Source organism: Myxocyprinus asiaticus, chromosome 25, assembly GCF_019703515.2.
Source record: "Myxocyprinus asiaticus isolate MX2 ecotype Aquarium Trade chromosome 25, UBuf_Myxa_2, whole genome shotgun sequence".
Classification (NCBI taxonomy): Eukaryota; Metazoa; Chordata; class Actinopteri; order Cypriniformes; family Catostomidae; genus Myxocyprinus; species Myxocyprinus asiaticus.
Window position 1 is genome coordinate 17,279,382 of NC_059368.1, and position 288,358 is coordinate 17,567,739.

General features: G+C 39.1%; 5 protein-coding genes, 4 non-coding genes and 1 pseudogene across 23 annotated transcripts; 6 read left to right on the forward strand and 4 right to left on the reverse strand.

Annotated features, from left to right (window-relative positions):
• Window positions 1-1,387: 1,387 nt before the first annotated feature.
• On the reverse strand, window positions 1,388-6,875 carry LOC127415762 (C-C chemokine receptor type 6-like). Of its 2 annotated transcripts, none has more exons than XM_051654649.1 (3): window positions 6,683-6,875; window positions 6,482-6,561; window positions 1,388-4,734 (listed from the first exon to the last, which is right to left on the reverse strand). In XM_051654649.1, the coding sequence occupies exon 3, from the start codon at window positions 4,725-4,727 to the stop codon at window positions 3,603-3,605; it is 1,125 nt and encodes a 374-aa protein (XP_051510609.1). In that variant the 5' UTR covers window positions 4,728-4,734; window positions 6,482-6,561; window positions 6,683-6,875; the 3' UTR covers window positions 1,388-3,602. The 2 variants fall into 2 exon arrangements, with proteins under 2 accessions (XP_051510609.1, XP_051510608.1); XM_051654648.1 differs by having other exon boundaries at window positions 6,482-6,564.
• A 141-nt stretch (window positions 6,876-7,016) lies between these two features.
• Window positions 7,017-38,743, reverse strand: LOC127415761 (centrosomal protein 43-like). Of its 8 annotated transcripts, none has more exons than XM_051654647.1 (21): window positions 38,635-38,743; window positions 28,387-28,440; window positions 28,192-28,246; window positions 28,006-28,094; window positions 24,817-24,954; window positions 24,694-24,720; window positions 23,995-24,051; window positions 23,664-23,734; window positions 22,902-22,963; window positions 22,638-22,699; window positions 22,455-22,535; window positions 20,994-21,056; window positions 19,406-19,617; window positions 14,724-14,792; window positions 14,422-14,496; window positions 13,503-13,592; window positions 13,263-13,381; window positions 8,410-8,484; window positions 8,212-8,245; window positions 8,022-8,109; window positions 7,017-7,178 (listed from the first exon to the last, which is right to left on the reverse strand). In XM_051654647.1, exons 1-21 carry the CDS (start codon window positions 38,716-38,718, stop codon window positions 7,104-7,106), a joined length of 1,680 nt encoding a protein of 559 aa, XP_051510607.1. In that variant the 5' UTR covers window positions 38,719-38,743; the 3' UTR covers window positions 7,017-7,103. The 8 variants fall into 8 exon arrangements, 7 of the variants coding, with proteins under 7 accessions (XP_051510607.1, XP_051510600.1, XP_051510601.1 ...); XR_007892990.1 differs by having other exon boundaries at window positions 7,160-7,178; window positions 8,410-8,474; XM_051654640.1 differs by lacking the exon at window positions 8,410-8,484.
• A 13,519-nt stretch (window positions 38,744-52,262) lies between these two features.
• LOC127415759 (myelin transcription factor 1-like protein) lies at window positions 52,263-134,108 on the reverse strand. Of its 4 annotated transcripts, none has more exons than XM_051654637.1 (23): window positions 133,951-134,108; window positions 111,564-111,683; window positions 108,077-108,122; window positions 107,761-107,791; window positions 103,974-104,036; window positions 88,715-89,148; window positions 85,680-86,702; window positions 83,139-83,270; window positions 82,613-82,703; window positions 80,511-80,618; window positions 79,670-79,890; window positions 77,479-77,756; window positions 71,607-71,831; window positions 70,171-70,289; window positions 69,307-69,375; window positions 69,140-69,202; window positions 68,912-68,995; window positions 67,717-67,938; window positions 60,138-60,229; window positions 59,872-59,975; window positions 59,647-59,790; window positions 55,919-55,981; window positions 52,263-55,126 (listed from the first exon to the last, which is right to left on the reverse strand). In XM_051654637.1, exons 3-23 carry the CDS (start codon window positions 108,120-108,122, stop codon window positions 54,986-54,988), a joined length of 3,753 nt encoding a protein of 1,250 aa, XP_051510597.1. In that variant the 5' UTR covers window positions 111,564-111,683; window positions 133,951-134,108; the 3' UTR covers window positions 52,263-54,985. The 4 variants fall into 4 exon arrangements, with proteins under 4 accessions (XP_051510597.1, XP_051510596.1, XP_051510599.1 ...); XM_051654636.1 differs by having other exon boundaries at window positions 108,068-108,122; XM_051654639.1 differs by lacking the exon at window positions 55,919-55,981 and having other exon boundaries at window positions 108,068-108,122.
• A 61,285-nt stretch (window positions 134,109-195,393) lies between these two features.
• On the reverse strand, window positions 195,394-202,638 carry LOC127415763 (ribonuclease H1-like). Of its 4 annotated transcripts, none has more exons than XM_051654653.1 (9): window positions 202,503-202,633; window positions 202,292-202,384; window positions 202,078-202,202; window positions 197,764-197,949; window positions 197,471-197,570; window positions 197,231-197,309; window positions 196,693-196,777; window positions 196,462-196,586; window positions 195,394-195,935 (listed from the first exon to the last, which is right to left on the reverse strand). In XM_051654653.1, the coding sequence occupies exons 2-9, from the start codon at window positions 202,357-202,359 to the stop codon at window positions 195,849-195,851; spliced, it is 855 nt and encodes a 284-aa protein (XP_051510613.1). In that variant the 5' UTR covers window positions 202,360-202,384; window positions 202,503-202,633; the 3' UTR covers window positions 195,394-195,848. The 4 variants fall into 4 exon arrangements, with proteins under 4 accessions (XP_051510613.1, XP_051510614.1, XP_051510610.1 ...); XM_051654654.1 differs by adding an exon at window positions 196,114-196,151 and having other exon boundaries at window positions 202,292-202,633; XM_051654650.1 differs by having other exon boundaries at window positions 202,292-202,638.
• Window positions 202,639-203,015: 377 nt separating this feature from the next.
• On the forward strand, window positions 203,016-207,793 carry LOC127415764 (40S ribosomal protein S7-like). The gene is made up of 7 exons (XM_051654655.1): window positions 203,016-203,077; window positions 203,725-203,808; window positions 203,922-203,993; window positions 204,426-204,569; window positions 205,064-205,128; window positions 205,837-205,987; window positions 207,682-207,793. Exons 2-7 carry the CDS (start codon window positions 203,734-203,736, stop codon window positions 207,757-207,759), a joined length of 585 nt encoding a protein of 194 aa, XP_051510615.1. The 5' UTR covers window positions 203,016-203,077; window positions 203,725-203,733; the 3' UTR covers window positions 207,760-207,793.
• On the forward strand, window positions 204,083-204,303 carry LOC127416551 (small nucleolar RNA SNORA73 family). Its single transcript, XR_007893137.1, has one exon. It is a non-coding gene; the product is annotated as a small nucleolar RNA SNORA73 family (small nucleolar RNA).
• On the forward strand, window positions 204,788-204,997 carry LOC127416554 (small nucleolar RNA SNORA73 family). Its single transcript, XR_007893140.1, has one exon. It is a non-coding gene; the product is annotated as a small nucleolar RNA SNORA73 family (small nucleolar RNA).
• Window positions 205,270-205,490, forward strand: LOC127416552 (small nucleolar RNA SNORA73 family). Its single transcript, XR_007893138.1, has one exon. It is a non-coding gene; the product is annotated as a small nucleolar RNA SNORA73 family (small nucleolar RNA).
• Window positions 206,018-206,237, forward strand: LOC127416553 (small nucleolar RNA SNORA73 family). Its single transcript, XR_007893139.1, has one exon. It is a non-coding gene; the product is annotated as a small nucleolar RNA SNORA73 family (small nucleolar RNA).
• A 1,011-nt stretch (window positions 207,794-208,804) lies between the features above and the next one.
• LOC127415612 (allantoicase-like) lies at window positions 208,805-215,129 on the forward strand (annotated as a pseudogene).
• The last annotated feature ends 73,229 nt before the right edge of the window (window positions 215,130-288,358 follow it).

Sequence of the window (288,358 nt, forward strand, 5' to 3'; positions counted from 1 at the left end):
TTCATTAAGTTTTCAGCAGATTTTATATCTGAAATCTGCATGTACGTCCCTACAACACAAACGTCCTACACATGTATGTATTTAAAGTCGGGAGTTTTTCCTGTTTCTTGAAAGCCCGAGCCAGTTATGTAGATCTATATCAAACAGTATCCATCTCTAACAAACGTAATCAGCGAACAGATGAGCGAGAAGTTCACTGAAACTGAGATAAGATACAAACATTTTCAGACTTATTTAATGTGAACATCAAAGTGTTTTTTCAGAGTTACCTGTTTTATATTTTCATAAAAAAGTGCCTTGTTCTCCCAGTCACTTGAATAAGAGCATGCGCTGCGGGCACGCAGAGAGGGAGACACACAAAGCAAAGTTGGTTCAAATTAAACTGATACGCTAGATATAAATGGGAAACGAACACGTATTTATGACACGTATCCAAGTATGACTACAAAGAGCACTTCAATATAAATTATTTTTATTTTATTATTTTTAAATGACAATAAATCAAGAATTCAACAGATGTTTTGTCTACACTCTGCCCCCCTCTACCAGCTGTGCCGTGTCACGCCCAGAAATAAGTCACTCTGGGGGGCACTGCAGGGAAATTTAGACCCTACTCATGAAATGTTAAAGTCCCTTTCAGGGGTAAGGACGTATCGTCACCCTAAATAAGCAGATATTACAGCTTTTCCTACTTACATTACTACTTGTGGACAGTTCTGCCACTTCCTTTGGTGATTGTTGTGCTGCATTAATGGCAGGTGAAGGCATGTCGGAGACAGTGAAACGGTGGTGTTTTCGCCTGTCAGTCACTCATGCTCTATGAAAGTTTGGGCATACTAAGATGGCCGCTCGAACACTTCCGGTTTTGCTAGCAGTTTACTGTTGCATCAGCGATATTAGCACCAGGTGACAGCAACTGTTGAATTGGCAAGCTCTATACAGTGAAGCAATTGAACTGAATGTTTATTGAGGTAAGTTTTTAGTATCATTATCATCAGGTGTAAATAAGATGCAAACCATGGCTGAAGCGGTGTATAGACGGCGATGTCACTTCGCATCTGATATTTTCACAGCACTGTTCAGTTTGGGACTATCACAAATTATTATTATTAGATGAGGATTTAAAAATATATATTTTATAGATCCTGCTGTGGCGTATTTCCATTCACAAGTACAAATCTTTGCAACAATCAGTTTTAATTAAAAATTATTGCTCCAGAGTAAAAATGTCTTAAATGATATATGTAAAACGTCTGAGGTTTGAATGTAGATCATTGGAGGGTTCTGTTTCTGTTTCATTGAAAGAAAGCTTTGTGTCTCACAGAAAACAGGTAGTGTCTGACAACATTTGCAGTTTTGGGCAGTTCCTCACATAAAGCTGTTGTATGACTTTAGAAAATAAAGAACACAGCTCAAGTCACATGAACTACTTTTTATTGTTCCAATTATTCACTTTTGTTGGAAAGCAAAATGCATTTTAAGGCTGCACACTTATGAGTTGTTGTAATAAGTGGTATTTTATAAAAATAATAAATAAATATAATATGTATTTTTTATTTAAAATGAACAAATGAAGAATTGGTTTGATGAATTAAATCTCTTGCCTTGAAAACAAATAAAAATGTGCTTGAAAAGTTCTTGAATTTCACTGTGAATCATCTGTACGAACCCTGTAAAAGAGGGCTGGCCAGTGTGAACCACTCAAACAGACCCCAAAAAAGTGCACTAAATGGTGGAAGTGTTCACATGATCATGTCACTGTACTTTTGTCTTCTGTAACCTGTAGCATTTATAATCTATTTAAAGTCACAGAATAAACAGTATTATTTTTTAAATCATTTATGGCTTCATTTAAAGCTTTAGTAATAAATATCAGCCATTTCACTAAGCCTATTTATTTGAGTGCAAAAGGTAATCAGATTCTAGAATTACAGAGAATTACATTAAAGACTAAGTGCAGAAGAACTGAGGTATGGCATTGTTCCATGACTACACATCAGTACTGTTCTGTGTTCTGTCTAACCCGATAGAGAAGTTATCAAAGACCCTTTCAAAGCTAGTCAGTCTCTGGCGCCGGCAGCTATCTTGGGAATGCTTCCGTGTAGCTAATTTCTCTGTTTACAAGTGGCACAAAAGTACAGCTCATATCTATCTGAATGGGGAAATTCCAAAATCTCCAAAATGGTTGGTCAAGATTACAATCAAAAAACACATTTCTAATCAGCAGTAAAATCTGACAATTGTCTTTCTTTAGCTCAGATCACGCTAAAAATAGTATTTTTCAATTTGATCCAGCATTCCAATTTTTCCTATTCATTTTAATACAAGGGCGCTGTCTCTGGCTAAATTGTCTCTGGAAGTTATACTGAAGCAAGCAGTAGCTATTTTAGGTCATTTATGTAAAAGAGTATATGAAATCTTTTTTTATTTTTTTTTGCATTTTAAAAATTGTTAAATAGTTGTACACACCCTGTACCCCCCCAAAAATGATAATTTTTGTAGAGGACTGGACTGTTATAGAAACCAATGTCTCAAAAAAATGTCTCATAGGCAATTAAATGCTGTGCAAGATTGTTGGACTTCAAGTAGTAACAACAACACTGAAAACCATTGTGTGGAGTTTCAAAATTGTGGCATGTTAGCCAGGTCAGAAATAAAATGAGTCATGTATTATTGCAGCGCAGGCTTAAAGTTTCAGAGTGTTAAAAAAGTTGTTGGTATGACATAATGGTCTCAGCAGACTACACTGATCAAATTGAGCTGTTGCAGAGATTGGCTTGGGGAATTACATAAGAAGCACTAGTTTTAATTTCTGGATGAGAACATTACGTCACCTTTCTATTATTTGATTATTTCGAAATATTCAGCCGTATTTATTAGATAAAAAATACAACATGAAGATTCTATGTACAACAGTTAAAACGTACATATAGAAAATGAGATTCTGCATTAGTACTACATACTGTGCACTTCCATAGCTAAATAAATTCACTTATAGAGACTTTATTCAGCCTACTTTATACATAGTTTTACACATTGCAAACAAATAATGATCATACAGATCTCAGCTGAAACTAGTCAGTATACTGTTTGAACTCCTGTGTTTGCACACTTTGAATTAGTTTTGAACGTAATTGGTTTCATTTCTCTGAACACTGAACTCAAACGCAGAAACAAAGGCTGTGTCCGAAACAAGAAAAATGCCTCATTTGTAGGCAATATGCAGAGGTAGAAAGGCATCAAGGCACATCCAAACATCATGTCTGTTAAGATGCCTCCATGTGGTCGAATTCTGAAGGCAGCTTAAATGTGTCCTTTGCTCCCTAAGATATCTCACAATCCTGTGCATGCAGTTTGGTAGCTGGAAGTAATATATATATATTTTTTCACATTATATGACTAGAGATCACTTGAATTTGTTCAATAGGTTATTGGACATAATGCTTTGGTGCCTTAGAAGCCCGTCTAAAACCATTTAGGGGGTACCTTTATACAAAAACACTGTCTGATAAGTAATTGACTTACTGGGCAGCAAGGCATCTAGCTGTCTAAGGTTTCGGACACAGCCAAAATGTGATGCTCATGCCTTATATAGCGGCCAATCACATTGTAAATGAAGTGCCATTGTCATTATTTGAGCCATCGACAGACCTCCGTGAAGAAAGGTATAATTCAGTGGTAACACGTGAGGACCGCCGTGCTGACATGTAGTTCTTTCCCAAGCACCAGATGTCCTGTAAGATCTTACGGAAATGGTTTCTGAAGTTCACCCCGATGAAGGCATACAGCAAGGGGTTCAGACAAGAGTGCAGGTAAGCCAGACTTTTTGTGATGATCATGGCCAACTCTACGGCTTCCTCATGGCTGCATTCCTGCTCACTGAACATGTTGATGGTATAATATAACAGTGCTATATTGTAAGGCATATGGCAGGCCACAAACACAAGCACCACAGTGAGGACCACACGCACTGCTTTGTGTCTTTGAAAGTTCTTGGCTTGAAGGAGGGTGACAATGACACTGGAGTAACAGAAACCCATGATCAGCAATGGTAAGCAGAAACCCACTGCTACCTGAGAGCTTGGCACCACGGTTTTCATAGTGCGCGCCGTTTCGTTCGAATGAAATCTGAAAAAGCACACAAATGGTGTATCGTTGCCCTGGGTGCTGTTATATAGGCTGGATTCAACAGGGACGGGCTGATACCGTTCATAAAACATGAAGGTGGGAAGGGACAGGGCAAAGGCCAGTAACCAGACAGCTGCACATATGAGGCGGCTGTAAAGCAGGGTACTAGACCGCAGCCGGAATGACCTGCGGGCCTGCACGATGGCGAGGTAGCGGTCTCCACTTATGCAAGCTAGAAGCAACATGCCGCTATACAAGTTGATGCTGTAGACACCACGCAGCAACTTGCAGGACCAGTTCCCCATGGCCCAGTCATGCTGTTCACTATAGATGATCAAAGGCAGAGCCACCACAAACAGGATGTCAGCGATGGCCACGTTCAGGAGGTAAACATCCGTCATAGACTTGGTTTGCTTGTAAAGGGCATACGTCAAAATCACCAGGGTGTTGCCGATAAAACCAACAATGCAAATGATGGGGTGAATGAATAACTGGAGGAAGTTGTCAATGTTTTGTCTGTGCTCCACTGAACATGGCTCCTCAATTTCTTCATACGCAGCTAGTAGATCTTCTTCACTGTAGCTATAATCATAATTCATTTTTCCTCTGTAAAGAGAGAGAAAAGAACTGCATTTGTAACAGCGGTAAAATAATACAACTTTAAATCAGAGCTCACATAAAGATGCCATCTGAAATCTTAAGTACAAGTTAAAATGTAAAATTTTTATTTTCAACCTGAATTAGTCAATCACTTGATCGTATGGCTTTGGAATATATCAAAATGACATGACATCAATGTAACACACAATAAAACTATAACAGTAACCAGTGTTTGGTGTAATAAGATTACAAAGTAATAAGTAACTGTAATCTAATTACTTTCAATTAAAGTAATTATTTTAAGTGCATTACTTGGGTTACACATATTTCAAAAATAATATTTGATATATAATACATTTAAATTATGAATTAATCCGTTTGTGTTTTTGTGACAATTGAAGGGTGTACGACAGGGAACAAGGAGGAACATTATTTTGAATTCGAACAGCAACAAATCAAAAACTTTTCTATGACAAGTTTTAAAAAGGAACTTAAAATTAGTAATTTGTAGTGGATTACTTTTTAAAATAATTTACATGACACTGACAGTAACACGCAATAAGAATAATTGCTTTAATTTGTCCAAATAATTTAAAGGATGTAATTCCTGTAATCAGAATCAGTTCATGTCATAATTTTTTAACTACTTTATAATATTCAGTGTCATATTTTGTACTATATAATGTAGTACAAATGCTCAAAGCAGAATTTCTGGGTGTGAATAACTGGATAGATTAGGTGTCAATACTTCACTCCACACCAGGAGAAAAAAAATATATACATTTTCAGTGTCGCTTTGTACTTTGTAGACATTTAACCTTTGCAAAAAGAGGAAATCTGCAAAAAAATCAGGTCACATACATGCTGTATAAGCCACTAAAATATTCAATGCAAATGACCTATTTATTGGGCCTTTAGTCTTGAAGAGGATGTTTGCGGAGTGTAAAAGTATGCAGCCACTCTTATCCATCCAAATCACCTAAGCTTGGGATTTTGTGCATTCACTCAGCTACTAGTTTTCTTTCAAGCCACACGCATTAAAAATTAGACATGTGGTAACATGTCATGCCTCATAGGTTCAAGAAACATCTCCTATGATATACCTGGTAAAATAAACTGCAATAGAATGACAATTAGAAAAGCATAGGATCTAAAAATGACACCAAAAATACTCCAAAGTAATGATGCAATTTAAGTAGCATGAATCTTTATCATGCATTTCAGTTTTGTTAATTCATTGAGTTAGACAAAGCTGTGCTACATGTACAGTGAAAACATGTACTTTTGTGACAAAGGACAGTTTAAGGAAATGAGGAATAAAAATACTGTGTTCAAGATTTTTTTTTTCTACAGAATTATTACTAGCCAAAGAATTACACATATCTGAAATAAACAATATTGAATTATTTTAAACATCCTTTGTCTTTTGATATTTGATGTTTTTTTTAATAATATTTAATATAATTACTTTATTTTTGGACAGCAAAGTACACCTAATCTTTCCACTAAATTGCATTGAGCCAACATATTTATTTCATTATACGGTTTTACTTAAAGTACGGATACTGCACAGTAAAACTTTCCAATTAAAATGGATTCAAGCTTGTTTCATTCAACAAAAAGCTAATCCAAGTAATATATATTTTTTAAACATAACTATGTATTAAAAAAGGGGCACTCACATTTTATTTTGCCGTTTCCAACTAAAAATTAAATACTGCATGTGACTTGCGGAAAAGCAAAAGTGACTTACCGGTCTCGACAAACAAGTCTTCTGGAATGCAGTGTGAGAATTCAGAGCTTCAGATGAGGAAAGACTGCTTGAACAGGGCACTGCTACACAATAAAAATGATAAATATCTGACCTGCATAGCAGAAGGAAGTTTCCACTGGTGCTTAAAGAGTATTGTATAAAAGCATTGTGTAGGTGTGTATGAGAGACCAGCAAAGTTACCTGACACGTCTTCAGTAGCTGCTTTCATATAAAAGGTTGATGTTACGCCTCAAATAGAGCCAGCCAATAGAAAATTGATTTTAGCTCTGTTGTTTATACATGGTTCAAAGAGTCCTCATTGCAGTTCACAAGACTAATTTCTGTGTCATGCCTAAAACACTTTCACTGACACTAAATCTATTGCTCTATGTATTCAATGCACATTTTTTAATTTTTTTTATTCAACATTCTTTTCACTTACGACGCAGATTTTAGTAGTTCATAACTTTATCCTTCAGCTTCTGTACTTCCGTTTTTCATTAGTTAGGATAAAAACAGGAAGAGTAGTCAATAATCACATGGTTGTTCATTTTTTATTGTCAACACAATTAAATCCATAAATACATAAAGTACCAAATAAGGGGCTGACAGGGGTTAGAGGTCACGCAACATCTTCCATGTAGTCGGCACCCAAGCTTATCTGCGAGACACTCACATCCTGAGTGGTTTCATCAAACTAGGAAAGAGAAAAAGAACACCATTGAAATCATACAAATTTGCAACTCTCACTTTCGTTTTTCACAAAACAGCCCTATCCATGGGGCTACTCTTTTGGCATTTGGCCTTTTTCAAACAGAAGAAAATTACTGGGACACTATAAACATAAATACATTTTAATGAAGTATTGCAAGGATAATTATGAAAGTAATTATTATTACACAATAGACCTTTTTCACACTCCGGGTTTTGGAACACGGAAGTAAACGTTTGCAAGGTAAACTTCAACAGCGGTGAATGGGAGACCACAGCAAATATTATTTTCACTTACCCATTTGCTCCAAGACCAAAAGAAAAAATCCACTATTACGCTTGAATGACTTTCCAGAAGAGTTAAAAAATAGAGAGCGGTGGATTAAGACAGTCAGATGGGAGAAGATGTCAAATTTACTGTCACTCTCTCAGCAGCTGTAATCGAAACCTCCTCACAGCTGTGGTAATTTGTTTTTTTACAGTTAATTCCAGGATAATGTAACAAAAGCATAATGTCATTATTTAAAAAATGTATAATATAAAACTAATTCCGAGATTTACGCTGATAAATAAGGCAGAAACGCGTCATCACAATCTGTGAAAAAGGTCTATAAAAGTGTATTCACTGATGTCAGTAAAAATGATCTAGGACCCCAGTCATTTAAATTCTTTTTTAACACTTCCTTTGGTCTTGTGGGACATTTAGAATCATTTTAAAATTGGGTCAAAATGAGTCAGAAAGTTCTGCATGACTCAAGTATGGTTAAATAAGTTTAACTTGTAACATCAGCATGTATAGGCACATTTTTAAGGAAGGAGACAGCAATACCTTTTCACTAATGTCAGGCCCCTCTATTGAGACCTCCTCAATTTCCTCATCGATGCTCACTTCACTCTTAGAGTTTTCAGAGCGATGACTGAAGAGAAATGACAGATAACACAAAGAAACACTTCATCAGGATTCAGACTGAGTGGAATAACACAGAACAAATGAAACATCAGAATGGCTTGTTCTTTACCTGTTGAAGTCATCGTCATAGTCAACATCTTCATCTGTGCACACAGCATTGTTTGAAAAAGACAAATAAGACATGCAATAGTAAGAAAGTTTGTTTAATTACATGGTTCAGGTTTTTGGAAAAAGACAATAATGAAGATTGATGAGGGACAGACAAATCTTCAAGATTTTGACAGGATGTCGAGGAAAGAGTTCCTACCTAGCAAAGGGGATCCGGATTTCTCATTTTGTGCTTGAAAATCTTTGACCCTTTTATCTTTAGAACTAGAGGTACCTCAGACAATAATAAAAGAGCAAAGATAATCAAACATATTATGGGTTCCTAGTACATCTCTTGATAAATGAATTTTCATGACTTCTTTATTCAGGGTTCCCAAACTATTTGATGAATGAATTTCCATGATTTTTCTGTGACCTTTCCAGTCATTTGTGATTACTAGATGTTTACTTTATTCAGGCCATTTTGCGAAAGAATCATTGGTTCACATCACCAATTTGTGAACCGGGACTCGTTTCACAATAGCAACTGATCTTAGCGGTTAAACGTGTTTTCTAAGAGCGATTTTACGAACATTCGTTATTTTTTATGTGCGTTTCCCAAAACTGCACTTGACATGAACGAGTGAGGACGTGCTTTAAGTGCTACATAAGAGAGTCACTGTCTGTATACAAGAAGTGCTGAAATGTGACCGCTGTTAGTGCTGTTCATCATTGTATTCATTATATTTGTGCATAACTTTATAAACGTTTGTAATTTACCTCGCTAAAAACATTTAAAGACATTTTCTTAAATGTACAACCTAATTTACGACATAACTACATTTTTTTGCGTGACATTTTATTTCCTTTACGCAATCACTGCTTCGTTCATCAGGTGTGCATTTGCAATATTTCGTCTTCACAAATTGCTCTGTGGGTCTAAATTTAATCTTCCAGGATCAATGAAGACAGAGGAGGCCCTGTGTATGATACTTCCAATGACAATCATTAATTGAATATAACGTTCACAGTTATTGCGGTGCACAAAATAAGGAGATATGTGGAAGATATGCTTTAGCGACATTCACCACTCAAAGGGAGGTCTGCTCTTTACTTCCAAAAGAGATAATGGTAAAAGCAATGCTACAAAACGTGTGGATCTACACAATCTGTGGTGTGGGTGAAAGCACCCTTGGGTGTCAGAGAATGAAGGCTTCGCTATACTTCCTACGAAATCGAAGAATGAACAGGTGTGACGTCATTCAGAACAAAATATCAAGTAGGTATAGCTGCAGGCTGGAGACCTCCAAATGGGGGCGGAATCTCCAAAAGAGGGCAGGGTTACTCAAAGTGGGTTGTGCCAAGCCCCAAAGGGGGCATCACTTCCACTCATGGTTAAGGTTAGGGAAAGGGTTAGGTAAGGTGCTCCCTATATCTTCAATGGCAGTTTGGAGCGACCGGCCCGTTTCGGAGCAATGCCTGTTACTATACCCTTCTCCAAAATCTGGCCAAAAAGAAGGTGTTTTTGTGTTCGTTTCAGTGGTTCGTAACAGCTCACTGGAGCGAACTTTTAGGAAGAATTCTAACCGGCTGCAAAGCACCTTCTTACTGTCATTGGTCCACATCATTGGTAGGTGTGACCTGGAGCTCCACCTATCTTGAGGCCGACAGCACATTCTGTTTATGTTGTTCAGTCAGTCAAAATCAGTCAACAGGTACACATCGGCGTGTAGAGTTATTTGCGAGCTGGTACAAATTTACCTACATCTGTAAGATTGTTTGCTTAGAGACATTTTCCAAGACCATGCCATGAGATTTTTTTTGTTTTGTTTAATTAGTCTACTAAAGGAATCAAATCTTCTCAAATACTCTCAAGTGCCCATTCACTCATGTGCCATCTGCAGCGAAAGCCATTCATACATCTGTCTCAAGTAAGATATGCCTCTATCATCATTCTTTTGTCTTTATTCTGCACATTAACACTTTTATACACTCATATTTGCAGTTGTATCAGTGTCATCATAAATCACAAGTACAGAGTTTAACCGGTGCATATTATGGCCGCGTATAGCATGTTAGTGCATTAGCGTCATGAATTCATAATGTAAACAAGACAAATGAAACATTTTCTTCTGCATATATACAGTGCATCCGGAAAGTATTCACAGCGCTTCACTTTTTCCACATTTTGTTACGTTACAGCCTTATTCCAAAATGGATTAAAGTCATTATTTTCCTCAAAATTCTACAAACAATACCCCATAATGATAACGTGAAAGAAGTTTGTTTGAAATCTTTGCAAATTTATAAAAAAAAAAAAAAACGAAAAACGAAAAAAAAAAATCACATGTACATAAGTATTCACAGCCTTTGCCATGACACTCAAAATTGAGCTCAGGTGCATCCTGTTTCCACTGATCATCCTTGAGATGTTTCTACAACTTGACTGGAGTCCACCTGTGGTAATATCAGTTGATTGGACATGATTTGGAAAGGCACACACCTGTCTATATAAGGTCCCACAGTTAACGGTGCATGTCAGAGCACAAACCAAGCCATGAAGTACAAGGAATTGTCTGTAGACCTCCGAGACAGGATTGTATCGAGGCACAGATCTGGGGAAGGGTACAGAAAAATTTCTGCAGCATTGAAGGTCCCAATGAGCACAGTGGCCTCCATCATCCATAAATGGAAGAAGTTTGGAACCACCAGGACTCTTCCTAGAGCTGGCCGCCCGGCCAAACTGAGCGATCAGGGGAGAAGGGCCTTAGTCAGGGAGGTGACCAAGAACCCGATGGTCACTCTGACAGAGCTCCAGCGTTTCTCTGTGGAGAGAGGAGAACCTTCCAGAAGAACAACCATCTCTGCAGCACTCCACCAATCAGGCCTGTATGGTAGAGTGGCCAGACGGAAGCCACTCCTCAGTAAAAGGCACATGACAGCCCACCTGGAGTTTGCCAAAAGGCACCTGAAGGACTCTCAGACCATGAGAAACAAAGATTGAACTCTTTGGCCTGAATGGCAAGCATCATGTCTGGAGGAAACCAGGCACCGCTCATCATCTGGCCAATACCATCCCTACAGTGAAGCATGGTGGTGGCAGCATCATGCTGTGGGGATATTTTTCAGTGGCAGGAACTGGGAGACTAGTCAGGATCGAGGGAAAGATAAATGCAGCAATGTACAGAGACATCCTTGATGAAAACCTGCTCCAGAGCGCTCTGGACCTCAGACTGCGGCGAAGGTTCATCTTCCAACAGGACAACGACCCTAAGCACACAGTCAAGATAACAAAGGAGTGGCTACAGGACAACTCTGTGAATGTCCTTGAGTGGCCCAGCCAGAGCCCAGACTTGAACCCGACTGACCATCTCTGAGAGATCTGAAAATGGCTGTGCACTGACGCTCCCCATCCAACCCGATGGAGCTTGAGAGGTCCTGCAAAGAAGAATGGGAGAAACTACCCAAAAATAGGTGTGCCAAGCTTGTAGCATCATACTCAAAAAGACTTGAGGCTGTAATTGGTGCCAAAGGTGCTTCAACAAAAGTATTGAGCATAGGCTGTAAATACGTATGTACATGTGATTTTTTTCGTTTTTTATTTTTAATAAATTTGCAAAGATTTCAAACAAACTTCTTTCACGTTGTCATTATGGGGTATTGTTTGTAGAATTTTGAGGAAAATAATGAATTTAATCCATTTTGGAATAAGGCTGTAACATAACAAAATGTGGAAAAAGTAAAGCGCTGTGAATACTTTCTGGATGCACTGTATTAAATCATCGAGTGGATAAAACAACTTATTTACTGACCTCATGTGAATTCTACTCATAGAATGAGGCATAAATTCATTGATAACACATTTTAATGTCACATTAGTTAGGTTTTACTGAGCATCCTCATATTTAAATGTACTTCTAAACGCCTCCCACAGTGGTGTGGCGTGTTTCTGAATGTTCGGAAACAGTATACCATTGCTCGGCCATTTAGAACATCTTTTTACTCCTGAACGAAAAAGAAAAAGAACTTCTCTAGAAATATATCAGGGCCTTAAGAGGAGATGAGGATGAGGAGCCAATATACGGACGATATTCATGCACGGCAGCAAGTCATTGACTTTTTTCCCTTCTCTCTCTAATTTGAATTTTTACAGTTCTCTGCCACAGTCACTCCACCACTTCGTTGTTACCAACTAGTCCACAAATAACTTTGTTTACTAATTAAATTATCTCTTCATCCAATATTGACTAACCATTTAATGCATATATATTTATTATTAGCCATGTCAGTTAAAATAAAAATAAAACATGTATCCTGATATTAAAGTCTCAGCATAAAGTTTATTTACAAGTATTTATTTGTATTAGGTGTAATTTATCAATTGTCCTGCAGGTGTCTGTATTATTCTATGTCCTTACGACACTCTTAGCTCTGTACAATTACTCCAGAGCAATCGTAAATCCACCAGTATTTTCAAGTTCTACTTGAGTTACAATGGCTTTGGGAGATAAATTCTATAATCTACTTAGGCTTTCGATGCTTTTGGGAAATGAGGCCCTGACCAATTCATAGACAAGAACTCAAAAGAACAAATCGCTCACCAATCGGACATCACTATGGCTTGCGACCAAGTTTCACTTCACACAAGCTCTACACAAGAGTAATTTCTTAACTAGGAAAACTAATATTTACTATAGAATTTTAACTAATAAGACTTTTAAGATCTTATTAAATTTCTATTTCTTCCCAGACCTGGAAAACATACATTTCCAGGTTTTTCCAAGACTGTGGGAAGGCTGTCTGTTACTTTTCCAGTTGTATGTGATTAGTAGGACTAACCATTACAAAAAAAATAATAATAATAATTCAAGCCTATTCACTATTTTAGGGCAAAGCATATCTTGAAAATGTATGACTACAGATATTTCCATGACTAAGATTTTATTCATTACCAGGTCTGGAAATAACAATTTTAAAATTCTCTGATATGCCCAGGTTTTCCGTGACCTCGGGAACCCTGTATATACAGCACACAAGCAAATCTGCTCAGTGTAGACACAAATGGAGAGGTACCATTCTTGTTGGACACATGATATCTCTGGCTGCTCTCAACAGAGATGGATCCTCCTGTGTTCTTCAAATGTACGTCTGCTGAGAGTGCTTTCCCTGAAATGCTGCCCGAGTGGTCTCTCCTGGAAAAAACAGACAGGATGAGGTTCTCAGCAAGACCGAATGCACTTTATGAAGCCAGTTGATAGCCATATAATAAGCAAAGGAAGAGGGGAATTTAGGACAGGAAAAGGCCCAGCTCACCTGGGTTCAAAGTCAGGGCTGGGCCTGTTATGACAATCAGAAAGCATGTCCTCTGCATCGCCCTCTTTATCACTGCCTATAGCAGACAGGCTGAGGCCAGGCAGAGTAAGAGCATATACACACAAGAAAACACCCAGAAGAAAACAGTCAGCGAGACACATTAAAAGAGAGATACAGTCCAGCTCATAAATTTACAAACCCCCTGATATATATATATATATATAAATATATATATATATAAGAATGAGCATATTTTTTATTAGCTATTACTATGAAGAAGCTGCATAACTGATATTGAAGTATATATATTCCACAAGACAAAATAATACACAATATTACACAAATTATCTAGTTCAAAAGTTTGCATACCCTTGGTTCTTAAGACGTGGAACACAAACAGAGATGTTGGGCAGAATGTTAGGGACTGACAGCCTAAGTCACCATTCACTTTCATTGCATCTTTTTTCCATACAATAAAAGAGAAGTTGACTGAGACTGATCATTGTGTCTATCATCTCTTGTTGTGTTCCTCATATGGGTTGGCAACAACCCATATGTTTTATGATCGCTTTTTTTTTTTTAAAAATGACAAAACATCTTGCAGATTCTGACAGGGTATTTAAACTTATGAGCAAACCTGTACCTACAAAACATGCAGAGAAGAAAAGTAAAAAGTAAATGGCTAAAAAAAAATAAAAATAAAAAAAGGCACAATGTCAAACAATCACTGCACTTCTCCTGTCCTTTCGGTACAAGTTGCTGAATTTAGTACCAGGTTATGGCATTATGGTATGAATTCAGTATCGATGAGTCTACCAACAGCCGTAACGGGCATAACAGCCTGATTTTGTACCCATGTGTTCGATGGCTCCAGTGGGCAGTGGGTAAATGACAGCGTGATCACTCCATGCACACTCACTCAATGAGGCTAGTGCCCCTCTTCATTTGGGATAAGGATCGCCCTGGCAGGCTTCCTTCCCTCTGCCAGTGGTGACTTCTCACGAGGGGTGGGGGTAGGAGTGGGGGGCAAGGGGTCACAGACAATTCACAGACACAGTGACAGAAAGAGAAAAGTAGAGCGGAAGGAACAAAAAGCAAAAGTGCAACATAGAATAGAGCTCCATTTTCACTACCTACTAAGGAAAGATCTGACTCAAACTTATTGAATTATAGTCAAAAAAAAAAAAAATGAATACGCTGAGAAAGCAGAGAGGTACTTACTCTTTCTGACTACTGCTTTTTTCAGAATGCCTCTGCCCTGAATAAGGCTTATCTGCAGAAGGTAAACTACTGTTCTCACATGCCGCATTGAGGGAAAACAATGAAAAAAGAAGATACAAGTCAAAATGGCTGGTGACACAAAAGCATTACTTCTCTATAGCTTATCTGATAAGTTATTCTGGGTCTTTGTAGTGTAGGGTTTGTTATTGTTTGTGACTTAAGGGTGGGGCCCCACATTTAAACAGTAAAACTTTATTTCCAAAAATACAAAGATATGAATCTAGATCACAATGTTTCTGAAATTACAAATCAAAAGTGTGGTGGTTTAGATAATTTCGTTTTTATTTACCTTTTCAGTCTCAGTAGCATATGTGGGCACAGAATCTGTCTTTGTTCATAACTCTGAGTCAAAATCTGCTCCCACAACGAGAGTCAAACCAGAATCCTGACAACTAAAGAGTGATGGGGCATTCACACTGACAGCGATTAAGGGCACCTACACACGAGAGTTTACATTGCATTAGAGAATGCTGTGAATGCACTGATTTTAATGGGGACAGTGTGTCGGAAGGTTGGAAAACGTAAGGGTTTGCAAAAGTGATACTCTATCATGCGACCAAAAGTTGAGAACATTTAACCTTTTGCTGCATCACACTTTGACACTGCCATCCATTGAACAGGACCAGTTGTGCCTTAAGAAATCCAATTTGCTGTATTCCCGCTTAATTTAAAAACTGACATAGCTCTTCCCACACCCTCAAAAAGAAGTTGACGCATTCCTATTCGTCTACAATATCCAACTATATCAGACGGCGGATCATGGGAAATTCAATGTCTGCACTTCCATTGGTAACTGCTGCATTTGCATTTTGTTGAACTCTGCTCAACTTTGTTGCATCCAACTGACTGATATTGTCTCAAAATTGCAAACTCTCACTGAAAATTCATGACTTTTTCCTTAAAAACTGCTTTCAGTGTGGACTAGGGATGTGTACGAGTAATTGTTCTTAACCAGCTACTCGAGTTTTAAAAACACTAATATCGCAAATTCATTTTACTTTATGCATTTGCCTGCCATGAGCAACTCTGAATTACACCGCAATTTCCTTCCGAATCTCTCGCAAAATCTCGCAGTTACAACTGAATCCACTGGGGGGGCGGGGCGCTGTGGATGTGTCGTCAAGATGTTAAAGCCGATGTATGCTTCTGCGTCAAACCTACGGTATAGGTTACAGCGTAGCCTACGCTGTAGCATGATGTGCACCTCTTAAAAAATGTAATTGCATGTCGTGCCGACGTAGACCACAACAGCTGTGATTGGTCCACTTTGTAACCAGACACCACCCCCCCCAGAATGATAACAAGGATATCTGATGTAGCGTTGCATTTTATCCAAATGTATTTTATTATCTATGCATTATATTACATTGTATTTAGGCTCGGGACCATTAAACAATTGTCTCAATCGGGAGCGCCTGCTGTTTTTATATTCTGTTTGTTTCATGAATAGGGATGTAACAGTTTCATGGTTTCACAATATACCTCAGTTTTAAAACGGATGGTTATCATACCACTGAAATCTTCTCACTGACAGTATTGCATGAATATAAAGACAGATTTTTTCAGAACTTTTCTAAAATCCAAATCAGTTTAATTAAGACAGAATCGGTGACATTTACACAGCATCAAATAAACTTGGCAAGATAAAATAATTCTTTAAATAGTGCTGTCCTCATGTTACATTTGACTGTCACTCAATTTTAAAGGTGACATGCAGGTTTCGGAAGCACAGCGCTTCATGAGCACATCAGAAGTGTAGAAAGAGCAGAGCGCAGCAAGAGTGCAGCACGAGCACATCATACAGACATGTCCGAGCCTGAACCTTTATTTCTGCCACCAAAGTGGTTGAAGTCCGCTGTCTGGGATTACTTTGGTTATGTAAAAGACCCACGAGGCACCATCAATGTTGATGGTTACCCAGTCTGTAAAGTTTGTCACAAAAAGGTATCGGCTCAGGCAGGAAACACTTCAAAACTTAAGCACCATCCCAGTGAGCACCATCCCACGGAATTTGCAAAGATGAATGTAAGTGGAAATACAGTATACGGGATAATAAATTATAGCCCGTTTCATAAAAACGCCAGATTCAATGTAGTTTTACATGATTTGTAATGACTAGGTAGGCTAAAGTTCTGTTTATGCTTTCTGCCACATTCACAAATACAGCAAACGGATTTAGGCACTCGTTCAACATTATGATGTACCAACTGTCTGTTCATTTGCCTAAGTGCAGCGCAACAGTGGGTCAACAATGTGTTTGATACTACTAATAATATGTTTTATTTGTAAAACATAGTACTAAATAGCGTTTACAAAGTGCATGGCTTTTGGTATGCAGGAAATTGCCAGTGAAACTGTGGCAGAAAACAGACAGTATTGGACAAAATGCCAATAAAAAAAAAACTGCAAATTAATAATATAATTTTCAGCAGGTATTGTTTAGAATTAAAGTAAATCACAAATGCAACAAATTACTGAATGCATACAAATGCATATCTGAAGTGTTAACCTGCGCAATAATCATTACAAATTATTACAATTTAATTTAATAAATCATAAAATAACAAAAATAGTTATAATCATCTGACTACTGTACATGTAGCAAATTTGTTTTGTTATTATTGTTGTACCGGCTTGTGATTTTTTAATTTATTTTCTTTTCTTTTTTTAACCTTGTCAGATTAAGAGTGTCCTGATGTTCATGATCAAAAGTTAAAGGATTAAAGTTGAAGAAATCCAATACAAAGTTCAAGAATTGGTTATAACGGAAATATTTCTGTGTTTATCAGACATAATTCATAAACAAATATTAAATTGCTAATAATACTATCAATGCACCTCAATACTGTGATACTGTAATACCGTGGCAAATGTCATACCGTTACACCCCTAATCATGACGTTACAAGCGGAATGCGACAAAAGATATCTGCTTACAGCTTATAAACTCTAAAAAGGTTTTTTTTCTCCGGGGTTTAACCTGAAATGTGAATGAAATAACTTGTATTCTACTCGCAAATTTTCCGATCGGCACGATGATTTGACCATATGTTTGACAGTAATGTGTACAGTAAATATTCAGAATTCATAAGTTATGGAAATGGAACAGTTCTAATTTGTCATGATGATAAAGCAAAACAAAGTCAGAAAAGACAAAGAAAGCAGCAAAAAATGGTGTTCTATTTCTCCAAGATGCAGCTGAAATTTAATCTAAGCACAAATGCAACATTTTGAGCAGAATTGTCCATTATTTTAGTGGACTGCCTGTATTAACCTGAGCTGCAGATGTTCATGCTTCTAATAAGTGTCCCTGCATTTTGCTATAAAACACATTAAAGAAGATCCGTGAAGTTCTTATGCTTGTGTGTGTATCTGCTTTTTTACATTTGATCATCTGATCAGATGGTTAATTCCTTTTAAAGCCATTCGTAACCGACAAAATTTAAACTACTGTTTTAGCGCAACGGTTGATTGACAGGTGAGGGGTTGCGCTCCACTGCTGCCGGGATGCATGCAGGACGGATTAGCGTTTACACCTCAAATATGATGCATTCACATGCGTTTTTTACCACATTCGTATGTGGTTTTTGTGAACCGATCACAAAATGATTTAGACCCCGTTTAGGCCTGTATTTAGCACTGACCAAATGTGATCGGATCACCAAAAACGCATTTTAATACCAGGTGGAAACGGGGTCTATATTGCTTATGTTTATTTATGAAATGTATAGATAGCATTTTGGCTGTGTACTCACAGAACGACGCAGACACACCCACGTAGAACTATAAATGCAAACCAACACGTTGGCCGCTATTCGGAGCCTATGCCGTAGGTTCGATGCAGAAGTATAAATCAGCCTTTAGATGAGAGAAGATAACATGGCATCTGTGCTTTTGAAAGCAAAGCCAAGTGTGGCAAATGCTTGTAATAATTTGATTCTAATCGAATTCTATTCCATTTGTATTCGGTTCTTGTTGGAGTCATGCAAACCAACTGATGAGGATCAGCTTTTATTGGTGGAAAGATACGAGGAACTATGAAGCTTATTAGACCAGCATGTGTGTGTGTGTTAAATCTCTGAACAGCGGCAGAGCACATTTTATGAAAAGCAAACATTCACCACTTATTATTTTAAATAACAACATGTGAAATGATAAAAATCTGATGGCCTTCATGTAGACTCAAAGTTTATAAATGTGGGTCATTACCCTAATGCTGTCAGTATTGGTTTTTATTTATGCTCTGGGTGAATGCAAATGTTTTTGCTGTTATTTAAAAAAAAACTATTTCTATTAATGCATATTGTTCATTTCATTTCCCCCAAAAGAAACGTATATTTTGTTGAAGTTATCTTATTTTGAAACTGTTCTTGGTAACGTTTGAGAATAAAACAAAATATAAATTTAATGTACGTGTCATACGTGTGATTTTCAACATACGCTTTAATTTATGAGTAACCGATTACCACTTTTTTTATTTGTGGATTAGTGTACTCCACTACAAAATTAGTTGAAAATGCCTATCACAAGTGTGAATGCCCCCTAAGAGGTCTACTACTTGTCTAGCATTTAATGATTAACGACAGATGCTTGCACGGATTTCTATTTAAAAGGTATACTTACCAGCCATAGGTCTTCTGAGGTTTAGGAAGAGGATCATCAAAGAATGAGTCTCCTTCCTCATCCTCATCCTCCAGTCCAAGATCCAGTGCTCTCCTCAGTGGGGTGGGTGCGCTCCTCCAATCACCCAATCCTTCTTCTGACCCATCAAGCTCTTGAACAGACCCTCTGCTCTTATGACACCCCAGTGTTTCACCATGACTTCTGTCCGCAGTCTATGGGAAGGTCAAAATATAATCAGAGACATACTTTCTAAACATACTACAGATCACAAACTATTGTTTATGTTTATTACGATCAACATATACTGGGTTCATGTTGCATAACTGCTGGTTTTATCCTTTTTACGATTCAGATTGTAACCAACAGTCCTCTGGCCCATTTTAAGCTGAGGATTGTGGGTAAGAGACATGGTATTAAATGAGCATGAAGATAAAAATCTAATAGTAAGCTCCCTTTGACCTGAGTGGTGTTAAAACATGACATTCTCAAGTAAAATTGCCTTTGATTTGGGACTTCCTATGAATAGATCATTAAAAGATAAGAATCTGACGTAAGTTACAAGAACAGTGGGTTGTTATAAAGCCTACTCTGAAACTTGTCCACATGACTTTTACATATGCTGAGAAAAATGTTGTGTCATTCAACCCACTTACCACGAATCATGTACAGGAAAATAGCCTTACTTTTTATCTGACAATTTAAAAGAGAGGTTTTACTTGAGATGAAATGTTTCAGTATTAGTGTACATACCCAAAAGCACATACAAGGTTAAAAGTTGACATGCAATGAAACCGGTTGGCAGTTTTCAGAAAAAGCCACTGATTACAGGTGTTAGTTGCGAGTGGTAATAGATTTATTTGCACAATTGTACTGGGCGATTAGCAGAAGTCTAGCCAGTGCTATTTCCCTGAAAAAACTTTTCTGAATTTTATATTATAGTGTGCTATCTTAAATCTGCTCTGCGGTAGCCAGTCTACTAAATCAAGTGCTAATGGCAAGATAATTCCAATTCAACCATGGGCTGTGTTTAGCACCATTAGACATACAAGGGGCTCCACTAGTTTTGCATGTTCCTCTTGACTACAAAGCTATAATTTTGTCTTTAGCATGGGAGTCATATTCCTCAGTGGACCATCACCAATGCGCTGTCATATTGAATTTTAGGCCAATGGAAAATGAGTGTGATGCACAGAAGTACAGTCAGTTCAATGGGTTGGTGTTGATCGTGAGTCTGATGAAATACTGACAATACACGTCTTCCCAAAATAAAAATAATTAGATGTGACATGGACTGTACTGACTGTATTCAATCCCTCAAAGCCTTGTTTTCATTTGCATCAAATATGGCATCTACACTGATGAAGGTCTTTTCAAGCTAGATAATAATTTCAGTCAAAACTCACTTTCTCACGAGATGACAGTACTGGGGATAAACACAAATCTTAATTTTAGCAAGAAAAGATGTAGTTACTTGTGGTAAGAAGCAAATGTGTGCATACACCACATGTGTAAGAATTATTTATAAGGAAGCCACATGGTTGAGCTGATAAGAAGCTTCTGTATCTGAGCTGAGGCACGTGTGCGTTACCTTTGAGTCAGCCTTCTCTTCCTGCGCTGAACTGTGCTTAACAAATCCTTTATACCTGGGTATCTGAGTACCAGAACACAGCCATCAGCCTCCCTCATTATACAAAACTGACATGCTGCCCTTACTATATCACCATACACAGATATGGATGGAGTGGAAAACACAAAAATGCAAATAAATAAAAGGGTTAAATTGTTGCAAGAATACAAACACACACAAAAAAACAATGACTGCATGCAAAAAAAAAACAAACAAAAAAAAAAACAAAAAAAAAAATTATGGAGATGATGATATGACACATTAAATAACATTCCCCAGAGGATTCTCCAACATTAGCTCCAAGCAATTTTGGTCAAAGTTAAATTTACATTTATTATATGTTTGAACTTAACATAATGGTAACACTTTACAACAAGGTTCTCTATGTTAACATTAAATAATGCATCAGGTTTCATAATCTAACAATGAACAATTTATTTTACAGCTTTAAATAATCTTAGTTCATGTTTATATATATATATATATATATATATATATATATATATATATATATATATATATATATATATATAAAATGTTAATTGTTAATTCATGGTAGTTCATAACGCATTAACTAATTGTAACTTTATACCACTTTTAATGTAAATGCTAAAAAGCATTAGTATATATAAAGATTAACTTGTCTTTAACCAATATTAATATATGCTGTTAAAGTACTGTTTATTGTTAGTTCAAGTTTACTACTGCCTTAACTAATGTCAAATTTTACCGACATGTTATGTATTATTAACATAATCTGTAAAATAAATTATGTAAATAACTGTCATATAGGTGAATATTGGAAAAGGGATCAATTAGGGACTAGAGTTTTTTTCAATTCAATCAAACAGCCAGAAAAAGTCAAAAATCAAATAAGCTGTTCGCCATTAGGTCAAAGGCACATGCCTGCACTCCAGTAAAACCCCTTTTCCCTTTGTAACTCAAACTACAATGACTGCATATATGTACTATATTTTATAGCTTTCATCTGCATCACCAACTATATCGAGATACAAGATATGCAGTTTAATCATACACAGGACACAGTGCTAACTGTTACTAGACCAGACATCTTCTATTCATGTAACAAATGCTGTTCTGAAGTTAAATTTTGATATAAAAATTGTAATAACAAAAAAAAAAAAAAAAAAAAAGGCATTGCAGGTTTTGCATTTGCAAGACATTTGTTCTAGTCCAAGATAAATTCAGGCTAACAAAAGCCAGCAGCATACTGTAGTTTCAAAATTACTTTGTTTGTATTGGGTGCAAGACAAAATATTAAAGTTGACAGAAGTAACTCATATTAACTGATACACACCAAAGATTTTAATCCAGAGTATGTCCGAAAAAAGAGACGAAACTGTGTGAGAGAAAAATAAGCAGAGCGATAATCAAAGAAAGAGGCACAGGAAGTGAGCTTACCTTGCTGGCGGAAGATGATATGATTCTATCTTCAGTAGTTTTACTCGAGGAGTGAAGGGTTTCTCTATAGTCATTAGTGACCTATGCAAGCATAACAAAATTTAATTACATTAATGTGCTACAGAAATCAACAGACAACGGTGCTAAAAATATACAGTAACCTATGTGTTCAAGGTTGCTCACCACACTCCGACACTGTATGAAGAAGCATTTGTACATTCCCAGGAATGCCTGAAAGTCCATAGCTAAAGTTATAAACAACAAAAATGAGAGGGAGATAAGAGTATAAGAGAATCAAGGCATTGTCTAGAAAGGCCTGTGAAATCCATTACAGAAAACAACTGCAATTTATCTTTTCTTTAGCATGTCAGTTTATTGGTCAATTGATAACTGACAAATTTGCATCCTTAAAAATGTGAACAAATAAGCAAGATCAAAGATACTTACTACTATTTGTATCCTTGCCTTTAGCTCCGAGTTCCTCAGTGACATAATTTTCCAGCATGTTTCTTTTTAAGAAAAACAAGTATTTGGTAAGATGTTTGGACTCTTAGAATAACAGCATAAGACATGAAGCATAGAAGGCTAAAACAACATTATACTTTAATTACTATTCATTTGATTAATCTTTTATAACTAATCTTTGCATTGAGTAAAGGTAACACTATAACACAATAAGGATGTTTTCATTAAAATAAGTAAATACAGTACCAAACAAACTAACAATGAATAGTACTTATACAGCACGGTAGTCTTACATATACTAATACATTGATACAATTTTAAGTTGTACATGATAACACTAGTCAATGCATTGTGAACTAACATGAACTCACAATGAACAAAATTGTACTATCATAAATTAAAATTAACAACCAAGGTTGACACATGCTGTAAAATATATTGTTCATTGTTAGTTCATGATGATACCAAATGCATTTATTAATGTTAACAAAGAACCTTGTTGGGAGTTGTAAGCGTTACCAGAGTAATTTATTGTGGTTTGTATGCAGAAATACATGCTGTTCCCTGAGTTATGAGAAAGGCCATGACCACAGTAAGAAGAACCACAGCCATAACTGATTACAGGAGAGCAATGTGGGAGGATTAAAAAATGTTCAGACATTTACATAAATGCAGGTTTCAGTACCAATAACTGTACTTTTCCTAGAGTTTATGGCAGTCAGTGTCAACAGTGCCCATACATACCTGCTGAACTGGGGAAAAAGATCAGCGAAAATGGCAATAACTGCGTCCCTATTTATCTCGTCACTTTTGTCCTGTGAAATCAATCAAAAGAAATAAATCACATATGTTTGATGCTGTTTTATAAAGCAACTTTGAGTTTAGAAATGCACTATATAGATTTGTTTCTTGTAATTTTATACATTTTTATACTTAATTGTTTTTATTTATTTTTTTTATAAAACTTTGATTATTAATGTACTCGCTGAACCAACCAAAAATATTATTTTTAAAATATTATTAATACACAAAAGAAAACAATTGTATATTAAAATTATATAAATATATAAATTACCTTGTCATGAAAGTCAAATTTTTTGCGGGCTTCAGCAATTTGACAGGGCAACAATTCCTAAACAAAATCCACACACATTAATACAATATTCGCAGATTACATTCTGAACAAAATTACCATTATGTCATTTATCGTTTAAAACATGTTGGTTATCATGTCATTTGCATATTTTTGGGGGTAGTCATGCAGAACACTTAAAAACAAACAGGATATAAACAAACTACTGTATAACCATGAAAGAGACTACTGTATTTGAGTTATTCTTTGACATAATGGAACACGTGCAGTGCAGTTGGTGTGATTAAGCAAACGCACGTCAAGTGCCCACAAAAGAAGACAAAAATGTCTACAAGTAGGACAAGCTTGTTTTGCACAAGTATCTTAACAGGAAAACCTTTTTTGCAACACCACTTGAAGATGTTCATTTACATCATCCTTCCCTCATGTGACCTGAATAATTTGTCTGGGTTCATGATGTGTGGGTAAACCAGTGATATGAATCAAACCAAGATGTGCTCTCCAACCACAAATTAACTAAGTGGGTTAGCACTATAACTAGTCTGTGACTGGATCTGCTTCTGAGAGTGCACAAACCCTACCTGTACTTACTGTACGTGTAGGTGCACAAAACATGTTACAGGCAGATCTAGAGAGATAAAATATGGACTGAACCTGAGCCAGCCACCGGAGGTAAAGTACCTTGGGAAAAGTTGCCACTCGGCCTCCCTGAGAAAAGGAAGAGGAGGGAGAGTATGAAAGTCACACAATCAGAATGGCATTGATTTGATCTGATAAGCTGAAATGCAGAGCATCAAAGATCACCTCTGTGAAAATTGAGGTCTTGTCCTTATGACGGCTCCTCTTAACCAGTTCCAGCAGGAGAGGGGTGTTTCTGTTCACCTCCGATTCAGAGATGCCAAGCTCCTCCAAGAGACTTTCACGACTGTCAAGTCCATTCAGCTGAAGAACATATAGTACTGCATTAGTCAGAATGTTGGTTCAGATGAAAGAGACTGCAATATTGTAGGCACTTGTATATGTAAAACATTAGTGTCATCCACAGAGTATATCACATATTCAAATCTCAAAAAAATTCAAACAACACATTTTCTGACTGCAGTGTTTCCCAGTGTGGCCTGCCACAGTCTAATTTGCATTCATGTTGTGATTGCACCGTTGCTTCGGCACAGCATCTCTCACTCCCAGTCACTCAGCCCCCCCTGCTGTACGTGCACATGCTCACACATACACACACGCGTACTGGAACCAATTAGCTAATGTTAACTTTATTATCAGCGGCTCTGACAAGGTAAATATTTTCAGCATCTGAGTAGCAAGTTCAACACAGGTAACCACTTTTGCTTCATTTCTTTGATGGCTCACAGGGCTTGATATTAACACTTGTCTGGGACAAGTGGATGTTTGAAAGGGGCAAATGAAAGATAATTTTACTTGCCTGACCGGACAAGCAGACTGATTAAAACCTCAATAACAAAAAAAATAACCAGCTATATTTGTGATAGCCTAGGCCTGTGTCACTTATTAGAAAGTTCATATTCTTATTCTGCTGCTGAAAGTAATCAAGAGCATGTAACTTTATATTTTGCAAGTGATCTAGTAACAGTTGTGCCCTGTTTGATTGACAGGCGGTGTATGTGTGTGTGCTGAACAAGCGCGTGTGTTCCGAAAATCTCGCGCTAATGTGCACCTGAACGGTCAAACACATTTCAAAATTCCGCCAAAATGCCCATCTTGGTGAGGTATTCATGTAAACACAGTGAGTGATGTCTAAAGTGAACGTAAACAGCAGTGAAAAAAGTGGATTTGTATTAAAATGTCGGACTTGTAAGTATAAATGTCAGCTAATAGACCTGCTGCTCTCTAGTGTGTCATTATAATAATCAATGAACCATAACAAGAAAACAATCACTGCACTTGACTGAATAACTTTAGTAGCTTGTTACGTCCAGGGACGTATTTATTTTTATTGTTGTTATTGTGTATAGTTGTCACTGTCACTAGTTGTGGATATTGTCTAAGAATTGTGATTTGAGTTACTGTGGTGTGCATTTTCCCTGTGTTTTCTCCCTCTTTTGCTCCTCCCACACTCTCTCCAGCAGGTAGCTGATTGTTCCTAGCTGAGCCTGCTCAATAATCAGGAGGGAGGCAGCTTAAAAGCAGAGGGGAAACTCACAGAGAGTGAGAACCTTTCCTTCAAAGAGTACTCCAGAGTGGTGTTCTTAGTCCTGTACCAGCTCAGTATGTTGTACTTTATAGAGTGTTATATTGTACTACGCTGTTGATTGAGTAGCTGGAAAGCTTAGTCGGAGCTTTCACAGTTATTATTACTTTAACTACTGATGATGGTGACTCCAACTTTTAAGCTTGTTGTTGTCTAAACGTGGCTTTTATTGTTTCATTTATTTACTATTTTTTTTCAACGTTTAAACCTGTTGCACAGCTTAAACACTGTTCAGTTGTTCATGTTTAACTTTTCTATGGAAGCTGTAGGGAGACGGGAGCCATTTCTGTTTGTATTACACGGTTTTCTCCTTTTTTTGGCCAGTCAGGGAGTTAGTGTACATTTCTGTTGTCAAGTTGTTTTCCTTTGAACAGTTTAGTTACGGTTTTACTCATGTTAGGCACACCTCTCTTATGTTTGCTGTTTTGGCCTTTCCCCCTCCTGAAGTTGATGCTTCCTATTTAAAATGTTATTTAATACTTCCGTTTTCCAAATCCATATCCAAATCATTTTTCTGTGCCAAATAAATGTTTATTAATAACTCTGTTGTCTGTTGGGCTGGGGCAGGGTATAGATCATGGCTCTTAAAACCACAATCCTGTTAATCCTCTAAAACCCCTAGATATAGTGCGCTGAGGACGTAACAAGCTTTAAAATGTATTAATGTATTATAATCATACAGTGAAGACCAGTAGTAGTTTTACTGTATGTTGCAATTCATTCTGAATGTTTACTTTGATACTGCTGTCAAAAATATTAAAGCCGTTAAAAAAAGCACTGAATTTTCTTAATTTGTATATATTTATTCTATTATTTCTAATTTATTTCTATTCATAGCTGTTTTTCATTGTTATTTTATTACTGACTGTTTACTAGTCTTGAATAATTAAGAACTTGAAACCATTCTCCCATAATTAACATATTAATGTTATTATTTGTTGTGGTATTAAAGCTGGTATTGAGGATCATCAAATTTCACTACCGACTACTGAAATTTTGGTATTGTGAGAATGTATAGCCTTTATTGTAAATGGAAGATCTTGCTGCAATAACATGATGATAAAGTAGATCTCATTCCATAGAAGTGTGAGCACCCCTACTGTTAATGGTGGCGATGGAGGATTTTTTTTTATTTGAATACCATACGTAACATAAAATAATTATCATATGACAATAACCTCCTCCCCTACCCAGTGCAGTTTTCATTTCTGTCGCAGAGAATTGAGGGTACACTATTAGGTTGGCCATCGGTCATAATTTTAGAAAAATATACAACATAAACTTTGACATGTTACCTGAGCACGTAACTTAAATTTCCTTTTTTCCAGACAAGTAAATTTTTTATTCGGACACAAACACATGACAATGCTTAATGTCAAGCCCTGGCTCAAATGTATGCTCTAGCTGATTTTGTGTTTTGACCATTTGTGAACTGCGTTAAACTCTGTCTCGTTTATGCTTTGAGGGTGAGACTTCTTGCCGTGTCATCACCATTCATATCTGTACAACCAATGTGTTTATGATTAAATTACTACTTGAGCACAAAATTGTTTACAAGAGCACAAAGTTCTTCATAGATCTAGCCTCTTAATATTGCTCTCAAAGTACATCAGGTTGATGCATTTATCTTTAAAATTTACAAAATTTACATTTACATTGGTCAGAGTTCAACCCACCACAGTCTCACAAAATCCTGGGGGAAACATTTGACTGTGAATTATTTTTTGAATCACCACTACGATAACACCAATGTGATAACACTTACATACCGTGTTAATTTCAGGTTGAAACACAGCGAGGGTGAAGTCTAAATTGAAGACCTGCAGGAAGTCAGTGATCAGACCTGCTACCAAGCGTCCTGCGCAAAGAGTGAGACATGTGACTTAAAAAACATAATTTGCCCAGGCAAAATTCACAAACACAATCAAAAATTTTTTAATCTTCACACATCTTACCATCCTTTGTATTTAGGGACTTTTTCAGGTTTTCATTCACAAGAGGGGTTTTGTTCTAATGCAAAACAGATGACATCTTAGAATAAACCTTAATGACACAGAATCTCACAGAAGTACAAGAACACTTATGCAATAAAACAAAACAAAATGTAATTTAAAAATAATAGCAGGAAAAATAAAACTACTTATTATTACCTCTACTTTGTCTTGTTCCTCTAGGGCAAGAAAAACAGCAGCACGCAGCTCTGCCTGGAAAACAGAGAAACCTACCTTTATTGCAAAATCATATAAATCAAATCAAATCAAATCACTTTATTGTCACACAACCATATACACAAGTGCAATAGTGTGTGAAATTCTTGGGTGCAGTTCCGAGCAACATAGTAGTCGTGACAGTGATGAGACATACCAATTTACAATAAACTCAGATTAACACAACACAATTTAAAATCTAATATACACATAATTACACATAACACAATATACAAATAATAACATTCAATGTACAGTATACAATACACACAATATAGAATGCACATTATACAATAAAAAAAAAAAGTATATATATAGTATATATAACATGTACAGTAGGTTGTATTGTACTGTATTGACATTCAGGCTGTCAGTTAAGAGAGAATATAATATAATAATAATATAATTTATGACAGTCAAGTGTGAGATATAAGAGTAATAAAGTGCAGTGCTGATGTATTGATCATGGGAGATCAAGAGTTCAAAAGTCTGATTGCTTGGGGGAAGAAGCTGTCATGTCGAGTACATGGCTGGTGCGGGTCCTGATGCTGCGATACCGCCTGCCTGATGGTAGCAGTGAGAATAGCCCATGGCTCGGGTGGCTGGAGTCTCTGATGATCCTCCGAGCTTTTTTCACACACCGCCTGGTATATATGTCCTGGAGGGAGGGAAGCTCACCTCCGATGATGTGTCTGGCAGTTCACACCACCCTTCGCAGGGCTTTGTGGTTGTGGGCAGTGCTATTGCCGTACCAGGCGGAGATGCAGCCAGTCAGGATGCTCTCTACAGTGCTGGTGTAGAACCGTGTGAGGATGTGGCGGTTCATTCCAAACTTCCTCAGCCGTCTCAGGAAGAAGAGGCACTGATGAGCCTTCTTCACAACGGCTTCAGTGTGGATGGACCATGTGAGTTCCTCAGTGATGTGGACACCCAGGAGCTTGAAGCTGCTGACTCTCTCCACTGGTGCTCCATTGATGGTGATGGGACTGTGTTCTCCATCTCTTCTCCTGAAGTCCACCACAAGCTCCTTTGTCTTACTGACATTGAGGGAGAGGTTGTGCTCCTGACACCAGTGTGTCAGAGTGTGCACCTCCTCCCTGTAGGCTGTTTCATCATTGTCAGTGATCAGACCTACCACCGTTGTATCATCAGCAAACTTAATGATGGCATTGGAGCTGTGTGTTGCCACACAATCATGTGTGGGCTGAGAACACAGCGGGGCTCCAGTGTTGAGGGTCAGTGATGAGATGTTGCTGCCCATTCTAACCACCTGGCGTCTGCTTGACAGGAAGTCCAGGTTCCAGCTGCACAGCGAGCTGTTTAAGCCCAGAGCCCGGAGTTTCTCATCAAGCTTGGAGGGCACTATGGTGTTGAATGCTGAGCTGTAGTCTACAAACAGCATTCTCACATAAGTGTTCTTTGTTCACAGGTAGGAGAGAGCAGTGTGTATTGTAGATGCAATGGCATCATCAGTGGAGCGGTTGTTGCAGTAAGCAAACTGCAATGGGTCCAGTGAGGGAGGCAGCACAGAGCAGATGTAATCTCTGATTAGTCTCTCAAAGCATTTGCTGATGATGGGGGTCAGAGCAACAGGATGCCAGTCATTTAAGCAAGTGATTTTGGATTGCTTTGGAACAAGCACAACGGTGGACGTTTTAAAGCATGTGGGGACTATAGACAAACAGAGGGAAAGGTTGAAAATGTCCGTAAAAACACCAGCCAGTTGGTTCGCGCACGCACTGATGACACGGCCCGGAATGCCGTCTGGACCCGCGGCTTTGCTGATATTCACCCGTCGGAAGGATCGTGTTACATCCGCTACAGAGATGGAGAGTGAACTAACCTCTATAGCTTCGGCCGTGAGAGCTCTCTCCACGAGGGCGGTGTTATTTCCCTTGAAACGAGCATAAAAAGTATTTAGCTCATCCGGGAGAGAGGCAGCGGTCCTCACAGCGGAGTTTTTATTCCCTTTAAAGTCCGTGATGATATTAATTCCTTGCCAAATGCTTCTAGTGTTGGTGGTGTTAAACTGTCCTTCAATCTTGTTCCTGTACTGACATTTTGCTGTTCTGTTTTCGGAGGGCTTAACTGGCTTGTTAATGCTCCTTCGCGTTCCCGGAATTAAAAGCGGAGGTCTGCACATTAAGTGCCGCGCGAACATCGCTATTAATCCAAGGTTTCTGGTTTGGATAGATCCGTATTGTTTTGGTCGGAACGATGTCCTCTAAGCACTTTCTGATTAAACACGTTACGCTATCAGCGTAAAGCTCAATGTCGTCATCAGAGGCGGACCGTAACATCTCCCAGTCCACGTGATCAAAACAGTCTTGTTGCGTAGAGTCTGATTGGTCCGACCAGCACTGGATCGTTCTGAGGGTGGGTGCTTCCTGTTTCAGTTTCTGCCTGTAAGTGGGCAGAAGCAAAATGGAAGAGTGGTCCGATTTGCCAAATGGTGGGCGGGGGAGGGATTTGTAGCCATCCCGGAAGGAAGAGTAGCAATGGTCCAAAACCCGGTCCCCTCGTGTTAAAACTAATGTGTTGGTGGTATTTTGGTGCGACTGATTTGAAACTGGCTTTATTAAAGTCCCCGGTCACAATGAATGCGGCCTCAGGGTGCTCGATTTCCTGCTTGCTTATAATCCCATACAGTTCCTTGAATGCCCGGTATGTGTCGGCTTGTGGCGGGATGTACACAGCTGTGATAATGACCACTGTGAATTCCCTCGGTAGCCAGAATGGTCGACACAGAAGCATGAGAAATTCCAGATCAGGAGAGCAGAAAGACTTGATAGAATGTACGTTCCTCTGATCACACCAGGATTTGTTGATCATAAAACATACACCACCACCACCTCTGCTGTTACCTGAGAGGTCTTTCGCTCTGTCCGCTTGGTGCACGGAGAACCCCGTGGGTTCAGATAATGCAGCAGTCCCTCGTCTCTTGTTGGAAAGAGGTCCGCGCTCTCAGCTCGCAGAGTTTGTTGTCCAGAGACTGAACATTTGCCAGTAGAATACTGGGTAGCGGGGGTCGATTTGCACGACATCTTACTCTGATGAGAACGCCGGCTCTGTTTCCCCTTTTCCTTTTGCGTTTCCGCGGCCGGGCTGCCCAGACAAAGGGCTCCGCTGGCGTGTTTGTAAACAGCAGGTCGGCATTGAGGAATTTGAAGTCTGGTTTACAGTGTAAAATTGCAGAACCAATGTCCAAAAGTGTATGTCTGTCATAGACAATAAGGCAGACAACATCCAAGACAAAAAACATGTACTGTAGAACTGTAAACAAAACAAACAAAATATACCGTAATCTTCCATTAAACCATATTCATAATTCACTTCTAAATCAGTGTGCAAATTTGTGTATATTGTATTTCGTGTAAACTGTAATTTATATTCTGTTTTCATTGACCAAAATGTCTACTTTATTTTCAACCTTGTGTTTATGTAATAAATTCTGTGTACCTTGTTTATAATGTAAAGTCCTGTTTTATTGGATTGTATATGTGGTGCTTGTGCTTTCTGCCTACTTTCTGTATGTATGCACAAGTTTCAAACAAACATTTCACAAGATGTTGTTGGTTAGATTTCCAATTAGACAATGACTGTATCACACATTGTATGGCACACTATATAATGCGACATACATTCTCAATTGGAGACAGGTCAGGACCGCAGGCAGGCCAATCTGGCACCTGCACTCTCTGCTTACACAGCCATGCACTTGTATTCCAGGTAGTATGTGGTATTGTGTTGTCCTGCTGGAAAATGCTGGGACATCCATAGAAAAAAACGGTGTCTGGATGGCAGCATATATTGATCCAAAATTTGAGCATATCTTTCTGCATTAATGGTGCCCTCACAGATGTGCATGTCCATGACAGACAATGGCTTTTGGACGTGACGCTGATAATAGCTTGGATGGTCCTTTTCCTCTTTGGCTCTTAGAACACAATGGCTGTTTTTTCCAAAAACTATTTGAAATGTGGACTTGTCGGACCACAAAACACTATTCCACTGTTCTACTTTCCATCTCAGATGAGACCAAGCCCAGAGAAGTCAGTGGCGCTACTGGACAGTGTTGATGTATGGCTTCTGGTTTGCATAGTAAAGCCTTAACTTGCATCTGTGTATGCAGCGGTGAAAGGTGTAGACTGACAAAGGTTTACCAAAGTATTCCCGAGCCCATGGCATGGTATCTATTACAGATGAATGACTGTTTTTTAGGCAGTAATTTCTGAGGGATCGGATTTCAAGCCCATTAAGAAGTGTTTTTCCAGCAGGACAACACCAATCCACATAATGTTCGGATTACAAGTGCATGGCTGCGTAAGCAAAGAGTGCAGGGGCAAGATTGGCCTGCCTGCAGTCCTGACCTGTCTCCAATTGAGAATGTGTGGCACATTATGAAGTGCAAAATACGGCAACAAAGGTCCTCCACAACTGCACAGCTGAAGACCTGTATAATGAATGAATGGGGGAAAATTCGTCTTGCTAAACTTAAAGGGTTAGTTCACCCAAAAATAAATATACTATCATTATTTACTCACCCTCATATCTCAGATATGTATGTCTGTCTTTCTTCACCAGAACACATTTGAAGAAAAATATCTTATCTTATTACAGGGGTTCTCAACGGGGGTGTTCAAAGGATGCCAGGGGGTTACAAATGGGGGGCGTTTATCAGTAATAATAATCGAATCTATCGTCAAGTTCCTCTTTGCATTAAAACGTTTATCTAGACTTGGAGTATATCAGCTGGTTCTCAATTATACGGGTTGGTATGCACGAACCGCGGTACAAATCTGATTTTGAAGTCTAGCAACGCATCTGAAGTATCTGGTTTAGCAGCGTCAAATACACAGGCGGAGGCCAAACCTCAGCTAATGCACCTGTATGGCTCTGTAGATTGATACGGCTCAATGGACAGAGCAGCGCAAGCGTAAAGCTCTTAAAGCTCTAGCTCTTAAACTCACAGCTTTGCGAGAATCAGTGAGAAGCAAGGCACGAGAAGCGGAAACCATTTGAATTCGCCACAGAATTCTACATCACCACACTTGAATTCAATATAGCACTAATTGTACTTTAGACAGAAATAGATTGATAATAAATATTATCATATCACTACTTCAGCTCTATTAATTTTGTCATAGGCTACATTAGGGGAGTGAGGGAATATATAATTTTTGTTACAACTTATAAATATTTATATTTTGCATTTATTGTTTTTACATGTGTTTAGAGAAGATCTACAATTTATAATTACAAAAATGCCACAGTTTGTTTTATAGAAATCACGCTACATCTAACCATGGTAGTGAAGATCCATGCTTCCATGTGTTTACTATGGTCTTGTTACAAATACCACTGTTAAAACTATAAAAATAAATAATGAATACATTAAAATTTTCAAAAAGGCAAATGTAAAATATATTAAAAATTTCACTTTTATTATTAGTTTCGATCTTCACATTTTCATTTTATAGGTTATCTGCTTGAATTCAAGAAACGCAAGGTTTGGTCTCACATTCATGATGCGTAAGCCTTCTGAATTTATTAACAAAACTTTAAAATTATGCAATGCATCGAAGTTGCATTGAGCAAATTAAGCAAACAACACAAATATTGAGTTTTGTGTTTTATGCTTTTTTTTTTGGTACAACTTTTGAAGCTCCAAAAAGAACAGAAAGTCAGCATAAATGTCATCCATACGATCACTTTTGGTGTGAAAAAGACCAATACCTAAGCACTTTTTAAATCATCGCTTCCGGTCAGCAGCAGTATGCACGTGACACAGTCGTGTTGGCATGTTCACGTGAGAACTGACACATGTGCGACACACCCGGAACAGCAGTGCTGTTTACAACGGAGTAAGAAGAATGCTGTACAGAAGCTCTGTTGGTTTTGGTTTAGATCTGTATTTGTATCTGTTTCTTTGCTCAAAATAGTGCATTTGCTTGCATATACTGAATGTCTCATCCGAGAGGAGGATGTGAGATTATGTCCGTAACATGCCCACACGAATACCTCACATGAGAGAACACGTGAACTCAGCACTCTCGTGAAGCTTACCGGAAGCAATGATTTTTAGCTATAAAGTACTTAAATGTTGATCTTTTTCGCACCAAAAGGGATTGTATGGCTTTAGAAGACATTAATTTAACCGCTGGAGTTGTGTCAATGAAGTTTATGCTGACTGTCTGTGATTTTTCGAACTTCAAAAATCTGATCACCATACACTTGTATTTTAAGGATCAACTGAGCTAAGATATTTTTCTGGTGAAGAAAGTCATGCACACCTGTAGAACACAAACGAAGATTTTTAAAAGAACATCTCAGCCCTGTAGCTGATGCAAGTGAATGGTGGCCAGACTTTTGAAGCTCCAATAAGCAGATAAAGGCAGCATTAAAGTAATCCATTCAACTCCACTACATTAATCAAACTCTTCTGATTTGATCCAAAGTGTTTAGTGTGAGAACAGACCAAAATATAACTCCTTTTTCACTGCACATCTTGCCACTGCAGTCTCTAAGAGCGATCATGATTTCAAGCTAAATTACACATCCTAGTACTTGACGCATGCGCAGAGCACTAGATGGCACTATAGGAAGTGTAATCGTGCTTGAAATCATGATCGCCAAGGAGACTGTTGTCAAGATTTATAGTGAAAAGAACTTACAATTTGGTCTGTTCTCACCCAAACCCGAATGAATTGCTTTAGATGGCAATGATTTAACCACGGGAGTCTTATAGATTACTTTAATGCTGCCTTTATCTGCCTTTTGGAGCTTCAAAGGTCTGGCCACCATTCACTGAATTGACCTACAAAGGTGAGATATTCATCTAAAAATCTTTTTTTTGTGTGTTCTGCAGAAGAAAGTTATACACATCTGAGATGGTTTGAGGGAGAGTAAATGATGAGAGAATTTTCAGTTTTGGTTGAACTAACCTTTTAAACTTGTGTCTTCAATTTGTGTCTTTTTGAAGCATGTTGCAATAATCTGATTTGAAATGAGTGTATAAAAAAAACAATTAAATTCACAAGGTAAAATGTCAAATAATGTGCAGTTGTAATGCTTTCAATATACAGTGCATCCGGAAAGTATTCACAGTGCTTCACTTTTTCCACATTTTGTTATGTTACAGCCTTATTCCAAAATGGATTAAATTCATTATTTTCCTCAAAATTCTACAAAAAATATCCCATAATGACAACATGAAAGAAGTTTGTTTGAAACCTATGCAAATGTTTTAAAAAGAAAAAAAAAGAAATCACATGTACATAAGTATTCACAGCCTTTGCTCAATACTTTGTTGAAGCACCTTTGGCACCAATTACAGCCTCAAGTCTTTTTGAGTATGATGCTACAAACTTGGCACACCTATTTTTGGGCAGTTTCTCCCATTCTTCTTTGCAGGACCTCTCAAGCTCCATCAGGTTGGATGGGGAGCGTCGGTGCACAGCCATTTTCAGATCTCTCCAGAGATGTTCAATCGGGTTCAAGTCTGGGCTCTGGCTGGGCCACTCAAGGACATTCACAGAGCTGTCCTGTAGCCACTCCTTTGTTATCTTGGCTGTGTGCTTAGGGTCGTTGTCCTGTTGGAAGATGAACCTTCGCCCCAGTCTGAGGTCCAGAGCGCTCTGGAGCAGGTTTTCATCAAGGATGTCTCTGTACATTGCTGCATTCATCTTTCCCTCGATCATGACTAGTCTCTCAGTTCCTGCCGCTGAAAAAAATCCCCACAGCATGATGCTGCCACCACCATGCTTCACTGTAGGGATGGTTTTGGCCAGGTGATGAGCGGTGCCTGGTTTCCTCCAGACATGACGCTTGCCATTCAGGCCAAAGAGTTCAATCTTTGTTTCATCAGACTAGAGAATTTTGTTTCTCATGGTCTGAGAGTTCTTCAGGTGCCTTTTGGCAAACTCCAGGTGGGCAGTCATGTGCCTTTTACTGAGGAGTGGCTTCCGTCTGGCCACTCTACCATACAGGCCTGATTGGTGGAGTGCTGCAGAGATGGTTGTTCTTCTGGAAGGTTCTCCTCTCTCCACAGAGATATGCTGGAGCTCTGTCAGAGTGACCATTGGGTTCTTGGTCACCTCCCTGACTAAGGCCCTTCTCCCCTGATCACTCAGTTTGGCCGGGCGGCCAGCTCTAGGAAGAGTCCTGGTGGTTCCAAACTTCTTCCATTTACGGATGATGGAGGCCACTGTGCTCATTGGGACCTTCAATGTTGCAGACATTTTTCTGTACCCTTCCCCAGATCTGTGCCTCGATACAATCCTGTCTCGGAGGTCTACAGACAATTCCTTGGACTTCATGGCTTGGTTTGTGCTCTGACATGCACTGTTAACTGTGGGACCTTATATAGACAGGTGTGTGCCTTTCCAAATCATGTCAAATCAACTGAATTTACCACAGGTGGACTCCAATCAAGTTGTAGAAACATCTCAAGGATGATCAGTGGAAACAGGATGCACCTGAGCTCAATTTTGAGTGTCATGGCAAAGGCTGTGAATACTTCTGTACATGTGATTTTTTTTTCGTTTTTTATTTTTAATAAATTTGCAAAGATTTCAAACAAACTACTTTCACATTGTCATTATGGGGTATTGTTTGTAGAATTCTGAGGAAAATAATGAATTTAATCAATTTTGGAATAAGGCTGTAACATAACAAAATGTGGAAAAAGTGAAGCGCTGTGAATACTTTCCGGATGCACTGTAGCACAGGGTGAATTAAGTTTGTACACCTGTGGTTATTCTTTGAAATTCATAAATATTTAAGTGTGACTCAAGTGTCCAAAAACTTATTGGTGCCACTGTATATCCACATGTACACAGGGTTGGGAGGGTTACTTTTTAAATGTATTCCACTACAGATTACATGCTGTAAAATGTAATTTGTAATGTATTCCGTAATATTACTCAAGCTCAGTAACGTATTTTAAATACTTTGGATTACTTCTACAGCACTGGTAGATTTTTTCACTTGTTTTGACTATAAAAACTCTGCCAGTACAGTAAGCCAATCTACACATGTTAAAAATACATTCTCTGAAAAACCTAAATATCTTCTGCAGTGTTGTTTCTAAAACAAGATAAATCAAACAGATCTTGTTTTAAGGATTTTTAGATATTTTTACAGGAAAACAATACAAAAATTATCAAGAATACAATTTTTGCCGTAATATCAAAGGTCTTACTAAAAAAAAAATAAAAAATAAAAATATGATCCAACTTGAATTTTCTTGATAAAAAAAAATATGATCGTGCCTGGTAACATGTGCATGTAAAATGGCTAGAAACTGCATTTTATCTTAGCGTAATGTTGACAATTTACACAAGGTTTATTTCTATTTCTTGTGCTCCAAACTTACTTCAAACTTTCTTCTCTGTCTGCTCGTATGAATGTAACACATCATAAGAAAGTGTTTCACCGCTGTTCAAATGCACTTTCGATCACATCATTTATATGTATAAATGTTTTCCATCTGAAAGGACTAAATATTAAATGAAACTAATGACAATAAAATGCAAAGTAATCTCTTCAGTAATCAAAATACTTTTTGAATGTAACTGTATTCTAAATACCAATTATTTAAATTGTAACTGTAGTGGAATACAGTTACTTATATTTTGTATTTTAAATACGTAATCCCGTTATTCCCCAATGTACATAAAATGGTAATGACATTCATCGTTAATCACAACAAAGCACTAGGCTATATTACAGGTTCACATGCTAGATCAATTAAGGCCTGATCGTTTTAGGTGACTAAACCATAATCTACTCTCAACACCTGTGAGTCACACACACAGCTTGGTAAAAAATAAGATAAATCCAGACTACAGAATTTGGCTGGTTAACTACAACAAAGCCTGCTTCGCTGGTTACCTACATGCGCATAACGTTAGTACAACTGAATTAAACAATTACACTGTAAAAGTCTAAGAGGAAGAAGTCTTACCTTAACTGTTGTGTGGGAAAATAAATTATATAAAGGACACTTTTATAACGTAATGTTGACACAACAGTGGCTGTTGTGCATTTGTTATCCATAACAACATTAGCACCATCATGCTATGCTAACTAACATTCATTTTAGAAAACCAATTAAACACGCTACATGAGAGGGCGGATTACAGACTCATAAAATTTAAAACGCGTTACGAAACAAGCAGACAAAAATACCTTGATTTTATTCAAAACACCACTGTTTTCCAAGTTTTGGATCAGCAGGTCTCTAAGTTCCGTGTCCTCCTCTGTCGCAGACATCTTCAGTTTGTGTCATGTGACCACATGTGGACCACCTGGGTCGTGTCTAGAAGAGATCCATCTTTCTTCAATCTCGTGAGATTCTACAGATTATACACGGCGTTTGAAGTCGTACAGCAACGATGAGCGCTAGTTAAATATTATTTTAAACTGTTTAAACTGTCTGTTTTGATAATCAAATCAAGCTCTAAAATAAATATTTCACATAATACATTTGATAACTTCATCTCTATTGTAGGTTATGCTATACTGTCAGTCAGTGAAGCGTGGTCGCTAGGGCGTTGCTAGGCAGCTGCTAAGGTGTTCTGGGTGGTCGCCAGGGCGTTGCTAGGTTGTTGCTAGATGGTTGCTAGGGTGTTCTGTGTGGTCGCTAAGGTGTTGTTAGGTGGTTGCTAGGGTGTTCTGGGAGATCGCTAAGGTGTTGCTAGGGTATTCTGGGTTGTCTCTAGGGCATTGCTAGGCAGTTGCTAGGGTGTTCTGGGTGGTCGCTGTAGTGTTGCTAGGCAGTTGCTAGGGTGTTCTGGGTGGTTGCTAGGGCGTTGCTAGACGGATGCCAGGGTGTTCTGGGTGGTTGCTATGGCATTGCTAGGTGGTTGCTAGGGTGTTCTGGGTGGTTGCTAATGCGTTACTGGGGTGTTCTGGGTGGTCACTAGGGTGTTGCTAGGCGGTTGCTAGAGTGTTCTGGGTGGTTGCTAAGGTGTTGCTAAGCTGTTGCTAGAGTGTGTTCAGGGTGGTCGCTAGGCGGTTGCTAGGCAGTTGTTAAAGTGTTCTTGGTGGTCGCTATGACATTGCTAGGTGGTTGCTAGGCAGTTGCTAAGGTGTTCTGGTGGTCGTTGGGGCATTGCTAGGCGTTTGCTAGGGTGTTCTGTGTGGTTGCTAGGGCGTTGCTAAGCAGTTGCTTGGGTGTTTGGACGCTAGGGTGTTGCTAGGCGGTTGCTAGGGTGTTCTGGGTGGTTGCTAAGGCATTGCTAAATGGTTGCTAGAGTGTTCTGGGTGGTCACTAAGGCGTTGCTAGGCTGTTACAGTGTGTTTTATGCATATAAAATGAAATAGTCATGCTTTTGCCACCATTGAAGCAAGTTGGGTCAGGATGACCAGCTAGAAGGGAGAAGGTGGTGACGTAACTAGGGGGGCATAAGAGGATTTTATTGGATGAAGAGGCCAACGCCCAAAGAGATAAGGAGAACAGAAACTGTATCAAATATGCATGTTCTAAAGTGTAATTTTTTATGCCTCATGGACCACCTCAGCTTTGTTACTCTGTAATAAAAGTCTATTTTTGGAATCAGAACTTTGCATCTCTGAGAAATCTTTGACTCGACTGCAGTTCGATTGCTGTTTTGGGGAATCTGCCACGACACCGGCAGGGTTGCCCTTTTTCCCCATTATTGTTCTGTCTTGCCCTGGAACCATTAGCAGCCACGATAAGAAAGGAGGATGATTTTCCAGGGGTGGTGGCAGGAGGTGTGGCACATAAGCTTTTGCTTTACGCAGATTATATTTTATTATTCATCTCCGACCCTACTAGATCTATGCCTTGCCTCCACAGAATTATTAATTCCTTTTCTAATTTCTCAGGATACAGAGTTAATTGGTCTAAATCCGAAGCTTTGGCTCTGACAGCGTACTGCCCAGTAACGGCTTTACAGCCGGGCGCCTTCCAGTGGCCCAAACAGGGCATTAAGTATTTGGGCATTTTATTCCCAGCAAATTTGTGTGATTTAGTTAGAGTTAATTTTGACCCTTTAATAAAAAGGTTTTCGAGCGATGTGGGCAGGTGGGTTTCATTGCATTTATCTATGATTGGGAAGGTTAAAGAGCACCTATTATGGTTTTTCAAATATTACCTTTCATATAGTGTGTTATATAGCTGTTTGTGAATGTAAAAAAGTCTGCAAATTTTCAAAAATCAAAGTGCACGACAAATGGAGTTATTGACTCCCAAAAGAAAGAACCGATTCTGAACACCTGAAACGAGTCATTAGTAATTCCAGACTTACGTCCTGTACTAACCTACGTAATTTGGTAACAAAAAACCTGCCTCTGGTCTTCATTGGTTGTTCGCGAACAGCTTTGACCCGCCCTCAAACACTACACTAAGCGGTAGACCAATCACAACAGACTGGGACATCTGACCAATCAGAGCAGAGCAGGCTCTCTGAAAGGAGGAGTTTAGAATGAATCCTTTAGAATGGATCACTGAACAAGTTGTTTTTGACACTGGAAAAAAAAAGGTAATGCTGCAATTTAAATTATGAGCAAATTAATGTGTTTTTTGACCTTGGATGCATGTAAATCTATTGTATGAGACCTTTAATACAAAATTAGGCACATTTAAAAACCATAATAGGTGCTCTTTAATATTATTAAAATTAATTGTATTCCAAAATTCAACTACCTACAACAATCTCTCCCTATAGATGTCCCCCTCTCTTATTTCAAACCATTTGATTGCATAGTAGGTAGTGAAGTCCTTCATTTGGAATGGTAAACATCCTTGGATTACATTTCAGTAAGTTGCATAGGCCGAATGTCAAAGGTGGGCTAGGCCTACCCAAGATTTTGTTTTTTATTATTATACATTCGGTCTCAGACATTTGGATCATTGGTCGCTTCCACCTGAGAGAGCCACTCACTGGTTTTGTATTGAACAGGAAGTTCTTTCCCCTATTTCGCCATTGCAAAGCCTTTCTATCTAACTAACCAGAGAAGTTAAGTTACACCCCGTTATCTTGCATTTTCACGCGGTATGGACAAAAGTGTCCAGAGTGTTTAATTAGGACATTTATTTAAATGTTGCCTTGAGCATATAGCTGAACCCAACATTATGTATTAATAAGTCCCCTTTCTGCTGGACAGAGTGGATTGTGAAAGAGGTTAATACATTCGGTGACCTATATGAGAGTGGAGTGTTAAGATCCTTTGAAAATATGGTTCAACATTTTGGGATTCCCAGGTCTCAATTCTTCAGGTATTTACAGCTGTGCCACCTGCTTTGTACTATTTTTGGGAGTAGCATACACCCCCCTAAAGCGGCAGATACTCTGGGAGTGGTGATTACTGCTTTTGGAAAAGGTCATGAGGCATCAGTGTATTACTCCCTGCTAATTCAGAGTCTGGGGGATGGAGATTCTCTCAAGAGATTACGGGAGAAAGATTTTAACTTGGTATTGGAGGAGGGAGTGTGGGCTAGGATTCTAAAAAACATCAAGTCTACATCTAGAGATGCAATTTAAGATTTTACACCGATTCTATTGGACCCCCTCTAGATTGTATAGGCTTGGTCTTAAAAACACACCCACCTGCTGGCGATGCCAATCAGAAGATGGGGACACAACCCATGTTTTTTGGGGATGTGTTAAGATACAAGAATTTTGGTTGAGGGTTCAGAGATTTGTGTGTGACACAATTTTCATTTTGCCCCAAACTCTTTATTTTAGGCGATGGGGCGGTCATTAATATAGGGGATAAGTACATAAAAAATTGGGTCCTAGCCAGTGTTATGATCAGCAGACAGGTCATCCATAGGGGATGGAAGTCGGCTGGAGAGCCCTCATTTCAGGAGTGGTGCACAGAGATGGGCAGGGTGGCGGCATTTGAGGAGGTGTCGTATAGAAGGCTAGGCAACTGGGAGTTGTTTGAACAAAAGTGGGGCAGCTATTTGGCATTTTTGGAGGGCTTTTGGGAAGGGACAGTGGAGAGGGACTTATTGTTTTAAATGTGTGTGTTTATTATTATTATTTCTTATATATATTTATTTATTTTTTTATCTGAGTGTGTACTTGGGCTTGGCCACAGGGATGTTTGTTGGGGGTCGGGGTGGGGTTGTGGATTGGGAGGGGGGAAGGGAAATAATGGGGTTTAATGGGGATAATGGTTAACTCTGTTCATGAATGTTTTGCTTTTGTTATGTGTCATGCTTGAGGAGCAACCAATAAAAATGTTAATCTGAAAACATTTTGCTAGAAGCTGGCGCGACATGCGTTGACGGTGTTTGTGTAATTGCATATTCCTATATGTTAGCTATTATTCAAAATATTTGTTTGAAATTTCAGCACAATGTTTGAAATCATGTTAGGTGCCGTTCACATGCTGGAATGCATTATTGTTGCACTAAAACTACACGCAGCACCACAAAAGAGCAAAACGTAGGTGTCTTAACTCGACAGTTTAGCTTCTTTTTAACTTGACATGGTGTCTAAAAATGCGAACAAGCCGTCAAAAGACGTCCATCTAGCGCATGTTTACATTGAAATCAATTATAAAACAGCGCGGAAAGACACAAAAACGCGCTCAATGTGAACGGCCCCTCAGTGTAAGACTAGAGTTCTTTAGAAAATTTTGATAGCACTTGCCTGTTATTTATTCATTGCTACTGCACATTTTAGATTTTAGAGTATAACATCATCAAAACTAAGAAGTAACACAAAAGTATGGAAATTATACAGTGACCAAAAAAAATTAAATTAGAAACATCTTATATTTTAACTTCTTCAGTGTAGCCTTTTGTCTATTCCTGCTCTGCACACTCAACTTCAGGTGCATCCTGGAATGCTTTTTAAACAGTATTGAATGATTTCATATGCTGGACAGTTGTTGGCTACTTTTCTTAAAAAAATAATAAATAAAAAAATAAATAAAAAATTTTATATATATATATATATATATATATATATATATATATATATATATATATATATATATATATATATATATATAATTTTTTTTTTTTTTTTTTTTTTTTTTTTTTAAGAAAAGTAGCCAACAACTGTCCAGCATATGAAATCATTCAATACATTCAATATATATATATATATATATATATATATATATATATATATATATATATATATATATATATATATATATATATATATACACTATTAAATAAATAAATAAAAGGTTTATATAGACATCTATAATAATAAGATTATGAGAAACAAACTTGGTCAGTGTCCTTTGGACTTGTAGTAAAGGCTATATTTATTTTATATTTATATGTTCTTGACATTAAGTTTATTTACTAAATTTTACTATTTTTTTATTTGATTTGTATTGTATCTTGCTATGTTTTGCTATTGCTGTAGATAAATCTAGGTTTCAAGTTTTTAGTTTTTTAAGTTTGTAAGCTTAAAGTAACCATTTATTAAATGTTTTTTATTGATTCCATCAACAAGACAAACACAACATAAAATACGGAATCAGTTATATAAATTAAACCCCTCCCCCCGAACCCCCACCCCCCCGCAACCTGACACAAACATGCACTATAGTGGTCACTTACAATTATAACATAAACATTTAATTAAAAATGAAAAAACCTAAAAAAATATATACTTTCAAAAAACAAGAATGCACATACACATCAAACTACAAATTAAAAATCCCTCTCCACTGCCCCTCTCTGAGAACCCTCAAAAAAAGCCAAATATCCACCCCACTTCCTATTGAACAAATCCCATTTTCCCAACCTTCTAAAAATCGCCGCCTCAAATGCTGCCACCTCACCCATCTCCCCGCACCACTCCCGAAACAAGGGTGCCCAGCCATCTTCCACCCCCTAAGAATAATTAGTCTGCCAACTTTTTATGTGGCTATCCCCAAAATGAATGACCGCCCCATCACCTAAGATGCAGAGTCTGGGGCAAAATGAAAATTGTGTGTCCAATACGTCACACATAAATCTCTGAACCCTCAACCAAATTCTGAATTGCATCGCCAGCAGGTGGGTGTGTCTTTAAGACCAAGTCTATACAATCTAGAGGGTGTCCAATATAATCGATGCAAAATCTTAAATTGCATCAGATGCACCCTTGAATCTCTTGACGTTTTTTAGAATCCTAGCCCACACTCCCTCCTCCAATACCAAGTTTAAATCTCTCTCCCATAATCTCTTGAGAGAAGTTGAAGCTCCATCCCCAGACTCTGAAATAACAGGGAGTAATACACTGATGCCTCATGACCTTTTCCAAAAGCAGTAATCACCACTTCTAGAGTATCTGCCCCTTTAGGGGGGTGTATGCTACTCCTAAAAATAGTACAGAGCAGGTGGCGCAGCTGTAAATACCTAAAGAACTAAGATCTGGGAATCCTGAAATGTTGGACCATATTTTCAAACGATCTCAACATAGTTCACCGAGCATATTAACCTCCCTCACAATTCACTCTGACCAGCAGAAAGGGGACTTATTAATACATAATTTTGGGTTTAGCCATATGCTCGAGGCAACATTTAAATAAATGTCTGAATTAAACACTCTGGACACTTTTGACCATACCGCGTGCAAATGCGATTTAACAGGGTGTGACTTAACTTCTCCGGTTAGTTTAATAGAAAGGCTTTGCAATGGCAAAATAGGGGCAAGAACTTCCTGTTGAATACCAAACCAGGGAGGGGCTCTCTCAGGTGGAAGCGACCAATGATCCAAATGTCTGAGACCAAATGCATAATAATAAAACAAAATCTTGGGTAGGCCGAGCCCACCTTTGTCAACCGGCCTATGTAACTTATTGAAATGTAATCTGGGACACTTAACATTCCAAATGAAGGATGTCACTATGCTATCAAATTGTTTGAAATAAGAGAGGGGGACATCTACAGGGAGAGACTGTAGCAGGTAGTTGAATTTTGGAATACAATTCATTTTAATAACATTAACCTTCCCAATCATAGATAAAAGTAATGAAGCCCACCTGCCCACATCACTCGAAAACCTTTTTATTAAGGGGTCAGAATTAACTCTAACTAAATCACACAAATTTGCTGGGAATAAAATGCCCAAATATTTAATGCCCTCTTTGGGCCACTGGAAAGCGCCCAGCTGAAAAGCTGTTACTGGGCAGTATGCTGTCAGAGCCAAAGCTTCGGATTTAGACCAATTGACTCTGTATCCTAAGAACTTAGAAAAGGAATTAATAATTCTGTGGGGGCAAGGCATAGATCTAGTGGGGTCGGAGACGAATAATAAAATATAATCTGCGTAAAGCAAAAGCTTATGTGCCATACCTCCTGCCATCACCCCTGGAAAATCATCTTACCCTCTTATTGTGGCTGCTAATGGTTCCAGGGGAAGACAGAACAATAATGGGGAAAGAGGGCAACCCTGCCGGGTGCCCCTGCCCAGAGTAAAATAATCTGAAATTAATCAATTTGTTAGTACGGCCGCTACCAGGTGTCTATAAAGTAACTTAATCCATCCAATAAAAGTCTTCCTGAACCCATATATTTCCAAAATCTTAAAAAGATAATCCCATTCTACCATATCAAACGCCTTTTCGGCGTCAAGTGATTTGGCAGCGACCGGAGTCTGATTATTCGCCACTGACATCATGATATTGATTAGATACCTGATGTTATCAGAAGAGTTGCGGCCCTGAATGAACCCACCTGATCTGTATGTATAAGAGATGTCATTACTTAATCAGTTAGCCAAAATTTTTGACAAAATTTAAACGTCTAGCTGAATCAAGGAAATTGGACGGTAACTCTTACACTCACTTGGATCTTTCTCCTTTTTAAGAATCAGACTGATCCAGGCTTGTGTCATGGTTGGAGGAAGCTTTCCATTCCTTAATGATTCTGTATCAACGTATAACAAAAGTGGAGCCAATTCTGTAGCATAAGATCTAAAAAACTCAGCGGCAAAGCCATCTGGCCCTGGAGCCTTGCCTGTAGGCAAGACCTTGATTACCTCGCCAAGCTCCTCCAAGGTTATCTCAGAATCAAGAGAAGTTTTGTGCTCAGCCATCAGCTTAGGGAGTTCTAATGGTTCCACAAAGTTTCTAATATCTTCATCGGTGGACAAAGATGTGGAACTATAAAGATCAAGATAGAATTCTTTAAAAGCATTATTAATATCAATGGCAGAGGTAAATGTTTCACCACCAGCAGATTTCACTGAGGGAATGGTAGAAAAAGATTCTCTCTGCTTTATATATCTAGCTAAAAGTGTCCCTGCTTTGTCTGCTGACTCAAAGTATGACTGCCTTGCCTGAATAGCCAAAATTCCACCTTCCATGACAAAATAGCATTATATGTGTATTTCAGTCGGGTCAATTCTCTGAGGCCATCAGACGACAATCGGCGCTTCAGCTCTGCCTTGGCATTTTTTTGTCATTAACAATTTTTATTGATTCCACACTCAAATCAACACAAACAGCACATGAAAACATGGAATTGGATTTAGACCAATTAACTCTGTATCCCAAAAATTTAGGGATTTGATCATTCTGTGGAGGCAAGGCATAGATCTAGTGGGGTTGGAGACGAATAATAAAATATCATCTGCGTAAAGCAAAAGCGTATGTGCCACACCTCCCGCCACTACCCCTGGAAAATCATCCCCCTTTCTTATTGCGGCTGCTAATGGTGCCAGAGAAAGACAGAACAATAATGGGGAAAGAGGGCAGCCCTGCCGGTGTCCCTATTCAGAGTCAAATAATCTGAAATTAATCCATTCGTTTGTACTGCCGCTACAGGATGTCTATAAAGTAACTTAATCCAACCAATAAATGTACTCCTGAACCCATACATTTCCAAAATCTTAAAAAGATAATCCCATTCTACCATATCAAACGCCTTGTCGGCGTCAAGTGAGATGGCAGGGACCGGAGACTGATCATTTGCTACTGATCACATGATATTGATGAAATGCCTAATGTTATCAGAACTACGGCCCCGAATAAACCCCACTTGATCTATATGTATAAGAGATGTCATAACTTTACTTAATCGGTTAGCCAAAATTTTTGACAACATTTTTACATCTTAGCTGGATCAGGGAAATTGGATGGTAACTTTTACACTCGCTTGGATCTTTGTCCGTTTTAAGAATCAGACTGATCCGGGCTTGTGTCATGGTTGGGGGAAGCTTTCCATTCTTTAATGATTCTGTACTTCTACAAAAGTGGAGCCAAGTAGCTGTCTGTAGCATAAGATCTTAAAAATTCTGCGGCAAAGCCGTCTGGCCTGGGAGCCTTGCCTGTAGGTAAGGACTTAATTACCTCGTCAAGCTTCTCCAAGGTTATCTCAGAATTTTGCTCAGTTGTCAATTTAAGGAGTTCTAATGGTTCCATAAAATTTCTAACATCTTCATAAGTAGATGAAGACGTGGAGCTATAAAGATCAATATAGAATTCTTTAAAATAATTATTAATATCAATGGCCGAGGTAAAAATTTCACTGAGGGAATGGTAGAAAAAACTCTCCCTGCTTTATATATCTAGCCAAAAGCTTCCCTGCTTTGTCCCCTGACTCAAAGTATGACTGTCTTGCCCTGAATAACCAATACTCCACTTTCCGTGACAAAATAGTATTATATCTGTATTTCAATCGGGTCAATTCTCTGAGGCCATCAAATGACATTCTGCGCTTCAGCTCTGCTTCGGCACTTTTAATATTCCCTCCCAACTCCACGAGTTCTTGAGCTCTGGATTTTTTGGTGAATGAGGCATACTGTATGATCCGACCCCTAAGAAATGCCTTAAGTGCCTCCCAAGCCATGCCCACAGAGGATACTGAAGACCAGTTGGTCTCCATATAAACATTGATTTCAGTCTTTAACATATGTTGGAAATCAGGATTTTGCAAAACTGATACATTAAAGCGCCAAATATAGGATTTCTTTTTCTCTGTGTGTGGCAACATCTCTAAACACACCAGGTCGTGATCTGAGACTAAGATGTTTCCAATTGAGCAATCAACAACAGATGAAATGAGGGATTTAGATATATAAAAAAAATCTATTCTAGAATAAATCTTATGAACTGATTAAAAAAATGTATAGTCCTTACCAGATGGCTTCAGAAGTTGCCAAATATCTACAAGACCAAGATTTTTATGCATCCTGTGAAGCGTTAATGTTGCTCTAGGGGGCTTACACACTTTTGCTTCACTATGATCGAGGACTGAATCCATCAATAGATTAAAGTCTCCTCCCAATATTATATCATGAGGGGTGCCAGAGGCTTGCAACATCCCTTCAGGATCTATAAAAAATCCCTGATCATCAGCATTAGGTGCATAAATATTAGCCAAAATCAACCTTTGCCCCTGAATGTCTGCTAAAACAATAATGACTCTTCCTATTTTATCTTTAATCTGTTTGAGAAATTTTAATTGTAGATGTTTATTTATCAGTGTAATGACTCCCCAGCTCTTATTGAGCCAGCACTAAAGAAACATGCCCACCCCATATCTTCCCAAATTTTTCAGCTTCCTGCAGGGAAAGATGCGTTTCTTGAAGAAACACTATATCATATTTCTTACGCTTAAGAAAATAAATAACCGTCCTTCTTTTTATGGGGTGCCCAAACCCATTCACATTCCACGTGGAGAGAGACAATCCACTCACATTAACATTGGACATTTTGACATGTTAGAAAAAAATAGATTGTGTGTCAAAAATAAAATTATAAAGACCACATTCCCCATTAGTGCAACAATCAAACCCCAAACTTTCCCCAGAACAAAACAAACCGAAAAAAGAAAAACGTGCGCATTAACCCCGCGCATGACAGCGCCAACCGGCGTCCATCCCTCTAAACTCAAACAGTCCATGTACGCGTATGAGAGCCCCCGCAACAACTTTGCCATCAGATTGCTCAAGTCCGGTGTTTCTATACAAATTTTGTGAGGCATAATTACATAACAGAAAATACTCTGTAAAACAAACTCCAGCTAATAGTCAGAATAAAAACAAAGAACGTGTTGATTCATTCACAGATCTGTCTCGAAGGTGTGTTCCTCCACAAAACAAACTCCAGCCTCTAGCGGAACCAGGACACATACACACACACACACACACACACACACACACACACACATACAAAAGGCCGTTAAGTTTCCTCGGACAGTCAAACGAATGTTCAGTGAGCCGGCTGTTCATAAGTGCAGCAGATGACCTAATCCTTCCAATGACCTGCACAGAATACTTCTCAAAACAAACTCCAGCCAATAGGAGACATAAACACAAAGAACGAGCAGATTCATCCACAACTGTCCCGAAGGAGTGTTATTCCTCAAAACAAACTCCAGCCGCTAGGTGGAACCAGCACAAAAAGAAACAAAACAGGTGCCCAGCTTCCCCGGACAGTCAAGTGTATGTTCAGTGAGACAAGCTCATTTGCAGGCAACATGAGAAACACACCATGACTTCCTCAGTCCATCAATTTTATGAAAAACATCGCTTGCTGTGGGCATGCAAATACCCTGCGGCCATCCTTAGTATCCATTCTCAATTTGGCCAGGAATATCAGTGCAAAAGTGATCCTCTGTGAATGCAAAAGTTTCTTGAAGGAGTGTTATTCCACAAAACAAACTCCAGCCACTAGGCGGAACCAACACAAAAAGAAACAAAAAAGGCGTCCAGCTTCCTCAGACAGTCAAGTGTATGTACAGCGAGACAAGCTCACTCGGGGGCGACATGAAAATCACCAGTTGGCTTACTCACCCCATTGTATCTATGAAAGACAATGCTTGCTGGGGAGCTCATGAAATTTGCAGGTAGGTGTCCTTTTTTAAAGGGGGCAGGAGCTCCAAACTGAGAGAACCAGAGATCTTCTATATTTATGTATGATCTCCGCATTTTTACAATTGGAGAGAGCGTAATGTTTGTGGATACCATGCGAATGAATGGGGAGAGCCGTAAACTGACACCTACCTGTCGCAAATTTGTCTGCGTCTTCTCTTATAAAACAGCAATTTTATCGTAGTAAGCTCCATACATAGTTAATTCCAAAAGGATTGTATAGTGTAAAACATGTTGAAGGTTAGCGTACAGGCGGTCAATTCATTAAGGGTTGAGCTGTTTCCTCACAAAAACTGTTTATTCTGCACAACTGAAGCATCTTCTTCATAGACATCCATTGAAAAAGGGCCTCTTGTCTCCTCGCCTGTGTACGCCCATATAATGCCTATGGGATCGCTGCATTTATGCTATTTTATGCTAAGCTCGTTGGCTACAGAATTAAAATAATTAATATTAAAAAGTACAGGTCACAGGTACGTTGCTTGATGATCTTCCTGCACGTTTGCTAATTAACATTCATGAGCCACTGAAAACTATTGCTAGATTTACGTCGCAAGATGCCAGTATAAATCCAAGGCTGTGTCTCGTTTGGAAGGCTGCGTGATAGGTAGGACACATGTCCTCCTTTAAATAAGTCTCGTTTAAACGAGACGGCCTTCATAGGACAAACGGAAACGGAATGTAACATGGTTGCTATGACAGCATGCCACTCTTTAACAAGCGTGAGCACTTTGAGTGAGAAGGGAACAAAGTCCCTCTGGAAGGGAATGGATGAGGTACATTTAAGGAGAGTTATAATGATGTAAAGAGAAAAGAAAATAGATTTTACAGGTGTACTTTTAGTCTAATATTTATTTTAATTATATATTAATATAATTATACATATATACTCTGCACCCATCTACTGAGGTACTTCAACTTGGGAATTAACATTCCTTGCATTTGAACATCATATTTTTTTTTTTAGACATTTCCGTTGAAGCAAAGACTGTCTCGTTTGGAAGGATGTGTTCTCCTGAGGTTGCATTTGTCGGCTGCATACGTCATGGAGGCTGTGTTTCAGAAAAGCGAGTAGGACACTTCGAATGCAGCCTTCAAATGCGACCTTCTTTCAGGGGAATTTGGAGGATGCAGGAGGTGTATTCTTCGTGGGCACTTACAACCCACAATTCTTTGCTTTAACGGAAATGTCTAAAAAAAAAAAAATGATGCCAATATTCCCGCAAATATGATGTTCAAATGAAAGTAATTTTAATTCTCAAGTTGAAGTACCTCAGTAGAAGGGTGCAGAGTATATATTTATAGTTATATTAATATATAATTAAAATAAAGTATTAGACTAAAAGTACACCTGTAAAATCTATTTTCTTTTCTCTTTACATCATTATAACTCTCCTAAAATGTACCTCATCCATTCCCTTCCAGAGGGACTTTGTTCCCTTCTCACTCAAAGTGCTCCCGCTTGTTAAAGAGTGGCGTGTTGTCATAGCAACCATGTTACATTCCATTTCGTTTGTCCTACGAAGGCCTGCTCGTTTAAACGAGACTTGTTTAAAGGAGGACACTCGCTATACTGCAGCCTTCAAAGGACACGTCCTACCTAGCACGCAGCCTTCAAAACGAGACACAAGCCTAAAGAAATGTGGGTTGTGCGTGCCCACGAAGGAGACACCTCGTGCATCCTCCGAATTCTCGTGAAAGAAGGTCGCATTCGAAGGCTGCATTTGGAGTGTCCTACTCGCTTTTCTGAAATGAGACAGCCTCGATGACGTATGCGGCCGACAAATGCGACCTCCGGACGACGCAGCCTTCCAAACGAGACACAGGCGAAATGGCCAAGTCGGCAAATGCAACATAAAAAAATAAATTTAAAAAAAAGTAAGTGCACCTTTCATATGTACTAGGCAGCTTTCTTAAAGTCTTCTTGTCTAAAACACAGCGTAAAACTGCAATGTTTGTTCCCCTAATCTGAACAATGCACAAACGTTCATGAATAAATGGGACATGTGATGTGGCAACGCAAGTTTTATTGAGGAAGAAATGTCAACACCAGCATGATTAAAAATTGTACAAAGTTCACAATTTAAAAAAGAAATATCACTGCAACTTGTGGTCTTAAACACTTAGAGCAAAAAAAAAAAAAAAAAAAAAGAAAGTAGCATGCCAACGGAAATCATGCCATGTGGTTGAAAAATAAAATAGGAGAGAAAAAGATAGCTAAACAGCTTGATAGAGGAAGAGAGCAAGAGACAATAAGAAAGCTATGTTTCTTTATTTTTAATAGAAAATCCTGGTTTAAAATGGTTAATTAAAATCCATTTGAAATGGAAACTTGTAACCTGATGATTTCACAATTATTAATAAGAAAAGTATTCTGCATTCAAGCATGTGACACCATAGATAGTTTTCTATTTAAATAGTCACAGATAACCTTTTGAAGTAGATAGTACAATATGTGCCAACTGAAAATGAGTTGCGGAATTGTGCTTAAAACCCCTTTTCCTGTCAAATCAATGATGATAATGGATGAGAGGATATTGTATTTTGCTGTTAGTGTATTTAAAAGAATTGCTATCTTGGAAATAAGCTGCATACACAAAGCTTTGGGAGAGAGAAAGGATATTACTTAACTGAAGAGTGACTAGCACCATTTGCATGAGATCTCTGAAAACACAATGCTAGCCTTAATATTAGAAAAGAATACATAAATTAGAAACAAACCCTCATGTAGAGCCAGCATCAACCAGAGTCAGTTCTCTCTCTCTCTCTCTCTCACACACACACAAATCACTGAAGTTTCGAACTTTAAAACCCACCACTAAAAATCAGCCCTGTGTGACTTTGCTTGATGCCCCCGCTTGAAAGGGCTTTGACTATATGGAGATGAATGTGGGGTTACCAGACTATGACTGTACATGTCCTTGAAATATTATGGAGTAATATGAACTGGTCGTGTCAGTACACGACCTCCTAAGCGATGGTAATTGTCTACATATTTCTCTAATCTAGACCCGTACCATGTTGCGTTAATATGGTGTGTCCTCGATTAATTATCAAAAAAAGATTCAGTAATATGGTACTTCAATTTCCATGATTCTTAGAGCTTAAAGTGCTGCTGATATCTCATAAACGTGAAAAATAAAGCAATGAAAGTTGATCGCAGATTACCACATATGGCAAGCCGACCTTTTTAAATACTGTATACAACTGATTGGAATTCACTGTTGTAGCTATTATTGTAATATGAGTTTGCATTGTTGACATAGTTGTATTTGTTGTGCACTCGTGACCAGATGAATCTCTACATTATTGTTTTGACAAAATCTACAAGACGTGCTGCTTTACCATGATACAATGATGTATGGATGGTGACATTAACCCTGTATATCCAGCACACTGATAAACTAACATTCACACACAGATTTACTTTCTTCAAAAAACTTTCCACATTTCAAACTTCTGGGCACCTTCTTGGTCTCCTGCAACAAATAAAAACACCAAAACATGGAAACAAAGGTGTCCCTGTGCAAAATCGAACATGAGGAATGTGAACTCATAATGCATTCATACTTTTGGAGTTGATCACCCATGTTTAAACCCTAAAACATGACTGTATTAAAAGATTTATATAAAACTTAATACTTTACATTTAGTAAAAAGATTAATCAGCTTTCTACTATGGTAAGAATAAGAAATTGCATATACCCAAACTTTTGCATCCCATTTCTAAATAAATGATTGATTAGTTATCATATATTGCTGATATTCTATCATACTACCACTAACATTTTACGATCATTTAATTCATGTTGGATTGTCTCCTTGAAATTTTCTGTAGTTATGAGCCACAACCAGCCAGGCATTACATTTAGAGAATGGACTTGGAAAATATTTGAAAAATTATGAAATATTTCTCTCTCAGTCTTGGGATTTACACCAGTGAGTTTCCGTGTCATGATGTTTGCATTCACAACAATGTTTTATTTTTTCTGTTTTCTAAGCTATTCCGAATTAAAAGGGGCAAAAAATAAATAAATTTAAAAAAATAAATAAAATAAAAAAGGGAGAAACCAACCAAACAAACAAGTAAAAATGAACAGAAACAATACACATACTGCATTAGAGTGCCCACACTGACCACTATAAATATGATTTTGAAACCAAAAGACAACGTTTCTCAATATTGCTACAAAATGTAGCCAAAATTTGAACCACAAAAATGTACCACTGTACATCCATTGAACAACCTCCACAGCACATAATTCCCATTAGTTCCATAAAGAAAAGCTCAGTTCTAAGCTGATTGCCTTTACATTCCCTCAGTGTAACCCCTCTGCACCTTTTTTAGATTTAAAATAATGGATGGTTTTTGTTTACAATTAATAAATACATATACACTAAAATGTGCATACATTAGCAGCTATAAACAGTACATCACATTATGTCAGGTCATATGAAAAATGTACAAAACATGAATGTTCCTCAAAACATTTGCCATTGGTAATTGTCATCGTAAAGCAAGGCAACAAATAAGTTATGTAATTTTTTCAAAAGCATAACAGAATAATAAATAATGCCAAATAAATACAATAAATTACAGCAGCAAAAAAATCATACTAGTTATCCATACTTTTACATTATGGGTTTCTTTTGTTTCTTATCAATTACATTTTCGCTTCTCAGCTCTGATCACATGACACCATTACTTGGCCAATAGCTGAGCTCTAGTTTCTGGCAAGCTACACTTGGATGCCTTGAACTGCTTGCTTTATGTTCTCCAAGAGGGCCTTGTTCTCTGGACTCTGGTACTGGTCTTGGTGAGTATACATATCTGTCAAAGTGCTCACATAAGTGTCGAAGTTTTGCTCGTTCATCGGCTCCTGTGGAATAGATCGGAATCATTGGTGGTCGAAAATAAAAGTATAAAAAATCAAGTATGTATGCAAAACGAACATCTATTTGAACAGACAAATAAGACTTAAGACAGAAAGGAAAGGGTAAAGAGGATGTTTTTAGGGAAGAACAAACCCACAAAGCATACTTTAAAGTTTGTCAGCAAAATTTTCTGAAAGTTAAGCTAGGGTTTTGTGGAAAGCATACTTATGCAAATGCAGGGTAAATTCCATAGTTTGTTAAGAATTTTAACTTGACCAATCATATTAAAATAGTGTTTGGTAAAATCAAACAAAAAACTGCACAAATGTTTTCTAATAATATACAGTATATCAGACGGATAACAAAAAAAGTAATGCACAAACATTATGTATGCATGCATTGGTGTGAGTTTCATGCTCATGAGTATGTAAGTAATACTGGCATTCACAAGTGATATAGAACAGATTTTCATGAATAGCAGACAGATATTGATGCGCACGCTCAACGAGCGTCACTGTGTCTGGTAAATAATGTGTTTTATGATAACATGAGTTTACTACCAAAATAAATATGGCTCATATTGCAACCCCAACTTTCTTAATGCTATTCCCCGAAGTGGACTATGTCAATGTGTGACTGGCACTGGTACACTTTGGAAATTAATTTACTGATAATATGTATGGACTTTTGTGATGCACACACATCATACTGTGTGTTACAAAAAGTGGGAGGACTAGGGGAGGAAAATGATAGTGAGGAGAAGGATAAAGTTAGACTATGGAAAATGAATCTCTTACTCTGTAGGGCATCTGTAAACAGCAGTAATTTTTAACAGGGGCCTCTTTCAGTGGCATCGGTTTCTATAGAAGGGAGAGGTGTAGAGAAAAGACTATTAGCCTGGCAAAACGCCAGAAGTCAATGGTCTCAATGATAGGCCTCTACACACATTACAAAATCGAACATACAGTGGCCCCAAAAAGTATTTGGACACTTTAGCCACACTTAAAAATGCACCAATGTCTTTGCATTTAAGGAATAGTTCACCCAAAACTGAAAATTCTCTCATCGTTTACTCACCCTCATGCCATCCCAGATGTGTATGACTTTCTTTTATTCTGCAGAACTCAAACAAAGATTTTTAGAAGAATATCTCAGCTCTGTAGGTCCATACAATGCAAGTGAATGGAGACCAAAACTTTGAATCTCCGAAAGCACATAAAGGCAGCATAAAAGTACTCCATACGACTCCAGTGGTTTAATCAATGTCATCTAAAGTGATCCAATTGGTTTTGGGTGAGAACAGACCATAACGTTACTCCTATTTCACTATAACTCTTGACATCAGCAGTTTCCTTGTTGATCATAATTTCAATCTCAATTTAAGCACTTCCTTGTAAGGAGACTCCTGATGTCAAGATTTATAGTGTAAAAGAAGTTACAGTTGAAGTCAGAAGTTTACATAAACCTTAGACAAATAAATTTAAACTACATTTTTCACAATTCCTGACATTTAATTGTAGAAAATATTCCCTGTCTTAGGTCAGTTAGGATCACTATTTTAAGAATGTTAAATGTCATAGTAGAGAGAATTATTTATTTCAGCTTTTATTTCTGTCATCACATTCACAGTGGGTCAGAAGTTTACATACAATTTGTTAGTATTTGGTAGCATTGCCTTTAAATTGTTTAACTTGGGTCAAACGTTTTGGGTAGCCTTCCACAAGCTTCTCACAATAAGTTGCTGGAATTTTGGCCCATTCCTCCTGACAGAACTGGTGTAACTGAGTCAGGTTTGTAGGTCTCCTTGCTCGCACACGCTTTTTCAGCTCTGCCCACAAATTTGCTATCAGATTGAGGTCAGGACTTTGTGATGGCCACTCCAATACCTTGAATTTGTTGTCCTTAAGCCATTTTGCCACAACTTTGGAGGTATGCTTGGGGTCATTGTCCATTTGGAAGACCCATTTGCGACCGAGCTTTAACTTCATGGCTGATGTCTTGAGATGTTGCTTCAATATATCCACATAATTTTCCTTCCTCATGATGCCATCTATTTTGTGAAGTGCACCAGTCCCTCCTGCAGCAAAGCACCCCCACAACATGATGCTGTCCCATGCTTCATGGTTGGGATGGTGTTCTTCGCCTGGCAAGCATCACCCTTTTTCCTCCAAACATAACGATGGTCATTATGGCCAAAAAGTTAAATAAGAGGAAATTTCTCCAAAAAGTACGATCTTTGTCCCCATGAACACATGCAAACTGTAGTCTGGCTTTTTTATGGTGGTTTTGGAGCATTGGATTCTTCCTTGCTGAGCAGCCTTTCAGGTTATGTCGATATAGGACTCGTTTTACTGTGGATATAGATACTTGTCTACCTGTTTCCTCCTGCATCTTCACAAGGTCCTTTGCTGTTGTTCTGGGATTGATTTGCACTTTTCACACCAAACTACGTTCATCTCTAGGCTTGACAGAATGCGTCTCCTTCCTGAGCGGTATGATGGCTGCGTGGTCCCATGGTGCTTATACTTGCATAATATTGTTTGTACAGATGAACGTGGTACCTTCAGGTCTTTGGAAATTGCTCCCAAGGATGAACCAGACTTGTGGAAGTCCACAATTTATGGTCTTGGCTTATTTCTTTTGATTTTCCCATGATGTCAAGCAAAGAGGCACTGAGTTTGAAGGTAGGCCTTAAAATACATCAACAGGTACACCTCCAATTCAGTCCACCTCCTATCAGAAGCTAATTGTGTAAAGGCTTGACATAATTTTCTGGAATTTTCCAAGCTGCTTAAAGGACAGTTAACTTAATGTATGTAAACTTCTGACCCACTGGAATTGTGATATAGTCAGTTAAAAGTGAACAATCTGTCTGTAAACAATTGTTGGAAAAATTACTTGTGCCATGCACAAAGTAGATGTCCTAAATGACTTGCCAAAACTATAGTTTGCTTATATTAAATCTGTGGGGTGGTTAAAAAAATGAGTTTTAATGACTTCAACCTAACTGTATGTAAACGTCTGACTTCAACTGTACATTATGGTCTGTTCTCACCCAAAACTGATTGTATCACTTCAGAAGACATGGATTAAACCACTGGAGTCTTATGGATTACCTTTATGCTGCCTATATGTCCTTTATGGATCTTCAAATTATTGGTCACCATTCACTTGCATTGTATGGACCAACAAAGCTGAGATATTCTTCTTCAAATCTTCATTTGATTTCTGCAGAAGAAAGAAAGTCATACACATCTGAGATGGCATGAGTGTAAGTAAATTATAAGATAATTTTCATTTCCGGGTGAACCATTTTATTTAAATAGCAAAATATTTAAACACAATCACACTTTTCTTCATGCAAAACATTAAAAAGAAACAACAGATAGGCTATATAGTTCTAAATTAAAAGAAAAGTATTTGGACAATTTCTGGTTGTCAAACTCAAGAGGAACATGTGACAAACAACAGCTGTGGTTCCTCTGAAAGGACACCTGTGTGAATTGAGGGGAACCGACTTCATAAATCTACTTAAAATGACTTTGGGACCAGCTGGTTAAAAGTTATTGCAAAAACGTCTCAGAAATAGCATTATTTGTTTGCATATGATGCTTGGTTTAATATTTTGTTATCTGATGCAATGTCGTTCATACATTTTAAGTGTGACTTAAGTCTCTAAGTGTCCAAATACTTTTTGGGGCCACTGTAGCAGACTTTACAACGTTAAGAAGTACACCAAGTTTGACCAAGTTTGGATTGAACACTCTATAGTGAACGGTAAAGTATTGAAATGACACATGAATAAGCAACAGTCATCTGATGTTAGTGCAGTTTAAGGCCCCTCTTGTGAGCACTCTAAATAGCATCCTTCAGAGATGGGGGTGAAGAACTCAGGAGCCATATTCAACAAGACATGTTTCAGTTGTTTACTAACATGGCTGCCACAATTGAACAGGGCTTATCCAATCATCCCCTGTGTCAATGTGTATGAAGACACTGTGATTAGATAATGTTGGAGCATCGATCCACAGCAGCCATGTTTTTACTCAACTGAAGAGCAGTTGCTGGAGTGGAGGTTGTTTTTCTAGAATGGTCAGTAAAAGGGGAGTGACCTCAGCACAGAAGCATATGGAACTGCGAGGAACTCAACAACAGACATAAAGAAGCAGATGGGAGAAACAATAGAAGAATTTCATCCCTACTGATAGTATCTGATATGCAGACTCGGTCTAAAGCTGTGCAAATGGCCCATTTAAAAAGCTCTGGATTTCAGCAGATAAAGTCTACATGTTATAAAGTGTATTCTTTGTAGGTAAACATCAACTCTAGGTGAATTCTTCAACTTTAGAAGCTCTTTAAAATGTATTCAAATTTCTGTGCCTGCATAAAGTTCTTTCTGAAAATCTTTGTCAAACATTTGATTCCTGACTTTACTAAACAAAGAACATTCCTATGCTCACTGATCTTTCCTTACCCCTGGTGAGGCAGGTGCTAACCAAGTGCAGGCTCCATAACTGGCACTTACCATGTGAGGGAGCTGTATGTTGGCCAGACTGTTGATGAGAGACTGGCTGAGGTTGGCGAGTTCATGCAGCAGTGAGTCATTCTGCTGCTCTATGGCCTTGTTTTCCTCCTCAATGGATTTCAGGTTGGTCTCCATGGTGGTGATCTGGCAGGAGAGAGAGAAAGGCACGTCTATGATTGAACACATGGCCAAACGCCAGTGTGATAAGAGTGTAACTGTTCTTACTTGAGTCCTCAATTTTATCATGTCTGACTCCACTTGATTGTTTGATTCATTTAGGTCTTTGATTTCCTCATCCAGTTGTTTAATCTCCTCATCATTTTCTATGCCTGGGAGGGAAAACAGAGAAATCGGCTTTGAAAAATACTGTAAACTTGTGCCATTTATCCATTTTTTATAGACCATGAACTTTCTATGTTCACCACTGATGTTGCGTAAATTACTTTCATTTAATAACTAATTATAGAATAATAAGTTGGGAAAATGTGTACCTTTGCTCGCTCGCTGCTTGATTGTGAGCATTTCAACCCCTGACATTCTAGCCTTTTTCATAGCAGATGTGGCACGGGGACAGCCAGACAGACTACAGGTGTACAAATATAAAAAAAACAAATGGATAATGCTTGATTCTCCCATTCAAAAACACTGCTATAAAAACACAAAAAGGGAGTGACTATTGTTGACACTATTGTGGAATGTTTCACATTAGTCTTTTGGCTAATAATTTTTTCTTTGGCAAACAAAGCAATTTTTAATGAGGTTTGTTCTACTTTATTTGTATACAGTATCACATATTAGCTTGGAAACCTGCTTGGAAACACCATTTAAGGATAGTGTCTGCTGTTTTCAAAAATACTAGGTATAGTTCCCCCCAAAAAGAAAATTCTGTCATCATTAACACTCAACCCTCATGTAGTTCCAAACCTGTATTACTTTCTTTCTTCCATGGAACGCTAAAGGAGATGTTAGGCAGAACGTTAGCCTCAGTCACCATTCACTTTCATTGCTTTTTTCTTGCATACAATGAAAGTGAATGGTGACTGAGGCTAACATTCTGCCTAACGTCTCCTTTGGTGTTCCACGGAAGAAAGTGGTTTGGAACAGTAAACGATGAGATGAGAGAATTGTCCTTTTTGGGTGAACAATCCCTTTAAAGGGAAACATGAATGTATATTTACAAACATTCATGTTACATAATGGCCTTGATGAGAAATGCTCACACACTTAATCATACCTCCGTTGGGAGTCACGTGATGCCATGTGAGGATCGGATGTGTGAACGGCGAGCTCTGCGCACCTTGCTAGTTTTGATACCTTTTAATGACATAAACCGGTGAGATTCTATACACTCTGTTCCATAACTGTTCTAGGAGGACAATATGTCAAAGAATTCAAAATCCTCAGGCTCTGGAGACATTAAAAGACACTTACATGCTCAGGCTGACACCCCTGAGCAGCAGGCCATGGGCCCCGGACCCAATTTGGTTGGAGATTTCCGGGAAATTCGGCGAGAGATGCTGAACATGTCGGCAATGCTGACGAAGGTCGTTGCTGACTTGGAGGATCTTGCTGTAATACGTCGATCGATCACTGCCATTGAGGAGAAATTTACTGATGTGGTCACAAGAGTGGGGGATGTCGAGAAACGGATCGATTATCTGGAGTCATCAGAGAGGGAATTATCTGCTAATCCGCTAGCGACCAAGGTGGATTTGGAGCATGTTTAGGAGAAGTTGGAGGACATGGAAAACCGTAGCCGGTGGAATAACGTCCGTATCTGTAACATTTGAAGGAAGAACGAAAGCAGGATCTAGGTGCAGTGTGAGGTTTAATAAGATATAACTGGAACTGGAACAAGGAAATAAAACAAATGTTACATCTATGATAGGAACCGGTACATGAAACTGAGAAAACAGGAGCAAAACACACAACAACTGACAAAGACATAGCAGACATCAGGGGATTATATACACAAGGATAAATGAGGTAATGGAAGACAGGTGAAAACAATTAGGAACAGCTGGTTGTGATGAGGGCAGTGAATTATGGAGAATGTAGTCCGGGGAAACAGATGACAGAGGCAAAACACAAGGCAAAACAACAGTGATCATGACATAGCCCCCCCAATGGGCGGCTCCTGACACCCAAGGAAGGCTGGTAAGGGAAGCAGGGTCAAGATGGAGCCGAAGACCAAAGAGGTCAGAGCAGATCAGGTGAAAGGCCGGGAGACCAAGGAGACCAGAGCAGCTCAGGCACCGGCCGAGAGACCAAGGAGACCAGAGCAGATCAGGCGGATGGCCATGAGACCAAGGAGACCAGAGCAGATCAGGTGGACGGCCAGGAGACCCAGAAGACCAGAGCAGATCAGGTGGATGGCCAGGAGACCCAGAAGACCAGAGCAGATCAGGCAGACGGCCAGGAGACTCAGGAGACCACCTCAGGGTAGGGACTGGATCAGGAGGCCTGGTTGGCAGCCACAGAGCTGAAACAGGGTCAGGAGGCCTGGGTGATGACCACAGGGTCAAGATAGGGTCAGGAGGCCTGGGAGGCGGCCACAGATTAGAGATTGGAGCCATGGAAGACTCTGAAGGTGGAGCCGTGGAAGGCTCGAGGGATGAAGCCATGGCAGGCGGAGCTGTGGGAGGCTTGAGGGGTGAAGCCGTGGTAGGGGGAGCCATGGGAGGCTCGAGGGGTGAAGCCGTGGCAGGCGGAGCCATGGGAAGCTCGAAGGGGGAAGCTGTGGAAGGCGGAGCCGTGGGAGGCTCGAAGGGGGAAGCTGTGGAAGACAGAGCCGTAGGAGGCTCAAGGGGCGAAGCTGTAGATGGCAGAGCCGTGAGAGGCTCAAGGGGCAAAGCCGTGGAAGGCAGAGCCATGGCAGACTCGGGAATGACCTCTGTGGTCACGGGCATGGGCAGAGACTCGGGAATGACCACTGAGGTCGTGAACCTGGACAAAGACTCGGGAAAGACCTCTGTGGTCATGGGCATGGATAGAGACTCGGGAATGACCTCTATGGTCGTGAACACTGGCAGAGACTCGGGAACTACCTCTGTAGTCTTGGGCACGGGCAGAGACTCGGGAATGACCTCTGTGGTCGTGGGCATGGACAGAGACTCGGGAACAACCTCTGTGGTCGTGAACACTGGCAGAGACTCAGGAACGACCTCTATGGTCGAGGGCACGGGCAGAGACTCGGAAACGATCTCTGTGGTCGTGGGCATGGGCAGAGACTCAGGAATGACCTCTGTGGTCATGAACATGGGCAGAGACTCGGGAATGACCTCCGTGGTCGTGAGCATGGGCAGAGACTTGGGAGCAGAAGCCCTTCTTCTCCTCCTCCGCTTCCAGGCGGATGTGTACACTGGCTCTGGGATGGATGAGGCTGGCAACGCTGGCTCTGGGACGGATGAGGCTTCAAGCTTGGTGGCCGTGGCAGGCGTGGGCATTGGTTATGGCTTTGGCAGGCATGGGCGTTGGCTCAGTGGCCGTGGCAGGCGTGGGCATTGGCTCGGTGGCTGTGGCAGGCGTGGAGCAAGGAGCCGTGGGCGGCTTGGCTCTGACATATCGTGGAGCAGACTCAGGCGTGGCTGTGACATGGCGTGGAGCAGATTCAGGCGTGGCTGTGACATGGCATGGTGCAGACTCAGGCGTGGCTTGTGACATGGTGTGGAGCAGACTCAGACGTAGCTGTGACATGGCGTGGAGCAGATTCAGGCATGGAAGCCTTGGAATCCGGGATCAGGGTAGGGAGAGGAGGATCCTCTGAAGCAAGAGTTTCTAATGTTAGCTTCACATATTCCTCCAAATTGTAGTCTCCTGTCTCCAGCAATTCTCTTCAACGGTGAGCTGTGAGTCGAATCCGGTAAATAGATATCAGGTGGGAATCAGCAAAACCTGTGTAGCTGGCAACGGTGCTGAATAGATGGGAGTATTCCCTTATGGGTAAATCCGCCTGGCTCAATTGAATGATATACGCCACTAGATCCATTTGGTCAGTTGTTCTGTAACGTTTGAAGGAAGAACAAAAGCAGGATCTAGGTGCAGCATGATGTTTAATAAGAAATAAATCAAAGTACAAAAACAAGGTAAACACTGGAACAAGGAAATAAAACAAAGTTACATCTATGATAGGAACTGGTACATGAAATGGAAAAGGATAAATAAGGTAATGGAAGACAGGTGAAAACAATTGGGAACAGCTGGTAGTGATGATGTCAGTGAATTATGGGGAATGTAGTCTGGGGAAACAGATGACAGGGGCAAAACACAAGGCAAAACAACAGTGAATCAAGACAGTATCATGGGAGTCCTGGAAGGAGCAGAGGGACAGAATATGGTGGAATTCCTGGACAGGCTCTTTCCGAGTCTGCTCAATATAAAAGGCCATAAGCTGGAAATTGAGCGAGCTCACAAGGTTCCGGCTCGGTGATCCGCTGAGGGAGACAGGCCCAGATCAGTTCTGGCCAAATGTCTGAGATCATCCGATAACGATCTTGTGCTGCGTGAGGCGAGAAGTAAAGGAAGGCTTTCTTGGAAGAACCACAGCATTTTCTTGTCCCCAGACTTTGCAAACTCGACAAGAGAGAAATGTGATTGATTCAAGGAATGCGAGAAACTTTTATATCAATGGAAGGTCGCTTTTGCACTGATATTCCTGGCCAAACTGAGAACAGATGCTAACGGTGGCCGTAAAACATTCACATGCCCACAGCAAGCGATGTCCTTCATAAAGTCAATGGAGTGAATGGGTCGTGTTGTGGTGCCCACGTTGCCGCCGGGTGGGCCGGCTCACTGAACATCCGCTTGACTGTTTGAAGATTCTGCATGCTCTTTTTGTGCTGGTTCCGCCTAGCGGCTGGAGTTTAATTTGTAGAGCAACACACCTTCGGGACGGTTTTGTGAATGTTTCTACAGTACACGCTCTTTGTGCTTATTCCGCCTATCGGCTGGAGTTTATTTTGTGGAGTATTTCTGGCAAAGTCATTGAAGTAAGTAATTTGCTTGTACTCATGTTGCAGCCGAATGGACCGGCTCACTGAACATTCATTTGACTGTCTGAAGAATCTGCGCACTCTTTTTGTGCTGGTTCCGCCTCACGGCTGGAGTTTATTTTGTAGAATAATACACCTTTAGGACAGTTATATGGATGAAGCTACATGCTCTTTGTGTTTATTCTGTCTATTGGCTGGAGTTTGTTTTATAGATTATCTTTTGCTGTGTAATTTGTATAAATTTGTATAGAATCACTAGACTTGAGCAATCCGACGGCAAAGTTGTCACAGGGGCTCTCATAGGTGTACATGGACTGTTTGAGTATGGAGGGATGGACGCCAGCTGGCGCTGTCATGCGCGGGGGTTAATGCGCACGTTTTGTTTTTTTTTCCTGTTTGTTTGGTTCTGGGGAATGTTTGGGGTTTGACTGTTGCACTAATGTTGGAATGTGGTCTTTATAATCCTGTTTTTGACACACAATCTATTTTTTCTTACATGTCAAAATGTCAAATGTTAATATGAGTGGATTGTCTCTCTCCACGTGGAATGTGAATGGGTTGGGCACCCCATAAAAAGAAGGAAGGTTATTTCTCTTCTTAAGCGTAAGAAATACAATATAGTGTTTCTTCAAGAAACACACCTTTCCCCGTAGAAAGCTGAAAAATTTGGAAAGATATGGGGTGGACATTTTTTTTATAGTGCTGGCTCGAGTAAGAGCAGGGGAGTCATTACACTGATAAGTAAACATCTACAATTCAAATGTCTCAAACAGAGTAAAGATAAATTAGGAAGAGTCATTATTGTTTTAGCTGAAATTCAGGGACAAAGTCTTATTTTGGCGAATATTTATGCACCTAACGTTGATGATCAGGGCTTTTTTATAGATCTTGAAGGGATGTTGCAAGCCGCTGGCACCCCTCATGATATAATATTGGAAGGAGATTTTAATCTTTTGATGGACTAAGTCCTTGATCACAGTGAAGCAAAAGTGTGTAAGCCCCCTAGAGCAACACTGACACTTCACAGTCTTACAGAAGGGACTATAATTTTTTTTCTTCAGTCCATAAGATTTACTCTAGGATAGATTTTTTTTTTAATGAATCTAAGTCCCTAATTTAATCTGTTGTTGACTGCTCAATTGGAAACATTTTAGTCTCAGATCACGCCCTGGTGTATTTAGAGGTGTTGCCACATACGGAAAAAAATAAATCATATAGTTGCCGCTTTAATGTATCCCTTTTGCAAAATCCTGAATTCCAACAAATGCTAAAGGCTGAAATCAATGTCTATATGGAGACCAACTGGTCCTCAGTATCCTCTGTGGGCGTGGCTTGGGAGGCACTTAAGGCAGTTCTTAGGGGCCGGATTATACAGTATGCCTCATTCACCAAAAAATCCAAAGCACAAGAACTTGTGGAATTGGAAGGGAATATTAAAAGTGCCGAAGCAGAGCTGAAGCGCCGAATGTCATCTAATGGCCTCAGAGAATTGACCCGATTGAAATACAGATATAATACTACTATTTTGTCACGGAAGGTGGAGTTTTGGCTATTCAGAGCAAGACAGTCATACTTTGAGTCGGGGGACAAAGCAGGGAAGCTTTTGGCTAGATATATAAAACAGAGAGATTCTTTTTCTACCATTCCCTCAGTGTGATCTGCTGTTGGTGAAATATTTACCTCGGCCATTGTTATTAATAAGGCTTTTAAAGAATTCTATCTTGATCTCTATAGTTTTGGCTAACCGATTTGAGTAAAGTTATGACATCTCTATATATATATATATATATATATATATATATATATATATATATATATATATATATATATATATATATATACAGTATATAGATCAGGTGGGGTTTATTCGGGGCCGTAACTCTTCTGATAACATTAGGCGTTTCATTAAAGGAATAATTCACCCAAAAATGAAAATTTGCTGATAATTTACTCACCCTCAGACCATCCAAGATGTATACATCTCTGTGACGTGAGCTCATGAGAGGGATGATGTAAGCTCGTTGGTAAGGTCACACGTCACGTGGAGGAGGAGGCAGGAAGCGCGTCATTGTTTACAATAGAAACTTGCACAGAGCACAGACCAAGCGCCATTCACAAACCAAAACAGTCCAAAACAATTTCAAAACAATATAAAATAAAATAAAAAAAGAATTTCCAAATAATAATTTAAAAAAACTATGTAAACAATGACGCGCTTACTGACTCCTCCTCCACGTGACGCGTGACCTTACCAACGAGCTTACGTCATCACTCTCATGAGCGCACGTCACAGAGATGTACAGAAACAAACATTTCTAGTTAAAAAGTATATAAGTATTGTTTATTCTTATTTTTTTCTTATTTTATTTAATCTGTAACTTAAGTTGTGACCACAGGGATATTTGTTGAGGGTCAGGGTGGGATTGGGAGGGGGGAAAGGGAACAATGGGGGTTATAGTTTATTCTGTGAATATAGAGTACTGTGCAAATGTCTTACTGTGCACATAATATGTTTCACAAAAACATTTATCTGAAGATAGTTATGTATATCTTCAGCTTTAGTGTGTCAATAGGAAATATAAATTTTAGACTCCCAAACATTACTTTTGTAAATAGAATAGATTAGAATAGAAGAACAGGGAGCCCTACAACAGATAGCATGGCCCCTACAGACACCCTACTGAATATCGAGTCAGTCTGGGATTAAATGAAAAGATAGAAGCAATTGAGACAGCCTAAAAAGACAAAAGAACTTTGGCAAATTCTCCAAGAAGCTTGGAACATCCTTTCTGCCAACAACCAAGGAAAACTGTGTCCAGGAGTACCTAGGAGAATTGGTGCTGTTTTGAAGGCAAAAGTGGTCACGTCAAATATTGATTTAGCTTTTTTATGTTTACTGGGCTTTGCATGACATTAACTGATAAATGAAAACTATTTATGGCATTATTTTTGAAGACATCCTTACTATGCAACAATTTTCATCAGTGCCAAAAATGTTGCACAGTACTCTATGTTTGCTTCTCTGTTTCAAATGTGTGAATCAATCAAAATTGTTAATCAGAAGAAAAAAAAATCATACCTCCGGTGGGTTAGAAAGCTACCACTGACGTGGCCTGAGCCGTCACAGCCTGGGGTGGGGCAGGTCATGCCGTCTGTTTTGCCAGACTTCCAGGAGAAGGGCGCTCCATTCACATAACCATCCTTCTGACGCTTGGCAGCCAGCGGGCAACCGGATGCACTGCGGTGGGATGCATATTTCCCTGTCACATGACCCTGGCCATCACAGCCTGGCACAGGACACCTGAAGACATTGAGCACAGCGGGAATAAGATCTCACACATAAGCCTGGGCGAGCAGCCATGCACATACACACACACAGGGGTGAATTCACTAAACAGTTGTGCCACTTTTGTATCTAGTATTTCAGTGCAAAGCTCTGCTTCTTTTTCACTAACCACCCGCAATCTAGATTTAGCAGGCGCAATCAGCGCCGAAATTGTGCTGCGTCTTGAAAATTTAAATGAAGTAATTGGAATTCATTTCCATGCAAATATGCCTTCTTTCTATGTAAATAAGGCTCATTATTGATTGCGCTTCATTCACAAAAATTGCCTGGCACACTTTACATCGCACTATTACTGCCAGATGAAAGCAGGCGGTAAAATTTATTTTATTTAAAAGAGATATTTGTGTAAATTTTCTTTCGATCAACTTAACAGTAATTCGTCAAATAATGATCAAATGACGATGAAAAGCGTTAATAACCTGGCATATACTGTATGCAGATGCGTGGTGCAGTCAAGTGCACTTTCGGCATGTTAAAGAGATGATTCCGATATCTTCATCACAGTATTCAGTGATGCTGTTTAGTACTGCCAAAGTGTGTTGTTTAACACTGGTCTGCTTCATCCTCCGCTAGATCGGAATTGTGCATGCAAATTGTGTTTAGCACAGATTTTGTCGGCGAGTTTTTTGCTGTTGCCTAATCTTCATAATTGCTTTAGTGAATCGGGTGCTAAACAAGCACATACTGCGCGTGCAAATGACCGGTGCTTTTATAACTTGACCAACTGGTTCTGGAAGTAAGAAAGACATATAGGTTTGGAACAACATTAGGGTGAGTAAATGTTGATAGAATTTTCATTTTTGGGTGTGCTATCCCTTTAATTCCTCCTGTAAGTTACTGCAAGCAAGAGGTAATCAGAGAAGTGAGCACATGCTGAATGGTGTTGTTGCCTTTGAAAATGTATTCAAGGAATTTAAGGAAAATGCACCTGATTGGCTCCTGGTCATCCTTGTCCTCCTTACTGTGCATCATTTTAATTCCACTCTTCTTTGCCCGAGGACAACCTGACAGGCTTCAGAGCAAGAAACACATTTACCAAAAAATGCCAAGGAATCTTCATAGCAGTTACTTCTACACTACTTTGAATCCAATGGTTGTTAAAATGGTATGCAAATATTAATTAAGTTTTTTAACGTGTCAGTATATTGGTCTTCACCTTCTGTGTGAGGCATAGTTTCCTGTTATATGCCCAGAGCCATCACAGCCTGGAGTGGGACACCTGAAAGCAGGAAAAAACATGGAAAAAGATCAGTGTAACCTTAGACAGACCTCATTTCGAGGGTCAACTGAGGTGCGTGTAAACACAAGTGTGTGAGGGCTTACTTCAGATCCTGGGAGTTAGGTGTCATCATACCACGCATGCCTTTGTCAGCCAGTTGGCAGCTTGATAACCTTAAGAGAGCATTTAAGTGAAATAAGGCATGGTATACAAATATCACGGTGTTATTAAGGGCACATTTGTCTTTTATTTAAACCTTTTACTTTAAAGTTGCACTGAGTAATTTTTCTCCTCATTAAAAAGTTTTACTGATAAAGAAGTGAATGGTGCTTTTGAAAAATATGTTTAAAATCCTGTACACTCACATGAGATGACTAATTTCAGTACCCAAGCAGTTTTATTTCACATGTTGAGATCACATGACCAGCCAAAAACTACTCACTTTATCTGACACTCCCCTCTAATCTGACACTTTAACTCACAGAATAAATAATCCATGGCTAACTGCCATCAATAAATAGCACATTTCTACTCTGGCGCACTTAAATGAAAACTTTTGCATTTATGTGATGCTGTGTCCATGCCACTAAGTGTCAGTATATGTCTAAGATGACTGCCATGTCGGCAAGCGCAACATAAAAAAATAAAAAAATAAATAAATTACTGAGTGCACTTTTAACATTTAACTTTAAGCCATTTTAACTCCTAAATTGTAATTAAATCAAATGAATATTAAATGTTAAAATTAACAGGAGAGTACACAGGAGAGATCTAAATAAAGTTAAATCTAAATTTGGAACTCATAATATCTCTTTTACAACAGAAGGCCATGTTAGGATGTGCACAATATAAAATGTTCTATGACATGTATTGCAATAACCAGTCTCTGTAATACATCATGCGTATATAATGCAAAATTGTCATTTTTAAATGGCAAGAAATACTCCTTGTTCTGTGCAGGTGCTTACGTGAGAAGCTCCTTCTTGCTCTCCTTGCAAGGGGCAAATTTGTGTTTGGGGCTGGGGAGGGTCACATCTCCAGAATACTGCTGTTCTTCCAATAGATCATGAAAAGGGTCCAGGTCATCCTGGGTGTGAAGACAGTGAAAGAAAATATAGAGATTTCAATATATGTTATGATGCAGATGAATAGTACAATGGTCTGCTAGTAATAGTTTAATATACAGTGCACTTCACACCAGCTTACATATAAGAGGATATCATGTTATTAAAACACTGAGTACAAAATTTGCATTTATAAATTTTCCCAGCAATGTAGTTGAAACATCAATTATTAAATTTTGAAATAATAATAACAACTATATACATTTTGGGGTTAATTAATGAGTAATTAATTTATCACAGATGAAAAATCCATTTTGAAAGGATTATCGCCAATATAGTAAAGCCATGCAATACCAGCAGTGTACACTAGATGGCCTTTCAGTAATTCAAATGGAACAGTCCACCTCACTCAAATCTCTACAAAAGGGGTAAAATCCAGGTTCCCCAAACCTTTTACTCTTGAAGGAGTATACAGGGGTGTAGCATCCCTTATAACTTTAAGACCTTATCTCCACTCACTTTGAGAAACTACTAAATTCGTCCTCTCTCCTTTTAGGGTGATAATTATTATATTAAAAAAGAGGTTTAATTTGGCTGCAGTGCGAGCAACAAAAATAACATTTTTAAAAACAGCTTTAAACCAAGCTGAAGCCAACAGTCAGATAACTGTTTGCTTCACAGTGGGAATAAATGTCCAAATGAACGGTAATCCCACTGTGGCTAGTGCTCACATACCAATGTCCGCCAGATCTGTAAGAGCAAATGTAACAGAACATAATTAATATTCATTACTCAAGAAATCCCTGGCAAAGTTTGAGCGCTGAACCTCTGACAAAAAGTAAACTAAAGAGAGAAGAACTCTCAGGAGAAAAGATGGGCACAAAAGAAGAAATTCTTTTTTTTTTTTTTTTTAAGTAATCTTTGAAAAATATGCACTTTTGTAATCATAGTTATCGCAATAATGTTTTAGGCCTAATTATAAAAACTTCATGAAAAATATGTTCGAGAAACTGGCATTTCTGTAAAGTTTCGTTTTTTCAAATTGTATCGTGTATCCGTGGCAACTAGACATTTTATTGTGTATTTAGAGAGGCTGATGAGATTTATATTCTCCGCCCCCCCCCCCCCCATACCATTCTTACGCCCCTGGGTTTATATTGTTTTAGAACATCGTAACTGGTGCTCAGAAACTCACAGATACAGTTGTCTACTTTTCCAATGCGACAAAGACAATGTGCCAAAAAAAGGTGGTAACAGCCATCTAAATTCACTTTATATCAAGTGACACAACTGCTGCAGTCAGTCTCCAGGCAGACGCAGAAGGTTTTGGTTGGCGGTACCTCCTTGTGGTCCTCGTCCAGGCGTTTAATCTTGGTGTAGTCCACAGGCAGGTCCCAGCAGTCTGCTGTGCTCATCTGGTAGCAGTGGCTGTTGAGCAGGGCCTGCCGATGGGGGGACATGGGCTGCAGGGGGGTCAGCACTGTGCCCCCACTACCCTCCCCCAACCCTCCAGCCCGACTCAGATCCAGGGTTCCATTCTCATCCCCATCTCTATCATCAGGGCTCTGCCATAGGAAAGAGCAGAGGGAGAAGGATAAGGATTAATATGAAAATAAGTAATGAGGGAATAATCAAGAAGTTAAAGGACAAAAAAGAAACTGAGATGATACATCATGATGGCGCCACAGATGGCCGCCTCGGTGTGGAGCGCTTCTATTGTTTTGTTATTTTTGTTTGTTTGTCCTGTGTTTAGTAATCTTTTTTCAGTCAGTTTTACCAGAGACGAACTGCTGAACATTAGACAGCATATACCAGTCAATCTTTTCCCGGATTTTGAATATTCGGACATTTTGTTTGACATTCTGAGGCGCGGCTGTGTTGTTTAAACGCACTATGAGACATAGGTGAGGGAGACGAGCAGCCATGCTGGTCAGGCTCCGTCGGCGTGGCTTTCGAACAACGCTGCCGAGCATTCATCTAGCAAATCTCCGCTCTCTCCCTAACAAAACGGACAAACTACATCTCCTCACCCGCACAAACAAGGACTTTTCAAACTCTGCTGCCTTGTGCTTCACAGAAACCTGGCTGAGTGAAGCCATTCCAGACAGCGCGTTACATCTGCCGGGCTTTCAGCTGTTCAGAGCGGATCGCATCGTGGAGTTAACGGGGAAAACGAGAGGCGGTGGAACATGCTTTTACATCAATGAAAGTTGGTGTACAGATGTAACAAGGTTAAAGAGGATGTGCTGTCCTAATTTGGAAGTGCTCTTTATTAACTGTAAGCCTTTCTACTCGCCGCGGGAGTTTTCCTCGTTTATTCTGGTGAGTGTTTACATCGCGCCAAACGCATGTTTGAACACAGCGCTACAACAGCTGGCTGATCAAATCACAGACACAGAACAACAATACCCGGACTCAGTTATTATTATTCTTGGGGATATTAACAAAGCAAACCTCACACGTGAACTGCCCAGATACAAACAGCACATCACTTGCCCAACCAGAGACAGAAATATACTGGATCATTGCTACACAACAATAAAGGATGCATATCGCTCTCTTCCTAGAGCAGCTTTGGGACTATCTGATCACTGTCTGGTTCATCTTCTTCCAACCTACAGACAGAAATTAAAATCTGCTAAGCCTGTATTAAGGACTGTAAAGAGATGGACCAATGAACCAAAGCTGGAACTACAAGCCTGCTTTGTACTGATTGGAGTGTTTTTGAGGCTGCAGACACCAATCTGGACGAGCTCACAGATACTGTTACATCATATATCAGTTTTTGTGAGGATATGTGCATTCCTACTAGGACTTATTTAACATTTAACAATGACAAACCATGGTTTACAGCAGAACACAGGCAGCTTTGTCAGGCCAAAGAGGATGCATACAGAGTTGGAAATAAAGTATTGTACAATCAGGCCAGGAACACACTGAATAAGGGAATCAGAGTGGCTAAAAAAAGATACTCTGAGAAGCTGAAAAACAAGTTTTCAGCTAATGACCCTGCATCAGTGTGGAGTGGCATGAAACATCTTACGAATTACAGGACTCCTACCCCCATCCCTGTGGTGGATCAACAAGTGGCTGATGACCTGAATGTGTTCTACTGTAGATTTGAAAGGCCCAATCTCACACCCCACACCCACTCTGACCTTCACTTCACACAAACACCAACACCTCCTGCAACACCCCTCCTGCTACTCAACCTGCACTTAAGATCTGTGAAGATGATGTGAGCCACGTCTTTCAACTACAAAGGATAAGTAAAGCACAGGGCCCAGATGGCGTATCACCTGCATGACTTAGATCCTGTGCTAACCAGCTGGCCCCCATCTTCACACAGATCTTCAATAGATCACTGGAGCAGTGTGAAGTCCCATGCTGCTTCAAACGTTCCACTATCATCCCCATCCCAAAGAAACCAAAAATCACAGGACTTAATGACTACAGACCTGTCACCCTGACGTCTGTGGTCATGAAATCATTTGAGAGACTGGTGTTGGCCCACCTGAAGAACATCACTGGACCCTTTCTAGATCCCCTTCAATTTGCTTATCGAGCAAACAGGTCTGTGGATGATGCAGTCAACATGGGATTGCATCATATCCTGCAACATCTGGACAGACCAGGGACATACGCAAGAATCCTTTTTGTGGACTTCAGTTCGGCTTTCAACACCATCATCCCAGCTATACTCCAGAATAAACTACACCAACTCTCTGTTCCCTTGTCTATCTGTCAGTGGATTACCAGCTTTCTGACAGACAGGCAGCAGCTTGTGATACAGGGGAAACTCACTTCCAGCACCTGTACAATCAGTACTGGTGCCCCCCAGGGATGTGTGCTCTCTCCACTACTCTTCTCCCTCTACACCAATGACTGCATCGCCAAGGACCCCTCTGTCAAGCTCCTGAAGTTTGCAGATGACACCACTGTCATAGGCCTCATCCGAGATAACGATGAGTCTGCATACAGAAGGGAGGTTGAACAGCTGGCTGTCTGGTGCAGTCAAAACAACCTTGAGCTGAACACGCTCAAAACGGTGGAGATTATTGTGAACTTTAGGAGGAACACCTCAACACTGACCCCCCTCACCATTCTAAACAGCATCGTGGCAGCAGTGGAGTCATTCAGGTTCCTGGGCACTACCATCTCACAGGACCTGAAGTGGGAGACACACATTGACTCCATTGTGAAAAAGGCCCAGCAGAGGTTGTACTTCCTTCGCCAGTTGAGGAAATTCAACCTGCCACAGGCACTGCTGATACAGTTCTACTCAGCGGTCATTGAGTCTGTCCTCTGCACTTCAATAACTGTCTGGTTTGGTTCAGCTACGAAATCAGATATCAGAAGACTACAAAGGACAGTTCGGACTGCTGAGAGGATTACTGGTTGCCCCCTGCCCCCCCTTCAAAAACTATACACTTCCAGAGTGAGGAAAAAGGCTGGAAAAATCACTCTGGACCCCACTCACCCTGCCCACTACCTTTTTGAACTGTTGCCTTCTGTCCGACGCTTCAGAGCTCTGAGCACCAGAACTGTCAGGCACAGGAACAGTTTTTTCCCTCAGGCTATCCATCTCATGAACAGTTAAATTGCCCCATTGAGCAATAACTATGTGCAATACACAGTTTAGTCTTTCTTATATTTATCCAACACATCCAACCTCCTCTGCCATTTCATTCCTCTGAAAAAAAAAAAACAACAAACATTTGCACTGTACATAACAGATTGTATTAGATTTGCACTACCCATGTGTATGTGTATATGTATGTATGTATGTCTGTACGTATGTGTATAATTATTTTTTATTATTATCTATGTCTTGCTGCTGTTTTTGTATTGTTTTTGTATGGTTGTACACTGGAAGCTCCTGTCACCAAGACAAAATCCTTGTATGTGTAAGCATACTTGGCAATAAAGTTCATTCTGATTCTGATTCTGACATAATACATTGCGACAAGCTCAGTGAAAAAATAAAACCAAGTGGGCGGACGAAGTGAGATAAATGTAGATTACATGTAATTCATTCAAAACTGTAAACTATTCATAAACAACTGTTCAAACTGATTAAAATGAACTCTTTTACCCAATAAATTAATGTCAATCTATTTAAATTAAATGGACTATTTTCCACAATATTTCCATCTATATTCGTGTGGCACATACAGTTTAATGCTCTACAATTTATGTAGAGCATTCCAAATCGGCCACTTCTGAGGTTCCATCTCTGTTAGGATTTTGCCTATGTCAGTAGGCAGTGAAACAGCTCACTAGACTTTGGAACAAACTGAGAGAGATTGATGCAGCGGGAATGATGACAAATGAGGAGGGGTACATTGGAGCATATGGGAAATGATGGGAGGAGAATGGAGGATGGAGTGATAAAAGATAGAAAATGAGAAAAGAGAGAGGGAGCATCTTCTGTGCACTGCCCTACATCTCCATGCACAGCTGCTTATTATTGAAGAGCCATACAGTTCCTCACCTCTGTCCCTCATTCTCTCTCTCTCTCTCTCTCTCTCTCTCTTTCTCTCTTTCATTCTCGCTCCCACTCCCAGCCTGCTGCCTCGCTGTCCTTAAAGAGAGGTCACTGTCTTTCCCATGTACCCAGAGTGATGCTGGGAGAACAGACCAGGCCTGGTCCACAGCTGAAATTAACATTAATTCTACCCATCTCAGTGAAACAGAAAGTAGGGACACCACTACCCCAGTGCAGGGTTATTATAGTTTTGAATTTTAAGTTTTAAAATTTTAAGTTAAGTTTTTTAAAATAATTTTTCCATTTCAATTTAGTTTAGTCAGGAAGATTTCTGTCAAATGAATACTTTTACTTATAGGCAAATTGAAGCAATCTGTTGGTGTTGGTGATGTGGTTCTTTTCTGGACAAACTACAAGCCCATGCGTGGACAGAGCAGGGAGAGCAGAAAATCAAACCTCCCAGGGGTAACAGAACAGATCCAGCAGAACAATATTACAACATGGTACAATTTTTGCACGTTTTCAGACATTGTACAATTGGTCATTTGCATAATATAGATTAAATAGACACTTCATAAAACTTCAAATATTTAACAAGTTTGTAAATTAAGAACATGAACACATTAAATATACGGAGACTTACAATATATTGTGAATCTGGAAGAGCACAGATTACAAGATAGAACTAAAAGCAAAGAGCTGTCAGACAAGAAGTGGAGCTGGGGATGGAGGAGGGTGTAAAGAGCAATTTGCATCCATGCAATGGAAAGGCAGCTTTGGAAAATTTGAAACTCTTTATCACTGATTATTTTTTCAGACTAATCTATCATGCCTCAGCTACTGAAGAAATAACCGCATTAGGAATACTTGGCAGAATCAGTTGTAAGATTGTTAGTTTTAGTTTAGTTTCAGTTTTTTTTTTTCAGTGTTTACTAGCCTCAGTGTAGTTTTTATTTTAGTTTTAGTATTTTTGGGCTTCCGAAATTAATGTTCTAACTCATTTAATGTAACATGTTTTAAAGAGTTATACTTCTCATTGTCATCTAGTGTTATTGCTATCTAGTGGCATTTTCATGTTTAATTGTCCGGTTGTAAAGGTTTAAATATTTTATAATATGCTATGTATTAAAAACTACATTTTATTTGTGGTCATTTTTATTTTAGTTACAGTCATGCAAATTTATTTTTGTTTAGCTGCAGTCAACTAAAATGTTTGAATTTAACTTTAATTTTAATTTTCATAATTAATAACACAGCAACAGCTTTCCTGCAGCTAGCAGCTTCCTATGGAATACTCCAATACTGTGCAGTCATTATCACTGTACATATTATCTCTGAAATAGATGTGTTATAAATGCAGTCAGGGCTTGCTCAGACCTTTAGGCTCATATGATGACCCTGAATCTAGCAGAGAACACCTGCAGGAGCTCTCAGAGGCACCACTGTCATTCACCATGTAGCATATGTGATATCACACCCAGTACAAATGAGCTCAGTGTTACAATAACTGCATACAGAAAATGAAAAGAAGACCAGAGGTTTGCCTTGCATAACACTAAACTGGCATGCCCTCTTTTTGGCACACTACCTTTAGAATCACAAAGCACAGTCGTACTGGGAAAGGTAAGGGTAGAGAAACTGACAATTATCGAAAGTGATAGAAAGAAAGAGATAATATTAGCTTAAACAAGTAAGGAAATGGCGGAAGTGTAGTCGACCCTCACCTGTTCCAGGAGCTCGGGCCCTTTCCCGGTCAGGCTCTGGGGCATCTCTCTGCAGCGTGTGGACAGGTTGAGGATGGCGGTGGCGGCCATGTGGGCGGCTTCCATGTCGTGCGTATAGTCGAAGCTGCTCTTGCTGCAGGTGCTGCTGGCACTGCTTCCTCCCCCCCCACTGCCTCCTCCTCCCCCTCCTCCTCCACAGCTGAGACTGCTGCTGCTGCTGGGAGCGTAGCTGCTCGTAGTGCTGCTGGCCGGGCTTGAGGTCTTACAGTAGCGCTTGGCTGCAGAAACACACGCATATGCCATGGTCACATATGCATAGGCTGCATGCACTAACTAATGTGGTCACAATGGCTGACAGATTTTAAAAAAGAGCAAAAGTCCAGAGACAGACAGAAAGATAGACAGAAAGACACCTACAAATCCGCCTTATTAGTTGATATGATGTTCCATGATGAATGCTGTGAGGAATTGAGTATGAGTAAGGAGAGAGAGAGTGGAGGAGAGCAGAAGAGGGGGGAGAAAATGGTGTGAGCGTATCTAGGATTCACGGTGAGGGCTACACATTATTAACAGAAAATCTAAGACCTGTACTAAAAGCATTTATACAGCATTTCTTTTTTTTATAGCACAAAAAGGAAAATCCACTTTCACAGACAAACCCTGCATCCAGACCAAATATCTGAAGGTAAAAAATCTGTTTACGTTTTTATACCCCAAAATTGGACGGGGATGAATCCAAGTGACTTAACAGGTGCTAAAATAAAGTATATATCACTTATTCAAGATTTATACCATTCTCCTATTTGATCTTATATTTTTCATTTTACATTGAGACAAATAGCAATGCTGTCATTACAACTAAACTGACTGTAACTAAATGATGTTGCCAACTGAGTCTAAATGAAGTGCAGTTAATTCCTAACATTAATTAAATGTTTTTCTCATTCATTTTTTTTTCAATGCTTAATTTTCTTCATTTGTCTCATTTATCAAAAACTACATTTCTTTGATAAACCATACAGCAAAGAACATCACTTGCAAAAATGCTCATTAATTTCAGAGATATGGTATGTGTTCTGATTTCAATAACGCTGTCTATATTATCACTGCAGGGCATGCTGTAATGCTCCTTATGGGCAATCAAGATTGTCCTGATGTAATAACCATGAGTTATAATGAAAATGAGTTATTTTCAGCACCGCTAATGAAACCATACCAAAATATCCCACCGAATTCTGTTGACAGGAAATCTCTACAATTTCTGGCATGGGCGTGAAATCAACTGCTACCATTTGGAACAAAATCATTCCAGTTAATTTAATTCCTTCACAAATGTAAGTGCACTCATTTATCAAGACCAAGACTGCAGTTGGGATCTACAATGCTGCACATTGCCCAAAAGAAAAAGAACAAATCTTCAGATTTGAAGCTTGCACCAAATCGGAGACAAACAAGGACAACAACAATATTCTGGCATCATTTAAACATCTTTGACCCCAGTGTTATGCAATATTTAGCCTCCCATGAAATCCCATTCCCCTAGGACCCCTAAGAGATTTTATGTGCCTGATCAGAAATACAACAATGTCGCTTAAAGATTTATGTAGTTTTAATGACGAAAATACATCAGTTAATGCTGTGTAAGCTACTGTATATGACATATCTCATGATATAACCAACAAATGGTCAAATCAAACACCTAATGCATACACATTTTTTCTTTTTTAAAGTGATGACAGTGTCTTAATAAATTAGCATCATTGTCAGCCAGATTTTATGCTTTTTTTATGCTTTATGCATATCAGAGATCTGCATTTGATGGTCAGAAACAATCATCCAACCATCATTAATTTAAAGGAGCTGCATGCAAATTACGGGTCCCATCACTGGGTCTGTGTACCTAGGTTATTAATCATTTCAGAACCCAATAAGTAGAGTAGGCTTTCCAATAAAGAAGGACTGAACTCTACGACTGGCTGTGAAAAAAACAAAAAAAATCAAACTAAAGCTTTTAATAAAAGATGGCCTTCAATTCAAAAGAGAAAATAATATATTTTTTAATGGACTTTTTTAAAAGACTGTGAGGAGGTCTGGTAGATTTCCATTTGATCTTCTAGCGAAAAAATAGTTTATCAACTCTGACTGTTGCCAACTTCTATATCAGAGGAACAAATAATAAAGACAAGCTAACCATCATATCCTTTGGGTGAGGTGTCTCGCCCATGGTTCTTGGGCATGAGGGACCTCTTGCCGTAGGCATGAGGCTGGTTGTCATAACTGCTGCCATAGTCAAAGCTGGTCTTGGAGTACTTCTCCAGCTCCTTGGCCAGGTTGGATCGCGGAGTACTGGTGGGGACGTTATTTTTGTACCCATACTGTGGAATCTCCAGCTGTTTCACAAAGCACATAGGCCTGGAATGCAAAAAAATTTAATAAAAATAATAATAATAAAAATAAAATAAATAAATTAAAAAAAAATGGACAAATGCAAATGAACCAACACTGGGTATCACTAGACTCTACATACTGTTCATTTGACTAAATACATCATTGCTTGCTTAGAACAATAGAAAGGCCAATAAAGGCAGAAATCAATCCTTTTTGAGCTGCTTCAGAACAATTTGTTTTGTGAAAAGTGCTATACAAATAAATTGTGTAATTTTTTTTTACGTTAAAATATTTTCTACTGTCCCAGCTACAATTATAGGCAAGACATGCATTTGCTGATTCCCAAGAAAAGCGTAAAATGGCTTTGTGGCACTATCAAAACATTGCTCTGTTTGTTTAAGCATCCCCGACCATCCCTGCATTGGCTCAGCCAATGCTGTTTGAGTTTGGGACAGGACAATCTGTTTTTTGACCGATGGCAGATGGGGTGAGTGTTTAGGAAATCCGTTTGAGAACAGTCATTATTTTTGCAATTCCATTCAGTGATGCTAGTGGTGCAGAAATGACACACTTCTCAATTGAACTGAATTAATATAGTGTTCCAACACTAAAAGTTGTAAAAAAGGTCAAGGGTGAAGCAATACCTCAAGACACGATCTGATGCCTGGTTGGACTTGGAGCTTTCGCAGGAGTGATGTTTCTCCTGAACCTTTGCCATCTTCTCAGCTGCAGCTATAGGACATCCCGAGAGACTGTAACAGCAGCAAAGCAATTTATGTAGTGTTAACATTACGTTTCATACAGCATGTAAGGGTACACATGCTCAAACAATGACACTTTACCTAGCAGAAAGCAGAACTTGAAGAACAAAGAAAGATATGAGGGAATTCATAATAATAGCATATGGAGACAAGACTGTCAGAGAGAACAGTCTGCTTTTTATGACATTCTCTCAATACTGACTTCCAAAATGTTTGTAAAATCCTAGTATGCGTATGTGCAGTACATGGGGATGTTTTTGTATTAATTATTCATTTCATGTGGCCTAGTTCTATAGTATGAAGGCAAAGCTTTGCAGATATCTGCTGGGCATTTCTGGCTGGCTGGCTTTAGAAAGCTCCTCACAGTGAGATACCGCAGTCATTTCAGTGAGACACACAAGAACAAACTGAGCTTCAGAGCATCCAGCTACGCTTCCTTGCTCTCCTCTTATTCCTCCTTTCTTTCTCTTCTCCCTTTCTTCCTTTCATTACTCTATCTCACTTTACATTTGTTTATTCTTTACTTTTACCTACTTTCTGTCTAATTTCTTTCTCTCTATGTGTATTTCATTGAATGGTTTGCCTTGGAACACCCTTCTGTTGTTATCGAATGTTCTTATAATTAACGAAAACTTAAAACAAAAACTAAATAAAAACAAATTGTTGACTGAAATTATAATACAACATTACTGGGAAAAACTGAAACTAAAATGCATTTTCATGACTCCAAAATGAACTAAAATTAGATAAAAATGACTAAGAATGAATTTTAGTTTCATTTTTGATACATAGTATATTATAACATTTCAAATCTTTACAACCTGCCTTCATTAAACATGAAAATGCAAAAGATGATTAAATGATATCAGTTAACACATTAACCTTTGCCCAAAAATACTAAAACTAACATAAAAACGATATACAATAAAGAACAAAAATGAAACTGAATCAAAATGAAAAAATAAATAAAAATAATACAAATAGTCATAGAAGGAAACTCAAAATAAAATCAAAACTAAATTGAAAGGACAAACTGAAAATAAAACAGAAATAAAAACTAAATAATTCAAAACTATAACAACCCTGCATATCATTTGCAATTTTTTTATTGTCTTCGGGTAATGTAAAATATATTCAGTCATACTCAGAAAAAAATACAATAAGAAATACAAAAATCACTTACGAACGCACACACACACACACACACACACACACAAAATACATTCTCAATTAAAACACTGTCATTTTAGAAGCACATGAAATGTACAAGCACAGGCACTCGTTCATTTAATGGAATAGAATGTGTGGTGAGAGAAGGACTGCTGTCGCTATGCTGTGTTGCCATGACAACCACGAGATGAGGAATGTGTAGACATACCATATATATATACTGTACAAGTGTGTTACATTGCCCTATTATACATTTTGTTTTGCTCAGCTTAACCCATCAAACAATGTGTATATGTGTGTGTGCTCGTCCCATAGGAGCTGTTCCATATAACATGGCCTGCAGCAACTTTGGGTGGAGTCTGCATCTGTCTGAATGCACACCATATGCACATAGACGCACATCTACACTGCATAACTGTGAATGTATATATATATATATATATTCTAAAATCATTGTCTTACAAATTATGTTTTATTTTGAATGGGTTTTATTCACCTAAGAAAAATTTTAATCTGAGCTACAAGTATCAATGAGCACAAAGCAGCTTGCTCCAGGTGAGAATCGAGTGGAATTTCTGGTCTGAATGCCAAAAGTGGCAATGTGCAAGCAAAATATTTGAACCTGGAACTGTTTCAAAGACCCAGCCAAACAACGTAACAAACAAATCAGTATCTCTTGTCCTTCCTGAAAGCAAGGCTCCATCTAAATCCATGTATTCTTCATATTCCCTGTATAAAGTGTGTACAATGACTTGAACATCAGACCCCACAGTGCCTCCAGTGGCCTTCTTTCCACATCCCTGCCAGCCACTCACCTGCGGTGGGAGTTCCTGTTGCTATTTACATGGCCACGTCCCGAGCAGCCAGGCGTAGGGCACTTTAGAACATTCTCATACATTGCAAGAACTTGGACAAACAGAGAGGAGAGGGTGAGAGAAGGTTAGAAGGATCCAGAGTGAGTATGAAAGCCTTGTGTTCCATTAAGCAGAATGGGCTCAGTGACAACAGCATGCACATGCTTCTTAAGAAATGTTCCAGCTGAAATCAGTTAATCATAAAGTTAATCACGGCCAGACCATATGGTGAAAGAAGAATCTAGGCATGCAATGTGTTAATGGCATGCATGTTGAGTCTAGCCATTAGATTGCCTATGACACATCCTGCAGAGCTATGTCTCGGGGCCTGCAGTAAATTGACTCATCAGAACCAGTCTGTGACATGCTCCTCATCCAGTTAGAGGCGTGGAAAATCATGCCCACAGCACAGGCAGCACATTTAAACACACATATTGGGTTCAAACACATTTTATCAGGTGCAAATGACTGTCCAAATTAGACTTACTTTCTGGTGGAACACGGTCTTTGTGGGGGCAGCCAGACAGGCTTCGATGGTGAGGATACAGCCCAGTGACATGGCCTGTGCCATCACAGCCCGGGGTGGGACATTTGCTTTCTTTTTTCTCTCCCCTCGAGTCTGCAAGCAAAGATGTTTATTAGCATATCCTATTACAGTCGCAGTAAGCGAATCCCATTAATCTGCTTGATTCTTTGAGATATCATTTATGCTCCAGTAACAACTATTTTCAAACACTGTCTGTTTGCTTTGAAATTGGACACAGGATAAGGAATATAACCTCAATGAGACCTGTGTTGTGTACACCTGGCTTATCAACTAAGTTTGGAATGTGTGTCTCTGTTGCTCTCTAAGAGACAATCTGCACAATTCTTGGTTTTTGATGCCGTGCAGTTTAATATTTTAATAAAGGTTTGAAAGGTAAGAGAGAATGCATGTGTTTGTGTCAAAATTAGATACGATCCGTGTTGAATTCTTAAATCAATGGGGGATAAAAAGAATATTCCGGGTTCAATACAGGTTAAGCTCAATCGATAGCATTAGTGACATAATGTTGATTACTACAAAAATAAATTTAGACTTTTAGATTTTCTTAAAACAAAGTAAAAATCTGGTTTACAGTGAGGCACTTACAATGGAAGTGACTGGGACCAATCAGAAAATTTTAAAATACTGTTTCACAAGTATAGCCACAAGATGTAAACAATATGCATATATATGCATGCAATAACATGAATTTAGTGTAATAAAGTCACTTTATATCCAATTTTACAACTTTGTTGCCATGACGACGTAGACCATAAACCCTAAAACCATTGTAAAAATAACAATTCAAACAACTTCAAAGCTCAAATAATACACAAGTTTTAACAGAAGAATCCATGTAAATGCTTTTAGAAAATTAACGCTTCACATTTCTGCCTTTAAACCATTCAAAAATTGGCCCCAATCACTTCCACTGTAAGTGCCTCACTGTAACATCGATTGTTGCTTTTTTAAAGAAAAGGAGGGACAAGTCAAAATTATTTTTGTGGTAATCAATATTGTGCCACAAATGCTGTCAATTTAGCTTAATTTGCATTGAACCTGGAATATTCCTTTAAAGGGTTAGCTCGCCCAACAAGATGAAAATTCTAAATGAAAATGTACTCACCTTTGTGTCATTTGAAACACATATGACTCTCTTTCCTCTCTGGAGCACAAAAGGGGATGTTCTGCAGAATGTTAGGGACTGTCTCAGTCACCATTCACTTTCATTTTATGGAAAAAAGATGAAATGAAAGTAAATAGTGACTGAGATTAACATTCTGCCTTGTCTTTTGTATTCCACGGAAGAAAGAAAGTCATACAGTTTGGAACAATATAAGAGCGAGTCAGAATTTGCATTTTGGGGTAAACTATCCCTTTAAGGAAAACTTGGTATGTCACTACATTTAAGTTTATGCATTTGGCAGATGCTACTAGCCAAAGCGACCTACAATGCATTCAAACTATACAGTTTATCAGTACAAGCGTCTTCTGTAATATTCCTCCCTCCTTTATTAGCCAAAAACAACTGTTGTAGAATTCCAATAAAATGCAATAATAATAATAATGCTCCCTGTCAGTCAGAACATTGAGATTGCTCAGCATGTTTAATAAAGACACTCCAATAATTATTGGCAAGAATATTTTCTAGAGACAAAATGTGAATTCATGGTGTAATTCTATAATTACTTGACCTTTTGAGAGTTCCAGGACTTGCTGTGTTCGTGTATTGAAAATAACATGAAGCTGCTCTACGATTGGCTGCACAGACACACTCTCTCAGATGGAAAATACAGTGCAAATGGAAATTATGGAGCAAATGGAAGGAAATGAAAAAATACAATGCCGTCTGAACAGCGAAAAATTATGACCCATTTAATGTACTAGCCAGAAAGAGTGGTTAGGTTGTATAACTAGAGGTGATCTGAGGATCCTTAGCACCATAACTACTGTTTGTTAAATGCAAAACTGATACGCTCTTGTAGCTCTGATGGGTAATAGCTGTGCAAATTAGAGATGATGGCTCACTCCCAAAGGTAGTGGGTGTGGATTGGAAAGGATTTGAAGAAATAAACCATGTATGGGATCCAAGGGATGAGATTTGCTTTCCTAACGGGCCGTGCAGATTGCCATTACTCATGCCTGACAAGGTAAGTCTCTGATGTTATCCTGCCAGCCTACTTTAGCGACATAAGCTGTTGTCACTATAGAAGTTTACTAGTGTGACCTGAGTGTTTAAAACAAGCCCTCATAATGGTTCTCACCACAGTGACCCATGGTCATCAATGTCATCAGTGCAATTTGTTACCAAATGTTTAAGGGGTACTTTACCCAAAACCCCGAAAATTTTCAGCTATCAGCTATCCCTTTAAAATAAATCTGCAACAGCTTTAAGTGTGGTGGTGGTATGTTAAAAAAATTACATTAATATTGCAAGAATCTATATTCAAGCAGTTATGTCCTTTAAACAACAAAAGGGAATTACATGGGTTTTATTTTTACCTTTAGGGTAATATGCTCTTTTTGAGCCATCATGATGGAGTCGGGCCCTGCGTTCTTCTGCACCACTGCTCTGCCTTGGGCTGTGCTCTCCATGAAGGCGCTGATTGTCCCTCCGAGCCACCATCTGTTCTGATGCCATTCTGTCTCGCATAACCTTGGCACGCTCCGATTCGAGAGCAATGGCCTTTTCCAGCAGGGACAGGTTGCCTTTAGTCATGTCGAAAGCTTCATCTGAACGTTCAGAGGCCACCGACATAGTATCCTCGTCCCCCTCCTGGGCACAACTAGAGGGGTAGCCTCTGGAAGCTGGGCTGAGCTGCTCCTCAAGCTTCATCAGATTGACCATATCAGAATAGTTCCTCTCAAGGGGTCTCTGCTGGTCCATGTGGCAGCTGTCATACCTGGGTATGTGATGCAATGGAGGCTGATGCTGATGCTGATGCTGATGCTGATGCTGATGCTGATGTTGCTGCTGCTCGACCTGGTGCTCCATTGTGTGTCGCTCAGACGGTTGGGTCTTGCTTAGTTTCTGGGCCAGGTCGAAGCACTGGTTGCGTAGACACTCCAGGCTACTGAGGCACACCTCTTCCTCACTCTCCTCTGCCTGTCCACGGTCGTTAGCATGGCCAGCTCCACCAGCATCTCCAGAGTCTGGGTATCCATCGTCGGGCAGCACTGCCCCATGACCCTGAGCCAGAAGCTTCAGGGAGTCCACTGTCTCCCGTACCACGTCACTATCCAGGTCGACACTCAACTCTCCCTTCAGACCTCCATTTTCACTCCCTTCATCATCATCCTCGTCATCATCCTCTCCTGCACTGTTAGAGGAGTTGCTGTTCATCTCCGACTCAGTCATGGCCTGGTAGGCAGCATCCTCTGCAATTTTACCCAGGTTCAGCAGGGACTTGGCCACCAGCTCATCATAATTCTCGTACTCCTCATTGTTCATGCTGTTGTTATTGTTATTGTCCTTCTCAACCATTTGATTGGATTTTGATTGTCCACCACTAGAATAATTGTCCTCTGTAGAGAAAGGAGAAAAAATTATGGAATACATTTCTAGCAAAGAAGTACATGAGAAAAATTAAAGAAGACATCTGCATTAAGGTTTATGGACATTTCCTGAACAAAACCAATACAGCGCAACAGTCTGGTTCCAGAAGTTAAATTCCCATTATAGTTTTTTTCCATAGGGGAATTGATTATTAACGATAACTTTTAACTTTCCATGTGTTACCAACATTTCTCATGTGTTTACCATGGCCTACCATGTGCTCTGAGGTTGTTAATCGATGGTACATGCTTACGTTGAAGCCATCAGTCCACATTATTTCAACTTCATAATTAAAATTTTTTGTTAAATAGGGAAATCCCTGGTGAAGAACTACACTAACTTTGAATTCTGAAGAGAAAGAGAGTTGTGGTCAAGAAAGTCTCCCTAAACTCTAACTATTTATACACAGTATATATTAATTTTTAAATATATTGTTTCTATATTTATAATCAATAACTTAAAATCAATTGTTTTTTTATATTTCCATTGTTTTCAATTTGATTACATCATTCAAAATGCTTCATGTGATTGTAGTTCATTTCCTTATAAAAGACGCTAAGTACACAGTATTGTGCCTTCGTCTTTTTGTCCAATTTTCAAATACTTTGATTCAAGTCAAAGCTTGTAATCTTGTGATTCACCCCAGAGCTGCTTGGTTTGGTTCATGAATTAGAATGCTTTTATAAAGAATTTAATGAAATCCCTTTGGAAAAAAAAAAAAAATGTGAAAAACACTTACAGATCAACTACGACTGAAAAAGTGGATGGGCACTGTTGCGCTCTATAGCTTTAAAATATATCCTTGAATATGTGGTGCACTAGGGCCTTTCATTCTATTTCTAAAGCAAGGGGCTTGTCTCCCAATGCGCCATGATAAATTCACAAACGAAATGTCAGGCCTCTCTGTAATCTGAAGCGGTCTGAACACTATCATTATGAAAATGTAACATCTCATGAATTATAGCACTGATGCAGCAAATCTAAGACAAATGTCATGCCATGGTTTCACTTACAGCTTGATGACACAGGTAAAAAATGTATTCAAATAATCAAATGCAATTTAGTAAGATGGTAACAGCCACTATGTCACTGAAATATTCTTTGAGTACCCTGCAAGAGAAACCAATGAATTTTAGAGAGACTGCAATATGGAAATATGGTAGGCGGCACATGAATCACCAGACGGCATTTTTAAGTTTCACAAGACATATTCATGTTCCTTAACATGTAAGCAGCACTGGCTGCTCTGAATGCCTCTCAACTGTGCTGAAAAGATTTAAGTGTTGCCAGAATTTGGGACAGAGGCGGATAAGACTGCAGGGATAAGCAAAGGATGAGGTACTCTGTTTCTGGTGCCAGAAATATCCTCAGGAGGAGCCCATTTCCACCCAGGAAGGGTTGGGGGGGCTGAGTGTATTTGACACCTCCTGGAACATTAGTGGGCATGTGTGGAGGGGGTCCAAAGTTAATAACTCAGAGAGCCTCTTCTCTCCATTACTCTGGAAGCACTGTCACAAGCGATTGAGGACACCAGAGAATGAGGGTGAGACACATACTAAAGAAGCAGTCACATCTGCTTTCCCTCAATTTCGAACGGGGAGGTAGAACGTTCCTGGCTGTAAAATCCACATTAATTAGAAGGGCTGACCATTCTCTGCAGGCTTTATGCATATTTAATTGCGATTCAGCAAATTACATATATGACTTGAAACTAAAACAGGCAATTTGAGAAATAAAACAGATGTAATAATAGTGACTTTAATGACTGCACATTCCATTCTTGAAATGGATTTCAATTATAATCTGAAATGTCTGTTGACCTACAATAAACTGTCCTTGATTCATTTTTCATGAATTATACTACATTATGTGTCAAAGGAACTCAATGTCTTTGTTCATAAAATTCTCCTGACCTCTCTCTTTGTAAATCGTAATTGTTTCACATTACAAATCAAGTGCCCAGACTGCTCCCATCTCTTACCTTGCTGATGACACTGATTTTCATAGTATTCCTCATCCTCATGCTCATCTTCATCTTCCTCCTCATCTTGCTCTTCTTCCTCTTCCTGCTCTTCATCATCGCCATCCTCCTCCACTACTTCCTCATCTTCTTCTATCTCTTCCTCCATCTGCTCTTCCTCCTCTCTCTCCACCTCCCCATCCTCATTGTCTTCCTCTCCAGCTTCCTCATTGTCATCCGAGCAGTCCTCTTCTTCATCATTTTCCTCTTCTTCCACTTCATCTACTTCTTCCTGTTCCCCCTCTTCTCCTTCCTCCATTATCTCCGGCTCATAGCTTTCGTACACGGAGGGCTCTCCATCAGTCATAGTTAGAAACGGACTCCGTTTGGAAGATGGCTCCTGTGGAGGTTTCTCTTGGGTTTTCCTTTTCTTAGCCAAGGGGCATCCATAAACACTGCAAAAAAAAAAAAAAAAAAAAAAAAATATATATATATATATATATATATATATATATATATATATATATAAATCCATTACACTCAATATTTCTCAATGTGTGTGCTTTAAAATGACCTTGAATGCCTGAGGAGTGTCTGTGCCAGAGCTCGACCCTCAGAGATAAGAAGTATTCAAATTGTTTAAGACATAGCATGGCATTAATAACCACTGGCACATTTATTCATGTAAATGCATGTGCTGCTTGAACTCTAGTCCCACAAGACAGTTCTATTCCTAAACTGCCCAGACTCATTTATGAGACTTATCCTCCAAAATATAAACAAGGCAAAGCCCTAGCCCTCAATTACACAAATCCCATAATAATGATTTGCTTTTGAAAAATTCAATTTTAATTGCACTAAAACAGCACTTGCAATTATATGTGGTTTGAATGTAGCATCCATTGAATCAATTATGAAATTTTCATATAAAAGACTGTGGCATCAGAAAAATGTTGAAGGTTGTTGGAGTGGGGAGTTTTGACCACTTTTGACCAATTCAATGACATGTTGACCTTTGTAATGTGAAATATGTGATAAAGAAGAAAAGTGCAGGAAATATTATGTTTTGAAGATAATCTGGCTGCTGGGGACAATAATTATTGAATTGCTGAAGCAAAAAATCTATAATGCATAAAGCTGTCCATGTTTTTCATTTACAATGACTTCCAGAAACAGTTTAATACAATACTGTAAATGTTAGATATTATAAGGATGAAAGAACATAGTCGGTTTACTTCTGTGTATATTTCTGACGCCGGATTGGTTAATTATTTGATTCATTTAACCAAGCTTCCTTTATGGGTCATAACCTCAAACCTTCAGCTCAGTTTAGTGAAGAGATTTACAGCAAAGCAAAATAGGTTGCCTAGAATCCGGAAAACAAGTCATCACACACATTTTTAATGATACAAGGGCAATAAAGTCCTGGTGGAAAACACAAACGTGTGCTGTGTTTATAACCTCTGCTTACAGCTCTCATGCTTGGTCAAGGCTCAATGGACTGTGAAACATTCTAGATTCAGTTGCTCTATGTTGGTTGTTCTCCTCGTCCTGTTCATCCACGGATTCAGATTTCCTAAGGGGGCGTTCACACCAAAAGCTTTCTTGCATACATCTGTGCTGGTTTTTCAATTGTTTTCCTACGTAAACATGTGCTAGACTGATGTATTTGACCGTTGTGGCTTGTCTCACTGTTTTTTCAGTATCTCATACAGGAGCTCCGTGTTTTTAAGATGCTGTGTCAAGTTTAAATAACTTCAACTGTAAAGGCCTGAGTATACTTCGGTTGTCAGCGTTGCTAATCAATGGCGGTTTGGAGCGACGCCCCATTTTAGAGCAGCTCCAAAAAGTGGCGGGAGCTCCAAATCACCAGCAAAGATACAGGAAGCCCCTTACTTAACCCTTTCCCTAAGCCTAATCCTCTGTGGAGGAGTCGCCCCCTTTTGGAGTCAGTGCAACCCCCTTTTGGAGTAACCACGCCCCTTCAAGATAAATCACGCCCCATTTGGGAGATTCTGCCCCCACCTACTTGGATTTTCTCGACCCGCAGACGCAGTCCTCTTCTGTGCGCATCGTCGGCGCATGCGCCGGCCACTGACTGTACTAAAAGAGTATCACAATGCAGCTGTAGTGGCATGCGTCGAACGCGTTTGTATTCGCTCGCGGTCAGAAATGTATACTTTGTCTTTTATTACTTTTTTGCTGTTTGTCATGCAGTAACACATACAGTGAATGATGTATGTCGTCATGAAATAAGAGACCCTGCCTTCGCTATTCCAACATACAGTGGCGCAAAAACCATATATGCAAGGTATTCAACGCATAGGGGCGCCATGTAAAAGGGGGCGCCAGCGGCTCACTAAAGGTGGTGCAATTGGCCTTCTCGACCCCCTCCCCTCAACACTTGTAATGGATTTACCCCAGAAAGATTCTGAAAGCTTATGACACTATTTGAATGAGATCTAATATGAATTTATTAATATAGTTTTACAGTACTAACAATAACTGTGGTCTTTTGGCAACAGTTTCCTAAAATTGTATGGCATGAAATCGTTTTTAAACATCATAACCCAATAATGCATAAATAGGCCTATTGGTGTGAGATCCCCATTTTTCTTTTCTTTATTTGTCTGAACCAGGTGCTGTTTATAGAGGCTGTGCTTCTATGTGTTTTTTTATATTATCCAACACATCCTACCTCTTCTGCCATTACATTCCCTTGCACTGTACATAACCAATTTGTATGTAGATTTGCACTACATATGTGTATGAGTGTGTGTATGTATGTATGTATATTTACATTTATGCATTTGGCAGACGCTTTTATCCAAAGTGACTTTCAGTGCCCTTATTACAGGGACAATCCCCCTGGAGCAACCTGAAGTTAAGTACTTTGCTCAAGGACACAATGGTGGTGGGGATCGAACCAACAACTTTCTGCTTACCAGTTCAGTCCACTACACCACCACCACTCCATGCATATGTGTGTGTATGTATGTGTGCATATATATATATAGTCTATTGTGTATTCTATATATACTTTTTTCTTTTCAATATTTATCTATTTTTTTATTCAAGTTTAATTATTTTTTTAAAGTCTTGTTGCTGTTTTTGTATTGTTGTGTACTGGAAGCTCCTGTCACCAAGACAAATTCCTTGTATGTGTAAGCATACTTGGCAATAAAGCTCATTCTGATTCTGATTCTGATGTGGTGGTGTGTTGTGCGGGCATGCAGCCAGCATCGACTGTGTGGGTGAGAGTGTTCGCGAACGACTCAGAATGACCTTAGACACCTTTGCGTTTCCCACTGGCAGGCCATGCCAATTAAAATTCCACAGGTAATTAAACCACATTTGAATATGGGAGCGGTGGAGGCAGGCTTTGAGTGGGACTAAGGTAATTATGGCAGAGAGAGAGAGACAGAGAGATCTGCGAGCCTTTCAGAACTGCCAGGAGAAATAATGACTTCAGTCAGACAGCTCCTAGCGGACAAATCCTCTGATGAACTTAACTAATACCAGAAATGGCCAGAACATTAGCCTAGGTCTGCTCTGTTTGATCCAGAGCAACTATCATAATAATGGTGCAAATATTGCCCTCCTAGTGGTAAAATGATGAATGCGAATGGTTTTTACATCTGTTTCAAAATGTGAGATTATTTTTAATTAAAAGTCTTCAAATAGTCATTCTGTTGCAATGAGAGACATCAGATTAAGTAACAAAAATGTTTCCTCTTTGGTTTTAATTGGCCTGAATATCAAGGGCATGTTCAAGCTCTGCTCTATTGTTGTTCCTAGCTGCCTCGGCGTCAGGTACATTCTTACAGAGTGTGACACTATAGGACCGTTGAGGCGAATTCAGAAGCTACAGCTGGCTGTTCATGTTTGAGTTGCCATAGGAGCACACGGCTCCTTTGCGCTCCTACACTGCAGCATCCACAGGCATGCATAGCAAGGCGCTGTCACCATGGTGATCTCCCCCTCAGGAGTGGGATTTGCAATTTGAGCAGACAGACAGAGTGTGTGAGAGAGAGAGAGATCTGTGATTCTCAGCCTGACAGACATCTCCCCAATACCCTCCCTTCATTCCGCGCCCTCCCAAAAAGTAGAACAAAGGAGGTGCTGGTGTGGTGCATTCTGCAGGGCTCTGTCTGCTCTGCAGCTCAGTTCCCTTCTCTGTCACTGCGGTACCCGGTACCCCTCTGCCTCAAAACACAGCATACAATCACACTACCACACGCACACACTGTGAGGTTGTTTGTGGTGATTATGTCCTTGGCGATTCAATTTACTGCAGAGACTCGTGAAGGTTGACCCTAGAATGGGGTTTTAAATCTCAGTAGGGTCTTTGAAGGCATAAGATATGACTGCCATTCACACAGGTTCAGATCTCCATGAGATATCAGATGGCTGAACACGGGAAGCAGCAGAATGAAAGCTTTTTTCTGGTTGTTGCTTTAGGCTGGATTTGTTGTCGCCAAAATGTTTTGCATGTAGGGATGCACCAATATAGACAATTTTGGGCGCTAACACAAGGGTCAATGATGTGACGCTCATTTTTTTTTGTCCAGATCTATTAAATTATACAAAAATATGTTACAAATGTAATTCACATAAAACAATTACTCTTCTATTGTAAACATGCTTTCAATTGTTTAGTTAAAAGTAATTTGATCTTTTTTCTTAAAGTAAAAAATGTCATGCGGTGTAACTGTCCAGAGACAGAAAAAAAATCAAAGATACATTAAAAACTGAAATTCTTGAAAAAGAAATGTTGGCATGAGTAGTGCAGAATAATCTTTTATTATTATTTCTTTAAAAATTAAGCAATGAAATATGTTATTTTTAAAATATGATTAATATTTGAAAAACTATTTGATACAACTCAAAGTCATGTAGTGTAACCAACATCTATATAGCCATTTTGTTGTCATGTGACAATAAATAAATAAATAAAACAAAGAGGACCCTTTTAGATCCTCAAGACTGTTTGTGAAGTAAAAAATAAATAAATACAAATAATATCAATAAATATCAGTATTTTTACATTTTTAGGAAAAGGCATATTTTGTTCAGGTCATTTGGTGCAACCCCGAGAAGACTTGATATACTTGACTTACAAATTCATGATATATGTATTAAAATATATATATATATATATATATATATATATATATATATATATATATATATATATATATATATATATATATTCTTTTGAATAAAGGATTAATTTGTGTACACATTTATTCAAGGTGCAAGGAAAATATTTTAATACCTTTTACTTGATGGTTACACCACATAACATTTTTAAAGTCATTAAATCAAATTTTTAATTAAACAATTTATTTAAAAAAAATAACAAAATCTGTGAAACCAACATGGACTCAAAGATTACATTTTTACAAACTTGACACATTTTAAAATAGATTTGTAAAATATTTCTCATTTTTATTACCTTAGACAACCTTATTTGTCAATGACTCATAAACCTAAAGGGCAATATTTTATCACTCCTTTTTTCAGTCATTTCCACCGAACAGTGAAAATACAACAAGACGTGAAGTAACAGCCAACGACATCTGTGTAACACATACAAGAAAATAATCAGTAATCAGCCAATGTACAGTATATCGGTGGCTGATACACTGGTGCATTTCTAGTTGCATGGAAACAAACACATGGATACAGACACTTAGAAACTTGTATAGGGTTTAATGCTTAGCGCTTTCTGGCTACAGTTTATGAAAGAGGCATCTGGCACAGCCTCACAGTTAAATTAACAGTTTAGGCAAATTACAAACCACCAAGATAACAAACAAGCCCTCAGCATGTATAGCAAAGATAATCTAGAATGACTTGATAAGTGATGAAGCCAACAGACCACATAGACTGCATCCCGAAGACCCACCAAAAAACAGAGAGAGCGAGAAGGGAAGACAGAGAAAAAAATGCATGTGTCGCCCACACAGTTCAGAGCCCAGCTATTTGCATGCTGCTGCTGATTTACCGGCATACAAATATGATTTCTCCCTGTAACATACATCGAAGGTGTAAATTATGCTCTAAAGCTATAAAGGAATGCCGTCTCTAATCGTCCATCATACTAAATTTCAGTAGACTCTTTGAGATGGTATAAAGACAAAGAGATTCCATCAGCAGCTTTGTCTCAACAATGGAATGTCTGTGGCAACAATTCCATTGACTTCCATTCAGCCCAAAATACATTAATGCTGATAAATTCTCCATTAGTATCAACAGCATGTTACAATTCAGTGATTTTTAAGTAACAAGCAGATCCTTGTTATAGATATTTCTGATATTTTCTACCCTCAGAATAGTTTTGTTTACTGCATATTTTGAAAGTGGAACTATTCTATGTGAAGAAAAAAAAATAGAGATCAGTTCTTCATCAACTGAAATTATTCAGAATATGTTCAGAATAGCAGATGTTATCTGGACATTTGGGGTCTTTTGGTTTTTGTGGAGCTGTTGATGTTGAGGTCTCTCTTTAATTTGAACACCTTTTGACATTTAAACATCTTAACAAGGGGGAGTGAACATATTTTTTTATAAATGGCATTTTGAAGCACAACTAAACAGCTGTTTGATAGCAAAGTTAAATGGTTTAACTCATTACGGTTAAATTTTTTTGCAGTAAGAAAACTCTAAACATAATAGTGAACCATTCAGGTTGTTTCTCAATAAAAAGAATCTGTGCATGTTGTTTTAAAGAAATACACTATTAGGCTGTGTGCCCTGGCCAGTGTCCCAATGTAGCTTTGTCAATCCTGGTCTCCATATCGAACCTTATTTTTTAATAGCTAAAAGACATTCATCCTTCTCTCCTCATTACTAACAAAAAGTGAGCTCACTTGTCAAGCGCAATGGATTGTGCTCATTTTTGGAAATATATGCTTCCTTGCAGAAACAAATCAGCTTAAACCAGGGTGGTTTGCTGGTCTATAGCTGGTCTTCCGCCTGGCCAGACTGGTCTTAAGCTGGTCTAGCTGGTCCTACAGTCTGGTGAAACTGGTCTTAAGTTGGCCAAACTGGTTTAAAACTGTTCTAGCTGGTCTTCCAGCCTGGCCAAACTGGTCTTAAGATGGTCCAGCTGGACTTCCAGCCTGGCCAAACCGGTCTTAAGCTGGTCTTCCAACCTGGCAAAACTAGTTTTAGCTGGTCTAGCTGGTCTTCTAGCCTGGACAAACTGGTCTTAAGCTGGTTCAGCTGGACTTCCAGCCTGGCCAAACCGGTCTTAAGCTGGTCTTCCAACCTGGCCAAACTGGTATTAAGCTGGTCAAACTGGTTTAAAACTGGTATAGCTGGTGTTCCAGCCTGGCAAATCTGGTGTTAGGGCAAGCTGTTGTTTAGATGCTGGTCAGCCAGCCTGACTATCAGACAAGGGCCAAAAACTCCTCTAAAACCATCAAAATAGACCAGCTAACCACCATAGACTGGTTTAAGCTATGTATTTTTCAGCAGAGGCATCATTCATTTGCATTTATGAATTGTTGTAGATGTGAATTTTTATGTTGTCCACCACAGACTTTAGTAGAAAATGCTTTTTCCTTCTTTAGCCATGTATTGGCCTTCTCACACTTCACATACTCTAACAAAATATTTGAATTTCAGCATCTACAGTACATTGTTGGAAAAAAATACAATGGCAGATGAAAGAGCCTGGCATTAAACCTGTGCACTTTGGCTATCACAAAGAAGGGGCCACACTTTTGCAGAGCAGAGAAATGAGGCAGGGTGCTATATTGAGGAAAAAAAAGGAGAGAGAAACAGAGAGCAATTAGGAGAGTGTATGCAACTATACCATTCGCTAGCCCCTGCCACCAGCTCTTGGCAGAGCTCCCATTCTTTTAGTGAGTGCTACCTGTCAAGCCCTGAATTATACAGCCCTGGGCTTCAGCCTATGTGAGTCATCCATCAGATAGGGAGGGAAACAGGGAGGAGGAGAAGGGAGACTGGATGGAAGAGAAGAGCGGAATGAGAGAGGGATGGAAAGAGGGCTGCAGGAGGAGTAAGGGAAAGGTAGAGGAACAAAGAGACAGGTTGTGGGGAAGAGAAAAAGGAGGAGGAGCAGTGAGAGGAATAGAAAATAGGAAAGTGGAACAAGAGAGAGAGACAGATGGAGAGGAGGAGAGAAAGAAAGAGAGAGAGAGGGCACTAAACATGATCTGCACAAAGCAATTACTAAACCCTGTTAAAATCATAGCAGTCACACCTGTACTGACACATCCTCTTATTAAAAGCCTCAGCATTTGCTAAAAGGGCTACATTAAAATGGAGAATGAACAGACAACATGTTTTCAGGAAGAGTATTCATCACAGAGGGTGTTGAGGTGGGTATTTTTAGATGAGAAGAAAATGGCACATTAAAGGAAACCTCACACAGTTCTAAAATTGTATGGTACAGATGATGCACAGCTTGCATGAATGCAACACCATTAAACCATTGTGAGTGTATATCTGCTTTCTTTTTATTTAGAAGTGATTAAATTTATTCGATGTTAAAATACTTTCTCCTATCCCAGCGTAAACGTACATTATTTTATAATTAACACACCCTCGTGTTATTCCAAACCCATATTACTTTCTTTCTTATGCAGAACATAAGAGAAGCTCATTTATAGTGGCTCGTGTGTTCACACCACTGTGAACAAGCTTCTCTCATGTACTCATGAATGTGCAGCGGACATCAATATTTCTGCTGAAGGCTTGGAATATGACGCATGAGTAGCATAGACTACTTTTAGTCTATTATATTAGTATATTACACACCAATAATATCACTTTTGAAGACATAGATTTAACAACTGGAGTTTTATGGATTACTTTTATGCTGTTTTTATGTGCATTTTTGATCTTCAAAATGTTGGTACCCATTCACTTGCATTGTAGGGACCTATGCAGCTGAAATATTCTTCTAAAAATCTTTGTTTGTATTCAGCTGAAGAAAGAAAGTCATACACATCTGGGATGGCATGAGGGTGAGTAAATGATGAGAGAATTTTCATTTTTGGGTGAACTATCCATTTAAGTTTTAAAGTGAGTCATTATCAGCTGCCATTGTATTGAAAATATGGACTGGGATATTCATAAAAAAATCTACTTATGCTTTCCGCTTAAGAAAAAAGTCATATGGGTTCAGATAAATGTTCAAAGACAATTTTCAATAAAAAATTCTAGGTTGGTTTTCCCAATAAATGTAAATACCGTGGTTCTGTGGTGATATTAAAACTTGTTTAAAAACAATCATTATTTTTGCAATTCCATTTGGGGACATTAATGGTGCAGAAATTACACACTTCACCTTTAAGCACAACGAATATAACAGAACACAGGTGTTTCTAGGTTATTTTTAAACTGACATGGAATCTAAAAAATGCGGTACTCCTGTGCAAGATGCCAAACAAGTAGAAAGACGCGCCACTGCGGGCAAAGACTTGCGTCTAGCGCAAGTTTACAATGAAAACAGGATTGAAGGACACAAAAAACATGTTCAGTGTGAACGGCCCCTTACAGTGTGTAGATAAGTCTTAATTAAACACTATAAACCCTCTGTTTACTAATGAACTCAAAATGTGTATTTGCTGCTCATTGTGAGGATAGACACACTATATGTATTCTTGGTCATTTGGAATGTTTTTTATGGATCAGTAGAAAAACATCACATCATATAGTTGTCAAACAGTAGTCAAAAAGTCAGTTCACTCTGTAATGTGAGGGCTCACAGGAGGGGACCAAGTGGCTGCAGACCACAGAACAGAACTTGACTCACCTAAGTGTAAAAGTCTCATATACACAGTTTTCAGTAATGTGCTTGCCCTGAGAGCCCATTACAATAGGTATATGCCCCAATGTATACATTACATTAGTTCACACACCCATCAGAATGGCTATACATTAGGGGTGTGAACCTCTGCCGTGATATTACCCAACGGATGCAGCAGGAGACAAGCTCTGTTATTGTTTTGTCATCATTGCTTTTTAATGGAGTGGTAAAGGGCGGCAGATGCTGCATTGCCTGCACAGGTAACACTGCGTCCTCATTATAACCCTGCCATTCCCACAATGTTCCCACAATGCCCCCCAAACGTTAGTGTGCTCTGAAAGCAAAGTTGGAGCACTGTTCTCTCCCCACCCTCTCATTTGGGGGTAATTCATCATTCTCTTTCTCTCTCTCTGCCTTTTCAGTGATAGGTCTGCTGGAGGTACCATTTGTCTGTAGCAGTAATTCAATTCTGGTTAGTGGTTCACAGGGCTTGGTTGATGGAGTGACACAGTAGACATATCCATCAGTCTTTTGTGTTCTGCTTTTCTTGTTTTGTATCTTTCCTCTGAGGTACAGTAAACAGCATCAAGAGGAGAGACTGTTAAACATGTTGTCAGAGTAACAGTCTGAGAGAGTGACTTTGAAAATGTTGTCAAATCAGAGACTATTACCTTAACAGCGATCCAAAGAAATTTGTGTCAATGTAACCAAGACCTAAATATGTAAAACTTTCTAAAACAGATACAGATTGTAAATTCTGATTGGATGCCATGACTTCAAAGCTATTGTAAAATGACAACAAATGCACACCTGTAAGCATATTATGCACATTCTATATTAAAGGGATATTCCGGGTTCAATACAAGTTAAACTCAATCTGCAGTATTTGACGAATGATGTTGATTACCTCAAAAAATAATTTTGATTAGTCTCTCCTTTTCTTTAAAATAAGCAAAATACTAGGCGACAGTGAGGCACTTATAATGGAAGAGAATGGGTCTTATTTTTGAATGGTTTGAAGGCAGAAATGTGAAGCTTATACATTTATAAAATCACTTCCATTTAGTCTTCTGTTAAAACATGTCTTATTTGTATTATATGAGCAGTAAAGTTGTTTACATCTTTGTTTTTTACGGTTGTATTAGGGTTTAGAGTGTTACAACATCATTGCAGTGAAGTTGTAAAATTGGTGTAACTTTATACAAAAAAGGTTAGTAAGTGATTTTATCACACTAAAATCATGTTAACGTGCATATTGTTTATGTCTAGTGGCAATACTTTTGGAGTGAGTATTTTAACATTTACAGAATGGCCCCATTCATTTCCATTGTTAGTGCCTCACTGTAAACCAGATCTTTCATTTTTTAAGAAAAGAAGGCACAATTTGAAATCTCTCAGGAGGCTATTTCCAGTCATGCCAGTGCAGCTCCTATCTACTTGAATGTAGGAACACTGAAATCTTCAAAATGGTTGGTCAAGACTACAATCAAAGAACATATTTCATATCAGCAGTAAAATCTGGAAATGCTTGTATCATAAAAAAACGCAATTTTCCCGGCTAGTATACAGTAGCTAATGCGCATCCTTGAGATGACTGACAGGCGATGTCTGTATCTAAAAGGTGACTGGCTCTTTTACCTGTAAGGCAGGACTTCCTTTCTACATCTGTTGACCGTTGGGCGCTAGAGCTTCTTGGTTGGGCATTCCCCTCCCATTCATTGTAATAGAAGTGACCCGTCTCTGCTAAATAGTCTCTGATAGAGCCCAGAATATTCCTTTAATGTGCAAAGTTGCTACGTTGCTTGGCAACCGCAAACAGCCCAAGAATTGGCAGCTGGTGAATTAATTGTTTATTTTCAATAATTATTCATGAAGTTAATTTAACATTGATGTCATATTACTATCACCACCATTTTCCAAATCACTCAAGTATGTGTGGTACAGTCATTTTCCACGCTTTGCAGTGTGTCTAATAATAACACTCCTTATGTAGTAAAATCACTGTAATGGACAGCTGAAAATAAGTCTCAACTTATATCAGTGTTTAAGTTTAAACATTATCTCATGTTGCCTTTAAGTCAAATGTTGCCATATGTATTCTTTTTCCAATTTGTCCTCAAAAAGGCTTTGTTGTCAAAGAGGTAACAAACAACACTCTTGCTAAGGCGTTCGACAAGCTGATTATAATACTAATGATGCTGAAGCTATCCTCAGATAGCCTCCACAACTTCCTGATGCATGCTAATTAGAGTTGGGTGTCCGAGCATAACATATATTGCAGTGTTTACATCTGTTTTTTTCATCTGTTTTTTTTTCTCCCTAATTTTGGCATGCCCAGTTCCCAATGCGCTTTAAGACAGTCAATCCACGCATCTTATCACATGGCTTGTTGAGTGCATTACCACGGAGACCTAGCGCGTGTGGAGGCTCACGCTATTCTACGCGGCATCCACGCACAACTCACCACACGCCCCACCGAGAGCGAGAACCACATTATAGCGACCACGAGGAGGTTACCCCCAACGTGACTTACCCACCCTAGCAACCGGGCCAATTGGTTGCTTAGGAAGCTTGACTGGAGTCACTCAGCACGCCCTGGATTTGAACTTGCGACTCCAGGTGTGGTAGTCAGCGTCTTTACTTCATATGTTACCCAGGCCCCACTACATCTGTTTTTAAGTCTACAACAGCTACTTTCAAAGGGGTAAATTTGGGTTGCAATCTAACAGGCCACTTGGATGGAGAACGTTTTTAGGGTAAAAATCATAAGATGCTAATGCTAAGGGACAGGTTCCTGCTAATTACTCTAGGATAGCTGTTCTCTTGGTTTAAGTAAGCAGACTTTTTGAGTCTTTTTTTTTTTTCCTTCATTCTAACACTTAAAAAGTGTTCTGTCCTTTAATTGTACTATCCGGAATAAAGTACATGCTTTATTTTAGTAAATGCTAGCTCTGCTTCATTGCAGTTTCACATCTTTTAGCTGCAGTTTCATAACTTTTGGCTGGTAAAGGGATGTACAAAGGAAGAAAGGAGGTCTAATTCAAATTCATTTTACTTAATTTTGGTACTACTCTTCAGCTTTTCTGTAAGCAGCTGAGAGTCTTCAGTCCTGTACTCTGATAGTAGAGATTTGGCAAGACTATAGCCATAAAGGCACCCATAGGAAAGAAAATCAAATAAATGAGATCTGTTGAATATCTCAATTGTATCTTCTAGACAGCAACAAGATTAAAATGGAGGAAAGGAAATGTAGACTTTTGCTTATACTGCTTCTGAGATTATTCTCCTTTAAAATAAACCCTAGTAATGTTCCATCATCTACTTTAGAGTTGCAGAAGAGATCTCAACAGTGTCACAAACTGTGCTCAGATTTGCCAAGATATAAAAGCCTACAGTCAAAAAGTCAGAGTTCAGTTTGAACTCAACATTGACTAATTAATCTAAACATTGCTATCCATATAAATCTACTCTTACTGTGTCACAATTGGTCTAATTTGTGTCTATTGTTATTTCCCCTGAAGCATTTTAGGAGAAACATCTGATACTTATGCTGCATTCTGAAACTCATAAAGTGTGAATTTCCAACTTCCTAGTTCATCGAGCAATGGAACGCTTTTATGGTCGGAGAATCTGTGTATCTTCCTTTCATTCCATTTCCGTTTTGAAATCAAAAAATGGATAACAAAAAAAACAAGTGTTTTCTTTTTTCATTTTTCTGCACAAGTAAAAAACAAATGTACACAAATTGATTAATTCCTTTAAAAGTAGAATGGTCTGTGTACTTTTGCGTCCATTCTTTTTTTCCTTTTTAAACCCAAAAATGAAAAATGAAAAATGCAGTTTCTTCTTTATTGGTTTTAACACTGATGAATAAAATAAGCAGATACAAACTCATTTTCCGTTGAATATTTCATTTTCTACTTAAAAATTAATAAAGAGAAAGGGGCAAATGGCTTAATTTTTCTTTTCTTTCATTGTTTAAAACATTTATTTATGGCTTGAAAATTTTATATGCACATGTAAACAGCACTGAAACACCCCTTTTATCTGATTGCTCAACCCGCCCCATCTTCTGTACTGCCTTAATCCTATCAGCCAGATTTAGAGTTGGGATTGCTCTGCAAATTTGTTTAAATTTTCATTAAATATTGTCCCGTCCCGAACCACCACTAACAGTAACCTATGCATGCCATAATTATTAGAATCTTGCTGCTTGGCACATCATGGTGTTGTTGCCTCTTAATGAATGATGCGTGAGAGATCGCAAGCCACATCACTTGGCCATATGCTGACTGGGAGTTGGTCTTTTACATATAATTTTTATTTTTAATAACATTGTATTAAAATGCGATATCTCATGCATCGTCCATTAGAGGCAACACCTCGCAACAACACCATGATGTGCCAAGCAGCAAGATTCTAATACATATTGCATGCATAGTTTACAGTTAGTGGTGGTTTGGGACAATATTTAATGAAAATTTAGACAAATTTGCAGAGCGATCCCAACTCTAATTCTAGCTGAAGGATACAGAAGACAGGGCAAGTTGACCAATCAGATGAAAGGGGCGTTTCAGTGCCGCTCACATGTGCGTATCAAATTTTCAAGCCTTAAATTATTTTTTAAACACTGAAGGAAAACAAAAATTGAGCAATTTCCCCCAATCACTTTATTCCGTTTTAAATAGAAAATAAAATAGTCAACAGAAAATTAGTTTGTATCTGCTTATTCTATTCATCATTGTTAAAGTCAATAAAGAAGAAACGCATTTTTCATTTTTGGGTTTTAAAAATAAAAAAGTATGGACGCAAATATACACGAACCTAGAATTCTACCATTTTTCTATTTTTTGTTTCTGTTTCTCCCTTCTCAAAACTAAAATTGAATAAAAAAAAACAACAACAACAAAAAAAAAACTCCTTTGATTTACACAACTCTTCTCGTCAACACTTACACAAGTCACCAGCAGGGGGAGGAAAGATAAAAGACCTAATATATATTTGACGTGGGGGTAAGAGGATGTGACTATTCAGATGATAAATAATAGTATAGTAAATATTGCATTTTGTGGAAAAACTATTGTTATCATGGTGCTTTTAAGGGATATACAGTAAAGAGGACTTTTAAGGGGGAAGGAAAGCCCTGTTCGGACAGGATACGTTTACAGGACATATATTTGTATGTTATTACTGCAGATGTCTGTACATTTACCATCGATTTGCATGATGGGAATTAAGTGATGTCTGCAGAAATTATAGAGATGGGTGTGTCTTTGGCAAATAAAAATTTGACGTGCTTGTATAGATACTTTTCTCCCACATCTGACTTTGAATGGAACGCAGCATAATTTAACATATTATTTACTAATTTAACAAAAATTAGAACTCTATTAAGTCTCCTGAGCTATGAAAGAGTAACCCCTGAGCAATACAATTTGGGGCACTTTCACATGGGTGGGTACAGTTTTAAAGTGTATAAGTGAGAGTTCTTACCTCCTGTGTCTAGCGTATTTGCCACTGACATGTCCACTACCATCACACCCTGATGTGGGACAGCTGCAGACAAGAGGAATAATTAATACAAGGCTGACGTCACACAGACGCATGCATGCAGACAGACACACGCGCATAGACACACATATACGCTCTTTCTTGCTGACTATGTTTGAACCTTGCCACATCAGCCTTCATTAGAGATTTAGAGAGCTCCCAATGTCCTCCAGGCCGATGACTCACTAAGCTCCATATTTCATATTTCATATTGCATATCGCTCTCTCTCTGTGTGTGCTCCATTTAGGTCCGCAGCCAGTTAAAAGCTATGAGGGAACACTTCCAAGTTTAGAACTTATGCCCTCCATGAACACAGGGTCAGACCAGCGAACAAATTCTAATAATTAGGATGTAACTAATTTAACTACTAACTGGTGGTTATGCGCTAAAGGGATAGTTCACCACAAAATTTTAATTCTGTCATCATTTACTCACCCTCTTGTTGTTCCAAACCTGTATGACTTTCTTCTGTGAAACAAAATGTGAATTTTAACAAGGTCTTCATAAGGATTTTTCAGAAGACTTGGAATATAGTGCATGACTTGTAATGATTACTTTTACTGTGGTTTTATGGTATATTTTTATGAGTCCTTTATGTGTTTGATAGATCGGAGTCACTATTTTCACTGTCATTAGAAGGCAAATAAACCCTGTAAAGACTTTTTAAAATTCACATTTTGTGTTCCAAAGAAAAAACAAAGTCATACGGGTTTGGAGCAACATTAGGGTAACTAAATAATTACAGAATTAAATTTTTTGGTGAACTATCCATTTCACTCAAACTTAAAAAATGTAGTTGCATACTCACTAACTGCATAAAGAATTTCATAAAGGAACAGTTCATCCCAAATTAAAATTCTGTCATTATTTACTCATCCTAATGTAATTTCCAACCCTTATGAATTTATTTCATCCATGGAACACAAAAAGAGAAATTCTCAGGACTGCTGGTCATTCTTTCTATGCAATTACAATGTATGGGGACTAAAGTTTTCAAGCTTCAAAAAGAATGCAAAAACATCATAATAGTCTGTAAATAACACCTTTTTTAGGACTGTTCATCACACAAAGCTATTGTATGACTTCAGAAGACATGGAATATAGCGCACAAGTAAAACAGACCACATTTATGATATTTTCTGATGCTTTTAGCAGCTTTAGGACTGGACAACCACAGTCCTCATTTACTTTCATTATATGGAAAAGAGTGGCCAGGATATTCTTCACAATTCACCATTGGTGTCCCACAGAATATATAAAGAAATATGGGTTTGGAACAACACGAGAGTGAGTAAATAATGACAGAATTTTCATTTTTGGGGAAAGCACTTTAAGCACTTGATTAACAGTCACATTCTACATCTTGAGATTGGAATAAATGGTGTGTTTTTAAAATAAAACTATATTAAGGTCAAAATTGTAATAAAATAGTACTATTAGTACAACAGTAATAGTATTAAAAGAGCAAGAAACTGAGTGGCAACATGACTAGCCTCGCTCAAAAACTGCATCTCCCCTAGTTGATTTTGGCTGGGGATCAGTGTCTTATCAAGCTAGTAACCCATCAGTGAGTGTAACTGGTGTCAAAGATGCCTGCAGCTACAGGCCTGGACCTGCTGATGAAGCAGATTGCCCTGATGATTGGAAAGGAGAGAGAGAGAATCGAGGGAATCTGACATATCTACTTGGTCTGATACCATAATAAAGACAACATGGTAGAGAGTTGCCTCTGGAAAAGCTGGTCACACCACACTCCCACAGTCACACACCCCAGCGTCCTTGTTACTGTCATTGTAATTGGACACATAGCCACACAATATAAAAAGAGCCTTTTTTAACAGCAGCGTAGGTGTTAAACCATTCTTAATTAGGAAAATGCTGCCATTTATGATGCCTGTAAATTGTGCTTAAGGGAAAGCTGGGCAGAGACGGCTCACCACCCAAGAGGAAAAACAGGCCATTCACTCTCATCATGATGCATGATTTCATTAAGAGCACAGGGATAATCACTAATGCTAATTGATAGAATCTTATGTTCTTACTGAAGGTTTTTTTTTTTTTTAAGTTCTATTTATAGGCTCTGCCTGTAGTACTTGCCATATTGTATAAATCACATCAAATTATAGCAATTAGCAAAATTATACTTTAATGCCACCTTAAGCGAAAATGTGTATTGCGTCATACAGCTGTTTATGTCTTTAAAGGCAGAAATGGAAAGATGATATAGCATCTGTGAGAAAACCACTTTAACCAGGTACAGTTTTTATTATTAGTTAATATTATTATCTCTTTTAGTTTACATGTGCCTTGTTCTGTTAACGACAAGACTTCAATCACAGTCAACTAGATACAGTACTGAGAAACAGACTATTTGTCAACTCATTAGTACAGGAGTTTAAAGTCAACATGAAATCAAAATAAACCCATACTTTCTTAATACACATTTTGTGTACATTTTTGTTGTAAACTATTCATATGCTATACATTACATCTTCAAAATGTAATATGCTTAATCAAAATTTAATAACTTGCTTTGCCTCTGAAACTTCTTTCCTTTTCTGCTGACATCACCAAAAAAAAAAAAAAACTATGGCTGGTTATTGATTTAGATTTCCTGATTCTCTCAATTAAAGTTATTCCGATTTGATTAGATTCTGATTCATTTAGGTATATTTCAGTGATAATGTTCATTTTGTTTATTAAACAAATTCTCTCTGGTACATTATGGAAAATTAATTTTACACATTTTATTTTATTATTAGATTTCCTTCATTTTGGTCACATTTTAGATTTTTAAAGATGTACAAATTCAGTGCAATTTATCAATAAATATGCATCGAAATTGTTAAACTTAAAGTTAAACTTTAATCACAACATTTCGAGCAGAATTATTTGAGTGGATTACCTGTATTAAAGGAGCTTCAGATGTTCATGCTTCTCATAAGTGTCCCTGTATATTGATATCAAACACTGAAGAAGATCCGTGAAGTTTTCATGCTTGTGTATATATCCATTTTTTCACATTTTCGATCAGACGGTTATTTCCTTTTAAAGCCACTCGTAACCAGCTAAATTTAAAGTCTTTTTTTCAGTGCAGTGGTTGACTGACAGGTGAGGAGTAGTGCTTCGCTGCTGTCCAGGACACATTCAGTATGGATTAGCGTTTACACCTCAAATGCGATGTGGTCACATGTGTTTTTGACTTCCTTCAGATGTGGTTTTTGTGATCCGATCACAAAATGTTTTAGACCCTGTTTAAGACTGAATTTAGCGCTGACCACATGTGATCGAATCACCCAAAACGCATCTTAATACCAGGTGTAAACGGGGACAAGGAACAATTTAAACCAAACTTTTACTTTCAAAATACAATGAAAGAATCATGGTGCTGAACTTCTTCGCCAATACATTACTCAATCATTGGTGAGTGGAATCTGAAAATCTACCAGCCAGTGGCTGTTTACTGACATTTTACTTGCAGAGCGCACATTTTGGTTGCATATGCAAGTGATTTACTCACATCGATCTTGGGATTAAAAGAATCTAAATCAGGATCTTTCAAATAAAAATCTATATTTTTATCCACCCTAATCCCCACCCTACATTTTTACTGGTTTAATATCCTGTTTCAGTTGGAAATATGACACATTGCAAAAGTAAAATGTGTTGCAATTGCAATTTAATTTAGACTTTAAAAGTGAATGATTCCTGCACTGCATGCAGACTGACCTGAACATCTCCTGTGCAGCCTCTACGGCAACTGAAAAGAATGAAAGCGAGAATAATGAGAAAGAAAATATCTCAACATCAGCTTCATCACACAGAGGAATCATACTATTACGAACAGATTAATGCTCAAGGCTCATAGATTCTCGCTGGATGCTTCACCTATCCGATCAATAGTCCACGATAATCACAACTCACATCAGTGATCATTCGTGAAAGGCAATAAAAAGTCTCAATTATAGATTGAAAGTGGGAAAATGGATTTGACCATAGATTGAGACTGCAGCTAAAGTGTGTGAGTGGATTGTACCTTGCACACCTTTAGATCTAGTTCGATGACGCTTCTCAGTTGCATCCACCTCCATCTGGAGAAAAGAATCAGAAATTAGTCTGACCTTCGGTCTACTATCTTTGCTACTGTAAAAGCCATGATACGGCAGGTGCTTCTTAAGCAAGTATAAAAGGGCTATAATTTCTGCAGCATGAATGACTATTATTTTTTTTTATTATAAATGTACAAGAAAAGGATCATAAACGTCAAAGAATATGTTTATTGTACAAAATGCAGACTGAGAAAACATGGATAATACTACACATTGGTCATGTCATACATCATGGACATAATGCACCACTAGTTCATACTGTAAGAAGAGGTAGTAGTCTAGTGCTAGAATGAGTTCAGATATATCTCATGGTCTTTTTTTGTACAGGAAACAAAGCAGCACAAAACCTTTACTCAAATGCAAATGCAAATGCAAATAATAATTTTCTTAAAGGGATAGTGAACCCAAAAATAAAAATTCAGTCATTGTTTATTCACCCCTGTGTTTTTATTACCCAATATGATGTTCTTTCTTTTTTCTTAAGACAAAGGGAATCATTTTGAAAAATGTTGTGCTCAGTGATGTCATACAATGGCAGTTTATAGTGACCACCTCTTCAAGCTTCAAAAGGATGCAAAAGTATAATTCAGAAGTCTTATAAATGATTCCATGAGACTCATGATTGTTCTGGAAGCATACGATAATGTTTGGTGAGAAACATACCGAAATCTAATGTATTATTTAGTGAAACTGTTGACCGACCGTTACTCTCCTCTGCGCGTTCATGAGACTGCACAAGACCAGTAGTTCACGCAGCCTCCTCGCGACATGAGGCGTTCAAGAGAAAAAGCGTTTTCTTTATCTAAAAACAGGTTTGCCACAGCGATACTAAAGAACAGAACACAGCTGCACACAAACCAGAGAACTGAACTTACAAAACATATCTGAAGAGTTTGTAGTCCAAGAATAGATGCATTTATATGCCCAGCCTGATTTTTTTTAACCAGAGTGTTCAATCAAGCAGATAGATAGAGTAGGCTGGAATGTCTGTCAACTGTTCTCCATTGTGAACCTCCGTCTGAAGAGAGCGATACCTCAGCGAAACATTCAGTAGTTGTGACATTCCTGGCCAAAGTCAAGTAGTTTGTAACTGTCTCATGATATGCTGGCTTCAATATGCTGTTATGAGAAAGTTTTTGGACCGTTGCCAGTTCACAGCAGGCAGGGTTACCAAGCGCAATGCTGAAAATAGAAGCCAAGCGAACGACAGATTGTACCATCGCTCGTCACAGCTAGTTAGGACAAAAACTCTGAATAACATAGAAAAGATACCTTTTATCGTATGTTGTTTGCCTTCAGGTTAGGAAATGGCTTGACTCTGGCTGCCTTCAGTGTCCTCTGTCTATGGCTGCATCCGAAAACTGGAAAATGCTGCCTTCGGAGGCTGTATAAAGAGGTAGGATGAAAATAAGGTGCTCTACAAACTGTCCTGAGACCAGTTCCCTTAAGAGTTCCATTCATTCATAAACACTGTCGGTTAAGCCATTAACTGATTTCATTTTCGGATGCAGCCTATCTCTCTCAGTTTGATTGAGTACTCTAGCTAAAAACTAAAATAAGGCTGGGCATAGAAATCATGTTTTTCAGACATGTTTTGTAAGTTCGGTTCTCTGGTTTGTGTGCAGCTGTGTTCTGTTCTTAAGTATCACTGTGGCAGACCTGTTTTTAGATAAACAAACACATTTTTGCTTGAAAGAACCATTTTGTCAGTGGGCTGCGTGAACTACTGGTCTCGTGCTGTCTCATGAACGCACAGAGGAGAGCAACGGTCGGTCAACAGTTTCACTAAATAATATGTTCGATTTGTTTCTAACCAAACCTTACCGTATGCTTTCATTACAATCATAAGTCTCATAGAATAATTTGTTAGACTTCTTAATTATACTTTTGCATCCTTTTGAAGCTTGAAGATGTGGTCACCATAAACAGCCATTGTATGACATCACTAAGCACAATTTTTTTTTCACAGTTTCTCCCTTTGTGTTAAGAAAAAATTTCATATTGTGTTATAACAACACAGGGGTGAGTAAACAATGACTGAATTTTTATTTTTGGGTGAACTAATCCTTTAATAGTCTTCTGCCATGCACTGGCAAAACAAATTAACATTTATTTTTTTTGTCAAAAGTGCATTATGACTGAAATTGTGTCTCTAAGGCCTGTGGTTCCCAAACTGGGTGTCACAGCAACTTGGGGAGCCACCAGGACTGACTAGGGGTGCCGTGAAATTTCTGCTCAGTTTAATATTTTAATAGCCACCAGTTAAAAGTACTGGCAATACTGAGTACTGACTCAATTCCGTACCTGCACGCTGTTTGTGTACAGCTAGAAGCTTTTTAAACTTCAAAATAACAGGTCTGCTTTTCAGTCAAACTCTGACTGTATTGAATCTTTATTAATTTACAGTGTATCTAATAATCACACAGTAAATTTAAGTTGTTCTATTTTTCATTTAATCACTTTTTTAAATGTTTTTTTACCACAATTTTTAAATGATTAATTGCTGCTCTTCCTAAAAAAATAAAAAAATAATTTTAAGCACTGTTGACTCTGTTCTCTAGCTCTTGAATAATTACTTTAAAAACTTGAAGCAATGTTTAGGAGAAACACTCGATGGCTACATTATTTTATTTTAATTTATTTAGTTAATATTTATATAAATATTAAACTTTTAAATAAAGGAGTGTTTTCAATCACATATTTGTTTATTTATTTATTTTTTCAGTGGTTGGGGTGCCGGGGGGTGGAAAAAACAATATAAATGGGTGCCGCAGTTTAAAAAATTTGCGAACCACTGTCTTAGACTATAATCCATCCTGTGAAAGATGTGTTTGGCTCTACCATGCTCAGCTTCAGAGAAAACAGAGTGAAATCTGCAGCATCTTCAAACTTCATACTAAAACCAGGTACATTTGAAGCCATTTTCTCAGTGTTGGTGTAGTTACTGTGTTTTGCCTTTTAGGGCAGTCATTTTGTCTTGTTTTCCAATAAAAATATCTAAACATCCTTAATACACCAATAATTTCTTGAGAAGCAAATTTATGTACGGCTTGTTTTTAGAGAATATTTCTTGAATTAAGTTTATTTTTCTTACCCCATTGGCAATTTGTCTTTTCTTGTTTAGTTGCAAGAAAGATTTAGTTAGACTTATGCTAAAACAATAATAAAAAAAATAAAAATAAAAAAAAGAAGAAAAAAAAAGAAAGAAAATGCTAATGGGGTAAGAAAAATAAACCAAATTCAAGATTTTTCTGTTAAAAACAAGTCTTAATATCTTACACAATTTTGCTCAAGTAAATGTCTCTTTTTTTAAGGATGCTGAGATTTATTTTATTTTTTTTAATCAAGACGAAAGTACTAATGAAGAAAATGATTTATTTTTTCAGTGTGTACAGAACAAATAAATCACGTAAAGTGCACTACCTGAGATTTACTGGTTGATGGTGGGACAAATGTGTTTTCTGAGGAGTGCCTCCTGTGTTGTGTGATTAAGCAGAATCTTCTGCAGTGTGTCCCTCAAAACTGCTCCTCAAAACTCATTTTCTGTTAAAAAAAAAAAAAAGAAAAATAGGCTGTTCAACTGCAGACTGAAATACAACACACTTATGCACTTTTACAGATGTCTAAAACTATTTAACACCTCCATTATCAAACTGCAAGCAGAGCAATGAAAAATCAAAATCAAATATCTGTCAATCTCCTTTTGTTTAATAATATAATAAGTGACAGGAGCAGCCTTCAAAGTTTAGATATATGTTCCATTTATAAGGAATAAAATCAGCTATTTCAGCTCATTTTTGAGAGAAATATTAAGGTCTTTATGCCTTACAGCAAACACTGTAAAAAAGGTAAATCACAAGTTTTTTGATTTATGAATTAAGGAAGTCACTTAATCCTTTTCAAAGACACACACACACACATACACACACACATGTTGGTGCAGCTATCATTATGAGGACTCTCCAAAGACATAATGCTTTTTATACTGTATGAACTATAGATTCTATCCCCTAACCCTAACCCTACCCCTAAAACTAACCCTCACCAAAAACTTTCTGCATTTTTACATTTTCAATAAAACATTGTTTAGTATGTTTTTTAAACGATTTGAATTATGGGGACACATTTATAGCATAATACCCTTGTAATGACCAGTTTGTAACCTAAAAAAAAAGTCCTTGTAAACCACTTAAACCTGCCCACACACACACACACACTGCGTGCTCAACTCCTCTATCTTTCAACAAGCTAACACTTCTATCTCATGTTCCTTGCAAATCCTGTTAATGTGTGTGCTGTTGGTGCACTAGTGTGTTTCTCTGTGTGTGTGTGTGTGTGTGTGTGTGTCTATATGTGTCTGAGAGAGAGAGAGAGAGGAACAGATACAGATCTGTGTGTGCATGCACGTATTTGTAAGCACCAAGGCCAGCGACACAAAGGGTGCTCTCCAAATGCTGGAGATGTGTATTGAAAGGCTTTCAGTATCAGAAATGCAGACTTCAACGTATTTTCTTAGAAAGACAGCTCTTGTGCGTAACACCTTTTCATGTCCACATTCAATACAATTATGCACTCACTCTCACGCTGCCCCTCTTTCCATTATCAGATTGCTTTATCGTTTACACTGGGGCAATATGTGAAGCTCTCATCTGAACTTCACTTGGTCAAATCAAAGCATGTGAGCTCCAACTGTCCCCCAGTGGCAGTGAGCTGGCCCAGCTTGTTTACAATTGGGGGAAAACACTGATTAGTATTCAAGCCCAATGCCCTTCTGTCTCACATAAAGTGGGACATACAGCTTTAAAATCTAATTCTCTCTCTCTCTCCCTCTCTTTCTTGTGAGTGGAGATGTACTGGCTCATTTAGAGAGCATCTGCAGTCTAAGTCAGCACGTCCTATCTGAAAGCACTGTTTCCTCTTGTGAATTCTGAATACCTGTGGACTTATCACTCACAAGTTTCAGTTACAGCTGCAGACAGCAAGGTTCCAGATGTTTATTGACATATTTGTGTGATTTAAATTAGGTATGATAGGTGATATTGTCACAAACTGTTCTGTGTTTTCCCCTGTCTTCTAGAGACTCTTATTTTGAATTCACCTTCTGCACTACATTTCCCAAGAAGCCCAGTCATCATCCTCACCTATCCTCCATCATTGTGTTCAGCTGTTTTGCTGTTTACCTACATTTGTGCACCTATTTATACATTCATGTTTAGTTATTCCTGGTCTAGTCTCATTCATAGTGGCACTGAGCTAAGTTGTTCTGTTGTTTATCAAGCCTGGTGCTAGTTCTGTTTGTAGGTTGTCTTCTTCATCATTAAAAACTGCTATTGGGTTCACTAATATCTCTCTCTCTTTGTTCATGCTGACAGAAGACTAGACCAAACATGAACCCTGCAGTAAGACAGTTCCTGCATCTCCGTCAGGGGAATTGTTCATTGGAGGACTATGTGGCTGAGTTCTGTGTGTTGGCTGACTTGGCGGACTTTAGCAATGTGGCTCTCAAGGACTTTTTTTGGTTTGGACTAAACAAGCCCATTAGGTCACTTATGCCTTATGACAAAAGCCCTTCCACTGCTCCTTCCTCCAGGCCTTCCACGGCTCCTTTCTCCAAGCCTTCCACGGCTCCTTCTTCCAAGCCTTCCACGGCTCCTTCCTCCAGGCCTGCCATGGCCAACGAGCCAACGCCCATGCCTGCCATGGTCAATGAGCCAGCGTTGCAAGCCTCATCCATCCCAGAGCCAGCTTTGCAAACCTCGTCCATCCCAGAGCAAGCTTTCATGCCAGCTCCAGCCTTACAGGAATTTTCGGGGTGGTGGGGGCACTATGGCTCCAGTGGCCTCCGAGCTCCCTTCAACGGAGACCACTTTCTCTCCTGTCTTGGTGGTCCTGGAGACTTTCTTCATCGAGCCTCCCATGGCTCTGCCTTCCTTCATCGAGTCTTCTACAGCTGTGCTCACGGCCGTCCGGAAGTGGAAGAGAAGAAGGGCTCCTACTCCCCAGGCACTGCCCATGCTCACGACCATGGAGGTCGTTCCCCTGTCACTGCCTGTGCTCACGACCACGGAGGTCATTCCCCTATCACTGCTCGTGCTCACAACCATGGAGATCGTTCCCCTGGCACTGCCCATGTTCATGGCCACAGAGGCCGTTTCCCAGTTGCTGCCAGTGCTCCTGACCCCAGAGTCTCCTCCTCCAGCGATTCCATCTGCTCTCCCAGAGATGGCTCCTCCAGCAGCTCTGTCCTCTCTCCTAGAGATGGCTCCTCCAGCGGCTCCGTCCACTCTCCCAGAGACTCCTCATCTAGTGGCTCCATCCATTCTCCCAGAGACTCCTCCTCCAGCGGCTCCATCCGCTGTCCCAGAGACTCCTCCTCCAGCGGCTCTGCTCGCTCCTCCTCCAGCAGCTCCTCCTCTCGAGACTCAAATCCCTGCTCTTCCTGCAGCTCTGCCTGCTCCACCTACACTACCGGTCAAAAGTTTTGAAACACTTGACTGAAATGTTTCTCATGATCTTAAAAATGTTTTGATCTGAAGGCATATGCTTAAATGTTTGAAATTAGTTTTGTAGACAAAAATATAATTGTGCCACCATATTAATTTATTTCATTATTAAACTAAAATGTTATTTAAAAAAAAAGTTTTTGAAATTGATGACTTGGACCAAATAATAAAGAAAAGCAACTCAAGAAGTTGGTTGAGAAAATGTCAAGAGTACATGTCTGCAAATTCTAGGCAAAGGGTGACTACTTTGAAGATGCTAAAATATAACACCATTTTGATTTATTTTGGATTTTGTTTAGTCACAACATATTTCCCATAGTTCCATTTATGTTATTCCGTAGTTTTAATGACTTTACTATTATTCTAAAATGTGAAAAAATGTATAATAAAGAATGAGTAAGTGTTTCAAAACTTTTGACCGGTAGTGTATGGCTCCTCCCTCTGAGTCTGAAATCTCTGATCCTCCAGTGGCTCCACCCGCTTTGCCTCCAGTTCCTCCTCCTCGAACTCAAATTCCAGCTCCTCCTGTGGCTCCGCCCACTCCACCTCCAGATCCTCCTCCTGGAACTCAAATCCCTGCTCCTGCGGCTTTGCCCGCTCCACCTTCGGCTCCGCCTCCTGAGACTCAACTCCCCGAACCAACTGTGGCTCCTCCCTCTGATGCTGTCCCTGCCTTGTGGCTGCCTCCCAGGTCTCCTGACCCTGTCCCTGCCCTGTGTCCACCTCCCAGCCCTCCTGACCCTGTCCCTGCCCTGTGGCCACCTCCCAGCCCTCCTGACCCTGTCCCTGCCCTGTGGCTGCCTCCCAGGCCTCCTGACCCTATCCCTGCCCTGTGGTCACCCCCCTGGCCTCCTGATCCTCCACAGGCTCCTCCTTGGCCTCCTGATTGTCTGCAGGCTCCTCCTTGGCCTCCTGATTGTCCTCCCACTTCTCCTTGGCCTCCTGACTGTCCGCCCACTCCTCCATGGTCTCTTGTCCATCTGTCAGACATCCCATGGTGCCCCGGCCATCTGCCTGATATCCCTTCCTCAGTACCATCCTCTTTATTTGGGTGTCGGGAGCCGCCCCATTTGGGGGGGCACTACATCTGCACTACATTTCCCAAGAAGCCCAGTCATCATCCTCACCTGTCCTTCATCTTATCACGTGGCTTGTTGAGCACATTACTGCGGAGGCAGTGTGTGGAGGCTGATGTAGCTTGAAAACAGTAGAAAGTGTTACAGTCAGACATTTTGGCCTTGGTTTTAGGATTTTGAAAAAATAAATAAATAAATAAATAAATAAACCAAGTCTGTAGAATAACAATATGTTGGCTTTTCTTAAACACTCCTCCCATCTAACATGGGTCTGGCTAAATAGGCAGTTCCACCCCAAACTCATGGCTGAGCCAATGTTGCTGTGTTAAGGGCTGTTCAGACAAAAAAAGCTAGGAGCAGCCCAAGAAATATAATGGAATGCATGTGTCTCAAGACGCATTTTTAAAGGCTGAAGTTCTTTCAAACCTGACATGGGGTCTATAAAACACAAGTTTCTGTACGAGACACTGAAAAAACAGGGAGATGCAGCACAATGGTCAAAGATGACCATCTAGTGCATGTTTACATAGAAAAACTATTGAAATACTGAGCAGACCGACACAAAAACACATTCGGTGTGAACTTTTTTCATGGAATGTCTATTTCAGGATTACGCCCAGCCAGTATACAAGAGAGTTTAAAAGAGCACAGCCATACTGCAACAGGACAGTGTTCAAACTGCCGCATACAATAGAGTCTAGCTGAAGATACAGCATCTACACAATCCTCCATCAGGCCAGACTATCCCCCTTGGTGACTATCCCCCCCACCAAAACCCTTTCACAGGCATTCGTTTGGCAGGGCTGTTGTCACATCCCATTCATCTAAAATCTGCTCCAGCTGCACAGCACCACCGTGAGCCTCTCCACCCCCACAAGACTGTGTGTATGTGTGTTTGTTTGAGAGTGCATCACGCCCAGTCATCAGGAACAGAGTGACCCAGTCAGACAGACACGACCCTACAACCCTCAAGGCTCTGCATGCAATCTCTCCAGCTAATTTCCCCTTAACCCTGCCCAACATCACCCTTCTGGACAGTCCAGAGAAAACGTTCAATATACCCATCAGAAATCATATTTATTGTCAATTCACAACACATGTTTGTCTATGTTACATCAGTGCACTGGTGTCAGTGGCCCTGAGATTGGTCTGAATTTATGTGGTGTGACCAGTCAGATTTGCTTTGCTGGTTGTTGCATGGCCTCAATTCAGATGGCATCATGTCTACAAGAGCCCTGAAACAATCACGTCAGGAGACATTATTCATTTCACATTCTCTCTTACATTAAAGGAATAGTTCATAAAAAAATGAAAATTCTGCCATATTTTAATCACCACCTTGTCATTCAAGACCTGTATGCTGTTATTTGCTCTATGGAACACAAAAGGAGAATATTTAATAATCTTTCCTCAGCTTTCTTTCATGCTATAGCAGCTTCCAACTCATAGAAACGTTACTATACCAACATTTTTGCTAAAATATATTTATGTGGCTCATTGTACATATCGCAGCAGTTTCCCGCTACGAGAATAATCACTTTTATTTCCTTTTACACAAATGGCATGTAAAAGGGCAAATTATCAGTTCATAGACACTTACTTGTTCCAAGCACAATGCTATCTTATAACATCAAAACACTTTACCTTATGATTTTAATGTTTGCATTACTTTACCGACTACATTTACAAGTTTGTTTGAGTGCGATTAGCATGGTAGCTCAACTGATAGAGTGCTGCACTTGCAATGCAAAGGACTGGGATAAGAGTCCTGAAGAGCATGCAACATGTTATGTGAGCCGAAAGTGTTATAGAAGCACCACAAAATGACATGGTTGCTTAAGCAATTGTGTTTTTCATCTCATATTTGCTTTTAATGACACTATCTGCTAGCCTAATTTTTAAGGTTTATGGTAGGGAGTTAGGTAGGTTATGTTGATTTTAAACCTCGATACAGAATTAACCCTAAAAACGTGATCTGTTTGGGAGAAAATTAAACTCCATTTTTGTGCTTCTCAGTGGACATTTTACCTCGCAACTGCTGAGATATGTGTAAACAGCCATGTAATGTCATTCTACAAAAATGTTGCCATGGTCAATTTTTTTTTTTCATGAAATCAGGCTTGGCACTTTATAGTGACCACAAGTTTTTAAGCTCCAAAAGAAATAAAGCACCATCCTATATGCCACTTTATTGTTTTCTGAAGCCATACGATAGCTTTTTGTGATGAACAAACCAAAATTAGTCATTATTCACTCTCAAATCAAATCATTCATGCAGCTCAGTATGCAGCTCTCAAATAACTATAGTGCATTTTAGACATCAATAACATCAAATGTCTTTGGTTCTTGGTTCTTGTGACCAAATGAATATCTTCTGAAACCATATAGCTGCTATGGTATGGACTACTTTAATGGTGTTTTTCATGACCTCTTGCTAGCTTGACAGAGTGGTCATTAAGTACTGCCATTGTTAGGAAAACAGTGAGTCAGGAATTAATACAAATTTCTCATTTTGTAAAATGAGAGGGGGAAAAACCACCACACAGATTTTGAATGACATAAGGGTGATGCTAAATAATGGTGAACTTTATCTTTAAAAAATAATTTAATAATGGCCATAGCCACAACAATGCTCCTGTGTTTTTAAGGCATCCAAGTTCTAATATACACTTGGTGGACCTGAGGTCAATGGTGGAGAACATTTGGCCACACAATACTGTGATATAGTCAGTCAAAAGCTTCAAAGAGTCTAGACTTTTGCTCTGCCTTATCAGTTGGCATGACTCACTCAGCGTGATTGCGACGGTAATGCAAATTTTTGTGTGCGTGAGTGTGTGTGCATGTAATGCAGATCCCTGCATAGAGTCTAGCCAGAATTCCAATCACCACACTGAGCTGAGAGTGTGGGCTGCTTGCATTTTCCAGTCCTCATTTAGAATCCGAGCACGCACACTAGAGCTCTTCATTATTAGCTACATGACTAGCCATGAAGCCATAGGTTATAAGCAGCATGCGATCGAGAAAAACTGGATGAGTCTGAAATTACAGCTACATCAGTGGCTTGTAGTTGAGGGTATTTTGAGAGTAACAGTTCCTTCAAAACAAACGTTGGCACATCTCCCATCTTTGAGATGGCACCAGAGCTCTGAGGACATTTCTTGTAAGTTTCCTCATTTAAATACTGTAAATGGTCTTTATCTGCCAGATGCTGCTAATCTACAAATGGCTCTACGTTGAGGGCTTTCAGAGCTCTGCTCTCAACCCACATAGTGCATGGCATAGATGCAATCCATGAAGACAATGAAACAAACTTCTCTTCCACCCTGATGCACTCTATCACATCCTCATCATAGGTAAGGCTGGAGAACAATGCCTCCCTCTCCATCTCATCTCTCTCTCGTTTTATTCCTCTCTGACTCCTGACTCTCTCTCTCTCTCTCTCTCTCTCTCTCTCTCCTGGGGCCTCATTCTTTTCCATCAGGCAGAGAGGAGCTTTAATTGCCCCTGCCATTCTTGAGGCTTGCTTATGGAGAGAGAAACCCATGCCATCAGGTCTTAATGATGCCTGGCAACAGCATGGGATCCAAACAACACGTCGTCAATGGCAACGGAGGCGCCAGAAGTCCTCTCTCCCAGTGATGGGAAAGGCGAAGGCTTCCTGAGACTTCATATCCTCAGAGAGAGAGAGAAGCAGTTCAGTGGAAAATAGCTTTTGGCCCCTCATTTGACAACCTAGGCTGATGCCAGGCCCGGAGGTAACATGGGCATGCAGACTGCCAGAATTGTTGTTACCGATGTTACTCATCAGATTATACCAGCTGAGACTAGCTATAAATGTCTTTTTTAGATATGTGTAATTAAAAATGTTCAGTTTAATATTTTGTGTTTCATAGGGGTTTTTCAAGACCAAATCAAGACCAAGATTATCAACTGTAACTCTTTCTAGAGCTTTCAAGCTACATCCATCCACAGACCTTTGAGCCCCATACACAAATGCAGTGACCTTATAGCTTGAAATCTGTTCTTTAAAGTCACTAGTGGGTGTTCCTACTGCAGTCGCTCTAACATTATTGGTGGACTGCACGTCTGGCCATATTTCTTGAAAATCTGATCACAGACTAGGTATTTTTCAAGTAAAACTAAGATATCATTCTAATTTGACAAGAAAGTAGTTTTCTTGACCCTAAAAATGCACATTCTGCAGGGGAAAATATTTTTATATGAACTGCAGCAGTGCTCAAAGCATCATATCATAAATAAGATGAACACTCTATCAATGTACGAATCAAACTCGCTTAGACTGCTGACAAATTCTTTTCCACACATAATTTTTATTATATCCAGATGTGTGGTTACAGACAAATCATATAGAAATCGCTCACAGAAACTTCTCTGTCTTGCCTGCACTTGACTCCATTATCTCAAAAGAGACTCCACTGACACTTTCTTCACTCCTATTGGTTGTCATTTCCGAAAGTCGCTCCTCATTTGCATAAAGTTAAACTATTCTCAACTTTTCAAGTTGCTGGACATACCCACATCTAGTCGTAAGAGGTTGCTGGTGCTCATGTCACTGAAAATTGCCAGCTCACATTGAAATTTAATGAGAACTAGTCACTTTGTCGCTGGAAGTCGCTGCATGTGCGTACATGTGTGTTGTTTTCAAACAAAAACATTTTAGTGTGGACATTGCCTTACACCCTGTCTACACCAAACGTGAGCAGCGTGACACAACAAAAGCAAATCACTCCCACTATTCAATGACACTGTCTACACTGGATGCGTAAGTCACATTGCTTGCATTGCGATGTCAGTAAACGGCCATTTTGCACTGCACATGCTGGCGCTACTCCTGCCAACAAGAGAAATATATGGTTTAGAACATTCATTTCAAAGTGTACAGTGTAAACAGCCTCAAGCCGATGCAGCATGAAGCGACATCACTTGCATCCAGTCTAGACAGGGTGTTACTATATCTTGCAAAATATCTAACTATACTAAGTATCTAACTACTAAGTATTATGGTTTTTGTACAACTGACAATCAAAAATCCAAAAAGCCAAGGCTGGTTTACAACCAACTGAACCACTAACAAGCTTGATCTACAACCAAACCCATACGACTGTCCAAAACCCTCTTTGTCAACTAATTGGCCTTGCCAGGCTTGGTTCAGTGCACAGTCCAAAAGTGTATGACACATTATGGAGGTGAAAATGTCATGATGAACTTTGCAGCGCTTAGCTTGTTCACAATGCAGGGCACCTTGCAGCTCGATCTGACCACTTTTACACCATACCTGCTAATTACATCTCCTCCTCTACACTACAGAAGCCTGCTGGGCTCACCAAGGCTGGTTTACAACCAACTGAACCACTTACAAGCTTGATCTACAACCAAACCCATACGGCAGTCCAAAACCCTCTTTGTCAACTAACTGGCCTTGCCAGGCTTGGTTCAGTGCACAGTCCAAAAGCGTATGACACATTATGGAGGTGAAAATGTCATGATGAACTTTGCAGCGCTTAGCTTGTTCACAATGCAGGGCACCTTGCAGCTTAATCTGACCGCTTTCACACCATACCAGCTAATTACATCTCCTCCTCTACACTACAGAAGCCTGCTGGGCTCACCACGCCTTACCTTTGCAGCTGGTGTGTTCTAGAGTGTGTTGGGGATAGCTCACAGCTCGTCCAGTTTTACACACAGACAGGTGTATTTCACACACAGACATGTGTACTCGTGCACAGAAAGCTTGGAAATTCATGTTTGCCAAAGAAACATTTCAAAAGACTGTTGATAAGCTGTTAAGGTTTGTGACTGTGAAACGTAAATACACCACTCGGCTCTTCCAGCCACTGACAGTTCCAATGCTTTGATTCTTCCCTGCTAAAAACAGTTTGAACCAGCCTAATCTGGGTTGTGGGTCTTAGATGATCTCCCAAGCTAGTCTGTTGGCTGGTTTCAAGGGGGGTTTGTGCTCTCAGAGGTCAGAGGACGTGCTCATTGTAGAATCTCCCGGTTGCCATCTCGTAATTTCAGTAATTCAGACACAATGTGAACGTAGCAAAAACCAGCATGACTAATTCAGTGACACTAATAAAAGTATATTTCATGGGATAAATCAAGTATAAATAGATCTAGCCAAGCAGCTAAACTATCTGAGCACCAGCATGACTAGGCTGGGAGTTCAGCTAGACCAGTTTGGCCAGGCTGGTTTAACCAATTTAAACCAGCTAAAACCAGTTTATCCCAGCTATGACTGGTAAACCAGCTAAGGCTGGTTTACAACCAACTGAACCACTAACAAGCTTGATCTACAACCAAACCCATATGGCTGTCCAAAACCCTCTTTGTCAACTAACTGGCCTTGCCAGGCTTGGTTCATTGCACAGTCCAAAAGCGTATACGAGTACTAATACCCCCATCTTTACCAGCTCGCTGCAGTGCTGGAATGTGATTAGTTATATGTTGCACTGGGCTCCGTCTCAAGCTTTGTCACAAGCGAATTCTAATCAGTGAGGAAAATATGCGTGGATTGAGCAGAGATGGAGAGGAAATATGTTTTTAATCAGCATGCAGCACCCATGCTCCTGTCTGTCTCATTCACAACGCATTCAGAGATGGAGAATCCATGGAGCAATCAGCTAGACCTCCACTGCATCCTAACGAGAAGGACGTGCTTTAATTACCACCAGCCAAGACTCTTTCTCTCTCTTTCCTTCTCTCTTTCTATTCCTCCCTCCCTATTTCCCTCTTTCTCTCTCATCTCTAAAATGAATAATCACAATAATTGCAATAACGAGCCATTTTCATCTAGCTCTACTTCACCAAAGGATGACAAAAATTACTCATCTTGTTAAAAACGCATATCTACTGCAGTGTATATGTGGGATAAGAGAATATGATGTTGTTCCGTATGCTCTGCGCAGGCTGTGTACTGTAGGCACATTTGGCCCTAATGAATAATTAGCAGTTTGTTTTAGCTGAGTCACTGTGCTGGAGGGCCTGCACTCTAATGGAGGTGTTGCCTCACGTCTTCCATCACAGGACTGTCCCCAGTGAGCCAATTGCATTGCAGCCTGTGTGAGGCACGGCGGAGTGTGTGTGAGTGTGCGTGTGTTAAAAATAACAGCTCTCCCACTTCATGACTCATTCTCTGAGCTCAATGTCCGAGACTCCCAAACAGTGTCTGGAAAGACACCCGAGAGCCAACTCCTTAATTTACTGACTGGTCATTCCTTACTGTCTAAGTGTGTGTGTATTGTAGATTATATATAAAAATCCCTGGAGCTTATTGGTATGGGCAAGTTGTGATGCGCTATGGAATGTTCAAGCCAGCCCTGTTATATGATGTTGTTATGTAACTTTTCACAGGGCTGGTCGACAATGACAAATGAAGGTGAGAATGACAGATGGAACACAGATGCCACCAGTGCGTACATGTTTAGTCAGACTAGAGAACGGACCAACTGTGGCAAACTAGCAATACTGTTAAAATATGTAATTTCAGACCTATTAAAAAAATATAAAAGATAAATAGAAACCGGTGTTATCAATCCTGCATGTCATTTACCGTGTATACGATATGAAGCGTGACTGATTATATACACATTAAAAAGCAATTAGGACAAACAAAAAAAAAAAACTTCACACCAGCTATACCCTTCTGTCATCTTTTGGAAATTCGAGAGCTTGCTTCATCTGATGCCAAAGTAGCTGTAAGAACCTCTTCATCTCTTTAGAATGCTTTGTATTCTATAACACACTCCTGCAACAACAAACCCCTGGCAACCCACGACTATGTCTACAGACGCAAAATAGCCCCTCATCTCCATTTGAGCACTCTAATGTACTCCATCCAGCTTTCTTTTTGGAACAACACATGAAGTAAAAAGAGTATGCAGAAACCAGATGATCTTTTAAGAGCTGAACTCCTGTAATCACCTGAGATTAGTTATTAAGGAAAATGCCCCTGCTGCACAAACACACACAAAAGGAATTCTTTTCACATTCAAAAAGAAAGATGATGAGGCCCCTCCATTTACTTCCCCCCGCTCTTCCCCGGGTCTGCAAATGCAACAGGAAATAGGTCTCCATATGTGGCCCCAACACATGCTGTGAGATGATTTCAACGATAGGAGTGAATCATTGCCATTATTGGATAGCCGTGTGTACATTTGCGTTTTCACCACACAGGCTCAATAGCTTGTCTGTGTCACTGTCACTATGCATATATGGGCAAATTAGGTCAGTCCTGATTTAGAGAATTTGCAGTCTATGTGGATTTGGGTTTATGTACCAATGGTCGTCATTTTCTATGGCTGTTAGCTACTATGTGTACTGATGCCAAGAGTCTTACAATTTCCTGATAAGGTGATTAGATTCACTTGCAGGATTGAATTCAGTGATTCATGGACTCGTGGGTATGGCTGCAGGAGATATGGCTGGGAATGACTGACTTTGTATTTATGAGGGAAACAACTATGTAACCTCCCTCTCTCTCTCTCTCTCTCTCTCTCTCTCTCTCTCTCTATTTGTTTCTCTGTCTTTAAAAGGTATGTTTCGGTAAACAAGTTCCTCTCTACAAGTCTTATTGGTTAGAAAATTAATTAAAACATGAAGCTGAAGCAAGTTTATTATAGTTTTGAATTTTTGATTTAGTTTTCATTTTGTTTAGTTTTCATCCACTCTATAAGTATTATAGTATATTTAGTTTTTATTTTAATTTGAGTATTTTAGGGCTGCCAAAGGTAATACATTAACAATTATTATTTAAATATGCTTAGCGGTATTCAAGTTTGTATTATTATCGCTGTCTTGTGGAATTTACATGTTTAATGAAGGTGGGATGTAAAGGTTGAGCTACACATTTTTTTTATTTTTTTATTATTTCAGTTAATTTTGGAGTGAAGATTAAAGCCATAAGCCATGAGAAGTCTTATGTTACAATGATTTTACCACGGGTATGGGGTATTCTAGGCAGCAGGCATGATGCAAAGTGAGGTGCCTAAAACCCCCTTACTAGGGGTGGGAGATATGACCAAATTCTTATATCATGATAAGAATAATTTTATGCCACGATAGCGATATATATCACATTGTAGTACGTTTTTTTTTTTTTTTTTTTCTGGAAAATCAATAAAAATGGGTTTATATATTGAATAACCATATTTTGAGCCCCGTCTTTCAGATGAGACGTTAAACCGAGGTCCTGACTCTCTGTGGCCATTAAAAATCCCAGGACACTTCTCGTAAAGTTTATGGGTGTAACCCCGGTGTCCTGGCCAGATTCCCCCCATTGGCCCTTCTCAATCATGGCCTCCTAATAATCCCCATCCATTAATTGGCTCTATAACTCTACTCTCTCCTGGCGCACTATGGCTGCCGTCGCATCATCCAGGTGGATGCTGCACACTGGTGGTGGTTGAGGAGATTCCCCCTATACCAGGGGTCGGGAACCTTTTTTCACTGAGGAGCCAATTTTTTAATTTATAGATGATGCGTTTTTTCGAAAGAGCCATAAGTCAAACTAATAATTTACTATTTTCAAAAAACAAAGTTTTTCAATAAAATTAAATGTTTATTATGCCCATAGACTACTCAAAAACACACACACAAAAAAAAAACAAAAACAAATATGCAACAAACATGTGTTTGTGCAGGTCTCCATAAAATTACTTCATTTTACAATTGTTCATGAAAAAGTTCACTTCCCTTTTGGGCTGGGCGATATATAAAACAATATTTGAAAGATATCGCCTTAAAAAATATCGCAATATCCGATTATATCGTTAACCCCCCTGCCAAGGGTCAGTGAATATTTTTGCTTTATTGATTTTGCTTTAAAAATGTAATTAATTTATTGAAACACAAAAAACTTAAACAAAACACGTTTCTAAATTCAAATTGCACTTTAAACTAATTGAAAAAGCAATTAAAATAACAAAGTGATAAAAAAATCTTATATATAACCACCTCCCCGAATCCAGATATTTACGACCCCATTTGCCATCATGCAAGTATCACAACAGGTGAAAAATTACTAATAGCCTACAAATTAAGAACTAAATGCAATTATAAATGTAAAGATAATAATAATAATAATAATAATAATAATAATAATAATAATCATAATAAATAAGCCTAATAAATCCCCATGTGTTACCAAAAAAATGCTGCCAAATGTGTGTTCTTATCGAATGTGTTTGTATTGCGTTTTGGTAGTACAGTTTATGCTGCCTAAAGAAAAGATAATAGAACTCAGTTTTAGGTTCAAGGTGTCTTATATTGTTTTATGATTTAATCACTACCGTCTTTGTTTCTTTAATACAAATACTGTATATATATACTATATGTAACCAGGGTTGGGGAGTAATGGAATACATGTAACGGGAATACGTATTTAAAATACAAAATATAAGTAACTGTATTCCACTACAGTAACAATTTCAATCATTGGTAATTAGAATACAGTTACATTCAAAATGTATTTTGATTACTGAAGAGATCACTTTGCATTTTATTGTCATTTGTTTCATTTAATATTTAGTCCTTTCAGATGGAAAACATTTATACATATAAATGATGTGATCCAAAGTGCATTTGAACAGCAGTGAAACACTTTCTTATGATGTGTTACATTCATACGAGCAGACAGAGAAATAAGTTTGAAGTAAGTTTGGAGCAGAAGAAATAGAAATAAACCTTGAGTAAATTATCAGCTTTACGTTAAGCTAAAATGCTATTTCTAGCCATTTTACATGCACATGTTACCAGGCATGATCATATTTTTTTTATCAAGAAAATTCACATTGGATCATAATTTCTTTTTTCTAGTAAAGTCTTTGATGTTAGGGCAAAAATCGTATTCTTGATAATAATTTTTGTATTGTTTTCTTGTAAAAAATATTTAAAAGAAATCCTTAAAACAACATCAATTTGATTGATCTTGTTTTAGAAACAACACTGCATAAGATATTTAGGTTTTTCAGAGAATGTATTTTTAACATGTGTAGTTTGTCTAACTGTACTGGCAGAGTTTTTATAGTCAAAACAAGTGAAAAAATCTACCAGTGCTGAAGAAGTAATCCAAAGTATTTAGAATACGTTACTGATCTTGAGTAATCTTACGGAATACATTACAAATGACATTTTACAGCATGTATTCTGTAGTGGAATACATTTCAGAAGTAACCCTCCCAACCCTGTATATAATAGAGTTGCGTTCACAATGCTTAAGAGCAAACTGCTCGGTGAAAATAAAGCGAAACTCACAGCACCTTCTGAGATGATCGGAGATCATTTGCAGCATTCTCATAGATGACATTATCCTTACAAAAAGTATTCAGATGAATGATATCAGAGAACAAGGAGTGATAACTCTTTTAAGTTCCATGAGACAGGGTCCCACTGCACTCCTCAGAACAAACAGCGAATCAGACACGAGCAATGACGGCTTTTCTTTTGTCTGTTTTTATATAATAAAAATATAATAGGTTCTTCAAGCGCTTGTCTTTGTGACTAACAGCATTTCTTGTCATGTGTCACTCCGAGATGTCTTACAGGTCACCCTCCTGTTGCGTGTAGATGAGCAAAATTACTTGTGCGTGAAATACCTGCATTTGGACAAAGGAGCTCGCAAACAGGATTGAGCCTCGTTGCATTTGGCGGGTGCTATTTCACACCCTGGGCACTCATAAAAAATAACGAACGTTCGTAAAATCACTCATAGAAAATGCTCTTAACAGCTAAGATCAATAGTTATTGGGAAACAAGGCCCAGAACTCTATGCATGTGTATGTCTTGGAAAAGCGCTTTCATTGCACTCGTGAATAGTAGAGCTCACTGTGCACACATATCAAATCAGACGTGCATCGGCGGCTTTTCTTTTGTCTGTTCTTCAAAATATAATCACACGTTTCGTCAAACACACGTCTTTGTGTCTAATTTCTTGTAGTATCACTCTGAGAAGTCTTACAGGTCACCCTCCAGAGTGGCTGGTACATCAGCAAAATTACCCACTACTGGGCATGAAAAATCCGCATTTTGCAGGTATTAGTTTCAAACCTTGTTCACCAGGAGTAGGCTGTATGACAAATTCGGGAGAAAGGAAATCAAAACAGTGTCTATGACTTCAAGCTTTGCAATCACACCCACACTTTCTGCAGGAAAATTATATCTAGAAAGTTTTAAACGATCATGTGTTGGTGAATGGTGAGACACCCAGCCAGCCACTTCATTTTGAACAAAGAGCCACTTGTGGTGCGTGAGCCATAGGTTCCCGACCCCTGCTCTATACTATGTAAGGCGCTTTGTGTGCCTAGAAAAGCGCTATATAAATGTAAGGAATTATTATTATTATTATTATTATTATTATTATTATTATTAAAATGTCTATTTTTGGATAATCCAGTCAGTGAATTTAATATAATTGAAACTACTTACTCTTTTAGAATTTTCTCTTTATTTAGAAATAAAAAAATAAATAAAATAAAAAAATAAAATAAAATACATATATAAAATTTCACATTATGCCACATTTCAGTCTGATGTTGATGCCTGATGTTGCTGACCAATATTATTATTATTATAAACTTTCTTCAAGAAACTCATCTTCTCAAAGCAATGCAACAAGAAATAATACATAGTGATAGGCTATTGTTTAGTTTAGAACCCCTATGTTTTGGCAACTCACGTGAAACACAGATGCGTCAGATGAGAAGCAAATTTAGAGCTTATGAAACTCCGAATGCAAGATGAATGTAAATGAATTTGCTGAATTTTATTGACATTTTCAATGCTTCAAAAACCTGTCCATGTTTCTTCAATTCTGTCAGTCTCACATGAACACTGTCCTGTTGATAGAGATGCACACGCTGCACACATGGATATTTACATATCATAATATACACGATATGGCAAAATCTCTATCGAATGACACTTTATATTGTCGCCACGATACTGTATATATCGTCATATCGCCCAGCCCTACCCCTTACCCATGGTAAAAATTTCTGTATCACACAAACTTGAATGGCTTTTTGTTTTATAAAACAGCATCAACAGTAATATGATGTTGATATATATATATATATATATATTGTATTAGTTTAGATTAACGATAGCACCATATACAATATTGTGCCATTTAAAAGTGGTACGGTCCTAATTTAGCCTGCCACACTGCTGGGCTGCAGATGTTGACTTGGGTTGAGAGGTAAGGCTGGATTTGTTTACACTGCATGCCTGCTGATCCTGCATCCTGGGATCTAACTTGGGCTGCCCCTGAATGTTTTATTCACTCTCACACAAACCTCTTATATTCTCCCTCTTTTTCATGATTTCACTCTTTCCTTCTTTTCTTTTTTCTCACTCTCCCCCTCTCTCTCCACTCAACTAGGTCACAGCAGACCTAATGTAGATCAGGGCTTCCCATGGAAATGGCAACAGTATTGTCTAAGAGTGTGTAGCCTTCGTATACAATGAGTTCCATTTGTGTAGAGTGACAGTTGTCCAGAGAACCGAGAAATCACTACACTCCCTGAATTGATACTTGTGTCTCTCCTTCAAGGAAATACATTTGGCATTGTTATAAAATATTAGCATTGTTCACACTGAGACAATTTACCAGTAAATATGTGGCTTTGATTTCTAATCACAGAGTAAAAGACATTTCTCAATGCAGAGGCACCATTAAAAATGATTGTTTTCAAGCAGTCAATATAGTGACACTTTGCCATTCACTGCAGCAGTCTGCCAAGGATATGGGGTGATTTCTGTTTTGTTTTTGTCTTTTGTCACTGTGACTGTGAATGCAGGTGCTAAAAATACTCTAAAAATTAAGCCCAGTGTGCTGAATGAACAAGATTTCATCATTATGTTATTATGTCATAATTTTCACAAACAGCACACTACAGAGTGGATACCTTTGCCATGCAGTATACCAACCACAAATTTCCTTGATTCAGCCAAAACAAATTCCAAATAAATATTCATATACTAGGGGAAAAAGGCAATTGAGACATTGTTGTTCTTTCAGTCTTAATGAGCATGGTGTTAGCATTCAGTGGCCCACTGGGTGTATGTGTGTGTGTATGCTCATCAGCCAATAAAGGCCTGTCTATCAGCCTGACAACATTCCGGTAGCCCCACATGATTCAGCAAAATTCAGCACCATTAATACCATCAGAGCTACTTACCATCCATGTAAACTTCTCAAGCAGTCATTTGAGGACTGAGCACACAGTAGATTGTGGTGGTGAAGCTGTCTGCCTCCAACTTATGCTAAATCATGAATATATTAATGCTATATTAACGCTAGCACCAAGAAGACAAGAGTCTCACTCCTACTTGAGGAAACATCTGCTGGAAACAGGAGGGAATAGGGTGGGAATTTGTCAGATTTAAATTAGTTTGATAGGTAGGCTGGAAGGGGAAAATCTCACTCACAACACTAGTTGTGTCTCAAATGATGTGATATACACTATGTACTTACACTATTTACTATGTACTTACTATGTAAGTTTATTAATTTACGTGAGATACTGTAGAATTGTTGTTTTTTTTTTTTTTTTTTTTTTTTTTTTGTCACATGAAAACATTCTGTTTCAATTAAGAGAAATTACATTTCAAATGCATCCTCTTGTTTAGTGTTGCTGTTAGCTTTAGCATGTTAGCAAACCTGAGTCAAAGTTCGACACAAGTGCCCAAAAAAGGCCTTGCACATATTTAAAGGAACCACACAATCTAGTAGTGTGATGGTATAACATTCAGTTCACATTTATAATGTGCTGTTCTCCACAAAATCTATAGTTTCCAGTTTGCCACATCCACTATCTTGACAAATTTTGGTCTGATAAGCCTTCCATTTTCGACTACATAGGGAAAGTTGCGACTGTTGGGTGCATAAAGTGTCCAACATTCCACACTTGTTTTCTTTTCAGTTGAACAATTACATTATCATACTCATAGTACACCATAGTGAACACATTACTCACACTTTTTGTACTACAAAATTATGTAGGAAAATGCAGAAGTTTGCAAAATGGGACCAACCTACTGTCTTAATGCTGTTAGTGGCCTGGTAAAATACAATAGTATAAAAATGTGTAATACATTCTTAGCAGGCAGCATACACAGACTGCTCACAGTCTGTTCACTGCATTTTGCATGCAAAACAAGAAAGCTATTTTTCAATCTGGCAAGCTCTAATCTGATTGGCTGACTTTACAGACAAAGAGGGTTTTTATCAGTCTGCCTAAACAAAGTTGTGTTTAAAAGGTACTGGGTTGATACAATAAGCTCTTTTAAGGAAGACATAGATATAGGCTAGTGGTATCAAAGGTGTTGTTTGACACACTAAGTAGCAAGTAAATTAGATATCCACAAGCAAAACGTATATTCTGCTTTGTTTTCTGAGTTATGTTGGTGAAATACTCAGTACTTCTGAACAGGCAGAAAGAGAGAAAGAGTGTTTTTTGTGCAACCATTCATAGAGAGACTCCTGAATCATTATTTTAATTATTTTGTTCATGACGGCCTATTATCATGGTACAATCTATTTCAGATTAACCCACCTCTAAATGTCATGCAAGTAAAAAAAAAATCAAACAAACTGGTGGGTAGCTTTACATGTCGATCATACGGCCTTGTGTCTAAATGAGTGAGTTCTTGGTCAGAATAAGCTGCAATACAGACCAGACCTCATGTCGTTTTGTCTAAAGTCTGGCTGTGCAAGACCAGCATTGCTATGACATTATTAGCATTATTATAACTAGAATGTCATTCCTGCATGGACATCTCTGCCAATCCTTTAGCAGTACAAGTAGTATTTTAATATCACTAGTATAATCTTTTTTTAAATTTGTTTCTCAAAACATACAGTACTCATAAAAAAGCTACTGACATATGGACGAAACAATACAACAAGGCATAAATAAGTGAGGCCATTGTGTTGTGCATGTACATTGAGTATAATATCCACATAAATGAAATCTATCCAATTTAGTTTTTTCCCCCAAGCTGCCTTCACCATCAATGCTATTTTTATCTGAGCCATTGCCACACATCAGACAGAGTGGTGAGTTTTTGTGTGTGTGTGTGGTGTATGTGGGGTGGGTAAGCAGTGTTGGGGGTTGGCGACTTATTAAACAAGTAAGATTGTGAAATGGGCAAGGTTTCTCTCTCTTTCCCTCTCTTTTTCTCACCGTCTTTCTCTTCCTATGTGTGTTCTCATATAAATGGCTCACTGAGGCAACGAAACCCTCTGGGGCCAGAAAAATCATATCTTCTCTTGAGGACCCATTCTCCTGCTTAAACCCAGGATTATACTCAGCTTGGTCAGGTTCTGATGCTAAAAGCAGTGCTTTGCAGAAAATCACACAAGGCCTTTTCAAACAAGAATTTCTTTAACATTTCATTACTCCTGTATTGCAGTTTAGTGTTCCAAAATCTAGAAGAGGTACATTAGGGTTCTATATAGAAATTTAAATAGTTATATAATTAAATAATTTATTTAAATAATACTTTAGGTTCTTAAAAATAATGTGTTGTGGTCATTTCTTATAGTGATAAAGTTTGTATTGATATGGACCATTTAATTTACATGAAATGTTTTGGCAATGAAACAAAAACCGTTGCCTTTTGGTTCTTGTTACATGATGTCACGATGGTCAACTCAGAGCTTTCATAGAATTCTGAGTATACAGCTTATAGTGATGAGGTCTGCGAAGACTTTACCATATTTTACAAGTCGGAATCCAATAATTACAGTAATTCTGACATGATGTAATTGCACTAATAGAACCCTTGAAGGTTCTATATAGAATCATTTATTCTAAGAAATGTTAGCCAGTTAGTTCCCAAACCAAACCAGCAAGGTAAAGGAAAACTAATAAGAAGTAAAAGACAGTCATAGCCGCAAGTCTACATGACAACACCGTCAACATCACAGAATATTTGCGGTTCACCGAATGTTGCTATGGCAAGATTCAGCTTAACTAACATGCATTGTTACCCATAAGAGTAATGAGATCATATGCAGTATTCATAAGTGTGAGAGTGACAGCCCACACCTGAACTCCTGCTGAGATGTTTCTGAGACACCTCACTGCTGATCCAGGGCCAGTACCTCCTGCCTAAATCCTCCTGAGCTATTATTTTGACTGTTTTCAGATCAACTGCAAAGGGCAACATTAACAACACCGCCAGTCAACAATATCACCCCTCATTGCATAAACATGTGTTCAGACAGTTGTACATATGAATAATACACAAAGTCTTCTCCAAAACTAAAGTCCATCAATGATGCAGACATGCACTGGCTTCTACCATTGTGTGTGAGATCTGCACAGCAGATAATCCATGTGAAAAGTTTTTTTTTAAATTAATTTCATTAATACATTTTATTTTTTACAACTATAATAATAATAATAAAAACAATAATAATTGTTATTATTATTCAAAAATATAGTTAAGAACTTTTTAAATCATAAAAATGATTAAATCTCCATGCTGAAGTTTCAATGCGTACAAAATCACATTGCTCTGTGGTTGACATTATATAACACCTCTGTCCATTATTTTCCCACCTATGGCTGCATTATCAGTGGTGGATTAATGAGCCTCAGTTGTTCAAGCAGCAACTCTTCTCTTTGTTCCACAGGTACATCTGCAAAAGCTCCATCCAGAAAACCCAGCTGCAACTCTAATTCAACTTCAAATCGCTCAACTTTCAGTTACACAGTCATTTTCCTGGAGTGAAAATGACCTGTTAGAGCTGTTAGGTCTGTTCTGTTGCCCCCTAATTGCCCAAATAACCTTAAAAGAAGAACGTTCAAAATAGTGATTCGTTTTAAAGTCCTACCTTAGAATCTACTGTCAGGCTTTGGAGCAAAATCAATGTTATAGTCGCTAATTATAGAGTGTCATGCATATACAGTATGTAGTTGGGAACGACCACTAGTCTGTCAGATAGCTAGCATTGCGGTTGGAAAAGCAAAGAGGAAGCAGAGCTCACTTTGTTAGACAGCTACTCTGCAGCTCTGTGTGTTGGAATGCAAAAGTGATGTCTTCATGGATGCATAATAGTGCCCGAAACATCTTTCTCTCTTACACAGACACACACAGGCAAGCATGCACACTCGTAGTTTGCAAATGAACATAGATTATGAGGCCACATCATTCCAGCATGGCAAAACAAGAAGACCAAGAAGTAAACAAAGTGAAACCTACTGAAATGGCGACACTGTCTTTCTCTCTCCCACTCTCTGTCCCCACACACACTGTGGTCTGATAGTCTGCTGCTGTTTCTCTTTAAAACGCCTTTTCTGTCTCTTAATGCACACTCTTTCACTTCTCTCTCTGTTCTCTTGAGCTTTCTTTGTCTGAGCTCTTCGTATTCCGCCAGCACTTGGAGAGATGGAGGGAGAGAGAGTGGAACTGCAGCCACTCTGAAGAAGCAGTAGAAAGAGCGGGAGAGAGAGAGAGAGAGAGAGAGAGGAAGGGAGGGAGAGACACAGACAGACAGGGAGGAGGGGAGTGAAAGAGATAGAGTGGAGTGAGGAGCTGTGAGCAGCATGTGTGAGGTGGTATGGAGAGAAGTGCGTGAGCCAGTCTCCAGAAGTGGCGCGACACTGCAGCAACAGCAAGTGTGGAACATGCAGAGCCAGACTTACCCACCTCACTTCACCACCGACAGACTGACAGACAGCACGAACCCTCAGTTTAGAAGACACGCAGGGTACTGGGCCAAAAAAAAAGGTTGACAGAATTGCATGACAAAATAAACAGCTCAAAACATATAACTATGCTTAGGTTTTCACTTTGCCTGAAGTCAGTGAACAAAGGGCAGGCTGGGAATTTATAACCTTAATCAGACTCTCATTTTAATTCAGCGGTAGACAGTCTGTTTCTAGTCACTCCCTGCTCTGCACTCCCCATAGACTATAGAGTCTACAAAGCCATATGAGTGCTGTAGCGTGTGCAGCAGCTGTGTGTGTATGTGTGGGTGTCTGTATTTGATATAGAACATGAATTATGTGCCAGTAAAACGTGCCTCATTGAAAATTAAGCAAATACTGAGGTATACAATGGCCATGGCTGCTTTAAATCCCTGCTGGCAATAGCTTGATTTCCAAATCTCAAGCACAATTTCAGTACAATCAAAATGGCTTTAGCTATTTTCTGTTTTTAATCAAACCCCCGACAGGACAATTCAAAATAGTTCAAGCCTAAAAGCCTGTGCTAAACTAGACTTACTGTATATTGAAGTTGCAGTTTACTAGGAAGCATTGATAAAAAATTTGTGTGCCAATACCAATGTCCAATCATTTGAAGAACATCTGTCGATGCTGATTGCGGTGGTTCTGCTTTTTTTATTTAATGGTATCTTGCTTCAATTTCGATTTAATATATTAATATATTATTATTAGTATTATTATTCTTATCATTAACATTATTATTATTGACTTCTAGAATTTAAAAATACAACAGTAATACATTTCAGTTGTGCACCTTTAACTTTAAAACCCTCATGCTTTTATTTTGATGATCCTAACAATCCAGGAAGTCCTGTAAGTGTCTATTTGTAGGTTGCTTCACAGTAATTTAATTCACTTCTTATTCAAATTCTGGTCAAATGCTTATTTGGTGTCGTTCTAAATGCATATTATAAGTGAACCGAACTATTGAGCATCTACATCTAAGATGTTGTTCGTGAGAAGTGCTCACATATGGAAATAGCCGTGACCGCCTCACCAGTCTACACATTACGTTTGTGTGTCAACAGAGCAGCGCCATTCACTAACACGCTGCGCATGCATACTACCTGTGTATGTTTACTTATTAAACACAGCCTTTTGCGATTCATAAAGCTATTGCATGCTTCAAGTGGCTTTGAATAAAATGCATGAGTCATATATACTTCTTTAATAGTGCTTTTATGGTTCGTTTATGTCAGTTTTGGATCTTGACAGTAACGAACATGACTAACACACAGTATCAGATTTGGATCTGGCTCGTCGGACCGATACCTGATACATCTAAAAACATCAATTTCCAAGCCGATACTGATCCAGGTATCGGATTGGTGCATCCCTATTCTTAACTAACATGAACTAAATACTGAATGATGAAGCTTTAACTCGTTTAAGTTGAAGCAGCCTCCGTTTAAGCTTTAACTCGCCAGATTCCATTCTGTGTCAAGCATTTAAGGCAATCAAATTAATTGTGTTAAAAGTTTTATGAGAGTTCAACCTCGTGAAATTCTAGCAGTGCAACTCTGCTGTCATTGTAAAGTTGTAGGCTAACTATCCAACACGTTTTTCTGCCCTCTTTTGCCAGGAAATAATCAACCCTGATCATCAGCTTTATTAAACAACTGTCTGATATCTAATAGTGCTGATAGATTGCTTTTATCTGCTGATACCGATGTTTGGCTGATACATTGGTGCATTGCTACAATTTTCAATTTTCTAAATGTTTCCAATGGTTGCAAATATTTGATAGCATTTAATACCCTTAAAATATTTTATTAAAGGAATAGTTCACCCAAATATGATAATTCTCTCATCTTTTATTCACCTTTATGCCATCTCAAACTCATACTGTATGTCTATCTTCCGACTTTTTTCTTCTACTATTGATCACAACTGAAGATAGTTTGATGGAGATAAGAGGTGTTGATCTGTTTCTCACCCAATACTGATCGTATCACTTCAGAAGAAGCTTGAAAGTGCTGAACCACACTGAATTGCATTGTATAGATATAAATACGTAAAAAAACACATCCATCAGAAAATTAAGAAAACTTAATTTGTGTTCTGCATAAAAAGAAAATCATGCCAGTTTATTATATTACTATTCATATTCTTTAACTTATTTTATTTATTTTGAATTTGGAGCTCACGCTCTGTCACTTTTGCAGCTGCAAATTTTAACAGCAAGAGAGGAAAAGCACATTTTAAACACAAGTGGACAGCTCCGGGTGCTAAGACATCACACTGGACAGCTCCTGGTACTGAAATGGGGAAAATGCTGGAGAGCTCCTGGTGCTGAACTGAGCAGTGTGGACGAAGATTTTATAAGAGAGGGCCAGCCAAATACAGCAATTCAGAACAGACAAATATCTCTGGAATTAGATGCGTTCTCTGCATCTACACAAGCAAACCACACAAAAACAAGACAGCTTGGTTGCCTCTTCACGCGTGGAGCATATAATGGCAGCTGTCTTGGAAATGCCTCCCTAATCACATTAATAGGTTTAATCAGTGAATTAGCAGCAGGAAAATGTCAGAGTGGCCAACAGAAAATTGAGAAGCTAATTAATGAAAAGGGAGAGTGTCTAAAATGCTGGTGCTGGGGACAGGCGTGAAAGGTGCTGTACCTCACGGGATATTGCTCGAGTGGGGTCACTGTGAAACACAACCCTGTGGCAATTACGCACATGAGAGCAGACTCCCATTAGGCGAAATTCATATGTACTTGGCTAATAGCCCAGAACTGATGTCTGTGTGTACGTGCTTTCAGTATCCATGAGCAAGGCTAACCATTGTGAGAATCCAGCGCTGAATGAATGCATTTCACCGGCTTCATCTAAAGTGGGTAACATGCAACATATGTCATTGAGTGTGCACATGCCATCTATAGCAGCTTTCTTTAAATGGCCTATGCCTTGTGTCTGCCTGGATAACAGACCGATCGATAGACTCTGAACGCAGTCGTGAGCATACACACAAACTCTCTCTCACACACACACACATTCGAATCACACCAATAACAAGGCTTTCTCACAGCCGCAGAATCAACGCATGGTGATTGAAGAAGCCTGCGAGCCTGTCTGGACTGATTAGTTAGTCTCACAAAAAAACACTTGTCCCGCAGGAGATAAACAAACGCTATTGTGAGCGGTTCTGGGATTAGCCATCAGCCCAAAATCTTAATTTTAGAGGGATAGTTTACCCATATACATATATATATATATATATATATATATACACACACACACACACACACACACACACACACACACATACACACACACTGGTGCCAAAAGTTTGGAATAATGTACAGATTTTGCCCTTATGGAAAGAAATTGGTACTTCTATTCACCAAAGTGACATTCAACTGATCACAATGTATAGTCAGGACATTAATAATGTGAAAAATTACTATTACAATTAGAAATGTTTTTCCAGAACTTCAACTACTTCAAAGAGTTCTCATCAAAAAAATCCTCCACGTGCAACAATGACAGCTTTGCAGATCCTTGGCATTCCAGCTGTCAGTTTGTCCAGATACTCAGGTGATATTTCACCACACGCTTCCTGTAGCACCTGCCATAGATGTGGCTGTCTTGTTTGGCACTTCTCACGCACCTTACAGTCTAGCTGATCCCACAAAAGCTCAATGGGGTTAAGATCCATAACAGTCTTTCCAATTATCTGTTTTCCAATGTCTGTGTTTTCTTTTTGTTTTTCTGCTTCAAAAGTGTCTTGTTCTTTGCAATTCTTCCCATAAGGCCTGTACCCCTGAGTCTTCTCTTTACTGTTTTTGTACATGAAACTGGTGTTGAGCGGGTAGAATTCAATGAAGCTGTCAGCTGAGGACATGTGAAGCGTCTATTTCTCAAACCAGAGATTCTGATTTACTTATCCTCTTGTTTGGTTGTACATCTGGCCTTCCACATCTCTTTCTGTCCTTGTTAGAGCCAGTTGTCCTTTGTCTTTGAAGACTGTAGTGTACACCTTTGTATGAAATCTTCAGTTTTTTGGCAATTTCAAGCATTGTATAGCCTTCATTCCTCAAAACAATGATTGACTGATTAGTTTCTAGAGAAAGCTGTTTCTTTTTTGCCATTTTTGACCTAAAATTGACCTTAAGACATGCCAGTCTATTGCATAATGTGGCAACAAACACAGACAGTGTTAAGATTCATTAAATTAACCAAATATCTTTCAGCTGTGTTTGATATAATAGCAAGTGATTTTCTAGTACCAAATTAGCAATTTAGCATGATTACTCAAGGATAAGGTGTTGGAGTGATGGCTGCTGGAAATGGGGCCTGTCTAGATTTGATCAAAAATTACTTTTTTCAAATAGTGATGGTGCTGTATTTTACATCAGTAATGTCCTTACTATACTTTGTGATCAGTTGAATGCCACTTTTGTGAATTAAAGTACCAATTTACTTCCGAAACAGCAAAATCTGTACATTATTCCAAACTTTTGGCCACCAGTGTATATGTTTTCATTTTCACAGCCTCAGTAACCATTCACTTTTATTGTATGTGAAAAAGATGCAATGAAAGTGAAAGGTGACTGAGGCTGTCATTCTGTATATTAAAGTTTCAATTTACAAGGAATTTACCCAATTTACCTTGTTACAACTTTTACTTCCTCTAGATAGTCAGGTTTGATCATCTTCTTGGCACTCCACCAAGGCCCGCGAGGAGCCCTGGTGGGGCCAATCTGAGGACCTCACTAAACCATCCAATCGGTAGTAGCGACGGCCGGTGTATACAAAGGGCAGGGACTTAATCAATGCAAGCTTATGACCCACGCTTACTGGGAATTCCTCAATGATGGGAAATAGTTGCAATCCCCAGTCCCGTCATCTCCTTTGCATTCTATAGGGGAAAAAAGTAATGTAGGTTAGGAACGACAAGAGGGTAAGTAAATGATAACAGAATTCACATTTTGGGTAAATTATCCCTTTAACTAGAGTAAATGAAGAAGAAAAAAAAACTGCTGTAGGACCAACAGAAACAGATTTTGTGGTGAGAAGTGAGGAGACAGGCAGAAAGAGGAAGGAAGAATGAGAGCAGCCTCTGCCACGGAGAGCAAGGGAATGGGGGGGGGGGGGGGGGGGTTGGTGTAGTCCAGTGTGGTGGGTGTAGGGAGGAAAGAGCGGTAATTAAAGAAGAAAGGCAGGGGAGGCTGGGAGGAGAGGAGACTGGAGGAGACATGTACACACTCACACACACACACACTTACACGCTAAAGGAAAGAGCTGAGGCAGCGAGGGAGAGGAACAGAGGGGTGCAGACATGTCTTCCCTAGTGGCAGAGACAAATGCAGTGTGATAGGCTGGGAAGCCTCATAGAAGCTGATTTATTTCCACAGACAGTGTGTAAGGCTATGACACACTCACGCACAGACACACACATACACATGCACTCATCACAACATAGGCCTGCTCACAGTAAACATATACATTAGAACATAAAAATATGAATATGGGTAATTGACATATAATATGCCCATGAACTTTTAATTTATTCATGATCAAGATTTCACATTCAAATTGACATATGTTAAAGCGAAAGTGTATTGTAGAACTGGTCCCACTTAATATTAGATGACTTTAACTACTATGCACTAACATAAACATACATGCAATGCAATGTATTTATTGTGTAACTACATGATGTTCTAAAGAATTCTCACAAGATTTACATTTGATGCAACTGAGGTTGAGAAATGGGTAGATTAATGAATAGTACTAGGGTTAGTGTTTAGGTTAATTGTTGGGGTAGGGTTAGGGTTAGGGGTAACGTTAACAGTGTAACTACAGATGTAATTAAATGAGGTACAATGCAACAACACAAAACTACATAATAAATAAACTGTATCAAAAACTTGAGTACATAGTAGTTAAAGACACCTAATTTAAAGTGGGCCATTACAACTGGTGAACATTTTGTCCAAGTTTTAAATCACATTTTTGCCCTTACTACTTCAGTTTAAAGGGCCCTGCAGTATGACAAATTAATTTATCAGTACAAATATTTTTAAGTGCAAATATTTCCTGTAGTATCTTAATTAATATGAGGTCATAAAAACTGCATGACTAATAATTACACAAGAATCAGAAAATATTGTTTAACCCAGAGATGGAAGAATTTAAATTGATGATGTATTTTCTTTTTTCCTCCTTGAAAGTGTATAGGAGGGCATTGATTACACAAATCTTGATTTTTAAGCATGTTTTGTTTTAGGGTGAATTATGTGTGACATTAGTAAACAATGAGAGTCAAATGGGAACATTTTTAAGCATACTTTTTTGGGGTGAATTTTGTGTGAATTTAGCAAACTTTGACATTCAATATGCTATTTATTTCCACCAACACTGTTGTGATACAGTTCAGAGTGTGAGCTACTGTTTTTTGCAGTTTTTACCATTTTTCTATTGTTATATTATAGTATTATTTAATTGTTTTAAACAACGTTGCAATTCTGCTATGCTGGGTTTCTGATGGACAGTTCTCTCAAAAATAATATTCTGACATCATTTAGTAACCCCCATGCTGGTTCAAACCTGTATAACTTTATTTCTTCTGTATAACACAACGGAGTGTCTATTTGCACCCCAGTGTAAATAGCATCTGCCACACAGTACAGCTATTTGCAACCCAATAGTATGGTGGAACCACAGATATATATGAAAAACCATAGTTTTAATGCAATTAACCATGGTGTTACTACAAAAATATGGTGGTAATATAGTAACAAGGTTAATTTTGTGGATTTTGTATATTTACAAAAAATACCATGGTGAAACAATGGTTACTTCAAGGTTATATTTCATAAGGTTAGGTTTAGGGGTAGAGGTTAATGTAGTGTGGACAAACTAGAATGCTAAACATCACTAAACCAACTAAATAACACTTTAACAACACAACGTAACAATACAAGAACTGACAAGGAATGAATAAAACTGGAGGGTATTTATACACACAGGTGCTGATGAGGAAATGGAGGACAGGTGAGGAAGATTGGGAACAGATGGCAGTGATGAGGGCAATGCATTATGGGAAGTGACTGGGTCAGGAGGCCTGGGAGGTGGCCACAGAGCAGGGACTTGAGGTCTCGATGGCGAAGCCAGAGATGGGTCCAGAGATGGAGCCACAGGAGGATGGAGGATTTGGGTCTCAAGGAGAGGAACCGGAGGAGGTGCTGGCAGAGCCACAGAAGGATTGGGTTATTGAGACACAGGTAGTGGAGAGCGTGGTGGAATGGGCAGAGCCATAGGAGGGGTAGATCTAGGGATTGAGGGCGGAGCAGTAGGAGACAGAAGGCGGAGCCAAGGAAGGGTCAATGGAGGCAGGCGGAGCCTGGAGAGGCTTGACGAAGGCAGGCAGATCCGTGGAAGACTCTGGGGGCGGAGCCGTGGAAGGCAGAGCCATGAGAGGCTCGAGGGGTGAGGCCATGGAAGGTTTGAGGAATGAGGCCATGGAAGGCTTGGGGCTGAGAGCCGTGGAAGGCTGGGAAGTGACTCCTATGGTAGGGAGAACTGGAGAATGAACTCTGTGGTCGTGAGCACTGGCAGAGACTGGGGAATGACCTCCGTGGTCGTGAATATGGGCAGAGACTGGAGAGAAAGTGTCCTTTTCCTTCTCCTCCTCTTCTGGCCAGCAGGGAATGTGGTTACAGGGATGGTCGTGGTTACAGATATGGACACTGGCTCGTTAACCGTGGCAGGTGCGGGCACTGGCTCGTTAACCGTGGCAGGTGCGGGCACTGGCTGTGGCCCGGGGTTCCCAACATAATTCACAGTATATAGGGGAAATGCAACCTCCGTGGTCACTACTGCTGACTGCGGCAGGGAATTGACCACTGGAGCTTGGAGAGGATGAGCCCCCCCAAAAAATTATTTAGGGGAATTGTATGGAAAGGAGTTACCTTGGAGACAGGGGCCGTGGAAGTAGTGGAGACAGAGGCTGTGGAAGGCGTGGAAGATGTCCACTGTGGGAGGATATTCAAAGTCCTCATCCTCCACCCTTCACTGTGGGTGTGAGCCACAGAGCTGCAGAGCCACCTCCACGTAGTCAGAGATCATCCAGTGAGGACCCGACGGAGGCATCAACTCCTTCAATGCACTGTTCAGGCCAGCCCTGAAGAAACTCAGAGCGTGGTCATCATAGTGCACCAAATTCGTGAGATGGAGAAACTCACGCACGTGATCCTTAACTGGACGGTCTCCTTGTTCAAGGAGGAGGATTGCTACTGCAGGCAGTAGATCCATTTAGTTCGGTCAGTTCTTCTGTAACGTTGGGTTCTTGGAGAGGAAGAGAGGAGATATAGGAGTCACTTTTCAATCTTTTAATAGTAGTCACTGGAGTGGAACAAAATCAAGGAAACTCGCTGGAGTGGAACAAACGCTGGAGTGGAACAAACTAGAATGCTAAACATCACTAATCCAACTAAATAACATTTTAACAACACAACGTAACAATACAAGAACTGACAAGGAATGAATAAAACTGGAGGGTATTTATACACACAGGTGCTGATGAGGAAATGGAGGACAGGTGAGGAAGATTGGGAACAGATGGCAGTGATGAGGGCAGTACATTATGGGAAGTGTAGTCCATGGGAAACTAAGGATGACACAAAAACCATATCAAAATAAGAGTCCACAGAACAGAATGGTGAATAACTGTGACAATTGCAGTGATGCTCATACTGTATGTTAGTATTTAAATATGGGTGAAAATAGTATCTGACACTATTTGCACCAGGGTGCAATTAGTATCTACCATTATTAGCACCAGGGTTGGGGTGAAAATTATATCTGCCACTATTTGCACTGGGGTGTAAATAGCATCTGGCATAACACAAAAAGAGATGTTAGACAGAATGTTAGCCTCAGTCACCACTGACTCATTTTGTAAAGAAAAAAGATTCAATGGAAGTTAGTGGTAACTGACACTGTGATCCCCTAACATTCTGCCTAACATCATCTTTTGTGTTCCACAGAGAAAATAAGTCTTATAGGTTTGGAACAATATGAGGGTGAGTAAATAATGAGCGCATTATTATTATTATTTTTTAACTTTCCCTTTAAAATAGCTTTAGATTAAATATAGTATGTCATACCACAGGACACTGATGAAACTGCTTGAAATTTCATGTCAACTACCCATATACAGAATATAAAAGAAAAAAATAATACATGCAAAACAAACATAAATGAACTTGCATCACATTTGCTGTATGTAAATAAAAGAACCACTGCGTAACAAAGATATAGATCTTCTATAGAGCCATTTTCAAAGTTTTTTCTTTTCCTCTCTTGGTGTCTCACTCATCATTAATCTCTCTATAGGTTTTTGCCTCTCTTCCTCTCTCTCTCTCTCTCTCTCTCGCTGCCAAAATTTGCCGTTGCAGAAGCGACAGAACGCGACCTTCCGTTCAGGCTGCGCCAAATGAGGAGCACTCATCAGCCATGCAAATGAGTGTGCATTCATTAGCACTGACAGATGGCTTGCTGGAGAGATGATGATGAAGGAGAGAGGAGGGAGCGTTTCTCACTCATTTGCTGCAGAGAGGTGGAGAGAAAAGGGTACGTCGTGTCAGAGGTGTAAGGGGCTGGCTGAGGCACGGTGCCTCTGATCCATTCACCCAACTGCCATCATCAGCTTTGGGTTTAGATAGCATTTGACAGGTGCTGGTCATAGCATTCCATTGTATGTTTATGTGTGTGGGTGTGTGAGTGTCTTTCAATGTCTGTTAGTTCACCATATTGCATTTTTATTATAATTATAAATTGCACTGGCTCTGGAGTACTGTGATTGGTATTGGATGAAGCATATGGTTTGTAAAAAAGGAAGCGAATGTTAGAAGTGACAAATTATTGTCTTTGAGTTGTGTTTGTTAAAATATAGTTTTTCTCTTGGTCTGTGTCTGTTTTGTTCTCTTTTTGTGTGCACGGAATGAACAAAAAATGGTGCACACCCACATACATCATATACAGTATATACACATACATACATATGTATACATACTGACAGAATGGAAGCATGTAGCAAACAAAGGTCTCTTGAGGATAACAGAGCAAATAGTAGGTGGCTAGGTAGACACACACACACACACACACACACACACGTTGGTGCAGCTATCCTTATGAGGACTCTCCATAGACATAATGATTTTTATACTGTACAAACAATAGTTTCTATCCCCTAACCCTACTCCTAAACTTAAACCTCACAGAAAACTTTCTGCATTTTTACATTTTCAAAAAAACATCGTTAAGTATGTTTTTTAAGCGATTTGAATTATGGGGACACTAGAAATGTCCACATAAACCACATTTATGGCATAATACCCTTCTAATTACCAGTTTGTAACCTAAAAAAACGTCCTCGTAAACCACCCAAATCCACACACACACACACACACACACACACACACACACACAGAGAAATCCTCTTCATAATAGTGTTCCTGCAGCCTCCCTGTAGTCAAATTAACCCCCTCTATTTGCAACAAATGGAGATACCACATGCACACACACACACACACACACACACACACATGCACACACACACATACACACACTCATACATGCACTATTGCCCTTGCTTTTGTGCTTTTGAACTTTACACATCAATCAATGGTTTGGTGAGAATTCAGAACAAGGGAGCTGTAGAAGACAGCACCTCTGTGTGAGAGAGAATGTGCCGTGTGTGTGTACGTGTGTGTGTGCACACGCCTCTGCAACCTCCCCGATCCAGGCGTGTTTGAAGGCTATGGCGGTGTGACCTACTTTAACTGCCTGGCTTGAATAATGTATCTCACAGAGACAGAGAAAGAGAGAGAGATAGTGAAGAGTGGGCTAAAGAGGCGAGAGAGAGTGAGAGAGAGAGAGAGAGAGAGTGAAAGAGATAGCGAGAAAGAGGGAGAGAAAAAGAGAGAGTTGTCATTCACATATCTCTGTCGATATGCCTCAGTGTCAACAAACAGTCTCCACTGGTGTGGGGTTAAAAGTAAAGCAGGAAAGAGTGAGAATGAGAGAACGAAGCAGGGAGAGAAAGAAAGGGCATTAGAGCAGGTTTCAGATATGAGAAGAAAGCCGAGGTTTTTAACAGTCTCCATTGCAGCCGCTTGGGGGGGGGGGGGGGGGGGGTATTGAGGGGGTAGACGGCTTGCAAGCATCCACACAGATGTTGCTTTATCCAGCACCTCCTAGTCACCTTTGCGATCATTAGCCCCTATTTAATTTGCCAGAGCATAAGCCTGGTGCACACTCAGGGTTGGGGAGTAATGGAATACATGTAACGGGATTACATATTTAAAATACAAAATATAAGTAACTGTATTCCACTACAGTTACAATTTAAATCATTGGTAATTAGAATACAGTTACATTCAAAAAAGTATTTTGATTACTGAAGAGATCACTTTGCATTTTATTGTCATTTGTTTCATTTAATATTTAGTCCTTTCAGATGGAAAACATTTATACATATAAATGATGCAATCCAAAGTGCATTTGAACAGCTGTGAAACACTTTCTTATGGTGTATATGAAGATACTTATGAAGATATTTAGGTTTTCCAGAGAATGTATTTTTAACGTGTATTTTGTCTTACTGTACTGGCAAAATTAGTTTTTATAGTCAAAACAAGTGAAAAAATTTACCAGTGCTGAAGAAGTAATCCAAAGTATTTAGAATACGTTACTGACCTTGAGTAATCTAATGGAATACGTTACAAATTACATTTAACAGCATGTATTCTATAATCTGTAGTGGAATACATTTCAAAAGTAACCCTCCCAACCCTGTGCACACTACGATTTGGCCGTCTTAGAGAAATTTGGGAAATTGTTAAAGATTTATTTCCTTGTCGAGTAAAATCGGTCATCTTTGATTGTTAAGTGTGACATGCTCACCGATGGGTAGGGATGCGAATTGTAAGGATTTTAATGAATTCAGATTCCTTAATGGTTCCACTGAGGATTCTTTTAGCACTTTTGAGGAAGAAATGTTTGGAAATAAGAAATGCAATTCTTTTTCAATTTACTGCCCTCAGCACCCTGTTTCCATACGATGTACACGATAATTTTATATTTTTAACAGATACTTGCAAATTGTGTGTTTAAACAGACTTCCAACCCTACTGACAGCTGATTAATAATCTTAATGTATGTATATGTAAACTTGGTCACTTCATGTTTTTTAATGATCGGATAGCTATATGATCATAAACATATCAAGTGTAAACGCCTTTCAAGACGTATTCGAGAAGGATAGCAATCCAATCGCTAAAACCTCAGAAGGTGATTTAAGATGCATTCAAGATGCAAATGCATCTGTAAATGCATCTGGATGTTCAGGACACATCCGCAAACGTTTACTCCTCCCAAATGGAACTATATTAGCATACAGACGTTTTGGAGCACAAAAGCTAAAAAGAAAACACAGCACATAACTGTGTCTTTTATAACACAATCGTCTAAGTAATTTTAGCGGCCTCCTATTTTCAGTTTTTATGAACCACGTAAAGCAAGGAAAAATTATGCTGCCTGACGTTAGCGTCATCATGGAAGTTAACTTATAATGTATTTGCATATAGTGCGGAAATAGTAGATCAGATTTACATCTGATTTGCAAAGACACATTTATGTGGCCAAGTGTATTTGGAATAACCCAATTGGATAGCAATCTGATTCTGAATCTGATTCTGAATCCGACGCATTAAGTAACCCTAGAGCCCTTAGCCTCTGACAGTGTCAGAATCTTTTTCCTATGTTGTTCATCTAACGAAGAACCAATAAGAACACAGAAATTAATTAGTGTGTATGTATGTATGTTTGAGAATGTTCAAATGTTTCCTAGCTTGTCTATATGATATGAAACAAATAAGATAATTGGCATTAGTAAGCATTTCCTTCACATATAATTGTACTATCAAAGTTAACTCAGATTGGCTCTGAACTTAAGAGCAGTCCACAAATAATGTTTGCTTTTCCAGTCAAAAAGTTCCAACATTAGTGCAATGGCTTGCTTAGGTTTGTGCATTATCATTTCAATTTTGAATGTCAGTGATGATGCCAGAATGTGAGATGATTGATCTCCAAATCAACACTATCAGTTGTGACCAAAGTTGCTTAAATGATACATATCTTACAATTTGACATAAAACAAAAACAACAATTGTTGATGTCACACAGTCTGCCTTTTTTTTAACGAAGATCTTACTAGGGTCATATTGCACAAACGATCGCAAAGTGTAGGCTACTCCCAGTTTTAGACAGACAATATTGAAGAAACAAGCCATCTTCATATCACTTGTGCTTGTTTGTGATATACTGCAAGAATAAAAATAAGAAAAAGGAAACCGTCACGCATAAAGCCTGGAGCATATATTCATTTAACTGCATTCTACATTCTCTAGCACCCCCCTGTGTCTCTCTGCTATGTGTGAAGAAGGTTTAAGCAGCACCATGGAGGCTCATTCAACAGCCATATGTGCTCAAGAGGAGGATGGGCACACCAACCATTCATAAGTGTGTGTGTGTCTGTGTGTGTAGGTGCACAGTGACTAATACATACGGTGGCTAATTGGATAATTGCAGTAATGCTACTGAGTCAGTCTGTTGATTGTGTGTGAGGCTGTGTGAGATTCGGGCTTGCGGTGTTGAGAGCTGCAAGGCTGAATAACTATAAATGACCCACATCATCATCCAGAATCCATAGTGCTACAGGGTTCTGTAGATTTCTGGTGTGGATAATGATCACGATAACGGTTATTATGATATAGACATACGTTTCAAACATTGCATGTTATATAAATCAAAGGTGAAGTGCACAATTTTTATACTTTTGATACTTTGTTCTTTCCCAGTTTAACGTAACATACATACAGTAGGTTGACTTCCTGAAGAGTGGAAGTCTTCCTGTTTGTTTGAGTGGACAGACCAAGGAAGTCTATACCTGAATTAAGCTATCTGTTAACATTATCTCAATCGCAGTTGCTTGGCTGGCCATGTGACCGGCGATCAACTGCAGGAAAACTCTGAGTCCAGTTCATGCTTGTAACAGTTCAAGGACGGGCAAGGAGGAGGCGGAAACCGGCTGAACAGTCAACATAAAGGTTTAATGATATAAATGAACTTAAAACAACATAAAACATAAGACAAATACAGACACACATGCAGCGTGGCCGCGTGCGTCTCTCTCGCTTGAACTGGCATCTCCGGCTCCCCTTTGTATCGCTCTCCCGCTGATCACCAGATTCAGCACCGGCCATGCGTCCTCACGGGCTGTCCAGCCCTCCTCCCCTGCCCGATTCAGGCCAAGGTGCCACTGGACTGACCTACTCCACCCCCATCTCTGGAGGGGAGACGCTGCCCTTCCGGCCATTCTGTCAGCTGGTGGTCCACCCCACCTCCTGGGAACCTGGGGGAGAGATGAGGGGAGGTGTGGGGAGAGGGAAAGGGTGCGCGAGAGACACAGAGAGAGAGAGAGAGGAAAACTTGCCTACCGGTTACTGGACACGCTATTGCCTGGTCCTCAACCACTCCTCCCCCGGCGGATGGCAGCAAGTCCTCCGGCCCCTGGCGGACGGAACCACTCCTTCCCTTCTTTGGCAGCGGTTCCTCTGGCTCTCGCTGGTCGGCAGAGACCCCTCCGTCCCCAGGCAGACGGCCACGGCTGCTTTCCTGGCGGATGGCAGCAGCGAGGACTCCGCGACAGCACATCTCTCCTCCCTCCTGGGTTTCAGCACCACTGTAACAGTTCAAGGATGGGCAAGGAGGAGGCGGGAACCGGCTGAACAGTCAACATAAAGGCTTAATTATATAAATGAAAAACAACATAAAACACATAAGACAAACACAGACACACATGCAGCGTGGCTGCTTTGGCAGTATCACTGCCAAAGCAATTCAGACAAACCCTAACCCTCAGTTTCAACATGTCAACTTCTGGCTCAACCAATGTCGTGTGATAAAGGTGGGACAACCTGTTTGTCCAAACAGTGGAAACTCAGAGTTTATTCAACTAGCTTTGTGCAACAGGCCAGGGGTGGTGTGTTTGCATTTCTGTTTAATGCTGCTAGTGTTGTAGAAATTAAAGTGCACCTATTATGGTTTTTAAACGTGTAAATCTATTGTATGAGACCTTTGTTTTAAAGGTCTCATACAATAGATTTACATGCATCCAAGGTCAAAAAACACTTTAATTTGCTCATAATTTAAATTGCAGCATTACCTTTTTTTTCCCAGTGTCAAAAAAGACTCCTTCAATGATCCGTTCTAAAGGATTCATTCTAAACTCCTCCTTTCAGAGAGCCTACTCTGATCTGATTGGTCAAATGTCCCAGTCTGTTGTGAATGGTCTACCGCTTACAGCGCGTGTCGGAAAGGAAATGCCCTCTACCATATCCGAGTTTCAGCTCCTTCTGAAAACATTTCTGTTTTACCCTAACAATTTGAACATGAGTCCGACAATGATAGATCGGAAGATAAACCCGAACCACCATCACGACGAGAACAGGACGTTTTTCAGTGGTAAGTTTATATATAGTTTGAGAATAACGTGAGTTAGCCAGTTAGCAGAGGCTAACAGCTAACAGACTAACAGCATGCATTGACTGTACATGTAAACAGACCAGAGGTGGGTTTTTTGTTACCAATTTATGTAGGTTAGTACAGGAAGTAAGTCTGGAGTTACTAACGACTCATTTCAGGTGTTCAGAATCGTTTTTTTTCTTTTGGGTGTCAATAACTCCATATTTCATGCACTTTGATTTTTGAAACTTTGCAGACTTTTTGACATTCACAAACAGCTATATAACACACTACGTGAAAGGTAATATTTGAAAAACCATAATAGGTGCTCTTTAAACACTTTACTGTGGCTTTAGTTGAAGAACCCCGTTCCCTGTGTCCTCCTCCAAGTCTTTACATTGGTGCTGAAACCCGGGAGAATTGGAGGAAGTACACTGTCATAGAGTCCTCACACTTGGCGGAAGTCCTCAAGTCCCTCACCGGTTTATATCACACCCACCATCAGGCCCTGCTTGAGCTACGCCAAGACCAAGATCACCGCTTTCATGAGATCTGCCGAGCTCAAGCATAGGACCGGCATGCAATTCGGAGCCTCCTTGGCCAGGAGAAAGCCCCGGTCGCAACCCCAGACACAGCAGCCCCCATGCCCCCAGCCGCTCTCATGAAGATGGGGGCAGAAGATGATCCAGAGGCCTTCCTGGATCTTTTTGAGTGGACAGCCGAGATCTGGGGGTGGCCGCATGCTCAGTGGGCGGCCAGGCTCATTCCCTTGTTGTCTGGGGAAGCCCAACTCGTGGCACAACAACTGCCAGCGGCAAGTCTACCTGGAGCAGTACCGACAGCTCTTCTGCTTTATGAAGTTGGAGGGGGCCATCTGTCTGTTTGCCTTCACCCAACGGCTCTGGGACGCCTGCCGGAAGTGGCTGCTGGTGAAGGACCACGATGTTGAGGAAACTGTCGACCAGGTGGTGCTGGAGTAGTTGATTCATCGGCTACCAAAAGGAACGGAGGAGTGGGTCCAGTGCCATCACCTGGTGTCACTGGAGGAGGCCGTCCAACTGGCAGAGGACCATCTGTCGGCGTACCAGAGGGCAGAAGAGCCCTCCCACTCTCTCTCCCCTCCCCCTATGTTTTCCCCGATCTCTTCCCCCCCCTCTCCTTTCATTCTTCTCTCTCCCAACAGCCCATCCCAGTACCCCTGAGGTGTGGAATCCCACCGCCAAAACTGGTTCCCCATTCGTGGGGGTTTGTTCCCCCTCATGGGGACTTCATTGCCTCATCACTCTCCCCCTCAGGTGGATGTACCCGCCAACACAGGTGTGGACGTAATGCCTGGGCCAGCCTGCTGGAGTTGTGGGGATCTGGGACACTTCTGGGATCAATGCCCTGTGATGGAGCTGGGAACTGTAGTCCGGATCCCTGACACTACACGGGCTGCCCCCGATCGAGCCAGAGCATACAGAATACCGATAAGTGTCAAGGGGAGTACTCATCAAGCCTTGGTTGAAACGGGCTGTAACCAGACCACTATCCACCAATGTTTGTTTCAATACGAGGCTTTGGGCACAAACAAAAGGGTGAGGGTGAATTGTGTGCATGGGGATATTCACGACTACCATGTATTGACCCTCGTTATCAAATTTCAGGGAAAAAAGCATAGAGTGGAGGTGGCAGTTAGTTCCCGCCTCACCCATCCACTAATTTTGGGAACTAATTGGCCAGAGTTTAAAAATGTGTTAAAGGGAATATGTCCGGATGGGTCCTGCAAGAAAGCTGCTAGATGTGAAATGTGTGATGCTTTGGCAGGGGATGTGGAACCGGGGCCATCTTCGTCAGCACCATGTCAGGGAGGGAGGGGGAGGCTGGAGGCCCCTCCCATCCTTAGAGGATTTTCCGAAAGGGATTTCCCACTAGAGCAGTCGAGAGACGAAACCATTAGGCATGCCCTCGACCAAGTGAAAGTTATTGATGGCCAATGACTCCAGCCAAACATTGCACTTTCATATCCCTATTTTGCTATATTAAAAGAGCGGTTGTATCGAGTGACGCAGGACGCTCAAACAAAAGAGGATACAACCTATCAAGGAATATGCAACGCGGTACACGGAAGCAGTGCCTCTGCGCAACATTTCAGCACGTAGTGTTGTGGAGGCACTCTTCAAAATAATCTCCTGAGTGGGAATTCCAAAAGAAATCCTCACTGATCAAGGCACAACATTTATGTCATGGACACTCCGCGAACTCTACGAATTATTGGGTATTAAATCGATCCACACCAGGGTTTACCATCTGCAAACAGATGGGTTGGTGGAGCGATTTAATAAAACCCTGAAAAATATGATTGCTAGAAGATGCTGGAAACTGGGATAAATGGCTGAGCCCCTGTTATTTGCAGTGCGAGAGGTCCATCAAGCCTCCAAAGGGTTCTCCCCATTCAAGCTGCTGTATGGGCGGCGCCCATGCGGCGTGCTCGACATCATATGGGAAACTTGGGAGGAGGGATCTTCAAACAGTAAAAGCGAAATTCAGTACGTTCTTGATCTTAGAACAAAACTCCACACCCTGGGCCAACTAACACAGGAGAATTTGCTCCAAGCTTAGGATCATCAGGGCCGACTGTATAACAGGGGCACTTGGCTACGGGAATTTGCACCGGGAGATAAAGTGTTCGTATTACTCCCCACATCGAGCTCCAAATTACTTGCCAATGGTCACACGACGAGTGGGGGATCTCGATTATGAGGTGAAATGAACCGATAGAGGGGGCACATGTCAATTATACCATCTCAACCTCCTGAAATTATGGAGGGAGGCAGTCCCTGTGACGTTGGCTATGGTAGTTCCGGAGAGGGTGGAGCTCAGACTGGGGGTGAACACAAAAACCAATCATGTCGCCCCGGTGGAGACCACCTCTCACCGTATCAAGTCACAGATGTTGCTGAGTTGTAGAAAGAATTTGCAGACGTCTTTTCTCCTCTGCCGGGTCGTACAAAGCTCATCCAGCACCACATCGAGACCGAGCCGGGGGTAGTGGTACATAGTCACAAAAAAAAAAAAATTGTTCGGGAAGAATTAGATGCAATACTAGATATGGGAGTAATAGAGGAATCCCACAGCGATTGGTCCAGCCCAGTTGTTCTAGCGCCTAAGAGTGATGGGTCTGTATGGTTCTGTGTAGTTAATAGGAGAGCTAATGTGGTGTCTAAATTTGACGCATACCCAATGCCTTGATTTGATGAGTTGCTCACTTTTATTCGACACTGGATTTGACAAAGGGTTATTGGCAGATCCCCTTAACGCCAATATCCCGCAAATAATCGGCCTTCTCCACACTGTTTGGATTACACCAATTTGTGATGCTTCCATTTGGTTTGTTTGGAGCCCAGGCTACATTTCAGTGCCTCATGGACCGAATCCTCAGACCGCACTCTGCTCACACTGCTGCCTATCTGGATGACATCATTATATACAGAAATGATTGGCAGCGGCACATGCATCATCTGAGAGCGGTTCTGAGGTTGCTGCGACAGGTGGGACTCACGGCAAACCCCAAGAAGTGCGCAATTGGATGGGTGGAGGTACGGTATCTGGGGTTCCACTTGGGCCACGGGCAGGTGCATCCCTAAATTGATCAAACTGCGGCGATTGCGACCTGCCTGAGACCCAAGTCCAAAAAGGAGGTGGGACAGTTCCTGGGGCAGGCTGGCTATTATAGAAGGTTTGTGCCTAATTATTCTGAGACTGATCTCACTAAAAAGGAGCTCCAGACCCGGTCCAGTGGACGGAGCAGTGACAACAGGCGTTTACGCAGGTGAAAGCCGCACTTTGTAGTGGACCGCTTTTAGATTCACCCAATTTCTCTCTCCCTTTTATTCTATAGACGGACACTTCAGACAGAGGGCTGGGGGCCGTGCTCTCAAAGGTGGTGGAGGGGGAGGAATGCCTGTTGCTGTACATTATTCGTAAGTTCTCGCTGAGGGAGAATAAGTACAGCACCATTGAGAAGGAGTGTCTTGCCATCAAGTGGGCGATCCTCACTCTCCGCTACTACCTGCTGAGGCGGGCCTTCACCCTGTGTTCGGATCACGCCCCACTCCAATGGCTCCACCGCATGAAGGATACCAACGTACGGATCACCCGGTGGTATCTGGCTCTTCAGCTGTTTAGGTTCGAGGTGGTCCACAGACTGGGAGCACAGATGGCTGTCGCGGACTTCCTTTCCAGAAATCGGAGGGGGGGGGGGGGTTAGACAGACCAGATGTCTCCCTGGCCTGAGTCGGGCGGTGGGGATATGTGGCGGCGGGGGCGTGGTTGAGCGTTCGTCCGGAGAGAGAGAAAGTGGTAAGGGTGCACACACCTGAGCCTGATAATGTCTAACACCTTTTTCGAATTGCAGTAAGCATTGGGGAGAGCGGTATAAAGGGACCACGCCAGCGACGAGAGAGGGAGAGAGAGCTACCAGTCAGAAAGAGACTGTGTTAAACCGTAAACTATTGAGTGTTATGCTGAAAAGCTATCTTTAATTGTTTAATTAAAAGTCATAACTTTAGTTGAAGAATCCCGTTCCCTGTGTCATCCTTTAACTCCCTACGTCAAGTCTTTATATTTACCTATTTAGTTATATAGCTATTGTAGATTTTACTGTACACCAGTGCACCTCTTTATTTTTTGGGCTATGGATTCAGCATTCTACAACAAAATCTGTGATCTTCAGTAATTTCACAAACTCCCTTTTCTTGCTTTAGGCTTGGAAGAGGATAAAATTACAGTAGAAAGAAATGTGAATCTGCTTACAGAAATAGAATTTTCATTCTCAAGTGAACTATCATAACTTACTCTCATGTTGTTCCAAAACCGTATTACTTTCTTCCGTGAAACACAAAAGGAGATGCCTGGCAGAATGATTAGCCATCATTCATTTTCATTGCATCTTTTTTTCCCCATACAATGAAAGTAAAAGGTGACTGAGGCTGTCATTCTGCCTAATATCTCTTTTTGTGCTCCACCAAAGAAAGTCATAGGGGTTTAGAACAACATGATTGTGAGTAAATGATGACATAATTGTCATGTTTGGTTGAACTACCCTCTTAACCAAAATGCATCATGGACACCCTTTTAGTAGTAAAGCAGCCTGTCAGCTGAAAAGTCAGAACTCAAAACAGCAGGTAATGTAAGTGGATATATATTTCTATATGTGTGTGTATTTGTGTATAGATAGTATATGTGTGTGTGTGTGTGTGTGTGTGTGTTCAGTTGCTTGCACGCAGTGTGTCACTCAGTCTTCAAGTAGCCAAAATGCTCTGGGCCGAGGCAGCATCTCTGAAAACCTCAGTGGAGGTCACTGTTCGCAACAAAGGTAGACCAGAGGACACGCTTAATCACATGACCGTAAACTTCACTCCCTCCCCTGGCAGGAGTACCGGAGGAGGCTGAAGGGGAAGGTTGTTTTAAAGTGAAGAGGATTTTGGTGCATATGCATTCTGCTATGTTGGAGACAAGAGTATGGCCTTTCCTAGCCGGCTTTAGATATAGACAGCGCCCTGCACTCTCACACCCGCTCTGCACTCCTCTGAGAAGAGAAGACAAGAGACTTGCCCTGACTAGCCTGGCTGTGTGTGTGTGTGTGTGTGTGTGTGTGTGTGTGTGTGTGTGTGTGTGTGTGTGTGTTTGTGTGTGTGTGAGTGTGTGTGTACAGTTTGATTATGTATACACAGTATTTTCAAAAATACATATAGACACAAAACCTGCAACACAATGAATGTAACAAACACATGTTGTTGTGCCACCACGGCTCCAATCCTTCATCATGAAGGAGATCACAGGGCTGAAGGTCTCGTCAGTCAACCTTCGATCAAAGCAAAGTCAAGCTCTCTACATGGCACGCTCCCCCTGAATCGATTTCCCTCTTTTTCATCTCGGCTGTGTGATGTTCACTCAAGATAGGGCTGAGGTTTGGGACAGAGCCGCCTGCAGCAATGGATAACACTGCGCTCTACAGAGAAAGAATTCAAGAATGTTTAATAGAAGCAATGTATTGAGTAATTGCTTTGTCTGTCCTCAAGGGGGCGGTAATGTTAGAATTCCTGTCTGTGAGATTTAAATCAACGGAGAGAAAGAGGCTTGAATATTTATATAGGCATGAAAACAGAGGCACAATGCATGTGGAGGTTAAGAACAATGAGAACAGAAAGAGATATTTGATATAGAGATATTTGGGAGCACAAAACAGAGAGAGAGAGAGAGAGAGAGAGAGAGAGAGAGCAGAACTGGTAGAGTGAGTTGATAAATGAGAAGCCAGGCTGAATGAGGGATGTGCATGGCTGGCTGGCTGCTACTGCTGCTGCTGTGTGAGACTCAGCCTACACCGGCAGAATGTAAAGCAGCAGTAGGCACACTAGGGTGCAGCGGCTGTCCCAGCCCCCTACAGGCATGAACACAAACACACACATACACATTTTCCCTCACAGTCTCTGTCCTATTATCTTTTGCTCATTGGCACAGGACTGGGACAAAATTATCAAACAATAGTGCAAGTTGAATCGCTGTGCTAAAATAATACACCATCCGTAGAATTCTTATTCCTGTTCGCTGACACTGAATGATGGGAGCCCATTAAGGAGGGATTTGAGAAATAACAGATAACTCAGAAACCTCTTCCCTCGGCAGACTTCTCACATCTTGGACAGTCAGTTGAGCTGAGAATTGCTAGATGAATGCGGTGGCATATAAACATTGGAAAACTGTTATCAGGGGTCCTAATGTGTGGATGAAAATAAACAAAACACAAGCAACATCACAGAGCTCAGCTAGTTCTGCTCTCATGTGCAGACTGGATTGTCTAAAAACTGTATCTGAAGAAAAATATTAAAGAAATAGAACCATAGAAAGAGCTTTTTATTTAAGGGCAGTGAATTACATATTGAGAAATGCTTGGACAAAGACTTGTAAACAAATGTAAAGTAGTGGTCACCATAGTTAACTAGGCCACCTTCAATTATGGATGAAAATACACACACACACACACACACACACACACACACACACACGTTTTTCTACCATGAAGCGTGTTTACATGCACAATCTTATGCCGATTTTGCTTAAAAAGCTGACAACGTGTGTGTCCATGTAAATGCCTTAAACAGTGTTCCTTTTTTGGGATAATAGTTTCAGCACAAATCGATCAACACATGTAGATTTTTATCCATTACCCTAATTTTGCATTCGTACCAGCTTTTCCAACATGTCCAAGTGTTGTGCACATGACCGTTTACCTTTTGACATCAAAAGCAGAGAATAATGTGATCATTTTAAGTCTCATGTAAATGCGTTGTCAGATGCCAAAACATTTTAAATGCATTTCAAATGCAATGGAAAACCAACACAAATGAACAGCGACCGATCAAAAAAACAAAAACAAACATAATCTGTATTAGATTATATAAAAACACTGATTAACTGTTTCCCAGTGATCAGACATAGTTTGAAAATGTTAACTTCACTGAAGTTGATGAAATTAAATAATTTTTATTACAATAAAACTGCACTTTCCCCTGATGCTGGACCTTCCCTCTGAACGCGATCTACGAAGCAGCCACTTGACGTTGCGTATAATGGAACATACAGTATTTTACTCAATTGGATTTGGACTGATGAAATTTAGGGCAGAGGCTATTTGCACTAAGTACAAATAGTGATAGATGCTACTTTAAGCTCAAATAGCGACAGATGCTATTTATACTAAGTGTAAAAAGCAACAAAATGCATCTGCTTTTTTAGATGCTATTTGCACTCTAGTGCAAATAGTGGCAGATACTATTACACCCCTGTTTAAATACTAACATACAGTATAGGGACATCACTGCAGAGTTTTTATTGTGTTTATTTAGAGTACCACAGACACCCTAAACCAACCCCTACCGCTAAACCTAACCATACATTACAAAAATTAAACATGGTTTTTCCACAGTAACTATAGTATCATCATGGTATTTTTCTAATAAAATCATAGTAACCACAAAATTAAACATGTTTACTATATTAACAACATATTACTGTAGCAACACCATGGTTAATTGCATAAAAACTATAGTTTCCACCAAAAAACATGGTTACAACAATATTACTACAGTAAAATCATGGTTCATTTTATTCAGATCAAACCCTCTCTCAACTCCCATTCCTCTGCGAGGAATCACTTTTATTTATTATTATAAGTAGTACTATAGGAAATATTAAAAATGAAGACATGGGAAAATGTATGATAAAAAGTGGGATTCGGAGCCGGATTATCAACATGAAAAAATACACTCACACTGTCGTTACACCTAGAGCCACTACAGCAGCACCTAGGGGTGCAGATTGTCTTAAACCCCTGAAGTGGTAATTATGAGCATGTTGTGTTCACGTGCTTTTTTGTCAGAAAGAACAGGAAACATGGACGACGCCAGGTTCATTCATTCATATTTCTTGAGGAACTTTTATTTTGACACCATAATACATATTACTCAGTTAGCTCGCTGACGATAATGGTATTTTGCTCAAATACAAGCTATTTTCATGGTGTAAAAATGTACAACATGCATAGAATGGTTGCTGATATTCATACATAAATATGACCAAAACAGCAAGCGCTAACAATTAGCTTTATTAAGAAAAATGAACAAAACCAATCTTTCACTACAGAAACCATACTCTTCTCCGCCATATTGAAAGTTTAGGACTCCTCCCATCTCGGAAACTTGGGTATCAAAATTATCTCAGAGTTTCCCAGTCGTAATTACGACTTGAGGGGTCATTCATGTGCAACTTCTGAGTGGGAAACTTTTATTTATTATAATTCCGATAGCACGTGAAGGCAGCGTTAGTCCTCGGTTCTCTTAACCCACTAAACATCTAACTTGTTAACCAGTTCAACTTCTCTACCCAATCGCGAAAAATTCAAATATGCCCACCTTCATTGACCAGCAGTTGACCCCTAAGAAATTTGCCGTGGCTGTCTTGAACTTGGTCTGAGCAATGGTGGGCATAGATTGTGTAAATAGCCTCTGCCAACAAGATGTGTAAATAGACACTCTGGAAATTAAGACATGTGAATAAAGATTCCTGCCACAGACATTTTTTTTTTTTACATGGAATAATCATTTATTTTTTTATTTTACTGCTCTTAGAGTCCCATTCATTAATAGCATAGAGAATGCTCTGAAGACAGCCTGTGGAAAAACATTTCTACACAGTAAAACAGAAAAATAGAAATTCCAATGAACATGGTGAAACAGATTTGTAGCAAGGTAGATTCTTACTTGTTATGTGTCCGTGAGAGTCTTTTTACTGCCTAATAAAACTAAGTGCTGATAACTGGAATAAAACAAAGGTAAGAACAGATAGAAAGAGAGAAAGAGAGAGGCAAAGAAGGAGGGAAAGACAGAACAATATGAAGGTAAGGCAGTATACTTGAAAAACGCCTTTGGCCACACGCACAAATTCTAGTGTACAGGCATCATTAAAAAAAAATTAATTAATCTTAATTAACTTCTCCTTTGTTTCAAAGTTCTTTATTTCAGGCGGAATGATTTGCCTCACAAGGGGAAGAATTGGGCTCAGCCTAATGCCATAATCAGCGGAATGCAGGAGGCGAGGCACTCAAGCTGCTGATTGCTTTTTGTCAGACTCAAGCTCTGACGTGTTGCTTTTCTCTTCTCTCTCTCTCTCTCGCTCTCATTTTTCTGTTTTAGGAGCAATCTACATCAGGCACAGTATGAAACAGAAGACGACTAATCCAAAGCAGTGAAGAACTTACATTTTTGCAGAATGGGGTATTTTTTGTCAAGCCCGCCACCACTTTGTTCACTGTGCCAACAGTCAGCCGTGTGCATCCATTTAACATGGATAAGTGTGTGTGGACGGGAACGGGTTTGCGTCCATGTGTGTATGACAAAAAGAAAGAAAGAGAAAGAGAGAGAGAGAGAGAGAGAGAGAGAGAGAGAGAGAGAGCGAGTGAGCAAAAGAGACAGAGAGAGAATCTTTCTCTCTTCTCATCCTCTCTTCTCAAAATTGTTTGAGAGCTGACTATGATGAGACGTGCAGTGAATCGCAACTCAGTCTATCACCCACAAACAAACGAGAAAGAGAAGAAGAACAAAGACCTTCTCCACTGTTACACAATGCAGCACAGCTTTATTGTTTATAGGGCCATAAGCGCCAATGCTATTGAAGTCACTTATATTTATTAGAATATCTGCTCTGCCCTGCAAAGGCAAATTGCAGTAGCTACATATTTTGTCAAAATGTAGTAATAACTGGGTTATATCAGGTCTCATTCACTATGATCTGTCATTTGACAGATGGGTTTGGCTCAACAGTACTCAGATTTGGTGACAACAGAGTGAGACTATCCACATTTGGCTGGACAATCAAAAACTTTGAAGCATTTTTCTCAGTTTTAGTGTTGCCGTTGATACTGTGTTTTGGCTTTGTAGGGCAATGCTGAGCATCCCAAAATTTAGGCTCCAATATGTTTCATGGATAATGTACTTTCAGGACACATACTAGATGTCAAGACCCCTGCTGAAAAGACCAGCTAATACCAGCATGAATTTTCATGATGGTCCAGGCTGGTTTATGTTGAATAGTGTTGGTCTAGCTGGTAGACCCGCATAGCTTTGCAAAACTTTGGTTGAAGCTAGTCGACCAGTAAGACTTTTCTGGTGAGGCTGGTTGACCAATTAAGTCTTGCTGCTTAAGCTAAGCACCCTAGGTGAACAAAGCCTGCATTTATACTACACACAGCGTTGTTTTAATATTCATTCCTTAATGATAAATATAAATAAAGAATGTCATGTTCAAACCACACCCACAATTAGTTTTAACCAATCATCAATGCTCTTTGACTAGCTGAGTTCTCCTAGGTTAAGAATTTCAGGGATGTGCCCGTACAGGAGAAATATCACCAAACGGACACCTTAGGAGAACAAAAATATTTATGCATTTCATCATAATTTTTAGGTGAACTAAAAGAAGCCTGTTCCCCCAGTAAGTATAAAGTAGCCTTTATCCTCACCTGCATTTTTAAATCTTTGTTCTCTCAAACCAAAAAGACAAACAAAATATAGTCTTTGCTATGAATTTGTGTTTGTGCTCAAAACCCTCCAGATGGTCTTTGTTTGGTGCTGTGGAGTGAGGTAAATATGGAGGAGGGCAGAGAGCGGCACGCGACACTTGGGCACTGGGGACTGCTGGGAGTGTTTTGCAGCCATCTTGCCTGCGTTATCTCTCTCCCATATGTTCACCCCGGGCTGGTTCATCCTGCTGTAATTGACTTTCTCCCATGGAGCCCAGCCATAGCTGCAGGCTGGAGTGCACTTGTGTGCCTGTGCTCACCCTGATAAAACTATTACACATTCCCCCAATGATTCAGTGTGTGCGCATCACACAATGTGAGTGTGTGACTCTGTGTGTGTTTGCTTCTAAATCTGAAACTGTACTCCAACCGCTGGCTGCAGTATAATTGGAATCCAGAGAGGCAGTGGGCTGTGGTGGCACTGGCACAGATCCTTGACTTTGCCTGAACTCTGGCTCTAACCGGAAAGCATAGTTACATTTATATCCTTTACTGGGGAACCTGATATGTTCCTTGTGGCTGGAGCCACGCAAGTGCACAAACATACATGGCTCCAGACAACACCACCAATGCATTAGAAGAAACAAACAAGGATATCACTGCAAAAAAATATTTGTTTATCAGTATTTTTGTCTGAAACATCCTTAACCATAGAATTCATTTGCAACCTTACCCCCCTATAATGCATATGTGAGTCGAAAAAGACCCAGGTGAAATCTAGATGCTTACGGTATATTTTTTTAAAACTTACTTTTTCAAGGAAAATGATCTATAATATTAACTTTATAAATACAACCCCAGTTCCCAAAAAGTTGGGACACTATGAAAATTCTAATAAAAACAAAAAGTAGTTATTTGTAAATTATATTCACCCTTTGCAATATTGAAAACACTACAATTACACATTATATGTTTTACCTTTTTTTTCCAATGTACAGTAATTTCAAATCAGAAGATTGCAACACACTCCAAAAAAGTTGAGACAGGGGCAATTTAAGACTAATAACAATTTGACGAGTTAAAATAACAAGGCAATATGAAACAGGAGATGTTAAAAAGGTGAGGCAATCGTGTCATAGTATATAAGGAGCCTCCAAAAACAGCCTAGTCCTTCAAGAGCAAAGAACATTAGAGATTTGTCAATATGCCAACAGATGCTTCAGCAAATAATCCAGCACTTTGAGAACAATGTTCCCTAAAGACAATTGGAAGGATTTTGGCCATTTCACCCTCTACAGTGAACAATATAGTTAAAAGATTCAAGGAATCTGGTCAAATCTCGGTGCGTAAAGGACAAGACGAAAACCATTTCTGAATGTGCATGATCTCTAAAACCCTCAGACATCACTGTTTTAAAAAACATCATTCATCTGTAATGGATATCATGAACATGGGCTTGGGATTACTTTAGTAAAGCTTTGCTAGTCCACACCATTCGCCGCTGCATCCACAGATGCAAGTTAAGACTTTACTATGCAAAGCAGAAGCCCTACATCAACACTGTCCAGAAGTGCTGCCGACTTCTCCTAGCTCGGTCTCATCTTAGATGGAAAGTAGAACAGTGGAACCGTGATTTTTTTGGTCCAATGAGTCCACATTTTAAATAGTTTTTGAAAAACAAAGCCGTCGTGTTCTCTGGGCCAAAGAGGAAAAGGACCATCCAAGCTGTTATCAGCGTCAGGTCCAAAAGCCAGTGTTTGTATGGGCCAGGGGTGTGTCAATGTGAGTCATCTGGTCATCTGTGAGGGCACCATAAAATTTTGGAGCAGCATATACTGCCATCCAGCACCGTCTTTTCCAGGGAAGTCCCGGCATTTTTAGCAGGACAACCTCAAACCACATATTGCCCTGAATAAGCAGAGAGAGCGGGTACTAGATTGGCCTGCCTGCAGTCCTGACCATCTCCAATTGAGAATGTGTGGCAAATTATGAAGCGCACAATACAGCAATGAAGACCCTGTAGAATTGTGCAGTTGAAGACCCGCATAATGGATTAATGGGGGAAAATTCCACTTTTTCAACTTAAACGTGTGTCTTCAGTGCCCAAATGCTTAATAAGTGTTGTTAGAAGAAATGGTGATGTTTCACAGTGGTAAACACTCGACTGTCCCAACTTTTTTGGAGTGTGTTGCAATCATCTAATTTGAAATTACTACGCATTAAAACAAAACAAAGAAATTCACAAGGTAAAACATAATATAATGTGTAGTTGTAGAGTTTTCAATTTAGCAAAGGGTGAATTTAAATGACAAATCACTACTTTTTGTTTTTATTAGCATTTTTCATACTGTCTCAACTTTTTTGGAACTGGGGTTGTAATTTACATTTTTATGTGGTTGGTTGATATACATTTTATTAAATTCTGAATAGTTTTACACACAATGAAAATGAAGTAAGACATTTGGGTGAGTGAAAAAGGCTGTTTAAAAGAAACATGGACAATTTACTGCAAGTGCAATAGACTAGGATAAAGTGGTTTTTATTTATTTTTCTTTTACAAAAAATTTGCTATAAACTTGTAAAATGACAACCTATGTACTCTTTTTTGCTGTATGACACTACATTTCTATATTACTCTATGAAGCTAAATTTGTTGTTTGGAATGGTGAGCCGTATAAAGTTCAGGTGCAAACACACTAAAAAGTTGTCCAGGAGCTATTGTGCCCTTGCAGTGAACTAGGCATTTTATGTCAGGTTGCTCCATGGGGACTGTCCTTGTAATGGGTATAATGTCCTGCACTGAGTATAAAAGCAATGACAACTTTCTATACTTGCATACTATGCATAAATATGACAGAGTACATGGTAAAATACAGTATATTTAATTTCATAACTAATTTAAATGGAAAACAATCAATGTATTACAAGATAATACCAGTGTTAAATGCATTGAACACCATAGTAAACATACAGTAAATGAGCCATATAGGACCCATATATGCATTCTAAGGGTAGTGATGGAATTTCTCTTATAAAAATAAAAAATAAAAATATTCAATTAAATGTTAAAAAGTCAGTTCAAATGGTCAAAGACACCTTAATTAGGGAATATCTGAAGTGGCAGATCAATAGACCTCATAATGTTAAAAAAGTAGATTTTTGAGCCACATAAGTTTTCAAGGGTTAAACAAGTTCAGTTTACTTGAGAAGCAAAATTACATAATATATTAAGACTATAGATATACTAGCCATATTGCCAAACCCACTTCTGCCTAGACATAGCGCATGTTTGCTCGAAAATACCAAAACTTCATGGCCATGCCCACTGACTTGGTGCTTATGACATAATGCTGTGCTTAGCGCTAGCGCTCTTAAAATAGGGCCCATAGTGTATGAGTCATATTGAATACTTTTACTCTGGTTTTATGATGCTTTTTGTCCTTTTTAGAGCTTGACAGCCCAGAGTCACTATACACTTTCCTTATGGCAAAAAGCCACACGAAGACATTTTAAATCTTTTCCTTTTGTGTTTCACTTAAGAAAGTAAGTAATATGGGCATGGAGTAAATAATGACCAAATTTAAATTTATGAGTGCATTTTTCCTTTAAAACATTTATTAAATAAATTTTGCTTATCATGTAAGTATATCTTGTTTAAATTATGTCTAGATATTTTTACTGAAAAATAAGAGAAAAAATACTGATTAAAAGAGTTTTTCACAATGATCTCACCCACTAAAGCAGACTACATAATTATCCAGTAGCTGTGCTATAAAGAGTTTGCTCCTCTCTTGCTAGTGTTGTATTGAATAGTAAAAACCCTTTCTGATGTTTGTGTGCCACACAGCCCCACTGAGCTTCCTGTGAGCTGCTCTCAATAAATTCTCACCTGTGGCACTGTTATTTTCTCTCTTTTTTTCCAAGTGATGTGCCTCAGGCTCTTGGATCCAAGCCTCTATCCGGGTCCTTTGAGTGGCAAAGTACTGATTGTCACCGGGGCTTGTTAAATTCGTTAATTGTACTGAAGGCCTGTCACGTTTTTGCGGGAGGGAGAGGAGTTGTAAATTATTCATTATCCCTTGAAATGCAAAAGACAGCCGAGGCGAGGGATTGGTGCTATGTAGGTCACTTCCCTCTATCTCCCATCCCCCCCCCCCAAAACCGACAATCACAGGGGGGGGGGTGGAGACAGACAGAGGGAGTGAGTGCTTAACTGCAGCATAACCATGGAACTGCAGCTAGGAAGCCCCACAGGAGGAATACTGATGACAGGAAGCTCTCCACAACACTGCTGTACTTTCAGTTTGTATATGCTTCAGTTTGGATCTAGGGCTACATCTGAACTGTTAAAGCTTAAAGCAGAGCTGAACTACCACAGTAATGCTGTTACGATAGCAGAGATCAGTGTTCCACTGCTGAACAGACCCACTTAGATCAGCATATATTTCCATATTGGTCCATTATATACTGGTTTGGTGCTGGTCTAGCTAGTGGACTAGCATAGCTACATTGTTTACCAGAAAATAATGCTGGTCAACCAACATGGTCTTTCTGATGAAGCCGACTGACCAGGGGAAGTGTAACGACGCTGGCAGCAATGATGATGTGAAGAACCCAAGTACAGTGTTTATTTACATGAAGCGTGAATTCCAAAACCGTGACGACTTGCCATTTGACTTGACAAAACGTTATATAAACACAATACCTGACAATGGACAATGGCAAACATGAGGCTTAAATACATGGACAAGGGAGGAACATGACAATGATAACCAATGAAAAGACAGAACTGATAACAAGGTAACAAGACAATAAACCAATGAAAACAAGACACATGAACATGGAGGGGAATCATGAAATCACATGACCAAGGAAACAGGAACAAACATGGCATGGAAACAGGAAATAACATGACATGGAAACACTTTTCAAAATAAAAGACATGAACACAAAACATGAACAAAAACACATCTAGACGTGACAGGAAGCTTGCTGGTTAAGTTATTTATAGGGAAAATTCACTCAAAAATGAAAATTCTGTAATCTTTTACTCAAACTCACGTTGTTCCATGTTCTTTCTTTCTTTCATGGAACATTAAAGGAGATGTAAGGCAGAATGTTTGGAGACTAACAGCCTCAGTCACCATTCACTTTCATTGCATAGTTCTTCCATACACTGAAAGTAAATGATGACTGAAACTAACATTCTGCCTAACATCTCTTTTTGTGTTCCACAGAAGAAAGAAAGATTTTTGGGTGAACTGTCCCTTTAAGAAGACAGGTATAGACACAGGCAACCAAAATACAACATTTTGGAGGTTGGATGTAGGCTTTTCAAATGGATCAGGCCTCACCTTTGATACAGCAGTGCAGGTGTTGGAACCCAGCAGCCCTGTATTCCCCAGAATAGCTTCATCAGTGTAAACCTGCAGTTTCATTATGCAAACATTACAGGTGGCTACTACAGAGCTGCATGAAATCACATAAAATCTCCTTCTCTCGATCTCTGAAATGTGAATTTTCTCATATTTCTCTTTCATTATGTTAATAAGTCAATGGGCTTTTTAGCTCGCTGTGGCAGCGGGGGTTGCCTGTACTCACGGTGGGAGCAGGCAGCCATTTTGGCTCCACACAGGGAACCTGATGGCATAAATACGGCTGCCATCAATCATTCCCTGGAGCCCTGCAGCGACACCATCCCTGATCCCTCTCTCACTCTCACCCTTATGCTCTCGCTTACTCTCATTTAAAGACACAGACATCTTTAAGATAACATTGCCACATATGATAATGGGGAAATGGGGGGAAAGTGTCAGTGGAAATATCTTCCTATGAACAATGACTTTAAATAGATTTAGATTACCTTCTTTGCATAATGAAAAATGTGATCTTAAGTTGCAAATTTGCTTTGCAACTTAATTCCCTTCAATGCTCATAAATGACATCTCTTCCATAGCACTGTCAAAATCAGGATAATTGCTTGTGAAATAATCAAGATCTTTCTCAGGAACTAGCTACTGTTACCAAAACCATTACTACTACATGAAAGAATCATTAGTGGAGGTGTTACAGTAGAATAGTGCTGATGGTGATTGGGTGTACACTTACACTGAAATAATTCAGATGTCATTTGGACAAGAATAAAAAAAACTGCATTTGGTAGTGGTTGAAAAAACATCAGGAAATGAAGTTAGTAAGGGAGGGCATAGAGCAGAGCGCCACTGCCACAAAAGCTGTGAATGAAGGTGACGTTCATGATATTTATGCCAAACTGGTTGGTAAGAGAGCTCAAGAATTGAAACCACTCAAACTTCCCTGATGAAAAGACCAACATGGCTGGCCACCAGCATATGTTGGGTTTTGGATCCCTACCAGGCTGCTTCACTAGCATACCCTGTTGAAAACAACAGCTTAAACCAACATAAGTTGGTTTGCTTCCAGCCTGGTCAGACTGGTCTGGTTGCCTACTAGAGTTCAGTGAAGTATACCTACATTCCACAATGGTATAACTGCAATACATTGCAAAACAATAGCAGTTCAGTGAAGTACAATTTCAAATCAATGCAGTACAGCTGTAGTTTGTGTAGTTCACCTGCAGTTCAGTGAAGTTAAACAGCTGTACTGCAGTATGAATGGAGCTTCGATTGCAAATGCAGTTTTCACATTGAACAAAACTGCCATTCTAAAGTGTCTAAACTAGGGCTGTCGAAATTAATGCATGCAATTACATTGTTTATGTTTTTAACGTGATTAACTTCATTACCAGTTTGACATTAGATTCTGGCATTCTTTTCTATTCTGTGTGAGATCTGTCTAAACACTAGTTGCAATAGGGTAGAACCTTGCGATGTAAACGGGGAGACCGGAGACGCACACGCCACGAACAAACACACAGCATCAAAGTGATGGAGAAAGGACCTCTTAATTGTAATTTTTTTTTTTTTTTTTTACAAAACAAATGCAGACACAGCAAACTAAAGAATCATTCACAAGACTCGTTGAAGTGAAGCAGCCTCTGCACCTCGTTGCGCTTCTGTCTTACTGGACTATTCGGATGAAGTATAATTATGATGGCAGTATTAGCGCTAAAAGCAAAATAAAGCCCTATTTGGATGGTCATTGTTCTCAGAGTGATGTCTGTGAAACAAAATTTGCATGGCTCCTCAGTGATAAAACTCATGCGTTCAGATAACAATTCATGGTGGAAAAGTGAGTTTGGCCATCCCTGGAAATGTTCTTCTCACATGGTCAGTTGCATGTAATATTTGTAATATTTATATTAGAGGGTGTACAGTTTAGTTGACTTGTTGGTTAGTTCTCCCAACAGTCAACGCGTTGGGTTGGTGCCTACTAGTCAAGGATCACATTTGAATTCAGTTGAGCTTGTTCCATATGGTGATAGTAAGAGGAATATTCCTTAGTCCACAAACTGCGTTCTGTGTATTTTGTGAAAATAAATTTTCAAATATAGGCTATGCAAATATATTTGGAATAACACTAAAGTGTAAAGAGAGTGAACACGGTGCACTTTGCTCAAGCTTTCGTTTCTCTGGCGCTGAGATGAGAGCGCATCATCAGTTGCACGCAATCTCTCTCTCTCTCTCTCTCCCCCTGGCATGCAATCAAACACACACATTCTCTCTAGGGAGAGAGAGAAAAGCCCCACATATACTACATACAGTGGAGAAAATGTGGAAAATATCGGGAAAAGTTAGATTAGTGCAACCTCTTTTTTCTATTTTTCTTCTATGTAAGAGCTTCCACTCAGTGTGGTGGAGCGGGTACGTAACTTTATTAATGTGAATAATTTCCAACATTTTTACACATGCACATTAGTATACATCTTGACAAATAAGACATACAGTATATATATATATATATAGAGAGAGAGAGAGAGAGAGAGAGAGAGAGTCATATTTCAGCATTTTCAAAATATGTGATTAACTATAAAGAATCATGCAATTAAATATTTTAAACAGCATTGCCAATGATGGGTGTTCTTTACATTAGATTGCTGTAGTATAGAGGTCATATACTGTACTGTGCACTGCATATACTTTATCACATGTTCATGACACTTGCTCTGATAATTTGTGAAAAGGGATGCCTTTAACTTTTTCATGTTTAACTTTTTTCTTAAAAAAATAATTTGTACTACAGTTAAAAAAACTGCAGTTATTTTTTGTAAGGGTAAACAATAGGAGACGAATATAGAAACAACAACAGTGGATGCACGTCAAGAGTGCATGTGTGAGGAGGTCTGGAGATACCTGCATTTGTTTAACTCGAGTCTGAAGTACTATAAAGACATATTTATGGGTCTAAACTCATGAAGAGAAATAGTCCAGTATCTCATAGTAGTCACAGTTAAATAAAGTATACGGTACTTTAAAAGGTGAGCGTTCTACTGTACGCAGACGCTAAGTGCTCGCGTCAAAAGCGAAATATACTTTGGGCTTTAGCCAGAACATCCCATATTTTAGATGAAATTAAGACGTCCTTTACGGGAAATCAGCTGTGCCTTTTTTAGGCAACTAAAGACAAGGGAAGGAAGTGGAAACATCCATGATGCCATCAGGATGGCTTGTAAGAGGTCCCATCCTGATGGCATCATGTCCAGTATTGTCGCAGTGAAATGCTCAAGCCTCCTGTATTCACGTGGTGAAAATTTGGAAACATTAAACATCTAAAACCAGCAAAACATTTTTGGCTTAAACTGTTTTTTTCTCAGCTAGCAAGACTTTCTTTCTCTCCCCTGCTAAAAAAATCCAGGTTAATGCTGGTTAATGCTGGCTAGTACTGGTTTGGTGCTGGTCTAGCTGGTGGACCAGCATAGCCATGCTTTTCACTAGCAAAACCCAGCTGGTAAAGTTGGTTGACCAGCACGGTCTTTCAGGTGAAACTTGTTTAGCTCGTTAAAAAGCCTGGTAGGGTCACCAGCACACCAGCATGCCATGCTGGGCGACCAGCACACAAAACACAACTTCAAATCAAATCAAATCAAATCACTTTATTGTCACACAACCATATACACAAGCGCAACAGTGGGTGAAAGACTTGGGTGCAGTTCTGAGCAACATAGCAGTCACGACAGTGATGAGACATACCAATTTACAATAAACATCAGATTTTACACAACACAATTTACATATCTAATATACACATAATTACACAACACAATATACAAATAATAATATACAATGTACAGTATACAATACACACAATATAGAATACACATACACACAATATAGAATACACATTATACAATAAAAGTAGAATATATAAATATACAGTATGTTGTATTGTGCTGTATTGACATTCAGGCTGTCAGTTGATAGTCAGTTGCCAGTGTGTTGTTAGGAGAGAATATGTTTATAACAGTCCAGTGTGAGATATATGATTATAGGATTAATAAAGTGCAGTGCTGATGTATATTGATCGTGAGTGATCAAGAGTTCAGAAGTCTGATTGCTTGGGGGAAGAAGCTGTCATGGAGTCGGCTGGTGCGGGTCCTGATGCTGTGATACCGCCTGCCTGATGGTAACAGTGAGAGCAGCCCATGGCTCAGGTGGCTGGAGTCTCTGATGATCCTCCGAGCTTTTTTCACACACCACCTGGTATATACAGTGTGTCCTGGAGGGAGGGAAGCTCACCTCCGATGATTAAGCTGGTGTCCAGCAATGCTGGATTTTTTAGCAGGGTCTCTTTGGTCTCTCTGACTCTATTTGGTCAACATTATTACCTGAAAGCCCATCCTGGTGGTTGACCAGCTTTACCAGCTGTGCTTTGCAAATTCCATATAGTATTTGGAAATGCATGCTAGTTAAAATATGTCTGTTCAGTAGCTGGGGTTAGCCAGTCATCAATGCAGTCATGGATGAACATTTCTCATTAGAAATATATTTCTTCATTGATGGTGAATAAGAAGTAGAAAAATGATCAATCTGGCAACAACATAAAAGTATGCTTCTCATGAAGTCCAATGATCTCAAACAGACTGCAAAAAGATGAGCACTTTGTAAAGGAGAGCAAGTCCTCAGCAGACAGTGAGAGGGAGTAAAAACCATGTAGGTTGGGACTGCAGGAGGCTGATTAACATTTAATAAAGATCCATGAGACAGGCTGGATGACACTGGAGCAGTAGGCAGCCTAGACGGCTGGTGTTCAGCTGCAAAGAGGAGATGGCCGCTCAATATAAACGAAAGAGGAAAAGGTCATCATGCAAGGGCACAGCTTTACACTCTTTCCCTTGACAGGCTCGCCTACAGAATCTCTCTCTCTGTTCCCAGAGCAAGACAAGTGTCTGATGATGCATTTTACCAACAGCAATACATTTCTCACATGTTATACTGATGTAAATCAATGGCATTGCGAGAAAAGCTAATGTACATTAACCTTTAACACTCAGTGCTCAACACACTACTCCAAGGACACCCCTGATGCTGACATGTCACATATTGATGTGTACACCCACAAAGCTGGTACCGTCATGTGACCAACCACAACCTTCACTTCTGTACATCTGAATACATCAGCAGGGGTTAGCTCCTATAAAATCAGGGAGTGAAACTAGACAAAGAGCTACAGTTTTCCTTTTTTTTTATGCAAATGTGGTGCTTTTAGGACCTTAATAAAGTGATCACTTTTTATCAGAAATAAAAGTAATGGAGAAGGCAGATCGGAATGGTCCTGTCGAAAAAGAGAGGTGTTGTTTTCGGATATATCCATTTTCGCAATCCACACTACTGCACGAAGACGGCATTTTCAAATTTATCCACTTGGGAGAGTGTTTTCAAAAAGCTCTGTTTTCACTGACAAAAATGCCGTCTCAGTGTGGATGGATGGCCAAAACGTAGAGAAAAAGATGCGTTTTCAAACAAAAACATATTAGTGTGGACATGGCCTGAGAATGTGTTTGAGGTAGGCTATTTACTAACATTAGTATGTAAGTCTAAACCGCAATTATTGACATAACAGAATTTTCATAAACTCCCCCCCCCCATTTTACTTCTATCACATACCACCATTAAAATTATACAGCAAGGGTGTTATAAATGTAACACCGGACATCATATACTTGAATTGCATCTTGTTTAAGTTATACATTTAATTGAGACTGGTGACATGTCAAAGAAGTTTGAGGCAAATTGTCAAAGCTTTAGGCTAAACATTTTCTGATTAAATGAGCAAAAGCTAAAAATGTGTTACAGTTATCTCTGCTCTCCCCTGTTTGTGTGTGAGCACTTCTGCATATCATAAGAGTGTATTCCATTCCATTAGTAGGCAATCTTTCTGATATTGGCCTCCCCCTCTACCTCCCTTAATGTCTCTCCATCTGAAATGCCGCAGTGCCCTCAGTTGGTAATGCCACTTCTTAGTGCTCTCCTGTCTGTCATGTCAGACCTGGAAAGAGTGAATGAAAGAGAACTTTCCTGAGCCTGAATTTCTCCTGCATGGTTTGTTCTTCATTTAATCTGATCCCAAATCAACAATGAGAATCCTCACTTGTGCTGGTAGTATGAAAAGCTAGAAACACAAAAAATGGACATTGTAGTGAACACTGAGGAGAAAGATAAAAAGCGGGAGAGAGAGAAAGAATGAGCAGCTGAACATAGAGTGAGAACAAGCAAAAAATCAATAGCTAGGTTTCATGCAGGGCAGGTTGCTGTGGGCTGTGTTGTCAAGGTGACAGAGGAGCTATGGGGCTTGGTGGTGCAGGCTGATGAATGGGCAGTGGTTGAATAACCTGCTACCCATACTGCTCTGCTTTTCGTCAGCCTGACTGAACCTGCAGCACTCACCTTCTACTACTGTATCAACACCAGCGCTCTGTGTGCCAGCCACTCCTCACCATGCCAGGGCCAGAAGTGGGCACAGATGCTTACACAAGCCTGGCTGTGTCTGGCAGTGATCATCACGTTAATCTAATAATCAATAAAAGAATATGACTGTTCCAGCTACAGAAAGGTGGCAATTTTGTTAAAGGCTGCAAGTAGCTGCATAAATAAGCTTTGCCGTCAAAACATGACATGCAATAAATTTTGTACAAGTCATTACAAGATAATGTTTGTTTCATTTATCAACGTAAATAGATAGTCCCGTCCCAAACTCATGTCATTGGTTGAGCCAGTGTTGGTGTGTGGGGCTAGTTGGGATGAGCAAACAGAGCAATGCCTTGATAGTGCTACAGAGCCACAGTGTTTACACTTTTTGGGGAAATCAACCTACCAGTGGCTTACTTATGGTTCTGTCTGGATATTACACAGCTCTCTGGAATACTTGATTCTGACTGGACAATGGTGCCATCTAGCGGTATGATATTTCTCAGTAATAACCGCACATCCACATATCAGAATGCTCATCCAGGTATTTGCAAGCTTTCGTTCCTGCTTCTCGGATGGCCATCGATCCAATTAAGCTAATAAAATAATTTTAACTAAAATCAATGTTTCATGTAAATTTATTCATTTATTTGGCAAGTAGTCCTGTAATAAAATTCATAATATGCAGTCAAACAGTCAGTCATTACAAAATAAACACCAACAGAACTCCTTCGGATTGATACAAAATAAACCCCAAAATAAACCTCTTCAGGGTGATACAAGACCTGATCACCCTGTCTGGGTTTATTGTGTGATCACAACTGTCTGACTGCACATAATCCCTTACATTCCCTTGCTAGCATAGGAGAAAACATTTCAAAAAGTATTGAAAACATTATACACTGTATAAAGGTAAATTGTTACTATAACATTTAAATTATCTGTAACATAGGTGTGGAGGCTATTAGAGGAAGGCATGCAATATTAAAATATGAAGAAAACAAGGATACTGCTCCACTCCCTAATGCCCTTTATATTGATTATAAAGATAGAGTGAGAATAAGAGAGAGAGAGAGAGAGAGAGAGAGAGAGAGAGAGAGAGAGAGAGAGAGAGAGAGAGAATCGATGCATACTTGAGCACTGAGTTGTGCCATCTGTTCAACTTGGCAGCTTAGCATTATATATTTGTGGAATGCTTCTCCCTCTCTCTCTCACTCTCTCTCTCTCTCTTTCTTTCTCTCTCTTTCTGATGATCAATCAGCAGTGGTTGCGGTCACCACAAAGTTGTCCTTAGGGTCACAACTGGCACATCGGGCACAGCAAACACTGGTAGACCAGCGGGGACAGAGCATTAATTTAAGAAGAGTGTGCAGGATAACAGAATGCTCACAACTGTTTAGTAAAACTATACATAAGGTCAATTAGGGTAATCTAGGCAGAGGTGGGTAGAGTAGCCAAAAACTGTACTCAAGTAAAAGTACAATTACTTTAAAAAAAATAATTACTCAAGTAGAAGTAAAAGTACTAACATTAATAATTACTTGAGTAAGAGTAAGAAAGTATCCAATTAAAAGAGTACTCAAGTAGTGAGTAACTCGTTACTTTCACAAATGACATAATGGACGTTAACTTCCCTATATTACATTACATAATACACATTTAACATTGTAACACAGTTCAATGGAAAGGAGGAGGCGAGAACCAGCTTGATAACATAAATGATAATTTAATGAGAAACTTAACCAAGAAGACAACCACACACACAGGTGTCGGACAGCTGTGCGTAACTCTCTCTGTCGCACTGCCGTCTCCGGTCGGCCTTATCCCTCTAAGGCTTAATCAGCCTAATTAGGGGCCGGGTGTGCGGAATCACGACCCGGCCCCGCCCCGCCCTCCACCCTGCCACAAACATGTATTACAGAATTCTTATTATTATTATTTATGGAAATTCTGTCATCATTCACCATCATGCTGTTCCAAACCCATATGACTTTTTTCTTCCATGCAACACAAGGAGATATTAGACAGAATGTTTGCCTGAGTCACTATTTACAGTACTTTCAGTGAATGTTTTTTTCCTCTATATTTTGAAAGTGAATGGTGACTGAGACTGTCAGTCCCTAACATTCTGTCTAACATCTTTTGTGTTCCACAGAATACAGATGGTCGCATGGGTTTGGAACAACATGAGGGTGAGGAAATTATGACAGAATATTAAATTATGGCTGAGCTATCACTTTAAAGGGATAGTTCACCCAAAAATGAAAATTCTCTCATTATTTACTCACCCTCATGCTATCCTCGATATGTTTGACTTCCTTTCTTCTGCAGAACACAAATTAAGATTTTTAAAAGAATATTTCAGCTCTGTAGGTCAGTACAATGCAAGTAAATGGGTGCCAACATTTTGATGCTCCAAAAAGCACATAAAGGCAGCATTAAAGTAATCCATAAGACTCCAGTAGTTAAATCCATATCTTCAGAAGTGATATGATAGGTGTGGGTAAGAAAAAGATAAATATTTGTAATTGTTTTGCTAGACATTCTTCTCCCTGCCCAGCAGGGGGCGATATGCAGAGAAGAATGTGAATCACCAAAAACAAAAGGAGAAGTATGTGAAAGTGATCTGTTTCTCATCCATACCTATCACATCGCTTCTGAAGATATTGATTTAACCACTAGAGTCATATGGATTACTTTTATGCTGACTTATGTGATGTTGGCACCCATTCACTTGCATTTTATGGACCAAAAGAGCTGAGAATTTCTTCTAAAAATCTTAATTTTTGTTCAGCAGATGAAGGAAAGTCATACACATCTGTGATGGCATGAGGGTGAGTAAATGATGAGAGAATTTTCATTTTTGGGTGAACTATCCCTTTAAGGGCTTTTGTCAGATCTGGATGAATTTGTCAATAAGAACAGAGGTTTGGAAATGTTTCTAGTAATTATTACAGTAAAAACATGAAAATGTCCCACAGGGACATTAAATATAATGCTGAAATATAAACCAAAGCAAGATCATGTTTTATTAATGCCTACTTTCGCTATTTCATAGCTTTTAAAGTCCTGCGTGGATTCTTATTTCAGTGTAGTTACAGTTTTCAGTGTAGAAAGAATTTAGATCATTAGTTCTTTACAGCAGTAACGCTGCTCTCTAAACGCAGAGTACACAGCCTGTGTAAGGCACCAACCCCGGTCGCGGAACATTCACTGTGTCTGAAACCGCCCCCTATCCACTATATAGTGCACTATTTCGGGTGTCCGCCATTTTGTAGGAGCATCTGAATTCTGAGTGAGCCACTCATTGCCTACTTTTGTTCACTCATTCTTACCCACAATGCACTCTAATTTTGAGTGTACATTTGATGTACATTCGGTGACAGTTAATTGCCCATAATCCACCGCAGGAAAGACGTATGAGCTGGGAGTTTACTGCTTCCTTCACTCCTGAAATATTTTATTTCATGCTGAATGTATTAAATTACTTTTTGACAGATCATTACTTGATAAAAAAAAAACATAATAACATATAGAGAGTCAAAACATACAGATACATTTTAAAATGTACTCTTTATTTGTATTTATACAGAATTTTGCCATTAAGCTGAAAAATTTCCAGGGTGATCCAGGGCATGTTGAGTGACTCCAGTCAGGCTTCCTAAGCAACCAATTGGTCTGGTTGCTAGGGTGGGTAGAGTCACATTGGATTAACCTCCTCTTGGTCGCTATAATGTGGTTCTCGCTCTCGTTGGGGCGCTGGTGAGTTGTGCATGGATGCCACGGAGAATAGCGTGAGCCTCCACACGTGCTAGGTCTCCGTGGTAACGCGGTCAACAAGCCACGTGATAAGATGCGCAGATTGACTGTTTGAGGTGAGTCACTACGCCACCATGAGGCATTGGGAATTGGGCATTCCAAATTGGGGAGAAAAAAAAAATGATTTTAGGTGATATTATTTTAACTCAGGAGACTGCACACAGTGGAAATGATAATTCTGTGGATGATTAAAATATTCAGTTATAACATGTGGGTTATGATAATTTGGTCAGATGATGACGCTATGTGCTCAGAAACACTACCCAGCTTGTATTGGAATTTAAAGATACTAAAGTATAACAAATAAATACAATAATGTACATTAGATAAAATGTGTTTACTCTTTATATTAACATATATATTATTTGCCATACGATCGCCTTGCACCCGCACATTTCTCACACGCGCGCCTCGTGCCCCTCGCTGTGCATGCACAGAAATGCTGTCTGTTCATGCTCCAGTTGTCAATCACACGTTCCATAGAGCAAAAGGCATTTTTCACTTAACGTGGATATTTACATGGATTTATACAGTTAATCAGCCATGAATGTAGCTGCGATAGTTTCCTGTGCAAGGGCGTGGGTTAAATGTGTAAATACTGCTCATAACATGCGGGACAAAGCGCACTGATATATTGCTGCACTGATTTAAAAATGTACACTTTAAATATTTACAGAAACACCCTGAAAATAACCATCACTATGTCACAGCAAAGCCCGCATTATCATTAGATCCACAACTCAACTCAGCGTGCTGCCTTAAGTTGGAGCTTCAATTTTAATCTTAAAATATCCATTTGTCTTGGTGTTAAATGAAGGCATTGCATGATGAAACTATTATTTTTTCACTGTGCGGAACGAAGAAAGTATTTGTGTCACTTTGTTTGAAGAGCTTGATGCTGCAGCAGTGATGGACTCGTCTTGAGTTACAGTCTGTGACAGCACGTGCAGCTGTGTGAACATATGCTGTCGTAAATGTCCCATTCAGTAATCTCTCAGTAAATTACGCATTAATTAAAACTAAACCCAGTAATGTAGACAGGAACGCCACCCACTGTAACGAAGTAAAAGTACAAATATTTCATTAGAAATTTACTTAAGTGACCTACTCTAAAAGTAAATTTTTTTTTCCAAAAAGTTACTCAAGTAAATGTAACGAAGTAAATGTAGCGCGATACTACCCACCTCTGAATTTAGGTAATGCGGGACACCAAAGCTCTGATTTATTCATTTCTTACTCCATCACAAGCAAGTATATGCTAACTTTACCATATTCTAATTGGGTTGTCATGTGACAACATTTGTCTGTCTGAAGTGTTGGGGTGATAATTACAGTAAATTGCAGAAATTCTAAGTACAAAAATGTCTGATATTACCCTAATTAATTTTACATGCAATACAGACACATAAATGTTTGTGCCTCCAAAATGGCCATTATTTTGCTACGTATACAGTATGACTTCTGCTCCTCAATCAACATTTTCTGTTGGTCCAGGAACAACATAACGTCAAACAAACATAGTCCTAACCCATCAACGACCCATAAAATCAGATGGAACTGATAAGAATGATGTTGAAGCCCCTCCCTAAGCCTTAAATCTGATTGGTCTACTCCAGGGTTTTCGTCATGTAAATTGACGGATAATTCCCAATGTTTTTTGTCATTTTACATATAAAAAAACAAAAAAGCACACAAGATGTACAAACAATACCACGTCAAGTTTCCTTTTAACCATCCTTGTGGTAGACAGGCCTATGCAGCTTCTCTCTCTCTCTCTCTCTCTCGCTGCCTGCAGAATGTATGTGTGCGAGAGATGGAGCGTGCACTAATATAACTGACGGTGAGAAAAGTGCACTTTTTATAAGCAAAAGTAAAGCAAAATTAAATTATGCACCACTCATTATGCAATACAATAAAAAGGATAATATAATAAGAAAAGATACGAAAACCATACAAAAAATGAAGTGCAAATAAGCTGACAAAAAAGTTTCGGAACCCCTGGTCTACTCTATAGGAATGTTTTTCCAGAACCAAGAAGAATCTGGATCCAGGAACACATCCTACTTGGTAAAATCCCATTCACCTAACCACCACTTGTAAACATCATGAACATGCATGTCCCCAACTGAAAAGACCCTTTCAGACAAAGCATCAATTTATTTTCTGGTCTAGGCTGGTTTATGATCATAAGTGCTAGTCTCTTGGTCTTGTGAGTGGATCAGCACAATGAGCTGTTCAGCATCAAAGCCATCAAAACTCTTACTTTTTGATTGTCTTGTTTGTTAAAGGAAAATTCCGGGTTCACTTCCATTGTAAGTGCCTCAATGCAACTTAGATTTTTGCTTTTTTTTTAAAGAAAAGGAGGGGCAATTCAAAATTACTTTTTGTGGTAATCAATATTATGCCAAAAATGCTGTCGATTGAACTTAACTTGAATTGGACACGGAATATTCTTTTAAGCTAGTTAGGAGACCTGGTAGGGACATCATCAACCCCGACATCTGAAAATTTGGAAATTACAAATACATGCCATAATTGTTTTGTTTTTGTGTGTGTGTGTGTATGTTTTGTATCTGTTTGGTGGTGCTGAACTGTGCAGTGTTTACCCACATGCTCTGTGCAGTTCTGCTGCAGAAGGCCATGCTCCAGCGAGACAGAAAATGAGGCACAACAAACCCTCTGACTCATTTCACAGAAGAGACAGAGAAAATATTCCTTCCATCCCTTTGCATCTCCCCTGCTGCACAACTAGATGTGGGCCAAGATCTGCCACCCTCTCTCATTCTTTTTCTCTCCAACTATCCTTCCATGTCAGGACCGTTCGGAGACCCAGCCTCACAGCAGGGACACATTCCTTCACATTTGATGGACTGATAATAGTGCCCCTTCTCTCTGTTCACTTGACCGGACATGGTCTGCACACTCTGTCGCTCTTTCTGTCTGTCTGTCCCACACACCCACATGCACGCAAATGCACACGTTCATTTGGGCTGATGCCGTCAGAGGAGGATCTCAGGGGAAGCTTATTAAGTTGAAGGAAGGCACTTCTGTCTGCTGATGAGCTGCAGAGACACAGACTAGCCAGCATCTGAGTTCTCATAACCTGTCTGTATTATCTACAGCACTGCTTTCATGCTGGAGCAGTTTGGTTCTGCCTGTCAGGAGATTACTCTCTGCCATTTATGCATAACTGGCTAGGAGTGGAAGATTAGGAAAGGAAACATAGCAGAAAGAAAGAAAGAAAGAGCGAGAGAGAGCGAGAGAGAGAGAGAGAGAGAGAGAGAGAGAGAGAGAGAGAGAGAGAGAGAGAGAGAGAGAGAGAGCAAGAAGATTGATGAAACACTCTGAGGAGATGAATTTGAGAAGTTAAAAGGTAGACAGGGGGCGCTGTTGACCAGTTCACGCATAGTAGGGGTGTGATGCACTTGCAAATTATAGTGGACAACCTGAAGCATCATCTGACTTTAGGGCGTTTTCACACCTAGTTCATTTGAGCACTCCAAGCGCTCTCAAAGCGGTGTAACGTGTATATGTGAACTATGGAGTTATATACGTGCCACAATTCTGCACACGCAAAATTATATTTTGAGCACACATTTTGCATGCTCAAGATGATATTTTGAGTGCAAAAAATGTTATACACACGCAATATGATATTTTGAGTGCACCAAAAATTTCTGTACGCGCAAGATTATATTTTGAGTACACAAAAAATTTTCAGCACGCAGAAGATTACATTTTGAGCGCACAAAATTTATTTTGCACACGCAAGATGATATTTTGAGTGCAAAAAAATGTTAAGCACCCAATATGATATTTTGAGGGCACAAAAAGATTTCTGCACACGCATGATGATATTTTGAGTGCAAAAAATTTATTTAGCATGTGCTTGAACACAGTTTTGTAAAGCAATGTATCTTCTTGCAAAGATAAATTCATTTTGAGCAAACGAAAATCATTTTTTCGCTTGAATAAAGTTTATTTGAATGTGAATTTGCTCAGAATTTTAAAATTTTGCTTTCTCCTCCTACCCACTCAACATTCAAAATACTTTTTTGCGCACTCAAAGTATAATTTTGTGCGCACAGAATTGTGGCACAAATAACTCCATAGCTCAGACCTATGACGGCAATTCAATGGCAATAATCCGCCCGCATTATTGACGCTCACATGCGCGATAGATTAAAGCCACGCGAGGAAACAGTAAGAACCCACATGCTCATTTTAAACCCTCGCGCACATGAAAACTCCTGCGCATGCAATACAACCTTTCGAGTGCAAGGAAACCTGCCGCGCAAACAAGATAATTCTTCTGCCTTTGCTCGTGCAAACACCTTTTAATTTTGTCAGTCATGGGGCAGGCTCTTGCTGTTTTGTTTGTAACCTCAAATATCATTGGTTATTATCTTTTTCCGGAAGTCAGTTGTGATTGGCTCCCTGTTACTACAAAGAACCATAAACTTGCATGTGCTTCGTGAGAGACATGGCTTCATCAAGGGACCCTCTTCATGTTAGTCATTATTACTTTATTTGTTGCTAATTCTTCATATAATAACAGGGCTGATTTAATGTTATATAATGTATGCAAGTACTGTGTATCTTTGGAAGACACTTTATAAACAGGTAGGTTACTAGCTAGCTGTTGCATTCTTGTGATGTTGCTATATAGAACTTTAAGAACTGCCATTTATTTATATATAATCTGACTTTTGTCATTGCAGTTGTAAGACACTTTATAATAAATTGAAAAGTTGTGAGCCCAGGAAAATAAATCATAGCCTTATTAACAGGATGTTGCAAAGACTGGTGACTTTCAACCACTGATTTCAAAGTTGCTATTAGGGGACTATCTTTAATTTGCATAATATATGTCACGTTAGATAAAAAAGTAAATTACTTGTACATATAAATAAGCATGCAATATACACATTTTAGAGAAAGCGTTTTTTTCCTACCTACACGTCACCCACAGCTATGCTTTTAGGCCTGAATTGTGCCTAAACTGTAATTAATAGCTGTAGTATACTGCACCAAAAAATTAAATTTCAAATTTTTTTAATAATGTTTTTATTTTTAATCTTATAGTTTCTTTCATGAAAATAACATGTTGAAAATAACATGTAAAATATATTATTCCAAGGTCTGTGGCCTTCTCACAGTATGCCATGATGCTAGATAAAGATGGTGAAGTAATGCCAGAGCTTTATTCCAAGACACTTGACCTGAGTAATTGCAGATCTCTTTTGAATATTTTTGGAAGATATTTGGCCCACTCAGTGTTTGATGACCGGATCAAGCAGATGATCACACAAAACTAATAATGTTAAAATAAAATGTTAAATAAGCAGCAGTCTATGTTCTCTGCACACACCTCCCCTGTTGATCAGCCATCCTGCTGAATCGACTGCCTCGATTTGCCACTTACTGGAGTCTTACTACTGGAGTACTACAATTTATAAAAGATAAACTGTTCTATGAAGTTCTACCTAACATCAAAAGAATGCAATAGCTAGCTAGTAAACTGTTAGTAAACTTACTGTTTTTAAAGTGTCTGGCAAAGATAAACATTATATAGTATGAAATCAGCCCAATTAAATGAAAAAATAGCAACAAAAAAGTAATAATGACTCACATGCAGAGGGTCCCATGATTAAGCCATGTCTCTCACGAAGAACAGGTGAGTTTGTTATGGTTCTTCATAGTAAAAGAGAACCAATCACAACTAATTTAGGGGAAAGGGGAATAACCAAGGAAATTTGAGGTTACACACAAAACACTAAAAGCCCGACCCACGACTGACAAAATTAAAAGAAGTTCGCACGAGCAAAGGCAGAAGAATGGTCTTGCTCGTGCGGCAGAGGTTTCCTAGCGCGCGAGAGGTTGTATTGCATGCACAGGAGATTTTGTGCGCACAAGGGTGTGCCAGCGTAAAAAATGCACACAGATAATTGGCACTGATTTGCTGCCATAGTATAGGTTCTTCATAGTAAAAGGGAGCCAATCACAACTAATTTAGGGGAAAGGGGAATAACCTGAAATTTGAGGTTACACACAAAACACTAAGAGCCCGCCCCATGACTAACAAAATGAAAAGATGTTCGCAGGAGCAAAGGCAGAAGAATGATCTTGCTCGCGCTGCAGAGGTTTCCTAGCGCGAGAGAGGCTGTATTGCATGCACAGGAGATTTTATGCGCACAAGGGTGTAAAACGAGTTCTACCTGTTTCCTCACGTGGCTTCAAGCTATCGCGGGTGCGAGCGTCAAAAATGCGCACAGATTATTGGCACTTATTTGCTGCCATACTGACCCCCCTAAAAGGCCCCAAATCAAACCGCACTCAGACCACCTGAGTACTTAACTGTCCACATATGGGAATTTTAAGCGAATATAGACATACCATGATTTCCATGACGTGTTTTTGTGTCTCATATTCCGTACTTGTTGTATTATTTGAGCACCTAAAATGAACGGACTGGCCGCACTCAAAGCCGAGCAGCGTGTTAAGATTAACCATTTTAAAGTGCTCTGGTGCGCCAGGGTCCCACGAAAATGCAAGCGAGGATTTTTATAGTTTCACTTTAATTTTATTTGCGCAATGGCAAATGTTCTTGGCTCATACACACAATGTAAATGACACGCAGGAGGAGACGCTTGCTTGCTCCATTACTCTCAAGATAATAGATAAAGAAACATATTTTTAAATGCACATAGAATTTCAAATGTTGCGGAAATAAGGGCTTGTAGGTTTTATCGGAGAGCCCTAACATAACGTGAGAGAGTGAAGAATTTAGGTCAGAAATACAGTTTACATTATTACTGTTGCATGATGTAATATAATTGGCGATGTTGTCTGGGTTTCATAAATGATATAACATATACAATATTACTTTTTATGTAATTCTATCTCTGTTCAAATAAATAAATAAATAAATAAATAAATAAATACATAAAAAAATAATGAAAAATTCAATACTTTTTAAAGCCTTAAAGTAATTATATAGCCCCATTTTATTATATTATTTCAAGTTAAATATTAATAAATTAGCCTACTACTTAAGGTGTAGGCCTATCTGTCATAAGCATACATACACCTTAAGAAGTATGGCAATTTGTATGACAATTGCTTATCATAATAATCACAATTATTTATGAAAAATGATTGTCAGCCAAATTTCATAATCGTGACAGACCTAGCTGCAATGGGGTCTGAGTTCTTAAGGAGTTGTGGTGTGAACAACAAGGGGTCCGAGACCACATTAATGTGAAGAGGACCAAAAAAGAAACTGGGTCCTCTTTTAAGTCCACTTACATTGTGAACACCAAAAGCACTAAGGTCATTTGTGGCTGGTTCCCTTTCTAGTTCACTTTAACTGAACTAGGTTTGGTAAACTTAAAACGTACTATATGTGAAACCACCCTAAGAGTAAACACATCTCATTTTGAAACCCCTTCTCTCTTTAAAGGAGTCAAAGTTTTAGCTTTGGGGTCTGTTGATATTTTTTCAGCAATACCTCAGAGAAGAGAGAAAAAAAAAATCTGGTCTCCCTCTTTCTGTGGTGAGAATGAGAAATAAGAAATTTTGGAGGAAAAAAATGATGATGCCGTGGAAAGGCTCCCTCAGATTTGGTACACAAGAGCACTCTTCCTCATCTCATTTCCTCTCATATCTTGCTGTTTTCAGCTGCACCAGATTGCATGTTGTTTTTCTATAGTTCCGCCAATCAGGCGAACCACACATTTAAAACATTTAGAAGACGTCACTGATCATGTAATCTCAAATTGCTGGCTTTTTAAATTTCCCTTTTAACTACTTGAATGTTGCTCTCAGCCCACTCTTGCAGCTGCTCTTTCCCTCTTTTATCCTTCTATTTCTCATCTATATCATCACCATACTGCAGTATCAGATATTTAATTTTCAGGGGCATTTTACTTTTAAAAGAGCATGTTTTTTAAACTTTATAGCTTGTTGTACATTCATTCAAATATATTAAATCAATAAATTAAAATAAATTCTCAACCATCAAATCAACTGTTTCTAGCCTTTCATCCGTGCGGGTGTACATGGCCCCCTGGGATATTTCTTTTTTTTCCTCTGGCAACATTTTCTACTACTACGTGTAGGGTAGACCAAATACAGTTGTAAAGCTTTTTGCTATACAACACAAAGACTGACAGAAAAAACAAAACAAAGAAAAAACTTGCCATTCTTTTCACGTGAGATGCCTTAAAGGGATAGTTCATCCAAAAATGAAAATTCTCTCATCATTTACTCACCCTCATGCCATCCCAGATGTGTATGACTTTCTGTCTTCAGAGGAATACAAACAAAGATTTTAATTTTTTTTTAATCTCATCTCTGTAGGTCCATTCAATGCAAGTGAATGGTGATCAGATATTTGTAGCTCCGAAAATCAAATAAAGGAAACATAAAAGTAATCCATATGACTCCAGTGTTTAAATCCATATCTTCAGAAGCAATATAATAGGTGTGGGTGAGAAACAGAACAATATTTAAGTCCTTTTTTACTCTTAAAGTGGAAATGTACTTTTACTTTCAGATGTAAAAGTGAAAGTGGAGATTTAGAGTAAAAAATAAAAATAAAAAAAAAGGACTTGCATTTTTATCTGTTTCTCACCCACACCTATTATATTGCTTGGATTTAACGTGGATTTAAACACTGGAGTCTTATGGATTACTTTTTTTTTTTTTTTTTTTTAGCTCCAAAGGCCAGATCACCATTCACTTACATTGTATGGACCTACAGAGCTGAAATATTCTTTTAAAAATCTTTGTGTTCTGCTGAAGAAAGAAAGCGAGGGTGAGTAAATGATGAGAGAATTTTCATTTCTTGGTGAACTATCCCTTTAATCTGTCTACCAACAAAATTGGTTCCTGTTTTTTTACAATTAATGGGAAGACATTAGGCCTAACATAAGTGAATTATCATTTCACAATTTATATTCTGTAATTGTTTTCAAATATTTCTAATGTTTGTATATGTGTCATAGCATGTCCCAAAAAATGTTAATTTTAAAGGTGCTCTATGTAATATTTTTTACTGTACTAAATCATAAAATGAGCATAATATGTCATTAGAGAATTAGGAAACATGCTAAGTTGAAATACTGGATTCTCCGATAACAATGCTACAGCCAGTATATTCTACTTTGAAATTTCCATTCCGGGCTGGAATTTCTGTTTATGTTTTGGCCTCTGTGGTCCCGCCCACTGCCCATTCACCAATAGTATTTCGACACCGCTGGGTTGCCAGATTTGAACAAGTTTGCAGGCAAACAACACTACGTGTTGCAGCCATGGAAGCCAGCAAACGAACTGGATCAGAGATGACAGATTCCACCTGACCTAAAAAGCCTCGCCATCCGTCTAAAAACCACCATAACCAGAGGTGCAGTAAAACAAGGATAAATATTGGAGAATCTTTGGAAGATGGAGACAGCTTAATGCCCAGAAATCCTTTAAAACACATGCTGAGTTAGCTAATTTGCATGTCAACATTCTGGCAACCCGCATGAGCTTCCAGTCTGGGGCGGGGCAGACAACTCTCCAATATTTTGAATTTGGACTGCAGTACCCATTTCAAACACTTGTCGTCAATTTTACATATAGCACCTTTAAAGCCAATAATTACAAGACAAGTTTACTTTCTTTGTAAGACAGGAATAAATATTTATTCACAATGAAATATGAGTCATAAAAAATTACTCCCCAAAACAGACTGTCTCTAATAATTTTGCAGCAGTGTGGACATATCCTTCAAATTTTCCACATAGAGGATGCTAATGTGAATTTGCACATGGAAAATGACAGTTCATATTCACAGTGTTACAACTGTATTCCGTTACAGCTGTACTTAGCATTAATGTAACTGTGGGCTACTAAACATTTCTAAAAGTGATATTATTGAGGTAACATAAAAATAAAAAAATAAAAAAATACTAGTAAAAGTTTCTCAAAATTATCTTTCCCAAAAAAAGTAGACTGCTGTGGCAGTATTGCAGTGCAAGGCTGGTATCAGATGTGCGATACAAATACGAGGTTACTGAATGATTAACATATTGAATAGGTATGTACCTTCAGAAGTTCACAAGCGGCAGGTTTTGTTTCAATGGATTTTAGGTAAATATTCAACTTCATCCAGCACCATCTTTGTCCCGCTTGTGTTTTATGGAGTGAGCAAATTGCTTCAAACTATTCAGTTTGTGAGTGAGCTGTCTGAATGATTCCAACTGAATGGCGAACCGATTCTGACCATTTTGCCAACCTGTTTTTCGAGTTCATTGAAACGAATTGAATCATAATAGTGATTAATTGGCACATCGGCCAATGTTGTGATTCTAAATGGCAGACAAAATAAGAGACACGAGACATAATTGCTAAATTATTGTGAGGGAATAGATTTCTTTGGCCGCTATATGGTAATCTTCCTTCTTATCCAAGGATTTATATGGAAGAGCAAATCTGCAAACAATTGATGCTGGACCTTTTCTCAGAACAAACCATTTTTGCAAATACTTTTAGCTTACTGGTGTCAAGGTAATATTGTTCATTTTAAACAATTTATAATTTAAAACCTAACTTATTTTGGTGTTGTGCTTGGGAAAGTGTGTTATTTATTTATTTATTTTAAATAAACCCACTCAGTGAAAGTTTTTATTTTTTTATATTAAAGACATAAGCCTATATTGTTGAGTGTGGCTTAAGTATCCACACATACTTTTGAGACGACTGTATATCAATTGTTAAATAACAGATAAACAGTAATACAGGAATTCACCACAGGGGAAGTTTTGGTGGCATTTTTACACCCAAGCCATTTTTGCCCCCAATTCCTGAACCTGCTGTTCTGCTTCCTGTCCAATGGAGCTTTTTCCCGTTTCCACATACTGTACACATTTTTTTTTTTTAGACTTCTAACATTTTAAATCTTGCATCCTGCTGCACTCTCTTCCTCTCATCTGTTTTTTCTCTCTCTCTTTTCTGCTCATACCCTTGCACTCAGCAGGGCCCTGCACCCCACAGTGTGTCTGCCTGTGTTTTACGCTCATTAAGATTAAACATGGGACTCTACCAGTGAACAAGCAGAGCTGTAGACATGGAGGTAACTCAGGTTCAGAAGTTGATTGTGGCAATTATGATTTTATTTTCTAAACCCTTCAGGTACCAGGGGAACAACATGAGCGTGATTCAGTGTTTAATACAATCCTGTGTTTCTCATGCAAATTCAGATGTCTCACTCCCAACAAGTGTATGGAAAATTTTGCTATTCTATCTCAGTAAACCCTGCTGAAAAGAGCAGCATAGCTGGACCCTAGCATAATGTGTTTTGGATTCAGCTCCCCAGCATAGGATGCTGGTATGCTGGTGATCTCAGCTAGCATTTAATCAGCAAGATTTTCTCAGTCATCAAACTGGTCAACCAGTTTCATAAATTGAGTTATTTTACTGGTGAACAGCTTGGCTATGCTGGTTCACCAGCTAGACACGCATCAAACCAGCACTAACCAGCATAAACTAGCCTGGACCAGCATGGAAATCACTGGTCTAAGCTGGCCTTTTCAGCAGAGAAGACTTAGTTTGTCTGGATAGCACATGACGTCCCGTGATCCTGTTATGCAAGCCCAAATGCCTTTACACACCCATGCCGGTGAACTTCTGAGCTTGGAAATGGGCCGTTATAATGCAGAGGCATTTCAGTGATCCTCCATTTGGCCATCGGCACAGTCCGCCTCCCTTCACTGCCGATTGTGTATTCATTATGCATCTAGGGAGAGGGGGTTCTCGGCTTGGTTAGAAGGCTGCAGCATAATTAGAGGTGGGGAGTCTGATGGATTGGGGGGAGCAGGGTGGTGTGATGCTGAGCAGCGTGACCCTACTGACCTTGTTATCATTATGGGTGGCAGGGTTGACCAGTCCAGGCCCTGCTTCAGCATGCAGCTGCTGCCTTTAATGGCATAATTTTCTCTTCACCTTGTCACCCCCCCTCTCTCTCTCTCTCTCTCTCTCTCTCTCTCTCTCTCTCTCTCTCTAACTCTCTCTCCATCTCTTCCTCTCTGAGGTATCTCATCTCATGGTCAAGGGCAGTGGAGAGCCTGCCAAATCTGACTGGCAGCCTCATCAAGGTGAATCAGACATTGGTCTGATGGACATCTAGTGATTGTACCACCAAGTAAGTTTGGTTCCTCTTAAAATATTTGCAAAACAATCTATTGCACATTATTTTTCCAAACATTCTAGCAATGTATACATCCAGCTGTGCAGCTATCCTTCACACATGACAATGTAAAACAAAATGTAGATACAGTGGACCCAAAAAGTACACTTTGGATTCACATGCACAGTTTGTTAAAGCTGCATTATGTAAGATTTTTTTGGTTAAAAATGAACAAATTGCCATTACTGATTGAGTACATATACAATCAGTGTTCAAAACAATGTCCTTACCTTACCCCGATTCACTATGGTAAGCCTATAAAAATGATTTGTCTTTTGAGCTGTCGGGTCGGATTTGGCATGAAACATCTGGCTTATGTCCTTCATCCTTGCATCATTACGTCATGTCCGTAAACACAGGAAAGAAGTACTGGCTGGAGAAACTACACCGTTCAGCTCAGTCAGTTCAGGACAGCATCATTCGCTGCATCCATTTGTCGAAATTGTTTACTTCCTATAATGCTTGGAAATGTTTTCTGGTAGGGCTGTTGAAGCTTATATTGGTTGTCATGCTTTTATGAATCGAACATTACTTGTGTGTTAACCGATCACAATGTATCCACATTGTCGGAGAAAGTTACTGTGACATGTTTACTAATATGTATGACTTCTGAAATTGACTTCTTATCATTGTTATATTGCATATTTAAGCATTTTATACCAATCATTATTGAGTGTTCATTTTATGTTCTTAGTTTACGGTTATTGTGTGCATTGTATAGACATACTATTGTAGTATTACGATTCACTTGCATTATCAAATGAGGCTGTACAATATTATATAAAATTAATAAAGTCTTCCATTGAACTCTTGTCAGGCATATCACAAGTTTCACATCTTAAATCGATAAGTGTATTACAATACAAACATTCATAGTAGATAAAACACTTAAATAATCATATTAAAAGATACTGGTAACTGGTTGTGGTTGAGGAGAGTTGAGATTCATCTGCCAGAAGAGCAGTGCCAAAACACCAACTGACATAAAGTGTTCTTCAGCAAATTGCTTACAATTTTAAATTTCAACCACAGATGATGCTAGAGAGCCCAAATTTACGAAGTGCATCTTTAAAAAAAAGACATGACAAAAATTTTTGTGGGTTATTTGTTTAAAGGTGCACTCAGTATTTTTTATTTTTATTTTTTTTATTCCACATAGAGAGGGTCCCTTCATGGGGGCTGCCATGTTAAAATCACATGACCTGCCAAATACTACTCGCTTAATGTAAGCGCCCTGTAAATTGGACACTTTCACTCATGGATTAAATGAATCATGGCTGACTGTGAACAGTGAGTTTCTACTATGACATCGACCACTAAAACATTTGCATTTGAATGATGCTGCATCCACATCCCTAGGTGTCAGTGTAAGTCCAAGACAGAGCACCTTTAGCAGCAGACTGTGTTTTTCTATTGTTGTGACTTGGAAAAGATCTGAATTTATACAGACTCCAGGTAAAGCCAAGGGGTTAACATACTTTTTCCTGCAACTATATTTGAAAACTTAAAGCATACTCAAAAATGTTTGAATGTCATTGCATTAGATAACAAAACATCAAATGAACTGGCACTTGTGTTAAAGACAGCACAACCAGCACAATCATACACAAAAATGTTTTGCGTAAAGAATTTTGCTAGATTTAAAATAGATGTGGAGTTCAAAATAGACAACATTTATTTGGACACTTTCTCGTTGCCAAACATTAGTGGAACATGTCCATAGGTCATGTGATGAACTACACAAATGGTTCCTATGCAACGACACCAGTGTGAACTTGAGGGGAACTGACTTCATACATCCAATAAAAATCATCTTGGTTAGAAGTCATTGCAAAAAAAATAAAAATAAAATAGGCTCAAAAAGCAAAGTCAGTTCTGAAAAAAGTCTAGCATAATTAGTTTGCGGCTATCACTTGCTATGATAATGTGTTATCTAATGCAATGATGTTCATACGTTTTTAAGTGTGACTTAACTTTCCAAATACTTTTGGGGGCCACTTTAGATAAAATCATTTTAAACTGTCAAAAGATTTATTGACTACAAAGCAAACCTGAAGCTCTCACTTTCCTCATTTAAAAGAAAGACAGGCCTATAGTTTTTTTTTATTTTTTATGATTTAACAACTCTTGTGCAGTTAAGGGTTACAAAGACACAGATGTTCCACTTGGTTTTCCCTTTACAAATGCTTAAAAGTTTGCTCAGATGCTTGCAAAATGTATCATTAAAAATACTGCTTAACTGGCTCTTACGTGAAAGGAGGTACCTTGCCCACCTCATCAGCAAGCAAGTGATGGGGAACTTCAGCTTTAAGAGAATGCATCTCCTGCTGTGGGATTAAATTGAGTTATCTGGTAGCTTGATGAGTCAGTCTCATACACACATAGTTTGCGGCAGACTGAAGGCCAGACGGCATGGCAAACTCTACCGAGCACACTGATTTTAAGTGGCAGTTCAGAGCATGACCATCTGCACTATTTGGGTCAAGGACTTTGCGTCATTATATACGTTGAAGCTCATGAGGATATATCTGCACGTGCCTTGTGTTTTTTTATGTGTGTATTCCTAAATGCAGTGACAAAAAGTATGCAGTCCTTTTTATGAACTAATGAATGGAGGAGCACAGTGTAATGTGGGTCTTGGAGAGCTCCTAAGCAGGTGTACTGTAGGAGGGATATGGAGGGCAGAGAAAGAGAGAGAGAGAGAGAGCGCTGCAGACTGCCGCAGTGCTGGAGCTCACCTTGTCAAGCCCCTCTCCGAGGGCAGGCCTTGCCCTTGCAAACAGCAGAATGCCCCCTTACACCCCCCACCAACAGCTGACCACCAGACAGGCACCTAAACCAGACAGAACTAGAGATACGATCCATTACACCAAAGGGTTGTATTTCTTTTCTTTGATACTGCCTTTGTACCCTGTGCAGGAGCTACTTCACTCTAAAACATCTTCGAGCTCACCAGGGTAGTTCACTCCATATGTTTGCTTCTCTCTGGCGTTTCTTCTTCCCAATTCCACCATTATGCACCCTCTGATCCAACCAGCTTCAAAGATGAACAAAATAAAAACAAATACAAACTTCTCTCTTTACATTAGTGTGTCAAAACAAAAGCTGGCGAGGGTTTCTGACAGATTATTCTCCATCTTTATCGCAAGAGATATCAAACAGCCAGACTAGTTCTGAGGCAGCAGTTAGTTAGGCTGATGCCGCTCCAGACAGCTGTCACGGAAACAGATGTCTGTTCGGTTACAAGCTGCAGCTTTGCTCCAGTGGTAATGGCTGCCGGTGCCTATGATTGTGACTCCCTGTGCCTGCTCCGAATGTGGCTTCCATTGAAGTTCCAACATAAAGAGGCCTCATCGTGTAATTGTTGGATTCATTAGTGGAAATTCCCCTACACTTCCTCCCAGATTTGAGGGCCCCAGTCAGCTGTGACATGGTTTTTGAAGAGAGCACAGACCAGATGTGCCGTAATGATGGGGTGTTTTTGGCATGCCTCCTTCTCTTCTCCAACAAATTATCACCAAGTTTGATTATCAAACAGCCTTCAGATGAGAACTAAATGTTACCAGTTGGAGCAAGAAACTTCCATAAATATTAGAAAATAAGTTTATCTCCCTTTTTACATTAAGCTGGAGCTGCTTTACTTTTAGACTCTTTTATCGTTATTTTTTTTAATCAATGTTGGTACCGAATGTTCCAGTCATCTGACATTGACCCCAATTTTACCAGTTACTGACAAGCACCATCTCCCATCAGACATCTTTGCATCAATTTAAATGTGTTTACCTTTTTCTGTGGTGCAACATTTACATCATTTACAACTAAAAACAAATTACTTTTGGCGCCACTCTTTGGACATTTCACCCAGAATTTGGAGTTCACACCTGCCCGACTGTTCAATAAAACTTCCAGCTTTGGCCATTGGTTTGAATTAAAGTATAGACCGATTTCATTTGAAGAACTACTGTCACCAAATTCATAGTGAAAGCAGTCTGCTTATATCCAATGCAACTTCCAATGCATTCACTGCAAATGTTTGAGATTATCATGTGTGTGTTCCCTGGAAATCAATCCTATTACCTTGGCATTGCTGGTGCCATGCTCTACCAGTATAGCTACAAGAGCTCCAAAATGTACATGCTTTATGATGAAAAGTATAGAAAGGAAGTCCTTTTTATTTCAAGACAAGTCATCCAAGGCGACTCCATCGCTTTAGTTTTAGTAGCAGTAAACTGAGACATCTGAGAATCTGCCAAGTACCAAATTCATACAAGGTAGGCTCAAGAAACCTGAGGCAGTGAAAGGTGAACACTAAATCCTCTTTGTTTCATGCAGGCAAGGACAATCAGATTCTCCTGACCTATAACTGTTGCACGCACATGGCACATTCCACTCTGAAGGTCTTGGATCTCAGTGGGAATTCAGAGGAGCCAAGCCCTGTAAGCGAAGGTCAGAGCAGACCTCGCTGATCCCCCAGTGCTGAGAGTCCCACCTGTGTTTGTTTAATGAAAGAGAAGACACCTCTACTTTCTCAACCTGCTGTGTAACTTATCTGTATTTAAGACAACCCTCAAGGCTTCTGTCTAGACATGGGCTTAAAGCAGAGAACAGGACAGGCAGTATATAGCTAGAGATAAACAACACAATATTTAGAGAAATCTTCTGGAATGCTGAACTTGAATAAGAGAAACCAGTGCCCATACCAAATTCAATCAGGCTTCATTAGGGTTAAGTGGTATCAAGACGCTCCTTACCAACTTTCTCTATCAATTCAGAGTTTGATCCCAAGGTTATGATTAATCGACAGCCAATCGAGTGCGAGACAGCACGAGTCACGTCTCTCGAGTAAGCGAGATTTACATGTCTGCTGAAGATGCTTATGAAAATTATGATAAATTATAAGAATTTAAACACAGTTATAACAGCACAAAAGGACGTTAAAAAAAATTATCAATCAAAACACATTTACACAACACGAATAATCACTATGAAATCACGAATAATTATAATACATTCACACAGCACAGAGGATCACTTGAAAATTATAAAGAATTTAAAGGCATTTGCACAGCAAGAAAAAACATTGCTGCTACTGCTAGAGCACGAAAAAAAAAAAAAAACATCTGAATGTGATGAAAATACTAAAATAGAAAATATATCGATGTGAAAGTAACTTTATACAGGTCCACAACATTCAGGCTTGTAATTTTAAAAGTTTAATATCTTGATTTGATATGTAAAAAAATTAAATAAATTGCTTTAGTATTAATTTAAATTACTAACTTAATATCATTTAATACAATTAGACATTAATACACTATCGAATAATAAAAATGTGAGCAATTGGAAAACGAGTGCACTAATAAAAACATATTATTTATTTCGAGCAGCATAAGACACAATAAAGACATATATGGTGTGTTAGTGTGCTTTTATTAAACTTCAAGTGAAATACTGTATGTTCATGGCATCTCTGCCAGCAAATCCTAATAAGAAGGGGTTTGGGTGGCATTCACACGTTTCTGATATATCTACAGTATATATCAGATTAAGTGATTAAGTTTTTATATTTTAAAGTCATTCGATCATTATTTATATTGTATTAATATTTTACTTGAAATTATATAATTATTTTAGGTTTATTTATTCATACATATCTTATGGCCAATGTGGGGAAATGATTGGGAAAAAATTAAAGTGCCTTTAAACAAATGCAAGACTGCCTAAGATATATTTCTTGCAATACATAATGATCATAAATAGCTTATTTTGTATATATAAAAAATTGTCTTGTTGAAGTTCACTTTAAATCGGAGTGAGAGATACTGGGGGGAGTGACTATCATTTTGCTCACAGCTGATTGGTCCAGACTCTGGACGAGCTCTCTGATCGGAAACATAACCTGCCCCAGAGCAGGTTAGCCGATTAGAGTATGTTACCATGGCAAGGTACACCGATGAAAGCCTATCCACTTTACTGGTATCGCAAATTCAGAGTTCGTTTAAACTAAGTTTAAACTTATCTAACTAGCTGCTTAATCCTGCTTTGTAACATAGGCCACGGGGGTGTAATTGTTGAACGTTAAAAGGTTGGAAATCCTTCTGTTAAAATAAATAAATAATCCAATTTAGAGATCGTCACATTAAAGGTTTACTTTAAATTTATGAAAGCAAATTGAATGAAGTTACCCTCAGTTATGAAGAAAAGTGCATAATACATTGAGGATATCCATTATGAAAGCTAAAGATGGAAAAGACTTATAAACACAAAGCTGAATTTTTTTTGACAATAAGATCAAGTCTATCTTTATTTCATAAGTCTCCAAAGTGAACTGCAGTGACATCTGCTGCTCATATTAAGGCATTTCAGCTTTAGTAAAATTCAGGGTGTCACAACTGAAAACTGCTTTCATCAAAAAAAAAAAAAACAAACAAAAAAAAAAACCCCAGAGTAACACAAAAGTAAATTTACCTTTAATTTCAAACACATAAAAAATTACAAGGAGAATCAATAACAAATTGCAGTGGTACAATAATGGTCATGCTGCTGGCTAACACAAGCATTATGACAACAATTATTTCTGTTACTTGTAACGCCCAAAACAGTTCTTATGTGTTTAAAGAAAAAACAGGGTATCCTGAGAGAAACAAATTAAGTTCAAAGAATCAATTTCAGAATCAATATAAATCAAAAATTACATTTCAAACAACAATCAAAACCAAAAAGTTTGAATAAGCATCACTCTTCATAAAAGAAATGCTTTTCTAGTGTTGTTTTCAATATTACAACATGAAAAAGTGCATTAGCTATCAAGGGGAAACAAACTAAAAAACTAATTCCCAGGCAGCTAAAACATTGTGTATCATCATAAAATGAACAATGACAACAGTAATAACATTATCATTGCTAACAAGAGGGCTTTGCCGCTCCCTCTCTGGACAGTCTGTCTGCCTCCTCATTGCCTGTATATCCAGCATGACCTGGAATATGCATCTAGAAATGAATGAGAAGGGAGATGGTTAATTTCTTCAGTTGTTGTAATTTCACTAGCCATGCCCAGCATTTGTTTTCTTGCTTATTTCACAAAGCCAAAAAGAAGGCTTGATCCTACATTCAAAGAATATTATATCTATTACTGCTGTGCTGTAATAGAACAAGATTAATCACCAACCTTTTAATATGATTATATTCATCAGCATGTCAAATAATCTGTTAGCATAAGTGAAACAGAAAGGGGTGTATATGGTCTCAGCTTCTACTGCATATGGATATGAATAAATGAAAGCATTCTCCGATCTTTCCATTTTTAATTATCCGAGATAGAAGCATTAGCCAAGATAAGGAAAGAGATGCGGAAATGATGATTGGATGAAAGTCTACTGCTAAACATTGGACAACATCCCAAATTTACATCGTTAAGGAAAATTGTTACACTAAGGTCAGGATACCATGCTTGAATCACACAAGATGAATAGCAGATACTATATCTTAAAACACTGTTTGTACAGATAAAACTTACCCATACGACCTCAAGATCTGCATTTAGTTCGTCCAATTTTTGGAAGTCTTCCTTGTTGATTATATTCCCACCACTTTTAAGTCTCCAACCATTTGTCTTCCATGTCTTGACCCAACTTGTGATGCCTTTAGAAAACAAACATTTTAACACTGCAGCAGTAAACAACGACCAGATACTTCCACAAAAACCAGGTGTCAGAATAGTTTGAACAGAAAGGCAGGGAGATCATACCGTTAATGGTGAACTTGCTGTCTGTGTAGAGCACAATCTTTTTAAAGTTCATTTCTATGGCTTGCTCTAGTGCCTTACAAGCTGCCTGTGAAGAAACATTTAAAGGTACACTCTGTATTATTAATTTTTCATCTTGGTCACTGACACATTGGTGCATGGATGCAGCATTATTCAAATGAAATAGTTCTCAGTTATCAATGTCAGCCATGATTAATATAATCCATGAGTGAAAATGTCCAATAACAGGTCGGTAACTGAGATTAAGAGAGCAGTGTTCAGCTGGTCATGTGATTCTAACATGGCATCCCCCATGAGGGGATCATGTAGAATAAAGCAGCTTTTAGAAGGTTATTGACATGACTGGAGTATTAATAATATTTGAGTTGTCATGATTTTATACACATTTCAAAATTACAATTTATTAAGGAGCCATATGCTTAAGAAAATACTGAGTGCACTTTTAATGATATGAATCAATTATGAGCTAAAAAAAAGCACTGCTTACAACCACCTAACTCTGAAATTAACTCTGAAATACCTGTAATTCTGCTCTTTGGTTAGTCTGTCTCCCTGGAAGCCTCTCTGCCACATTCCTGGGAAGATAATTCAAATCTGCACTGACAACATAGATAAACGCACAGATTTCTTGCATACAGTATATCTGGTTTTGTGACCAAACATCACAGCTAGACAATATTAAATTGCTGTCATTCAGAATTTTCACTTGAGCGAGAGCTGAGAGATGTCAAAACATTGAAAATTGAAATTTCAGACTCACAGTGCATGATCACGCCCCCAATATACACCGATTCCTGCACGTGCTCCATTTCTCCCATTGGCTGTACAACAGCCATCAGTGTACACCACTACTGCATCACCTTCAAAGCATACACACAGCAGGCTATAATAACCTTATAACCTATGGTCTGTGTAATGTCACATTTTTGTAAAGGAATGTAATCTGGCACTTACAACACTAATGTAAATCATCCACTATTTGTCTTTTGGTCTTGGCCAAAATGTTAATATACATTATCTGCTTTAACTGCAGTACACAAACACAATAGTTACCCATATAAGTAAAGCCATCACTGCTGACTGCAGCTGACTTTGGCTGTGGGGGCTCAATCAGTTTCACTTGTTTAACACTAGACACTCCCTCATCTTGAGAGTCTTCACGGGTCCTTTTCCTTCCGAGCGGAAAAACCATTGAGGCATCAGGCACATTTCTAGGAGGCAGGACCTCATGGTCACACCCTTAAACACAAACAATTAAAATATCAATCACTTGCACCACAGTATGTTTGCATCCTATCAATACATAGACACTTATTTTTTGGAATAAGTGGAATTCTTGAAAAACACTGTGACCAATTACAGGAGCTAAATTATACACTTTCCACAATACACTAGGGCTGCAACGGAACATGTATCCGCCCCTAACCAAATGGATCCAGGGCCTTTGGTACGGTACACGCAGTCACACGAATGATTATATATATCTTAGCTTGCGTGAAACCAATATTAAAACAACATAATGTACAACACAAACCGTGTAGATCTAAAATAAAAAATAAAAAAAATGAGCAGGAAACTGCCGATCAGATAAATGCATGTGAAGTTTATACTAGCTCGCTATTTTTCCCAGCTGTGATGGAACTAAACAAAATATAAATATGTCAGACTTAAATAAGCCAGTGATTGAAGACCCACCACCATCTCAAAAATCTGTTGTTTGGGAGCATTATGGTTTCACAGTAAAATACAGTAACACTGGGCAATAAGTAATGCAAAAGGCTGTGTCGGCTCTGTTTCACCAAAGTCAGGTATGTCTCAGTAAGCACATCTAATATGATGACTCATTTGTGGCGACATCATCCACATGTGTCTCTTGAGTTTACGGGAGCATAAACAGCCTGTGCAAGTTAGTCTCTTGCCACAGCGTTCAAACAGCCTCTCGCTGCAAGCACAAACAGAGCTAAAGTGATAACGAACACCATATGAGTATTTATTGCTGCAGATATGCGACCATACTCAATCGTTGAGAAAACAGGATTTAAGCTTAACGTGCTTGAGCCCCGTTATAAAGTTCCTACAAGAACGCATTTCAGCAGTTCTGTAGTGCCCACTCTATATAAACAAGCACGCGCTGTAATTGTCTAGCAGGGGACATTGTCAATACTAACAGATCTGCCCTATCCTCTGATAATGTGGATATTCTGGTGAGATATATTGGTGAGCTGAAAGGCCAAAAAAAAAAAAAAAAAAAAAAAAACAGAAATCTGCACTGCTAATGTCTTAATTTTGTTTTTTAACCTTTATTATTATGTATGTTTTTATACAATGTGCATATAAGAGGCTCTTAAGTTTTGTATTGCAATTTCGATGAAGAAATATGCATAGTGCAGTCATGTATAAATGAGCCTTCACAATAAGAATTGCTGCCCATCAGCCACTGTGTTTTCAAAATAAATAAAAGAAAGATTTTTTGTTTACTTTGCTGTACCGAAACCGTGATCCCAAAACAGATGAGGCCTGTACCATGAAGGTCGCTGAACGAACTCAGGGTTTCAGGTTGACAAATTCAAACCAATCCAATCAGGCTTAAATGGTACCATGATGCAGCTCATCAACTTTCTCTGTCAGCTCAGGCTTCTATCCTGACATTAAGATTTGATTATACGCTACGATAAATGATAAAGCAATTAAGACATTTTTTTTTAAAACAATCATTAAAAAAAGCTTACATTTAATTAAAATATAAAAGCTTTTATATTTATTTGAATTGAAAACTTTATATATCATTCAAAATGATTACAAATAAATATAGGCTACTATTGATTTCAAAATGAATAGAGACTATAAATATGAATATTCTCCCTAATTTTATTTTCCATTTTCAAAATCTACCAGTTAGTATATCAAAAAGTGTTTTAGACAATGGAATAAACTACTTTGTAAATATATATGGGATAATAGGAAACCTAGAATTAGTCGTAAGTTGTCAAAAAGGCTTGGAGGACTAGAATTCCCAAATGAAATATATTATTATAAAGCTGCCCAAATTCGACCTTTATTGATTTGGATGAACGAAGAATCTAAAGTGAAATGGAGGAAGATGGAAATGTATCAAATGGGGGAACCTATTAGTACATCCCTGTTCCTACCCAAACAAAGCAACTAATTTAAATTATTAGATAATATTTGTATTAATAGTACTTTTAGAAGTTGGTTAGGAAAAAAGAAAAACAGTACAATTAAGAAAGATATAGTTAATTTACAAGAAATTTCTAAAGATCCTGATTTCATGCCAAATAGATTAGATAATACATTTAAGTTTTGTGCAGATAAGAGGTCTGAAAAGATATCACCAACTCTTCACTGATAAAGGAATGGATATCTTTTCAAACTTAGCCAATTTTTTACATTATTTACTGGTAAGAAGATATTTATTAACAGAAGTTAAAGTAAAAGAAATAAAAAAGGAAATGCATCCATTAATAAATTATATAATTGATACATACAATACAACTAATCCAATAAAGATTTTAGGAATTTTAAAGAGTGCACTTGAAAGTGATGTACAGGACACTCTGAATAAGATTATATGAAGGTGGGAGGATGAATTAAAAATACAAATTAATCAGCAAGACTGCGAAGAAATATCATATAATACATTCCATACTACTCAATCCAGTGTTTGGAGGAAATATGCTTGGAAGATAATTTAAAAAATGTTTTATTTTTTATTTTTTTTATAACACCTGTTATTCAAAGTAAATACAATAGCATGGTAAAAGGGGATTATTGGAGAAATTGTGGAGAATAAAAATGCTCATTACAGTCAAATTCTATATGAGTGCTCTAAATTGACTAATTATTGGAATGAAGTTATTAGACTCATATTTAATAGTTAATTTAATATTTAATAAAATTGAACAAAACATATTTAGGGTAATCAGAATAGCAGCTCTGAAAAAGATTACAAAAACAAAAAATAAAGATGGAGAGAAATGATTTTGGAAATATACCAAATAACATTTATAATAAATAATAAAAATCTGGAATATGAACATAAATGGGATTTGCTTAAAAATATTCTAAATGAATTTAGATAGATTGTTTCCTTCAGATTCTTGTATGATGTCTTATCTCATTTAATTTTTAATTTTATTATTTTCTTTAAAGGAGGTGATGCCTTAACTTTCTTTCCACTTTATTTGAAATAAAATAACATGTAAATGAATGAATTACACATGTTATTTATAGAATATGTTGTGAATGGTTATTTGATATGTTTATTCAAAATAACATTGTGGTGTTTTTTTATTTCTCTTTCTTGATGTACAATTTGTACATTGTCTTTAGTAAAAAAAATAAAAAGCATAAAAAAGGCTACTATTGATTAAAGTGAGCACTTGGAATACTGTATGCAAGAAATTGGTATGCAATAATAAGACGTATTTGTTCTTTTTATGAAAGAATGTATTTTGTGTACTGTTTATATTATTATAACTTCAAGTAAAATACTGTATGTTCATCTCAAGTCCTTGAAAGAAAGAAGGGGTTTGGGTGGCATCCACCCCTTTCCATTGCAATCTTGAGCTTTTAATTATATATATATATATATATATATATATATATATATATATATATATATATATATATATATATATATATGTATAAACGATTCTTTTTTGCAGGTATCATATTAATCCATCTTACTGGCTGTTTAATAGATGGCCTAATATATTATATTTATATTTTCAAAGATATGTTTTGGTATGGCCAAAGGAGGATAAATGAAAAGCAATTATATTTTAAATAAAATACAACACTATATGCTGAAAATCTACATTTAGATTCTCAAATAAATAATTTATCATGAAGAGTCGATTTTGTGGATTTCTCAGATTGTATTTGTAAAGTGTGCTATAAGAGACACAGGGGAGTGACTTGATTGGTTCAGCATCTGTTTGCGATCTGTAATCCAGAACGAAATCTGCTATGGAGCAGGTTATCCATGTAGCGTAAATTGCTATGCGATGAACACCGCTAAAAGCTGACCAACTTTCATGGTACTTAAAACCTGGGGTTGAGGCAAACTAAACTAAAACTTACCTGGCTAGCCACCGAAACAGGCTTCATGGTACAGGCCAATGTACGTACCAGACCGTGAATTTTGTGTACCTTTGCAGCCCTACTATACACTACAATTGTTTTAACCTAAAATCTTGGGGAAAAAGTCAAATGACACATTATGCTTTAACTACACATCTGAAGAAAACTGGGAAAGATCTTTATAAGGGAGAGTGTGATGAACTGTTGCCATATTCAAATAAACTGAAACTGAATCTAGAAGAGATAAAATGGCTGTGATGTTACCCTCTGTTCTGCCAAAAGATGATGCTGTTGATCGGCTCCTCACAAAGGCCCAAGCATCATCTTCAAGGGCAAATTTCTTAAAACTGGCAGCGCCAAACTTGTCCACTTGATGTTTACATTCCTCCCTTTAGGAGAGAAATGATAACTCGTGGTCATGCAATGCAACAGGCGCTCACAATGACAGAAAACAGCTCAAATGTACTTGCATACCCACCATGTTTTGTATACTCCAGGTCTGAATCCTTTCCTCACAGCGTAGAAGAAGTTTCCTTTCTTGCCCATCTCTTCTGCACTTGTACAGAGAGCCCTGCGTACAACATTGAAAAATCCAGGCAATCTCAACATAATCTCAGCTCACAGCAGGGTAAACATTGCAGCATCCATTAGTCGTAAGGGGTTACATATAATAGTCTCATAAAAACAACCTGTTGGAGACGAAACCTTTCACGAAATTCTAATGAATTCAGTACATTTAAACTTTTGTTAGCAAAAAACGCCAAAACATGCGTATCTTCTTGTGGCTCTTCAGTTTCGCTTCTTCTTCTGTGGGTTTATATGCAGTTTGCAAAGCAACCTTTAGATGTGCACACCGCCACCTAATGGGCTGTAGTAATATTTTTTAGACCGCTGTCTCTGATAAATTTCATTACATGCTTACAATAATTTGATGCTTATGTTATTTTTAATTATTTATGAAAAAGTTTAGATTTGTAAATACACCACCCTAGCTACTTGTTTTTAAAATGGAGCTGTCCCAGTAAGTTAATGCTTTAAAATTATATATATATATATATATATATATATATATATATATATATATATATATATATATATATATATATATATATATATATATATATATATATATAGAGTTTAAGTAGGAACGGGCGCCCCCCTCCACTTTGGAGGAATAACGTATTTCCCATCATGCCACATTCGGACGCCCTTTTACCCTCTTCTCGCGAGATTTCGGTCTCTTCCCAGGCCGTCGTTGAAAGAGGTGAGTGTACTGAATGTTTCTAGTCAGAGGAATAATATGTTAAAATGTTTAAAATAAGTCATATTTATTCTCACGTAGTGGCTTTATGTAATGTTTTCATGGGGATGCGTTAGATGCGAGCATGTTAGAGCATGGATGACTAATAAAGAGAGCAAAATTAAGACTTTTAAGATGAGCTAGCCGACATGTCAATAGTGGATGCTTCGGAGACAGCGTTGCTGCGGCCCATGTGGTGCGCTAAAATGGCTTGAAAATTCTCATTTTAAACAATAAGTAAAACGCCAATTACCTTGAACACTTATTTGTGGACTGATAAGAATGAAGCAACGTGTTTTGTAAACATTTTAACATTAGCTAATCAATGCTAAGAACATACTTGACTGGAACTATCTAATAGCAGCAGGCTAGTGAATCTTTAAGGAGAACTTGGAATTAATAGTTGGATATTGCTGACCCATGGTCAAATACAAGGTAATTTGGCTTATACAGTTTTTTTTAATACCGGCGGGATCAGCTCTGACATGTCAGCTTTCTAACATGTGCAACTGAGCAGGTCATGTAGCATTTGTGTACTATCCATAGAGATGCAGTAAATACTAATCAGTGTATTTAGCACTAACATGTCCATGTTTGTTTTTGTATTTCAGACACAGGCCATGTTCAGTACTAGTGCGAAAATCGTGAAGCCGAATGGCGAAAAGCCAGACGAGTTCGAGTCTGGCATTTCCCAGGTACAAACAGCTAGTGTCTTATGAAGTGTAATTTGACAGAATTGTAAAGTGATTTACATGGATGAGGATCTTTTTTAACGTGTTAGTCATGAGACATTACATGTATGATGCAGGCTCTTCTTGAGCTGGAGATGAACTCTGACTTGAAGGCTCAGCTGAGGGAGCTCCACATCACTGCTGCAAAGGTAAAGAACACAGTTTTATTGGATGTTTTTGTTTAACACATATCATATGGCAGTATTAGTAGAATCTTGAGTAGGTGCTTGAGTGACAACCAACGTGGACATCCTTTGAGATTGCTCTCATGTGGCTCTGTCCATGTGGCGTAAGGGAGCGTAGCACTAAAGTGCCATGACGTACAGTCCCGTTCCACGACGTTGGATAGCAAGCTTGTCCCCGGCCTCTGGCTGGTGTGGACGGCATCCTGTATATTCCTACATCTTTCCAGAGCCCTTTGGGCAGTGTCTGGGGAGGTAAACCATGCAGTGCACACTCATAACTGTTAGGAGTATGAAGTGGCCCTAGCTGAATGCAGTGGCTGGGCATAGCCGTTTCAAGACTTTGGGGGTCATGTGGGGGTCTTGTAAGTTCATGCTGTAAATTCGCTTTTCTATTAGGAAATTGAGGTTGGTGGCAGCAGGAAAGCCATCATCATTTTTGTGCCTGTGCCCCAGCTAAAGTCTTTCCAGAAGATCCAGGTCAGGCTCGTGCGTGAATTGGAGAAGAAATTCAGCGGCAAACATGTGGTCTTTATCGCACAGGTAAGGCTCACAGTCAGCTTTTTTTTTTTTTTCTCAAAGTGTCTGTCTAATATAGACAGCTTTTTTGTTAAACTTGGTGTCTTAAGCATGTTTTGTTTCTAGTCTGCACTTTGCCTCTTCAGTGTTTAAGAGTGCATTTTATTTCAGTGCTGTCCTGTAGGGTGAAATTTTAAGCTTTTAGGTTAGCATATTAATTATAGTGTTGGGTTGATTGATTACCAACGTGAACATCCTGTGAGATGGCTCTGTCCTTGTGGCATAAGGGAGCGTAGCACTTAAGTGCCATGATGTATAGTCCCGTTCCTCGATGCTGGATAGCAAGCTTGTCCCCAGCATTTGGCTGTTGTGAACGGCATCCTGTATGTTCCTACATCTTTCCAGAGCCCTCTGGGCTGTGTCTGGGGAGGTAAACCATGTAGTGCACATGCTCTTTAGAGCTTCGCTGAGATAATTTGGTAAAAAATCAACATTTTAATTGGTATTTTGTCTTGCAGAGAAGAATCCTGCCTAAACCCACAAGGAAATGCCGCACAAAAAACAAGCAGAAGCGCCCCAGGAGGTAAATGTCAACTCATGCATTTTGGAAGCTGTATTTGCAGAGTCTGGTTAGTAATTTTAGCTTTGCGTGAAATTCTTTCCACTTGGAATACTGTCTGTATCATATCAGTGTGTGCCGGTTGGCCTGCTGGCATATTTTAAACCAACGTGGACATCCTGTGAGATGGCTCTCATATGGCTCTGTCCATGTGGCGTAAGGGAGCGTAGCACTTGAGTGCCATGACGTAAAGTCCCATTCCACGATGTTGGAGAGCAAGCTTGTCCCTGGCCTCTGGCTGGTGTGGACAGCATCCTGTATATTCCTACATCTTTCCAGAGCCCTTTGGGCCGTGTCTGGGGAGGTAAACCATGCAGTGCACAACCTAAATGGATATGCAGTAAGATGAAGTTTGGATGCTTCTAATATTTAGGTGACATTACCTGAAGGGCTAATACACCCATATATGTATTATATTTGTTCCAAATCTTTGGCTTTGGTGGAACACAAAAGATGTTAAGTGGTATGTTAGCCTCAGTCACAATTCACTTTCATTGACACTTTAGTCATAAAATAGAAGTGCTTATAGTTTTCTTTTGTGTTGCACAAAGTCATATGGGTTTGAAACAACATGAGGGTGAGCAAAAGATGACAATTTCATTTTTTGATAAACTATCCCTTTAATATAGGGTGGATAAGTGATGAACTCTAATTCTGTGGTCTCTCCTCTAGCCGAACTCTGACTGCTGTGCACGATGCAATCCTTGAGGACCTGGTCTTCCCCAGTGAGATTGTTGGCAAGAGGATTCGCGTGAAACTGGACAGCAGTAGGCTCATCAAGGTCCACCTCGACAAGGCACAGCAGAACAATGTTGAACACAAAGTGAGTACTTCTCTTTCTCAAAGCAAACACCCAACGTGGACATCCTGTGAGATTGCTCTCATGTGGCTCTGTCCGTGTGGCATAAGGGAGCGTAGCACTTAAGTGTCATGACGTACAGTCCCGTTCCACGACGTTGGATAGCAAGCTTGTCCCCGGCTCTGGCTGGTGTGGACGGCGTCCTGTATATTCCTACATCTTTCTAGAGCCCTTTGGGCTGTGTCTGGGGAGGTAAACCATGCAGTGCACACTACTTATTTTCAAATGTTGCATCATGTTTCTGGCAGTTTTAATTGGGGATGTGCGAGACTAGTTGACTAAACAGTTCTGATGCTGCTGGTCGACGCTGGAATTACTAGTCGGTTAATATTTATCCCATTAAACGTTTAAACGTTTAAACTGATCAACATTTTTACACTTATGTTTGGCTTTATATTTTTACAGAGGCTGTGCTTAAATTACTGTATTAATGTTACATTTTTAAAATAGAATTAATAATACAAATATTATTTAAAAAAGGATATCTGGAGCAGATACCAAGTTTCATTTCACCTTAGGCTGCGTGTGCTTCTCTCACTCGCGGCACACGCAGGAAAATGTCCTCTCGCTAGACATGCAAACTCAGCAAAGTAGTTATGAAATTACTTTGGTGGTGGTGTGGTAATCGTATTTCCAAACGTTTAAAAATCCCTATGGATTTTTTTTACATTTGAGTCTTCTTTAAATCTATGTTTGCTTGTATATTGTTCTGTTGAGCAGGCTTTTCAAGCGCAGGATAGCCGCCTCGGTGAGTCAAGTCCCGTCTTTCACCGGACCACGTCGACGTGTTAATTTTGCTCATCAAAAAATTTATGCTTTTAAGTAGCCTAGAAAATTACTGTTTTAGGCTAGGAATGCCATTTTTTTTAAATCTGCTGATTAGGGATGAAGGCTATTTTCAACTAGGTTCTGACTGCTTAACGGGTTAAACTATCTTTTATTCTGTGTGCACGTTATGTTTAGAATACATTAGGTGTATTTTAGGCTACATCACAGGCCTATTTTTTTTTCCTATCCTATAACTATTTTTTTTTCATAACTTATTGGTTACCGAACAGCTGTCATATTAGAACAATGGCTAATGGATGACTGCACATTGTGAAATGCGCACAACTTTTCAGCACATTTTTTCTCTCGTAGATTTGGCTTAGTCTTCCTGTTAATTTTCAACAATGTCCTGGCTGTTTTAATGTTAAATAACTTTTACTTGGTGAATTCTGCTTTGAACAGGCTGGGTTGCTCTATTGGTCCTGCATTATTCATTCAATTGTTTTTAATAAATATGCCTGTTAAATATTTGCTACCATTGATTCAGTGAATGTGTGTCATGTTCTGTATTTAATGTACAATGATCATAATGCAAGGCGAGCACGTTGCAGATAAATACCCTTTTCAGTGGTATTTAGTGTCGGATTTGGAATAAGTATCTTAAATGGTTCGCATAAGCACTTTTAATTTTTTTTATATATAAACTTTTCTGAAGGTTGGTTTCTTTTTAGACTAGTCGATTTGAAGTGGAGAGACTAGGTTTTGTAGAGTTTGTTTCACTTAGGAAAACCAGCAAATCAACAAACATGTTCAAGTCTGATGCTATTTACCAAAATGTGTCTTCAAGTTGTTGTTTTTTTTGCATTAGCTAATTTGTGGTTCTTTTTCAGGTTGAGACCTTCTCTGGTGTCTACAAGAAGCTAACAGGCAAAGATGTAATATTTGAATTCCCGGAGTTCCAACTGTAAAGTTCAGATGACAAAATAAATTTGTTTACATGTCCCCTGTCTTGAGTTTTGCCTCCTTGTACTGAGTGAATGAGTAGCTGTCAAATCCACCTTTTTCCTGATCACAGAATTGTTCCATAATTGTTCCATTTTCAGTTTCCAGTGTTTTCACTCGCATCAGGGTATTTTCTTAGTGGATAATGTGATTGTTTAGTGTATTAACTGTAAAAATTGTAAAAGAAGAAAAGAAAAAAGATTGTGACTCCATAGTGCTGATGTTTGAGAGAGTTGCAATGATGTTTTTTTGACAGTGCCTCACCAGCAAAGTGTAACAAGTGGGTGCATTACTTGAGGCTATTGATGGCATGAACAAGTTGATATTACAGCCATCTGATTTTGCATGAGAAAGTTGTACCTCATCTGTAGGAAATGTAAAAGTGTGTAATATTAAGACTCCTTAAACAAAATGTTCCAACTTTAACTGCACATTTGCTCCAACTATGCTACAGATAATCATTTGCATTCAAGCTATATGTTAGTTTTTTTTTGCTGTGTGCTTTGGATCCTGCTGGAAATTACCTTGCACACAGAACTTCCATTAACACTATAACTTCCAGAGTGCATTGACGCAGGAAAAAGTGTAGTTTGAAGTGGAGAGTATTGTCACAACCTCTTTCTGTGCAGGAGAAGGCGAAAGTGTGAAAAACAGAAAATGGGGCAGGGCCACCTAAACACTTGATACAGAGTGCTCATGGAAATATAAGGGAATTTTACAATTCTTTTACCAGGTCTGGAAAAGTCATGGAAATTATAAGTTTTTCTCTGCTTTAAAATCATTTGAGTTGGATTTTGTTTTCGTGTAGACTAGAGGAAAACTTACCTGCAAAACATAGTGCTGTTTGATCTGTAAGTGAATCGTTTTGTCAGTTCTTTTCAATGAGTTAGCCTAAATGGTCCACAAATAGTTTTAAATTGATGATTTTTAAAAATCAATGTCCAGTTGTCAAATGTCTCGGAAAGACTTTTACATTTATTGGTGAAAAAGGGTGGAAACCCTGAAGAAGGAAGGACAATTATGAAAGACTGTTGCTGTGGAGAACGCTTGTCGCTGTCTATAATTGTTGCTCTGACTACACTCTCAGGCCACAAAGACAGGTAAAATGCCTCTATGGTGATTTATAAACCAATTTCTTGTCTAGAATCGAGAAGTGTATCATCTGTATCTTGTTTTAGTATTTAGTGTGGCATCTAAAGATTATAAATACCTCACTCAATTGAAGTTGTACCAACGACGTGTTATACTTAATGATTTTCACCCCCTATTTGTAATTTAATTCTGACGACATAAGAGTCCCCCTTTTAGTAAGATTCATTTTGACTTTTGGGTGGGAGTGGAATACTGTACCAAGCCAACGGGAAAAACCCCCTTCTATCAAGGTTCTATCTCTAGATAATGCAAATAGACCTTTTTCACAGACTGTGATGACGCGTTTCCGCCTTAATTATCAGCGTAAATCTGATTTATGCTGATAATAATTTTTTTTTTTAAATATACATTTTTAAAATATTGAGTGTAAATTTATAACATTATACTTTGTGTTGTATTACCCTGATTGTTTAATAGTAATGTAAGAATGGATAAACTTCTCAAAACAGAAATGACACATTATGACATGTAATGTCAGATTTGTGGTCTACTACAACTATCAACCAGATGCATGTCTGTGCCCAGACTGTCGGTCAGTTTTCACCAAAATGTTGTTTTTGAACTTGATGTTAGTGGACTCTCTGTAAAATACTATTTTGGAGGGGGTAGTTAAAGTTTTGCCAACCTAATATTTAGGGTGACCATACGTCCTCTTTTTCGGACCTCAAAAATGTGTCCGGCTGGGATTTCTAAATTTGCCAAAATGTCCGGGATTCGGCTTTAGTTGCATTATGATGTGAATCTGGTCTAATACTTCATTGTGTGTGCATATTTGCATTGTTTTAACCCCTTTGTAAGTCCCGCCTTCTCGCACACAAATTGGTCAATTATAAGAGGCTTGCAGCAACTATTGGCGAAATTCCTGCTTGTCAATCTCTCCGCGAACGCGTGAAGCGCTGTTGTGTTCGGCATCAAACAGTTGCTTGACAGTAGCAGCCAATGACAGCTGAGTGAAAACAATGCCCAAACGAAAGTCAAATTTACAGAAGATTTGCACAAAACATTTCCATGCTTTCGTCCAGGTCGAGATCCGTGGGAAGCAGAATGTATGACATGTAAAGCTGGCACTTATGTGTCAGTTGCTAATAAAGGTGCAAGTAATTTAGAAGCACACATTAGCTCTGCAAAGCATAAAGGGTCAGCAAAAGGTGAAAATTCATCAGGTAAATTAACGGACTATTTTTGTGACCAGGTAAAATTATCACATTGCTTCATTTTCCATGGCCATTCAAAATAATAGTGATAGTAAATGAAGGTACACTCATGGCATCAAATATTTTATTTTAGTACATGGACATTCAAAAGAATGTTGGAAATTTTTATTTATTTATATATATTTATGTTATGCTAATAGAGTGTCTTTTTCACTGTATTAAAGTTTGCATTCATAGTAACACTCTTTTGAACAGCAATCAGCCACGCTTCCTACAGTTCAACAACCTTGCATGTGAAACAGCTGGAGGAAAGGTAAAATATAGAAATTTTATTTGATTTAAATGTTAATTATATTTTTGTTTGCCTCTGCTTTATAATACCACATTGAAATGGATTAACAAAGCACTAAAACATTGTCATTAAAGGTAATTTTTGCCACAGATGAGTGGTTTGCCCCTGCTGGAAATCTTTTGGAGGTAAAGTCTGCTTTTACAGTGGTGATATGTCCATGTTCTTGACCGTTTCTCTTAATAACTGGTGTAATGTTGTTTTAAAATCATCTAAAGAGGGACCCTCCAGAATTCATAGCTTCAGCGTTTACTGAGTTTGGGAAATGGATGGACGGCTGGGAGACCAGGAGGAAAAGAATTCCAGGTATTAAGATGTGTTCCTCAAATCTCTCTAATGAGCTAGAAGTAGCTGCAGGCGACTTCATTTTCTCATCTGTTCAGTCTCTCTGAAGATCTGTAAAATGAAAGCATGTAAGAAGGATTTACTGCTGTACTAAGATGCCTCATCTGACCTATCTTTTAGGGCATGTTTTGTAATCCTAAAAGAGTCTGCTGCTCAGTCTGTACTTACAACGGTGATCTCATGAAAGATGCAGTGAGCAGTGTCTCATATCTTGTGTTAAAGGCCATGACTGGTGCATTGTGCAGTTAGGAGTTCTAGAAATTAGTCATGGCTTTGATGTGGACACAGCCTTCTTCACTGGAAACTATGCCTAATACGCCTCCATTCAATCTGCATGTCTTAGTGGGTATAGATCAGTGCACCCTTTGTCTTATAAACGGCTTTGCTGTAAAGTAAATGATAGATTACCTTCAATGTGTCTAATATACAGTATGTTACTCCTAAATCAGATCAGATGGCATCTTTTTCTCTGGTAGGAGATCGTACAGGCATGGCTGCTTCCCAAATCAAGTTTGAAGCTGTGGCATAGGTGTGAAATATCTTCCAATGCACTACAATTTCATGCATAAAATCTAGTGTTTGTCTCGAGTGAACAGAACTCCATCTGAATTTACGATTAACAGCTTAAATCAGACAGCTGGGAGGAGCTTGTACCAGTGAGAGAGCTGAAGCCGGGGTACTCTTGATTCATGCCACAACTACTTTAGTGTCACATACTCATGCAGAGTTGCACATATCCGCCTCAGTATATATCCAGGTAATGCACTTTCCACAATATGAATCATGCAGTGCAATTAAAAATAACAGAGATTGTAGTCATTCATATAAAAATACTTGGCCAGGGAGTAAAGTAGCATCCTAGAGAGCCATTTATTTTGTAAAATGAATACAAATCAAGGAATGTAAAATAATAATAAAACCATGGAATTTTATATATGTAGCACATTAAACTTGGAGAGTACCGTGTATTTCTTAGCATTTTTATGTGGTGTTTTATTTATTTATTTTTTTCTGAGCAGGTGATTTCTTGCTGCAGGTACTTATAAGAAGATATTATCTCTACGAATGCTTGAAAGCTTTATAGTTTTGAATTGCACATTTGTCTATGCTTAATTCTGGCAGATTAAAAAAAGCATTTCTAGGCTGATAGTTTATGACATTGGGATGAAGGACTGGTCTACTGGGCCTGGTCAAGAACTAGTGGATCTGGTTGCCCTGGTCAATGAAGGAGTATGTGTAGGCTACAGCAATGCCCAGTTCGGTCACCCACGTAATATGATTGGTGTGTGAATTTTTAGACCAGGGGTTGGCAACCTATGGCACGCATGCCAGCATTGGCACATGGAGGGGTAATCATTGGCATGCCAGCAATGGCGAGAGAGGAGTAGACTATTTTATTTATATAAATTCCACACTGCATTCCAATCTACATTTTGATGTAATCCTTCCTCATGATCACACAGCGTGTTTCCATCAGTTGAATGGGAGTCTAAACAAAAAGTTAAAATGTGACGAGACTGCAGTATAGACTACCCAACAGTGTGTGCAAGCCATTCGCGCATCACGAGCCGGCAGCGCTTCACTTTCGGTTAATCGCGCGAGTAAATGCGCCCGCTTTGCTTCGGTCAGGCTGCGCGGAAGACAGTCTACATTCCCTCCTTAAACCATAGTCACACTCAAAATTACATTAAAGGTTAAAAGAGAAAACATAAACCCACATCGTGGGGTTCAAAAATCTGAGTCTATTCAAAATCTACATTAAACTTGGAAATAAAGATGTGGATGGCCAGCACAGCCATTGACCAGAAAAATAAAAAATGGCACTCCATGTCAAAAAAAGTTGTCGATCCCTGCTTTAGACTGATATGGCAAGTAGAGAAACATCTCAGAGATGCATTACGTAAGGGATAATGTACAGTCACCTAGTTATCCCAAAATAAACACAGACAGGGTGATCAGGATCCTGATGCGAACCAGAGGGGTCTTGTATCACCCTGAAGGGGTTTATTTTGCAATAACAACCGGCTCACTGTACATTATCCCACTTATTACATGGCAACTAAGCAAACAGATAAATACAGGACATAAAATATTGATTTGCATTGAAATGATGTAATTATGTGACAAGAAAGAAAGTGCTGAACAGCTAAAATCCATCTCGTTTGTGTTGGAGTTCTGTTGGTGTTTATTATGAGCAAATTACCATCTGACTGCTCATTATTCAGCTTTTTACAAGTCTACTTGCCAAATAAACAAATAAATAGACATGAATTATTGATTTGCGTTGAAATTGTTATTATGTGAGAAGAAAGAAATCGCTGAACAGCTGAAATCCAACTCTGGTTTGCATCAGAGTTCTGTCAGTGTTAATTATGAGCAAATGACCGTCTGACTGCTCATTATCCAGCTTATTACAAGACTACTTGCCAAATAAACAAATAAATAGACATAAAACATTGCATTCAGTTTGAGTTCAGCTGGTGTTTATTTTTTAATTAATCACCATCTGACTGCTTATTATGCATCTTATTATAAGACTGCTTGCCAAATTAATAAACAAATGCACATGAATTATTGATTTGAGTTTAAATTATTTTATTAGCTTACTTGTAGAGATTACACAGTGATCTGAGAAGCAGGACAGATGGCAGACAATACTCAGATGAGCAGTCTGATATGTGGATGTGTGGTTGTTACTGAGAAATATCAGACCGCCAGATGGCACCATTGACCAAAATCGAGTACTCCAGAAAGCTGTGTAAAAATGCCATTTCTTTTTTACATTTTGCCAAGAGGATCTTTGAAAATGTCGGCTGCTGTTATAGACAACAATGATCTCTGGTTTCAATCAAACATATCATAAAACTCTGGACAGTTTCCCAGACTTCATTTTTAATAAATGACTTCCTGAGAGAATACCACATACCATTTCTTATAAATAAATTATGATATATTTAATGACTGTTTGAAGAAGATTATGGAATAAGATAAGAGATTTTTAGATAAGAACCAGATCATTACTTTGTCTGAATTGTCTGTAGTGTGTTTCTCCCTAGGTCTTGGGAGAGCTGAGAACATGGGTGACGGGTGGGATACAGCCAGACGCCTGGACCGGCCCAAAATTTTAAAAGTAAAAGCAGTGATGTAGTTATTATAAAACACATCACAAAGATTAGTTATATAATCCCACATTTGGTTTTCAGGTGGATGAGAAAGGCATATTGCAGCAGGCTCTGATTGGGCTATTCTCAGACTAGGACATCCTGGAGTGATCAGCAACATTGAGCTAGACACCAACCATTTTAAAGGCACTTGAAGTGTTATACAATTTGCAGTACTCAACAATAAGGATGGTTTTCTGGCCCTGGGCCAGTGTACAGTAAGAGGGTTTCAGGCCGGTTGATGGGACTTGTCCTATTGGGCCAGTGCTGCATCGTCACTAAATATTTGATGATTTTGTATTTTTAAGCATAAAAAAAAATACACCTTTGGTTTTGTGTGATGTATTGAACATTGTTGTTGTGTTTTCTGCTAATTTAGACTTGGCACCAAGGTAACATTAACTAAATTGTAAAAACCGATAGTCTCACCTTCAGTAGTTAAGGAGCTATTTTTACCAGATCTAACCCTTAAAATGAGTTTTGTTTGTGTAACCTCATGTATTCAGGTTGATTCAGTGATGTTAAATAATATTTTATAACTTGAATCAAAACTGTTAAGTTACTACATCATGCACATTCTTTTCCAGTCTAGCTGATTAACATAGATGAGGTTTAGTCAAAATTCTGAGAATGACTTGTGATTGAAAAAGCATCACTTAGAATGGGCTGGAAATTATGAACACAGTGATGTTTTGCATCGTGCGCCATCATTTTCCTGCAAAAGTCAGTTTATGAGGTTTTAACGATCACATTACATTAATGGAGTTACATTATAGCTGTAGAATGTCCAACCATCATTGCAAATTAAAAGCCTAGTATTTATTTATATATTTGAAAAGAAAACAACATTTAATGAACAAATAAATGTTTGCTCTGGTTCATAAAATAATAATAATAATAATAACTTTGTTAAAGTTTTTTCTTTTTTCTTTTTTTTATGTTGGCAGGGAAAATAAAAATCTGAATTACTGGGCCAGCAGAAAAGAATCCTAACTGTTGAGCCCTGATTTGCTACTTATTTCTTAGTCAAAACGATAAGCTTCTCCCTGAAACAACCATATGTTTCTTTTTTTGGAAATTTCCCAGACTCCTGCAGGATTGAGACTTCCAGTGGAATTTGCACTGAATACAATTCCCCTAGAAAAACTCACTTTGCTAAAGACTGCTGGATTTGACGGCGCATTTCAGCGGCTTCTCCCCCTCTGTGCCTGTGCAGTGCAGAGAACGCCCCTGGGCGCTTCGGCAGAGCAAAAAAAGAGTATATTCTGAAAAGAGTATATTTTCTATTCATAAAAGAGCGGCACACACAGAACGTCTTTTTAAAGATTCCTTTCCGTTTGTGTGTTATTCCTGGTTGCGGTTGCTATCTCTCAGCTTCCGATGGCCACGATCGCTGTCTTACGTGTCTGGGCCCTGCCTACGCAGAGACATTGCTCGTGGATGGATCATGTCCTCACTGCGAGAACATGACCATGGCAACATTGCGGTCACGGCTTGCATTCGTAAAAAAGCAAGCCACCCCAGCGGCTCCCCGCCTCGGTCCTTCTACCTATGGGTATGAGGCCGTGCCGGTTAGCACTGGGGGCGATTTGGGGACCTCAATGGGACCACCTCCGCCGGGTATCCCCCCACGGACCTCCCATTCCCCAGCACGCTCGCTTGCCCCGATCGTGTGCTCAGACGAGATCGCTGGCTCGTCTCAGGGTGAGTTGGACCCCACGTTCAGAGCCCGGGAAGAGGATGAGTTATCGAGCGCAGCATCGGAGAGCGGGCTCATCCCATCTGACGCTGAGGCTTCGGCTGGGCTTCCTCCTTCGGGAACGGTCGCCCAGTGTCAGGCCAACGTGGAAATGACGGACATGCTTTCCCGGGTGGCCATGAGCGTTGGGCTAGAGTAGAACCCTCCGCTCTCCCCTGAACCCTCGCGGCTCGACGATTGGTTCCTGCTCCCGTTCCTTTCTTACCGGAAGTGCATGAGGAGCTGACAAGGTTGTGGGAGGCACCTTTTACTGCCCGGTCTCGATCGTTCAGCTCCCCCGCTCTCGCTACCCTCGATGGTGGAGCGGCCAGGGGGAATTCAGTGATCCCCCAGGTGGAAAAGGCGCTCGAGGTGCACTTGTGTCCGCAGAGCGCTGCCACCTGGCGCGGGCGCCCGAAGCTCCCATCCAAGGCCTGTAGGTTTACGTCGTCTCTGACAGCTAGGGCCTACGGTGCCGCTGGACAAGCTGCCTCCACCCTGCATGCCATGGCTTTCCTGCAAGTACACCAAGCCAAGGCGCTAAAAGAACTGCACGAGGGTAGTTCTGACCCGGGATTGATGCAGGAACTGCGGTTGGCGACCGACCTCACTTTCTGGGCGACGAAGGTCACAGCGCGGTCTCTCGGGCAGGCAGTGTCCACTCTCGTGGTCCAGGAGCGCCACCTCTGGCTCAACTTGGTAAAGATGTGAGAGGCCGACAAGGCACGGTTCCTTGACGCCCCCATCTCCCAGGTTGGCCTGTTTGGGGACACCGTCGAGGACTTTGCCCAGCAGTTCTTGATGGTGAAGAAGCAGACGGAGGCTATAAAGCACATCCTGCCCCAGTGTGGCTCAAGATCCCACACCCTGTCTGCTCGTCGCCAAGGGCGTCTCCCTGCAGCAACATCTCCGGCTCTGCCGCAGCCCGCCCCCGTGGCCCGGCCCCGGTGTGCAGCCCATCGCAAGAAGCAGACACCCCCCGTCTCACGGCCGGCCGCCAAGAAACCGAGGTAGGCTTCGAAGCGCCCCTGAGACGGGCGACCCAGGGGAAAGGAGACCCATCTCTCTGGAGCTGGTGCACAGACCACTCCATCCCCTGGTGGAGGACCGGGAGGAGAACCTTTTGTTTCTTTTTTCACCGCATGCCCCAGAGGCTGCGGTACCCAAAGGTTCAGCAAAAGAGCAGTTTCCTTGTTTCCTGGGTCACATGTCTGGTGTGCATGGCCGTTGTCATGACCACCATCCACCATTCCTTTTTGGCAGGATTGGCGCTCTAGCGGCGGACCCCCCTGCCCCTGGGCGCCCAGCTGTAGCACGAATATCCCACACGGGATTAGTGCCGATGGACCTCGGGGACAAGACTCCTCCTCCCCCTCCTCGGCCAATCTCATGGTGGGTGGCAGGAGCCAGGTAAGTGCTTCGATATACCTTGACTCAGCATGGCCACGGGGCTCGAGTCCCCTCGATGTGGCACCTCGAGCTCCGCCCCGCTGTGAGGCCCCACCCGCCGGTACATCCAACACGATTATCCCCTTGGTCCCCCTCACCCAGAGTTTGGACGTGTGGCTTGCGCTTTCCAACCCGTCGTGATGGCTGACCCAGACCGTCCGACTCGGCTACGCGATTCAGTTCACCAGGTGCCCGCCCAGGTTCAGCGGCGTTCGCTTCACCTCGGTGAAGGGCGAGAATGCCGCTACCTTACATGCGGAGATCGCGACCCTCCTGAGCAAGAGCGCGATAGAGCCTGTCCCTCCAGCCAAGATGAGGAAAGGGTTCTACAGCCCTTACTTCATCGTACCAAAGAAAGGCGGTGGGTTGCGACTATTCTTGGACCTGCGAGTGCTGAACCAGGCCTGGCACAGACTCCCATTCAAGATGCTGATGCAAAAATGCATTCTAGCGAGCGACCGACATCTAGATTGGTTCGCGGCGGTAGACCTGAAGGACGCATACTTCCACGTCTCGGTCCTACTTTGACACAGACAGCGGTTCCACTGAAACTTTTTCAGAGGCTCCTGGGGCATATGGCATCCTCAGCAATGGCCACACCACTCCAATGGTTGATGCATATGAGACTGCTTCAGCACTGGCTTCAGACTCGAGTCCCGAGATGGGCATGGCGCCATGGGACACATTGGACCGACCTGGCATTTCTACGAGCAGGGGTTCCCCTAGAGCAGGTCTCCAGATGCATTGTGGTTACAAAAGACGCCTCCAAGACGGGCTGGGGCGCCTTATGCAATGGGCACACAGCCGCCGGTTCTTGGACTGGCCCGCAGCTGCGTTGGCACACCAACTACCTAGAGTTCTGGGCAGTACTGCTCACCATGTGGAGGTTTCGGCCATTGATCCAGGACAAGCACATGTTGGTCCGGAAGGACAACACAGCGACGGTAGCTTACATCAACCGCCGAGGCGGTCTACGCTCCCATCGCATGTCACAACTCGCCCGCCGTCTCCTCCTCTGGAGTCAGCAGTGCCTCAAGTCGCTGTGAGCCACTCACATCCCGGGTGACCTCAACGCCACAGCGGACGCGCTGTCACGACAGGTTACACTCAGGGGAGAGTGGAGACTCCACCCCCAGGTGGTCCAGCAGATTTGGAGTCAATTCAGTCAAGCACAGGTAGACCTGTTTGCTTCCGGGAATCCTCCCACTGCCTGCTTTGGTACGCCCTGACTGAGGCACCACTCGGTATAGACGCACTGGCACACAGCTGGCCCCTGGGACTATGCAATTATGCAGACCCTATGCAAGGTCAAGGAGGATGAGGGGCAGGTCATCCTAGTAGCACCCTACTGGCCCACCCAGATGTGGTTCTCGGACCTCACGCTCCTCGCGACAGCCCCCCCTGGCGAATTCCCCTGAGGAAGGACCTTCTTTCTCAGGGACAGGGCACCATCTGGCACCCACGACCAGACCTCTGGAATCTCCACGTCTGGCCCTTGGATGGGACGTGGAAGACCTAAGTGGCCTACAACCCACGGTGGTCTTTCAGGCTAGGGCTCCCTCTACAAGGCACCTGTATGCCTTGAAGTGGCGTCTGTTCACTAAGTGGTTTTCTTCCCAATGCGAAGACCCCCAGAGATGCGCTGTCGGATCGGTGCTTTCCTTCCTGCAGGAGAGGCTGGAGGGGCGGCTGTCCCCCTCCACCTTGAAGGTTTATGTAGCCGCCATTTCGGCACATCATGATGCAGTTGATGGTAAGTTTTTGGGGAAGCAGGACTAGATCATCAGGTTCCTGAGAGGTACTAGGAGGTTGAATCCCTCCAGACCACGCCTCATCCCCTCATGGGACCTCTCTGTAGTCCTTCAGGGTCTACGGGGAGCTCCCTTCGAGCCCCTGGAGTCAGTTGAGCTTAAGGCACTCTCTTTGAAGACTTCCCTCCTGACTGCGCTCACTTCCATCAAGAGGGTAGGGGACCTGCAGGTGTTCTCTGTCAGCGAAACATGCCTGGAGTTCGGTCCGGGCTACTCTCACGTGATCCTGAGACCCCGACAGGGCTATGTGCCCAAGGTTCCCACGACCCCATTTAGGGATCAGGTGGTGAACCTGCAAGTGCTGCCCCGGGAGGAGACAGACCCAGCCTTGGCGTTGCTGTGTCCGGTGCGTGCTTTACGCATCTATCTGGATCGCACGCAGAGCTTTAGAAGTTCCGAGCAGCTCTTTGTCTGCTTTGGTGGACAGCGGAAAGGGAGCACTGTCTCCAAACAGAGGATCGCCCATTGGGTCATTGACACCATTGTGATGGCATATCACGCTCAGAACGTGCCGCCCCCTGTGGGGCTACGAGCCCACTCTACTAGGAGTGTGGCGGCCTCCTGGGCTATGACTTATTGCGCCTCTTTGGCAGACATCTTCAGAGCAGCGGGCTGGGCAACACCCAACACCTTTGCGAGGTTCTACAATCTCCGGGTTGAGCCGGTCTCGTCCCGTATATTGTCAGGTACAAGAAGGTAAGTTCCGGGACAGCTGGCCGGGTGTACCGCTTGCGCATAGCGCCTTTCCCCTCCCCTGAGGTGAAGACGTGCGCTTTTGACTCCCAGTCATGTTCACAAGTTGTGATCCCTGGATGACTTTCCTCCTTAGCCCTGTGGCAGACAAGTTTGTGGAGAAACTCGCTGCCGGCCCAGTACATGTGCTAACTAAGCCCTGTACTGGGGTAGGTGCTCCACATGCACTGGTTCCCCATAGGTGACCCCATGTGATATATCTTCCGCTAAATTGTTTCCCTGTCCCTAAACTGCATCTTCCTTGGGCAGAGGTTCCTCTGTCCCCGGTCACCGTGTTTGTAGAGCTCCTCTCCCTTTGAGGACCTACCATGGGACTTCTCCACATGACATACTTCGGATAAGACTCGGTAAGACCATGTGACGTATTTCCACTCAAAATACCCCCCCCCCCCCCCCCCGTGGTCTCCGTGGTGTCTTCCCCTTGGGAGTGTCTACCCCCCGACGTAGACACTTATGGCCCCCAGCTGGTAAACAAAATTCCACTCTTTTTGGGGAGATAAAAGAGGAAAAGAGGCCACGCCTGTCCCTATTTGTTGGGCAAGTCGACTTGTTCCCAAAGGACCATTCGACGCTCATAAGAGCGTTGGGGGAGGTTATGTGATGGCCTGGTGCGCTGGCTACGAGGCACACGTAACACAGTTCAGCTTATTGTGGCGTTTCGTATAGGGACCCTTAGTGTCACTACATTGACACAACGTCGAGTGAGTGACAGATAGGGAACGTCCTGGCTACTTTCTTAACCTCCGTTCCCTGATGGAGGGAATAAGATATTGTGTCCCTCTTGCCACAATACTACCTGTTGAAATGGCCGGGACCTTGTCTCGACTCCTCAGGGCAAAACCTGAATGAATGGTTGCGAGCCAGCTCCTTTTATACTCGTATGTCCGGGGGAGTGGCATGCAAATTCCACTCGCCAATTCCCTTTGGCCTTTTCTCAAAATCAGAGGTGTTTGGGGCTCCCAAGAGTGACCCCTAGTGTCAATACATCGACAGAAATTCTCATTCCCTCCATCAGGGAACGGAGGTTACGAAAGTAACCAGGACGTTCTCAGTTTCTTTATTTTGAAAACGGGTGATTCCCCAGAGTGTTGCCTTTTTGAATGATCCATGGTCAATCTGTTGCTCATGTGTTGTGGCTACAAGCTGTCAGCTTCAACCTACCACCATGCCTATCACTGCACATACAGTATATATGCGCTGTAGTAGCTAGCTAGACCTTCTTTTCTTCATTTACAGATGTGACATAAACGCACATATGACTAAGGAAAGTATGCAATTTCCCACCTAATCCGTCCCGACAGCTCTAAAATATAAATAATTATTATAGGCTTACCATAGTGAATTAGGGTAAGGCCAATACATGGTTTGGAAGACGGATTGTTGGTGTTCTTGCTCATTAATGAAATGTTATTAATTTCTAACAAAAAACCTTACATAGTGTAGCTTTAATATTCATGCTTTTACTTGGAAAATGGTCAAGATATATTTTAGACTAAAATGTAATATAAAAAGTGTCAGACTTTCAACTAGGCCTACTTTCAAATTATGACAAAAGTGATAGGCTACAAGAAACAAAGTTAGATGAAAACATTTGATAAATCATGCAAACTGTCTAATTTTGCTGTATTTTATTAATAATAATAGTAATAAAAAAATCTCTCAAATTTGTCCATACAGGAACATGCATTAATATAGGTTTAAATTTATCTACAAGATTTGGAGCTTATCTCTATTTACATGAAAAGGTACATTTGACATATTCTTTTGACGTTTCTTCCACTATATGCTTATCCCTTGAAACAGTTGGTAGGATTTCAACATTCAATGACATGCTTCAAACTTGCTTGCTTTGACTTTGCAATTGCAAAGATAGCTTGTTCAAATGCTGAGATTTTCCAGTGAGTTGTTTTTTCTCAATCATTTTGTCATGTTTCCCTACAGATTAAGGCAGTGGTCCATAGCAGGACAAATAGTGCCACCATGGTGGAAAAAGATTCTGCAGAAGTCCTGCTATCAAGTCATAGATTCTATGCTGCAATATAAAATAAATAGTAATGGACTTTAATTTAGGAAATAGGAAACATTTAATATTAATTAAAATTGATATGAATCAGAGTGAGGTTAGTTATAACCATTTTACAAAGCAATATATATATATATATATTAGCATTTCAAATATTTGCTAGCAATATATAAATGTTTTAGGATTAGTTAACTTAAAAATTTGGAAATTCCTAGCAAAAGTTGATGAAGCAATGATAATCACTTGTTCAGCCACTTCTTTCCCTATTTTGTTGTTTGTAGTGTTTTCACTTTGATACTTTACATGTCATCTTTGGATACCTTAACCAAGATTAGAACCTCACTATGGTAACTGAGAATGTTCACCTTTGCACAAGTGCTGGAAGCAGCAGGTTTTCATCACTCTTGTTTGTACATGACAAAGCCTAATGGCTGATTGTAAAAGACAACTTCTCTTGCCTACCACATAAAAAGCAGGACCCAGTTGTGATAGCATATCAGCCTGTGATAACTGTCAAAATACACGGTTTGTTACTGTGGTGTTCTCATTTGGGCTCTCACAGTTAGTACAGCGGAGAAGCCTGTGTCACTGCATCAGATAGGTTGTATTAAAAGGGACTGTGCTTTATGTTTTATTCATTGTTATTCATTTTAAACCTGAAGGGAGGGCAGAATAGGGCACCTACCTTGTGTGACCCGCTTTGGTCGTTCAACTTCCCTTTATTACAGCACTTAATCTACAGGTAACATTTTCTGAAATCATTTCTGAGGAACCTTAAAGGCAGTTAGTTCACCCAAAAAATGAAAATTCTGTCATCATTTACTTGCATTCATGCCGTTCCAAACCTGTATGACTCTTCCGTAGAACACAAAAGGAGATGTTAGGCCATATTTAAGCTTCTTTTAGCTTATCCCAATGCAGTCTATAGACATATGGTACAGATAAAACAAGGACTGAATCAGTGGAGTAATAATAATAATAATAATAATACTTTTATTGTCCGATTCCCCAAAAATTTGCTTTGTGTCGAGACATACCATGACTAAATAAACATATAATACAGTACATTAATACAACATATTATCAAACATATATTAACTAGATAAACATATAGTACAGGACATTAGTACGACATATAAGTTTGACACACATCTAAACTATTTAACCTTTTTATTTCTCTGAGTAAACAAAGAGAATTTTGATGCTTTCTGATAATTTATATACATACTGATTAAATATAGGCAGATGCTATTTGCACCTCTGTGTGTAGGCCTATACCTTGAATGCACTGCTTAGTTTTATTGCATGTGCCAATTAAATGTAAATGTTTTTTTTTTTTTTTCTCCATTTCATTAAGGTTATTCAAAGCATGTGATAAAAAAATAAACAAAAACCCCAGATATGCAGATCAATGTTGTGCTCATTGTACATCTAGTCCTAGATGTCCTTGAACAGCCTGAGCATGTGAGACTGAGACAACACAAGACACCTCTCGTTTCTCTGGAGTCAAACAGGCTGCATTGTGATTAATTACAGTATATTATGCTCACTCATGCAGACACATGAACACACACACACACACACACTCAGGGCTCTTTGCCATGGATGAAGATAAGCGTCTGTTGGGTTGAGCTTAAATAACAGAGGGGGGTGAACTGCACACTCTGCACTTTGGTTTGAGAAAGGTCATTGTGAAATATCTGATGTGTCTTTTTACTTTGAAAAATGACAGCCTTGTTGTAAACGATAACTCTTTGGTTAAAAAAAAAAAAAAATGTTTGTTGAAGTTGAAGTTTATCATGTTTTTGTTAATTTCATCTGAAACATGTAATCCACTTGAGAGAAAATGGAAGATAAGTACTGGCTGTGGATTGACATGAATTGGCTAAAAACTGGAGTAATGTCAGAGGTGTGGCACAGCAATATAGTGTGAAAAATGCATAAAAGGTTGTGCTCTTGAGGGTGTGGATTTGAGTCTGTCCTGCATCATGTCTCAGTCCCTTGTATCTAGATAGATAGACAGACAGACATGGTGCTATTCATCACATTATTATACCAAGTCACTGGTACTTGTGCCCATGTATAATTCCTCAACAGAATAATTTAACTCCATTGTCACCCAGTCATACTGTGCTCAGTAATGGTTCCAGCCAGTGTTTACCAGCAGGGGGCGTCAGAGGCCCAACAAACGCTCCTCTGTCCCCTACAGGTAATCTATGATTTGTATGCATCTGCTGCCTTCACATTACCTCTTATTTGTCTGTCTGTCACCGTTTGTGTCTCTGCAGTGAGGTGTGCCTCAGCAGGCTGTAACTGTGTAACATTCTGAATCATGCTGACCTCTGTGCCTCTCAATCACACTACAGGCACTTAGCATCCAATCTGAGCCACTGGCTTGAGTTTTGTCAAATATTCTGTTTAAATGTTATCAGTTGGACAAAGGCAATTGTATTTAAATAACATACTTCACATACACACTGGTAGTTCAGAGTGCTTTACATAGACATGATGATGCAGATAAAGAAAGATAAAGACAAAAAAGTACATTTTAAAATCACTAAACCCTCTATAGTACATTGTCATTTATAAATGATGCTAAGAAATTTGCTTTTAAAAAAACAAAATATTATTATTATTATTATTTTTTTTTTTAAGTTACTTCACATGACATCAACCTTCAGACAATACAATTAAAAGTTATTTTCCATGTGCTCAAACCTTTTAGCAACAAGGAAGTGAATGAGACAGTAGCACATGTTAGGTCACATGCTGTCAAGGTGCCATTGTAACATATTAAATTGGAATAAATAAATAAAATAAAAAAATACTATTTAAAAAAATTGTACACCTAAAGGTGTTTTCTAAATATTTGTCAATATAATGACAATACAATATTGAAAAACAATATCTCAAACAACATAAACTGTCAGTGTCATGTATGAATGACAAAGTCCTATTACAGGATAGATTTGTACTTCTTACAGTACTATTGTTTTGTGGTAGGCAGTAGCGAAAGATGAGGTCTTTATGTCTATTTGAGGTTGACGTTAGTAAATTGGAAAAGGCAAATCTGAACTTATTCCAGAGGCTAGAGAGGACAATGACAGCAGCGCATCAGAAAATGAGGTCATAGTAAGAAATAACATGTTCGGTATCAGGCAGATAGCAGCAGGTTCAGCGTAGACAGTAAGGAAGAGAATGAGGGGAAATGAACAGGAGCAGCCACCAACAACCAGCAAGTTGAAGATCATGTTTGGAAGCTGCTTTAAACTCAATGTTTGCAGTCCCGTGGGTGTTGTCCTGGTGCTGCCCTAGGCAACCAACTAGTTCACCTATGCCTAGTAAGGGTCAGAACTCTACCCCAAACTATACAGAGAAAGAAATACAGCACAGTTCATTGGGACTTTTTCAAATCTCCAGCTATGGGGTTCCTAGAACACGCATCTATTGGCAGACCCCCACACACAAGATAGATAAGTTCTTAAAGATTTAAATAGAATGACAATAAAGTTTTTAAAACACTAAGACATGTTTTCTAGATAATGCATTAGAATGTGTACCACGTTTCAGACAATTTGCCAAAAAACATTTACCCTAATGGGACAAAGTCAGTTATAATTTATGGCACCAAAAAAAAAAAAAAAAAAGGTCAAAGGTCATTTGCAGAATTTTTTGGGGGGAAAATATTTTAGACTTAATTATACTTTATAGGGTAATTATTTTTTTTCAGCTGTGGTTTCATAATTAATCCCATAGAGGGTTAAGAACATGCATAAAAATTAAGAAGGAAAGAAAAAAGAAATAAAAAATCTTTTATAATTACTAAAAAAATTAATGGATTAAAACAGTCAGACATGTTATGGAAGTTAGTTCCAGCTGTGTTGAATTATGAATGTGTGAACTAGTTTTACTTGGTCTTTTGTGGATACAAAGCACCTATATTTTATTTTGAGATGAAGATTGTGTCATTTTGTTATGACACCTAGATTCCTGACTTGATTTTTAGTCTTTGCCCTTTGCCCTCTAAGACTCATAGAGGGATGGGATTTTGTTACCCCAAACTTTCAAGCTCTGTTCAAAGTCAGTGCACACTGATGAAGGGTTAAAAAAAACAAAACAACAACAACTATAAATCTACTTCTCATCACCCAGGTGGAGAAAAACATTTCACCTAGATGCCCTGATTTGATATGAAACTCTCCATGAAATTCAGATTTGTAATTCTCATACCAGCCCCCTAATACATACATGGAAACACATACACACATACACACCTTCCCTTTCTGCCTCCACCTTGCCCTCCTCTCTTATTCTGTGGCCCTCTCCATCAATATCTGTCGGCTGGCTGCCAAAAAGAAGGATATGCTGAGGAATTAACTCTTTTTTTTTCAAACTCTTACCTTCCAGCATGTTTAGATTTTCTCTGTTTGATCTGGACTGTTAAATAAGATGAATGCTATTAGAAATTCATGGCTGTGCCTTGCCATCAATAAATTATTAGTTTGCCGTGCTTGCCAGTGATTGATTGGCTGGGCAAGGGATGTATTGGAACCAGACTCATTCAATGCCATGGCTAGTCGCTGGGGAACGGCTTAGCTTATCAGTGCCTGAACAACTTAAAAATCGTGTTTGTTAAGAAAAAGAAAGAAAGAAAAAAGGAAGAGAGAGTAAGAGAGAGAGAGAGGAAGAAATGAAAGCCTGCTCATAGTAAATCAACAATCAGGGAGTTAATTGCACTTATTTACTCAGCTCTGATGGATGTAAATCTGGTAAATGTCAAGCAGAATTAATAAATGTATTTGTACTGTATATTATGCGGTGGGTTGCGACCCCAAATGGCTGATCTATTCTAACAGGGTAGTGGACAGCAGAGAAAAAATAATGCTAAATGCAATTAAAATGTATTGACCATATACTGTAATTGTGAATAGTTACAGTAGCAAAATAAAGCAGCTTATCTACTTTGAGAAGGGAAAAGACAATGTTTCAGACTGGTGGTATGGTAATTTGACTTACGCTGTCATTTGGTACAATCTATCCAAATGAGACAGATATCATCATGGACAGATTGTGTGACATGCCCCAATCCTCGAAAAACCATTAGAAAAATCATGCAAGGTAAAAGAAAAACAAGCCAGACTACATTATATATGGGTTCACACGCAACGAGAACAAACATGGTCTCTGCCTACCTAATTTGTGGCGCAATGCTGATTACCACAAAAATTTTTCTTAAAAAAAAAGCTAAATGCGAGCTTATAGTGAGGTACGTACAATGGAAGAGAATGGGCCCATTTTTGGCAAGTTTAAATGCAGAAATGTGAAGCTTATAATTTAGTTCTGATAAAATTGTGTATTATTTGAGATGCAAAGTTGTTTAAATGGTTGTCTTTGTGGCATTACAAGGTTTACTTTACATGTCATGGCAACAAAGTTGTAAAATTGGATATAACGTTACGCAGAAAATGTTAGTAAGTGATTTTATCACTCTAAAATCATATCACACATATTGTTAACATCTTGTGGCTAAACTGTTGAAACAGTGAGTATTTTAACATATACGGATTGGCCCTGTTCACTTCCTTTGTAAGTGCCTCACTGGAACCCAGATTTTATTTTATTTTTTAAAGAAAAAGGAGGGACAAGTCAAAATGTATTTCTGTGGTAGTCAACATTATGCCACAAATGCTGTTGACTGAGCTTAACTTTTATCAAACCCGAGATTTCTTATGAATCTCATTGTGTAATATTTTGATATATTTGTCCAAGAGAGTTATATATATATTTGCAGAGTACTTAAATCCTAAATTCTCTTTGATGTAGTCTGCAGACTGTCGACAGACTTCACGCAAACTCCAGGTTCTATGCCAAGCCTGAGATGAGAGCAGCCAAGCAGCAGAAACAGGTGTTCAAAACTCCCTGTCTCCACTCATCGGGGGGTAGATACCTGCTAACTGGCTGACTGTGTGTGTGTGTGTGTGTGTGAACAACTTTAGGCGCCAATGCTAATACACAGGCAAGTAGCCTCTGTCTCAGACAGAAGGCAAGAAGAGGAGTGCTGCGAAGCAGATATTTTAGCTCAGATAGAGTCATAAATTAATTCAGCACTCGCAGGAATTCCTCTCAACCTTGCCACAGTCTTCCTCTTTCTCCATCTTTGGTATTTCACTCTTTCTTTTATTTTATGTGGGGTGTGGAGACCACCATAAATCATTCATCTCATCATAACCAGATCAGACAGCCGATTGTTTTGGTCTTACAGTGAATCATTCCAAAAGCTCCTATAACTCTTAGAGAATGCTGCCATTTCCAAATGCAAATTTTTTTTTTCTTTTTTTTTTTTTTCTAATGGATGTTTGGTGATTTACATTTTTGTGGTAAACTGAAAAGACAGTTTGTAAAAAAATAAATAATAAAAAAAGTCTATTGAGGGATGCTTCCCAACACTTCAGATCAACAAATATGGGGCTGCTGGACTTTAACAGTGATTGACAGGCTCATTGAATCCAATCGTTGTTGAGGGAAGGCGGAAGAGGTTGTGGAGGAGGGCACAGAGCAGCCTGTAAGTGACTGAATGAGTGAGTGAGAGCATGTCTGCGTGCTGAAATAACACTGATTAATGGCCTTTCTTCAGAGGGCAGCGTGTCCAGAGCCAGAGATCACTGGGATAAGACCACAGAAACCACAGAGGTATCTAAGAATGACTGTTTCAAGGTGGACCTGCATGTCGATCAGGTGCCTCCAATGGAGAGACTCCAATGAAAAGAAGAAGAAGAAGAAGAAAAACAAAAAAACAGTGCAAACAATGCAACAGTATCTCACTGACATTATTAAAAAGCACAGCAGTACTGTATGTTCCAGATAAAGCAGTGTTTTTAAGATACTGATTGTTTACCTCAGTTGTTATTAGGGTTTTGTAAGATGATTTTATCTCTTAATAGGCTGAAGCACAGATAAAATCAGTGTGATTCTGCAATTCCACAGACACAAAATGAGAGAAACCCTTGTTGCTCCACTTTTCCCATAAAGCTACCTCAAAGAAGCCCAGAGACCAGTGGATCTCAACTGGTGGATCAAAGTTGTCTGCAGATCAGTTTTGTGGACAGCAGAGAGAGAAAGAAAAAAACAATACTAAATGCAAATAATAAAATACTACTAACCATCAAGCATAGGTAGCAAATAAAAATCTAGGATAGCAAACACACGCACATGTTGGTGCAGCTATCATTATGCGGACTCTCCATAGACATAATGATTTTTATACTGTATGAACTATAGATTCTATCCCCTAACCCTACCCCTAAACCTAACCCTCACAAAAAACTTTCTGCATTTTTACATTTTCAATAAAACATTGTTTAGTATGTTTTTTAAGCAATTTGAATTATGGGGACACTAGAAATGTCCTCATGAACCACATTTATAGCATTATACCCTTGTAATTACCAGTTTGTAACCTAAAAAAAAGTCCTCATAAAACACTTAAACCTGCCCACAAACACTCACACACACACACACACACACACACACACACACACACACACACACACACACACACACACACACACAGAGTTTGCTACATTGTTTTTCAGTTGTTCTGTGTTAGAGGTGTGTTTTTGTTTTGTTTTGTAAACAGATTAGTTAGATTAGTTTCATTTTGTGTATTTCGAAAATATTTGAAGTAGCTACTTTTTTCTTGTTGTCTGTAGTGTAACAAGCTACTTTCTATAAAGGGTAGCTTTCAACTTGGCTAACTGTTCTGTAGCGCAGTAGAGTAGTTGTAGTTGTTAGCTAGCTACATTTGATTTGCATTGATTAGCTTGCCCAACACTCTTAATGTGAATTGTCATGTTTTTAATTCTAGCGCATTTATTTAGGGGAAATGGTGATGTCTTTTTAATAATGTGAAATACAGATTTAATAGAAAATATATTTAAATATGTGCTGTAACTTTAATAATAGGCCTATGGTTTATTTATTATATTTTCATTTTGGCTAGTAGAAGTTCTGAAAGGCTTGTATCTGAATATCATCATAGATGGGATTACCTGTTTTATACCTATAGCCCAGTCTTTATCCGTGCTGAAATTAAGTAAAATAATTTGTTTTAGCATCAATATTATGTAGCATTAATATAGCACAAACCTCTATGGACACATTGGAGAATTAATCACCATTGGCTAGTAAATTATTGTTTTTACTCGACAGACTTTTGACAACAAGGAAGCGTAATGCAGCTGAAAACTAAAAAAGATATTAAGAAAATCGAGTAGGGGGCATTTTATATATATATATATATATATATATATATATATATATATATATATATATATATATATATATATTACAAAAATATATTTTATTTTATTTTATACATTTTATTTTCATGTTTTGCTTTTGATCCTTTTAATCACATTTTAGATTGTGTAAAAATTCCACATTCTATCAATTTATATGATTATTTTTTCATTCATACAAACCTGAACCTGACCCGAACCTGAAGTCCTACTTGAAAGACTGACCCGAACCCAGCCCTAAACCCGTCGGGTTCTTGGGTCCCGTCAGGCCCGGGTCGGGTTGCAGACCTCTAGGCTGAATCCAGCTTCCTAATCACCACCTTCTTGTCAGTAAAAGGATTGCAGCACTCAAGTTCTTTTTCGCCATTACACAACTAAAGTTCTGGCAGGTAAATTCGGAATTTTTACTCGCCAGTGGATAATAAAATTCATATTTTAGTCGCATAGCGCGAAATTTGGTTGCATATGCGAGTGATTTAGTCGCAATGAAGTGGGCTATAACATAACGGTTTTAAATGTGCAGATTTACAAAACTATCAAAAACTCTTTTACACCCCACAAATGTATCTGTATCTGGACCACTGATATATATATATATATATATATATATACATATATAAAACTGGATTGCTCATGACGTCATATCAATGAAGCCACTGCGCCGCAATCTTGCTGCGCCCAAACATTCCAATGTTCTATTGGCTTAACAGAAAATCATCTCATTTCAGCGAGTAAACATTAGTCATTCAGTCATCGATTTTATATCTGAAATCTGCATGTACTTCCATACAACGCAAACGTCCTACACATGTATTTATTTATTTATTTAAAGTCAGGAATTTGTCCTGTTTCTTGAAAGCCCGAGTGAGCTATGTAAATCTGCATCAAACAGTATCCACCTCTAACAAGCTTAATCGGCGAACAGATCAGCTGAATGTAAACAAGTTCACTGAAACTGAGGTAAGATACAAACAGACATTTTCAGACTTATTTATTGTAAACATCGAAGTGTTTGTTCAGAGTTACTTGTTTTATGTTTTTATCGAAAAGTGCCTTTTTCTTGCGATCACACGTGCTGTGGGCACGCAGATATGGAGACATGCAAAGCAAAGCTGGTTAAAATTAAACTAATATACTAGATTCATATGGCAAACGAACATGCATTTATTACATGTATCCATGTATGACTAGTGACTACAGAGAGCACTTCAATATGAAAACAAGCAAATCCCAGGCATTTAAATCTGACTTTTTTTAAGTCCCTTTCGGGAGTAAGGACGTATTGTCACCCTAAACAAGCAGATATTACAGCTTTTCCTACTTACATTACAACTTGTGGACAGTTTTCCCACTTCCTTTGGTGATTGTTGTGCTGCACTGATACACTGAACACCGGGGCAGGTGAATGCTCTGACATCACGATCTGTGTATATCTTCTCCCTCATAACGAATATTATCCATAACGAGTAAATTAAACATTAAACATGATTGTCACTAGAGGGCAAAATGCAACTGTCATATCCGCAGGTCAGAGACGGTGAATCAGGGTGTTTTCGCCTGTCAGTCATTGATGCTCTATGACAGTTTGGGCATACTAAGATGGCCGCTCGAACACTTCCGGTGGCTTCACCTCCTGCAGACAGTTTACCATTGCGTCAGTGATCCAGTTCTATGTATATATCAGTGATCTGGACCCATTGTGGCCAGCCCACTTAAAAAGTTCTTGAACAACTGTTTTTGGCTCATACAGTATTTATCTGTCATAGTTGGTAGAAGCTAGCTGTATTAGGCAGATGCCAACATGGATAGGTTGTGTGACATCCCCTCATTCTCAAAAACCATGAAAAAAACTGGTTCATGGACCATGAGGATAAACATGGTTTGTGTCAACCACACTGAGTAGTGGTGTGTGGAGTCGGTGTGTGAAAAAAGCTTGGAGGATCATCAGAGACTCCAGCCACCCGAGCCATGGGCTGCTCTCACTGCTACCATCAGGCAAGCGGTATTGCATCATCAGGACCCACACCAGCCGACTTCATGACAGTTTCTTCCCCCAAGCAATCAGACTTCTGAACTCTTGATCACTCACGATACACATATCAGCACTGCACTTTATTAGCCTCAGACTGGACTCATATTTTATACTTCTCTTAATAACACACTGGCAACTGACTATCGACCGACAGCTGAATGTCAACACAACACTTCATATTTATTAGTGTATTTTTATTGTAGACAGTCTTCTTATTTTATGTATACTGTATATTATATATTATTAGGTGTATATTGTATATTGTGTTGTGTAACAAGATGTGTAAACTGTGTTAAGTGTAAATCAGATGTTTATTGTAATTGTCATACTGCTATGATGCTTGGAACCGCACCCAAGACTTTCACCCACTGTTGCACTTGTGTATATGGTTGAGTAAAAATAAAGGGATTTGATAGTGAATTATTGGTTGACGAGAACATGAAATAAAAAATTCAAGAGATATTTAGAAACCACATTTTTTCATTTGAACATTTTGTTTACTGGTACAACACACAGTTTTGGTACTGTGTTGGGTCACCACTTGATGTGTAGTTTAAAAATCTGGGTCTTGAAGCAAAACCAGCTGAGAAGAACCAGCTACACATACATGAATTCTGAACTGTTATGCAGAAAAAACTCCTACCATTTATGTTAGCTCAACCTAGAAAGGATTTTCTGTGGAAATTGACACTGTTTGGTGTTGATTCTGTATGAAATGTAATTATTAGTCTGTGTTGGTGTCAGGAAGTGAAAACAGAGCCAGCAGATTTCTGCCAGCATACACATATCATCATAGACAACAGGAAAGCAGCTCAGGACTCAGGGCTCAGTGGGCCATATGTCAAGATCAAGCAACAGGTATATGGATAATTCCAAGAAATGCAGTAGCCTAGATCATTAACAGCAAACTGCCCCCTCAATTCAGAGCTTGGTTAGGCTGGGAGAACAGCTAGATGAGTATTGTACACTAGGTACAGTTGATGAGTATTGGCATTCAGAAATAATATATTCCTCACCGGACAATATCCTTTCTTCTAGCATTGTGTATTTACATGGAGAAATCCACATCAAGGTTAACCGTCCAGCTCATTTTCTGTTCATCACAAGCACTTAGTTACTCTTAATGATCTCAGCCGATTCGTCAGTAAGGCAGTTGTGCATTTCTCCTCAATGACTAACATGAAGTCAGCTGATACAGTACAGATGCACTTGATCAATCTCACACCCCCTCTCTCTTCAACAGAAATTAGAAATAAAAAAAATCAAATTGCTATCGATTGGCCTTCATTGATTTCCTTTAGTCTTTTCCACTGCAATTACTCCTCACACAACAGCCCCTGTTTTCTGCTGATTGCCGGATGGCCAGCTGGGGTTATTGCCACACGCAGTGCTTCTGTCTCTCTCTCCCTTTCTCTCTCTCTTTCTTCCTCACTTCACGATCAAGGTCAACTTTAATCAACCTCAGGGCCTGTCAGCGGCTGCCGACAACCACAGCTGCACCCCACACTCAATTCCTATGGGCCTCGACGCGGCAGCTTACAGAATTACACTGCTGTTCATCAAACACCCGGTTGCTCATTACTCACCGCACTCCTCCTGGAGTCATTATGAGCAAGGGATACAAAGGATTTATTTCAGCCAGATGAATGTGCTTCGCCACACGGTTGGGCTCCTCTGTACCAGGGGAGAAAACATGTTCTTATGAGCAACGCTGTTGTCGTTTGTTTAGAACTTTATGTCGATGTTGACAGCTCTGGTTAATCTCTGATGTTTTTTTACATTTGTATTTGGCAAAGTGCTTGTGCTTTAACCCTAACCCTAACCCTATCCACAAATAGACCCAAGCTATCAAAAACCATAGACTCTTGGGTTGGCAGATGCACAATGCAAATAAATTGTTATTGGATTACCCTGTCCTAAGCATTTAAATTATACATCAATGAGTGTGTTTACTTGCACACCGATATGCTGATAATTATCAAAACTCAACTTAATAAAAAACAACGTGAGAAACTCACGTTTACATGAGATTTGAAATCATTGGATTATTCTCTGCTTTTGACGTCAGAACATAAACAGGCATGCACACAACACTTGCGCACACTGAATAAGCAAGTGAGAAGGCCAGTATAGGTGTTTACATGCAATGCAAAATCAGAGTAATAGGCAAAAATCTTGGTGTGTTACCCCAATCAAATAAGATGATAAAATTTTAACGTGACCTTACACAATGTGGGCTTATAGGCATAATCCTGTAAGATTGTGCATGTAAATGTGCACATTGTTTGAATGAGTGGAAGCTGCAGTGGAAGCTATGATATTGATGTATTGTTTAAAGGTTTGTTTGCTGGTCTAAGACCAGCAAACCAGCTTAGACTGGTTTAAACAGTTTTTTATTTCCAGCAGGAACTTCACCTTTAACTTAGAATCTTGTTTTTGGATCTGGTTTTTGCTTTATTTTTCACATCTGTATATATATGAAGGTAAAATAGTGCCTAGATGATTTTCATGCGCAGAGTAAAATTTGTAAAAGTGTAAATGAAGTTACAAGCGTGATAGAAAAATTTGCATGCGCAGAGTAAGATTTGTGAGAGCGTAAATCAAATTTCAAGTGTAAAAATAAATTGCATGCACACAAAACATTTTGTAAAGGTGTAAATCAAGTTGCAAGCTCAAGAAAAAAATATGAGCAATACTTTAATGCTTTGCATAAGTGTAATTCATGTGTTGTGAATCTATAATTGCGTATTAACACAAAATAAATTTGATGTGTATTCTTCTGACTTTTTTTTGCACTTACAATTTTGGCACTGTTTTTGCGCCTAAACATGGCCAAAAACATTACAAACCTGCAATCTGCAAACTTGTGTTTGTGGCATAAATATTTTCCAGAAATAATCTGTTCCGTCTTCCCTTTGTTGCGCTCACACTTTTGGCAACAATTTCTCAATGAAAAGAGTTTTGCAAATGCGCGGGGGGGAAGGCGGGTCTACCTGCTTCTAGTAACCAATCAAATGAGGTCTTCCTTGACCAGTTTACTCTGACCTGATTGGTTTAATAAAGTGACAGACAGCTTCTTCGTCATAAGACTCAGCGTCGTTCCTCTGGGTATCTCTCCACTCTTAAATATTAAACTGATGGTACTCAACCTGTCCTACCCAGATGAAATGTAAAAACACTGACACTCACAAAGACAAAAAAGAGACTTGTCTTTAAAAGATTAAAAAGAATTAAACCAAACTTTCTTTAAATGCCATTATGACTGATTGACAAAGCCTGCAGTGCACAGTAAGAGCAGACATGAGGGTCACCTCCACAGAGTTTTTACAGTGATAAGTGCTGCTTATCTATAATCCGGACACAGCGGTCATGTTGACTATGGCAAAGACAGCATATATGTGCTTAGTGCATCAGGTTCAACATCATTAATCTGTATTTGCCCTAACTAGACAGCTGTATTTCACCCAGTACATTTAGAGGCTAAACAAGTGTAGCTGGTGGGCTACAAATAACCACACTGGACACAAAACCATTTTTTCGGGTTTTCTTCTGACGGCTGTTTATTAAAAAGACAGCAGTCGATGGGGCCATTTTGAAAAAAGGGATACATAAATATTAATCTTATCAATGGATAAAATATAAGTCTTCATACTTATTTGAAAAATGAAAAATGGTAAAATGAAAAATGGAAATGAAATAAGGTACAATGAAATACAACAAATGAAATACAGCAATGAAATATAGAGGTGAATGTCAAAAGAAAATACAAACAGAACATTAGCTTACCCATATGCTTCAGCATGCATCACCTTAATACATGCTTATATCATTCACAGCATTTTATGCATTTAACACATGCTTAAACTCTCACAGTATTTTATGCATTTTTAACCAGGCTTTAAGGACATGTATTCCAGTTTAAAACAATAGAATTCTCATTACACATGTTCTGACATATAACACGTATTACACTTATTCACTAAAACTCTCTGGGCTATAAATCATTAAATAAGATATGATTAATTCTAAATTTACATACCCAATTCTCACGTGTGCACCAAACGTGGCCAAACTTAACACATGCAATCCATATGCATCCTTTAAAATGAACCCAAAACAAACACTCAATTTTAACATACAACTCTTCTGAACACACATTTAATGCAATTTATGAGCATTTTGTGTAAAATCTGACATTTACACAAAGAATTATCAACCGATGAACAAAACCGGGAGCTCTCCTGCACAATGGATGCACAACATACAGTGTGCTCTCACGTTCTAACCAGCATGCATGCAGTGTTGCCAACTAGTTTCAATGGAAAGTAGCTAAAGCCTGCTCGAAAAGTTGCTAAATGTCGCTAGATGACGTCATATGCTAATTAGCATATTCGTGACGTCATCGTGTCTCATTTGAATTTTGCATAGTGTCTGCCCTTTACATGTGTTTGCTTCTCTGTGCTTACCGTTCGTACTGTAATACCCTATTAATTCCCTATATCTATCAATCACTCAGAGAGAAAGTTAGAAGCGACAGAAACTTATCTTTTCTCTCACACAGCGCTCAGCCATAACAAACCACTATGTGCATATTTACAAAAAAAAAAAAAAAAACTATGTGCATGTTTACAAAAAACAAAAAACAATACTGATTCGTGATTGGTCCTTGACAACGCTGTTTGCACATGCGCAGCTCATTCACGTCTATGTCAGTTGCCGTGCGGTCAAATGATTGTGCTGCTCCGTCTTCTCACCTGCTCACCTCTCTCTCTCTGTCAGTCTCACTGAACAGAGTAGACGCAGAGAGAGGTGTTCCTCCGAGTCCGGGTAGGAAAGCAAGACCATGCGCTCGCGGGGCAGTAATGGCGACTTTCTTCTACGGAAGGTAGCTAAGGTTTGTCCAAAAAGTCGCTAGATTTGTCGCCAAGCGCTTTTTTGAATAAAAGTCGCTAAAGAGGTCTGAAAAGTCGCTAAATCTAGCGACAAAGTCGCTAAGTTGGCAACACTGCATGCATGTGTGTAACACAGCGGGCGTCGCAAACTCTGGTGTCGTAAAGCTCCGATCTTAAAGGGGCCACGTCCAATTTATGACTAGAGTTAAATTACATGAAATTTCTCCACTTGGCTACACATAAAAATGTTTTTAATTCACTGATGCAGTAAGTTCTAAGGCCACATACACATGAATCCATTTTCGTTTGAAAATTCACTTTTTAGTTTCCTAATATTATAATTTTCCAAAGTATGTATGTGGTAATGGAGTGCATTTTATAAATGGAAAGTTTTCTAAACGCTCTGTTTTTGGTGGAGGAAATGCCGTTCTTGTGTGGATGAAAGGCTTAAATGTACTGTAACTAAATTAATGTGTTTAATGAAAATGGAGACTTTCGAAAACACTCTCTAGAACTGTATACTTTGGAAACGATGATGTTAGGAAATGAACAACCAAAATCGTATTAGTGTGGATGTGGCCTAAATCAGTGGTTCTCAACTGCTGGGTAACTTGTGACCCAACTGTTTTTTTTGTTTGTTTGTTTTATAGATCTTTTGGAGAACATGGACTAAAAATGCTGAATGCAAATAATAAATTTCATCTAACTATATATTCTTCTTACTTAATTAGGAGGATTGAAAAAGAAATAGACTTATAAACTTTTAAGAAGGAGGAGAAAATCATTAATGTCAAAGTCTAAGTAAAATGTATCTGTCTTTTGGCAGAAGCTAGCCAACTAGACAGATGCCAAAATAGACAGCTTGTTTAGCAGCCCGTCATCCTTGAAAACCATGAACGAACCTATGCAAGGTAAAGAAAAAACAAGCAGTCTACATTAAATATTGGTAAACATGTGTAAAGAGGAGGTGAGAAGCAGCTTTCCTGGTTCAGGTAAGGATTTATTTTCTCTCTGCAGCACAATTGCAGTCTCAGAGTCTTTGCATTATTCACTAAGTTAATCTATAATCACACACCGCTTCACAAAATAAAACTCTCATCATTTGTAATAACAAAACTCTTTGCTTCTTGTTCGGGTCTGTGGTGCCCAGGCTCTCTCCCTTTTCTACTTGCGATGTGGCTCTATTTATGCCGCTCTCCCCGTGCTCACTGAAATTAGAGACAGGTGTTAGACATAATTTAGCTCAGGTGTAAGCGCCCTTACCGCTTTCTCTCTCTCCGGAGAGATGCTTGACCACGCCCCCGCTGCCACAACATGGTTCCCTTAAGACTCAGTACAGTTGACATTGCGTTCTCACAAAACACACTGTGGTGAACAAAAACGTCTCGGTTACGTACGTTACCTCGGTTCCCTAAGACGAAGGGAATGAGACATTGCATTCTGTTAACGCATATGGGGAGTGTCCTTCCACATGACCTAGTTGAAACCTCTCTATAATAAAGCCAGTATTCTAATATTGGCAATGGTGTTTGAGCCCCGCCCTTTTAAGCGCAAAGCTGTCCGCCATAAAAGCAGGTGCGAAAACACCATTCCTCCAAATTTTCTTCCGTCAAGACAGCGATTCATCTCTTGTCTACAAGCCCTCTGCTGCTTCGCCATCGACTACACGAGTCAGCGGGCGGGATCTCGTTCCCTTCGTCTCAGGGAACCGAGGTTACGTAAGTAACCGAGATGCTTTTGTTCACCACAATGTGTTTTGTGCAGTGGATGTTTTGGCTGCAGGGAGCATGAATCCATTGAAATTCAAGAGACATTATTAGCAAGCAAAATTTTCGACATTGTTTGACCTATGCAGTTCATTGTCACTTTTTTTGTTTTTTTATAAAATTTGATTTTAAGGACATTTTTGTTTACTTTTATTCAATAAACCATATTGGTACCACTTGGTGGCCAATGGAAAATATGTGTCCTGAAGCAAAACCAGTTGAGAACCAGTGTTTTAGAGTACAGTATGTTTGCCTGAAGAGTCACTGGAAAAAGCCAAATCTCATAACTGCCTATTTCACATTTGATCCCCTCAACCCATTGAAAGAGACATAACCGCAGTCCACCTTTATCAAACCTCCCCCAATAAAAATGTCACATCTTCCTCACATTAATTTATTAGTTTATAACAAACTGAATTTATGGCTGCCCTACTACTTCTGGGTTAACAGTGACAGGTCACACTGAGTTACAACTTTCCACCCGAACAACACTCCACGCCTCCAACACTTTTATGAAATTCTCTTTGTTGTGCCTCAGCCGTGCCCCGAGAGCACGGAATACTCGGCTCTGGTGTGCTGTCTCCCCTTCAAAAGCCATCAGCTCTGTGAGCACTGACCCGCCAGTTTACTGTGACACTGCCAGTCTGCTGATATCACTCATAAAACTCCCTGATTGATGACAGGGGGGAAAGAGGTGTTCAGTCATCACGGCATGTCATAAATTTCACAGGCATACACTCACATGGATGGCATTGTCTTGGCTTCATGTGTCATGGTTAAACTGCTTCACACGGACTGCCTGTTGAACTGTATATCATATTCACAGTGCAGATGATGATGCCCTTCTCTCTCATTGGGGTTTAACTGCTGTAAATCACAGGTCCGTATGCATGTGCATATGTGTGTATGTGTTTGAAGTTAATGAAAAGAGTTAGATGTCGTTAATATGTTATTGAGCTTCCTGACATTATGCTATAAATACCGTCAAGAGTACAGTGACCTTGCATGGGTCAGCAACCTTGTGTTTCTACCTCCTTATATGATGCTACATTTTCACTGGCCTGCCATAAATGTGATACAGTGCAAAAAACTTTTTCTTAATCATTAAAATATTGGTTACGTGGTTTGTATATGTGAGGAACAACAGCCGGTGGAGTTTCTGGTGTAGGGTAAGATGGTGCCTCATAAGGAGCAGGTGCACTACACAGACTGCGTAATATGAGTATAGGGAGCGGCAGTACTGGTCAGTAATACTACATTAAAATAATACCAAGAAATTGACCATGTATTCAGATGGTCCCTTACCACATCCTTCACAATTTTAGCAATAAATGCTTTTTGAGTTATTAATAATAATAAGTGTATATCCTTTCTTATATGCTGAGAACATTCCTGACCCATGAAAAAATATAATTATGTTTTATTTCTTTGATTATTTATCTTTATCATATTTATGTATACATCTGTGTTGGTTTATGTATATATATTTAAGTTTTTTTGTTATTTACTTTATTTTAATGATTTTTTCCCTTCACCTGTACTTCCTGTCTTTATGACTATGTAATTTTGTACATCTTATTGAACATTTATATTGAACTTCTGTTTTTCAATAAAACATCCACCGTTTTAGCACAATGTTTGGACTTTTCAGTCGACCCCTTACCCACTGTATGAAAAATTTCCAATTTATATCACTGTTAAATTAACGATGTGGAAGGATTTCGCTGTGATGCAATCTGACCAGTTTACGGGACCAATAGCATCCCGTATTGATTTAATTCGGGATGCATCATTTCATACGTAAATACGGGATGATCCTGTATGCAAAGTTTGGATGTGGATAATCGTGAGTTTATCGGGAGAAATTGTAAATCGGAGTGTTGGCAGGTATGCCATCCATCCCCGCCCCTGTTCATTAGCTGCTGTTGCCTGGCCTGCCAGTGAGTGAATGCAGAGTGTGAAGGGGAGAGGTTGCAAATGTGTCAGTCTTGTCCACTGCTGCCACACTTTGCTTATTTTTCCCCCAGGCAGCCATCAAGGGTTGCAAGACATGCTGAGATTAACTTCATATATAATTCATCATCCTGCACGCATTCTCCGACAGGCCGCTCCCTATCTAACTCAATTTAGCATTGAAACCCTTCCATGTGTCTCCCCCTTACTTCCCCCAACAAATCTTATTCAGTGTATTGGAACCCACATTCCCCTTTATAGTATAGCAAGCAAGTAAGCAGCATTTCCAAGCAGCTCACATAAATAACACATGCACTCATTTTTACTATTCTGTCTGTCCTATTTTCCTTCTTCGTCCTCTTATCTGTTTTCCCCCTTGAATGTAAGGAATTCAAAGCCTTAAATAGCAAGTCCGAAAAAGCATGGAGCCAGAAAAAGCATGGCACTTTCCATTAACAGGGTACACAATATAGGGCCTGAAACTTTTAAACGATGAAGTAAATTGGTTAAATGGTCAGTCAAGTCAAAACATTTTTATTTGTATAGCGCTTTTCACAACAGACGTTGTTTCAAGCAGCTTTACAGGAAATTATGCTATAACAGAATAAAACTGTAATGTCTTAGGGTCATCATTGTGCAGTTTGATAAAAATGTGATTGTAGATTGTGCCTTAATCAGTAAATAGTATTTGTATTTAGACCCCTAGTGATCAAGCTAAAAGCGACTGGGGCTAGGAAGAAAACAACTCCATAAGATGCTGGTTAATAGAGCAAAATATCCATGGGAGAATCAAAGCTCACTTTGGGGGCCAGTTCCCTTCTGGCTAAAACAGCATGAATATAATGCCAATATTAGTTATTTATGTGTAGTACAAACCATGGATTAAATGAGTAAACTAAGTAAATTTTATGGGCCAATGTTTAAACAAAATGATTTTGTATGAACTGTAAGATTAATTATTAAAAGTCTTCGAAGTCCATCTTGAATTAACTGCGGAAATGCCCATAGACGCAGTGTTAAAACAGCACACATGTTTAACTCCCAATAAAAACAGCTGCAATTCACTGAATTAAGAATAGTTTCTAACTTTTTGTGCTCCAACCAGGGACTGGACAGTTTTGATTGATGAATTAATTAGGACACATGGGTTGGATAGTTTCACAGGATTCACAACAGAGGTTTTTCTCTAGCTTGCGTGGAGTATTTATTTGCTTGTGTGTGTGTGTGTGTGTGTGTGTGTGTGTTTGGACGGGTTTGGGTGGTTTACGAGGACATTGTTTAGGTTACAAACTGGTAATTACAAGGGTATTATGCTGGGTTATGAGGACATTTCTAGTGTCCCCATAATTCAAATCGCTTAAAAAACATACTAAACGATGTTTTTATTTTTATTTATTTTAAATGTAAAAATGCAGAAAGTTTTCTGTGAGGGTTAGGTTTAGGGGTAGGGTTAGGGGTTAGAATCTATAGCTCGTACAGTATAAAAATTATAATGTCTATGGAGAGTCCTCATAAGGATAGCTGCACCAACATGTGTGTGTGTGTGTGTGTGTGTGTGTGTGTGTGTGTTAAAGAGAGTCTGTTTGTATAACTGATTTTTAAGTCAAATATCACAGTTAATGGCATGACTAGCTCAGCAAATTTGCAGATGGAGCAGGCCCAGAGTTTTAATGGGAAATAAATCACTTCACTGATTAAAAGTGAGCTGAATCAACTAATAACATAATGATAGTTAACTCTGAAGAATTACAGTGTGTACACTTCTACCGATATTAAACTTGGTGAGGCCTAATGAAGTAGAAAATGAAGGTGGCTAATGTTTTTAGCTCCAAGCTGGGGGTGGACTTCAGCTTTTGGCAACACAAATGGGAAAAAAACAAGACAACCTATGAAACTGATGAATATATTCCTAAACATCTTGGTTTTGCCTGGTGAATGCATTGTGAATGGTCAAATGTGAATCTATGCAAACAATTGAAAATGCTTCTCTTAATGTAATGTAATAAAGTATATACTGTATACAGTATATAGCATATAATATTGGTGCAATACATTATAGGTTTTTGAATTAGTAGGGAAGTTTACAAATAACACGGACAACCTATTTTAATAAATCATTTAGCTTTGTTTAAACAAGTTTGATGAAGAGCAGCATGTCACACTGTGGTCACTGCTTGACATGTCATGTCGACTGCCCAATAACTGAAAGCATTATATAATAGCATTATAAACTAATGTAAAATCTTTCTCCAATTGTAGAGCATTTTGCCATTTTTCAGTGTAAAATAATACATGACCTGAAAAAAGTGACAGCTTGTATTTGTTCCATAATCTCGTATGATGTGAAAATGACGCGGAGACATAGTATGAGCATGTGTGGTTTGCCTGTCGCACTAATGGTTTACACTGGAAGTCATGAGTGGTACACTACAGTCTTTCACAGAAGTGAAAGTTTTGCCCATTATTTCATGTCACTGAGAAAATTGGAGGCCACAGTTTCACTCATTTATTAGCTGCTGACAGTTATGGTCACAGCCTCTCTGCTCTCTGGGTATTACTGGTCCACTCTCTTAGTTTGTAGCACAACTCGCAAGAGGCCTTACGTGCGTGCATGTGGGCAGGTTTGGGTGATTTACAAGAAAAAAATTTTAGGTTACAAACTGGTAACCTATTATGCTATACATTTTTAGTGTCCCCATAATTCAAATCGCTTAAAAAACATACTAAACGATTTTTTTAAATTACTTTTTTTTTAAATGTAAAAATGCAGAAAGTTTTTTGTGAGGTTTAGGTTTAGGGGTAGGGTTAGGGGATAGAATCTATATTTCATACAGTATAAAAATAATTATGTCTATGCATCAACATGTGTGTATGTGTGTTTCACTGCAAAAGCAAATTGTCATTACAGTGCAATATTGCAGACATTGTGGGATCTTTGAAATGTTCTCTATCAATTATGCCAATCATTGAGAGGAGTGGTGATGGTCATAAAACATAATCAAGTGCCATGTCCTCTGGAGGAAGTGCAGACTTGCAATATTTCTATTTGATGATAACTGGCCACAAATTACTATCAATTTGGTACAAGATCAGCCAATGTCAAAGATAGCATAGGGTCAGGAGCTACTGAATAAGCTTTAGCAATGCACTTGAACTCACAACAATGTCAAATATAAACAGAATGTTCCCTGAAAGGTGTTGATAATGTAGCAGAATTATCATTACGGTATTACATATGTAACACCCATAGCTAGAGTTGGGGTACTCGAGTTTGGATGCACTTTTACTCTGAATTGACTCGGACTCGATTCTTTGGGACTCAGGATTTTTTTCCGAGTCCAGTCGAGTCCATGGCATTTGATTTGTGATGCAATGAACAAAATAAATAAATAAATAAAAATAACGAAACAGAAATAAATGGACACTCTGTCTGCAAGCAGTTGCAGCACCCCCTGATATCATAGATGTTGAGTTTGTTTCACCGTGTTGAGCAAACACACCTGCAGAGCAGCACACTCAGTCAACCAATACGCTTGAATGTTACCACGGAGACTGCTGTATAACATCGATTACCGAGGTGGCTGGCATGATGAACACACAAAGACAGGTATGTAGCCAATGTACCAGAAACTTCAAGGCAGTTTCGCATGACACCTGACAACTGGTAAAATCACACATGCCGTTTGTGCAGCCAAGACGGTGCTCGCATCGCGGTTTCGTTGTAGTTAAGAACTTCATTTAAGTCAAGTCACCCACATCATGTCTCTCACAGTTTACTAAAACAACATATAAAGATAAAAATCCAGAAAAATATTATTAATATTGGGCTATTAAGTCTTTTTAGGCATAATGTATCTACACATGTAGGCTTCTGTATTGTCTGTATGGTCCACGCAGTGTTGCCAACTTAAAATGGTCCTTGATGAATTAACTTTTTAAATCGTCGGGAATTTTTTTTTTTATTGCTAAAGCAGACTGCAACTCTGAAAAACAGATAAATAGTCCCTATTTATTGTTTTTCAATTTCAAAAGCATTGACAAGCTGCTTAAAATATGTTCTTTTACAGTTTTTTCCCCAATAAAATGCACTATGAAATATTAAGTTATTTTGGGCAGTGAAATGTTTTGTTTATAATTTAATTATAGATTGGGTGACCAGACGACCCGGTTTATTAATCAGGACAGTTCTGGCTTTTGGTAGAGTCACTGATTTTTTTTCTTCTTAAATTAAATCTACTCATTGTCCTTCTCGCTATTGTCTCTGGTAACGTTTGCAGAGAAGAAAATTAATTTTGTTGCATCGCACGTTGATTTGACGATACATTCATTCTACTCTTTAGCAAATCAGCTGAAATGGATCTGATTACTATGGCAATGAGGTCATGCGCTTAGCGTTCGCGCTCTATGTTATCCTGTCAGTCAGTGCAAATGCCCAAAATATTGCAAAAATGTGTTTTCAACAACGAGCTGAAAGCCGATCTATGTCTTCGCGCAACACGTGAAAATGTAAGTGGGGGGGTTTTCTGAATGTTTATTTCCCCCACGAGCACGGAGGTAAATCAGAGAAGTGTCACATTCAGACAGCTACACTGCACTTTTTACAAGCACTTAAAGGAATATTCCGGGTTCAGTACATGTTCAGCTCTATCGACAACATTTGTGGCATAATGTTGATTTCCACAAAAATACATTTTGACCACCTTTTCTTTCAAAAAAGCAAATATCGAGGTTACAGTGAGACAATTACCATGGAAATGAATGGGGCCAATTTTTGAACTTTAAAATACTGTTTCATTAGTATAGCTACAAAAGGTAAACAATATGTGTGTAAACATGATTTTAGTGGATGAAATAGTTATAGCAAACTTTACAACTTATTTGCCATGATGATGTAATGTCAACAAACCCTAAAACAACCGTAAAAATGACTATTTAAACAACTTTACAGCTCAAATAATACATGAGTTGTAACAAAAGAATTAATGCAAGTGCTTTTATAAAATTATAAGCTTAACATTTCTTTGTTTAAACCCTCCAAAGATTGGCCACATTCACTTTTATTTTCCCCATTCATTTCCATTGTAAGTGCCTCATTGTAACCTTGATTTTTTCTTTTTTTTTTCTTTTTTTTTTAAGAAAAGCAGAGACGAGTCGAAACTAATTTATGTGCTAATCAGTATTATGCCACAAATGCTGTTGATTGAGCTTAACTTGTATTGAACCCAGAACATTCCTTTAAATGTTGAGATGTGGGGATTGTACTTAGAATTATAGGTTGTGTTGTGAATTTTGTGTTAAAATGTGTACCTGACATGACAAGTCTACTCAAAATTACACATGCAATATGAAATTATATGGATAGAATAGAATATGTGGAATCTGTAAATTAAAAAAAAAGCTAAAAATGTGGTTAAATAGTGAAAAACTAAATATAAAATAAAATATACATTTTCACAAACTATATACTGCAGAAGTTTGCATAGCCCTTTTTTTCCAGGCCTATACATTTTCACACCCCTATCAGAATGTATGCAAATATAAGAGATAAAAGATTATATATTTTATGTAGTACTGCCCTTCAAAAGCTACATTACACAAAATGTGCTGTAACTTACACAAATCATCCTGTTCAAAAGTTTGCATCCCCTTGGTTCTTGGTTCTTGTGTTGCCTTCTTGAGCATCAATGAATGCTTGCACCTTTTGTAATAGTTGTGTATGTGTCCATCAATTGTCCTAAGTGTCAAAAGCTGGTTGTCTATATCATTTAGCCACTGTTGGGAAGAACTCAAATGTGCAGAAGTTGCTGGGAAACCAAAGAATGTACAGTATTTTTCTTAAGAAAAGTGGGCAGCTTCACAGCTCAGGACAAAGCAGGGACTCATGAACAATTATTACACAAACAGTCATTAATCATAGAGAAAGCAACACACCATATTAAAGGGTTTGCTCTCGTGCCAGTAGCTCTAAAGCTTGCGTGTTGTCTGTCTCATGGACGTGCACAGGAGATCAACGGTTGGTCAAGAGTTTCACTTAATAATACATCAGATTTCAGTTTGTTTCTCACCAAACCTTATCGTATTCCTTGAGAACAAGACATGAGTCACATACAATAATTTGTTAGAGTTCTGAATTATACTTTTGTGTCCTTTTGAAGCTTGAAGAAGTGATCACCATAAACTGCCATTGTGTGACATCACAGAGTTCAAGCAGAATGGCCAAGCATTTCCATACAATGAAAGTGAATGGTGACTACAGCTGTCCCTGGTCCCCACCTAATTTCATACTCTCTTAAAGGGATAGTTCACCCGAAAATGAAAATTCTCTCATCATTTACTCACCCTCATGCAATCCCAGATGTATATCACTTTCTTACGCAGAACACAAATTATGATTTTTAGAGGAATATTTCAGCTCTGTAGGTCCATACAGTGAATGAATGGGTGCCAAAATGTTGACGTTCCATAAAGCACATAAAGGCATCATAAAAGTAATCCATAGAACTCGTGTTTTAATCCATTTTTTCAGAAGTGATATGATAGGTGTGGGTGAGAATAATAACAAGATGGCACCACGGATGGCTGCTTTGATGTGGAGCTCTCTAGCATTTTTGTTACTTTTGTTTGTTTGTCATGTTTTTTGTCATTCTTTCCTGATCAGTTTCACCAGGCATGAAATGCTGAATATTCGACAGAGCACACCTGATCATTTTTTTGCTGGTGTTTGATTATTCTGACGTTTTATTAGACATCTTAGTTGGAGGCGCAGCAGTGTTCTACAAGTGCTCCAAGAGATGTAAGCGAGGGAAGCGAGTCAGCGCGCTTGTGAAGCTTCGTCAATGCGGTTTTAAGACTCTGCTGCCAAGTATTCATCTGGCGAATGTTCACTCCCTCACCAACAAAACGGATGAACTGCTTCTAACTCCGCTGCTCTGTGTTTCATGGAAATCTGGCTGAATGAAGCCATCCCGGACAGCGCGCTACATCTGCCGGACTTCCGGCTGTTCAGAGCGGATCGCGTTGCGGAATCATCAGGGAAAACGAGAGGTGGTGGAACATGCTTTCACATCAACGAAAGTTGGTGTACAGTTGTAACAACATTGAAGAAGATGTGCTGTCCTTATTTAGAAGCACTCTTCATCAACTGTAAGCCTTTCTACTCGGCGTGAGAGTTTTCTCTGTTTATTCAGGTGAGTGCATACATCCCGCCACAAGCATGCTTGAACGCAGTGCTGTAACAGCTGGCTGATCACATCACAGACATGGAGCAACAACACCCGGGCTCTCTTATCATTATTCTGGGAGATGTTAATAAAGATAACCTCACCCGTGAACTGCCAAAATACAAACAACACATCACATGCCCCACCAGAGAAATAAATATTCTGGACCACTGCTACAACACTGTAAAGGATGCATATCACTCTATCCCATGTGCAGCTTTGGGACTCTCTGATCACTGACTGGTTCATCTTCTCCCAACCTACAAGCAGAAATTAAAATCAGCTAAGCCTGTAGTAAGGACTGTAAAGAGATGGACTAATGAAGCAGAGCTGGAACTAAAAGTCTGCTTTGACTGTACTGATTGGAGTGTTTTTGAAGCTGCAGCCACAGACCTGGACGAGCTCACAGATACTGTGATATCATATATCAATTTCTGTTAGGATATGTGCATCCCTTCTAAGACATTTTTATCATTCATTAATGATAAACCATGGTTTACAGGAAAACTCAGACAGCTTCGTCATGCCAAAGAGGATGCTTACAGAAATGGGGATAAAATCTTGTACAACCAGGCCAGAAACACACTGACTAAGGAAATCAGAGTGACTTACTGAAGCTACTCTGAAAAGCTGAAAAACAGTTTTCAGCCAATGATCCTGCATCTGTGTGGAAAGGCCTGAAAAGCATTACCAAGTATAAGACACCTCCCCCTCGCTGTAGAGAATCAACAAATAGCTGATGAACTGAATGTGTTTTACTGCATGTTTGAAAAGCCCAGTCTCACACCCCTCCCCCGCTCTGATCTTCACTTCACACACACCAACACCTCCTGGAACACCTCCTGGAATCCCCCTCCTCCTCCTTCCTGCTACTCAACCTGCAGTTATGGTCTGTGAGGAGGATGTGTGCCGGGTCATCTGGAAACAAAGACTAGGAAAGCCTTAGGCCCAGATGGTGTCTCACCCGCCTGTCTGAAAGTCTGTGCTGACCAACTGGCCCCCATCTTCACACAGATCTTCAGTAGATCACTGGAGCAGTGTGAAGTTCCCTGCTGCTTTAAACATTCCACCATCGTTCCGATCCCCAAAAACCCAAAATCACAGGACTTAATGACTACAGACCTGTCGCCCTCACATCTGTGGTCATGAAGTCTTTTGAGAGACTGATTTTGGCCTACCTAAAGAACATCACTGGACCCCTGCTAGACCCCCTACAGTTTGCTTACCGAGCAAACAGGTCTGTGAATGATGGGATTGCATTATATCCTGCAACACCTCGACAGACCTGGGACTTATGCAAGGATCCTATTTGTGGACTTCAGTTCAGCCTTCAATACCATCATGCCTGATCTTCTCTCAACCAAACTGACCCAGCTCTCCGTGCCAGCCACAATCTGTCAGTGGATCAACAGCTTTCTGACAGATAGGCAGCAGCTAGTGAGACTGGGGAAAATCACATCTGGGACCCTCGCTATTAGCACTGGTGCTCCTCAGGGATGCGTTCTCTCTCCACTGTTCTTCTCCCTGTACATGAATGACTGCACTGCAAAGGACCCCTCTGTCAAGCTCCTGAAATTTGCAGTTGACACCACGGTCATTGGCCTCATCCATGACGGTAACGAGTCTGGATACAGATGGGAGGTTGAACAGCTGGCTGTCTGGTGCGGTCACAACAACCTTGAGCTGAACACACTCAAAACAGTGGAGATGATAGTGGACTTCAGGAGAAATCAGGACAACCAGGCCCAAGAACAGTTTTTACCCTCAGGCCATTTACCACATGAACAATTAAACTGCCTTCAGGACTCCTATAGTGCAATAATGTATAAGTATGACATGTACATATGTAAATTCACTCATATTTAATTCAATAACTGTACATACCCATACCTTGCACATATATTACCACTTGCACATGTACATATGCCATTATATGTTATATGTCTTATTTTTTTGTATGTCTATTTATCCTCTTACCTTGTTTTATATTTTGTGTCTCACTGTAATGTTCTGTGTGCACTTGCTTGTTTCTCCTATCACCAAAAAAAATTATTTGCATATGTGAGCACACTTGGCATTAAAGCTCATTTTGATTCTGATTCTGATTTTGAGACAGATCAATATTTTAGTTCCTTTTTTGCTTGACATTCTTCTCCCTGCCCAGTAGGGGGCGGTATGGATGAAGAATGTGAATCACTAAAAACACAAGAAGAAGAATGTGAAAGTGATCTGTTTCTCACCCACACCTATCACATCGCTTCTGAAGATATTGATTTAAACACTGGAGTCTTATGGATTACCTTTATGCTGATTTATATGATTTTTGGAGCTTCAAAATTTTGGCACCTATTCACTTGGACTGTATGGACCAAAAGAGCTGAGAAATTATTCTAAAAATCTTCATTTGAGTTCAGCAGATTAAAGAAAGTCATACACATCTGTGATGGCATAAGGGTGAGTAAATGATGGGAGAATACTCATTTTTGGGTGAACTATTCCTTTAACATTCAACAACCCTTAGATATGTTGTATTCTGGGTAATATTATCTTCTTGGCAGAATATGCTACCTTATTACTATCGAGAAGATTAATGAAAAGGTAGTTTCAAGCAGTAATGTTGTCTGTGCTACATTTGAGCTTGTTTTTTAGTATCTTTTATGACTCTAACTCCTGCAACAGAAACAGTTTGCTCATTTGACATTTTCAGCGCAATATAGGAACTCTTGCATAGATAACAATAGGATGGATCACATCCATGCAATGACACCGATATCTCCCCGGACCCTAAATCAGCAGCGCTCCTCTTCCGACTCCCCATGCTGGATGCAAATTTAGAGCTTTGGCTGCCTGACACAAGTTGTAAATCAGAGTGTTATATGAACGTGAGGACAATGCTGAGGGGCTCTGGGATCAGTCGCAGGGCTTTCTCTAGGGAAGCAGACTGTATTTTGTAGGTTGCTATAGATAGCTCACAGCTTCTCTGTGGAGGTCTTTAGACTGGGACCGAAAGACAAGGTGAGAATGGAAACATGGACAGAGGTCCAATTTAGATTAGGCTGAAGAATGATGACTGGGCATGTGCTAATCAGTAGGTTTGATTCAAGGAAAGAGTAAATATAGGAGTTTATTGTAAAATGTAAATGGATTATTTCATTAACTTAGGGATTTTACTTAGGGATTTATTTATATATCCTCACAAGGATAGTAAAACGTGTGCCTACAGTATAAGCACCATCCAACAATCCCTTCAAGGAGTACCCAAGTAGTTTACCCATAAATTTAAATTCTGTCAAAATGTACTCACATTCATGTCAGCGTCAAGCTTCAAAAAGGATGCAAAAGCACCATAAAAGTTGTCAATACAGCTCCTGCATTATATACCTTTTATAAGTTTTACAGTAACACTGGGTGAGAAACAGACTGAAATTTATGTCTTTTTCACTAAAAATTTTACCCTCCAGTAAGCTGTTCACACATGAACTGGACTGATTCAGGGCCAGAATTGAGCACAATATCAGACCAGGAGTCTCGCACACATCCAGGCCACCCCATATTTTGAAACATAGTAAAGAATAATAAACCTGCCCATATTTATAAGAGACTTTATGAAAAAACATACCCAGTGAAGTGGAATTTGCATCTGGTAAGCAATAATAATAATAATAATAATAAAAAATAAAAAAAATCAAATTCAATTAAAATACAAATGAGCTGGCCAAATCAGTCGTAAGGCAGGTCAGGCCACTGGAATTTCTCACAGTGCTCCCGATGGCCAATCCGGGACCGGTTCAATTCATGAATTATTTACTCTGACCATTTTTTGTCAACAAGGTCAACCAGTTCATTGTAAATATCTGACTCAAAACAATGATTCATTCACAAATCAGACATCGCTATTTTTCTCATGAACTCTCATGAACACGCCAAGAGCTACAGCAGATGTTACGATTTTCAGTAAATACTGACTTAAATTTGGCTCTTTTCCTCACACAAAGCAATCATATGGCAGAAGATTTGGAATTTAGCAATGTGGATTACTTTTAGCATGCTTATATGTGCTTTTAAATGTCTGACCATACAGAAAAACATCTGTGAATGTATGTGACTACAGATGTGTCTAGTGAGAACATTTGAAATTTAGTCCAGGCTCCAGAAATAAATGGAAAAGTGAAAAAAAAAAAAAAAAAAAAAAAAAAAATTATAATAAATAAATAAATAAATAAAATGTGCAGAGTGAAATTAAAATAATGCTAAACCAAACTTATGGGATAGTTCACCCAAAAATGAAAATACTCATTATCATTTACTCACCCTCATGCCATCCCAGATGTGTATGACTTTCTTTTTTCTGCAGAATGCAAATTAAGATTTTTAGAAGAATATCTCAGCTCTTCTAAAAGGTCCTCAAAATGCAATGTTGGTTACCAGAACTCCCAAGGTCCATAAATGACATTAAGGATGCAAATAATTAAACCATTTGACTAATTTGCCATAGCCAAATTAGACCCAGGACCACCCAGAATATTAGAGATTATTCTTTGACTTCAAATATATATTTATAAAATAGTTAAAAAAAATGTATGAATTCTGATTTCTGAAAGTGTGAAAGAACTATTTGAATGCGTCGCCTTTATGTTGTAAAAACAAGAAGAAAAACTGAGTGAAAATTTGGCCCATCCATTTTTATTGAGGCTCACCCAAAAGTCATTTCCTGGCTATGCCCTTGCCAGTAGGTGGCTGAATGTGAAAGGGAAAGTCACTTCCACGTCAGTAGATGGAAGTGAAAGTGTAGATTTACAGTTAAAATGGACTTAAATATTGATCTGTTTCTCACCCAAACCTATCATATCACTTCAGAAGATATGGATTTAACTACTGGAGCCTTTTGGGTTCTGGTCACCATTCACATTGTGAGTGACCTACAGAGCTGAAATATTCTTTTAAAAATCTTTGTTTGTGTTAAGCAGAAGAAAGCAAGCCATCCACATGAGAGAATTTTCATTTTTGGGTGAACTATCCCTTCAAAGCATAGTTCTGCATTGAGAATAAGGCCTTTTGGGGGTTGAATGGTGGTGACAGTGACTTTTCCATCCCTCATCTCACACACTCTCTGATCATCTCACACACACTCACAGCAGGCTGTTAGTGATGCCCAGCCTCTCTTGGGAGGCAGAATGTCATTGCAATGTGTTGGGTCAACAGCACAGGACAAATTCAATATTTCCTCTGTCGCCTCCAACAATTAAGAATGCTTACTTTGTGCATGGTTGTATTGATCTCTTCCTCAAAAGAACAACATAGCATAGAGTTCCAGCTGTTAATATGGATTTCAGAACCATTTGAAACAAAACTCTGAAAAAGTGAGACATTGCGGCTTCAAAACATGCAGGATTGTTGTTTGTTGTATAGAGCGCTCATATGGATCAATACCATTATATCCATACAGAGGGCACCTCTGCTTTGAGCGGCAGATATTTTTCAGTCTGCCTTGTGGGTGGCCAGTCACAATAATCCCCTCTCTCTCACTCTGCAGGGAAAACCAAATGCAAACAGGTGTCCAAACACAGCAGATCTCTCCAGAGACCCTCTCCAGGGGCCCACCACGACTAGAGTGCAGCTACTTTTACCAGCATAGTTAAGAAGTGAGCACTGGTATTGTTCTCCAATCAATGGTCCTCTATAAACCTTAGAGCATCTCTTACAGAGGGAACTCAAGGGTCCTCATGTGTATCCGTTATTGGAACTTGATCAGAGCTGGGGGTACAACGTTTTCTGCTGCGCTTACGCAACAAAAGCATTCTTCCCATGCCTGAGGACAGAGTTGGATGCACCTTGATGTGACAATCAAAGTCATTCTACTTTCTGTATAGTTGCACATAATACTTTGAATATTAGGTGAGAATGAGCTATTTGTGTTCAGCTGTGAATAAATGTGCTTGAAAAAGTGGTTATTTTGTGTGTGAACTTTTATTGTTTGGACAAAAGAGCTGCGTCAGCATTCTTTAAAATTTCCCCTCTTGTGTTCCACAAAAAAGAGAAAGTCATTCGGGTTTGGAACAACATAATGGTGAGTGAATGATGACATAATTTGTTTCCTCTTAAAGTCTCAAAATTAACATGAAATCAAAAGTGACATACATTCAACAATACATGATTTTAAAACTAAGCTGAAAACATATTTTTTCACCTTGGCTTTTAATCAGTCCTAGAGGTTGTGCTTTGTATTTCTGTTATTTGTGTGTTCTATGTGTATTATATTGCTAATTTTACCCTTTTGTATTGTACAGAACTTTGGTCAACATCTGTTTTAATTTGTGCTTTATAAATACATTTGAACTGAATTGAAAATCCCTAACAACTATAACATCTGTCTCTGCTCAGATTTACTTAAGTACTAAACCAAAGTAACTAAATTAGTAAAATAAGATTACAGGTTGTGACGCAAGTTAAAATTCAACAATAAGGATGGCCCTCTGGCCAGTGTGAGAGAGTTTTGGGCCAGCTGATGGAACTGTCACTTGCCCCTAATTAATATTGTTGGAATAATATTGTTTTTATGCCATACAAACTTCAATATCTGGAATTCTGTGATGTTTTAAATATTGTTGCTGTAAATTCTGTTTATTTAAACTTTTCACCAAGGTGTCTAGTTGGCTAACATATATTTTGTTGAAATATTGAAAATGGCATCTGTAAGAATTAGATTTTTTTTTTTTTTTTTTTTTTTTTAATGTGTGTTTGTGTGAATATTTCATGGCTTTGTGTTGTTTAGACTCATCGAACATGGTGCGAACAGGTCCACAAGGTCAACAAATTGCAATAGTTTTTCATAACCAGCTTTACGTTAACCTTCATACAAAGATTTAATTGTTGCATTCAATGCTAAAGTTTAAACTGAATTTTTTCATATGAATTCACAAGATTATTGTCTTCAAATGAATATTGTTTATCATGGAGCATCAAGGTCCAGTGATTGTGGAATGCATATACATCATCATATTTTACTGTAAATGCTGTAGTACTTTATAGGCACTGTTATTTTTTATTTTTTATTTTTATTTTTTATTTTTTGTTAACAATTACAAATCTCCCAGTAATGTTTTGCATAGTATGCCATCATATTCTAGCAAAACAAGCTTTTTCTTAACATTTAATGATAAATTATTCCTGGTACATACTGTATCCATGCAGAATATATTGGTCAAAGTTGTTATTATTTATTTATTTATTTATTTATTTTGTTGTGAGGCCAGTAAAATTGTTAGTAGGGCAATAAAAATCGGAACTACTGCAAAACAAAAACCTTATCATTGAGCCCTGTGTGCTACACCTAAGTGTTGCTTTTAATATATTTTAGTTGAATAAATTGAATTTCTTTTGCAAGACTGATGCCTGCAGACCTCTTGCCTTTATTATTGTCTCAGAGGTGGCCCAGTCCTTCATATGGAGCAGTATTGGTGTGGCTCTGAAAGAGAGAGGTCATGGGTGTGAAAAAATGCAGTTCAGAAAAGACGGCAGCTGCACAAACTCAACTGTCACTGCTTGGTCAACCCTGAGCTTAGACCTGACATCTGACCTTTCCCTGTGGGTTGTCTGTATAATATCAAGATGCAGGAGGTCAGGTTTGTCAGGTGTTCTAGAGGGACTCTACAAAATTGCTGCAATTACACTTTCACATCATGTGATATAGTTCTGATTTACTACCTAGGAGGCATGTCGGTCTCATGACTATAAACATTTTTTTATAGTTCTTTCAATTTATCATATTAATTTGGTACAATTCAATATAAAACATTATATTAATACTCAAAACATTTTCAATGGGTGCATTCTTGTATTCAAAAACTAGCAAAGAGTAATGGAATGGAACATAATGTAGAGGTCTTGGAATACATTTTTCAAAGTTGAACTACTTTTAATTTGACACAGTGTCTTGAAAACACAGTGCTCATGGTGCAAGATTTAAAAAAAGGGAGGAGACGTAACTTAGCGGCCAAAAATTTCCATCTGATGCATGAGCACAAACAGAATGCAAAAACGTATCCTATTTGATTAGCCCGTAAATCTACCTCGGACAGATTGACAAATTTATTGCTGAATGGATTGCTGTGGAGTATGATTGGCAATGGCATGGAAATAAAATAAACAATATATTGACTAAATCCACTTTATATCTATGCAATGCTTAACTCATCTACCACAATAATGTAATATTTGAATTATCTTCATTTGATGGATTTTTTCAAATATTAATATGCAGTTACTTGTTTGTGATTAATTATTTGGCATACCATTTAATTAACCGACAGCTCAAGTATTTTTTAAAAACAGTAAAAATTTGCTTTGCTTGACCCAGTGACATTACCAACATTTGATCAGTTAAGAATACTTAAAATAATCTTAGATGTCTAACTTTTATTTGTGATGGAGCACAATTTTAAAACCATGATTTGTAGAATAATCTTCTAAACCAAGACATGTAATAACTCAAACTAGGGACCTGAAATGAAACAGAATGTCATCTCTGCCGCAGTTGTGTCTAATGTAATACATATTTATGAAGCCTTTATGAAGCCTTTATGGCAGCGCTTCATCAACGAGGTATGTGTTAGAAGTTGATGGGAACTCCCCAGGGATGCCATACTCCTAGCACTGCCATCTAACTGGCAGAATCCAGACAAATCCTCCTTCTGTGAATCTATATTCCCACTTGCTCTTTCATCTCCTCTATTGTCAGTTGTTTCACTCATTTGCTCACAGAGGATCTAATGACACAGTTTTCTGTAATTTTTGTTAGGTAGCAACTGTCCCATTTATTGGAAATGCTAAAAAGCGTATATTTACACAAAAAGTTACTATTTAAAGCCTATTATCTAAAAAAAATAATTTTTTTAAAAATCTATATTTTCAGCACAAAAACCACCCATGATTGATTGTTTGATATTTTTGGTGCATTTTATTTGTGCGTGAATATTTCATGGTTTTGTGTTGTTTAGACTCATCGAACATGGTGTGAACAGGTCCACAAGGTCAACAGATTGCAATAGTTTTTCAAGTTAACCTTCATACAAAGATTTAATTGTTGCATTCAATGCAAAAGTTTAAAATGAATCAGTTTTCATTTTAGGTTTTACATTTTTGCAAGTTGACTATGACTGTGCTGAGTTTTTTCATATAAATGCATAAGATAAGTGTCTTCAAATGAATATTGTTTATCATGGAGCATCAAGGTACAATGATTGTGGAATGTACATACATCATCATGCTGTAGTACTTTTTTTGACCAAATGATACATTTTAAGTTGAGTTGAGCATATAAATTTTGATAACTTAGTAGTTTAGTTTAGTAGTCAAGTTTTCATCTAAAGTGTGGGGGAAAGTGTGGGAAACTGTGAGGGGATCTGGTTTCAAATCTAGACCAAATGTAGGTTTTGTAATGTTCATCTTACACAATAATAAAAAAATATAGAAACAAAAGTAAGTGGTTACAGTGATTATGTTGATATATGGTGATATAAAGCAATATTGTGTGTATGTACTGCGCATTGTCACGATTTTAAGCTCATGCTTGAAGGCATTTCAAGTGTAGGACTCCTTGTTTGTTTATTTGTAGTGGTGTTTAGTTCCTGATTTTACAGAAAGTGTGGCAAGGGAAATGAGTTTGTTTGGCTGACTGCCACTCGTTTCCCTAACATCAGATTTTGCCTGACTTCATCCCTTGCGTGAGATACAGTGATGCATACTCCCGCTGATGATTGGTGACCACCGTTGTTAAATATATGTGTGAAATTCACACTTTACCCCTCTTCTCACCTGCAGAAGTGAATGTGTGGCTATCAATCGAGCTGACAAGTGCTGTAAAACATGTGGATTTAACAGGCAAGCTACATCTCAATGAGAAGCATTCTCAATGTTCCAGCAGAGTGACTGCATATAGGCACTTTCCATTTACATAAAACAATAGCTAGGCAGAGCACCTCAAGGTGCTTCGACTTACATAAAGACAAAATGTATCATCTCCACTGCACACAAACAAATAAACTAAAAAGATAATAACAATGATAAATTGATTATTTTAAAAATGCAAAAGATTTCAAAATTTTCATGTAACAAAACAATAGATGACTCGGTTAGTTCATACTAGAATAACCTGTAACCAACACAATGCCAGCATTCAGACACCAGTGCTCCCAAAAAAGTCCAACTAAATCCACCTTCTTTTAGATAAAATTTCAGCTGTATCTGAGAGAAATAACACATCATTTTTTTTCATGCTTTCTTCATCTTTTCTGACTTTTTTGCAATTTATTATCATGCAGTAACACACTGACATAGTGACTGATGTATGTTGTCCCTCCCTTCCAAATCCAATCACAAGTGGTCACAGGAGACACATTTAAGTGGCCAGGTATAAACTGTGATGAGTCTCACCTGACCACATGTGATCGAATCACCCGAGACGCATCTTAATACCAGGTGTCCCTTAAAAAAATAACTACAAATTTTTTATCTGTAGTACAAGTGTGGTAAATTGGACACAGTATTACTGCAGTACTGGAAATTGCAGGAATACTGTGTCCAAATTACCACACTTGTATTGCAGTTCTACTGTTGTTCGTTAGACCTGCTTTCTGCAATCTTACCCTTAATACATTTGCTGTATTTCCCTAAATTCTTAAAAACTAGACCAATGACGGCAAACACAGGTTATTAACAAGCAGTCAGCAATTTATTGACATTCAAATGTTTAAAAAAGGTTTAAAAGCTCTTAAAGATGTGCCTGGCCATTAAAAGTAGTTCACCAAAAATGAAAATTTGCTGATAATTTACTCACCCTCAGGCCATCCAAGATGTAACTGAGTTTCTTTCTTCATCAAAACAGAATTTAAGACTTTTAGGATTTCATTTCAGGCCTCCTCCTCTAAACAATGCAAGTGAATGTACTCCATTTTTTGACGGTCCAAAATGCATATTTAAGGTGCATCAACATAATCCACACGACTCCAGTCGACAAATAAAGTTCTTCTGAATGCAAACGATTGATACTTTTTAGAAACAAAACAATACTTATATACTATTTAACTACAAATGTTCGCTTCCGTACATCTCTGTCATGTGCGCTCATGAGGGATGAGGGATGACATAAGCTCGTCAGGAAGCGCTTTTGTTTACATTGTTTACATTGTTTGTTTCTAAAAAGTATCAATCGTTTGTGTTCAGAAGAACTTTATTTGTCGACTGGAGTCGTGTGGATTATTTTGATGCACCCTAAATATGCATTTTGGACCGTCAAAAAATAGAGTACATTCACTTGCATTGTTTAGAGGAGGAGGCCTGAAATGAAATCCTAAAAGTCTTAAATTCTGTTTTGATGAAGAAAGAAACTCAGATACATCTTGGATGGCTTGAGTGTGAGTAAATTATCAGCAAATTTTCATTTTTGGTGAACTACTTTTAATGGCCAGGCACATCTTTAAGAGCATTTAAACCTTTTTTAAACATTTGAATGTCAATAAATTGCTGACTGCTTGTTAATAACCTGTGTTTGCCATCATTGGTCTAGTTTTTAAGAATTTAGACCTTACCAACGAGTTTACGTCATCCCTCTCATGAGCGCACTTTACAGAGATGTACGGAAGCGAACATTTGTAGTTAAAAAGTATATAAGTATTGTTTTGTTTCTAAAAATAATCAATCGTTTGCATTCAGAAGAACTTTATTTGTTGACCTTGACGCTCCATGATAAACAATATTCATTTGAAGACACTTATCTTATGCATTTATATGAAAAAACTCAGCACAGTCATAGTCAACTTGCAAAAATGTAAAACCTAAAATGAAAACTGATTCATTTTAAACTTTTGCATTGAATGCAACAATTAAATCTTTGTATGAAGGTTAACTTGAAAAACTATTACAGTCTGTTGATCTTGTGGACCTGTTCACAACATGTTCAATGAGTCTAAACAACACAAAACCATGAAATATTCACGCACAAATAAAATGCACCAAAATATCAAACAATCAATCATGGGTGGTTTTTGTGCTGAAAATCTAGATTTATTTTAAAAAGTCGTGTGGATTATTTTGATGCACCCTAAATATGCATTTTGGACCGTCAAAAAATGGAGTGCATTCACTTGCATTGTTTAGAGGAGGAGGCCTGAAATGAAATCCTAAAAGTCTTAAATTCAATTTTCATTTTTGGATGAACTATTCCTTTAAGACACCTGAGCATCAGCAACACAATATTTCAAATTAAACATTCACTAGCAAATATGAAAGTATAAAAGAAACATGAACAAATCAGCAAATGTATAAATGTATAAACATTAGCACTGTCACTGGATTCAAATATTTAATCACAATTAATCGCATAATTTTTTATAGTTAATCACAGATTTGGAAAATGCTACAATATGACTGAAATATGAAATATACTTCTCATGTCAAAATACATTTAGTTTCTACTTAAGAACGAAAAGAAAGCAATATGCCACAATAATGTTTTATTAATGTTTTCCAAAAAAGCCTTTCACAGTAAAGGCACATTCAACTAGAGGCATGGTTTCCTCATGGGCATGGACAAACGGTATATCCCTACAGGATATATGCTGTGCAGCAGGCGGTCTCGCAGAACACTTTTGCAAGGTTTTATAACCTAGACGTGCATCTCACTTAGCGAGTTCTCTCAGTCTAGAGAGCTTACTATTCCATCACCCAGCTGGTAAGCCCGAGCTCCATATTATGGGTGGGCTGCCTGTTATAATTTTAATACAGCCGCCTGTGTAGGCCGCTATCCAATTTATCCAAGTGTTTCTACCCTGGTACATCTCAGGGTATGACGCTACATAGTGTGGCGTGATGGGACTCCGTTCCCCATAGCGTTCATTGCAATGTCAAGTGAACTGGATTGATAGGGTATGTCTCTGGTTACTCATGTAACCTTGGTTCCCTGAGATGAAGGGAATGAGACATTTCAAAACTTGGCCACACTACTACTTCAGAGTTTTGAGGAACGAGTGATGCTTTCTTGTCCCTCAGTCATAAAATTCTGAAGAAATTATGTTTGAGCGCCTACTTATATAGGGCAAATGCGCACCTAAAGGGGCAAGGCTCAAACATTTTGCCAATCATAAGATTGGCGTTATGATACAAGGGCTTCAACTAGGTCGTGGAAAAGGAATTTCCCCATAGCGTTCATTGCAATGTCTTGTTCCCTTTATCTCAGGGAACCAAGGTTACATGAGTAACCAGAGACATTTTCCAAAACAACTTTTGGATTGTTTCCTGCTTTTAAAGAGCACCTATTATGGTTTTTAAGTGTGCCTAATTTTGTTTTAAAGGTCTCATACAATAGATTAACATGCATCCAAGGTCAAAAAACACTTTAATTTGCTCATAATTTAAATTGCAGCATTACCTTTTTTCCACAGTATCAAAAACGACTCTTTCAATGATCCGTTCTAAAGGATTCATTCTAAACTCTAAATTTCCTTATATCCCCATGTAAAACAATTAGTGTCCAAATATGGCTCAAGACCTTTCATGTGGAGTTCAAAGCAGCGGGAGTCATGTGAATGCAACTTCACGATTGTTGTAGTAAAGTGGACAGCCACAGCCTGTCGGACGATTAATATTTTTGAGGATGAGTGTTTAAGATATTTAATGTGCACTGCAATGAATACACAACCAAGTCCTTTAAATTTGTGTACCTCCCACTTGGACTTTGGAAATGTTTTATGTTACTTGCCATTTTAGTGCAATTCTTATACACCAATAGGGCATCTAATACCCTGTGACTCATAAGTGAGGGCGATTGCATCAATGATCTAGTGAGAAAGCCTTTGTTTGGAGACAGACGTGCCTTTAGTGCATCCTCCATAACAAACGAAGAGCTGATCTGACAGTCTAAACTGGTGAGTGCGCTCCACATATGTGTGCAATGCCCGCACGGGGCATAATAAATGTGTTAACTGCTCCTCATCCGAATTAGACGGTGGAGAAGAGAAAGCTTATAGGTGCACTATCTGAGCCCTGAAGGGCGTGGAAAGCACCTTAGGCACATAGCCTTTTTTGGGTTTGATGGTAGCTTTTGAAAGCCCCAGACTGAATTCCACGACAAACGACAACACTTGTATATCACCAACCCGTTTGTCTGAGGCCAGAGCCAACAGCAGTGCAGAGAGCACACGTAACTCAACGGATTCCAATGTTTCGAACTGGGGCTTGTGGGCGCCCTCAGCAGCAGATTTAAGTCCCATGTTGGAACCGTAGCAGGGCGAGGGGGGCCTCGCTCCCCTAAGGAACTTTATGATCAGATCATATCTGCATATAGAAGAACCAGCCACTTGGGCGTGAAATGCAGATATGGTTGCTACATAGACCTTAAGCATTGACGGAGTAAGACCTGTGTCCAAAGGCTCTTGAAGGAATGTAAGGATCTCTGTTATGGAGCAATTCACTGGGGCTTTGCTGCATGAAGAGCAGCAATTAGGGCCCTATGGTTTCCGCGTTGTGGAAACACAGACAGAATCGCGGAATCTATACATAAAAATGGAATTTACTTATAAACACGGAATCTCGTGGAATTTGCATATTTTTCTTTGTTGGTATTCCAAACCAAAGTGTTTCACATTACACACGATAGTGTAAAATACTCGCAAACATAACCAGTCAGAGACTTTTGAATCCTGCTAAAATATGGCCAAATGAGTCAATGTTGCCTAGTAACCATGTCTCGAATATTCACGTTCACACGTGAATTGCCATCATTGATAAGAAACATGTCTAAAGGACTTGACTCCGGTAAGACAACCGCGTCTAAAAAATTAAGAAACACACAATTAACTGCCAAGTACCGGGCGGAACAATATCCCAATGACTACTATGAGTCTGGCCAACAGATTTTCTGTAAGTTTTGCCAACACACTAATGACTGGACTCATAAAGGTACTTGCAATGACCATCTAAAATTAAAAGTCCATCTCAAGAACAAGGCGAAATCAACTACCGGTAGCTCAGCCTTCCAGGTTTCTATCAAAGCTACCTCATCATCAATAGATGCTAGACGTGAGTTTGTAGAGGATTTTGTTGCAATGTGTGTGGAGATGGACATACCACTTGAGAAAATGAAGAAGATGCGTCCCTTTCTTGTGAAGCATTGCAAACAGGGAGGCGCACTCCCAGAAAACGAAAGTAGCCTGAGACAGATTCACCTGCCGTGCGTCTTTGACCAACACATGCAAAAAGTGCTGCAAGAGATCCGTGGAAAGAAAATCTTCGTTGTTGTCGATGAAACGTCAGACAACCGAGATCGGAGTGTCCTCAACATTGTAATAGGTGAGTGTTTATTAAATTAGCAATTAGTAAATTGGCTTTTATTGTAGTAACTCGATTGTAGGTTTAACAATGGCAAGGTATTCTGTAACTTCGATTTAGCTCACTGCTGCTCGTAATTCATGTACATTTCTAATATTAACACCAAAGGCACATTAGTCTATTTGGAAGAAGTATTATAAGTAATTTTCATATTTATTTTCTATTTAATTCAGCAGGTACTGAAGGCAAATACTTTCTAACCGATGTGATCTTCATGGAGAGCTGCAACTTTTCATCATTTTTCAGGCAGTGCTGCTGTCTCTCCACACCAGTCAGGTGAACTTAAGTGACACTCTGGCAGTGATAACTGACAATGCATCATATTGTCTTAAAGCCTACAAAGATGTATTGAAGGGTCTAATGCCTAACAGTGTGCATGCAACCTGCTTGTGCCATGTCATCAATTTGGTGGGAGAGACCTGGCAACACTACAAATACTTCAGCAAGGTCACAGCTTTAGTGATGTGGGTGACATCTGCTTTCTTCAAAAAAAACCTGCAAGAAAGAGGAGATGGCTGTGCTTTTTGACAATGAAGGAGGCTGTGAAGCCCAAGGTACCTCCTGAGCCGGGAAATACAAGATGGAATAGCTGGTTCGAATCAGTTCAGTACCATGCTGATCATGTCCATCTCTACAAGGAGTTTTTTTATGGCTGAGAATTCCTCTGCTCAGGCAGTTAGAAACATCCTTGAACTGCTTGATACAGATGACAAGCCAGAGGCCCTGCAGGTGAAGCTGACCTTCATCTCTGAGGGGTGTGGCAAACTAGTTACAGCTCTGAGGGTGCTTAAGGGCACCCTCTCTCCAACAGCAGTCTCTGCTTATAACATCATGGAGGAACTTGATTCCTACTTAGTTAATGGAACAGCCAAAACCCATGGCTTTGGGGCCAAAACTGTTGAGCTTCTGAACCAAATGACCATGCAACAGAAGAGGGATGTACTTGATCACCTTCATAATGGATTTCACATTGCATTTGAAAAAATTTCAAAGCACTGGGATGTCCATCCTGCCAGAGAGATCTACAAGATGATCAGAGTGTTTGATCCCAGACAGGCACCTGCGATGGAGAGGTATGTTGAGGACTATGGTACTCTGTGGGCTCTGAAGAGCCCATCTCCAGAGCTCAGTGAGGAGTGGGCTGCATATCAACATTGTGTATGAAATGAAGCCCTCTCAACTTCCCTGGACCTTGCTGACTACTGGAAAGTCACAAGCCAACGATTTCCAAGGGTTGCAGAAATGGCAATGTCCTACATGTATTTTCCAGTCAGTTCAGCTGACTGTGAAAGGAGCTTCAGCAAGTACAAGACACTCCTCACTGACAAGAGAGAGTCTCTTACTGAGCTCAACACCAAGAGCCTTACCATCATGTACTTCAATGGAGATGTCTGTGAAAGATGGGAAATGCCCAAGAAAGCAGCACATGTTTAAAATGAATTAAATAACATTAACTGAGGGCACTGAGCCACCAGAAAGGACTTTAGTTTGAGCTAAATTTCATTTTTAAGCTACACTTTTATTTGTATATTTTATTCGGCCTACAGGCTAATTATTGCAATTTCTTTTATTCTCTGGTATGAATTATATTTTTGCCCTGAGAACTTTTGAGAGTGCTGAGAGTTTACACTATCCTGAATGTATCCACAGTTTGAATAAAAAAATATTGACATATTGCAATTGTTTGTGCATGTAGTTGACTTTTTACAAGAAAAAATTGGTTAAAAATGAAAAATCCAAAACAGATGAAAATAAATCCTAAAAAACGGAATTTCGAAAAAAATAAAACGGATTTCATAGGGCCCTAACCAATCCACAAACACATGCTCTAGCCTGCAAAATAGTGTTCATTACAGACTGAGCCAGTTCGGGCTCATTCACTGTGCTCCATTCAGGGGCCATATGTGTAGGTTCCACATCACAACAATATCTCCATAATTTCCAGAAACCATGGCTGGTTGGGCCATTTTGGCACAACCAACAGAACCGTTTCCTTGTCTTCTCAGACTTTGCTAATGACAGAGTGGAGGAGACGTACCGGGGGAAAGCAGATTTGCACTTCGTTGGGCCAAGGCATCCACTTCCAATGGGGCTTGGGACATGGAGTACCAAAGAGGGCAGTGGGCTGTCTCTACTGAGGCAAATAGGTTGACTTCTGCTTTGCCGAAAATTTCCCAAACTGTCTGAGGATGAAGTCTCCATTCCCCCGCCATCAGTCCCTGGCACGACATCATGTCCACCCCACAGTTGTTGCGCGCAGGGAGAGGAGATGGCACGCGCTCCACACAAGGGGGCGTTGCACAAGGCTCATCATTGGTAGTGATCGAGTGCCGCCCTGGCGATTTATGTACACTACCACTGACATATTGTCTGACCAAATCAGATAAGATGATTCACTATGACAGAATGGAAAGCTTTCACCGCTAAGAAGACAGCTAGCATTTCCAAGCAGTTCATGTGCCATGCCCATTTCGCACCTGTCCAAGTGCTGAAAGCCGGGCGTCCATCACACAGTGCACCCCAACCCCTGTTGGACGCATCCGTGGTCACAACTTTTCATCTGAAAACCTGACCCAGCATCACACCCTGCTGATAAAGGTTAGTCATGGTGACGCACATGCGCCCCCGATGCCAGGCGTGACTTGGTACATGATGTTTGAGCCAGCAGATAAGACTCATGTATAAAAGACCTAACGGTATGACGGCAGATGCTTCCACCATAAAACCCAGCATTTTCTGAAAAGACTTCAGTGGAAATGCTTTCCCCAGTTTGAAATGAGACACACTGGTGAATGATCTGAATGCATTCGCTCGTGAGGTGCGCATGCATGCTCATGGGGTCGAGTCGAAACCCCAAAAAGGAGATTTGTTGGCTGGGAGAACGTTTGCTTTTTGCCCAGTTGACATTGAGACCCAGGCTGTTCAAATGGTGAAGTATCAAGTCCCTGTGCTTGCATAGCAGAGCCTCTGATGGGGCCAGTAATAGACAATCGTCAAGGTAATTCAGAATGTGCACACTGTTCATCTTCAAAGGGGCGAGCGCCACATTGACACATTTTGAGATTTACTATCTCGGAGTGCAGAATGGGTGTGTCCTGCACCGTAAAGTGGAGGATGGAATGCTGTTGAATGCATTGCGAACCAGAATGTATAACCGCACACTACCGTTTTTTTTTTTTTTACACACTGAGAAATGCTCTGTAATGTGCTCCACGTGACCACGTAATGCGTGGGTGGCCGCCGAGTTTCACGCGTGTGTTTAGGGGAGCTGCTGTTTATAAGACAGGGGCATTTTGTGTGGAGTGTGGGTTGATTTTTCTTTGAGATGCCCGGAAGCGCGCCATGCGATTGCGAAATGAGCGAGTTGTCATGGATAACAGGCACAGATAGCTACCGCTTATCAGATGGCAGCTTCTCACTCAGAGTGTGTCATGCATCCGTGCACAGCGCTAATAGTGTCTCGAGCGAGCTAACCATAGACAACAATCACCCGTGGCTTTCCGAACCACGGTCTTTTGACAGCGGACGGTGTGCAGGTATCATTCATTCTGATGAGAATTTTCTGGCTCAACAATAGGCGACCACTCAAGGCCGAGCTCACTGAACCCCTGCGCAATGACATGGAGTAACTCAATGTCCAGTGCATGTTCCTCACCCTCACTGGGGGGAGGGGCTGCAACATCCTCCATGGATCATTCTCTGATGTTGCGGGGGACACAGCATCATTATCATCGCCAGACCCGCTGAATACGACAACATCGTGCTCATTCATAGAGGGCCGGAGGTCGTCATGTGCGTCCTGCACTGGCAAAGACACTGCGTGGGAAGATCGAGGGGCTCGTGGGGCTTGCGCCGGCGTGAGACCCTCCTCGGTTTCTTCCATCTCTATCTCATGGCCCCGCCGTGCTTCCTCATGTGGTCCCTCGAGACTTAACACAGAGGAAGCGGTTGGGAGGCGGAATCGTCCCTCGAAACGAGGGAGACCCTAGAGCAGAGCGTCTTGAGACTCATGTCCTCACAGTGAGGGCAGTCTGTCCCCATGAGACCTGCTTCGCCGTGGGTGTGGCCTAGGCAGCGAACGCAGTTCTCATGTTGGTCTGACGGAGTGATGTGTCGCTCACAGGAACACTTGCGATACGTCATCTTTAAAAAGACGTGTACACACAAGCGGCTCTTTTATAAAGTGTTTTACGTCACTTGGATTGAATATTACATATATACATATGTCAAAGTATACAGCTCCTACCTTGATGCTGTCGGAAGCGGGTAGATGTCTCGCTGAGTGAAGAACCCGATCCAGTGGCGAGGTGGAGAGACTTCATCGCCGGAACACTAGAGGTGGCGGGTGAATCTTACACTGCAGGCGCTGAGAGTCAGGTGAAGTACATCCTGATGCGTCTGCAGGGAATCCTGTCTGCTGATGGGTGTCCGTCGACGGCGAAGAGAGGGCTGATCTAGATGCGTAGTCAAGACGAGACGATGACGGTCTTGAAGGAAGAAAAGCGCCCACTTATATAGGACAAATTTGCGCCTAAAGGGGCGGGGCTCAAACATCATTGCCAATCATAAGATTGCCGTTATGATACAAGGGCTTCAACTAGGTCATGGAAAAGTAATTTCCCCATAGCGTTCATTGCAATGTCAAGTGAAATTAATAGATAGGGAACCTTTTTAACCACTGTCAAGTGCTGTATGGTTACTATTTGTCAAAATGTATGGTAATGTGCAGAAATGTTGGACATTATTCACATTAATTAAGTTACGTCCACGCTCCACCACACTGAGTGGGATCACTTACGTAGAAGAAAAATAGAATAAAGAGGTTGCACTCACCTAACTTTTCCCAAAATGTTCCTTATTTTCTTTACTGTATGTGGTATATGTGTGGATTTTCTCTCTCTCTGTGTACTCACTTGTGTGTGTGTGTGTGTGTTTGATTGCATGCTGGAGAGAGATAGAGAGAGCGTGAGGGCAAGATGATGCACTCATCACAGCGTGTGAGCAACGAAAGCATGAGCAAAGTGCACCATGTTCACTCTATTTACACTTTAGTGTAATTCCAAATATATTTGCATAGCCTTTATTTGAAAATGTATTTTCACAAAATACACAGAATGCAGTTTGTGGACTGACAAATATTCCTCTTGCTGTCACCATATGGAACAAGCGAAACTGAATTCATGTGATCCTTGACTAGTAGGCACAAACCCAAGGCTTTGACAAGAGGCAGAACCAACCGACTTAACTGTACACCCCCTAATACAAATATTACATGCGACTGACCACGTGAGAAGCAAATTTACGGGTTCGTAGAATGACCGAACTCGCTCTTTCACTGTTAATTAATTGTAATCTGAAGGCATGCATTTTCTTTTAAGGATCTAATCTTGAGAAACAATGACCATCCGAATAGGGCTTTGTTTGCTTTTAGCGCTAATACTGCCCATATAAAGAGACTTTATCTGAATAAAGCGTATATAATTTTACCGGCTGCTTCACTCCGACAAGTCGTGTGAATGTGGCTTTAGTTTGCTGCATCTGGGCTTGTTTTGTACAAAAAAAAAAAAAAAAAAAAATACATCACTTTGATCACCAACTCGGAATTGCTGCTGTGTGTTTGTTTGTGGTGTGTGCATCTCTGTATAAGGTCCCACGATTACATCGCAACGGTTCTGTCCTATTGCAATCAGTGTTTAGATCTCACACAGTGCTGAATAGAATGCCAGAACCTAATGTAAAATAGGTAATTACGTTAATCGCGTTAAAAAAAAAATTATGTCAAACATTGTAAATTAATGACATGCGTTAATTGTGACAGCCCTAGTTCAGACACTCTAGAACTGCAGTTTTGTTCAATGTGAAAACTGCATTTGCAACTGCAGCTCCATTTATACTGAAGTGAAGCTATTTAACTGCACTGAACTGCAGGTGATCTACACAAACTACAGCTCAGCTGCATTGATTTGAAATATTACTACACTGAACTGCTATTATTTTGCAATGTACTGCAGTTATACTAGTGTGGAATGCAAATACTCTTCAACTGTAATAGTACTAAACTGACCTGCAATTGTATTGCAGTGTACTATATCAGTACATCAGTTAAAAGGCATTGCAAGTTCAGTACAGTTTGTCATTGTGCAGTACAACATCATTGTACTACACAAAACTGCACTTTTTACTACATAGATTGCAGTAATACTGCAATTAGACTGCAGTTTTACTGCAGTTAATGTTTGCAAGTGGTAAACAGGGTCTATAGGTTGTACAATCATGGCCTCATTTGGACCTAATTAATTGTTCACTCAAGTTTCAATGCATCCTTGACTGACAGTATGTCAGTCCAAACTGATCTCACTGTGAAATTGGAAACAGTACTTTTCTTTTGCTAAAATCGGTCTGTGATTTCCGAAATTCGAAGCACTGCCCCCAGTGGCCAAAGGGATAAGTGTTGTTGGGCATTTGCGCACCCATTTTCCAGGTATAGTTTCCACAGAGAGGAGCCAAAAGAAAGTTGTGAAGTCAGCTGTTTTCAGCTGTACATGCTGTATATTTCAGTGATGAGGAATGCATGTTTTATAAACCATACACCCTAACCCAAATCCCAAATCTAACCATCAGTGGAGTGAAAATATAATGTTATAGGGAAAATGGAACATCTGAATCATGCTCATTACTGATTATGTGAATGTGAATACTTCCTGGTTTCAATGTGGTATTTAAACCTGGGTATTGGAAGTGTCGGAAACAACATGCCAACCTCCTGTGTGATCATGTTGAGTCTTAAAACTCCCTTTTATTTATTTGCACAATTTGGCCTCAATGCCATTTTCTACTTTTGAGTTATTTGAGTATATTTTAGCACATAAGTTTGACCCAATAATGTGTTAGTAAAGTGTTTCTGTGATTTACACAGGACAACAACAATCTAACAACAATCTCCTTCAGAGCAATGCCCTGGCTTGATATTTGTCATTGGGGCATGCAAAGGCAGTGATCGAAGGCCTAATGCAATTGACTACCTGCTGCTTCTGACATTAATAAAGATGGAACATGTGCAGGAAATTAAAGCCTCACTTTCCCATTTGAATGTGATCGTATCCATCACACTTTACTCTTTAACCTCGAGCACCATTGGAACACTTCAATAGGAGCTAAATCTGCCTCCATGTTGGTGCCGTACCCTCCCCCTTCTTTCTTCCCCATTTTTCCTTTCACTTTCCCCACTTTTCTTTCTCTCTCCATCATGCTGTCATTTCCCCCCTCTGCCTTTCTTACTTCTCTATCCTCAAGTTCCCTCCCTTTCTGCAAATGTCATTCATAGATCTACGTATGTGTGCATACCTTTGCAAGGTGGGCTTCCTCCATCTGAGCACCAGCAGCAGACTGTGAACCTTACGGAGTTCTTCCCAGCAAGGCCTACATTATTTATGAATGCTTCTTTCACATGTCTATGTGCCGGATCAGTTGACTGAATGCAGGGGTGTAGGTACACATGGGGGTAACCCCCCAATAATAAAAACAAGCAAGTACAACCCCCCCAATATTTATACCATGATCAATGGAAACCTGTAAATTCTTCACACTGCAACCCCCGTGAATGTTCAAGCCCTTGGCTGAATGGCTTACTTTCCTTATCCTCAGAGGTGCCTGAGTACCGTGGCCCCAGGGTTAAACAGGGTTAACCTGCTTTTCAGCTTCAGAGAGGAGAGAGAGTGAGGTCAGAGCTCAGTACTTAGCGGTACAGTGAAGACAGATACAAATACACTGCCCCACTGTCCTAGCAGTGAATGACACTCTGGTCTCCATCAGAGGGCAGTAGTGATACAGCCCGGGTGAATGAGAATCACAAGTAATCTTAAAGGGATTGTTCAACCTAAAATTAAAATTTGCTCATCATTTACTAACCATTATGTCGTTCCAAATGTGTGTGACATAGAATATCCCGATTGGTCTTTCAATACAATGGCAGTTGTTATTTCCTCACTTTAAAGCTTAAAAAAAGGATCCAAAAATATAATAAATGTATTCCATGAAACTTGTGTTGTATTCCAAATCTTCTGAAGACATACGATAGGCTTTGGTGAGAAACAATTGAAAAAATAGTTTTCAGTGAAATTCTTGACGTTCGTTGCGTGTTCATGAGCGCTATAGAGAAGCTTGTTCACAGTGTTCTGAGGCGTCTTCGCACAGACTACTTTTATGAAACATTTGGGTCCATTTTAAGCTTTAAAGTGAGGTAATATCAGCTGTTATAGTATTGAAAGGTGGACCAGCATATCATTTTTTTAAATTTTTTTATTTGTTTTCCTTATTAGAAAAAAAATCATATGGGTATGGAACAACATGACTGGTGACTAAATTATGATAAAACTATAATATTTGGGTGAACGTTTTGTTTAAGCTGTGGATATTTTTGCTTCAGGACCAAGATTTTACTTTTGACTGTAAATCAAGTGGTGACCCAACTTTGTGGTGGACTCAAACCATATTTATCCTTGTTGCAAGTGAACCTGAATTCAAGGTTGTCTAGGTCGTATTTTCTTTTGACCTTGTTTTGTTAACAGTTTTTGAGTATGCGGCTTGTCCTTTTTGTCATCTGCCTAATTTGGCTAAATTTTCCTAAATGACTAATTAGGCTAATGTTTTTTTTTTTTTTTTTTTGATAGGATTCATGGCCTTTAATGTCACCTACAAAATATATGGGTAGCATTTTTCCCCATTTTAAAAGTTGATAAGCCTTTTTATTTTGCTATCCTAACTATACACAGAATTATATCGTTAGTTGCTTTTTATTATTTGCATTTAGCATTGTTTTTCTCTGCTGTTCACGATCAGAACAGACCTGCAACCACCAGTTGAGAACCATTTATCTTAAGCACATTATATAAGAATTAATAGATAAGCATTTTGGACCTGGACTTTGGTTACTTTGTATTCATCAGTTTGGTTGTTTGGGGTAGATGGGGAGTAGACAGTCAATAGAGGAAGGGAAGCTTTAATCAGCGTTGAGGGCCTGGATCAAAAGAACCAATACTAAGAGCCAGTCAGCCTCATTGTCTCTGTCAGACATTAACAAAAAATACTCAGTCTAGCCTGTTTGTTCACTGTAGACAGATAATTGGAGCCAATTTGACATTTCATCTTCAACTGCTAATCAGACCAAAGATGGATGTAATTTTAGGCAACATCTTCTCTCACACATTTTTTGATTTTACTGCCATTCTGGCTCTTTTGTTTATGTTGATGCATGCATACATACACACAGTGTACTTATGTGTGTGCGCTATTATATAAGCACCTCATTTCATATGAGCCCACTGAAAACAGAGAAAAAGGGAGCAAAAGATTCAGTTTTATGGGCACAGCAGGTTAGGCAGTGGCCTATGATAGAGCCAAAGGAAGTAAGAGACAGCTAGAGAGAAATACAATGGCCCCCCGCCTCCACCTTACAAATTACCTTAGTCCTGAAGCCACTGACGTGTACGGATGCAGTAAATTCTCTACTGCCTGTTTCGCTACATGAATAATAATTACACATCCACTAAGTCACTGCTTTATCACGCATCATCAATCTCTAATGACCTCACTTAATGTAAGAAATTAACTGTAAAGGAAGAAAGAAAACAAAGTTACAGACTGATTGCTAGTGTAAATTACAAAATAAAATTTTGAGGGAAGTGAGGCAGTAAAGTTACGAGGCTGTGTGGTTTTTAATATATTGATGGTTTTATCACAATGTAAGACTGGGGCACATTAGAACGGTCTGTTATATAATGGACTATAAAACATAGGGTTTTAGAGTTAGTCTGGGTGAACAGAGTTACCCACAGGCATTTACAATAAGCTAATATAACTGTTATATAAGTATTGCTTGCTTTGTTTTGTAACAACCTTGCTAAAAAGACTGGTATTTCTGGTCACCAACATATTTAGTGTTTTCAGAGAATCAGAGCTTTATTGCCAAATATGCTTACACATACAAGGAATTTGTCTTGGTGACAGAAGCTTCCAGTGCACAAACAATAAAACAACAAAACAGAGATAATAATAAAAAAATACAATAATAATAATAAAAAACAAATAAAATAAAAATAAAAAGCAAATAGAAAATATAAGTATATGTAGAAATATACAATAAGAAAAAAATATTATATATATATATATATATATATATACTGTATATACACTAACGTTCAAAAGTTTAGGGTCACTTATTCTTAATTTTTTTTTTTTTTTTTTCACATCTTAGAATAATAGTAAAGTCATCACAACTATGGAATAATAGAAATGGAAATATGGGAATTATGTTGTGACTAAAAAAATCCAAAATAAATCAAAACTATGTTATATTTTTGCATCTTCAAAGTGGCCTCACTTTGCCTAGATTTTGCAGAAATGTACTCTTGGCATTTTCTCAACCAACTTCTTGAGGTATCACCCTGGGATGCTTTTTAAACAGTATTGAAGGAGTTCTCATCTGTGTTGGGCACTTATTGGCTGCTTTTCTTTATTATTTGGTCAAAGTCATCCATTTCAAAAATATAAAATTTTAGTTTTGTAATTAAATAAATATATTGGCACAATTATATTTTTGTCTACAAAACTAATTTCAAACATTTAAGCATACGCCTTAAGATCAAAAGGTTTTTAAGATCATGAGAAACATTTCATGCAAGTGACCCCAAACTTTTGAAGGATAGTGTATATGTACATATACAAATCTCTTATATACAGATAGTGCAAGGGAATGTAATGGCAGAAGAGATTGGATGTGTTGGATAAATATAAAAAGACTAGACTGTGAATTGCACATAATTATTGCTCAATGGGGCAGATTTAACTGTTCATGAGATGGATAGCCTGAGGGAAAAAACTGCTCTTGTTTTGGATGCTGGTTTGCTGGTACAGCTCCTAAAGGACTATTCCAGGTTCAATACAACTTAAGCTCAGTTGACAGCATTTGTGGCATAATGTTGATAACCATTAAATCAATTTTTGCCCTCTTTTGCTTTAAAAAGCGAGTTAAAGCGAGCCAGTTTCAATGGAAGTGAATGGGGCCAATATATAAACACTAAAATACTCACTGTTTCAAAAGTATAGCCAGAAGATGTAAACAATATACGTGTAAACATGATTTTAGTGTGATAAATTGTTTAACCTTTTATGTGCAAAGTTATATCCAATTGTACAACGTAATGCCATAAACCCTAAAATTACTGTAAATGTAAAATGACCAACTTTACAGCTCAATTAATATAATATAAGTTTTAACAGAAAAATTAATGGAAGTGCAATTATAAAATTAAAAGCTTCACATTTCTGCCTTTAAACCCTCCAAAATGGGCCCCATTCACTTCCATTGAAAGTGCCTCACTGTAACCTCGATTTTTGCTTGTTTTTTTGTTTTTTATTTTTTTAAGAAGGGACTAGTTGAAAGTATTTTTTGTTGTAATCAATGTAATGCCATAAATGCTGTCGATTGAACTTAACTTGTATTAAACCCAGCTAGCTTAACCATTAGTAGTTCTATGGTCAACTGGTTTCACCAGAGAGACCATGCTTGCTTACCAGCATTTTGTTTTTGCGGCTAGACCAGCACCAAGCCAGCACTAACCAACATGGAAATTCATGCTGATCTTAGACTTTTCAGCAGGGACAATGTCTGACCTTGTTTTATATACAACTGCATTATTTGCAAGGAGTCTGCTTGCCTCGTTTGGGACTACATATTTGTTAATGGAGCTATTGTCATAGTCTTAAAGAAGATCAATGACTATAAATGCAACTGGAAAGTCCAGCAACACAGCCGGTGGAAATATTTTCTATGGAATTACTGATGGCTGTTGTATGAAAGCAGCTCATAAATGACTAAAGCATTTGTATTTTGTGACTGTTTTAAGTCAGTGGGCTTTCAACCCAAGTGCCACTGATAAGCTTCTCACAGTTTTATTCAGCCCTGTGATGATATTATTGCTTTGCCTACCGGAGGAGAGATTATTGCTTTGCCTGATGGGTAACCATTCTGCTTCCCATTCTTTCCCCCTCCCAAGTGACTCTGTAACCTGGGCCCCTTCCTGCCATTCTTATTTCCCTCAAGAACACTAAATCAAATTTCTGATGACCCCCACTGGAGAAATTTGGTCAGGCAGGCTATTGCGGGTGATCTCTCATCAGCATAACACCAATTAATAAAGGAAAGACAGAAATGAGTGCAAAGCAACTGCACAAAATAAAAGAGAATCGGATAAGCAGGAAGAATATATTCATGATCTATTACTATTATGCACAAATTTGAGTTTCTTTGGCTTCATGTCAATGTTTGTACCAGATTTGCCATGTGACCTCATACAGAGAATCAAAGCTACATTGAGTATCTGTATGCAGTAATGTGATATCACTTGGGGAAAAAAGATGCTTAACCCTCATGTTCTGTTGAGACTTTACAATTCATATAATGTACGTTTAAACATGTTTAAAAATAATTATAGTAATTTTGGAAGTTATGTTATTTTCCCTCTAAATTCTTTTAATAAGATTCTCTGACCTAATCAAAACCCAGTAGGCAGAAATTATTGCAGCTTTACCTCTCTCTTTTACAACACAGTAGGCATGCACATGTGACTGGTATCCAGTATAATCACATTGTTTCTGTTAGAGGTCAGTGTGAAAAATACAAAAGAAATCAAAATATTCAACTGTCAGGAGTGTATCTTTTCAGTCAGAGATTCTTAGAATGTGAAGATTCATTGGATTTCTTCATGTTTTATATCTGCAGATGTTTTATAGATGTTTTCAAGTTGACAGTTGGTTTACTATCAGTTCTCATAAGGGTAACTCATTAAGTCATGAAGTATCAAACCGATGTTTGATTGTTATGTTTTTTTGTCAGGCTATTAAAATGGCCTTGAGGTTTCTAAAACTCCAAACAGTACATGAGGTTTAGGGTAAAACAGTGAATTATACTGTAATCACTGACCAAGTTTAATTCACCCAACATGGCGCTCACATTTATTCAAGCATTCCCTTCAATAGGGACAACCTGCTGTTTAATTCAACGCCTGTAGACGTCTGTGACGGAAGAGCCAAACAAGATACAAAACAAAGAGATGAAAATGCAAAAAAACACAGCTGGAGGTACAAAAGGAAGCAAGGGCACCCACACTTTCTGAGCAGCAGAAATATGGGCATACAGCAGGAGAAATTGCTGTTGACATTTGAATTTAAATTCCATTATGCAATGGAAATCATTCCTTTCATCTTTAAACAATGAAAACAGACATTGGTGAATAGCGAAAGTCATGTTCCATGACCAGTGGAAATATTCTGTTTAGCATATTCATCACATTACCTTCACAACCAATATGAATAAGCTAAGAGGTTTGTGAGCTCGAACAATGATATTATTCCTTTACTGGATAACTTGATAACAATTGAAAACACTCAAGCTGAGGAAAAGCTGGGCTTAAAGGTTGTTGCGTAAGATGACAGCTACAAAGATGCCCACACTGTCTTGACGTTACCTGGCTTTGTAGGCGCTCCAAATAACTTTGGGGCCAGCAGTAGTTTAATTGGACTTCTGAAATATTAATTAGGCCTGACCACAGAGCTGTACCCCTTATGGCAATAGAGAATGATCCCAATAAATCACTGTAAAATTTACAATAGGTCAAGATGTCAGTGGCCACACTCTGGGAACAATTCACTGAGCCATTGTAAAATGTAATAGCAATTAACATGTTAAGTACAAGACTGCACTACATCCAACTGCTCGTCAAGAATTGGGGCAGCTAATGCTGTGGTAAGAGGCTGAGTTAGCAAAAAATTGTGCCTTTTCTTTTTCTATGTACTTAGATATTGTAACTAGATTAGAAAGTGCATGCTCAAAACCGGCTTCCAGTTGTTTCAGAAGACTAACATGATAGATTAAAGATGCCATGTAATTTCTGTTCCATTAACGGCAACAAACAGAATTGCAATAATAAAGACCGTTTTCAAACATGGTTAACAAACACACTCTAAATCTTCCATTGTTGGGTCAAACAGATAGTCTTACCCCAATGTCATGCCATTGGTTAAGCCCAGGGGCATAGATTGCAGGGGGGATGGGGGGATAATCAAAACAAGCAAGAACAACCCCCCAATATTTATACCATGATCAGTGGAAACATGTAAATGCTTCACGTTGCAACCCCCTCAAAGTTCAAGCCAAATCTACATCCTTGCTTGAGCCAATATTACTATGCCTGGCAGCTCAAACAAGGGGGTCAAAGTTTGGCTCCTTAGCACAAGGGGTTTGGCTAATTAACATAGTCTAGTTAACCCCTGCTTGTAAATGCCCAAACTACACCATTCTGATGGCAAAAAGATTTTTTCCATTCAAAAGTAGCCCTGTATTCTGTAAAAATATTTTTTCCCCCAAGCAACTTATAAATTACAAATATTTCATTATATTAGTAGATGATTTGCCAGCGACCATTTTAGGGTTGCAACAATTAATCGATAAAATCGATAATTATCGAGAATGGAAATCATCGACAACGAATTTCATTATCATTAGTTGAATATTTGCAGTAAGCACGGAGAAGCCTCGTCAGTGACATCACTTCACAGCCAAGTGACCAAATGTGTTGCATGATGAAACTCATTTGAAAAACAGTGGAGACAAGTTGAAGCAGAAAAAACATGACCCAAGTTGTCCAGCGCACAAGAGCACTTTATAAACACTTCAAATAAGATCATAATAAGCATAGAGTTTAATGTAGAGTGGTTGCTGCATCAGGTGCGTTTACAGAGTGATTGTGCTATTTGATGTGCAAGTGTTGTTTCTCTCCAGCGCATCACTTACATTTGACTGCTATTTTCTATGTTTTATCATGTAAACATGTTATGAATTCAAAATCAGCCGTGTATTTTGCAAAACTGTTTGTTCTTACCACAAGCGTGTCTCCGTTAAACTCTAATGAGCAAGCGAGCGTGCGCGCGCAAACCGATCGCAATGGAGAAAGGGAGCGCAATCATTTTGATTAACCTGTTGATGTGCATCAGTGACTTATGTCACTTTGCTTAAATTAGTTCACATATACTATATAGTCTAGTCAAAAAAGAGTTAATAATGTTGACATATTATAAAGATGTATAATTTGTCAACATTATGAACAATTTTGAACAGCAAACTATATGGTAAATGTGAACTAATTTAAGCAAAGTAAAGTCAAACCCATTGCTGGGTCAATGAGCATCAACAGGTTAAACTGTCCAACCTCATACTACGATTTCAGTTTTAATGTAATCAGTTTTGCAGTCTTCATGGATATCAGAATGAAGTCTCAGCAGTCAAGGTGTGCCGGTTTTTAAAGTGTATTTTTTTTCTCCTGCTCATGGAAGCGCATGTAATACAGTGATACGGGATGAGTCTTTTCAGCGCGAGAGTGAATTTGCACAGGGTTTACAGATGATCGTACTTTATTAAACTGTATGTAATGCTGAATATGATGTATAATTAATGCTAAGGGTCCTGATATTTGAAAGTCCTCCTGATAATGCCACATGTCATATCTGATTTCACTAGAAAATTTATACTATGGCAAACATTATTTTACTGGATAAGCATACACAATTTTTTTGAAAAGAATAGTTTAGAAAGATGTAATCAGTGAAAATACTCTTTTAAAAACTATAATATTAAAATACTTAAATGTATGTAATCAGTGACAGTGTACAAGCATACTGTATGTATCTAACATAATTATGTTAAAATTATTTTAATATTTCTATTCTCATGTCACTATTGCCCTCTGCTGGGCTGATTTTTTGTCCCACTCCATCCCCGATAGATCATTTAACTCATTAATGATGCATTAATTTTTGCTAAGTTTCGCATATGTCCTTAAAGTAATAATAATAATAAATTTAAATGTAACTTTTCATGATTCAGGCTTTGATCAAAGTTTTGTAAGAGTATAGAATTGTGAATTCAGTAATGTAAATGAAACCAAATCCTTCCACCCTTTATCATATCAGTTTTTTTGAAAAATCTTATTTTAATAAAATACAGGAAATAATTTTTTTTTTATCCGATTAATCGATAAATCGTAGAAATAATTGAAGATTAATTGATTATCAACATAATCGTTAGTTGCAGCCCTAGACCATTTTATTCTTTCGTTTTTGAGGGCTGTTAAAATCATAAATGGACTTATATTTTTCCATGTATGCCATCTTTGATATCACAGCTCATCACAGGGACTGTGCCAGAGACAGTATTGCTTGAGGCGGACCACTGGTATACTAATGATTGGGAGAAATCGTAACACTATATATGGCGGCTCTAGGAAAGGAAGTCCCACCTTACAGCCTCTTTTTTATAGAGACATTGCCGGTCAGTTTTCATTAAGTTTGTTTATGTGCATTAGCTGGACCAGCCTGAAAAATAGCTTTTTTAAGCATGACATGACCAAAGAGGTACAATTTTGATACAATTGTTGCCAGATTTTATTGCTGATTTGAAATGTTGTTTATTTGTTATCTTAAACTATGGTTTTAGAGATTTCGGTCTTTTCCCATTCAAGTAGATAGGAGCTTTACAACATGGTCAACGAGTGACCTGACTTCCATTTAAAGGGATTTTGACTGTGTGCATTCTTGTGGTGCCATCAACCTGTCAGTGTTGTCAAGATGTCATTTTCCTGTAGCTCCCAAGTGCTTAATCACATGGTATTTATGCTCAGGTTCATTGCTTTGATTGGCTCAAAACAACATACCCTTATGCAAAGATGGCAGTATACAGGTTGTGTAATTCTATTGGTGCATGCACCAGCCAAGCAACTGCCATTGAGATTAATGGGAATGCTAACAGATAGCTCTTTCTAGGTATTATAGACCTCCTTGGTTCAAACAAATTAATGTTTTGATAGCAACACAATGCCATTATGTTTACACTTTTTTTTCAGGAAATGGAAACCTATGTGATATGTCAGAAAGACTGTCACATCATTCATTTAATTTAAGCATCTCATCCAATCATAATCTAGCCTATACTTTATAAGCCCTGCACAGCTGTCATCACTTTATTATGCCGCTGTTGTTTTCTCCCTCCATCACCCCATCACCACCAGTTTAGGTCCCATCCTGCTGTAAGGGGGAAGCTCCTCTCCCCTGCCATCATTGTCTTCTAGTGGATCTGTGGCCGGATTCACGAAACGTTCTTAAGAATAAATTTCTTCTTAACTATAATTTTCTTCTTAATTCGTAACTTAAGAAAAAAGTTACAAATATTTTGTATTCCTGAATAAACTTCTTAAGAAAGTTCTTATCTTTTTTCTTAAGATGCATTCAAAATCTCGGAAAAAATGTTCTTAAATATCGTCGTAAATAACATCTTAAAGTTAGGATAACCTCACAGATGTCTTAAATTCTAAAAGTTAAGATGTTTAATTAATTTACTGGGTTTTTCATGTTGAGTCTTTACGTAGAAATATTATTTTAGACCGAAAAACATTTTTGACTGTTTTGTGTTTAATTATATTTTTATTTTCAGCTTGTAAACCATGTAAATGTTATCACCAAATTCAAACAATAAATGTTGTTTTGAAGCTTCTTAATTTGGTGACCAATCATGCTTATTCAAACAGATGTGCTGCATATAGAGCTCTCTCTCTGCAATTTTTAGAGTTCATAGAAACATAATAATTATAATATTAGAAAGCTGAGACTTTCTTTTTCACCCCCCATCCACATCCCTGTCAGAGTTGGGCACAGCAGAGACAGCCTCTGCCACCCTTTCCCATTTACCCGCCTCTTAATTTCTGACGTGATATTATTATCAAGCTTCCCAAGGAGAACTTTTTCTTTGCAGTAGCCTAATTTCCTCAACAAGAACAAGAATGTCAATTTAAAAGTTATCAAATGGTTAGCAGCAAGTAAATTCTCCTATGATGGTTAATATCGTTAAACTTACACATCTCATGCACTCAAGCACGAGGTGCTTGCTACTTAAAAAAAAAAAGGTTAATAGATACATTTATCGTTATGATTTACCAGTGCTGAAATATTGAATTTGTTGTAGGCTATTAGACAAGGTAACTCCATGAGCAGGGAACTTATGAACTTCTTACAATTTATCCTAAGAACGTTCTAAATTTTTTTCTTAAGAACATTTTCGTGAATCCAGCCACTGATGGTTTGAGCGAGGATTTGAGCGCTGAACTGTAGAACAGGTCTTGCACCAAAGGAAACTATTCTCTCACATTATTTGCATGAATTATAATATTCTCTTAGTCTTTCTGGAAGTAAAAATGAATTACTTTCTTATAGTTGTCTCTGCACATTAAGCTGGGATAGGATAAAGTATTTTAACATCAAAAATTACACACATCACCTTTAAATATGTGAAGCCTTTAAGCTCCGTGGAAATCTTCAAAGATGTTTCAGCAGAGGCTGCAAAGATAACACATAAAACACCAGCAAATAATAGCTTTTTGTTTTTTTACTTTGAGATGCAAAAACGTGAAGGAGGCTGATTACACTGCGGCACCATATGTTTGAGTCCTAAAGCCGCTGCATTAAAGAGCAGATGCAGGGTTTTGTGAGGCAGGCCAAGGGGAGAGGAACAGCAGGGGTGTTACAATGTAACCCGCTGAGTGTCAAATCTATACTTCTCTCAGCAAAATGCAGGCCACAGGTTCAACTACACCAGCAGAGAGCCAATATCAACCAATAACAATGGAGTTTTACTACATCAGCTTTTATAGGGGAAAGACGAAGGAGAGAGATGTACAAATGCATTAGTGTGTAGAGAGGGTGTACAATGTTTCTGTGGTTCATATGTTAATCTCATAAATTGTTCTCTGAGACACACACACACATAAACATGCTGCAGTGAACTGCCTTATCTTACAGTCTCAGCATTTAGGTTTTATCACTTTTTGTTCCTCCTACCCAACATATCATCTTGTTTTTAATTATTAGCTAGTGCTATTAGTGAATTGTATGATGATCACATCATCAGTTTCAGAATCTGAAATAAAATTTGTCACTCGTGATGGCACATAAAACATGCCCTCGTAGCAATAAACCAACGGCACAAGAGTTATTGGCAAATTACTGTTGGAAGGATGATGAGACTCGGACATAATGTTGCCAAAGGCACAACATCATTTACAGTTTATGATGATGTGATGTAAAAGTCTGTGGTGATTTGAGGTATTTCTTGTGCAGATTGGTGGATAGATAGAAATTAGTAAAGTGCTTGTTGGAATGTTTGCTGAATAACAAGTAGGCATCTTGAACATGTCTATTTTAGTCTGGTTCATCGTGTTCTTTCTCAAGGTTGTGTTCATTTTGTTTTCATCATCCTCTAAATATTTGATTTATTAAAGAGATGTTTGTACTGGAGACCTTTTTTTTTTTTAAGTAACTGGATAAAGATGTAAAAAGATAACTATGATAATAAGTGGCTGAGGCCGATAAATCTGTCAATGTTCTGAATTTGTTAATGATCTGCATTTGGCTAATTGGCGCTGAGAATCATCTACTTGAGAAATTATGTTAAAGTGCTTGCGTGTTTCACTCTCCCTCTCTCACCTCAATAATATAACTTTCTTGTCTAATGATAAAAAGGAAAATATCATACTCATATACTGTCTGCAAATATGCGGATATCTCGTTTAAACAGATGTACAGTAATTCAGGAACCTCACAAAAATCCAATGTTTTCTTTCTGTCGAGCGCTCATATAATATGTTCCTCTGAAGCGTCTATCAGCCAGGACCAAAATTTAGTTCCTCTGATTTACGAATGTTACATAATAGCAGTGGCAATTTCTGAGGGCCAGCAAAGCCTTCTCTGCTGGCCTAACATGCCAAATAAATAAACCTTGTTCATCCTTTCATTCTCAATCACCTTTTTGCCTATGTATATTTAATCACTTTCCACTCTTAGTTAATCTACAAACAAATAGAGAAAAACGAAAAGTTTATCCAATCAGAATTTATTCCTTGATGCTTACAAGCAAAGTGTGACAACTGTTTCACAAAGCGTGTGAGTTTGAGCTCCACCCTTTCAGGCCTTCAGAATTTCTTCAGAATCCCTCAACAGTGCAAATGAATGGGCAACTGAAGTCAGACTGTCAGATTCATCAGCCAATCAGATTGATTTATTTGTTCTTGCTGGTTGTGATCTTTAGGATATGTCACGGTGGAGGCCTTCTAGCTGGCCTTGAGTGACGCAATCACGCTTTAATGATGTACGTAATTCAAGAGCGAAAAGCATAAGATCAAGCTGTCTGATGATTCGGCTGTCATCACTGCTGGTATTGCCGTTGAGAAAGAGATCCTTATGGATTTAAAAACACAAGATGTTCTGCATGACCATGTGATTGCTTAATTTATTAAACAGGAAAGGAGGACTGATTTTCACTTCAAGCAAATTGGTAAGTGTTTTTTGCATTGTTATAGCAACATCAGGAGTTTTCTAAGTGTAAATTAGGCTGCTTGAGCATTCAATGTCAGATCAAGTTTTGAAAAGTAGTGCTGCGTTCCATTCAACTCGGAAAGTCTGATTTTTCAAATTCCTACTAGGAAAAGTGCAATGGAATGCATTTATAAATCAGAATTACAACTTGTAGGCTCGTGCAGAAATTCTCAACCCTGAGATGCAGGGGCAAGATTTCACACAAACATGACGACACTCTGGAAGATACACAAAGTAAGTGATAAACATTCACTTTATTAAGTAATATCGATAAATTAGTTCGTTTCCACATTACATGATATTAAAGCTTGTTTAACAAATGCCTGCAGAAACAGGTGTATAAAACATGGTAAATTATAATATATTTTAGTAATCATACACCTGAAGCACAAATGCTAGCGCTGCAGCATTGTTTATCAGTTGAGTTGCTAGGAGACATCTCTAATGAGAGTCAAACTCCTGCTAAGCTAACGGGAGCGTTGCAGTTTTGTTTCCTTAAACGTCATCTATCGAATATCGGGGAATGGAATGCATTTATGGTCGGCGATATCAAGTAGGAATATCCCTCATCCAACTAGAATGGAACACAGCATAACCGTGTACCCTGACGGAATGAAATTTATTGCAAGCAACTTTTAAATCGCAAATATTATTAGATAGATTTTTCCAGGTATTACAGACCTCCTTGGTAGATTCATATGAAAAATTATAATTTTTGAATGTCTGTTTTTGAGGCGTTCATTTGACAAAACAGTCACGCTGCAGTTCAAATTAGGCTTGCTTGAGCATTAAGTGTCATTTCAAGTTCTGACTTTCGTGCGTGGACGTGTTTCTAAAATGTAAGTTGGTATTACTAGTTAGCTGTGACATAATGTATGATGCCCAAAGGCATAGGGTGTCTTATTCATTGTGAAACTGTGTTTTTTTAATGACATGAATCACACTGAAGGCCTAGACTGTAAATGCATGGCCCACCACTGCATAATACTTAGTCCATGACAATCCAAGCAGGCGATCCGGGCCATGTAAATATTAACTGTCTGCTGCTTGGTGGATCCATGTGTTGCCAACTAGTTTCAATGGAAAGTAGCTAAAGCCTGCTCGAAAAGTCACTAAATGTCGCTAGATGACGTCATACGCTAATTAGCATATTCGTGACGTCATCGTGTCTCATTTGCATTTTGCATAGTGTCCGCCCTTTACATGTGTTTGCTTCTCAGTGCTTACCGTACATACTGTAATACCCTATTAATTCCCTATATATATCAATCACTCAGAGAGAAAGTTAGAAGCGACAGAATCTTTCTTATCTTTTCTCTCACACAGCGCTCAGCCATAACAAACCACTATGTGCATATTTACAAAAATTCATTATTTTATTGTCTAAGTGTCTAAATTCAGAGAGTTCAGAAACAGGAATGAACAACTGTCTTAAAATCTCTTGTGATTAAGTGCATGAAAATTATGAAAATAAACGGTCAAATTAAACTCTTTAAATTTAAAACAAAAGGGAGCAAACAATACAGATTTGTGATTGGTCCTTGACAACGCTGTTTGCACATGCGCAGCTCATTCACGTCTATGTCAGCTGCCGTGCGGTCAACTGATTGTGCTGCTCCGTCTTCTCGCCTGCTCACTTCTCTCTCTCTGTCAGTCTCACTGAACAGAGTAGACGCAGAGAGAGGTGTTCCTCCGAGTCTGGGCAGGAAAGCAAGACCACGCTCTCGCGGGGCAGTACTGGCAACTTTCTTTAGGAAGGTAGCTAAGGGTTGTCCAAAAAGTCGCTAGATTTGTCGTTAGGTGCTTTTTTGAATAAAAGTCGCTAAAGAGGTCTGAAAAGTCGCTAAATCTAGTGACAAAGTCGCTAAGTTGGCAACACTTGTGGATCCGCAACAGCACGTGAGAACAACTTTAAGCGCTTCACGTGCGCTACGAGTTAATGTTATATTCACTGTGCACAGTACAATTGGTTTGATTTGGTCCTTTGTGAGAAAATGCAGTTGCTAATGCGCTCATGCCATCCATGTTTGCTAGACTACTGTGTGTACTGTTGTTTCCTTCTTCCTAATATATTAACAATTTCTTTTTGTGCAAATAAATTACTAATATTGGATGGCTAAACATAATTCAGAAGAAACTGCTATCTACCATTTTAAACACAATCTTATTTTATTGTTACAAAGTTAAAGTTTTGTGTGAAATTTTGGGTAAATATTGTGCTAAATAAGAGTTTATTCATCTTTTTTTTATATTTTTTTATTTATTTTTTTTAGCAATTTTATGAATATGTTATTTACTAAATTAATTTGTGTGAAATATCAGAATTATATCACCTATTGTTCACCCTGCTCTCTGGATATCAGCATTGTCATTGGCCATTAAAAAACCCATATCGGTCCACCACTAATAAAAATAATTTGTTAAACTATACTCTAAGGGAGATCGCACAGGAAAGTCAAGCTGTCACAAAGGCTATATCTCAGTAATGATAAAATTTGGAAGCAAAAGTCCAAAAGTTGATTTCAAACAACTAGTTCAAAGCCCTCTGAAATTGGATTTTTTTGTGTGTAAATTCTACCCTCCGAAGTATATGAATCAGCTTATTTTTTAATATATAAAAAGAGAGGTTAAAACAGGGTAAAAAGTGGATATTATCAAACCTGCAAAAAATAATCAAAGACTGTCATAGATCTTAATTCTCATTCATTCAAATTTGCCGTGCTGACAATACACAGAAGAACCAATAATGTTTATGTTCAATTTATTCTTCTTTGCTGCCTTTTCTGTATGTTGTGTGAGATGCGCTCACTTTACTGTTCCATGTTGTTGTGTGCCAGTGGTGTAGCCAGAAAATATCATTTTATATGTTTGGGCCAATTCACAGCTCACTAACTACAGAACATGTTTGCTGGAAAGCACTAAACTACAACTTATAAATTTAAAACAAGACCCTGTATCCACAAAATCAAATATCCAGTTTTTTATTAACAGCGAACTGCTAGAAAGCTTTCCACAACAAAAAACCTAAACTTTCAATAGATATAAATGGAACATAAATGGAACATAAACGGGTGTTGCTACATCATAAATCAAAGAAGTTGGGTATTTAAATGTACTACATTCCAGGATAGTGATAATTTTATCTCTGTCTAAACAGAGTCAAGCAAGTTCCCGTTTTAGAGATGGTGAACAGAGATTAGTGTAGCTCAGCTGAATTTTCCATAATAACATAGAAGCGTTACATTCAAGCAGTTCCTTCTGTATTTTGGGGCTTAGCAGCATTTATAGGAATTGTCTTTAGTTTGTTTTTAATGCTGGGATCATATCTCACAATGAGTTTGAATATTTTCATTAAGTTTTCTTTTGCTTCTCAACCACTTTGTCTTGCATATAGGGCTGCAACGGTACTCAAAATTCACGGATCAGTACGTACCTCGGTTTTGGGGTCACAGTTCAGTACGGTTTCAGTACAGCAGGGAAAACAAAAAATCTTTCTTTAAATTATTTATTTTGAAAACAGTGGCTGATGGGCAACAGTTCTTATTGTGAAGGCTCATTTACACATGACTGCACTATTTCTTCAACGAAATTACAATACAAAACTTAAGAGCCTCTTATATGCACATTGTATAAAAACATAAATAATAATAAAAGTTAAAAAAGTAAAAATGCAATTATAATAACTGTAACAAAATTAAGACATTAGCAGTGCAGATTTCTGTGTTTTTTGCCTTTCAGCTCACCACTTGTACTTTATCACTCAGTTTTCACGTGTGTTCTTGTGGGGATGGTGGCGTGGTTGTGTGTCTGTCTGCGAGAGATGGACAGCGGTAAGTCATTATCATTAGCACCTGTCTCTTGTTATAGTGATGGCAGAGGGAGACCTAAAAAGGCCAACAAAGAGCATCAGTCAGCAGAAAGAGAGGGACCAGAGAGAAACTCTTCCGTTTGGTTTGTTCGGGGCCCCGGCCACGTTTCAGCGTTTCATGGACAAAATTCTCAGACCTCATACAGCATATGCCGCTGTGTATTTAGATGATATTTATAGCAATGACTGGCAGCAGCACATGCAACATCTGAGAGCTGTCCTGAGGTCGTTGCGACGGGCAGGACTAATGGCCAACCCGAAGAAGTGCGCAATTGGGAGGGTGGAAATTTGGTATCTGGGGTTCCACTTGAGTCACGGCCAGGTGCGATCCCAGGTTAACAAAACTGCAGTGATTGACTGGCTACTACCAAAGTTTTTTGCCTAGTTACTCTGATGTCACCAGCCAGTTGACTGATCTTACTAGAAAGGGGCCCCTGATCTGGTCCAGTGGACGGAGTCATGCCAATAGACTTTCCTAAAAGCCGTTTTTACATGTTCCTAACTTCTCTCTCCCCTTTATTTTGCAGACTGATGCATCTGACAGGGGACTGGGGGCGGTGCTCTCGCAGGAGGTGGGATGGGAGGAACAGCCGGTACTGTTCATAAGTCGCAAGCTCTCCTTGAGGGAGACAAAGTACAGTACCATCGAGAAGGATTGTCTTACGATCAAGTGGGCTGTCCTCACCCTCCGCTACTACCTGTTGAGGTGGGCCTTCACCCACTGCTCAGATCATGCCCCACTCTAACGT

Excerpts from the sequence above, each read along its gene's own strand:
- LOC127415759 (XM_051654636.1), bottom strand. The coding sequence starts at position 108,122 with ATGGAGGTGGATGCAACTGAGAAGCGTCATCGAACTAGATCTAAAGGT. Across the intron at positions 89,149-103,973 it reads AAATACGCTAGACACAGGAG|TGTTTATGGATGCCCCTTGG; the intron begins GTAAGAACTCTC and ends TTTTTTTTGCAG. Across the intron at positions 55,127-55,918 it reads GTTTACAGATGCCCTACAGA|GAGCCGATGAACGAGCAAAA; the intron begins GTAAGAGATTCA and ends TCTATTCCACAG.
- LOC127415762 (XM_051654649.1), bottom strand. The coding sequence starts at position 4,727 with ATGAATTATGATTATAGCTACAGTGAAGAAGATCTACTAGCTGCGTAT.
- LOC127415764 (XM_051654655.1), top strand. The coding sequence starts at position 203,734 with ATGTTCAGTACTAGTGCGAAAATCGTGAAGCCGAATGGCGAAAAGCCA. Across the intron at positions 203,994-204,425 it reads TCCACATCACTGCTGCAAAG|GAAATTGAGGTTGGTGGCAG; the intron begins GTAAAGAACACA and ends CTTTTCTATTAG. Across the intron at positions 205,988-207,681 it reads AGAACAATGTTGAACACAAA|GTTGAGACCTTCTCTGGTGT; the intron begins GTGAGTACTTCT and ends GTTCTTTTTCAG.
- LOC127415763 (XM_051654650.1), bottom strand. The coding sequence starts at position 202,422 with ATGTTGAGATTGCCTGGATTTTTCAATGTTGTACGCAGGGCTCTCTGT. Across the intron at positions 197,310-197,470 it reads TGGGGGCGTGATCATGCACT|TGCAGATTTGAATTATCTTC; the intron begins GTGAGTCTGAAA and ends CTATGTTGTCAG. Across the intron at positions 195,936-196,461 it reads CAGATCTTGAGGTCGTATGG|ATGCATATTCCAGGTCATGC; the intron begins GTAAGTTTTATC and ends ATTCATTTCTAG.
- LOC127415761 (XM_051654647.1), bottom strand. The coding sequence starts at position 38,718 with ATGTCTGCGACAGAGGAGGACACGGAACTTAGAGACCTGCTGATCCAA. Across the intron at positions 28,441-38,634 it reads GTGTTTTGAATAAAATCAAG|GCAGAGCTGCGTGCTGCTGT; the intron begins GTATTTTTGTCT and ends TCTGTTTTCCAG. Across the intron at positions 13,593-14,421 it reads AGGGGCACTAGCCTCATTGA|CCTGTCTGCTATAGGCAGTG; the intron begins GTGAGTGTGCAT and ends GCCTGGCCTCAG.